The sequence below is a fragment of the Anser cygnoides genome, chromosome Z (genome assembly GCF_040182565.1).
Source record: "Anser cygnoides isolate HZ-2024a breed goose chromosome Z, Taihu_goose_T2T_genome, whole genome shotgun sequence".
In the NCBI taxonomy this organism is placed as follows: Eukaryota; Metazoa; Chordata; class Aves; order Anseriformes; family Anatidae; genus Anser; species Anser cygnoides.
The window spans coordinates 25,463,655-25,749,097 of NC_089912.1; the positions used below are offsets into that span (position 1 = coordinate 25,463,655).

The window sequence follows — 285,443 nt, forward strand, 5'->3', positions numbered from 1 at the left end:
GATGGATTTGCTTTATATTGGATGTCTTCATCCCATGATAAACAATATCAGTGGGATACCTCAAGAAATCTGTCCAGCTGATTACTAGAACATAAATAATAAATAATTGTCATTTTAATTCATTGTAACACAGAAGTATAAATAAATTTACAGATTCACGTAGATTTTTATAATAGCATTCTGGAATTGAATTATCTAGCATAAGCTGCACCTGTGAAGACACAGCAAAATTTGAATGAGGATAGGCATGTGCATTTCAAATAGGCTGCCAGCCTCATGAGTTTGAGCCAAAGTCCTTAACAGCAAATCCCCTAGTCCCAGTGATGGGTTCTTTCAAGACAGTTCACTTCAGTTAGGTGTATGTGGCCTTGTGGATAACTCACTAATAGGAGTCTGAGCTGGCCTTAGCCAATCCTTCAGCTCCTACTAAGCTTTAAGAAGATCTGGCTGTTTACCGTGAATATTCATTATTCTATTATAATGTTACTTAGTTTAAAATGAAGCTTTCAAATTAATTTAATGAAAGGACCTGTGTATGTGACATCAACAAATACGACACATTCAACTTCTCTTTAACAAGGTAATGCTTACAGCACTCCAAGAAACTTCTGAGACAGTAATGGCATTGAAATGAGACACATTTCTAATAATTTTGAATTTCATGAAAGAAAATATCAACAAAATATTTGACAAAAATATATGGAAGCTAGCACTGACAACTTTAGTACATTCTAGGAGACAAAGACACAGTAGTGACTGGAAGATTATCTGCAATTTGCATTCTGTATTTTCACAAATTCCTGGTATATTTTAAGTCATTACCAGGTAGAGTTTGTGGACAGGAATAAGTGAAGATTCCTAACATGTCAAGTGCAATGCTTGTGTGTTTTCAGGGAGCAAGACCAGGCTTTCTTGAAATCTCTGCAGTGTATGAACAGAAATATGCATTTCACCTTTGGGAAAATGTATTACAGTAAAGCATAAAACCCAGAAACAAGCTCTTCAGGAGTTTTTCTCCTTCAGAATTCTAGTGAAAAAACAAGTAGGCACCCACTATTATTATTCTAAGCGGGAACACTTAGAATTCTTCGTATGTATTTTCAGGATATTTGCCAAAATGTTAAAGCATTTCTCAGTTATTATAGTGTGTCACCTGGCTTTGGCTTGTTTGTGCATGCTTTTATTTATTTATTTATTTATTTTCTGAGAAACCAGTTAGTAATTTTCTCCAATAGGGACACTGTCTCTTAAAGCGAATATTTGCATTTTTATTCAATGAAGACCAGCGCACTGTACACTATGGGCACCACCTCTTTTGAAATACTTCTTTATTTCTTACACAAAAGACATAGTAATAGCCATACTAATTCATAGTTATGAATAGAATAACCTTCTGCACCACATTTTCCACTGCCCTCTCTGCTATGGTTAAAATGAAGAGTTTAATGGTAGCTTGTCTGAATAATGTAACCCCACCCCTGCTGTTAAGAGAATTTAATGGAAATGTAGCTACTTTATTTTATGATCTACAGTATAAAGCTCACAAAGAGCCTGACTGTGTAAGTGTTTTGTCACTCTGCCATCCCAAACAACAGGTCCACTATTAGAAAATGCGGTTTAACAGAAAAAATATTTTCTTTCATAAAATTATGTTTATATCTGTGGTACAAAGGAAAGTTCAAGTAAGGGAAGGCTGACTGAAAAAAAAAAAACAAACTTGTACAAATGCAGTATTTTAAGTGCAGAATTTCACTTAGTCGAAATGAATCCTCAAAACAGAGGATTAGGGGTAGCCTACTGGGCTCCATATATAATGTGGGAAATGAGTCAGATGTCCTAAAAAAATCCAACAAACTATAAAAGATGACCTGAAACATGTACATGCTGAGCAGGAAATCCTCTAAATTTAAACTACTGAAAATAAAAGGAAAGGACAAAAGGTAGTCATACTGAATCTTTCAGTTCTTCACTGTTTATAAGCCTGAATCAGGGCTATAGTCAAATGTAAATTCAAGGATATAGAGACAGGAAGAAATCCTCTCTTAAGAATAATGTGTACATGTATATTTAGTTGATGGAACATGGCAAAACTTGCCATCAAAGATACATGCTAGGGTGTTGCTGCCATATTCAGTGGTAAGACTATTTTCCATGAGACCTACCCGGGGATGATTACTGCAGCTGTAGATCACTTGGACACAGTGAAGTTTCAGCCGGTGCTACTTAGGTGTTTCACTGAACTTCTACTTAACTATAGGCTCCCAGATGCAAGACAAATAGTATAACAGCAGTTTTAATTCCCAAGCATTTTTTCTCCACGCTCCTCCCCCTGAAAACCTGCTCCCATAAGAACCAAAAGATCTATTCAAGCACACGTAATTTTTCTGCTGACCAACTTGTATGTTACACTAACTTTACACTTTTTTATTAGAAACTCTATGCATTCAGCAAAAGAGGATACACTTGGCTGGTTGCGAAGGAAGCATCTAGGCTCCTTCCTCCAGAGAGTTCAATGACATGGACGGGAATTACTAAGACTGTGATAAGTATTTCTCACCTATCCTTGAAAAAAGACAAAGCTCCAAGAATTGCTGTTAGTTTTTCTGATGGATAAGACAGTCATAACCTGTCATCAGCATTCTATGTACATTTTTACAACCGTGGTTTGTGCTTTAAGTTTACATCCATAACGAGTATAACAATTTCCAAGATGGAAATCTTTATATCTCTGCATTAAGTTGACTGAAGATGTGGGGTTTTCTGAATGCAAGCAAACACCATTTTGGTACAGAAACAGAGGAATCTCGTACAAGCATTTATACAAACATGTCTGCTCTGAATGCAAAGAGCATTTGCATATAAAAGCACCACTGAAACGTTCCTGCGTTTACATTGTTTATTCACTTTAAGGAATTTGCACTAAATGCCAAAGGAAATTCAATAGGGATTGAACCAATGTGGTACTTCAAATGTCTCTTTTTGGGATTGATGTTCTGGGTTTTCATGTCATGTGTATATTGTCACGATGTACAGCAGATCTAGCCAATGACTGAATTTGATTTTAGACTTAGAGATAGAATTCCTTGATTTATAAACTATAAAGAAAGTAGATTAGTAGCATCTTAGAAATATATATATATATATATATATATCAAAAAAGCATTTACAGGAGGACTACAAAAATCAGAGGAAAAAAATACTGAAATCTACAAGACACGGACAGGTATTTCACAAGGTCTAGATATCTGGATTTTATGTCTTTTAGGAGGAAAAAAAAAAAAAAAAGCTTGTTTGTGGTTTAAAAACTATTCTGTGTCTTTGTCCATGACAGGTGCCAAAAGCACTATCTGCATTTTAGTCAATACTCATTTCAGTCCAGCATTTCCCCATAAAAACAGGCAATTTATAATCAGGTTTAAGTTCAGTTATAATGGATTGTAGAATGGAGTTAAACCTTTTGGTTTATATTTAGAGGACTCCAGCAACATAATAGGAATGAATATATCTGCCACAATGTAAGAAATGAAAATGGATGAAAAACAATGTAGTTGGCTCTAGCAATACTATGCTCAATTATTTCAGAATAATTATATATCAGGCTAAAAATTAGACTCATGTTGTTATCTGCTCTGTTGCAGGACCAAGTGAAAGGATTCAGTTTCTGGAAATCTGGGTTCACTGGCCACAGACAAAAGCATGTCATGCATGGGGGAATTTCAGGTAGGTTTGCATACTTTGTTCAGCTTTCTGCCTGCGAGCCAGGAAATAATTGGTTTTGGTGGCATGCTGTGGTGTCATATCCCCCACATATTCCAAATTCACTTAATGGCTTGCTATCATTCTCTGTAGGTGATCATTGTACACTTGAGGGACAATGACCTCTGCAATGAAATACCTAATTATTGACCCAAAGGCCATCTGCCAGACTTCAGCATTTTATCCTGCTGCTTGCCTCATCTGGTTAGAGGTGCTTCCAGGGCTAATCTTCTGGCTAGCAAAGATCAATCCAAGACAAAGGAAGCAAAACGAGTGAACACATTACAAGGAGGGGGAAGATGAGTTCCTGATTTAAGGATTAAATGAATTTCCAAGGTTCTGTTTGGAGCAGATGGAGTAAATCTGTCTGGAAAAAAAAAAAAAAAAAAAGGTTAGATATCTTCCTTTCCTCAGAGGCCTCAAGTAATGGCTGTCTTCTTTGTCACACAAAGTGGAAGTGGATATCTGAACTGGATGCTCTCTTTTCAAGAACAGGTAATTTGGCCACCACCCTCACACATTTCACAGTGATGGGATCTTGCCTCCTTCACTCTAGGAAAGGGGTATGGTTCAAGACCTCTGCCTTCCAGAGTGATTCCCTACTGACTCTTGCTCTACAATACTTTTAGAACTCGGACAAACAAATTCTGGGATAAAGAAGAATAAGGAAAATAAATTAACTAAGTGTTATTGACTGATAGCTTAATAAAAGAGCAATACTTTGGGAGTTTGGGAGATTATCTAATTAGTTCTATATTCACAACTGGGTATCTTTGTTTTTAGTCTTAGAAAACTGAATAGTTGACAAGATTCTGTGAAACATGGTAGAAATGGGGGGAAATGCCTTATCTTCTTTACACTGCTGTTGTAAAGCTCAGTTAGTTAGTATTTAAATACTCTATAATAAACCTAAAGTAGTAAGTAAATATTAAATTATTTCACTCTTTCTCTTATCAGCGTCATAACATCATTCTTTAGCATTAATTTTGAACAGAATATTGATTTTACTGAGTGACTGAAGCAAAGTAAGAGCTGGCACCCATCCAGCATCCTACTGCTTGTCATAGAACATACAGACTTGGCCATGATCTATATTTGTGATTGAATGATCTGCCCAGCACTCATTCTGAGGCTACATCCTTGTCCAGAACAGTAACTTTGGTGACATTTTGCATTGTTTGTGTGTAATAATTAGCTTGCAATGAACCTACCATCAGTTAGCCCATGACAAATCCAGCTATTTTGATTTTCAAAAGGTGTGGATGCATGACTCAACCCATAGAAAAGTGCTTTAATTCCAGCCCAACACTGGTAAGTTTTCCCCTGGATAAATTGCGGCTAAACATTGACATTTTTTTCAATTGTTTGTTTTGCAGTACTTGTTTCTCACACTTTAAACCATAAATCTGCTTATTTATACATAGCTGCCACTGTATGATTTGCTCTGGCCTCAAGAACTGCTGCTCTGTTCATGTGCCCCTGGCTGCAGTTACCTTTAAAAAAATGATGTTAGCATAGAACAAATTGCCTCTAAAAGTTAAACAACTGTTGTTTGTTCAGTGGACTTTGCTGGCAGATTCTGTCTTGTTCTATGCAAACAAACATTTATAGGTATAGTCAATTACGGAAGTATATGCAGAGGACAATTTGGCATCACCAGTCTTCTCCCTTTATCTTCTTTCATCTCCTCTGTCCACAGCTATTGTTCTTTCAAGGTTTCATAACAGTACCGGGCCTTCCTCCTCACTAGTGGGTGTATTTTCAGTTTTCTGAAATCTGTCGCTATTTTGGAATCTTATCTTAAAACCGAGTAATGGTAACACTTTTTAAATCCTTACAATGTAGCAGCAGCACAATTCCCCATCAAGCATAGAGGACTACTGCCAGATTTGCTCAAAACACTTTCAAAATTTGTTGCTACTTCCCTTTTTACAAACAAGCATTGTTACATTAGGAAGAGGTAACCTTTTAGAATGACGTTAGATAACCTTTAGAATCACTAATCACTCACTCTCACCGACACTAGACACCTTAGTCATCGAGTATGTATGGCAGAAATTAGTGGTGAGCTGGTATCTGGCATCAGTCACAGCTTAACACAGTCAAGTACCAACTATGAATATTGAACTACGGTTTTCCTTACACCAAATACTTAGACAAAGTCTAAGATGGAGTCTAAGGTCTGGTTCATATCTACTTAACACTTTGGCAAGTCTCCCTTCATTATTATCACAGACATCCAATTGTTTTGAGAAAAAAAAAAAAAAAAAGAAAAAAAAGTGAGTGTATATATATACATATAATAAATAAACAAATAAATAAATACATTTTAGTGAGACATTTGTAGAGATCCCAGAGGCAAACAGGCAAGAGTAAGGTTATTTAAAGACAGATCATAAGCCTCAGGAGATATGTGGATAATTTTCAAGGATGGTTATTTATGTTGGTACATTCAGATTAATGACAACTAACTGAATTGCTAGCACTGGGGCACCAGTAATCACTGGCACTCACATTCAGTCATGTCAGATTTCTCATATGCCTTAAGACCAAAAGACTAGTGTATATGTAGGCTAGCAACACCCCAAATAGATCAGATAGATCCAACAATATTTTCTGCTCTGAAGCTATGTCTTAGTATAAACCATCCTCAGCTGTATGTAAAATACGGCATCATTCTATATAATAGTTACGAATGATTTTTCTTTACAGTTTTTTAGGTATTGGCCTGGCAGAGCTAAAGATTAGTATCTTCTGTTCATACGAAAGGCAGCAGTGCCACAAAAAGCTTACCTCCTCTGAAATCCACAGGGACCATTGATTGCACACAGGTGCTAACCTTAGCGAAGTTTTGCTAAGGGTGCTAGCAGAGATAATTGAATTTGTGGCATATTTCCCTGTTTACCCAGACAAAATTAAACCTCCAATGGAAAGTTATTTGTTCTGTTGTATTTCTGCATTATGTTGAGGTATGAGAAGTACACTAAGTATGTCTGTGATATATATCTATATAATACATATCCAGCTCATTGGTTCTCTTTTTAAAAAATGGATTTTATCTTGAAAAAGATCTTGAAAAAATCTTGGAAATAACGATGAATAAGACTGCAGCCTGAAGGAGTTCATGGGCTGATTTCTATCCTCAAAAGAGCTCTTCAAAGACTTTCATCCTTTATGCTGCCAGCATGCTGCTCCATTTGCAAAGTAAAATCTCCACGCTGCTCTCCAGTGTATATGCTGTCTGTGCTTTTATATATGCTAGAGAAAAAAAGGAAGGGTGGCATTTTGTTCTGCCTAAAAGGGAGGTGGAAAAGGAAATGAGCTTCTCTGCCAGAAACAGAGGAGATGATGCTCAAAACAAAGAACAAAACAGCTTTCATTCAATTTATCAATGAATCTATGTGTTTATTCATCCAGCTAAAATATTTCATCAATATATATGCTAGCAGCCTTTATGATTTAACATTTACTATAGCTGTTTGCCGGTGCCAATACTACTGTGTTTTAGAAGCGCACACAGGAGGACTGCATGACTCAGAAGCTTTTTGGACGCATTCAAATAATACTTTCTCATACATCTATAACCGGCATGTGGCAACTCCGTGCTTGGCACTCATAATGAACATCTCTGACAGATGAATGAGTACACTCGACGCAAAGTTTAGTACATAAAATTCAGTCCATTCCTGCATGCAATAAAGTCTAAGTGCATTATCATGACATTGTACCCACAGACCAAATAAATCCTTCAATTTGATATAATTTTCACCTCAAATTTAGTTACTTAAGCATGCATCTACTTTCCAAATATTTGAAATATTTGTTGAATTAGGACCTAATGCAGGAGTCTATAGATTTAAAGAAAGGGTTTGCAAAGTAAAGAAACATGCCCCTCCCCCCCCCCACCAGTTTTATTTCCACAAAAGCCTTATAGTAATTTATCTTTTATGAAAAAGAACATTTGGAATACTTTGTCTTTATCAAAAAGACATTAAAGTATATACCCAATCATGTATGATGACAAATATTTTTAAAACTCGGTGAAGTCAGCCTCACAGGAAATTAGAGGGCCTAATGCGTGGTAAATTTATTTTTCCGCACTTCATGCTAGGAGGCTACAGCCTAAGTTGCAAAATAAAAAAGCTGTTTTATTTTTCTATGCCAGAATATATCATATTCAAAGAAAAGGACAGGGAAAGTCTCATCTCAGGGTTCAGAAGATGAGGAGGCAAAAGTTAAACAGCACGTTTTAATGTATTCATTTTATGTGCTTTGCGAATCAGTACGGATTCATTTGGCAAAGAGACAAGTAACATAACTGAAATTAAAGTAAAAAAAACAAAAAACAAAAAACAACATTCAAACAACACTCAAAGTAATGAAAGCAATACAGGCAAATGGAAGTAAGTACAGCAGAATTATTTAGAGGGCCATTAAACATTAAGTCTAAGGTAGATTGTATAATGTTTACTATAGGAGTTGGCAGCATTTCCTTAAATTAGTGACCTCTTCTATACAAAGGTATTCACAAAAAGCCGAAATGTTGATTTCTTCCAACTTTGAAGATAGCACTTTGAAAAATCCGAAGCAACATCTTAAAGAAAATCTTCCTCAATGTTCCCAATTCCTTTTCAAAAAGTCGATAGCATAATTCGTCAGTGCTTTTCAATTTCCCTTTTCAAAGGCTTTGGCTCCGTGTACTAATACTTGCAGGTCAGATGTCCTGCACTCACAAGAAGGGCTGGTTTTTGAGGGCCCTGGTATTCCCAGAAGACAGCCCCAGGGAAGGTTTGCATACCCAGGACTGTTTGGGGCTCCTTCCACGGCCCAGGGTAAGGCCCGAAGCCCTTCGGCCGGGCCTTCAGCTTCCCGGCCGAGAGGCGAGCAGCCCGGCACAAAGTTACGCGGTACCGGCAAGGAGGAGGGCCGCCCGGCCATACGGCCGTGCCTCTGCCGGGAGCCCTCGGCACCTCGCCGCCCGCCGCCGGGGACCGAGACGCCCTGATCCAGCTCGGCCCCGCCGCCCGCCACTGCTCGGCAGAGGGCGACGTGCACGGCGCCGCGTCCCGGTCGGGGCGGTGCGGGCGGTGCGGGGCGGGGGGTGGTGGCGGGGCTGTCTCCACCCCGGGGCGGTGCGGGGCGGTGGCAGGAAGGGGTCGCGGCGGTGGCGGCGGAGCGCGGCAGCCCCGGGTGTCACTGCCGCCGCCAGCGGAGCGCGGCCGCCGCGGTGAGTGAGTGGGGACGGGGGGCGAGGAGCAGGAGGTGGCTGCGGCGGTTTGCTCCGCCGGTGGCTGCGGACGGAGGGGCCCCGGGCGCTGTGCCCCGCCGGACGGGACGGGACGGGACGGGACGGGACCGGACCGGACCGGACCGGACCGGACCGGGCGGGACGGGGCCGCCTTCCCCGGGAGGGCGAGGGCCCGGCCGGCGGGGCTGGAGCTGCCACAGGGACCGGGGCCGGGGCCGGGGCCGGGGCCGTGCCGCGTCCCGGCTGGCCGGTGGTGGCCGGTCCTCAGCCGGAGAAGTTTCCTCCGGGGCCGTGGGGACGGAGACGGCGGCGCTGGGCCCCGGGTCACCCCAAAACACCGAGGGGTCTCCGCTCGCTGCCGCCCCGAGGCGGGTCTGAGCCGCGATGTTATGGCTCCCACCGCCCTGCGAGCGACGGCTGTCGCTTTCCTTCTTTCTTTCTTTTCCTTTTTTTTTTTTTTTTTTTTAAACTCTCTTATTTTGTGGCTCACGCACCCGTCCGGGGTTTGTTCGCCTCTCCCCCAACTTCGTGGTGGTGGCTGCTGGAGGGGCCCGGTGACACCGCTGCCGGCCTCGGGCTCCGCGGGGAGGGAGAAGAGAAAAGGGAAAAGGGAAACCTCCTCCGGCAGGCAGCGGTGTGGGCAGGGTGCTGGCGCGGGGACTGCAAGTTCTGACTGGGGGAGCCCGGGGTGCTGCCTCCTGGGCGTGGGGGGGCCCCTCCGTGTCCTCGCGCGTGTTGCAGCGTTAAGAGGGTTGGCACTAAATCTTGCGTTCAGACAGCTACAGCTCAGTCTCCAAATATCATTTTCTTAACTGATTTATTTTGTAGAATGTTATTGTTTTCACTGTGAGTCTGATAGCACAGCACAGCTTGGGTTGGAAGGGACATGAAAGCCCACCCAGTTCCAACCCCCCTGCCATGGGCCGGGACACCACCCACCAGACCAGGCTGCCCCCAGCCCCATCTAGCCTGGCCTTGGAACACCTCCAGTGATTGGGCATCCACAGCTTCTTTGGGCAACCTGTGCCAGTGCCTCACCATCAGGAGATTAAAAATAATTCTGACAGAGATTGGTGAGCGTTTGCCAACTCGTGCTTGCAGAAAAAATGGAAAGCAGGTTGAATTTGGTTTGAAAGCTGAGTCCTGAACTCAGCTAGTTTCTGTGATGTGCTGGTCCCACTACAGGTGCAAGTGGAAAGGAGAGGCCCGCGGGTGTGGGCTGACAAACAGCCAAGAGCACGTGGGGAACACGCACACCTTCCTCCCTCAGGCTTGTGGAGGCAGAGAGATCTGATCCAGAGTACAGGTCCACCTCTGCGTTGCTTTGTCAGTTTCCTTGTCAAGTGGTGAGATGCCCTCCAACCCACTGCGTGTCGAATAGAATAGCATATGAACTAATCTGCTTTTTCAGATGTTATTTCCCTGCATGTGGTTGATTTCAGGGAAGTGTTCGGTTTGAGAGAAATTTTCTTCTTGATTCCTGTGTGTAGATCCTAAGGAACTGTGGTGATAAAGGCATACGTATTGAAGACAAGCTTGTTCCTGGCATGTTGCCTGGTTTTACAAGTAGTCATGGCTCAGGATTTCTGCTGCAGTCCTCCTCTGACAGGTTGAGGGAAGTACCCATGTTGCGTGCTCAAGAACAATGGTGTGTACAATGAAATGAAGACTGTTTTTAAAAGTCACTAACTTGCCAGTTTTCCACATAACAATTTGATCTGACTGTCACTGATCATATTTGAGATGAAGAATTTAGTAGAGCTCCTGGGATGCTTATGTGTGTAATTATATCCAGACTTACAGTTACTAGTGCAAACAAAGATTTGTAAATGATCACAAATTGAGCCAAACAAGCTAGAGAAATTGTCTGATTTGTATGTGAAAACAGCTTCTAACAATTAGGATTAACACTTCATGGAGAAGATTACAGATTATACCATACCTTCCATGTTATGTACGGCAGGTTATACTGTATTACTCTGTTCTTGCGTCTTCAGAAGGATATCTGGAGCTGGCTATGCAGCTGAATTGTTGCTAGATTGGCTTACAAGTCTGGTCTAGAATAACATTTTGTATTCTTCAAGTCAAAGTATTTCAAGCAATTAAAAAAAAAACAGTTAAAGCATCGTAGTTCAGTGTAATGCTAAAGAGACAGAAAGAAACACTGGATGTACTGTAACTACATAGCATTGTTGAAGTTCTGTGTGTTTTTTTTTCTCACGCTGCAGAATTTGGTTTCATCAAGTAAATGCAGGGTGTCTTCCCAAGGCACAACTAAGTATTTTCTGATTACAGAAAACGGCAAATTGGAAAGTGGTGGAACCAATGAGACTCTTAATATCTGTAGGTTTAAAATCTGTCAAACAGTAGCCTTCCCTTCTCTCTGCTTGTTAAGCTTTTTTTTTTTCTGTTTTCCTTTCTTCCTTTTTTCTTTTTCTTTTTTTTTTTTTAAGGCAGTAAATGAGAATATATAAAATGGACATACACTGGGCTGCTGAGAGACAGTGACGTTTACTCCTTAATGAATAATACTCTTCATTTCTCTGTGATGATGTTCTCCTTCCTAATGTTCTTTTTTTTTTTTTAAATAGTGATTCAATATATTCCTACAGAAAAATGTAAAGGTTTTATTGAAAAATATTTCAATTCAGTATTTCATAATGATTATGGGTTACTTTGTAACTTGTGTTAAAACTAACTTTTGTAAATTTGCTACTAGAATTATGTGGGAATAAATGTGTGGAGAGCTTCTTTCTATGTAAAACTATGATAAATTTTTGGAAGGATGAGATGAAGTCAAGCAAGATTGAGACTGGCTTTTGAAACTCACTGTTTGTTAGATAGAAGTCTTGATGGTACTGTTTTTTGTTTTGTGTTTGTTTGCATCAAATTGTGCAGAGGGCAACCTTTTCATCTGTACGTGAGAAAGAGAACGAAATGTAGAAATCATGTTTAGAGGGTGTGTGGAGATTATGCATGAAGAGATGCCAATGGGAAGAAAGTTTTTCTGATTTAGTTAATAGAATCAAGCTGACTGACTTCTGTCTGAGGAAGAGGCTTAGCAGTCATGAGTTTGAAGCGCTCTGTCTCAGCAGCATTCCATGTATCATGAACACTTACCATAGTTTTTGCAGTGAAAGATGTCTCTCTCTCTCTCCCTCCATCTACCAGTGTATTTTATTATCTTTATTCAAATCTTTCACTTAGAGGAATCCCACCATTCAACACAAAGAAAAAAAAAATCTGTGCTTTGCAGAAACTGAAAGGCAACAAATGATAACCAAGGTTATTCTGGCTGCAGAGTTGACCTTCCTACATTTGATGCAATGGCCATCTTGACAAAAACAGTCTGTTTTAAGGTGCTGTGGTTCTGTAACAGCTAAACAGAGTATGTAATCAGAGCAAATCAAACAGGTGAAAGCAGTTCACAGGCAATACTGCATACAGGGACATAAAGCTTTTACTTTGAACAAAACCCACTTCAGTCACTTGCATTTATTTTCTCATAGGTCTCTTTTTCATCCTTTTGTACTCATTCTTTCACGCTCCTATGTTCATGAATACCAGGGTAGATGGAGGTATCCTGTTGGTCTGGCTGGGGGTAAGGGATGCTGCCTGCCAAGTCCTCATCATGTATTTTGAGTTATTTGTGACTGGTAATGATGTTGCATGATCTTTGCTGCGTTTATGTTTGCTTTTGACAAAGGATGAGGATGAGTCATGCCACATACTTGTGGTTCCACATAACATGGTATACTCTTGCATGTTACATCGGAGCCTGACGGTTCCGTTTGTTATCAATACTCTTTCTTGGATTTTATGGCTGTTCTTGATTTCTTTATTTGCAGCATGCATGCCATTCCTCTTCCTCTTGCTCTGATTTTTTAGCCTGTGCTGTTGTGCATTCATGCTCCTGGTATGCCAGTATAATATTTACTATATAAATCTCTATAAAAGAAGGGTATCTCAAAAGGTTGGTTGAAGGAATGTGTTATGAATCTGAACATTTGTTTGTGCTCCCTTTTAAAATCATCTATCATTCTGTCATGATCCTTAGTGTGATGGGTTAATCGAGGCTTAAATAACTTACAGGTAAATATGTATATTTGCTTCTGACACTCCCATTGGGTGTAGGAAGTGGCCTATTCATTTTCAGATTTAAGGTTTTTGACTTTTTTTAAAGCTGTGGTACTAGATAAAACCTAGAGGACCACTGTAAAACTATAAATGTTTGGTTTGCTTTTATCCTCCAAGGATACAAGTGAATTTTTGTTTAGCTGTGCATTTGCTTTCTGTTGTAGGCCTGTAAATCATGTCTTCCAATCTTTACAATAAGACACTCATGTTAAGGCATACTGTGGATTGTCTTTGTTTTCTGGATTGTTTCAAAAATGTCCATCTAGTTTCCAGCATATAATTTTTCATGGTCTTCATATACTCATTTGTTCTTGTTTAATATGATGCAGTAGTTTAATTCTTACTTCCTTCCTTGTAGTATTTACTCTGCTTTCTTTATAAAGAACAATCATGTCTTGTCTTAGACTTTTTACTGCTAGATTCAATGATTTTGGCTTTCACTTGTTTTGTACCAGGAAAATTAAGAGCTTGTTGTGATTCTAGTAGCCCTTTCTCCTGCTGGCTACAGCTTGGAAGTATCTTTCTTGTACACAGTGACTGGGACTGTACCTGATCTTTCAGACAAAGACAATGACGCTAGTATAAACAGATAGGTAATGGAGAGAAATAGGAATGGATAACACATAAAATTGCTTTTTATTATTTGTTGTTATGAATACATAATAGTAGCTTTGATTATATGCTCACAGGATACATCTCTTCTTTACAGCTGATAAAATGGTAGATAAGAACAGAAAATCCCTACGTTTGACTTAAGAACAAAAATTTAAAAATACTTCAATTGTTTTGATTCTCAAAATTGTCCATTTCTTTTTTATCATATTCTGAACTTACGGTGAATGAGTAATACCTCTTCAACACTGCTTCAGCAGATTCTGTAGATGCAGAATATTGTATTTTAATTCTGTCTCATTTATATGAATATTAGATATGCTTTTTTTGATTCTGTCCAAGTTAATGAAACTCTGTCACATCATTCTTGTTTGAATGCAGGCTGTGGTTGTCCTTCCTTGATGAGTTTCGTACTTATTTTTTATATATATTCTAATGCAGTTTCTTCTAGCTTAACTAATAATCTTTCATGCTATAGTATGGCTGAAAATACACGCAGTTTCCACTAGACCAACTCTATTGTGTTTTCTTTTGTCTGGAGGGAGCATCTCTTATTTCATCAGAGAACAATGGCATAATCTGCCAATAGAACATAAATATTTCGTTTCTTCTGGCACTTCATTTTTCACTTCCTTCTGTCTCTAATTATTCCTAACTTCAGAATCTGTTTAATTTCCCCTTCTATTTGATTCTGTTTTATTAAATGTATCTTCAGTGAAACCAAAATGAACTTGCATGTAGGTATGTAGATAGTAAACAGAAGTAATTCCAAGGTATATTTCTAAACTACAGGATGATGTCAACCCATAAGTTGTCTGTCTGATGCTTCCAACAGTAAGTTTCAGAGGTCAGTAGCTTATAATGTTGAGAAATTTAAGTGTCGGTGGTGAGCCATTCCATGTTGGGGTTGAGATGTAGCTTTGCTATGAAGAGAGTAGAGACAGAGATTAGAAGAGAACTGGAGGAGAGCTATGGGAACTGAGAAGAAGAGCAGCTGATATGAAGGTAAGTCCCCTGAAGCAAGCCAGTGTGCAGAGGAATGTGGTGTCACTGGAAGAGTGAAGAGGAGGCTGATGTGAAGTGGGGTAGAAGACAGGAGGCAGTCAAGAACAGACTGGGATGGCTCATGTATCTAACTTGTATTGCAGCAAGTGTGTTACTTCTCACGTCTTCATTAACAGGTGTTTAAAACATTCCCAACTTCTGTACTTGTGGATGACATCAATTATTACTGGGTATAATTGGATGTTTTGCTCTGTGATGTTCATTAGTATGCATTCACAATCCAACATCAGCAATGCACTGTTATACTACTATCTTCATCTGTGTTGTTCCAGGAAGCCATAGAATTTTCTCTTGGAAGCAGATTCCTCCTTGTCCCCTCCTCAGTTGAGTCTACTCAGTGTGAAACTACACCTTTACATCTGTTCAGGTATTGAAGTCGGTTATAGCCCAGTGTTTTATCCACAACAACAGTGCTTACTTATTGCTGGGGGATTGGTTTTGATTCTGGGATTCCAGTGATTATTTTGCTTTACAAGTCAGCTATAATAGAGTTCTTTTCTCCTTAGGCGTCGTTCATGGGTCCTAAAGCTAGATGGTTTAATGAGTAGAGAGAAGAAAATTGCAAAGCTGACTTGATAGGTTTTCATGCTTAAATACTGCATTTAAAAGGGAAGGGGGATGGATGGACAGAGAGAAAAGCTATACTTCACTTTAAAACACCAGTGCTCTGTTTCAGACTTCCATGTTATATTATTTGGTTTTCTGTGGATTATTTATATTTAGAGTGGTTGGATTTTAGTTCTTTTCTATGCATGTTGTACTCTGGACTCAGTTAAGGAGCTGGATTGCATGGTACTAAGAATCCCAATCTCATTATGGAAGAGATTAGGATTTCTGGGGTGGATTTTAATAAATCTTTATCTTGGTTTAAACAAAATAGCTTTTGCTTTTTACTTGCCTACTGATGTTTTTGCTGGAACAGTGTTAATATATTTTGATCACAAAATTATTAGTTTTCTAAAGTTTGTTAATTCAGAGTAGTCCTTTCAGAAGACCTTTCTGTGATACATACATTTAAAAAACAGTTTAAAATGTTACATAGCTTTTATTACTCGTGACAGTTGATGAGAATGTTAATTAAAGTGGTATCTATTTTTGTTTTTCTCGTTTCTTTTTTGACAGCGAAAACATGCTTCTTAATGCTCTTTTTTTTTTCTTTTCTTTTTTTTGCCTTGTCTTACTGCTTAGAGGGATGCCTTTCTCCTAGAGAAATCAATACAAAATAACAGAATGGCTGAAGTTGGAAGGAGCCTTTGGAAGTAATTTAATACATATAATCTCACACCCCACTTAAGCAAGTTCAGCTAGATTGAATTGACCAGGACTGTGCCCGGTTGGCTTTTGAATACCTTCATAGATGGGTACTCCACATCTTCTCTGGGCAGTGCGTGGCCATCTTTGACCACCCTCGTAAGAAGGTGGCTTCTTGCGTTTCAGTTCATGCCTCTTGTCACTGGGTGCTGCTGAGAAGAACCTAGCACTGTTGTCTTTGCTTTCACACATGTCCCCATCAAACCGATAATTATATATATATTGATAAGATTCCACCCTCTCCCGCCCTTGATTCTCCTCACCTCCAGGCTAAACAGTCCTACCACTCCTCATATGACAGATGTTCCAGTCCCAGCATCATAATTTCTTTAGCCTGTTCCTGGACCCTGTCCAGTATGTTCATGCTTCTGCTGCACGAGGGAGCCCAGAACTGGACGCAGTACTCCAGGTGTGGCCTCACTAGGGCTGTCTAGAAGTGAAAGATCACCTCCTTTGACCTCCTGGTTGTTCTGTTCCTCATGCAGGCCAGGATGTCCTTGGCTGGCTTTGCCACAAGAGCAATGAGTTGCTGTCTCCTTTCTGTCTTGTCCTTCAGAACCTTCAGGGTCTTTCTTGCAAATCTACTTTCCACCTGGTGAGTCCTCAGCGTATACCAGTGCATAGAGTTGTTCTTCCCCTGGTACAGGACTTCTCCTGTCAGCCACTCCTCCCAGTTTTGTGTTATCTGCAAATGTGCTGAGGGTACAGTATTCCCCTCCACCCAGATCGTTAATGAAGATGTTGAACAGGATTGGACCCAGTATTTATTCCTGGCGTATAATGTTGGTGACCAGCTTATGGCTGGTCTTTGTGCTGCTGATCACATATGAGCCTGGCAACTCAGTCAGTCCTCTTCATTGTCTGTTCCTCTAGGCTGTTTTTCATCACTTTGTCTATGAGGATGTTATGAGGAACTGTGCAAAATGCACATTGTTGGGTGATTTAGACTGTGTACTTAAAATAACAGTTCTCTGAAACAGTGTGCTATATAGATGTTCTGGAAATTCATGGAGAATGATAGTGCTTATGTGGGGGTTCTGAGTGAATCTGCTGCTGCATGGTATAGGTCCAACTCCAGCAACAGCTTGAGGTTGTTCTTTGCTGACAGTAGCTTTGCAGGCCTGAAAACATGTTTGTTTAGGGTAAGGTCTCAACATTTTAAGTGTGTTTAAATTGTTAAAACAGTGGATTATATGATAATACCATCTAACTCCCGTAAGAAATTGCCCATATAATTCACTCAGGAAAGACAGTTATCTTTTGTATCTTCCGTAAGTCATAAGCTGTGATGGTAGTAGCAGTGACTTATTACAGTCTTTCCATTGTGGAATGACCCTTAATAACTCTCTTGCACCAAAGATGTTTAAAGTTAGTTATTAGCTTTCTTTCATATAAATCTAGCTGGGTAGATGAGGGGAGAGCGGATGTGGTTTACCTTGACTTCAGCAAGGCTTTTGACGCTGTCTCTCATAACATCCTCATAAACAAGCTCAAGAAATGCAGCCTAGATGAGTGAACCTAGAACAGGTTGCCCAAAGAGGTTGTGAAGTCCCCTTCTCTGGAGATATTCAAAACCCGCCTGGATGCCATCATGTGCAATGTGCTCTAGGTGATCCTGCTCAGCAGGGGTGTTGGACTCTATGATCTTCAGAGGTCCCTTCCAACCTCGGCCATTCTGTGATTCTGTGAAACTGTTACTGATGAGAATAATCTGTTTTTCTGTCTTTAAGTGGTCAGCAATACATAGCAATCTGTGAGTGTCAACAACATGGAGGTCCTTCCCATGTTGGCCGTCCTCCATCCCTAACATACACACACTTTTCTGAGGTCCCCGTTCCTGACACTCTGAGGTGTCAATCAGCACAGACATCTACTTAAACATGGGTGTTTTAGCTCCAACCATAGTATCCATTGACTGCCAAAATATTCTGGACTGGTAAGACTTGGAGCATCGGTGTAATCCACAGGTTGCCGACAGATGTCGCTGCGGATTTGTGCAATACTGAGACTTCTCAAGGAGATTACCCATATCCACTTTCTGCAAAAACAGATTGAAATCACGTCTGTGGAGCATATTAAAGAGTATTGGCTGAGTATGCCAAAATTAAGAATATAGCCTCCTGTTCTTGGACCAGCATTTTGGAAGAGATCAGTTTGCCTGAGAGAGTCCTCTGTAAACGTTATTGTCTGTCCTGTGCTGAGATTAAATTCATATCCTGTTTCAGACACAAACCCAATAGACATTTCTGTGTGGTGGTGACCTAACGATAGTTGGTAAGTGGTGTAGCCTTGGACTCTCCCCCCTCTATTCAGACTTACTACTGCTTGTGCCAGCACTGTTGGCTGGTTCTACAAGGTGTGCGTAGGTGGAAGAATTCACAAATGTTCTTTTAGTAAGATGATATTATGCTCTACTAAACTGGTTCCCCAGGGATGATGGAGTATATGATAAACTCGTCCTACGTGGTTTTCACCAGCCCTGTTCTGGACTGTTTGTCCTGTGAGCCATTAACTGATTGAATACAAGTAGAAATACCTCACCATTGGCTTAATAAGCAAACACCTTTGATAGTGGCCTTCTGGTCAGCATGTACAGGAGGAAATACAGCCAGTTGTTTGCTACCACCACCTGACTATAAACCTTGACTCTGGAAGTAGCCCAGTATGATTTGTCTGCTGGGTGTGGCTGGGTGTTCTCCAAATTCTGACCCCAGAGAGGTTTGCTGCATATCATCCAGTCATCTGCTTGTCATCACTAGACTACAGTGTGAGACCTTTATATACTGCCCAAGAGCCAGTATAAAGATTTCTGAGGCTGTCAGTTCTTCCAGCACCATAGCCACAGCTATCAGTTTGACATATTGGCTGTTCCTCCTGTTCTCTTGGTAGTTTAGGAAGGCTTGTTGAGCCATTTTAAAGGCTGCTGCTTTCCGTTGGTGTTTCTCTTTAGCATTATCTTGTTGACTGATCAGTGAACCATGCATTTTGCTTCTGCTCTTGGGTTAATTGCTCATACGATGGAGCCTACTGCAGCCAAGATGGAGGCAGACCAGACTGGATAGAAAATGTGATTACCTAAGCCAATTTGTACTATTTTCTCCTGTAAAGCACTCACTGTATTTGGGCTGGTAGAGGCCACACAGAAATTCACCATTTCCATTTCATAGTACTAGTCCATTATGTCTTCCCAATTTATTGAATACAATCATTTGGTGGTACCCAATGTAAGGCCAGGAGCCCCAATATCAGTTACCTTGGCCCATTGGGTGATTCTTTGTTTCAGCTAGGGCTGAAAAAACAGCCCAAATATTTAGTTTTGCACCGATGGGGACAAACTCTATGACCAAAGTCCCAATCATGTATGTAGCCTGTCCATTTGCTGTCATAGGCTCCAATGAGCCTCATCCAGTGCTTGGAGCTTGAAAGGCTTATTGGCTAGCTTTTGGCCTAACACTGCTTAATAAGCATTTTTTTTTTGGTCAGAGGTGGTTGCTTCCTTTTCTTCATGAAAGAACTGACTTTTTTTTTTTCCTTGTTTATAATGGTCTTAAGGTCTGGACCAAATATGGCATACATTGCCTCCAAAACCCCAAAGACTAATAAACTTGTACTTCTGCTCTGCTCTGCATTTCTGCTATATAGAATATGTTTTGTGTAGCTGACTTGGATATCTTTCTACAATGGCCCTGCTAAATTATCCTTCCAAATTTTGCTTCTTTTTCATATTTCTGAATTTTTTGATTGTCAGTTCCCCAGCCATAATTTTGCATAGTCTCTGTAGTATCACTCAGTGCTTCTCCCACTTCCCGCTCTGTGAGACGAGCAATGTGGATAACATAATCCACATAGCTGAGTGATCTACTGTGTGGGAGAAATACTGAAATCTTCCAAATGTGGGGCTGCCAGCCCATGGTGAATGATGGGGCTGTGTCGATAGCTCAGGGCAGCAGCACGCCAGGAGAGCACAGGTTGCTCCTGCAGTTCTTTAGCAGCTGGGCTTCCAAGGATTAAATGCTATCTGGATGGTGCCACGGCTTCAGACTCAACTCAAGGAGAGTGGCAATGCTGGGTGCTAGAGCTGTGGGGGTGGGGGAACCCGATTTGATAATCAATAACCAGCTGTTGTTTTGTCAGAAGCTTCCAGGTGTTTTCATTGACCAACTGAGGCAAATAAGGGAGGAGCAGGCTGCGTTCTCCAGCTGTTCCAGCCTCTAATGGCTGCGTGGTCATCTGAGTGATCTTGGGGCAGTCTATACTGTTTGGATGCAGTCTGTTTGGGAGAGAGCCCAAACTGTTGGGACCCATAACCACTTTTTGCACAGTGATAGCGGAAACACTGCAGCCCGTGGAGGAGCCCCTGGTGGAGCAGGTGGATGTGGCCTGGAGGAGGCTGCAGCCCATGGAGAGCCCCCACAGGAGCAGGCCACGGGCCGGAGCTGCAGCCCATGGAGAGGAGCCCACGCAGGAGCAGGGGGTCTGGGGGGAGCTGCCGCCCACCCGTGGGGGACCCGTGCTGGAGCAGTTTGCTCCTGGGGGATGGATGGACCCCGTGGTACGGAGCCATGTGGGAGCAGTTCTTGAAGAGCTGCTGCCTGTGGGCAGCCCCCGCAGGCTCAGTTCAGGAAGGATGGTATTCCATGGGAGGGACCCCACGTGGAGTAGGGGCAGGTAGTGACTGTGAAGGAGCTGCAGAGGCGAAGCATTAGGCACTGATTGCAGCCCCCATTGCTCATTTCCCTGTGCTGCTCAGGGGGAGAAAGTAGAAGAGAGTAGATAGGGAGAAGGTGGTTTTAGTTTGTTTTTAGTTTCTCACTGCTCTAGTCTGCTAGAGATAGGTAATAAATTTTATTCATCTCCTTGTGCTGACTCTGTTTTGCCTGTTATGATAGTTGTAGAGTGATCTCCCTGTCCTTATCTCACCCCTTTACCCCTTTTCATCATATTTTTCCCCCCTTTCCCTTTGAGGAACGGGAGTGAGAGAGTGGTTGTAGTAGAGTTCAGTTGCCCAGAAGGGTAAAACCACTGCAAAAGGTTGGGGTAATTAATAGGTTCTGAGGAGTTCTCCCTTTCTCAGCTGAGTGTGGAAGCAGAGGGGACCATCGGTCAGTCCACTCTCCTAGTTTCCTTTTGTGGTCTCTTTTGTCCTTTCACTTGCTTATATTTTTCCCATAAATAAAGTAGAGTTCCTGGTAGTTTTGTCATTTGGGACTTCAGATTCAAGTAAAGCTAAAAGCATCTTCTTTTGGTTAGCACTTTTGTGGCTTATCTACAGAATTTATATATAATGACATATCATTGCCTAACATGCTGTGATGTTATCTCCTTCATCTAGTCCACGAGTGTGCAGCACAGGCCACCCTGGGACACTCCATCACGTTCCCTTACAGCAGCTGCCCATGCTGACGTTTGGACTTCCCATGCCTTGAGTACAAGGCCCAGTAGGGCAGGTGTGGCTTGTTTGAGGAGCTGGTGATCTTGGACAAAATGTCTGCTACATGGCTACCCACACGACATCATAGTGTGGTGCGTTCGGAACGATTGGACCGAAGTTTAAAGAAGAGGTAGTGAATTAAATTTTTCAGAGCAGGCTTCTTTTCAATTTTTGTTTGTTTGTTTTTAAAAAAGAGGTCTTTTTTTAGGCTCATAGTCACGTAACTTGTGAAAGCAGAAATGCGCATAAAGCTTATTCATATGCTGATGTTGTATGCTCAGAAAACTCTTACAGGTAAAACTGCGTGTCTTGAAACAAAACGAGGAGTGCCAGATAACATGAAAAAGAGTGAAGCTTTTTTACCCTTCTTTGTGAAAAGATCAAACAAAATGACATTGTATTTGTCTGCCTTTGTTTTGGTCCATATTATACTACTGTTTTGGTTCTCCACCACATCCCATGGGATTTATGGAATACGCATTTCTTCATTTTCACTGCTTTTTATCTAACGTGATCCATTTCATCTTCAGAGCAAATTGAATTGAACGAAGTGGATACCTACAAAATCTTCTCTTCTGTTTTGCTTTTGGCAAAAAAATAAATAAAAAACTGCTTTTATAAGCCATTGCTATCTTTTTTTCTGCAATAAACGTCTTCAAAAGAGTGGCTGTGATTTGCAGGTTGGTATTCTAAAAGTGGCTTCAGTGTCATGTGCTGCTTAGCCTTTTTTCGTAAGAGTTTGTGAGAATAATACAGGTAGCAATACTAGATTATCTGTGTTATTGTATCAGGTAATATACTGCCATTGAACTCATGATATGTTTCCGTGGAGATCTGGGTCACTTGTATTGAAATGATGATAAATTCAGTCTTTCCTGCTATAGTTGGCATTTGAATCTAATCAGAGTGGAAGCAAAATTGTTTGTTTGTTTGTGTTTTTTTGGGGGGGAAGAATAGAATATAGATTTTGTTGTTGTTTGCTACTTTTTACTTATTTCAGGGTAGTTGCCTGTAGTTAGTTATCAGTTAAATGAAATGGTTTATCAGTTAAATGAAATGGTTTCATTTATTTTTGAAATGGCCATGCTGTAGATCCAGAAACTTTATGCAGGTAGGAAACAAACCTAATGCTTCTCTGTCTCTTTAGGGAAAAGAATTCAACTTCCGTTACAAACAGTTCCTTTATTGCTATTTCTGATATTTGAACTATGTAAAATTAAAATTGAAAAAAACCCAAAACATTACTAGGTTAAAAAGAGTGACACTGGTATTATGTGTCAAAGAAAGAGTGAAATAGAGCTTCAGCACACTGTAGCAATGTTAAGCAATGCTTTTGGGTGTACATTAGTGCTTAGACATCTTAGAATACCTATACTGAGGCTTTTAGAATTGCTATGACACATTCCCTACTTAGAGATGGAAGTTTTGTTTTTGCATGGGGAAGGTCCCTCTGGGTGAGGTTAGCTGTATTCTGTGATATCTAATGGTAGAGCCTAGCAAAGTTAATCAGAAGCACTTTGCCTTTGTCAACTGTATTTTGCTATTTTTTTTTTAATTTATGGTAGGCCTACTGCCTAGTGCTTCATAGTGTAGCACCTTGCTTTGTCAGGATACTATATGACAGCAAGAAGTAAACAAATAAGGAGGTCTCAAGGAGATTTCAAAATGAATTTGCACTGGAAAACAAGCTTTAACAACAAAAAAAAGGTGGAAAAAAGCTTCAGAAACTGCAAACTAAGGATTTTTTTCTTATGAATACAGAAGCAATGTCAAAATGTTCAAGATGACTTGTATGTAATATTGCACATACAGTACTTTCCTAATGTCAAGCTAAAGTGTTTTCTGAAAATGACTTGCAAACAAAAAGGATTAATGATTTAATTAAGCTCAAGCTCAACTCTCTTCATTTGCATAAGTGCAGTTTCCTGTCATCTTCAGGCAATTTGCAGTTTTTTGCAGCTATAAATAGTGTTCTTGTTATTTATTTATTCTGTTTGACCTCTTTTATTCATACTCTGTTCTGACTATCCATTTAGTGGACATGTTTGTACTAAATATGCCTGCAAAATAGACTATAAATAATTATCTTGTTACACTTGAGTGCTTTCTGAAGAATTTCTATGCACTGTGAAATACAATATGAAAGTTTCTCACGGTTAATTTCTTACAATGTTGGCAGCTTCATCTGTAAGGTACTGTCTGTAGTTGCTAAGGTTTGTTGGTACAAACTTGATGGACAAAAGTGCGCCAGAAGGTGGCTAACTGTGGCATAAAGCCACCTTAGTCATTGAATTTCTTGACGCTGCCAAGATCTTTTTGGAGGAAAGAAAGTTAATGGACCTTTCTGGCAGTGGGCAGAGCTGACTGCCACTCCTGCCTCTTGTTTCCTGACCCTAAGTCCCAGGATCCCCATCTTCCCTGCTAGGTCTTAGCTAGGCTGACCTTTTATCTGTTTTGTCCTGTCTCTCTGTTTATCCAGTCTCTACTGTTCGTTTCTTCAACCCATCAAATTTCATTGTAGACCATTTTTTTCTGAAAGTTGTTCTGCTGGTTACTTCTTCCTTTGCAATACTCAGGCATCTGTCCTACCTGATTTGAAACTGGGACATTTCTTTTCTGTTATGATGGTAAAGGAGTAGCAAAAAAAAAAAGGGGGGGGGGTGGGCGGGCGGGGGAATGGCAGGCAGAATTTTCCTGCTGCTAGTTCAGATAACTGGATCTGGAACCAGACAGAACCAGACCTCTTTAAAGCTCTCTTTAAAACCTTTTATGTCTATCAAGTTGAATATTTTGGGGAGGGGAAGTGTGATGTGCTGTTCTGACAATACTATGCTAACTCACAAGGAGAGAGTACTAGGGCTATCGTGTTTGACACTTGTAGGCTTTTTGGTTTAATTTATCCCTACATTCCTATTTATAACAACAGTTTATCATTAAATACTAGTGGATGATCTCATTGGTTTGTCACTTTGAGAGCTTTCTCTTTTTCTCTTTTTAAGACAAAATAACTCTCAGCTTTGTAGCTACATCTTCAAAATACTTATTTAAAACACTTGTTTATCTATAATTGGCTTTTCCAAGTTGGTCTGTCTTTCTACAGTTTTCGCTTCATTTTTCTGCTCTGTTTATAATTAATGAGCTTTGTGCCCTCTTTTGCACTTGATTAACTTTTGTCAGGTAGTATTTTCATTTAATACAGAGTACTTTTTTCTTCAAGCAGTTGAGTTAGGGAAATCAACACTTTATTGAAACTTGGAAGACCACTGCCAAAAACTGTATGCCCTCTTTATACAGACTGACCTGAACTCTCAAGTTTGTGCTAGTGCTTTCAGGAGCAAATATTTCCAAAAAAATGAATATATTTTCCATTAATATGCAAGATATATTCCATTACGCAGTGCTTAGAAACTGTATGCTCGCAACAGGACTCTGTCTGTGGTTGCTTTTGGTAAGCACCAGGGCTTTTTCTTTTGGAGGATGTTTAAATCATGAAGATCTTCATCTCTGTCTTATTTCATCTTTTTTGTCCCTGTCAGGACAATTTGACCTACATACAACCATGTCAGTTGGCTTAGGAAAAATTTTTGAGTTACTCAGTGTGTGTGTGAGATATGTATAATTTCTTTTCAATCAAAATAGTATATATTTAGTTATTACCTCAGAACTGACACTGAGACAATATCTATAAAATTGATCTTTGAGATAAGGTCTTTGTCAAGCAGTACGGTATTTGGGATATTAATTTTATTTGAAGTTGTTGGGGAGGGTTGTTTTTTATTTTTATTTTTTTATCTTTTAAATGAATGGATGGTAGTACTCAAGGGCAGGAATTGTCACATACTGACCTTTTTACGAACTGCAAACTGATGTTACTCTTGGAGTTATGTTGGTATACTTGCATCTAAAACTGGCCTACTTTGTTTTAGAGTTACATAACCACTTCACTTCAATGGCTACCAGACCCCCCCCCAAGCCACTCTCTCACTCTGCTTCCTCAACAGTGGAGAGAGAATAAGATGGGAAAGCTTGTGGGTCCGTATAAAGACAGGTGAATGGCTTACCAGTCACTATCACAGGCAAAACAGACTAGGCTTGGAAAATTAAGATAATTGCCACTTAAAATAGAGTAGTTGGTGAGAAACAACGACAAAAACCAGAAGTATTTGGTCACACACACAGTAGAGAAATACTTCCTGATGTTCAGAGGAAGTCTCCTGTCTTCCATTTTGTGCCCCTTGCCTCTTGTCCTGTGACAGGACAGCACTGAAAAGAGCCTGGCTCCATCCTCTTTGCACCTTCCCTTCAGGTATTTATCAAAGTTGATAAGAACCACCCCCTGAGACATCTCTTCTCTGGGCTGAACAGTTCCTTCATCAACTTTGTGGCCCTTCGTTGGACTCCCTCTGGTATGCCCATGTCTTTCTTGTACTGAGGAGCCCAGAATGGGGCACTGTACTCCAGATGTGGCCTCACGAGAGCTGAGGAGAGGGGAAGGACCACCTCCCTTGGTGAGCTAATGACACTGTTCCTTATGCAGTCACAGCTGGCCTTCTTTGCTGCAAAGGCACATTGAGAGCTCATGTTCAACTTGGTGTCCATAAGGATGCACCACAGGTCCTTTTCTGCCAAGCTTCTTTCCTCCTCTGGTGCAGGACTTCACATTTTCCTTAGCTGAACTTCATGAGGTGCCTCTCAGCCCATTTTTCCAGCTTGTTGAAGTCCCTCTGGATGGCAGCATGACCCTCTGGTGTATGAGCCACTCCTCTCAGTTTTGTGTCATCAGCAAAGCTGCTGAGGGCACACTGCTCCATCATCTAGATCATTAATGGAGATGTTAAACAGGACTGACACAGTATTGACCCTTTGGGTATACCACTGGTTACTGGCCTCCAACTAGACATCATGTCACTGATAACCACCCTGTGGGCCTGTCCTTACAGCAAGCTTTCAGTCCACCTCACTGTCTGCTTATCCATCTCAACAGCTTGTCTATGACGATCTTGCTGAGGACAGTTTCAAAAACCTTACTGAAGTAAGGCAAAGTAGACAAAGTTTCAAAAACCTTACTGAAGTAAGGCAAAGTAGACAATATCCACTGCTCTCCCCTTGTCTACCAGGCCTTTCATTTCATTGTAGAAGCTTTTGAAGCTGGCTGAGTATGACTTCTACTTGGTGTATCTGTGCTGAATCCTTCTGATGGTTTTCTTCTTCTGCCTGGAAATGGTTTCTATAATTAGCTGCCTAATCTTCCCAGGGATTGAGGTGAGGCTGACCAGCCTGTAATTCCCTGGGTCCTCCTTCCTGCCCTTTTTGAAGATTTGAGTGACCATTTGCTGTCCTCCTGACCTTGCGTACGTGCTTGGGTCACCAGGATTGTTCAAACGTTATCGAGTGTGGCCTTAAAATCACATCTACCAGTTCCCTCAGCACTTGTGTGGATCCCATAAGGCCTATGGGCTTATGTCTGTTCAGTTTGCTTAAGTATTCCCTGACCCAGTCCTCTTCCACCAAGGATGCATTTTCCTTGCTTTAGACTTTGTACTGGCATCCATGCCTTTGAGGTGGTTGTGTTTAATACGTCTCCTCACGTTTTCTAATGTAGAAAGAGGCCAACAGATTGGTGCGAGTAAGGTTAATTATTTGTTTCTACGTGGGCACAAAACTTATTCTGTAGAAATTAAATAGGTTTTATTTATTTTGATTGTGGTGGCTGCTGCTGTTAGCCATATCAGCTCCTGCTCTGGGTTAGCATTTTTCTAGTACGTGAGAGAGTAGAGCTGTGGCCAGGTGTCTGCCTTGGAGCACTCTTCTGCCTGTCAAGCTGGTGTTGATCTGACGGTAGAAGGATATGCTTTTAAATTAAATGTGATATTTAGGCCAGGACACATATCCTAGGTACATGGGTGGGCAGTTATTTCAGCCCCTGCAGCCCTTGTCAGCTGCATTTTTACACAGAAAACTGTCTTACTTCTTACCTACCCTCCAATTTCAAACTTAAACATTGTTAGTGTTTGCTCAAAGAATGCACTCTGAACCCAATAAAGCAAATATTATTACAGTCTGTAGTTTTGTCCCTGATTTAACAAAGCTTCTGGAAAAAGGACAGTAACACAGGCTTTGTAAAGGAGTAAACCATTTCTCATCTTTAAACAATTCTAGCGTCTTGCATGTATGAATTCTCTGAGGCCTTTTCTCTTGCTGTACATAAGCTGTCGGGTGGTTTATTTTTTCATTTTCTTAAACTTTGAGGTGTCCATAGCAGGTCTTAAGTGATTACAGTATTAAATTTCCATGAACTATACCCTGAGTTATTTCCCTCTTTCAAAGGAGGATTAAGGAAAATCACATTGTTTCATCTTAATCACACACAATCAGATAGGATTAGGCCCAGGATATTCAACTTTGTGACTGTTATTTTTGACTCATTTGCAAGCCAGAACTTCAACAGTGGGGGCTGTCATGTTCCCAGATTGAGAAAAGTAACTAAAAGTTGGCAATGTAATGAACAGCTACGTTCATTCTATGTTCCTGTTTTATGCTTATACAAGTTATTATATATTCATAACTGTGTTTTACAGTTAAGTAAAATACAAAACAGTCATGTCGCACTGTGGACATGAAGAATGTGATGCACCTGGTATCTGTACACTGATCTTTGCCATACATCTTTCATTTGTATCAAAATCTAAGTTGGTTTGTCATCTGTAAGTTCTTACGAGCTATGTCAAACTATCTTTTCTTTAGTATCTTTGATTTTGCTAAAATCTTAATGCATATCTCCATAGTGTTTTCTTGGTGTTCATTTTGTAGACTAAGCACAGACACAGAAAGTACCCCATGCTTTTGGGCCTCCCTTAAGTGCTGTGTTGACATGGCAGCATCAGCTCCTAGAAAGAAACACTGAAACTTTCTGGGGGTGAGATATTTGGGTGTTGGTGTGGTGCCTGCTGCTGCCTGAGGAATGCCTCAACCACCTTCCTCCTTTTTGTTGTTGGGAGATAATGAGAGCATGTGCTGTGGAGTTCTGCCTCTGCTCAGGCATCAGGGCAATTTTCAGCAGTATCTCTGTATGGTGCTATCTGGTACAGCATTATTCTCCTCTCAAACCACATCAAAATATGATTGACTGGATTAGATAAGTTAGATATGCTAACTGTATTGTACGGTTAGTTGGTTACTACAATAGCTCATTGTTTTGCCTTCCAAGCAGTCTGTGACTTGGGATTATTATCAAGAGTGGTAGCATCATAACCGTTGTTTATTTTGTTATAACTGTTTGCTCTTTCATGGTGAAACTCAAACTGACTGTTACAATGGAGTGGTTTGTTTTTATTTAAACTGGTGTTAAGGACAGGTGTTGCATGTGTTACCAGTAGATATGGGTTTAGGATTATAACTCTGTGTGTGCTTGTTGCTGCTGCTGTTGTTTATTTTCAAAGGAGAGCTAAGAAATCGGATTTACATGTAGATAAGCAAAAAGTGCTTTGCTTGAAGGCTTGTTAAACTGCTTCTCTTAGCATGCTCTGTCTTTTCAATGTACTTTTAAGAAAATCTTTTCACAATACTATTTACTTTTTCTTTTTTTTTGCAAACTGCCACAGAAGGTTCTATGTAAATGACAAATCCCCACCAGAAGCAATTTCCTATTCATTTTGTGCTCTGACGTAGAATTATAAATTTGTGTTCTTTATGTCTACCTAGGTACTTTATGTGTAGGGCAAATAAATGAATCAATAATAAAACATGATGCAGTTGCAATAGTTTCTGTTTTCTTCTTCTATCTATGCTTTTCTTCTTAATATGTGAACTCTTCTTGAGGAAAATGTTACAGCTCTGGATACTGCCCTTTTTAGTGTTTTGCCTAGATTGTTGCTGTGATTTTGCGTTTTCGTTTCACTATTTATGAAGGGATTCAAATCCTTTGTTTTAATTGACTAATTCAAACATGTCTGACTTGCTGGATGCTTTGAGCCATCTTTAAATAAAAATGAACTTTTCAACATAATCTGTTTGCTCACCTGTAAGGCCAACATGGAAAAACAAATGGCAGTGTAAGGTGTAAGATTTCACTGTGAAGTTTCTGCTGAGCTCATTTAGGGAGTGCTTGCCTTGCTAAGCTTGCTTGCCAGCTGTTCCATAAAGCATTATCTTGTCCTAAGTAGATATTAAAATTTTCTTTATCAAAATTTACCTTCTGTGTTTCTGTCTAAAAGCTTGACAGGAGCTAGTGGGTATCATAGATGTAGTACACTTCTGCTGTGAAGTATTCGGTGCTGAAATTTGAAAGTTTTATAGTGCTATGAAACAATAAATCATGAACAGTATATCATGTTTCAGCATGAAACAGGAAATAGGTTGTAATTACCATGTTAAGTTTCCTCGTCTTTCCCTTCAGCTGGGATTTTCTTACCTGGAAAAGTAACCCACTTTTTTCAGGACAGTGACTCTTATTTGTGTAACAGTAACAGTGTTTGAGGCTGGGAACATCTATGGCAAATATGCAACTCTTGTTCCATAAGCAGTCTGAGGTCATACCATAACCCAGTTTGCTATAATAAAAGCTAGAAGCATAGAATCATGGAATGGTTTGGGTTGGAAGGGGCCTTTACGACCACCCAGTTCCAACCCCTCTGCCATGAGCAGGGACAGCTCCCACCAGACCTGGCTGCTCAAAGCCCCATACAGACTGGACTTGGACACTTCAGGGATTGGGCATCCACAGCTTCTCTGGGCAGCCTGTGCCGGTGCCTCACCACCGTCTGAGTGAAGAGTTTCTTCCCATTATCTAACCTAAACCTACCCTCTTTTAGTTTAAAGCTATTATCCCTTGTCCTATCACTACACCCCCTGACAAAGAGTTCCTACCCAAGCTTTCCTTTTGGCCCCCTTTAGGTCCTAAAAGTGTGCATCTCAAAGTGCGATTAATATGGCAAAGTCATTCTTCTAGAGCCAAGTTTCCAACTTTGGAAAACAAAGCATGCACTATCACCAAGACATTTTTGAGATTTGGAAATGGCATAAACCGAGTATGTCCCCTGAAGTGGAAGTGTTAAAATTACTGGACAACGGTGGAATGGATTGAGGAATAGATATTTATTTCTGTCTAGTATTTAGCTGGCCTTCAATGTGCTTTAGTTAGCTCTTAGGCCAGCAACGCAGTAAAGAAATGGTGACATAACAGTGACTGAAGGATAACACTATTTTAGGGCAAGGCAGGAAACTTTCTGTGGATTGAACAAAAAGCTGTGCTGACATTCCATTGGCAGAGCAGCAAAAGCTACCTGATAACCATGAATACATGAAGCTAAGGGAGTGGAAGGAAATTAGTATGCTTTTTTTTTCTGTGTCTGTGAGGAGCATTTGGACAGAGCGACACTAGGGTATTTTTAGATGATGGAAAGTTGTGGTTCACTTTGGAATTTTTGTCTGAAATGCAGAAATGTAAAGTGAGATGAACAGTAGGACTAGTCTTGCTATGTACCTCATTTTTCTCTCTCAAGGTGAACTGCTCCACCCTTAAAATGTAAGTAGATATCATTATGTGCATTGATGTTCCTTTTAAGGAAATGTATCAGATGTGAGAAGTTTTTGCCTTCTGCAAAAAAAACCTGCTCATATGTGTCAAGGATCAATATTTACAAGCATTAATTGGGTGTGGGTATTGTAGTACAGTGTTTGTATTTAGATGTTAATCTTCAAAGCTAAGCTTTGAACTGTAGGAATGATCCACGGGGCATCTTTTGCTACAGTTTTTAAAATACGAATATATCAATGCAAGTGCCTGGGTGCATGCTGTTTGTAAATACGTTGCACCATAACTATTTCAGAAATGCCTGGTCCTGATTCTGAGTTTTATTTTTATAGCTAATCCCTGGGTATTGCATAAAGCAAGCCCGCCCAAGCAGCAGACTCTAACTGAAGGGATGCACAGACTGGGAAAAAATAGGACATGTTTTAGGTGGTTAAATGAAAAAGAGTTGGGTAGCTGGAGAAAAAGTCACTTGTTGAGAACAGTTGTGGATCTATTCTTTTTTTTTTTTTTCGTTTTTATCTTCCTTCCCCCACACCCACTCCCCACTGCTCCCTGCCGTAATGTGATCATAGCTTTTGTTTTTACCGAGTGTTTTGTAGCTGGTGGCAGGATGGTTGAGTGCCTCTGGGAGCCTTGAAGAGATGGGCAGCAGTGGTGGTGGTCTTTCCAGAAGCATGTGCATGTGTTGGTCCCTTCCCACACCACTGCAGTATCAGGAAAGATGTTTGTTATGGAGTTGTGTGCAAAAACAAACAACATCCAGACACAGTCTATAAAGAGAAAGCTGTGATAGCAGTTTGGTACTACGCTGCTTCTGTGAGAGCCTTTTAGGACTATGCAGTCCATAATAGACTTTAAGTGGGGCTGGTGCCAAATAAGAGCCAGATTTGAGTAGGTTTGGTGGTAGAACCAGGTGAAGCATTTAAAAATATTTTGCTTGGCCTGAAGTAGCTGTGTGTGTTATTTACCCTTTGTACGCTCCGTGATGTGGCCAGGTTCAGGAATCCATGCGGTAGAGTAAGGAGATCCTGCCTGAGGTTCTTTGCCTCCTTTTTACAACTAGTGTTAGTGGTAATAAGAATTGCTGCTCTGTTTCAACGTGTTAATCACTATAGAGGAATAGACAATCCCTAAATTTGGAGGGGTGTGTGTGTGTATGTGTGTATATATATATATACACTGTGTTTACTTCATATATATCTACACACACACACATATGTATATACATATATATGTATATACATATGTGTGTGTGTGTATATATATGAAGTAAACACAGTAATCTTCTAATTCAAAATGTTTTCTAATTGAATTTTCGATTCATAATCCTTTATATCGCATCATAATATTTTTCGTATATTATGAACTTAAATTCATCTGGTTATTTTCAGCTATTTTCAATCTACTGCTAAGTGTTAATGCGTTTAATATTCAGCACTTCTTATAGCTGTACAGGACAAGCTATAAGAGGTAGTACCTCTTATAGCTTGTCCTGTACCCACCTGTTCAACAATTACTGACTTACATGGCTTATGCACAGGTTTCAGTAGGGATGGGGGTAAACACTGCTGAATATGTTCTGGGTAAATTTTGTGTGCATGGTCTTGGTCTCTTTCAAGAGAGATTGGGTGTGGGGGAAGAGTTCAGTGAAATATACGGGTGTAAGCAGTTTGGAATGCCTTTTAATAAGAACAGTACTTCAGAATATGCTGTCATGATTGCTAAAGAATGCAAACTATTTTTTTTTCCTCCATTCTTTCTATTGCTGTTGAAATGAGATTTCTGGATGATTACGGAGTCTTAGAAGCTTACACATATGAGTAAACAATTGCATGTGTCTACAAAAATGAAGTCAAGATTGCTGTTTTATATACACCAACCTTAATTTTTCAGTACTTGGCTTTCTGACCTTAAGAAGGAATTTGTGTGCTTGTCTCTCATTGTAATTTGCAATCCCATTCTAACATATTTCGATGCCCTAACCTTGTGCCTGTCTCCAGTCATAGTCCAAAATAATGTGATTGCTTATTGTTTTTCCTCTTAGAACCCACACCTTGTTCAGCTCAAATCAAGCCTCTAAGAAGCATGCCAAACTGTTACTTGGAATTTTATTATTTTTCTATTTCTTTTCTTTTTCCTTGTAATTGATACTTGTACCTTCTTGGTCTAAAGCGGTATTTTTTTGTGGAGATTAAAAAAGTAACATTATATAGACAAAGCCTTATGGCTGACAGTACCAACTTCCCATATCAAATTAAGCTACAAGGATGCTTGAGGAAGAAATGACTACCCTTTATTTTTACTTTCTTTATAAATGAGTTGTAGGTGGGTTAGCTTGAGATGGAAGAGGAGGTTGTAGAATTTTCCCAGAAAAATACTTTTCATAAGGTGTTCTAACTGAAGAAACTGACACAGTCACTTAGTTCCTAAATCAAGACTCTGAGGTAATGGATTTATTGGATTTATTTATTTTTACATTCTCTGAGGGGATGGATTTAATTTCTTAGAGGTGCCAGATACTGCCTGTCGCTCCTCATCTCAAAACTGAAAGGGTGTTGTGGGAAAAGTGTTACAGACGACTGTCACTTGAAATGCCATATGTGTCATTTAGCAGTTTAAGATTGCGTAGGTTTTCATTTTTGTCACGTGCAACTACATTTTCAGCTATGCAGTCAAGATACTAGCACTCCAGTTCTAGAACAGGCTTTTATATTTGGTTGCATATATATCTGTTTTTTTTTTTTTTTCTCCTTCTTTGTAGTCATTTGAGGATGAATTGGAAATGGCATGCACCTTTCACACCCTGGGTTTAGAAGGAGCTTCACTCCAGATGTTCCTCTGGCCCTTTCGGCTTCTGGTCGGGCACCTTCACCTGCTCTAACCAGCTTGTTGTGCCAGTCTGAGGGCGGAGCCAGAGGGGGCAGAGTATCTGCCATTTTCTGCTTCTGTTTTGAGATGCTTTTTGTCTCTGAACCCGCTCACCTACGAAGATGAGGGCAGTTCGTGTCCATTAGGGTCCTAATCCTGCCTCAGCGGAGAAGTAAGGAAAATAACTGGCTATGACTTTCTGCCTTGCTGCAGTTAGAGGGAACTTGTTTGAGTGCTGTGTATTTAACTTCTTGATAATGACAGTTCTCCAACTGTTCCATACATTTTTCCTACCAATTACATAGCATTAAATGTATGAAGTAGCAAAGGCTGTGATGGAGAGCAATATGCTTCTTTGTACCGTGGTTCAATAGTTTTTGAACCAGGCATGCATGCAGAAAGTTTGCTATGAAAAGCAGTCTATGTGTGTAAAATAGAAGTGTTCTGCGCTTGTACTTGAAAAAAGGCCAGCAAGTTTTTCTTTGGCTGGTTGTTTCTTAAAAAGTGCAAAATTTGATGTGTTGAATGACAGCTAATTCTGGAAGTGGTTGGAATATGAGGCCTTAAAAGCCTTCTTAATCTACCGTGTCAGAATTTTCAACCTACCTGTGGGAAGTGCAGCTGTCTTGCAAGGATTTGATTAATGTTAGAATTGAAACTGTGGCACTTATTAAACAACCCATTTCAGCAGCTCTTCTAGACATTCATTTTAGACATCGGGGGAATCCTAACCATAAAGCGTTCGTAGGATCTCCGTGTGTTCGTGGGAAGCTGACATCAGCCTCCTGCTCAGGAGGCAGTTTTGATTTCTCTAGAAAGAAAGAAACGTTTCTGCATTGGCAGACTGGAGTCTAAACAGAAACCTGAACGTTTTAATTGGCACTCGTGCTTGATACCACAGGATAATGGTGTGTGTGGAGATCAGACTGCGGGCCGTACAGTTCAGCATGGTATGCTGTTCTTTTTCCACAGGTACAGAGTATGAACTGACCATCTCAGCTGTGATGTTGAAGTACTTGTATAATGAATCATCCTATGAACTATAAGTTTAGACTTCCAAGTATTCACAAAAAGCAATGAAATTACGGTAGCATTAATCTTCCAATGTTTAATGTATTTATATATTAAGAAAGCATATTTTACTTTTTTTTTTTTTTTAAATATCTAACACTTGTGGCAAATGGGAGTTGAGGACTAGATTGAAACAGAAGCTGTTAAAGATTTCCCAATAGTTGCATTTTTAAGGGGGGGGAAAAAAAAAGATTCTATCATGCAGTTTTGAGCCAAAAGAAATAGATGTAAATGATTGATTCTGTCGTTTCTGGGTAACTATCACACTCCATCTAGAAGAATTCTTAGTTGATCTCAGTGCTCAAGCAGAGCATTAGCTTGGGAGATGACCAAGAAGGGGAGGCTGAGTTCCTGGGGAATTCAAAACTGGAATGTTGGCATTGTTGTTTTGCAATGTGTGTCATATTTGTGTTAAAGAAGTGAAATTGCTTTCAGGATAACATTGTTATGCTTAAGTCAAACCTACAGACAATGATTCTTTCCCCCACCCATCATGCCCCTTAAGAAACAAAAACCCCAAACTGGTTGGAACTGAAAACAAAAAACAATGTGACTGGGTAGGGTCCCATTCCTGCTCCAAGGCTTGCTTTTTGGTTTTGTATAATTCTTGCTATTCATGTTGTTAGCTTTTAATTTTTAAAATAAGGAAAAAAAGGAAAAAAAACAGCTGAGCTATTTATATGCAAAATTAAGAGAAAATACTACAGTTCTTTTGAAAGTTTTGCCAAAACCTTGTATACAGCTATTTGTTGGTTATATCATGTCACTGCTGCTAATATTTATGTGAGCTTTGTGCTTCATGCATGATATAGTGACAGTCACTGAAGTTGAGAGACAGTGGGGTAAATATGTGGTGGCCTTAGGATTTTACAGCGTGCCAGTTGATGTTGTGCCTGAGCTGTAGTATCTGGACTTCAGATTCTGTTGTGACTGTTGACCCCCTGTTAAAGAGAAGCATCCTATACTGAATGCTGTGCCATTACTTGGAGAAAAGAATATCTCAATGCATTGGTATCAACATGTGCAAATAAGAAAGCAAAATACAAATGCTTATAAAATTGCTACCTGACAGTATTATTTCTTGACCTATGACTTTTGGCAGAGCTTGCAGGTGTCAGAAAATGTCAGTAATGGATTCAGGCTGTGGCATTTGTCACTTAAAAAGTCACATCACAATTAATAGATTCAGGATTCAGTGAGGGTTTTTTCCTGCGCAGTGTCACACTCGTTGCCTCTGTGACAGCCTTCATTTCCTACTTAGCAAATCAAAGCCTAGTAGCAAGAGCCTCAGGAAGTTGTTAAAGCAATTAAAGGCTTCTGTCTTGCAGCACATTGCATGGTTACCATAGTATCCTCTGCCTACAAGTCTTTACTGATGATGTCAGTATGCATACAGGGGCTATTCAGAGCATCTACATGAAGATGATTCAGCCCTTGCTAAAGATCATAAGCGCCCCTCCATATGTTCTATTGTCTAGCATCGTTTTAGAAATTCATGAGGCTGGAAGGTAAGTGGCTTTTGCTTCATATTTAATAATTTTTTTTATATCCTAACACTGGGAGGCATTGCTTTTTTTATCCTCTGTTGCAGTCGTCCACAAAATACATAAACTGTGTTTTATGTGAACTAATTGCATAGCTTGTGTAATTTAAACTTGGCAAAGTCTAGATAATATTCAACAATATGAAAAATAGAAACTAAAAATTCTTTAAGTTAAAAAATGCTTTACTGAGTAATTAGAGTTTTTTTCTTTTTTTTTTTCTTTTTACCAATTTAAATTCCCTGGGCTCTTATTTCTAATCAACAGAAGAGAACACAAAATATGTAATGGGAGCATTACCTAAGAGAAACAAGATCAAGCTTTTAATAAGAAAAAAATAAAGATAAAGAAAATAGGGGAAAAAAAGTAATTTGAATTGTGGGTTAGTTATGTGGATAATGGAGCAGTGGATAAACATAGTACACATGCAATTATTCTGCATGCAATTTTGCTTATAGCAAGAATGTTGAATTCTTATTGAAATTATGTTGTCACTTGTTAGCAAAGCAGAGGTTCTGGTTTTTATATTGAGTAGTGGAAAAACAATAAAACACTGAGGAATTTGATTCTTATGGGAAACTGACAAGGCTCTTGTACATTTTGGTCTTACAAGCTAAGTTTATTAGTAAGCCCAAGATGAAAAGCCATGAACTGTTTGGTTTCATAGGTGGATTTTTTTTTGTCTTCTCCAGTCCACTTTCTGCATTGCTTTACATCTTTATTGTTGCAACTGGCCATGTCCAGTGTTTAGTTTTTGATTCGGTCTTCTATCAAAAAAAAACAAACAAATAAACACAAAAAAAAAATAAAACACAACCCTGGAGGAGCTGAGCTGCAGAATTATAATAAATAATTATTTTGTGTCTTCTTTTAATGCCATATAACTTCATTTTGGGTTTATTGTTTTTTGATTTCTCCACCCTGAAAATTCTATGGGGTTTTATTTGTTTAAAAATAAAAATCTGTGTATTTAATACTTAAAATTAAAACAAAAAATGTATGGGGTGGGAAGTGGGGGAGGAACTATTGGTGCAAGTGAAAACAAGTTTGTAAAAGGAGATTTTGGTGTTGCAGGAGAATATATGTTAATGCACATGAAGTGCATTTTGTACAAGCTCACCAATTTACCCTTTTTTCTAGTTAACTGTACAGCATACATACTTTAAAAATACTTAAAATATTAAAAATAAAAAAGCCATGTTTTCTTTCCATCTACTTGTTTTATTCTGGGTGTTTTGACCATAATGTCCATTGCTTTATTTAGATAGTAAACTGCCTGGGAGTGGGGTTCTGAAAGTACTTAGTATGCGTTGGCTATTAAATAAGGCACTTAGGCAGTCTAATGCTATGTGCAAGATCACTGGAAACATTATTAATCATTGTAGGCAAGGTGTACTAGAAAAATTAGACTGTCTAGTGATGATCATGTCTTTTCTTGGATTTTTTTTAAGCCCATGTAGACTAAGGATTTTTCCTTTCTTTACAAAGATAAATGTGCTATTTTTTCCTCTACTTGACTGCCTAACTATTGGATACTATAATAAAGAAGATTATTTCAGTTAAACTGAAGAAGCTACTTTCCCTTCCAGTGTTGGTATCTTTTAACTTTCACGTTTGATACTTACAAAAAATTGTTTGTTTATGTATGTACTAAAAGCAATCTAGTTTTGATCACAGTATACTCTATTATTTAACAGTTTTAGGTGCTCTGTTTTGGAAAAAAATACAGTGAAGTTTCCGTAGTCAGAGCTTTGAAACTACTTGTATTAAATGTCAAAAGATTTATATTATTTGGGCACATGCAATTTAGATTAAAGATCCACTCATAATTTTCCCTTCTGAAAGGGATGGGAAAAGAGCTGATTATGAGGATTTTGTGTTTTTTCAATTGAATTTAATGTGAGCAGTTCCGTATTATGGAAATACGGAAACATATTTCAAGTTGCATATATTTTGTTATCTATTGCAGCTTCTTGTGAAATTAAGAAGGTTAATGGTGGGCCTAAATGCAAAGAAGATTAGGATGCAAACACTAGGAATATTAAAAAAAAATAAATACTGGGAATACTATTTTTAAACCAGAAACTGTGTTAGAAGACAGATTCTAATCAGGAAAAAAAAATGCGTATCTGAAGTACATATGAGAGCAGTAGACTGTAGTTTTCATGTGTTTGTAAGTTCTTTTCATTGAACTGATTTCTGTATACTTTTTGACATTTTTTTTTCAGTGGGCCAATTTGAATCTATACATAAAAAGGTGATTTGCAAGTTAGGTTATCATATATATTAAAGAACAGAACAAATGACTTATAAAAAAGAAAGAAAATGGAAAGATTCTTTAAAAATAATACTCTCTGTTGGGCATGAAGTTAAATTGTAATTTTTAAGGTAAAAGTTGTTATGATATTAATTTAATCATAGAAATTGTAACTTGCTTAGCTTTCTTGAATAAGCATTTCAAATGTGACCAAATGAAATTTTAAAAAAATGCATACAAACATAAATGCTTACCTTTTTGCCAGTCCAGTTACGCTCTAACTGTAGTACCTACTACACTTAAATGTATATAAACCCTGTTCTGGCCAAAAGTTGGGGGGGGGGGGGGGGGGGGGGGGGGGGCGGGAGGGAAAATTGTTATAGTGCATTATTTACTCAAAATGTCTTTTTCAGATCGTGACATTGAATTATAATTGGAGTTTATAATTCTACCCTACTAGTTAAGCTAGATACTAACAATTAATCTAGATACTAACAACTACTCTTGTAGCATACTTAACCTCTGAAAGGGAATTAGTAGTTTTAAGTGTTACTTTTTGTAGTATGGGCTAATGGCAACGACATAGCTATTTTTATAATCTTTAGAACAGTATTTCTTGTCCTAAAAGACAGCATTGTATTAATTACCTTCTGTATCATTGTCATTTCTCTCTAGCATAGGCATTTGCTCTTAACTATAGTCCCAATTAAAAGCAACATGCTTTTAAACATTTCTTAAAGAGGTTGAAATGACAATTAGCTATCAATTGTTACTGCCTAAATTTGCTTTTAAACTGCTTTGCTTGTATTGTCTTCTGGATGCAAACAATGTTACATGGTTATCACTGAAAGGAAACAAATTTTTGTTTGTTTTTGTTTTATTTTTTAAAGTCATTGGGGAAAATTTTGTCATATAATGCTGTAGTAAAGATTAATGATCTGACCGCAGCTCACATCAGCAGTTTGCTGATGATCACATACATAGATGGAGATTAAATTCCAGTCCTATTTCATTTTAATTCTGGGTAATAGCATCTTGAATAGTTACTCAAGTGGTTTTAGAAAGGAAGGAAAAGTAGGCTGTGTCTGGTTAGTGGCAGATACCTGGCAGCTACAACATGGGTGGAAGCCTGACTTTATTTTTTTCTCCTATTCAGGAGTTTTTCCTGCTTTGTATCCTTGGCATAGGAGGCAGCATGAATTTATGTACCCAACATAAATTATTTAGTATTGCTTTTGAGGAGCAGTTGTAAGAAAAAATTTTGCTTTGGCAGATTAGACGCAACCGTCCAATACATAACCCATGTAGCAAGGGAGCAGTGATTGTCCAGTGCACAGCTGTTTTTTTAATGCCTCTGTCTAAGGAGTCAGCAGTAGATTGGGGTTGTGAGCTTCTTTCTTTCTTTTTTCTCCCTTTCTTTGTTCCTTCCCTTCCTTTCCCACCAGAGCTCTAGACTCTGTTCACATGTCACAGTCAAACAATTCTTAATCAAAACAAGGCTTGTGTTTGTTCTTCCACTATAATCCTGTAAGGTCGTTTGTAGGGGTTCACGTTTGGGTGGACTCTGTGTTGTAATACTTGTAAAAGTACTTGAGATCCTCTATTAGAGTGGCATCATTAATCATTGGCATGTTTTCTCCATTCTCAGTATTCTGAGTAGAAAACTAGTAAGATAATAGGGGGAATAAGGGAAGGGATAAATAGTACTTTTTTTTTTTTTTAAGAAAAAAAAAGTCTGGAATACTGGCCATACAGCTTGAGGACATTGCAGAATTATGAGGAGTTTTAAAACGATACTGAGAATGAAGAGATGGAGATACTTACCTTAAAAATAGACTGAAGAAGTTATTAAGCAAAAAAGGCTTGCGCAGGGTAAATTAGGAGCCCTTTCTGTTTCTATTATATAACAAGAAAACAAGATTACATAATAAACATAATGACATAATAAATTTTGATGATGTTAAGTAAATGTAATGTCTGGCTGCTGCTGAAAAGAGCAGTCTTGCTCATGCTTTCCTAGGACTCACTCTCTTGGTACCTTTCACTATCAGTCATAGGATGAATTTGTCCAGCTGGATGATGCAACAATCTGTAACAACACAAGTAGCCTTTGCACCAAATTAGCAAGATGAACCTATTCCACTTTAAGCTGTGGAATCACAGATTTTGTCATAGTCGAGAAGACACAATCAGCTGGCATGCAGAGCATAGGCACCTGAGCTTGCCCTGTTTGTTTTGTTTTGTTTTTTTGGCTTAGCTGGAAAGTCAAACCATACCCTAGCATTTTGGTGGGGTTTTGTGTCTTTTAAAATCTCTCTGTTCGAGACAGCTTTTAAATACAAGAGCTGTTAGCTGGTACAAGTGATTTTAGTGAATTGATTTTTTACTTAATTTGAATTGCAAATTTTTGAATATTTTCACTAAGATTTTGTAAAGTTACTATTCAGACAGAAATCACAGGTAATTTTCTGACCTTGTTTGAACAAGAGAATCCATTTCAAGATCTGACAGTAGGAGCATGGCGTTCTTAAATGATGACCAAAAAAACCCAAAATCTTTCAAGCAAGGGCAGGGTGGAAGGGGTTAAAAAGGGCCAGCTGTGTATAGATAGCACACAGGTTGGCACCACAGTCAGGTGGCACCCTGTGTGGTCTGTCCTGCCATCTTTTCAGATTCCGTTTGGGCCCTTTCCTGGGTGAGGGCTCTGATCTGTGCACGCATGGGGCCTGGGCACCACCATGGGGATCCAACCGAGGGGCAGAGGGGCCCTCCTTTTTCGGTACCCATGTGTGTTGGACCACAGGTTTAAGGGCTGGCAGCTGGAGTGGGGCCTGGGGCCATAGGACCAACTGTGGTGACCAGCATAGGTCAAGCCAGGCTGGCCACAGGTGGGTGAGGTGCCCAGGGAAGCAGTTGTATGAGTACCTGTCAGGGTGAAGCCATGGGAGGAGATGGCTGGTGAGGGGACCAGGAGAGGCCAGCTGGCTGGTGGTGAGGCCACAGGGTGGTGTCCCTCCTGGGAGGACATGCCTGACCTTGCTTCTGTCTGGACCTGCAGATGAGGAGCCACAGCTGCCTCAGCTTTCTCAGCCTCTTAGATCTGGCTAGATTTTTCCCCTTAACACAAAGTTTTTAAGCTCTTTTGCCTATTTTTGTCTCCACAGGATGGTGCGTCTGCCCTTTTTTTCCACAGAAGCTAATTATAATGGAGGAAATGTGTAGTCTTTGAGAATCAATCATTGGTGTTTACTCAACTGCCTCCTGTCTGTTATGGCTTTATTTGTACAGATGTATGTGGAATGCGGAGATGAAGGCTATGCAGCCTGCATTTAAGTCAATATGAGACAAATTGTGTCCCAATCTGGCTAAGATTTGCTGACAGGATGTGTGTAGTAATTTTAGTCTTAATAAATAAAATGACTTAGAGATAAGCATGTATGATTTTAGAAGATTGGATCCTTCAGTCAGGAGGACTACAAAGGTAGAAAAATCCATGTGCAACACTTGTGCGTCTTTTTCTGCATTATTCCAAAAATCTCCCTGAGAACTTTTCTGCTCTGTCCCTAAGATGTAGAATTTTCCCTCTGTAGCCAGATGAAAATGAAAAACAATCTGCATAAAATTCTTTTAACTGTCTGTCTTTCAAGTTCAGAGTGCCTTTCTTTTGCCTGAAACCATGTAAACATTTGTGACTAAACATGTTTAACAAAATGGTGATAAAAAAGGTAGAAACAGTAGTTCAAACTTCTGTTCTTTTAAAGGGATTCTTGAAGTTCTGGGGGTTTACGCATACTTCCAGTACATATTGACTTGTAACCTGTTTTTGCTTCATTGGTGTTTTGATTTTCAAAGTGATATTCTCCTGTTCTAAAACTATGACTTTCTGGTTTGGGGATTATTACAATATCCTGTATACGTGATTACTCTGCACTGGTGGGTAATTTAGGTGATCATTCTTTAAAGTATAAAGGAAAATATAAAATAAAAGTAATAGTGTACTGAGAAAAATGTTTTAGCATTCAGTACAGCTTGTGTTATCCGGAGCTGGATATTTTGTGTCTACAGTGTTTAACTACAGCACCTAATTCTGGAGAACTTCTTTAAAAAGCAAAATAATCCCTTTACACTATTAGGCGTGTTCTGCATGAGGGCGGATGTAGGACTTCAGTGTATTTTATAGGATTTCATTTGAGGTTTATGTGGTTTTTGTTTGTTTTCGTCTTCAAGTCTCCTCTTCACCTCTCAATTTGCGGTGTTGTTAGTTTTGTGACTCGAATAGAAGTCAAAATGGTGAAGCCACACAATTATTTTGCTTTCTTGCTCTCTCTCTGTCTTTTGACTGTTTAACCTCAGAACAGAAGCAGTGCTGTGGTTCTAGCAGAGACATTAATTTATGATTCAATTAAGTACCTCTGTTTCTGTAGTACCATCATGTATTACCTCAGAGAGGTTATAGGTGAGGGTTGTATTCTTTGTTCTTTTTTCTTTTTTTCTTTCCTTTTTTTCTCTTTTTAAAGCAGTACCATTATTTTCAGTGCACTAAAATTTGTATAAAAGGAAGTGGACTTCTTCTGGGGGTGCTGCAAGAATCATGCCTGAAAAATCATGTTGACTTTAGTGAAATCTGCACAGTTTAAACTAGGAATGAATTTAATCTGAAATTGTCAGAATGTAAGTCTGTAAGTGACTAGCAGTGGAAAGGAGTGGGAGTCAGAAGGGTGCTTGAATTCCAGAACTAAACCTAGACTTGTGCAGAAACAAAGCACTTGTGTACCTCTGCAAGATATCAGTGTCTGACTTCTGTTACTTATTGAGCAAGTCCAATAGTTAAAAGATTCATCAGCCTGATTAATTAAATTCACTTGATGGTGTGTAAGGAGTCTCATGCCACCTGCCTGTGTCCTTACAACACACCTGAAAGAAGCTTTAGTGCACAAAGAATGGAGTGGTGAAAGATAAGTTGCTGTGTTCCTTAAGTGCTTCAGCCACAGAGAAATGCTGCTGTAGGGCTAGTGAAGGAGAAGGATTTTTATTTCTATCTTTTAGCTACCTTGATTTTATTTATTTATTTATTTATTTATTTATTAATTATTTTAAAATTCAGTATAACTTGAATGCTTTCACTTTATCAGGCATCCATGAAAAGAGGGTTATAGTTTACTCTGTGGTTAATCAAAGGGAAGTGAGACTAGTTTTGAAGGGCAGGAAAGGAGCATGCCATCTTCTTTAGAAAAGTACAGTAGAACATCAGTATGGCAGTGACTTGGAGTTTAAGCTGGGATTTATATTCAAAGGGAATGAACACGATAGTACAAAGTTTGCTTGTATTCTGGGAGGTGAGATGTGTAAGGCCACTGCATTTGTGTCAGTAAAAGGGGTTGAACCTGTTTCTCTCCTCCTGAGAAGGCAACAGTAGGCAATTTCTTTACTTTGTTTGAGAAAGTCTCTAGTTTTTTTTTTTTTTTTTTGATACAAAACCTTTTTCTTTTCAATTCATCAGTTTAAAAAAAAAAAAAAAGAAAAAGAAATCTTGAAACAGTTCTGGTCATGATAACTAGGAATGAAGTACACAATGTCCATGTTATTTTACCTGTTAGTTACAGTAGCCTGACAATAAGAGGAGCTACCATGTAAAAATTATGAATGGTAAATTTTGTATTTTTGTTCTCCTGGAATTAGAGTTTGATATAATAATAAGAAAATAAACATCTGTCAGTTGTAGCTCTAATATAAGCTTTTAGAAGTGTCCAGGCTAATTATGGCCTATTCTAGCTCTGAGGACATCTGTTTTATTGAGGACATTGTGACTTTAGGAAAATCAGTTATGATGATGGGTTGTGAACAGCACTTTGGTGCAGGTGGACTTGATTTAGTTCTTGGCTTGGTCCCAAGATACCATGCAGGGTCCTGTGCTTCGGTTCCCAGTCTGTATAGTGAATTAGCTACCTCCTAACATCATGGAAGCTCTAGGAAAAGAATTTAGTAATACTTGTGAATTGATCTGTTTAGGTATAACTAGCTGTTGAAATAGATACCCATATATTTACAGAAGTACCCAGACAGTTGTTTTATGTATGTTTTGTATTCTTCATCATAAGTATTCTTCAGGAATGATTTTGTGACTCACCAGTAGTAATTTTTTTCCGTAGCTTTGTTTGCTATTTCAGAGCTCCATAATGTGTGTGCTTTACAAGTATGATTTAATACTGCTCTTTGTGTTATGTTGAATGTAACAGAGGCAGGTTATATCTCTTATCTTTTACTTCTATTTGTCAAGTTTGTGTGACAACAGTGTGTGAAATTCTGGTGTGTTATTGTATACCTAAAAGCTTTATGCAGGATATTACAAACAGTTCAAAAATGAAAACAAATGCAGTATTGTTACATTTTCCTAGACATGGTATTATTTGCTATACTTCCATGCAAAACATAAGCCTAAAATTTGCTTTTTTTATTTTAGTGAGTGAATGAGAGTTTATTTAAGGATGTATTTTAAACATATACTTTCACAGAAGATGTATTGTTGTCTTTTTTTCTTTTTTATCCAGGAAGCTATTAAGCTCTGTTCATATTTCAAGCTTTTAACCTTTTTCCCTGTAAATAGTTCATAATGGCTAGTTCTGTGTAACATCCTTTAGTTATAAAATGGTTTATCTTTTAATGTTACAAAATCGTGGAGCTGTTGCCGTTACAGTGGATGATTCTGCTGTAGCAGTAATTAAGACGCAGATGGAGCTCATCCTTCAAGTGTTTTTGAGTGGCAGATATTGTGGTCAGTGTTACTTGGTGCTGAACATGGGCACCATCTGTCTTCAGCCTGATTGCAAAGGGTGGTCTCAGGAGAATTTCTTGTGATCATTATGAGGTAATTTTAACTTTCCTACTTAGCAAGATATCTGTCTCCTGCCCAAAGATATTAAATATAATTGGAAAACAGATCTCCACTGTTGGATGAGACAGAAAAAGTGATTATTTTAGTGAGATCATTGGTCAGTAACTTTTTTGAATGTTTGTGTCTGCTGATGCATCTAATAATTAGTTAGTAGCACAATAAAATCAAAGTGAGAATGTTTCCAGTTTTCGGCAATACCACGGACTGGTTTATGTAGATTCTTAATTTTTATTATTACATATTGTTTTGGAGGTCACATATTGTAAAATTTTGTCTACATAGGAGAACTCTTCTGGGATTTGAGAAAATTCAAAGTTAAGCTTAGACCTATGAATGTCTCTATAAAAAAATATTTGGTGCTTTTTTTGCCTTTTTTTTTTGTGGTGGCTTGTGAGGTTTTTTTTGTTTGTTTGTTTTTGTTTTTTTTAACAATGGAGAACATGTATTTTTAAACTTAATCCTTGTGAGATTTTTTCTTTATCTCTTATCTAGTCAAAACTAGCCCTCCAGAAAGCTGTCAGACTTTCTACTTGATACGGCCAATATTGTGTTGAAAGAGCACAGTGTTGGCTTTTATTCATGGAATGTCAGATACAGCCTGAATTAACATTGAAAAAGACACTTTTTCTCCCAAAACATCACAATGGTCTTCAAATTATTGTAGCAGGTAGAGAGGCCTGATAAATAACTTGAGAACATGTTTTTCTTTGCAACTTAACTCAGGGTCTGAATGATTCTCTTGAGTCAAAGCGAAGTGACAAGACTGGTAAGTGATGCAGCTGTTTTGTCATTTGATACAAAATACCAATGGAAACAGTCTAGGTAAGTAATTACAGATTAAGCTGAATTACCTCATTTCAGAAAGGAATGAATAGGAAAAAATCAAGCATATAGGGAAAGCATGAAGCAGTGTTAGAACCGATTTTATATATTCCTACTGGAGAATGGTTGCAGCATCATGTGATTTTGTCTCCCCCTTTAAAACCTCAAGTGCAGTTCCTTGGCGAGCATTAAAATCTATTAAAACAGATCGAAAGCCAGTGGGGGAGGTGACTCAGCTGCTAGTCATATGTTTCTGGAAAGTTCTTCCATGTGGCGGATGTATGGTAAGGAGAAAGTTGACCTTCCCTCCGGTAGTTATGTTAGCGTTGTGTGAGGAGTGAGTACCTGCATCCAAGTGGCACTGGGCTTCCTCATGGCACCACCACGATTGTTCTGCCTCTGTCGTCTTACCTCCAGCCCAGCTCTGTGCACGGCTGCGCCCAGACTTAGCCCCTTCAAGGGAAGCATGGAGCACAAATGATGCTGTCTAGGTTCTCTGAGAGGCATCTGGGTGCAGGTGGAGTAGTGACCTGGCTGCCTGGTATTTCAAAGGTGCTTATTTCTGTGTGGCCCATAGGGTTTGTTACACCTCCAAAGGCTGCCTCTTAGGAAGCTATAGCTATGTGACGCATTGGGTGACTCTGATATATTTTCTGCAGTTACAGCACTAATAAATAAAGCTTTTATCTGTGATTGAAATCCTGTGTAAATCTACCTCAACCGTGGGGCTCAGGCTTTTGGCAGTCTGCCACAGTTTGTCTCGTCGTGCTTGCACACAGGTTGCGGCACAGCTCCAAAGAGGTGGCCATCTCTAATGTTTGTTTCAGGTAGCTTGTGTTGAGAAAGTAGCAAACTGCATTGAAACCTTCACGGGGAGCTGTACTTCCAGATATGCTTTCGGTCTACTGAGGGCGTGTAACTTTGGAAATGGAGAATAAGGACGGTTATGTTTCTCCAAGAGTGAGTATTAATTTCATATACTGTTTCTGTAGAGTTCTGCAAGGAATAAATCAGGTGTGCAAACTTAAAGGCAGTTATTTTTCCAGTAGGACCTTCTGTTTGATTCATTAGCTGTCTTCAACAAAAGAGTAACATTCAGTGTTTGTGTGTGTTAAAGCCATCGTTTCTGTTGCTCTGGAGAGGAAGGAGGCTTTGGAACTGGTGCATCTCTGTGTAGGGTGGCCCCCTCCAAATACACGCAGCATTCATTATGTTAATCAATGCTAAGCAGTGTCCCAATTGATGTTTGTTTACTTCATATTTTCTTAAACACCATACAGATAGAACTTAAAAGACCTTGCTGTTCAGCTTTTCTGTTTGCAAGTTTAGATACCAAAACATGTCTGTGTTGTTTTGTGCTTTTTTTCTTGTTGTTGTTTTAATTTGCTTTTATTTAATGTTTTTAAACAGGCAGTGTCAGCTTCATATTCTTAACTTGGCTCTTACCTTCGTAACAACAGCAGGCGCCATCTACATAAACCTTACTAAAATCTTCCTTAGTCTTTTTAGTGACACGCAGTGGTTGCAGAATGCAGCAAAGGTTTAAGGAGAGCACTGTACAAAGTAACACTAGCAAGGTGAGAACACTCAGTTGCAATGTGTGGGAAAACTGAAAAATTCCCAGCAGGTTTCATCAGGTAACAATTGGATAAAGAATGTAACAAGTTTCCTTATTACTTACCTACCTAACCCTTCCTGCCCCCTGGTACCTCTCTGCATCTTCCCCCTCTGTGCATCTCTCTCTGTTATAAATCTGTAATATGTAGTTAAGGCTTAATTGATACAATATATAAAAAGTTAACTCTAAAATGTGTCATAGATTTTTTTGTTCATTTGAGCACCTGCACATGACTCCTGCAGGGAGATGCTGGTGGCTCAGGGACAGGCATGGCATAACTCAGAGTGTGAGAAGGAGAAGGTGTAATGGAGGAGGGAGTTACAAGGACCTTTTCAAGGTAATGGCCATTTTTCCCTCGTTCTCTTCAATGTTTTGACCAGCTATTCTCACCTTGTATTATCTTAATAATAAATACTGTGGCTATATTTTGTATGGTAATCTTGTAAGAATCATACATAAGCATTTCTTAAACATCTATTACACAAGTGCACAGAGAAGTCTACTGTGTAATTTTTTGATGAGATGCCAGCCAGTTGCTTGGCATTTGAGCCACCTCTGCTTTCAAGTATTGTATGAAAAAACACCATTAAGGTGATTTATAAAGATCTGATAAAGTGCTGTGATTAATTCTCACATAAGTGGAAGATGTGAGGTCTTTGCTGGTACAGAACGCAGATTTACCTCTTGAAAGCTTTAGTTAGAAATGACATTCATTCGCTGCAGAGAAACGGCACTGTGTGATAATTCTTCATTCCTCACAAACAATGGGACTTTAAATAATGCATTAAACAGGCATACAAGGAGGGTTGTAAAAATATTTTACCAAAGGAAATTGCAACTGCTCACTGGACTGGCATGCGTAGTTGCTACAGTAATCCAGCTTTGAGTAAAGAAAATTGACATTGAGTTTTGAAGCCTAATTTTCAGAAGGGTGTTTGTATCTAAAATCAATACTCCTTGTTTTTAGTTCACAATCAGTTTACAATGTCCTAGTCTCTGGGTACAAAGTGCAGTTCAGCCCATGGAGTTTCTTTCTCACAGACGTGGCGTTTCCCATGTTTCAGTTTCTGATGTCATTATACCAGTCTGTGAGGCTCAAAGACCAGGTGCCTGCTAGTGTCTCTTGTACGTTTGTATTTTGTAAAAAAGTGTAGGATTTGATTTGAACCACGGGAAGATGATGTCTTGCTGGTATGAAGGTTTAGCTGTATGAGTTCTGCTCCTATTTCTAACACTTAAGATGTCTGAAGATTTCATCTTAAAAAGGCCACGTCAATTATGAAATTCCAGAATTACTGTCTGTCTTTGTTATCTTGTCACCTAGCTTCCATAATTGGCTTGGAAGTTTATCGTTGCCTTATTACAATAGATTCTTCAGTACCTTGATTTCAAGCTTGAAGTGCCGCAAGGTTGTTCAGGCAGAACCGACAGATTTATGGTAAGTTTAGAAATTATAAGTTTAGTTTCAAATGATAAGTGCAGGAAAGCTGTGTACTCCAAGCTGAGTTTGGAGTAATGTGTGTTCTCTGCCAAGCTGTATACCTCCATATGGGTGTTACAAGTTTCAGAAATGGAATGAATATGTAATGCTAAACCCTTTCTACTCTGTCCGTGACCGCTGTTTATGCTGTCCAGTTTCTATGGGCTGCCTGTTGTGGTCAGATTTTTTAAAACACTTTACTAGGTTTGCTCGCTAATTTATTTATTTTATTAGTCTGTGAAATAACCTGTATTATATTAAACTGTCAGTTAAAGTAACCCATTGCACAAAAATGCTTCTTCACTTGAGATAGTAATGGTGTTGAAAATGTTAGCTCTTCACAACAACTGATCTAGGTACAGACTACCTTTCTGGTAGTGTGCTCGAGTCTGCTGGTAGGTGATCTGCTTTTCCTGTTGCAAGCTGAGCACTTTTTTTTTTTTATTTGGTATAAATTGTCATACTTCATACCAAAATATGTAACAAGGTCTCCTTTTTTTTTTTTTATCAATGGTTAAGGAAGACTTAAAACAGGACAATGAAATATTTGTGTAAACAATTTTTAATGCTGACCTAAAAACTTCAATCTTAGAAAGAGACTTGTAAGCAAAGTACAAAAATTTCAGTCAGAATACTTTCAAGTACTGCACTTTTGAAGTCTTTTGGGTTTCAGTTTTGGGGATTCAGCTTGAATAATTTACTTCTGAGTAAAAAGTATGTCTGAAAGTAGAAATAATGTTTATGCTAAAAATTGGTATAATGTTCTGCTTAGCATTTGAGAGGTAGATGTTTTTGGTTGTATACTAGCTCAATATGTAGTACTTTATAAATATTTTTTAATTGAATATTGTGGAAAACCCTATACTGATTTTTATTTTTTCTTTTTCCTGCATAAATGCATATTCATGACCCAGGAGGACTTTAGGCAGGAAAACAAAATGACATTTTCATATTTTACAGAGTAGTATACATGTAAAACAAACAAAAACAACAACAACAAAACGCTGCAAGATAAAATCAGGATTTTTGAACAGAATACTCAACATTTTCTCTCTTTTTGTTGTTGTTGTTCTAGCTTTTCTACTGCTATTTTTATCCAGAATATCCAGAATATTGTATTTATTTCTTCTATCTCCAGCCCCCTAGCTTTCACACTCTGAAAGAAAAATCAGATTATTTAAATAAATAAAAAAAAAGGTAAATCAGATTGGTAAAAAGTGGATAAAAGTTTAAGTTTCTGCCTGGCTACTTTTATTCTGTATTTGTTTATTGACAAAGGACACTAAGCTATACTCAAGTGGAAGTGTGGACTGATCAGGGGAAAGGTAAGCTGGACAAATAAGAAAGTACCGTAATTTTTTTTTTTGTAGGCCATAAGTGATAGTATTGTTTAGTTTATTCTTAGTTCTGTTTCATAAAAAGAAATCTACAAGTAGAATGAGAATAGGGGAAGTCATATGTTGTTAAAATTACTGAAAGGTGTTTAAAGTCTTGCTTTCAGATTTGTTTAATCTGTTGCCATTGTTTATCAAGCTGTGCTACCAGTAACTGATCTTCTCCTGATAACTTCTGGGGTCCTGAGTCCTTTCTGGTTCACTTCCTCCTTTCACAGCAGCTGTTACTTAACAAGCATCAAAATGGAGTGCTGGCATAAATCAATTACATGGTGCTTAATAAAAGACAGTGTTTTGACATGATAAGTCACTGATAAAACCAGCTGTTTAATTTCTGCTCTCCAAGAAACAAAATAATCACCTGACAAATGGAATAGGACAGGAGATAGATTGAGTTCTGAAGAAAAAGGCAAACAGTGTAAAATACATACATACAGTGATTATCAGGTAATCTTTTTATACAAAAATAGGTTAAACTTTGTATTTAACTACCAAACTGCAGCTTTTGCCAGTGTCATATTGAGTGAGAGGTGAGGGGAAATTCCTTGCAATACCAATATATGGTCTGTAAGAGTGGCCATAAACAATGAGACCTTTACTGAGCCAAAACACTGAGTCCTTTCTTTAAAGCTGAAGAGATTTCCTTACAGCTCTACTTGAATTCTTATATTCTGTACAAGCAGAAGTGCTTCTCAATTAATTGTTGAAATCAGTAAGGACAAGGTAAATCTTCTGTCCTTCGTTTTCTTTTTTATTAGAGTGAATCATTCTTAAATCACAGGCATCCTGCCCTAATCAGAAAACACAGAGCTTGAGGATTTTGATAGTGGCACTATACATCTGTGTGTATACCTACTAAACCTGAATTTCAATTATATGAAAAATTAAGTTGCTCTTGAACGTTGTTGAGCAGAATTGGCACAGTACAGCTTTGTATGTGCTTTCTGGATTTGTTCTCCCCTGTACAGCAGTTCTGTACTTCAAGCAGTGTGCAGTTGTCTGCCTTTTACAGCAAGAGCTCGTTTGTTAACACTCATTCATTAGAAATATTATGATGCGTTATATTGTGACATTAGATAGTCATGAATTTTTTTCATGGTTCAGAATTTAACTAAAAGAATGTGTGCATATTCACAGATTAGTTATTAAAATGTTCTCTTTATTTTTCTAATAAGGAAGCTAATATTTTTTTTTTAGGTTTAGAGCGTTTGCTTGCTCCATCAGACAGCAGAGGCCAGATCTTTAAAAGAGAGAGTATATCTTTAATTTTGGCACTCACAAGGACCTACTCTTGATACGTGAAAGACTTTACTTCAGTGGTAAACTCTTACTCCTTCTTGTGTGTTCAAAGGTATCTGATTTCTGCTCATTTGATCAAGGATAAGTTTGCTTCTTAATTGCATGCTGTAAGTACACTAGCAATAATGAATTAGTTCTGGTTATCCTTAAGGTAACTTGTTGTCTATGAAATTAGTGAGCAGACTCTGGAAGAGAAAAAATTGGTATGACCCGTGGCTGTTAGCATAAAGTCTAATTATAGGATTATTTTAAATGTCAGCCATGATTTTGAAAATAAATGTAAGCTAATGCTACTCACAGTTCGGAGTAACCAGTACTTCAGTAAGCTTTTAAAACTGCATGTACTGTTGATCTCAGGTATGTAATAAATAATTATTTGAATAGTTTATTAAGTGGAGAGGAAGTGTACATGAGTCTTCCCTGATGCCTATATATGCTTTGTCTGAACAAATAAAGAAAGAAAAAGAAACGTGAATTAAAAATGCCCATCCTCCTAAGACAAATTGACTGCTGCAGGAGCTAAGATAGACAATAGAGTTACTGGACTAAAATGGTCCCCCCCCCCCCCCCCCCCCGCCCCGCTTTCCCCAAAGCTTATATCTGTTTTGCCTTATTTTGCTTGACTGAGACACCAAATACAGAAAAAAAGTATCAGTCATAAACTTCACCACCATTTATACTCTCTCTCAAGGCAAATTGCAGCTAATTTCCTTTTGCTTCTTACAACATTTCATACAAAGACAAAATACATGTTATTGAGAGTAGCTTTTGCTAATGTTACCCATTAAGTTATCAAGTTGGGTGACAGTTGGAATATTGCCCAACATTTGCACAGACATAAAGGGGAGCTTTATTTTGATATGCATTTTTTCTTTCCCCTCACCTGATTCTAACTACTTTACTGTTCACTGATTTTATTTTTTTAAATTAGTATACAGTATTCCTAATGCCTTCTCTTTCCTACTTGATACAGTTCATACTGAACCTTGCCACAGTTAAGGCAGGAAAATTTTTAATGTAATCTCTGCGTATATATGCTAAGATTGGTACAGTCTTTTGCATTTTACTAATTCTAAGCATCAACTCTTTGGATCAACCTGTATGTTTTCCATGTAACTGATAGCTACTGTTTTCTGGGATTGAATAATTTTCATGAGACTTGGTTCTATAGTAAATGCATTTCCCCCTTTATTGTGGCAGGTTTGTTGTATTATGGATGCCTTTTTAAAGCACTATTATTGCAACCTCGAGTGCATGGTTTCAGACATCATTCTTAACAACAGATACCTATTACACAAACTTATTTTTATGTGGAAGGCTTGACCTTTTCTGAACATGAATTCGTTCTGTTAAATTTGATTAGGCTTTAACAGGAGATAATTATTTCATCTGACTTGGTCTTTGCTTAAAAAGAATAGATACTGACTCTTCCAGCGTAACAGAGCCTAGTAGGTTCTTAGTATTTGTTTCTCACATTGGTTTTGGTTTCTGCTTTTTTTCTTTACTCTTCCTTTCTCCTTCTGCTCTGTTTTTCTTCTGTCTTCTCATGTGAACCTCTCTTGCTTTCCCATATGCAGTGGTGACTTCTACCAAAGAAACTTGGGCTACTTGATTATCCATTTATATCCTATACAACTCCCATCTATGTAGACAGTTCGTAGAAAAGCCTGCTGCTTGTGTAATCACAGGCAATTCATCTTCTTAATTTTCTTTTTGCTCTTTAAAAATTCCACTTAATATTGTGTTCAGCTGAAATACTGATCTATTTTATTGTGTTCAATAAAACAACCTTGTTAATTAGTTTTATTACATTTTTGATACTGAAAAACTGAAGTTACTTCCTATTACCAGATTTCCAACCATTTTTGATGACTGCAGAATTATTATTTTCATTTCCATTGGTGCTAGTTGTAAATATATACATATATATACACATTAGGAAAAAGTTTGTGCCATAAAAAAGGAACTGTAAGAGAATTCATTTAACTGTTTTTTGTTTGCATCTTATCTTGCTCAGTTAACTAATGATAAATTGAATTAGATACAGTGACTTCCACTCTTTTCATTATCATTTCTTTAATTAAGAGGTGTTACTATCTGAGCTTTTTGGAACAAGGAAAGACTATAAGATAAATTAATGAAAATATTTCAAAAAAGTTTGTGAGAGTCTATTGCAAATCTAAGTAGCTTGTGATTTTAATGAAGAAAAAATGCTGTAAATTGCAGTTTGACTGTGTCACTTAGGTTGGATCTGTGGGAGCACTTTCCAGGTTCTAATCTGTAGTAGAACACAGTTAAGAGTGTCCTGATACAGCACAAGAAAAAAAAACATTGTTTTGTTTGGTTGCGTTGGTTTTTTGTTTGTTTGTTTGGGGTGGGGGTGGAATACCATCAGCCCTCTTCCCTTGGTGTCTCTCAAATGAAATATCCTGCTAGAAGATGCTCCCAGGGCCTGCTGCCTTCTTGTGCGGCAAACTCACAGGGCAGTGGTTGGAACGAGGCCCTTTGAAACACACCAAATAGCTATGCTGACAAAATCCTACACATTGTCACCGAAAAAAAATGTTGCTTTTGTTCCTATATGAGTGCGTATATATATATATATGAGGAACTCAGTGAGCATGTTTTGAAGTCCTTTTTAGTGAAGGAACATGCAATTAATTTAATTCATTCATCTGTAAAGCGTAATTCAACTTAAACATTCCTCATGATCTCTCATTTGTTTTATCCTTGGAGGCTAATCGAAATTCTGTAAAACATCCTGCCTTTAGTAAATTTCTTTTTTTTTTTTCTTCTACAGCAAAGGGAAAACAAAGGACACTTCAGTGAACCTTTATCGTTATTGCGTTTGTTACTGATAGTGATCTAGATATTAAAATGAAGTAGGAAGCTTCTCAAGTGTTTTCCCTTTTAAGCAAGTAATTAGTACCATCCAACTTGTTATTTTTTTCAGAATATGAAATTAGTATTTAGCAAAGGTGTCATCTTTCAGTGAAAAGCATTGATCTTCCTTGACAAGAGAACTTTTCTTATTTTGGTGGTTGGTCAAAGCGGAAGGTTTACAAGGTGGTTTATTGTGAAATAAAATGCATTTCAAATGCCATTGAAATGCAGAATGACCATTTTAAATGTACTCTCTTTGGTCTTCAAGCTTCTGAGAAGGCATGACTCCCACAGGAAGGAAAGGACTTCTTGCATCTCACCGTTTATTAGAGTGTTTCAAGCAGTTTCACCAGCAGATATTTCAGAATTATAAGAGACTTTAGTATCACTTTATTAAGGACTATTGACTTAGAAACTGGATAGTTGCTAATTAGTTGTATAAGGTAAGAAAAAAATAAAAGCCTTTCATTATAAGAATTTCTAAAAAGATGTGCAACTTTACTGATGTTTTACTATGGTGTTTTCTGTCTGTGGATGTGGAAGAATGAAAAATCGGGTTATAAAAATGACCTCCTGCTTGAAATCTTCTCACACGTTAGTAATGCCAGGATATTTATACGTTAATGTGAGCAGGAAATGATTTTTTTGTGGTGGTACATATCTCTGTAGCAAAGGTACAATCTTTTGTTCTTAAACAAGTTTATACCTAATAGTTTACGGTGTGGTGATGGAGAAAATGAATAAATTCCAAGAGAATTAGTTTTATTTTGGTCTGAAACATACCAATGCGTACCTGTAGTTTATGTAATGTTGTTTCCTTCTTTTCAGAAATTTGTCTCACACCTGAGTGATATCATAATTAACTTTTTTCATCATTTTGAGAAGTAGTATTTGTCATTTTTATCTTTTCTTGGTTTTTCTTTAGCAAGTTTCTAGCATAGGTGAAATCTTGTTTGGAGAAAAGAACATGGTAACAATGCATAAGGCTCAGAAACTTTGGGAAAGGGGAAAATATGGTTGGTGAGGCAGATCTACGTGTTGGCAGCTAAGCAAATCCCAAGCAAGAGCTGCTCTGTAAGATCTCTGTGAAACAGCAGTTAAATATTTTTTTAATCAGAGCTGTCTGGACTTTGAAGTCTGCTCCTTTCAGTTGTCCTCGAGGAGCTCATGACAACAGCTGTGGGCAGACCCAGAGCCTTTGGTGGCAGCCATTCTGACAGTTTGCATCACAAAACAATTGTGTTTGGTACAGAATTGTAATTTCACTGTTTAGCTTGCTCAGCTTTCACAATATTTTAGCATTCTCCTCTTGTCTGTTACTGGCTGTCGTTGAACACCTTAGTGGGATTTCTCTTGTTACAAAATTCCTTATTTTATCATCTTCTACAGTGTAAAAAACACTTCTGATAAATCATTTTTTATAAATAAGAAATTCAACATAATTTTTTCTGATACTTTCAGTATGTGTGTTTTTGGCTTTGTCACTGTGACTCCTTTTCCAGGAAGCTTCTATTCTGTCTTAGTTATGCACGTAGATGCTGTCCATCCATGTCAAGGATGAAACAGGAATGTAGTTTAAACATCTGTGCTTGCCAACGTCATTTAACTATTGATTTAAACGTGCTGCATGAATCTTAAAATAATGAGGGAAGAAATGTTAGACAGTAAATTAAATTTTTGCTTCTCTTGGTTTGTCTGGTTTTCCTCATGGATGCTTCTGCAAGCATCAAGAGATGCTTGCAGAAGAATTACGAGTCTGTTTCTAATGTCATCATATCTTATAAATTAGCAGAGAATAATAAACCTAACCCTCCTGGAAATAATGTCCGTGTTCTTTCTTTGCATAAGCACATCTTACAGCCCTATTGTTTTTTATACCTGCTTTTATTTTTAATTTCTGTGACCTCTTTTGCTGCACATGTAGCCTACTAAGTATGATTTGAACGTTTCCTTTATTGTTCCCTAAGAAGGGTTTGCTTATGGTTTGGCTGATGGGGTTTATGATATTTTTGAGATTCTTGCTCTTTATAGCAGTTAAGAACCTACAAATTGTATTGTCAACCTGTTGATCTCCAAAAGTGAAAGGCAGAGTGTAAATGACAGTTTCTTATCCTCTATCCCTTTGCTGCAGAAAGCTTCAATTAATCTCAAAAGAAAGCTGTCCAGTAGGTAAAACTCTCTATACCTACTGAAATGTCAGTAAATTGCAAGGATTTTTCTTGGTAAAGATAGGTTGTTTTCATATTGTAAGTGGAACTCATTTCTCAATAGGACGCCAACAAAAATGCTAACAGATCAGTAAAATCCCTCAAAATGAATGTAGGTATTCAGGCAGTCTCTCTTTTTTTTTTTTTCTTTTGCACTTTTGTGTGAATTTTCATTTAATACTTACAGTCAAAAAGAGGAAAAAAAAACTTATTTTCCACATTAAGTACATTCTGAAAGCATGCAGAGTAATCCATTTAGAAAGCATCCAATTAAATTGCTGCAATATGTAGAAGAAAATTCAAGTTACAGTTCTTCATCCAAAGTATAAATGCTGTATTTCTTCCCATGGAATGAACAGTAGATTTCTTGTCATCACGAACATTTATTTTAAAAATATGCCCCATAGTTATGCTCAGCTGATCAAACTGTAGAAAAGGTTTTTCATAAAAACAATAGTAGGGTTTTTGTTTGTTTGTTTGTTTTTCCTTTGGTATCCATATCTGCAAAAGGTTTTGGCAGCAGAAGGTAAAAATTTGCAAAATCTAAATTAAACCAAGAGGCCAACTATATGAGACTACTCATGAAGATAAACGATTTTTAAAATGAGAATTTTGTTACACCTAATCCAGTTTGGACTGCTGCTGAAATGGGATACTTTCCATCTGCGTGCTCGCACCATTTCTTTACTGACAGACAGACGTACAGCAGTGCAGACTGGCACGCTGGCTGGTCGGTTGGATGGAAGAGTAGCGCTCTGCTGGGGTGGGATGAGGAGGGCATCAGCTTGATGAACCACTCCAGAGCAAGAGGAGGAAGCAAACATAAGGCAGCCTACAGGTACAATGGTGTTTGGGTTATGGTGGAAGTTCATCTTCGTTTTTTTGGAGGAACAGTCCAATGAAGTCTAGTTTGCAGCAGCAGCTTCTACTATAGGAAGCTCCTTAGTTTTTTTGGATGATTTACAATCATGCTCTAAATATTTTCCTGTAAAGCTATTTAAAGGTGAGTTGTTTCAATGAAAGTAAAATTTCTGCACAAAAACAACATCTCAAAACATTAAAAAGGTTTTTAAGCTGGTGTGTTACTTATTCTAAAAGTTTAGTAAAATATGACATAGAAGTCAAGAATATTTTTTTGGTTTTGTATGTATTTAAAAAAAAAATCTCTAAATACAGGGCTACATTTAGCTGACCTACATAACATTAAAAGCTATGTGTTTTCTGTAATCATGAATTCATTGTTTTCCAAAGAACTATGAACTGTAAAACCAGCTTATCTGGGGAAGACTTTTCTGTGCTTCTGGCCACCATCTTACCCATTCATTCCCCTGTTTACAACATTGGAGTTGTAAAAGTAACCAAGAGACCTCACTTTGGCAGAGAAACTTTTCATCTTTCTCTGCCAAAATCCACAGAGAAAATCCTTGGCACCATCTGTTCGTGGTGCCCTTATTTTTGTATCAAAGGGAATGGTAGAACTTTCATAGTTAAAACTCATCATCCCCTTCACCTGCCATGTATTTCTCTCAAATCTTACTGCAAAGGTGATTGAGGCAGATGAATCTACCACATTTAACTAACATACTCAACGTGGTGTCCACAAGGGTGACCCCTAGGTCTTGTTCTGCACCTGAAAATGAGTGTAAGGCAACTTTGCAGGACTTTGCATGTCCCCTTGCTGGTCCTGAGGTTTCTCAGTCCATTTCACAGCCTGTCCAGGTCCCTCTGGATGGCACCACAACACTCAGGCACTTTTGGGTCATCTGCATATGTATGCATGTTGCTGACAACAGCTCTCCCGTCTCCCCTGTATCTGACTGCTTTCGTTGGTGTTTTAGGTTCTGTTGAGAAGGGATAGTTTGACAGTGTCATGCCAAACGTTTTTTGTACGCATCTTTGACCGAAGTGTTGTGAGTGGCAGCAGTCAGTGCAGTAATGAATGTGACCAAAGCTGATCCCACAACATACTGATTCTGCTGTGTAATAGCAAATAAATAAATAAATAACAAAGAAAGAAACAAAATGCTTCAATGAAGTGGCATAGTTGCAGTTTGTTTGTTGAACTGGCGCTCTTATTTGTATACCTGAGGTACAGCAGCATGCCTGTATATCTAACTGTCAGATACCTTCTTGGTGTTAAGTAATTATTTCATGAAGAGCTAGGATGTCCTCTTGACAAAAGTAGGCAATACATAAATGTCTCAGTGGCACACTCTTGAGTTTTGGAGAATCAAAATTGTCCACTGTCATAGTTATCCCAGTTCTAAAACAACACATGCTAGAAGTTGCAAAATTTAATAAATAAACAAAATCCTCTTTTATGAGGATGTCAGCAAATGGATGCTTCTCATCAAATATGCATTTTCATGATATGCATTTTCAGACAAGTGTTCAAAAATTATTTTGCACACATTAATTTTAACCTCATTTTTGACAACAGAGGTTGCAAAATATACTTATTTGTGATCTAAAGATGGCAAAGCTGAGTTGTTTAAGCTTGATACTTAGTCAAAGATAAAACACTGACTCCGTGCTATAGCTGAAGACAGAAATCATGTTGTCCATGCTCAGTTCCATGAGGAACTGAAATTTCAGTGCATGAGGAACATGAAACAAGATTCATCTAAGAGAAATTAATGCCCTTGATGAACCTTTGGATCAAGACTTTTTAGTGTTGACCACTTTTTTTTTTTTCCTTTGGTGGTAGTGGTGGTTGAAGATGAGGCTTTTGCTTGTGGCATGTTCACTTTCTACTGTTTGTAAAATGTTCTAATGATGAAACTGAGAACAAAAAATTATTATAGCATAAAATATATAGAACAAAAAATTATTATAGCATACTTCGTGAAACTGTGATTAATGCAAAGCTTTCTCCATCAGTAGTTCCTTTTGGAAATCGGTCATTTAATTAGTACTCTTTTTAATTAGTACTCTTTAACAGAAAGTTTCACTGTTCAGTTTTTTATGAAATCACATTGAAAAATTGTTACTTTTATTTTGTGTGCTATTTTCAGTTGTATTTTGAATTCCAGCTTCTTGGCCACTTTTTTCTGATTTTCTTCAGCTTGTTCAGTAAGATGTCTTCCTGCTAGTTGCTGTTGTATACTTTATTTTTTCTGTGTTCCCTTTTTTTAATATATCTGTCCTCTATAGTGTCTGAGGGGGGTGTGAGGGTTAGAATATCATGCTTATGTTGCTCGAGCTAATTTTCATCTCCCTTTCTCTCCTTTTACTCTGGTCTTTGTTATTAATTACATCTTTTTTACTTCACTTTTTTTCCTGTTCCCTTGGGTTCTCTTACTCCAAATTGAAAGCAGAACTGTAGCATCAGGATGTCCACGTAATGAACCTAAGTAACCGTGTAATCTTATTATTCAATCTCTCATCCTCAGTTTTTCCCTTGTTGTCTGGCATTCTTGCTTATTGCATCATATCTAAAATTAGATTAACATCTCTTCAAGTTAGTTTCCTTTTTTTCTTCATCTTGTCCCCAGATGCAAAATTAAGTTGTGTGAGAGCCTAATATTAAGTACCAGATGCATTAAATTTTTATCCATGTCATATCCATGTAGCTGATGAAACTGTAGGTGATAACAAAGCTTGTAGAAGAAGTTGGCCCATTTTTTAACAAAAATATACAGATGTTAAGTATACATGTATTCATCTCACTAGAGATTTCATTGTTTTGTTAGATAATTCCAGAGTATTATTCCTTTTATTCCCTTTTTTTGTCAGTGATCAGTGTTCTAAAAGCTATGTATGAGTCATCAGGCAGTTTGCTGCAATATTAAGATGTATTCTGGTCATTTTCACTATTACCGTGTTTAACTCTGTGGACAACATTGAAAGCTGCTGTAAAGAAACTCATATTTGGGATGAGGGAGGACACTAAATGATCAGGTTTCACAGTAGCTTGCTTTTATTAATTCATATACCAGGTAGATGTTTGTAACAGACTTGGTATAAACAATCTCAGACTTATTAAAGCTGAAAAAATGTTTATTTCTAGTCACTGGAAAGTATCTTTTCGCATTCCAGAAAATTAAGTTAGAACATTGTAACCGTGTGTTAAAATCCAATGTATTCCTCTGCCTGTTTTCTTCACAGCTCTTGCTTGTCAAATGAACTTACAGTAAGTTCTGAGAAAGAAGACATAATTTCTTGAATAATATGATTTAAAAAAAGGCACCAGCACCACCTACTTTGTTAGTCTTTAGCAAATGTGTTAAGTAGACTTTTAAACCTTCAGGTTTATTCAGCCATTCAACTTTGCAAATCTTTTAATCAAACAATAAGTTAAATAACTGAAAAGTTGGGTAGATATATCTAGGGAAACATTAACTTTTTTAACCATTTTATGCTCACAATTAATACAGAAGAAAACAATATCTAATATACTGATGAAAATCTACACGATAAAAACTGCCACATAGGAACAAAACAATCAAAGAATATTGGTTTGTAATACATCGATATTCATTTTTTAACGTACAAGAAAAAATGCATCAAGTTCTGCAAAGTGCTCCCATTTCTTGTTCTGTTTTGGATTTGAGCCTCATGGTTAGGAGTGTAAGTGTAATGTAATTTTCAGTTTTGATAAGAAATAATTTTGTGTGTGTGTGGTTCTATGAAAAGGTCATAAGTGTGTGTTTGTTTTTTTTCTGTCCATGATGACCAGTTTTCCTTTCTTGAGTATGTGCTGAAGCTATACTAGAACTTCAGTCAAGTGACTTGCAAAGATGGTGCTCAGTTATTGTTGTATAATCAGGCCTTCAAGATTAAAAGTAATTAAGTCCTCCATCTCTATAGTTGTCTACTTTTTGTGAAGCATATCTCACTCTTTTTTTCTAAATAATGTTCAGTTTTCATCTTAGTGCAATCCTTGACATGTTCTGCAGTTTTCCATAGTTCGCTAGTCATGATGAAGATCACAGAAAAGAAGACATGAGAATTTATATAAACAAAAAGAATTAGTCTCGTTTCATTGCTTGCATGAATTTTAGACAGGTTTGGCATGTTTTTGGCAAGCCGAAATCTAAGATGAAGTCTATTTTTAGTTGTGATGGAATCTTTTGTGTCATTCTTCAGTGAAGAATAGATTCAAGTTTAATAATGGTTAATTTAATAAAGTTTTTAAATTGTTATCTCTTAAATATTGTTCAGTGCAAAAGCAGTGTAGCTGCTAAACTTCAGGCAAGTTGCCAGCATGGATTTTAGTCTATCCATAAGCACTTTTAGAAGCCTTTTCAGTGAGTATGCCCTGAGATGGAAGTGATTTTTCTTGAAACAGCAATTCATTTCAGAACCCTTTTTTGCTTCTTTATCCTTATAGCAATATTTTGACCATGTTTTTCAGGGCCTGGAAGGTAGTTTTCTTTTTATTTATGTTGGTTTTGTGTTTAATATTTATTTTTAAAGAATTACTAAATAATACATTTTAAAGATTGGTTTTATTTATGACTTGAAATTTTTATTCTGCTGGAGTTGTAATGCTCAAAAATACCCTCAACCATTTGTATATATTCTCAGTAACACACACTATAACTCTCTAACATACTTATAAACTCCTTTTAAATTTTTGAAATTGAGTGTGTAATCAACTAAAGTAGGGAGATAAAGGCAGTTGAAGTTAATTAAAGTAATGAGGAGAGTAATGGCTTAAGCTGAAATAACCGTAAGAGAAAAATTTAGAAATAGTATTCAAGTAACATAAAGCACTCTGATCTCAATAGTTCTTGTTTTAGTATTTCTGGAAATAATTTGTTAGTATCAATTATCTGAAATGGATGAAAATAATAACTACAGTATACAAGAAGCAGATACATTAATGACATAATGGTATAGTACAGTTGTATTAAAAATAAAACATTATCCCAGCCTGCTATAAATGCAAAAACATTTAGCGATAGTTGATAACATTTGTAGATCTTGGTTCTTGCTGTATCAGTGTTTGGCTTTTTTAGCTGCTAATAGAACATTTACGAAATGCTCCAAATTTTGCCTTTTGCCCGTTAATGTTTTCTTGGGGATTTTTCCAACTATGTAAAATGTGTTCCAGAGTGAGTTCTGTGCATCAATATTGAATGTATCAGTTCTGGATTCTGTATGGAGGAGGGGGGAGGAAAAGGAGGAATCAACAGACGTGGAGCATTCTTCACTGGGTTGGGCTGTCTTGTGAAAGTACTTCCTAATGTGTCAAAAATCCTCAATGGGGATTTGCTAAGGACTAATGCTGTCATGTGTTAGTCATCCTTTATCTGCTTCTATTTTTACAGGTTCTGAAAGATGACTGACGCTGGTTTCTGTGATGCCACTGGGAGTCTCTGGCACCGAGGACTGATAAGGAACATGCAGATTTAACTGCACAACCTGGGGAGAAAGCATCAGGAGTGCTACTTCGTTTCAGCTCCTTAAGTGGACGAAGGCACGGTGTCATCAATCTCCAAGGGAAGACCCTTCAACAGATTTTTACAGCTAATAATAAAGACAACATAGCGTCATCCACTTTCCAGATTTACAGTTCATCACTTTCCAAGACAGATGGTCTGTCAGAAGCTGGAGGATGCCTGCAGAGCACATAATAATGAAGTAGTGAATTGATGCTGCTGCTGCTGTCTAATTGTCAGGATCACAGCTGATCGAGCTGCACTGCCCTTTTTCTGCTCCCTTAATCGGGCCAGGAACAGCAGGGTGGACATGGCTGGCCTCGTTAACAACCTGCTCATACTGTTTCTTGTTTCCCAAAACAACTGCTTGGGTTTCAGAGGCCCACTTTCTGTTTTCAAGAGGTGGGTTATGCAGGAAGACCCTGTGTGTTGAATGCATGTTTCTTAGGGCTGAGGTCACTTACTATATAATGAAAGTATGAAAAAGCATGTCCTAGGCAAAAATGTGTATGTTATTTGTTTGGTTTTGCTCATCTGTGCTGAGTTTTATTTGCAAAAATTTAAATGGCACTCTCGTCATATTAATGATAGAAACTCTGTTTTTTTCCAGAGGTAGCTCTAAAATGGGAGTTTAGGATGATTACCATCAGGTTGATAAAAACAATAATATTGTTAATAATGTTATAATTATAATTAATAATGTTTTACGTAATGCTACAGGTATATTTGAGACTTTACATAGTAAGTAAATACATTTCACCTACCCTAGCTAGCTAGCAGTATAAAATGATGTTTTTATTAAAAAAGTGTTAATGAATTTACTTTGGAAAGTCTGGGAAACTTTAAAGGAAGAGGCCGAATGTAAAATTGCATAGGCAAACTTGAATGTGGGGTGCACAAGAGAAATAGCCTTTTTGCTATCCTGAAAGTATTTTACTGTATTGTTTTTTTAATTTGTTTATACATTGCAGTCAATATAGGTATTGATATTCATGTGAATTGTCAAAACCTGCTGTTTTGCTTTTCTGCTTGTAATGGGGATTGCTATATATGTCATGCTGTTAGAATTAAAAATTTCCCCTTTACACATTATTTAGATTTAATTTGTATTGAATTATACAACAGATACATAGTCTTAAAACAAAAACAACCAAAAATACCTCTGTCTTGAGTGAATAACACTACTTGACATATTCTAGTGAAATAATTCTGTCTATACATCCGTCTACCTCAGACAATTACCTAGATGAAATGACAGGTTACATTTTCAGCTAAAGTTTTCCAGACTAGTCCATCTGATTGTTCACTAAAATGTTTTCTAGAGAACATAAAGAAGTGAAATTGCCAGTTTTACTCCCATGTTGTCAAACTTCTTTTCTAGTTCTGAAGACCTATTCTTCCAGAAAGGTAGAATAAAAATCAGTATTTTTCAAATGTGTCCTCCTTCTTTTTAAGGTATAAAGATGCTACTAGATCTCTTTCCAGTGAATGCCTTGGAAGTGACAGGCCAGTGATTTCACTTGGACTGTCAGATTTTGCACTGGACATTCGCATGCCTGGAGTGACGCCTAAGCAGGTGAAAGAAATTATTTTTTTTTCTTTTTGCCACTTACTGTTTTTCTTTATAGGCCAGAAAAATAGATTTTTGCCTAAAATATCACTAACATAAAGTGAACAAGTGAACAAAGAAAACAGTAACTTTTGTAGATTAGTGTATGTCCAGAGAAAAGTAGGAATCTGAAAAGTAATTTCAGATGATTGAAAAATCTTTTCATTTGACTAGTGTTGTTTGTAATATGTTGGCTTCATAAGCTGAATTGCTGAAGCTTATTAAAAGAATGAGTTTTATTAAAGTGAAACATATGCAGCTGTGCTAGTGAGACAAAAATTTAGAATTTGAGCTTAAACCAAATATCAGATGGTGCCTCAGTGGATTTAGTTACATGAAATTGAACATTGCTGCAACTTTGACAAGCTGAGAGAGAACAACCAGAAAGCATTTCACAAGTTTAATACTTTTGACGTACTATTTTAAACCTTAAAATATTCCAGAAAAGCTACTGGAAATCAGTTATATTTCTATACTCTTTCGTGTTTGAAGTTGCTTATCTATTGAGCTAGATCAGTTAAAATCCAAGAAACTAGTTAAGAGTTGTAACATTAACATTTTTAAGATTCACTTAAAAGTCTGTGTTTCTACTGTCACTGTCACATGTAGTTTCATTAAGCAAGATAAACAATGTTTTTTTTTTCTATTATTATTTTCAGTGAGGCAATGCAGGGAATTATATATTTCATTGAAAGACTGTACGTCCATTTTAAAGGGCTGCAGATGCTTGGAAAGAGCAGGATGTTGTGCTGCAGTAGCTGATGACTCATTGTTGCAGATAGCACTTTCAAAAAATACTGAAGGGAAAATGAGGTTTTCAGTTATTGGGGACCATCCCTTTGGAACATATAATTTAGAGCAAGTGATGTCATTCCAGTAAGTGCAAACAGAAGCATTGTTCCTCTATTTTATCTAACTTATCTGCAACAAAACATTAAGCATCCCTTTCAGAGAGAGTGAAAAGTACTTTGAATTCTCCAAGGTGAGCATTTGTAATTATGTAAGTTTTAGTTAAGGCTATAATAGTTGTTGGGAAATAATACTCTTCACATGCATGTATGCTTATATCCAACAGCTTTTACACAAACTTAAATGTTACGCCCTAGTGTAGATTTGGGGGAGGGATGGAGAAGACAGACAGCAGTAGAAATCAACTTTCCAAACTAATTCTTAAAAAGGTAATAATAACTCCTAGCCTTATATACTGCTGTCCAGCTCATATTTTCCTTTCTTTGTTTCACCAGCTCTTTACCCTTCTTCCCTCCATTTCCCTTCCTCCTTCCACACTGCCTCACAGTAGCTGAACCGGAAACCTGGTTGCTATTTAGACAGCTTAAACTCTTACATATACAGCAAATATTGCCTTTCCGGTCATTGTTACTTATTTTCTTGTGGTTCACAGAAGGAATTAACTAACAGCTTCTTGGTTTCAGTGCTGTTTGTTCACTTGTGGCAGAAAGAAAATGGAAGTGAATAATCGTCTTTAGAGAGGAAATTCTTCTGTAGTAGCAGTTTACTACCTTGCTATCTTTTTCATGTGTCTTTTGGCCCTAATTATTGGCAGATTTATGTGGTCAGTGACTGCAGATCTGCAAGTTGTCCATACTGATGGTTACAAAGAAGCATATATGGGTTTGTTATTCCAGGGCCTATCTGTGAGTTTATCTCTATTCATGAAAGATGCCAATAAGCAAGGGGACAAGTGCAATTTTTAGATGTTTTGGTAGTGGATTTCTCGAGATGTATTGTTATTTTGGTTGTAACTAAATCCAATTCCTGAGTTCTGAATTCTAACAATTTTTATGGGAAAGATTTAAAAAATAAATAAAAAGCAGAATTATTAGAGAAGTTGTGAATGAGTTAAATTCTAGAGGAAAAAAATGGTATCTGTAGAGTAACACTAGTACATTCCATATTGTCTGTTCTTTATCATGTGAAAAGAAAATCTTACACTTCAGCTAGATCATTATGCTGTGATTTAATGCAAAGAAGTGGAACTTCTATTTAGATCAGCAATTGGTTAATCTGACAAATTGAGTGGTGTCTTTTTTTTGTGATGTGAAAGACTTTTACGTCATGTCCTTCACAAAGGACATAAAAATAATAGTGCGTATGGAAAAAGGCTCTTAGACAACTGCTGAACAGCCACAGTTCCAAAAAAAAAAAAAAAGGGTTGGGCTGTTTGCTTCTTCTTGAAAAAGGTATTTATAAACCACATTTAAGTGCCCAGTTGCCACTTGTGTCTACAAACTCAGTGGCTGAATTTTTACAGTTTTAAGATATTTTCCATAAGCCATGAATTATATCATGAAACAGCTTCAACTCTTCTGCCTCCTTCTACCACCAATTAACTTAATTAGTGCTCTTAGTCATTTTCTTTGACATTGGAAATACTTGTTCCTACAAAACTCTTTGAATTGCAACTTGCATACTATTTTTTTAATTTAGATAACTAGAAAGCATTAGGACCTTCTGAAGGTGAGAAACCTGATACTTGGGAGCTCTGCAAGTTTCTTAGTAAGAGTTTGTCAGTGCATTCTGCTCACAAGAACTGCTGGAATGGTTATGTTAAGAGATTTTCTCCTAAATTTCTGAGATATGCTTTATCTTAGAAGTTCTGTTTCTCATCTCACTGTTTCTCATTAGATCGACTATCTTATTTTGAACACGTATGTCAGGTAACTTAAGTAAGCTTGAGTTCAGTTTTTTTAATGATTAAAACACAGCCTCACAAAAAAATGTATATGTTTAGCTAAATAAACTTCTGTGCTACACACCATTTCAAATTTTCTGAAACAACTACATTTGTGAGAGGTTGACAAATAAGATTCAACTCATACTGGAAGTTAGTGCTTTCAAAAGAGTAAGGCAGCTGGAGACTAGACAGCACAACTTTAGCTAACTGCGATGGCACTAGGTAGCTGTTCAGAAAACTGTATCATGTTTACTGTGTCTTCAGATTCTGTTTTTTAAATTTACTTGCATGCCTTAGAACTGCGAAGTGCTAATTTTTGTGACTGTACTCTAAACTCAGGTAAACTGGAAGTTTAAATGCCAGCTTTCTCTTTTCCCAGCAAAATGTAGGATTACAAATTGCTGAATTCACCGCTTGGATGCAGATTGATACCTTGAGTAGACTTCACAAACATAATTCTGTCCTCTTTCTTTGTTGGTGGTTCACAAATATGACAGTCATATTTCTGTCTAGAATCACAGTTAGTGAACAGAAAGGTGTCTAACGGAACTATTTAGTGCTTTGTTTATAATTCATGACCAGTGGACTTGTGTGACCTGCGGTAGACCTACAATCAGAAGGTTCATGTAACATAAGAATTGTTCTAGAAGGGCTTGAGTTATTGCTTGTTTAGTCAAAAATATCCCCAGACCTGAAAAAGAATGGGAACTACTGAAATAATACTGCTGCTGAAGTGAGGTCTTCCATAGTGTCCCTGCAGGCAGTTACATCTAGTTTTATTTTCCAAAGTCCGTGGTATTTCTCAGTAATTCTCACTGAAAACAGATGCTAAAAATTAAACAAACTTTTTGGATCCTGAAAAGTCTAACCATCTGTATGTATTCTCTGAAATTGACGTGAATTTTTAATACTACCATGAAGGGTCTATCTAGATTATGAATATTCACACTCTTGTTCTGGAATGCCTTTTTTGCAGGAATCATTGAATTCTCTTAGTGCAGGGGCTTACATATAAAGTGCATAGGTGTCTCAAAGAGCAATACGTACACGTTTCCAAATGGCAGGAGGTGATGGAAGAGAAAAACTCCAAAAGATTTTGTATGGTCTGCACAGGTAGCTCCATATTATGATGAAGGTGGTGTAATTCTTTGTAGAAAGATTGGAACGTGTCTGGAACCAAGATCAATGTCTATCCTTGTATAGTTAGGTTAGTTGTGTGCCCCTACATTAAGAGAATGTATCTCATGTTGTCTAGGCAGTGGGAAGGGTTGCTATGAAAAACCCTGCATTTTCTTCTAATGATTACCTATACTCAGTGACTTGGTGGTGTTGTTGGTTTTTGTTGTTGTAGTTGTTTTTTGCCTTATGTTCTATAGCTCTGGCTGCCCTGTGAGTGAATCAGAGAGAACCATCTACTTTACATGGGTTAGGAGTTTGCTAACTGTGAGAATCTGCCCCTGTGTTGTGCATTCTTTTGGCACAAATGTCAAACACAAACATGCCTGTGAAAATGTTCCAAGCAGCTTTTGTGAGCAGCATCACTGAAGTGTATATTCAAGTAATACAAATCTGAAAACCAGTGAAGTAGAATAGTGGTTAATAAATATTTTATATTTCTTGGTGCTTTCAAACACTACCACCTCTTATAAGTGGGGGGAAAATACCTGCAGTACATAAATATTCTTTTTTTGTTTTGTTTTTCTTAATGCTTATTCCAATTGCACAGTAAGAAAAAATGCCACTAATATGTCATGTGAAGAATAATTTTGGTGTGGTGCTGAAGGATGGAAGACATTTAGGAGCTGTGGAGAGGACGGCTGTGGTGCTTTTGCAGTTCTGAGGAAAACATTCTATAATGATAGCATATACTTGAGAACGGTATAAAAATTATTGCTCTTCATAGTAAATTAATACTATTCAAGGACTGATTATTTAAATGTGAAGCAGTGTGTTTTATCTTCCAAGAGGGGATGGGATCAGCTCAATTTGAGCAAACCCAATACAAAACCCAGTACTATTAAGCAAAGTGAAGGCTATTTTGTGAAAGCATTATTGAGAATGCAGGGTAAACATTTACTCTGCCAGTAATACATTTTTGCTGTTGTGAATATCTGTGTTTGCTACAAATCAACTTAAGAAATACTGATAAAATATTGCAGTGCAATTAATACTGTATCTTAAGTCATTCTTTTCATTAAAAATAGGGATTTTTTTAAATTAATCACTACTGTATTTGAGTCTGGATGAGCTCTTCTTTGCTACATTAGTTTGGTACAGTATTGGTTGAGTTCTTAAATGTTCATTTGAAACTTTGTAAATATTGTTAAAAGTGCAAAAAGTGATAAAAGATGTAATTTAGTGAGATACTGTTAGTGTGGAAAGGCTGTGTGTAGAGTTGCTCTTGTCTAATGGATACTGCAAGTTTTTTTGTTTTCTTCTGTGATTTTTTTTTTGTATATGTATATCTTGAGCATCTTCTGTATGTTTTGCTTATCTTGAGCTTCTGCCAGTAGGGTGGCAGTGACTTGTGATACCTGTATACCCAAGTTTGTAGTTTTATTTCTAAGTACTAAGTAAGTTTGACACCCTTGGTTATAACTTCTCATCTCTGGCTTGTGTGGGTATACCGTAGCAGATAACAATACATAAAACAGGAAGCAAATCTGTCAGATACCCATAAATTACTGGCACCACTTTCTCTAGTTTATCTAAGACAGTCAAGTTGAGACTTCGTCCAAAGATCACAAGACTTACTCTGACTCTGGAGAAAATTGTGTGAATGACTTGCTTATTTCTTATGGTGAAATTCTGCAAAAAGTAGAATTCAGTGAAGTATGAATCTGAACCCCAGCACAGTGAATGTCAATAACAGAGCTTTATGAGAAATAATGTAATTATGAGTCAATAATGGACATTAATGACAAGGATTCTTCCTTTAATGAATAGAAGAGTGCGAGGAGGGCAGGAGATGGAAGGGAAAAACTGTGGAGGTTTTACCTTCCCCTGTCTCCAGTATGCTTTAAAATGCAGTTGTGGCATTTTGAAAGTTGTTCTTATCTCATCTTTCAACTTTTTTTTTTTTAGACCTCTGAATAGATGCAGTTTTGCATAGTGCAGCAATCTCACTTTTTTTTTCCTGTGCTTGCTTTTTAAATACTTTTGAAGTTTACATAACAATTTCTTTCATAATTGATCAAATGCATGCACTTAGACTCACAGACCTACCTCGTGGTGAGATAGAGAAAATGAGACAGAATTATTGTTGATTATGGAGTGTGTCTTTTGAATCGCTTGAGTGTCAGGGTGCTACTGTTGTTGTGTTTAAAGTCTAGAACATTGACAATTCAAGATAAACTACCAGAATTTCTTTTCTTGAACCCATTAGCTGATTTTTCATTTGTTTTCTTTATAAGCTAAATAAAACCTGGCTTGTATGTTAAAAATAAATAAATAAATAAATAAAAATTAAAATTGAAAATCCCTTCAACTGTGCCAGCATGAGTTTTCATGCCAGTAATGACAAAGACTTCAGAATGATCGCATTAGTTGACTGCATGATCTATTTGAACAAGTCATCTTTTCTCTAACTATACCTAACAGTAGATGTGTATAAAAGGAGCATAAGGTGATGATCAGAGGGCCGGAGTTACTTTCCTATGAAGACAGACTGAGAGAGCTGGGCATGTTTGGCTTGGAGAAAAGAAGGCTTCAAGTTTCCCTGGAGTCTCATTGTGGCCTTTCAGTACTTAAAAGGGGGCTTATCAAAAAGATGGAGAGTGACATTTTACTCAGGCAGATAGTGATAGGACAAGGGGGAATAGTTTTATACTTGAAACATACGTTTCAAGATACATGAGGGGCAACTGAGGTCACTTGGTTTGTTTAGTCTAGAAAAGAGGAGACTGAGGGGAGGCCTCATTGTGGCCTACAGCTTCCTCATGAGGGGAGTGGAGGGGCGGGCACTGAGCTCTGCTGCCTGGGGACCAGTGATAGGACCCAAGGATAGGAATGGCATGAGACTGCATCAGGGTGGATATTAGGAAAAGGTTCTTCATCGAGAAGGTGGTCGCACACTGGAACAGGCTCCCCAAGGAAGTGGTCACAGCACTGAGGCTGTTGGAGTTCAAGAAACATTTGGACAGTGTTCTCAGACATGTGGTCCTGTGTGGAGCCAGGAGACTTGATGATCCTCGTGGATCCCTTACAACTCTTGATGTTCTATGATTCTATAAACTAAAAGAGGGGAGATTTAGATTAGGTGTTAGGAGGAAATTCTTCACTATGAGGGTGGTGAGGCACTAGAACAAGTTGCCAGCTAGAAGCTGTGGATGCCCCATCCCTGGAGGTGTTCAAGGCCAGGCTGGACGGGGCCCTGGGCAACCTGGTCTAATGGGTGACATCCCAGCCTGTGGCAGGTGGGGTGGAAATAGATGGGCTTTAAGGTCCCTTCCAACCCAAACCATTCTATGATGATTCTGTGAAGTAGGGCAGGAGAGTAGTAATGCAAAAATTAGAATGTTTTCCTGTTCACAGCAATAATGAGAGGTTCTTGGCTTGGAGTTTTAGTCCAGATTATGTTTAACAGATAATGATAGTTCTTTGTCATTGATTTGTAATACTACTTTAAATTAATCTATTATCTTGGCATATTTTTTCTCCAAATGTGCTTCTTTGCTTTTTATTTTACAGCTGTTGGGAACATTTTAAGAGGAGGTTGTGTTTAGGGTAATTTGTCAGGTTTGTTTCTTAGTTTCTCTGCTTTTAGGAAAGAGGAGGACAAACTGAAAATAATATGAGGTGGTAGAATGGAACTACTGTAAGAAAAGGGGTAAGGGATATAAAACTATGCCTTCTGTAGAATGGGATTGGAACAATTCAGGGCTTTGCCTGTACTGATGATCTACAGGCTCATCATGCTAAAATAACTATTAAAAACTCACTGTTTGGAGGAATTTGCTTCAGATTACCTTGGAGAACAATCTGAAAGTGGCTATGCTAAGGCAATATAAATGATAACAAATAGATGGAAAGTAAAAGACTTTGAGTATTCCTTTTTTTTATTTTTTTTCTCCAGAGCAGTAAGTCTTTTTGTTGTTGCTGTTTTTTCACTCATCCATCAGATTAATACATGAGCCTTCTTAAATGCAGATCAGATTAACAGAGACTGTGTCTAAACTACACAATATATATATTACGTAAAATAGATTATAAGCACTGGAGAGAGATAACAGAGAGCATGAAAGATGTTCAGTTGAGACAGTTGCTACTTGTAGATGTGTTATAACAGCAAGCCAAAGAGACATGACAGTTCTCCAACAGCTCAGGTAAATAAGTAGCACAGTACCAGTTTTAATACATTTGCAACTTCGAGATGACAATCTTTGATTAAGAAAAGAAAGACAAATATGAGTTCGTTTAAACTTCTAATAATTTGTGTAGACATTAAGTCACAAGTTATAAAATCTCATCCCATTATGTCTCTGTTCAATCCTAATACTCTGTCCTTAACTAATTTAATTTGTAATTGGGTAAACAATACTTTCAGAAAAGTGCATGTTGTCTTTATTTTTAGCCCAGGCAATTTGTGTGACTAAACTCAAGTTTGTGTTAAAAACAAAGAATCTGTTTATTTTTTATTTCTGTCATACTGTGAAGCATTTCTGCTGTTGACTTTCAAAGTTTGGGTATAAGGTTCAAATGAAGTTTAAAAAAAAAAAATTAAAAAAATTACTTCCAAATCCAGGCAAAATAAAAAAGAAGACTATTTCCTTTTCAGTTTGCATGTTCAGTGTTCACTCTGTAGATGCATATACCTAGAGTTCACAAAGGCATTCATATCAGTTGCATAAGCTGATCTTTGTTCATACTTACCATCATCTACCAAAACACCAAAGTCAGTTTCTTATCTGTGCACATCATTGCCCTGTGTAATCACATACTGTTATCATCATTGTACCTGTCTTTCCTTCTCAGTGGCTTCCAAAGTGTTTAAGCCTATCTTTAGTATCTTTAATTAAGTTGAAGCTTCTTGCAGGAGGAATTTTTTCTTTGTCTGCTTTGCCCAGTCCTCATGAAAGAGAAGGTCCTGTCAGATTTGGAGTTTATAGGTGTAGTCAAATGCCAGTATTTGATGATCTTTTCCTTCTTAAACAGCCTTAAGTATGAAAAATAAAATTTAAATTAGATAATAGCATAACTGTCAACCCACAGGCCATATCCATGACCTTATAGACTAATGTCTGTTACATATAAATAAAATATAGCAATGAATTAATTTCTTACGGTAATCTAGACATCCTACATAATCTTTGGACAAATATCTCGGTAAAGCAAGTGGTGTTTTTCCTTGATGGCACTTTTGTAGGACCTGCCCTTCACTGAGCAGACATAGATAAAGTTGATTTCATCTTTTCATTTTAAAATGAAAATTTCTCTTCTTTTCTCTTTGAACAGTCTGATACCTACCTCTGCATGTCAGTACCCCTGCCAGTGGATGATGAAGCTTATGTAGGTAAGTATTGGTTTACTATAAGAACTTAAGCGAGCCATTTTGAAGAAGGTCAGCATTTTCTTTTTTTTTCTGTGACTGATATTGACTTAATCTTTGGCTGTCAGAGTTTCTAAAATGCATTCATCATGGCTAATGCAGAAACAAACTAGAGAGAGCTACTTAGGGTCAAGGTAACAAACTGTATCTGGAGAGATTCATGAGTAATAGTAGTTAAGGAGCTGCATGCAGATGCCTCTGGCAGTCAATATCAAACAGCCCCATTTGTAAAGTATTGGTTTCCTGTCTTCTGGCCGGATACTTAATTCTGCTCCACTGAACACACTGTTTATTTACCTGCTGGTGTAGGCTGTAAATCCTTTGCACTTACAGTCTACATTGGCTGAAGTGAGATTTTACTTATCCAGGGAAGAAGAAGAAGAAAAAAAAAACGAACCCTCTCTCCTCCATTTTTTTTAATGTTGTAGCTTGAATAAGGTGGCAGACAAACAGTGGGAAATAGTGTACCAGCACAGAGATCATACAGATCTGCAAAACAATACCATCTGTTCAGAAGGTCTTTGGGGTTCTTTCAATTTTGTTTTCCTTGCTTGTGAACCTGCAGTCGTTCAAGTAGAGAGAAAGCATGATGATTTTTCTTTAGATAGTTTCACTATCGGAATGTTCTTTAAACTGAAAATATCTAAATTCTTATCCCTTGTTGTCTTTCAGGATATCTGCATTTATAATAAATATGATAGAAATTTTGTATTTTTGTTATAAAGTATTATGGGACTATTGTTCCATGTAGATTTCTATGTGGAAATTCTTTGGATATAGAATCTTCTTTTCAGTCTTTCATGTTACATTTTGATATTTGAAAAAAAAAAAAAAAGTTATTTTTTCTTCAGTGCTTTCCCTGTATTTCTGCTTAGCAAAGAAGTTGGCCCCGACTGTGAAATTATGTTTTATCTGTGAGTCTGACTCCAGGAAAAAAAAAATTATGAAAGGAATTGAATGGTCATTCTCTGATAAACTGTATTTACCATGCAGTGCATGCAATTGACTCTTCTGCTTTCAAGTAATTCATAGAAAGGCATACCACTAACCTGCTGCTTAAGCGGTTTATTTTTTTAATGCTTCATTGAGTTGCAAAATTGCATAGTTCAATTCTTTTTTAGATTGCTGCACATTTATTTCTGTCATTTGGTGTTTACGTGTATTAAATCCATACAAAATACTTCTAGTGGTGTATACGTTTAGAAGGACCTACTAAAAGAATTTACTTAAAAATGGAATTTGTGCAAAATCTCAATGTGACTCAGCCAGACAACCCATTTTTTCTCTGACAACTGAGAAACTTCTTGTTTTCATATGTTTCCTTTTTTTAATCAGATTTTGACCAGATTTAATTTTCTTTCCAATGATCACTGTGCTTGAATACACATAATACAAAGTAATATAAGGTCTGGGCAACAAAACCATTCTAGTTGTTATATGAAGCTTTGGAGAGCAAGAGGAACATGATCAGCAAATTAAAAAGAAAATACTATTCTGTGAACATGAAGTTTTCCCACAACAGTATTGCTTACAATATCTTATATTTGGATATTTTGAAAATAAATTTAAATTGCTTTATTTTTTTTCCCTCTTTGGTCACTTCCACCAACATGTATTATCAGTGTGTGGTCGGTCTTAAGCATGTGATCAGTTCCATCTGACTTCAGTGAAGTCACTGAAAAGTGATTTCAGTTGAAAATATTTGTCAGATTGGAGTCTTCACAACCAACACAAGTTGCCTAGTTGCTGGAAAGACCAGACTCAGACATATCCGACTGCAGCAAATACAAAGAATGCAAACTGACCTATCTTACAAAATATATGAATAGAAATTCTAACTTCTTCTCAAGAAAGAGATTTTTACAATAGGCGTCATCCAAGAAATTTAACTTTACTTAATATCTTCAAGTGCTACAAAACCTAGTATTTACTTAATTGCATGCATGTATTTTGTGTTGCTTAAATAAGCATAATATTGACGTATACAATGAAATATATCTTTCTAATAGGATCTTGTCTACGTTTTCAAATAGTTTAAGCAAAATCTGCATTCATTGCATTGCCAATAGATGACATAATTAACTCTCTTTAATTCCTGTTTATCTTTGTGACAGCTTTTAAAAACTAAAAGATGATCTGACGTACTGGCTGTTTTTTCAGCAATGTATTGAAAAGTTAATATGTTCTCTCAATAGGTGTGAATATGTATAATGAAAACAAAATGAGTTTCTGAGACAGTACAGTGGTAAAACTAAGATCAGAATCTGTGTTCTGCCTCCAATTCAATTTATTTACACTCAATACTGCCAAGTAAATGTTTTCTCTTATCTTCGGTATATTTTTTTTACACTTTCCTTTATTTTCCTGCTTTTGGCCTCTCTCCGCCTTCCAACAGAGCGTGGAAGAGCAGGTTCCATTAAAAAAACCTTCAGCAGCACTATTTTTTTGCATATTGATGAAATATAAGGGCCTTGGAAGAGAGGACTTGTTGTTTTAGCTGCATACATTAGTAAGTAGAAAACACTGTCTGCAGATTTTTCCAGTATTTTTTATCAAATATTATAGAATCATAGAATGGTTTGGGTTGGAAGAGACCTTAAAGACCATCTAGTTCCAATCCCCCTGTCATGGGCAGGGGTGCCACCCACTAGACCAGGTTGTGCAGAGCCTTTGTTCAGCCTAGCCTTGAATACCTCAGGGATGGGGCATCCACAGCTTCTAGTTGGCAACCTGCTTCAGTGCCTCACCACCCTCATCTAATCTAAACCTACCCTCTTTTAGTTCAAAGCCATTACTCCTTGTCCTGTCACTATATCCCCTGACAAAGAGTCCCTCCCCAGCTTTCCTGTAGGCCCCCTTTAGGGACTGGAAGTCTGCTGTAAGGTCTCCCTGGAGCCTTGTCTTCTCCATGCTGAACAGCCCCAGCTTGCTCAACATGTCCTTCTTCTGCCTGGTGGATGAGGGAAAGGCTGTTGATGTAGCCTACCTAGGCTTCAACAAAGACTTTGAGATGGTCTCCCATAGTATTCTTCTGGAGAAGCTGGCAGCCCATGGCTTGGACAGGTACACTCTTTGCTGGGTTAAAAACCGGCTGGATGGCCGGGCCCAGAGAGTGGTGGTGAACAGAGTGAAATCCAGTTGGCAACCAGTCACAAGTGGTATTCTCTAGGGGTCGGTGTCAGGGTCCATCCTCTTTAATGTCTTTATTGATGATTTGGATGAGGGAATTGAGTGCACCCTCAGTAAGTTTGCAGATGATGCCAAGTTGGGAGGAAGTGTTGATTTGCCAGAGGTTAGGGAGGCCCTGCAGAGGAACCTGGACAGGATGGGTCGATGGGCAGAGGCCAATGGGATGTGTTTCAACATGGCTAAGTGCTGGGTCCTGCTCTTTGGCCACAACAACCCCTTGCAGCGCTACAGGCTTGGGGCAGAGTGGCTGGAAAGCTGAGCAGAGGAAAAGGAACTGAGGGTGTTAATTGATGCTCACCTGAACATGAGCCAGCAGTGTGCCCAGGTGGCCAAGAAGGCTGACGGCATCCTGGCTTGTATCAGGAATAGTGTAGCCAGCAGGACCAGGGAGGTGATCATCCCCACACAACAAGAAGGACATCAAGGCCCTGGTGGGTGCCCGGAGCAGGGCTATGAAGCTGGTGAAGGGCCTGGAACACAAGTCCTGTGAGGAGCAGCTGAGGGCACTGGAGTTGTTTAGTCTGGAGAAGAGGAGGCTCAGGCGAGACCTTATTGATCTCTACAGCTACCTGAAAGGAAGTTGTGGGGAGCTGGGGGTCGGCCTCTTCTCACAGATAACTAGTGACAGGACTGGAGGGAATGGCCTCAATTTGCACCAGTGGAGGTTTAAGTTGGAAATTAGGAGACATTTCTTCTCAGAAAGAGTAGTCAGGCATTGGAACGGGTTGCCCAGTGGCAACCTTGCCAGGGAAGTGGTGGAGTCACTGTCCCTGGTGGTGTTCAAGGAAAGGTTGGATGTGGTGTTTAGGGGCATGGTTTAGTGGGTGACATTGGTAGTAGGGGGATGGTTGGACCAGGTGATTTTGGAGGTGTTTTCCAACCCTAATGATTCTACGATTCTGTGATTCTTGTACTGGGGTCCTCAGAGCTGAACATGGGGCTCCAGGTGGAGTCTCGCAAGAGCAGAATAGAGGGGGGGAATCACCTCCCTCAAGCTGCTGGCAATGCTTCTTTTGATGCAGCCCAGGATATCATTGGCTTTCTGGGCTGCAAGCTCACATTGTTAGCTGTGGTGGTTTTACTTAGCTGGGAAGCTGAGCTTCACCACAACCACTCTCCCACTCCCCCTCCTAAAAGGGAAAGGGGGTGAAAATACAATGGAAAGGGCTCAAGGGTTTAGATGAGGACAGGGAGATCACTCAACAGTTATTATGACGGGCAAAAGAGACTTAGCATAGGGAGATTAGAGAAATTTATTGCCTATTAGTAACAAGCTAGAGAAGTGAGAAACAAAGGAAACAAACTAAAAACACCTTCCCCCTATCCAATCTCTTCTACTTCCTCCCCCTCAGCGGCGCAGGGAACAGGGAATGGGTGCTGCGGTCAGTCCCTGATGCTTTGTCTCCACCGCTCCTTCACGGTCACTCCCTGCCCCTGCTCCCCGTGGGGTCCCTCCCACGGGATGCCATCCTTCCCGAACTGAGTCTGCAGGGGCTGCCCGCAGGCAGCAGCTCTTCAAGAGCTGCTCCCACATGGCTCCATACCACGGGGTCCATCCATCCCCCAGGAGCAAACTGCTCCAACCTGGGTCCCCCACGGGTGGGTGGCAGCTCCCCCCAGACCCCCTGTTCCTGTGTGGGCTCCTCTCCGTGGGCTGCAGCTCCAGCCCGTGGCCTGCTCCTGCGGGGGCTCTCCATGGGTGGCAGCATCCTGGGGTGGTTCTCTCTCCTCACTCTTCCAGCTGCTATTGTGCAGCAGTTTTTGTTTTGTTTTGTTTTTTCAACACTGCTCTTACAGAGGTGCAAACATCATTTATTGGCTTGACTTTGGGCAGCGGCAGGTCCCTTTGGAGCTGGCTGAAACTGGCCCTTATCTAACATGTGGCAGCTGGTGGATTCTTGTCACAGGGGCCATCCCTGCAGCCCACTGCTACAAAAACCTTGCTATGTAAACCCACTACACTGACTCATATTAAGCTTCTTCTGAACCAGCACCACCAGGTTTGAATTCAGGACTTTAGCTTTATTTCCCTAAATATTTGAAGCCAGCAGACTGCCATGCTTGTACAGGGACAAAGGGTATAACTTCATTCTGTAAAACTGGAAGGCTACTTTACCAGAATGTGCCAGCTAGTTTAGAGTCAGTTCTCAGACAGTATCAAATGAAGAAACTGATCAAGCTTACTTACAAAGAGTTACCAACTAGAAGGATGAGTACAGCAAGGTTTTGCCTTAAAGGTCTTTTTCAAGAATGCACCTGTGTATTTCTGCAGATGCTGTTTAGTAGAGGGTCAGATTGTCAAGGCTGAGATTTTTGTTTGAACCAGTCTTTCTGTGGTGAAAGATCTGCAAATGCTGGCAAACAGGTGTGGACATTGAGGAGTGTTCACTTTTGTATTGGGTTGTTTTGCATTTAGGTTGATATTAGGAGCATAACTTTTGCTTCTAATTATGACCAACAGTTAATAAGAGAAATGAAATGACTATGAGAATTATATGCAAAAGATATTAATGAATGAGGTCAATAAGTAATTTTTCAAGAAAGTATGATTCCAGTCACATTTGAAAATCACATCATGGTTTTGTCCTTACACTTCCTTTCTGATTAATGTTTATGGATAAAAAGACAAACCAGAAAATAGATTGAGTCTTTAATGGTGCAGGTGTCGATAAATATCAACTTTTGACTACTGAGCTGTAGTGATAGCTAAAGGGTGTTCTACAGACACTGTTAAGAATCGAGTCTGACATCAAGTCACTCAGCCAAGAAATTTGACTGTCATCATCACCTCCTGATGTTCATTCACATGGGTGACCAGTAAATAAACGTGTCTTTTTCTTGGAGACTCATGATAAGTCCCTATCTGTCAGAATGTTCTGTAGAAATGAGATGAAACCCATTACACTCAGCAATACAAAAGGAAATAGTTAGATGATTTATTACTTTTTTTCTGTATGTGACTCTCAGATGCTGCAGGTTTATTTCTCTAGTATGGCATATTACTTGGCAATAGCGAAGTTTATATAGTGACTTGACTGTATTGAAGACCTCTGATCTGTCAAACTGTGGACATTGATATGTTGATATTTTATGAGTAAACTCAATTATACTAAAAGAGCTAGTTTTTTTAAAAAGAATATCAACAATCATTGGATTGCTGTTTGTAAAGATAAACATTAGAAATCATTTTTTTATGAACATATGTTAGCTAGATACTGTTATGTTTTAATTGACGTCCTGTTTGTTCATTCCTGTCTTGTTTCTTTTAGAGTTCATAATTCATAGTAGTATTTTTGTCAGGAAAGTAAGTAAAACTTGATTCAGATTTAGTTTATATACTGAAACTATTCCTCTTATTTCCGTAATTACTTTGTAGTGCTTCTCCATGCATTAAAAAAATAACAATAAAAAATTTTAAAAAAAGATAAAATTTATTTGATGGTTATACCTGAAAAGACACTAAATCAGAAGTGGTATTGTGGTTTTTCCTGACTTTTTTTGTTTTTCAAACTATATGTTTTGCTTTAAATAGAATATTATTAACAAAAGTAACTAGTTGGAAAAAAAAAAAAATAGCAATAATTCAGGGTTTTTTTAGAAGTTTTTTTTTATTTAAAAATGCTGAATTCATATCTCATTTTGAGTGCTTTAGTAAGAAAAGTACCAATCTCTTGGGTGAGTTTGCAGTCATGTAAGTGAACAGTACAATTCCAGTCACATATGATAATAGGTAAATATCACTGATATTGAGCTTATTAGTTCTCGAATTTTGGACTGTGAAAGTCTTTGCAGGCTTTCTACTCAATTTTGTGTATAACTATCAAGTATGAAGTGCTGTCCAATTATACCACTTAATAAATTCTCAAGTGTTGGTACTGTGTTTGACTAAAACTATGATTTTTTTCTTCTACAGGAAATCAAACTTACTTACATATTGACTTGTGTTGTATTTATTTTTTACAAAATATATAGGCTAGAAATGTAACTAGAGGCTTTTGTTTGATACTTCTTAAGCCTTTGTTTGTAACAAGTATTGTATTTGGTTTGAATCTCACGCTAATTTTTATGGCTTTTACCACTTTTTTTTAATTTTTTTTTAATGTTTTGGGTTGTTGGTTTTTGTTTGGTTGGTTTTGACCCCCCTCCCCCCCCCCCCCCCCCGCCCCGTTTTAGAAAACTGATATAGACCTGGCAGTGTTGCTAAGAAAATATCTATACCAGAAAAGAGTAACTGACTCTTGCAAAGCTTTCTGTAGCTCACGTGCAGACAGAGGTTTTTTTATTACTCTTTCAGAAGCAATGATGAAATGTAAGCTTGAGTAATGTGTGTAAGTGGTTCACATAGAATTCTGGTTTTAATTTGTTAATTGTAGTGCTCTATTTTCTATTTATACTAGTAGTATTTGTTATGCTATTTACAGTAAGTTTTATAATGGTGCTTGAAGGTCCCATTCATGCACCAGAATGTCATTGTGGGTGGACACTCTGTAAAGAATAAAAGACCTCTTGACTCACTCATTACAGTAAATATAGAGAATGAGAGAGTGGCAGGAGATTGAAGAGAAACAGTAAGGCAGTAGAAGAGGTAGTGTCTTTAGCAGATGAGAAGCCTAATCTTTAATTTAACATTTATTGAAGGCGGTTCTTCAAGGTGTTGCTGCAGTACCTTTTGTACAGGTATTGAGTTCTGCAATAAAGATCATTAAATTTCACATCTATGAACTAACTGCTGATAAACGCCTTCAGAAATTTCCTCTCTTGCTTGCATTGGCAACAGTAGCTTAAAACACTTGAAAACTATGACAGGAAGTCCATATAACGTAATGCATTATCTGTCCCATGCAAGAGTCAATCACGGTTTCACTACTAATTGTTAGTCATAAAAATACCAAAACAAAAGAACGTTATGTAACACAGATTAGTTTTACAGCTAAGGAATGAGTAAAATTTGCTAGTAGGAAGAAAGATCTTACACATACAATCTTTGGACTTGCATGCTGGTGACTTTAGCACTTCTGCAAACTCATTCCAACAAATATGTAGTACTTAAAGTAACTTTTGCTTCCTCTTTTCCCTGGTCATGTGGATGCATCTCTTGTTTCCCAAACCAGGCCCCCCAAGCTCATTTCTTATGATCTGCCTGTTAACCTTATGTATTCAAGCTAGCTTTCGACTGCCATGCCTTAACATGTGGCTGTTTTACCTCATTTTTTACTGTAAACCTCAGCTCCGAAAAGCAGGGTTGAAAGCTATCTGGTTTTTTTCTGTTTGTTTTTTTCCCTCAAAACCTGGGACAATAATCCACATTATCATTCACTTCAGGAGCTCTGCATCAGCTGCTGTTAACATATTGAGTTCAGAGTGCAAGTAAATCTGCAAAATTCTGAAGTGGAAATGGTTTCTGTGGTTTACAGCTTCTTGATCTACCTGTACTAACACTCTCAGAGCTAGAAGACACTTGGAGGCTCCTAAATGTTTGTGTACATGTAATGCAAGGAGTGACTCAGTTTTGGAATTTCTGCTGTAGAATAAGGTTAAAAACCTCCAGCTCTCTTCTCTGTCTCGCCTGAAGAAAAATTCCTTCACATTCCCTGCATCTGGCACATCATCTGGCACAGTAATAACAGAGGAAGTTGCTCAATGTATCTTGTTTTATTTTTAGAAATGCTGTGTATTGTACATTTATGATCAATATTACTACAGTGTGATCTAGTAAACTTTTTTCAGTACTGAACAGAATCACAAATATTCAAGAAACAAAAATAGTGGTTTTGTGGCATTGGATAAAGAACAGAGACATTTGAGTGCTGAACATTCATTCACCTTCATCTAAGTTTCTAATAATGAGAAATATTTGGGCAACAAGTGTGTTGACTTTAAGCGGACGTTGTTTTCCTTTCCAAAAGGGTTGTCACATTATTGAGAATAAATCATAATTCTATTCTTAGAGCTGTTGTCCCAAGAAAGATGCAGTAAAAGCGTAAACAAAATGAAATACAGGAAGAAGATATCACTCCAACCAATGCACCAGATACTACTTGCTCTTAACTTGTAATTTCATGTTTGTATCTTTGAAGAAGTCAAAAAAAAAAAAAAAGTTCTGTTAAATCACAAATGCAGATTTTGAAGCTAAGATTTATATTAGACTGGTTACAACAAAAATTGTGGTTTAGGATATTTCCAGTTATTTTCAGTATTACAGAGAAATAATAGCATGAAATGCCCTTCCTTATGTAAATTATCATGAGAGTAAGGATACTTTTATCATTTTGTTTTTCAGTTGACTTTAAACCTCATGCCAGCATGGACACTGTCCATCACATGTTACTCTTTGGATGTAATGAACCCTCTTCTACTGAAAATTACTGGTAAGAGATGCAGGTTTGCTTTTGTTATTGTATCTAATTGTTTGTAGTGGGTTTTTGAGGAAAGGTTTTTATAGCAGGGGGCTGCAGGGGTGGCCTTTGTGAGAAGAATCCAGGAGCTGCCACATGATAGATAAGGGGCAGTTTCAGTCGGCTGCAAAGGGACCTGCTGCTACCCAGAGTCAAACCAATAAACGATGTTTGCGCCTCTGTGAGAGCAAATTTAAAAAAGAGGGGAAAAAAAAAAAAAAAGCTGCACAACAGTAGCAGGGAGAGTGAGGAGTGAGAAGCAGCCCTGCAGACCCCACGGTGAGTGCAGCAGGAGGGCAGGAGGTGCTCCAGGCAGGCAGCAGCAGTTCCCCTGCGGCCTGTGCAGGGAGAGGCCCCTGGTGCAGCAGGCTGTCCTCCTGCAGCCCATGGGTCCCACACGGAGCAGATCTCCACGCTGCAGCCCCCCCGTGGAGGAGCCCCCGGTGGAGCAGGTGGATGTGGCCTGGAGGAGGCTGCGGCCCATGGAGAGCCCCCGCAGGAGCAGGCCCCGGGCCGGAGCTGCAGCCCGTGGAGAGGAGCCCACGCAGGAGCAGGGGGTCTGGGGGGAGCTGCCGCCCACCCGGGGGGGACCCGTGCTGGAGCAGTTTTTAGTTTGCTTTTAGTTTTTCACTGTGCTGGTATGCTAGTGATAGGCAATAAATTATATTAATCTCCCTAGGCTAAGTCTCTTTTGCCCATGACAGTAATTGTTGAGTAATCTCCCTGTCCTTATCTCAACCCCTGAACCATTGTATTTTCTCCGTTGTTTTCTTTGAGGAGAGGGAGTGAGAGAGTGGTTGTGGTGGAGCTCAGCTGCCCAGCTGGGTAAAACCACCACATTGTTCTTGTGTTGCTTGCCTCCACATAAACCTCTTCCAGTGTCACAGTTTCTTTGAAAAGCAGAAAAACTCGAAGGAAGAAGAAATTTATAATGTTCCAGTCTTTCTACACTTACTATTTTTTTTTGCTGACTCCTCTGTAAGGAGGATAAAAGATTTTCCGATTCTTCATGATTAATTCACTATCTCTGAGAAGGAGACAGGAGCTATAGTGGCAGGGCGCTATTGCATACCAAGAAAGCTAGGCTGCTAATTTGTATTTAGAAGACTAAATCAGTAACCTGTTTTTCAGTAACCTGCTTTTCAAAAGAAACGAATACTGTGAGGCATATCTGGAGCCACTGAGGAAATGACATTATTGATGGCAATTGTTAAGCAGACTATAGCTTCTCCAAAAGATTTCTGTGATGCTGGTTTATCCTGGTCAGGATAAAAATTTTAAGCTTTTTGTTTGTTTATTCTAAGTTGCCAGTAGACTTTAATGTAGCTGTAGCCTCTTTAGTTAATTAATATTTATACACATACCTGCATATATAAAATTACATATATTTAAATATTTTAATGAGATAGTATACTATTAATATAATATATATATGAAGCTATGTGTATGAAGATATGTATGTATATGTAGAGTTCTTGTGGTAAGAGACAAATTTACTAAACGTAAAGAAATTTTGAGGAAAAGAAATACTGCTACTAGCAAAAATATATGTAGCTTTTTGTCAAAATCTAGGTCATCATTTACTTTTTTGTTATGACAGACATGCCACTTACAGTATCTAGATGAAGTTACTGCAAATAATTAGTAAATCTGTTTCTAAGGGGTCCTCTCCAATGAGTTTAGAAAACATTCTTGAAATAAGTTTTTTTTTCAGTTTCAGGAAAACGTTGCCTCCTCCCCTGGGTCATGAGAAATCTTTTTTCTTAGAAAGGATTTTGTGGACTGGAACAGATGTAAAACTGTGCTTAAAGTTCCTAGCAAGAGCAATGAGATTTAATTCTTGAAGATAAGAATTTTCTACTGAGAAGGTTCTGTACCTTGGAGAGATTGGTCATAAAGACTTCAAAAGATGTTCTGTAATCCTAATTCTTGACAGATCTTGTGAACCAAAATTCAAACTGAAGTTACCACATGTATATGAATTGACAGTATGAGTCAAATAAGCATATGACAAAGCCGCCTCTTTTTTTTTCCCATTATCAGTGTTATTTTTGATTTGTGTAGTCAACTTTCAAATCGTTAGCGTCAGCAGTCAATAACCAAACCTCATGCCTTAAATTCTCTAAAAGTGGGGATGTATCCACTTTTTAATTAAAAAAAAAAATGAAGATCCATCTGGTATTTTTCCTACATCATATTTTTCTGCGCAAGTATAATTCTGTGCATTCCTCATCGTTCTTACCTTCGTTTTTCAGTGTATTACAGGGGAAATGCTAGTGGTAGTTAAAGATCAGAGACCCATCTTTCTGTGCAGGTTGCTTTTCTTCTGCGTATGGAAAATTATTATATCAGGTGTCCAGAAGGAAACTGAGCGAAAAGTAAGCTAAAAAAGGTACCCTGTGTCAAGAAATGTGGTAGTTGACTTACCTTTCAAAATGCCTAACCTATGAGAGCCAAGGGAAGCTCTCAGTGCTTCTAAAACTGACGTAGGAGCCAAACAGCTGAGAATGTGAAGGTGAGGCTATCTGGGGAAATTACTAATCTATCAGAAATTTCCCACAATTTTTCCAAGTTTTCAGGGAAGAGCACGTGGGGTAGTTTGTTGACACTACAAAGCTTGTACAACTTATTGTTATCTGTGTAAAAGTTTAAAAACATTTCCGACAGAGCTCTGTAAGCTCAAATTATCTTTTAAATGCTTATCAAAAAGATAAATAGAGATGGATTTTAGAGATAGTAGTATAGTATATTTCATTCTTTAAAAATAATTTCGCAGTTCTACATTATTTGGGGAGATAATTTGATTGATATTTTGAACATAAAACAAAGGTTCATCAAAAGTTGTATTTACCTTCTACCTATCAACTAACATTTCTAATATTGATTACAAGTATTACAATCTTGTCGTGCAAGAAAAGTAGGTGCTAAAAAAGTTCAGATAAAAATTAAGCTATGAAAGCATTACTTTTCTGTTGATTTCTTTTCTCAGCAAACAGCCTTTTTTGTTCTTTTTATTGTGGCTTATGTTACACATTAGAATGTGGTTTTTAAAGAGTTCAAATTTATGTCAAAAATATACTAACATAAGATTGTGTGGCCTTTTAAAACCAGTTTACATCTTGAGTGTGTTACTTAATACCATCTAAACTTTGCTGGTAGTGTGTTTTGTTTTTAAGTGTCGGGAAATAGTTTTGTTTGTGCTAAACTCATGTCTAGCTGATGTTCTGAAGATTTAACTTAAATGTTTACTTCCTGAGCTTGTACAAGCTCAGATGGATCAAAAGCTTGAAAGTCTTAAAAGTTCTTCAGAGCTGAATCAGACACAAATCGGGCTTGAGACTAGGGTTGAGGTATTTTTTGCTTCCTGACTATATCATCATTTTCTTGGAGGAGAGTGATTGCCCGGCAGAGAGGGACTCAGCAGTAACAGTGTGTGCTGCGTAGCAGTTGATACTACATTTGTTCTTGGTTGCTGTACTTAAAACCTGATTGTGGAATGATGAAACGCGTAATTAGTGTTGTATTTTTGTGATCTTTCTGATTTTTTCACATCCAGATTTTGAGTAAATCTTACTACTTTTTTCTGTACGTAGCTTCTGAATTTTAATATTTGTTTTATATTCTTAAAAACTCTTCATTCACTATCTCATCATTTCACATTCCTGTCGTCGCAAAATGTTTCACCATTTCATTTTGCTCTCCCCATGGTAATCTGCAAGGCTAGAAAGAAAAGTGATCACTCAGTTCTACAGAAAACAGGCTTTAGAGTTCTGCATTCGTACTTTTTTGGCACAGTTAGGTAATGTTGTGTAAATAGCTGGTATATATCTGTGTATGCATATAAATAATGTAGTATGTATGTGTATAGACTGCGTAAGGCTGCGTTACAGTGTTGGACCTGCACTGGCTCTTCACAGAGTGACATGTTCGCTGCAACATGGGAGAGTCTTTATCTGAACAAATGCTGATGGGATGCACGGGTGTTTTTCCCTACCTTAGGGCTTGGGTATTTCAACAGAAACAGTACAGGCTGTTAAAATTTCTGCAGAAATAAAGTAGATTCACAGGGCTCATGTGCTCTGCTGTTGCCCAGCACATCAAAACAAAACAACAACAAAAAAAAGCAACAGGTAGCAGCTTCTGCTCCTTGATCATAATCAGCCTTAAAACAGTCCAGCCGCTATCACCAGTTTTATCTGAGCTGATAAACTGCTGAAATCAAAAATATGTGCTTGAGCTGATTCGTCAAAATTTCATGGGTAATCAAGAATACACTTGGATGACTTAAAGAAATTGTTGAATTATTTGGAACTTCAGAGCCTCCTGGCAAGACAAGCCTCACACTGTGTCAAACTTAACACTGAAATGAGCTCCCATTTCGGATGATTCATAGGCGTAGTCTTTATTGAGATCAGGAAGGGCAACTTTATATAGCTCATCTAATCTAAACGAATGTAAAAGAACAGGCCATATATCACCACCCAAAAATTCCTCTATCAGATTCTTCTGTTGGCAATAGAGCATGGTTTTGGCAGCTTTTGACTGGAAGAGCTGCATCAATAGTTCCAGCAAAAGGTTCCAAAAGATGTCAAGACTGTTTCCATAAGATAAGTATTTCACTGCTTAGGTGAGAGGGAGAACAGTATAAAGATTTATATGTCCAAGCATAGTTTCCTAGTATCGTCGCTGCCTGGTGGTGAATGGAGAATGTGCTACACTATTTAGCTCGAGAAATAGAAGTGATCATTTTTCTTACTTAATAACCTCAAATAATAGAGAAAGAAATAGACGAAGATATTTGCTTTTTTAAGCAATGCAAGTATGCTAAAAAGATGGCAAAATACTAGTCTTGTTGACAGTTAAATATTTTGCTTTCAGACTAGGTAATCAGTCAAAATGTCATTTAAAAACTCCAGCTCATAAGCTTACCCAAGGCTGAGGAGAATGCATTTGGAAGGTCCATGAGAGTTTTTGAAAGGTGGAGAAGATAGGAGGAAATGGACAAGAAGCCCTGTTCCCAAGTGATAGGTTATTTTTTATTTGTGCTTGTAAACATATTTTTACTAGCTTTTATCAGCTACTGTTAGTGGTAGTGCTTTTTACTACTTTTAAATCTGTTCCTCAGCTGTCTTATCTCTTTGTTTGAATTTCCTTTGACTTTGGTTCAGAAATGAAAACTTGAAGTTTCAAGATCAGCAATTATGCCTAAATTAAAGTTGACCATTTTTTTAAGTATAATGAGAGAACAGCGTGAAAGAACAACATTCTTCCTGGTGACTCAGGAGGAAAGTTTGGAACAGCCTACCCTTTTGTTTTGTTTTGTTTTAACTAGTTAATGTGATAGAATATTATTTTGCTAAGGTCCTAACAAATACTGTAATATAAATGAAGGCTAGCTGGCCTGCTTTGTGGTGGTGGAATTGTGACTGTGCTTGTGGTTTCTGCTATTGATCCTCCTAGCTAATATTATTAATGTATTTCTGGCCTGTGCAGCCCAGTGGCTGGTTAGATCCCTGGAGTCTTTTGTATTTTTAGCTTTTATCAGTTGAAAGCTGCACAGATTTTACCTGCAGCTGTATGAATCATTAACGATGAAACAATTCACTTAAATCTGTTTGTCTTGTCCAGAAATGAAGTTCCTCTTTAGATATGTTTCACTGGGGAGCCAGGGGGTGGAGGGTGTAGTGAAGTGATCTCCAAATTAGTAATTGTGAAGGTCTAGAAATATGTGTTATGAACAAAAGTAGCAAAGGGAAAGAAGTATCCTGTTCCTTTTGCTGATGGTAGCCTCGTGATTATGGCAGTGCTTTCTGTCAGAAGAAACTGCAATAGCTAAGGCTATTGGAAATCTTAGAAAATCATATAGAAAATCATATTTTTCCTTCTGTGAAAGGGAGGAGCACGAATACTTTCTACTTGCTTCACATACAACCTCTCCTAGCGTACTTCTTTTTTGCCAACAATCTTTAGATGAATTTTAAATATCAGTTTTGACTTAAAACTTTCATGTCTTGCGTTTTTGTGTACTTTATACATGAACTCTGTCCCTCTGTGTAAATATGGCATCCGTTGCCATTTTGTGGCACTTCAGCTAATATTGCTAGAAATTTCCAGATGGTTCTTTCTCACAAAAGGTTCCTTGTTTCTTAATACTGGCTACTAGACTGGCAGGGGCTGTAAGAATTTTGTGTTTTTGATTCTGTTTGCCTAATATTATCTTAAAGCAGAGGAAGTAAAAAAAAATTAAAAAATAAATAAAAAAGTGAGAAGGTGGAGGATCTAATGATAGCCAGGAAAGCAGTCTACATTAGAAGAACTGCGTTTAATCAAAATACAACCAAAAACATCTTCATAGATCCTAAAATTAGTGGTTTTCCATGTAATTCACCTGCTGTTTTCTGATTTCAGAACTAAAAAAAATCCTTTTTTTTTTTTCATATTTTTAGGGACTGCGATGAAGGAACATGCAAAGACAAATCAAACATTTTGTATGCTTGGGCAAGAAATGCTCCACCCACCAGGCTACCCAAAGGTATCGTGCCTTTAATGTGAAGTCCTCATGTGCAGGTGCAGGGGAGAGGAGAGGATGTGGAAGTAAGCAGCTGGCACATCTAGGAACTTTATATAAAACTGTGTCTAGCTGTTGGAAACTGTATAAACTTTAACTTCATAAACTGGGAATGTATTATGCTAGCTAAATTTGCAGTATCATTATGGGGAGAAAAGGTGATGAGGAATTAATAATATATATGACATTAATCTTGAACTTCCTACTGTATGTTATTGGAAAGGTACAATTTATATACCTGTCAATGGCACAGTTTATGCCATCTCTCTGAAATTGCATTACAATATTCTTGTGTGTTTGGGAAAGCACAAACAAATTCAATCTAAATATTGATTTTTTTTCTGTGCTAAATATACTGAATAATTTTATGTTTTTTTCTTTTTTTGATGTTTTCATGTAGCTGAGCAACATGTTTATTTCCACTTTTGTTTGATGGATTATATAGATCCACTTTGCTGATTCAACATTAAAATTCTGTAGGCTACTAGGAAACAGGGAGAAGTGTTTTTTTCTAATTACCTCTAGTAGTCCTGGAAACATCTAGCAAGTATTAGCTTATATATAAATAAATGTATGTATATAAAATACCTGGAATTTGAAATTATTTTTCTTTTATCTTTTATTGCCGCATTTCATAATTGGGAGCAGTATCATGAAGCAGTTTATTTGAAATAATCAATTTTTACACCAGAAATATCAATTGATCTGGTTATTAAAATGTCAGTTAAAAAAAATTGACACTTTGAGGATTCTGTGAAAACCTGGTGTTTGCTCTGCTGTTAAACCTCAGCTAGTAATAATTTTCTTGTCTTTAAGGTGCTCATAAATACCATATATGGAGGGTTTTTTTTTAATCATAGCGATATCACTGTGAACAGAGAGGCTGCAGTCCACTTTACATGGCTTTTGCCACTGGCAGTTTTTAATCTAGTGGGATTTAGTGTCTGTGTAAGTAGAAATTGCTTTCACTGCTTCTTTCCAGGAATTTTAATTGTAGAACTGGTTTAGAAAAATCTCTTTGGTGATGGTGGTATTTTGCAATTATTGAACTTATTTCAAATTCCTCCATTTTTTGTGCCTATTGTTATTTCTCTCAGCAAGTAACATAGCTTCATAAATTCCACAAGATTTTTTTTAGTGTACAATGTTAATTTTCAACTCAAAATATTTTACTTTGAATCTTTTTGTTTCCTTTTAATTTTCATGTGTTCATAATAAGTGTTACTACCTGTGAAGGGTACAAACTGTAAGAGATTGGGAGATGAAAGATCTAGCAAATGCTACAGGGATGGCAAAACTTGCCTTTTATTTAGTTTAATGTGTTTTCCTTCCCTTAGGTGTTGGATTCAGAGTTGGAGGAGAAACAGGGGGCAAGTTTTTTGTACTCCAGGTACATTACGGTGATATCAGTGCATTTAGAGGTAGGTATTTTTGAACTTTGTTCGTTGTTATATCAGTTAGAGAAATTCAGAGTATAAATGTTTTTATATTTACAAAATCTGCACAAAATATTTTTTCTGTTAGTACCACTCACAAAGATAAACATCAGCTGGCATGTTTGTAATTAAGGTTGTATATTAATTTAACTTCTTTATAAACTTGCTTTATCTCTGGTGAACAGATTTATTTTGTTTTAAAGATTGAGATCAAGTGAATTAAATGAATGAAGAAATAGATGAATAATCTTAAGTTTAGGGAGAAACTCCTTTGTGACTGTATAATTCAGCATTGTATTTAAGGAAGTTGGAACAAATACACGTGAAAATGGCTAACCACACTTGAATAGCTGGTGGGGATGATGACATACACGTGCCAGTCAAATACACTATCTGCGTTTGCAATTCTAAAAGTCGTAAATCATGGAGACAGTATTTTTCATAAAAAGATTAAAATAATTTCAAGAATGGCAATATGCTTATTATTGTGAGTGGACATTTGGCTTTCATTAATGCACATTCAAAAATTCATAAGATTGTAGACTCATAAAATGGCTTGGATTGGAAGGGACCTTAAAGACATGGTTCCAACACCCCAGCCATGGGCAGGGACACCTCGCACTAGACCAAGTTGCTCAAAGCCCCATCCAGCCTGGTCTTGAAGACTGCCAGGGATGGGGCATCCACAGCTTCTCTGAGCAACCTGTTCCAGTGCCTCACCACCCTCTGAGTAAAGAATTTCTTCAAGTCTACCCCCTTTTAGTTCAAAGCCAAGTGAAAAGTAATTACATTTTTTACTGTTTTTGTGAGAAGATATTTCTAATTTATTCTGCCTGTGAAAATTCCAGTGGAGAAAATATAATTTAAGTAATTTAAGTCCTAGTAATTTAAAGTCCCCTAAACCTTGACTGTTGCATTCAAAAATATATAATACAGAACCTTAGACTACTTTTAGAGATACTTTTAAACTTCAAGAATTATCTGAAACTATTTTTGTATGGAATGAGATGTCTGTTGATAAATGTGGCTTTTCAAAATGTAAGAATATAGTCATTACACTTTGCATAGTCATTGCACAGTTGTTGCAATACAGAATAGATGACAAATGATGAAATATACTCAGTTACCTTATTATGCTTCCAGTAGTGTATCAAGAAACACTGTTCAGAGTTTAATTTTCTGACCTGTAAATCATCGTAAATACAAAATATTTGGCTTGAAGTAGTAATTGTTTATGTATTAGCACCCAATTCCACCTCCTATCCATTTGGGGGAGAAAAATATAGTTAAAATTTATCAACGCTCATTTTCAATTATTTGTAAAAAGGATATTCCTTCATTTCATTAACTAGTTGTTAAGCTAATTATGCTTTCCTTTTCTCTTAGCTATAATCCACATTTAAATATTCATGTTTAGGTGCGCATTTTATGCTCTGCTATCAAAATTTAAAATTTGGGTTTTAGTGTTATAAGGTACAGTTGTCACACTATTCATGATTCATTCTTCTGTATAAGTAATCACAAATCTGATTTAAAAAATAATTTTTTCTTCCAATCCCTAGATTTTTTTTTCCTGCCCTTGTAACAAAGATTAATGTTGTTTCTAACCGGTCGTACTATTACTTTAGTAGTTCCCAGCACGTGAGAATATAAACCTTATTCTCCAGAATCAAAGTAATTAAGTTGTCAATAATACCTTTCAGAACCAGTTAAAACAGGTTAATCACATTCCATCATTTGCTATCTTTGTAACCTGTTTCATTGTTTAAAGCCAGTTCTGACAATACCTTAATTCTTGTCACCTGCTGTTATCCGCTGTAACTTAGTCTTTTATTTGGTCCAGTCCCTTCTCTTCTTCAGCCTCATCATCTTCTTCTCTACCTCCTCTCTGCCACCCCCAGCAAATGGCTTGCCATGTGATGACTGTGTTTTTAGAAAAACTTGTTCTCAGTTTTAAAAAGTAACTTAAAGCGCTTGAAGTCTGTATTTTAAAGGTGTTTTAAAGACTATTTGAAATGAGAGTATTTTTATCTTAAAGTTTAAATTAATTTATCAATGTCTAGTATTTTTCAGTTCACATGATTGCACAGAAATGCGGTATGCAAGATTGTGTTGTATTTTACTGAAAAATTCTATTTTATGCAGTATATTGTTCATTCGGCTGTTTTTATAAAACACCTAAAACATGGTCAATACAGTGACAATAACTGGCTGGCTAGCTTTATGTGTGTGTGCTAGTAGTTAAAATACTTCTAGCGTAATTGCAAGTGAACTTGTGCGTTTGTCAGTGCTCTACCAAACCAATATTCACTCTGTTGTACGAAATGTAGGTACCTAAATCTCTGTATATGATGCAATATTACATGTAGCTTAAGAAAGACAGACAGAAATTCATGGAATTCCAGAATGGTTGAGGTTGGTAGGGACCTCTGGAGGTCATCTAGTTCAACTCCCCTGCTCATGCAGGGTCACCTAGAGCATGTTGCACAGGACCATGTCCAGGGAGGCTTTGAAGATCTCCAAGGAGGAGACTCCACAGCCTCTCTGTTCAACCTTTTCCAGTGCTCTCGCACTCTCACAGTAATGAAGTTTTTCCTTACATTCAGATGGAACATCTTTTGTTTCAGTTTGTGCCCATTGCCTCTTATCCTGTTGCTGGGCTCCACCGAAAAGTCTGGCCCCATCATCTTGACATCCTTTCTCAAGATATTTGTACTCCTCAGTAAGATCCACTCTCAGTCTTCTCCAGGCTGAAGAAGCCCAGGTCTCTCAGCCTTTCCTCCTAAGAGAGATGCTTCAGTCCCCTAATCATCATCATGGCACTCTGCTGGACTGTCTCCAGAATCTCCATGCCTTTCTTGTACTGGGGAGACCCAGAACTGGGCACAGTACTCCAGATGTGGCCTCACCACGGCTGAGTAGAGAGGGAAGATAACATTTCTTGACCTGCTGGCAACACTCCATAATGAACCCCAGGATACCACTGGCCGTCTTGGCCATAAGGGCACATTGCTGGTTCATGCTTAATTTGTTGTCCACCAGGACTCTGTCCTGGTTCCAGTTAGGACAGAGTTAATTTTTCCTCATAGTAGCTGGTAGGGTGCTATGTTTTGGATTAGGATGAGAAGAGCGCTGATAACATGCTGATGTTTTAATTGTTGCAGAGCAGTGTTTACACCAAGCCAAGGACTTTTCGGCTTCTCGCTCTGTCCTGCCAGCGAGCAGGCTGGGGGTGCAGCAGGAGCTGGGAGGGGACAGACCCAGGACAGCTGACCCAAACTGGCCAAAGGGGTGTTCCATACCATCTGACGTCATGCTAAACAATATATAGGGGTGGCTAGCCGGGGTGGGGGGCTGGCTTCTCGGGGATAGGCTGGGCATCGGTCAGCGGGTGGTGAGCAATTGCATTGTGCATCACTTGTTTTCTTACACATTATTATTATTATTAATACTATTATCATTATCACTATTATTACTATTATTGTTATTATTATATTCCTGTCTTAATAAACTGTCTTTATCTCAACTCACAGGCTTCACTTTCCCGTTTCTCTCCCCCATCCCAGAGAGGGAGGGGGGAGGGTGAGCGAACGGCTGTGTGGTGTTTAGCTGCCAGCCGGGTTAAACCACAACAGACTCACAGGTCCTTCTCCACACAGCTGCTTTCCAACAGGTCAACACCTAACTTGTCCAGGTGCATGGGGTTTTTCCGCCCCACGTGCAGGACCCTGCACTTGCCTTTGTTGAACTTCATGCGGTTCTTCTCCAGTCTACTCTCCAGCCTGTCCAGGTCTCTCTGAATGGCAGCACAGCATTTTGATTTGTCAGCCACTCCTTCACAGTTTCATCAGCGAACTTGCTAAGGGTGCACTCTGATCCTTCATCCAAGTAATTGATGGATAAATTGAACAAGACTGGACGCAGTACTAACCCCTGAGGAGACACCACTAGTTCCAGGCCTCCAACTAGACTCTGTACCACTCAACACAACCCTCTGAGCTCTGCTATCCAGCCAGTTCTCAATCCACCTCTCTGTCCACTTATCTAACCCACACTTTCCAAGCTTGTTTATGAGGACGTTCTGGGAGACAGTGTCAAAAGTCTTGCTGAAGTCAAGGTGGACAACAACATCCACTGCTCTCCCCTCATCTACCCAGCCAGTCATCCCATCGTAGAAGGCTATCAGATTCATTAAGCATGATTTCTCCTTGGTGACTACTCCTGATCACCTTCTTTTCCTCCATATGCTTGGAGATGAATTCCAGGAATGAGCTGTTCCATCACCTTTCCAGGGATGAAGGTGAGGCCGACTGGCTTGTCATTTCCTGGGTCGTCCTCCTAGCCCTTTTTGAATATTAAAATGACATGGATTTTCTTCCAGGTCTCAGGTACCTCCCCTGTTTTCCATCACTTTTCAAAGACGATGGAGAGTTTCTTAGTTGTAACATCCATCAGCTCCCTCCACACCTGTCCGGTTCCATGGATTTGTGGGTATCACAGAATGGTTTGGATGGGATGAGACCTTATAGACCATCTAATTCTAACTCCCCTGCCATGGGCAGGGACACCTCCCACTAGGCAAGGTTGCTCAAAGCCCCATCCAACCTGGCAAGCTGTCAGGCTTGCCTAAATGATCTCTAACCCAGTACTACTCAAACAAGGGAAAATCTTCCTTTATCCATAGTTTGTCTTGTCTCTAGGGTTTGGGATTCCTGAGATCTGGCCTTAGCAGTAAAGACTGAAGCAAAGAGGGCTTCAATAAGTCTTTCTTCTGTGTATCCATTATCAGAAGAGCACCTGCACCATTCAGTAGTGGACGCACGTTCTCCCAAGTCTTCCTCTTGCTACTGATGTATTTTACAGAATCACAGAATCATCTAGGTTGGAAGAGACCTCCAACATCACCTAGTCCAACCTCTGACCTAACACTAACAAGTCCTCCACTAAACCATATCACTAAGCTCTACATCTAAACATCTTTTAAATACCTCCAGGGATGGTGACTCAACCACTTCCCTGGGCAGCCCATTCCAGTGCATAACAACCCTTTTGGTAAAGAATTTCTTCGTAATATCCAACCTAAACCTCCCCTGGCACAACTTTAGCCCATTCCCCCTCGCCCTGTTGATTGTCTTCCTGCAGAGGGGGCAACTTGGATTTTTCTTTGCCCACCACAGTGCACAGCCATAGCAAAGCTGGTGGAGACGGGGTCTCTTAGGTGACATCGTCCTGACTGTCCCCACAGGCTGGGCAGGTCCAGTCTGATGGCACATCCATGACCACCGGGCTCTTCAGTGGGCTGGGGAGAGCTGAGGTCAAGAAGCTGCTCCCCTGCCCTGGCGCTGCAGCTGCCAAAGGGTGTCCCAAACTGCCCAAGGGGGAGAGGCCAGAGTCACTCGCTGTGCTGGGGTGAACAGCAGCAATGCCCCAGCCCCTCAGCAGAAAACCCACTGACCCTGCAGCTGCACTGTCCCGTGCCCCCCACCCGCAGCCCTGAGGCCTGTGTCCCTGCATAGCTCACCTCCACTGCTGCAAGCGCACCACACGGGGCCCCGGCTGCCTGAGCCAGGCAGGGCCGGGGAGACACAGGCAATGGCTGCAGGGAACGAGCATTGAGAGCAGGTGCCAGCAGCCCCACAGCACAGCTCAACCAAACCCTCGCTCAATGCTCCAAGCCTCACACATGCTCAGCTGGAGTCCAGGCATGAGCAAGGTGACATGGCCTCTGCTGGTGCCCCAAGATAAGCAGCGAGGGCTGCGGGCTCACAGCCCGTCACTCAGTGTCATCACCATGGGCCATCTGCCCCACAGGGCCTTTAGCACCTTGCCCCAGATGTTACGAAGATGGTTGGGTTGGGTTGGTGTTTTGATTTGTCTTTTTTCTTTATTTTTTTTTCACCTTGGATTCACCATGAAGTGGGTTGAACAGGCATGCTAAGAGAGTGGGGATCACTGTAAAGATTTATTTCCTATTCTTCGGTATGCAGATCTGATCTCTGAACTCCTTGCTGTAGTTTACTATTCACACACACACAAACGCAAAAAAAAAAAAAGCCAAAGAAAACAATCCCGTAATTAAAGAATAATTACAGGATTATCCTACCAGCTGGCATTTACTGAAGGAACTGCACTCTAGACACGCACGTGACACAAGCAGCATAAACATCACGGTGGATTTGCTCTGTACAAAACCTGAACATGATTTGGGGTCTCACCTCTCCAGTTTATGAATTTCCACTAGCTTGTTAAGGTATTGATGGCTCAGTCGCCTTGGTTTGTGACCAGTGGAGACATGCTCTGTGGTATCAGCCACTCCTCCCAGCTTTGTGTCATCAGTAAACTTGCAGAGGGTGCTCTCTGTTTCATCATCCAGGTGGTTGATGAGTAAGCTGAACAAGACTGGACCCCGTACTGACCCCTGGGGGACACCACTAGCTACAAGCCTCCAACTGGACTCTGTACCACTAAGCACAACCCTCTGAGCTCTTCCATCCAGCCAATTATCAATCCACCTCACTGTCCACTCATCTAGGCCGCGCTTCCCTGAGCTTGTCTATGAGGATGTTCTGGGAGACAGTGTCAAAAGCCTTGCTGAAGTCAAGATAGACCACATCCACTGCTCTCCCCCCATCTACCCAGCCAGTCAATCTCATCATAGAAGGTTATCAAATCGGTTAGCCACAAATGAATCTATGCTGACTATTTGTGATCACCTTCTTTTCCTCCACATGCTTGGAGATGACCTCCAGGATGAGCTATTCCATCACCTTTCCAGGGATGGAGGTGAGGCTGAATGGCCTGTAGTTGCCTCTATCCTCCTTCTCGCCCTTTTTGAAGACCGGAGTGACATTGGCTTTCTTCCAGTACTCAGGCACCTCTCCTGTGCTCCACAACCTTTAAAAGATGATGGAGAGTGGCCTAGCAATAACATTAGCCAGTTCACTCAGCACGTGTGAGTGCATTCCATCAGGGCCCATGGATTTGTGGATGTCAGGTTTGCTTAAATGATCTCTGACGCAATCTTCTTTGACTAAGAGAAAGTCCTCCTGTCTCCGGACTTGCTCTCTTGTCTCCGGGGTCTGAGATTCCTGAGGGTTGATCTTAGCAGTAAAGACTGAATTTAAAAATGTGTTCAGCAACTCTGCCTGCTCCGTATCCTTTCTCACCAGAGCACCCAGCCCATTCAGCAGTGGGCCAACATTTCCCCAGTCTTTGTTTTTCTACTGATGTATTTGAAGAAGTCCTCCTTCTTGTCCTTGACATTCCTTGCCAGATTTAATTCTAAATGGGCCTTGGCCTTCCTCATCACATCCTTGCATACTTTGACCTTGTTCCTATGTTCCCCCCAAGTGGCCTGTCCCTTTTTCCACATTCCATATACTTCCTTCTTCTGTTTGTGTCTTGCCAGGAGCTCCTTGCTCATCCATGCAGATTTCGTGTCCCCTAACTGTTACTTAATTCCATCTGCGTTGTATTGATCCTCTTTTCTTTCTGCAGTACCACTTGAATTTTCAGCAGTTTTCCTTGTGCTTAGTTGCGCTTAGTTTCAAAAATTCTAATTAGGCATGCCTTCCTAATTCATTCAATGCAGCTACGGGATTAGGTAGTTTAAATGAAAGAGCTACCATACAATTAAGACTGGCTTTTTTTTTTCCTCATTGCTATTTGTAAAGGCATCGCTGCTGTCACTTACTGGTTCAGATTTTTAGATAAAGAAGTATTTGTTGAGAGACACAAAGCTGGAGAAAGTAGGAATTCTCAGGAGACATGACAGTGGACATTACGGAAATCCAATGGGATTGGATCAGCAGCTCTCATAATACATATAGCGAATTATATATTATGTAGAAATAGTGACTGTCTATTTTGTGAATATATTGAAAGTAAAGCCTAATATCTACTAGGGTTTTTACTGCCTTTATAGGTTATCCAACATTAAACGTAACCATTGTCTGTACAGATATCTCAAGTTCACATGCCAATTTTATTACAAGGTTTTCTGTTTTATTCATTGTTGGCTAACATATATAAATGGCTAAAATAAAATTTATCCCTAAATCTTTTTTCTAATTTTTGTCAAAATACATTTTTTTGATGCCAAGTAGTTTTTCTTGCTATTGTAAAAATGTCATGGTTTCATTTCCCAGATGCTAGTTCATAAAGATCTGCAATTTCTAGCGTCAAAAGACAAGTTTAGTTTTTCATCCACAAGAACTTTGTACAGACTTCACTATAAATGCAGCCCCGTGTTGTTCAGGTTTGTGCAAATTTGAGTAATATTTACACAGTATGAATGTTTTACTGAAAACAGTAAGATTAAAACTTGTCTGCTGTTTTTTTGTTATACACCAGAAGAATGTTATCTATGTGCAGTACTTTTGCATGCATTCATTTCTGATGATTAAACTGTTTTGTAATTTGTACAGATAAGCACAAGGATTGCTCTGGTGTAACTTTACATCTGACACATCAAAAGTAAGTACATTTAAAATATATACCTATTACAACTTTTTTTTCATCAATAGAGAAGACATTGAAACCTTTAGATTTCTTTGAAAAAAATGTGAAATAAAAATATTACATACTTACAATACGAAGCCATGTGTCATCTGCTAGCAAAAGTTTTTATTCCTGCTATGAGATTTGGTGACAGATTGCTATAAGGACTGAGTTAAACCGGATTAAAAGGTTCACATTTAGAAATGTGGGAAGAGGATAGCAATTATGTAGATAATCATGTTGTCCTATTTCATACGCTTTGTAGCAGATGCTTTAAAAACTGTAGGTCCATATGTAAAAAGAGGGAAGTGTTGTGTAATGGCTCCTTTTTCTGGAGACCAGTTTTGAAAGTAATCCAATATTTAGAAATTAATGGTATTGAACATATCATGTCACTTGCAGTCTGGTTTTACAAAGAGATTGGTTAGAAGAGCTTGGGTTTTGAATTGCAGGCAGCCTTTGATTGCTGGAATGTATCTCATGATGTCTGTGAGCACCGTAATACCTCCAGGCGAGAAAGGTAAGTTGTAATTCTACAAAGTGATATGTAATTTCAGTATATGATTCTTTTTTTTTTTTCTGTCAATTGTGGAAGAAAATATTTTTGAGACCAGCTGATGGAAGAGTTAATTGTTAAAATAAACAAATCATTAAAAAATAGTGATAATTATATCATATTTCCTAATGACTACATCTGCAGAGGCAGTCAATACTGTAGAAAGTAATGTACAAAACAACAATGATCTGTGCTGCATTGAAGTTACTAGGATTCTTAAACCTATTTATTTGATTTATTGTCCTCTTAAGCAATATTTTACCAAAAAGGCCCTACCTATTTTCTCCCCTTTCCCATAAATCCATAAGGTTTGGACTCTTTTATCTACATTTGTCGTTCATGCTGTATATTTGTGATTTACTTAAAAGGTCAGTTTCAATAAATGAATTTCTATCAGTAAGGAGCTGCTCTTTAAAATTTGTATTCCTATATTCCTGGTTGGTTAAAAGGTCAAAATGTTGAAAAAAACACTGTAAAATGAAATTTCTGATCAGTTCCTATTCAGAATCATACTTGGTAGAATGTATCTAAAACTCAGATTGAATAGTCCTAATATTTTTTTCAAGCTAGTCTGGAATGTTCTGTTTTAAGTAAGTTGAAGTTTTGAAGTTGAACATTGAAGTTTTGTTTTCTTTTGCCATACTTGAGTTTCAAATTAGATATCTGAAGATGCCACTTGTCCCAGTTACAGCTTAGCTGCCCAAATAGGATGATGTGGTTAAATGTTCAGCTGGCTCCCACCTATTCAATGAATTCAGCAACTTGAAATCTCTTTGTAGTTTGAACTGAAAAGTAAGCTATTTTGCTGTTTAATCTAAAAATATCCAACTATTTTTTCCCCTCTACAGAAATACGTGATTAGTGTAGAAATTAATTTTTCAGTTGGATAGGATGAGAGAAGGGAGAACAAAACCAGTTCTATACCTGTTAATAACAAGTACTGTTACTGCCTTTTCATATTCCTTCAAATTTGTTGTCCTTAAGTAAGGCATCAAGTTTGATACACACATGAAAACATCAGCCAGTCCCCTTATACTTCTCTATGAGGCATCTGCAGAGGAATTTCTCTGTAGGCTACCCCTTAGCTACTGTTCCTGCACCTAACTCCTAGCTTGCAGATGTTGTCTGTACCGCACCTCTTTGACAATGTCTGTATCTAAATCTGTAAGAGTGGGTCTATAACTATATAATCTTAAAATCAGGCCTTCATTATAAACTATATTGCTTTAGAATTATATGTTGATTTTAATTTCTCCCTGAGTAGACTATTTGTTTATCACAGCATATCTTAAATGTCCCTGAATGCATGCTATAAGAAAATGCATTATTTTACTTCATTAAATAGTGGTAGTGTACACTGTAAAAAGTGCTACTAAGTTTCAGCCCCATTTTGGATCATCACAGAAAGTAAGTATATGTAATACATTTTACTTGTTTTTATTTTAGGATGTCTTGAGATAGATACTACAGAAATAAAAGATATTATCCATCCTCTTTTAAAATTGTCTGTCCAGTGTAGGTATGCTTTTTGTAAACTAGTTTCACGCTGAATGAAGTACAGTAGTGTAGCTTTCCTCTGTTTAGTAAATAATATGTTTTTATGTGTTTATTGCCATCATATTTTAACAGTGGTTGATGCAGACATTGCCTGCCATTACAAAAGGTTTCCAATGCACCTTTTTGCCTACAGAGTTCATACACACAGACTAGGTAAGAATTTTATTGCAACATTAGGATTTTAAAGTATTTAATTGAAAAATGCTGAACCTGCAACATGTTTTTCTAGAAGTGTATCTGATATCCCTGTACGTGTTTGTATATTACAGGTAAAGTAGTGAGTGGATACAGAGTGAGAAATGGTCAATGGACATTAATTGGTAGACAGAGTCCACAGCTACCACAGGTTGGTTGTTGTTGTGTTTTATTTATTTATTTTTTATTATAGCTTTAGATTTTAATTGTTCGTATTTAAAACTAAGAAGTTTATCTGACAGTCACGTACCCACAGGTCTGCATCATAATGTTTCCACTCGTGCACGTTGTTGTGCCACTAAGCATGAATACCGATAAGTATTATTGTGATCACATTATGACATAAAAACCTTACTGCAATTACTTTTCAGACATGTAGTACTGTTCTTCTTGTGTGTAAACTGACGTCAATGAGACACTTTTACTAATTAGAGTGAATCATCCTCTCTTTCAGGCATTTTATCCAGTAGAACATCCTGTTGATGTTAGCTATGATGATATCCTGGCAGCTAGATGTGTGTTCAGTGGTGAAGGCAGAACTACAGAAACACATATAGGGTAAATCTTCTCTATTTTGCCCATTCTTCTATAACCATTTTTTTATCCAAGGTATTGGTTATATGCAGAAATACATTTTTTTGTCTTCTTGTTACATAGTTCTAACAAACTTAACTGTATGAAGTTCAACAAGGCCAAGTGCCGGGTCCTGCACTTGGGACACAACAACCCCAAGCAGAGCTACAGCCTGGGAGATGAGTGGTTAGAAAGCTGCCTGGCAGAGAAGGATCTGGGAGTACTGGTTGATAGCTGGCTGAATTTGAGCCAGCAGTGTGCTCAGGTAGCCAAGAAGGCCAACAGCATCCTGGCTTGTATCAGAAACAGTGTGGCCAGCAGGACGAGGGAAGTGATTGTCCCCCTGTACTTGGCTCTGGTGAGGCCGCACCTCGAGTACTGTGTTCAGTTTTGGGCCCCTCGCTACAAGAAGGACATGGAGGTGCTCAAGAGAGTCCAGAGAAGGGCAACAAGGCTGGTGAGGGGTCTGGAGAACAAGTCTTACGAGGAGTGGCTGAGGGAGCTGGGATTGTTCAGCCTGAAGAGGAGGCTTAGGGGTGACCTTATCGCACTCTACAGGTACCTTAAAGGAGGCTGTAGAGAGGTGGGGGTTGGTCTATTCTCCCACGTGCCTGGTGACTGGACGAGGGGGAATGGGCTAAAGTTGTGCCAGGGGAGGTTTAGGTTGGATATTAGGAAGAACTTCTTTACTGAAAGGGTTGTTAGGCATTGGAATGGGCTGCCCAGGGAAGTGGTTGAGTCACCATCCCTGGAGGTCTTTAAAAGACGTTTAGATGTAGAGCTTAGTGATATGGTTTAGTGGAGGACTTAGTGTTAGGTCAGAGGTTGGACTAGATGATCTTGGAGGTCTTTTCCAATCTAGATGATTCTGTGAAACTTAAGTTCCACTGGAGCGATCTGTTTTGCTGGCTGGTTTGCTGGATTTAACTCTACAATATGTTCATAGCCTTTCTTTTTTGAATAATCACTTTTCTGAAATATTCAGAACATCTCTCAGCTGAAACTATGCTACCAAAGGCCTTGCTCAGATGTTGTGTGGTTCTGCTCTTAGAGTAATTATCAGAATGTCAGTTATAAAAACTGTATTTTTAATAAATTGAAGTTATTGACCATTTAAAATAAAATAATAGAGCTTTGCAATTTCTTTTCACTATTTCAGAAACAAGATTTCTGTAAGTTTATAAAACTGTGATAAATTCTGACCCATCATAAAACCAAATCTTAAAGCTCAGAATAAAGTTCCAGTTGCCTTTTTCTCAATATAAAAATGTACAGGCTTTTATGAAAAACAATTAAGTCATAAGTGACTAATAATACATAGAAAAATCTGAACTGTGTGTTAGTGATGCTGCTTAGCCAAAGATGACAGAGAGAGCCCTATAAGGTCAAGTTGACAAATACATCTTTAAGAATACATGCAATATTAATATTCTCTTAACTGGCACAAGTTCTCTAAACTGTAATTTACTGGACATGTAGAGATACGAACATACCTTGCAGAAGTCTTTCTTTACTGGAAGTAAATGCACCAGCACCTCAAGCAATGACTTGTTTCATGCTCTACGCACGCTAAGATTTGCATCTCAGTGTGGGCTTAAAGAGTTCAACACAAATTTAACTCTTTTCCATAGGCAGTTAAAATGCTGAACTAAAATGAATTGTTTGAGAAGTCGTTTTTACAAAGGTCATAACAGTAATATCCAAAACCTTTATGTAACATTCAACTGTAGACCTTTTGAAGTTCTAAAATTCTGACATGTTTCTATAACATTCTGCCAAGTAGTTTCTGTTTGTTGAATAATCCTTACAGTTTAAGAACCAGTCCCAGGAGAATTATGGTCTTCATTTTCAATATGCTGATAACCTTCCAAAGAGAAAGAAGTGATGGGAACTTCTATTATGTAATTTCTGCTTGTGTTTTTGGAGGAAAAATACACAAACATTTTAAGAAAAAGTTAAAATAATACACAAAAATTAATGCAAGATGTGGAAGTATGAATAATTGGAAAACATGGGGAAATAACTATCACCATAAATATCAAATGAAAGGATAAAAAGGAGTGCATTCCCAACAATACTGGGTATATGGAAAGTTAGTAACAGTTAAAATAAAATGTATGAAAGTTGTTTAAATCTTAGAAAGTGTTTTCCTTATATTGCCATTGTCTCATTTCTGTTCAGAATGACTCATCCCTCCCCCCCAAATTTTTTTTTGTTCCATCCTTTAAGCTTCAAATATAAACACTGAAAAATAAACAGGAAATGTACGCGTGAAAGGAAAACTGTGAAGTAATACATACCTGAAAAGGATCAGATCAAGTCTGCATGTTCACTTTCCCAGTCTCTAATTTTCTGCTTGAATTTTTGTTTTTCCTTGAACTATCTGAAAAAGCTCTTAAATTCCTTATGTGATTTATCTTTAATATACAGAGAAATCTGGGGTAAAACAAACTTATGGGTTCGCTTTGTCTGTTCCCCTTTCCAAAGCTGATCATTTAAAGCTTAGCTATTCCTAGTATATGCTTTCTGCCTGTCGTTAAAACATATGTTTTCAGTGTTATAGTTCCTTAACGGTGTTGTAATTTCTATGATAGCCAGCTAGTGCCTTACATATGAATGCACTCTTTCTTTTGCTTGACATTTTTTGAGTTACTTCAGATGTTACTTTCCATATATTCTGAATTTCTGAAGGACTGGACACCTTTTCACATTACCGTATTCTCTGCTTCACTCAAATTATCTTGATGAATACTGTGTCCACGATAGGTCTTTGGTATTCTTTCTTGCTGCCTTTCTCAACGGCTATTGTGCAGCGCAGTTACTGTTTTAATGTTTTGTCTATAATAACGTGCAAGTGCACTGTCATTCGAAATGCTGAGTGATTGTCTTTTTTATAATACAGTACTCATTTCAGTTTGTTTTTACCTGTATTTCTTTGCATTTTTATCTAATTAAGATTGAAATTGCCATTTTTGGCCAAGTCTGTACTTCTGTACAGACTGTAAGTAGAAGAGGAAGGAGTAGGTGTTCTTGTTTGTTTTTAGATCTTTCATAGCTGTGTTGTCTGTTTCTTTGCACGTTAGATTTTTTTTTCCATGTTTTCATTTAGTTACACTAGCTCATGTCTGTTATCTTGCTCTGTTATTTCATGACCTCCATGGCTCACATTAGCCTTTTTCAGCCTGCTCTTCTCCTAGTCTGAAAAATTAAATGTGGTATTGAGGTATGCCTCTGTATACGTAGAGTTTGGCTAACAAAGGTTTAGAAATAAAACCTGATTTTGCTTGTGCGGTTGACACTGTATATTTTCAAGGTAATTACAAGATCACAGACTTAAAATCTCTGTTGTAGAGAGGTGAGGCAGGAGTCATCTCTTCAACAGTTTCCATAGGCCATTTTATTTATCTGGATTTCTCCTCAAACTCAAACTTCATAACAGAGGGTCGAATTAACCTTTGTCAAGTATGATCAACAACTATAACAACTGTTACTAATTTACAAAGGAATCTTTCTTTTTTCTTTTTTTTTCTAGAAACCAGTAAGTACTCCATGCAAACACCCACTACATTTTTATAACAGATAATATAATGTTGTTTCAGAGTAAAAATTAGAGTTGATATTGTGTCAAGTAATACACAGTTTACTAGTCTAAAGGACTTCAAAGAATTGGAGCCTAGTCAATGTCAAGTTCGTGTCTTTGTAGAGGAAAGTGCCATTGGCCATTTTTTACCCAGTAGTAATTCAGTGTATTGCACGGAACTCTTAATGGATGGAAAACCGTGTAAGCTGTATCTTTCCCTTTCAAAAATAAACATTTTTATTTTCAGCAATATACATTTCAGAAATTTTTATTTTCAAAAATAAACAAGTATTATACCATTCCAGAGAAGGTTCATGTGCCCATAGCAAAATCTTCCATATTCAGTATTTAAGACTCTTTGACTGTATTATCTTGCTTTTTGTTGCTAAATCATGTTTTAGTTTCTCTTCACTGTATATTGATCATATACCAAGATCTGAATATACTTCTAGACACACTTCTAGATACCTGTGGCTGTGATATGAAGGTGGTTTATGTGATTTTTTTTAATTTGTACATTAGCATTTCTACTCATTAAACTCATTCACAAAATGGGATTTCTTAGTGGTTCAAACATTTAATGGAAGGATTCTGTGTTTTCTATGAATTTACTAAAACTGTTGTTGATAGAGGTTTGTTTGTTTGTTTTTTACTGTGTCTACACATTTCAAAGTTTGTAATTTAAAATTTTTTACAGTTATGTGTCAGGTGAACCAGAGTTCATGCAACTTCCTCATTCCCTTTTTGTAATAGAGGCCGTCATAGTTAGAGTACAACAGTGAAATGAATGCTTTCTAAAAGCTTAAGCAGAGCTTGCCAAGTCAGAGTCTGATTTTTGTGGTCTTCAAGGGACAGTAAATTTTCAATGCATGGAGAAATACCAATTCCCCTTTTGAAACAGTCTCTTCTCCCATGTTCCCTCTATCCCCGCTCTGGCTGGTGTCATTATTGTTGCTATGGTGAATAAATGAATGCTGCAGGATGCTGCTGGAAAAATCAGCACTGACGTCTTTTGCGAACAGCTAATAGGCCACCCCTGTGTCATTTTATGAGTGTGGGCTCACTGGTTAATTGTGAAAGCGGATTTAAAAATCTTAACATAAAACCCTTTATTTTGTGAACCTTTCTTTTTAAGTTATTGCTTATTCTATTGTCAGGACTATATAATTAAAGGTATCAGCACATATGGCATAAATAAATAAACAGATCACAGTGTTGCAAACAGCCCTGGTATTGTCTGCTGCATAAAGTAATGTTTTTCAGAAAAAATTCTTTCTCATACCAGCTGAACTTTCTATTGAAGGCAGGATTATGTAGCAATACAGAAGAGCCTCTTCTGTTTCAAGTACATGAATAACAGTTGTCAATTAGTCATTCCTCTTGTACTCATGTTTCTTCGTACAGAAGCTTGAAGCTTGTGATCAAGTTATTCTCAAGAAGGCAGTGCTATCTTTTCTTTAGGAGTTATTTACGGTGTCTTAATACGTAATGAAATCAAGTTTTGCTGTGTTAGAACCACTGTGACTGGCCAGTGAATGCATGTACTTCAGCATGGAGGAAAACAACTGTCTTAAATGATAGCTGCTGAAATTAAACATAGAAGTTATTTCCAGTGATTTTAAATGAAGTTTACCCCAGGTAGTCAAAAGTATATGGGTGATGACATAATGAATGTTACAGTTGTGTCTTTTTCATCAGAACATGTACATAGTTGATGACACATTGGGGAATATGAAGAGTATACTGTACAAAAGAGGAGAAGGAAGAGCAGTTTTAATCATTGATGCCATTTTCTTTAGGGTCAAAACTTAGTTCTCAGGAATTCCTGAGATACTAGAGGAGCTTGTGCAAGCTGGTAGTTTCTAATGGGACTCGTTCTCTTCTAGAGAAACTTCTGATACTGGTTCACTGCTGTGAAGACATGAAGTGTTTTGGTGTGGGACATCTAAACATTTAATTGCAACTTTTTTAATATTCTGTTAAGCACGTTAGATAACTTCTATATTGAGCTGATTTTCCTCCTCTAACTGCTGCATCTTTTCTGTATTGTATAGGGGAACAGCCAATGATGAAATGTGTAATTTTTACATCATGTACTATATGGAAGCCAAACATGCTGTCTCATATATGACCTGCACACAGAATGCAAACCCTGAGATGTTCAGAAACATACCACAGGAAGCAAATATTCCTATTCCAGTCAAGCCTGATATGCTAAAGATGACTCATGGACATCATGAAGGTGGAAAAAAAAACTTGCAATCCATTTTATTTTAGGCTTTTTTTGCTGACTGATATGTTTGTCTGTGTTGCTTTATTATGATAAACTTTCATAGTAAAGAAATGCAATTTTGAATAAAATCGAAACTGTTAATTATAGAGCATTATGAGATTCTGCTCTTGATTTTGGTGAAAAATGTCTCTCAGTCTTTTGCCTATTTTCTCCTATTGTCATCTTTCAATTTCTAACATGCTTTTATAGCTAACTGAGCTATATACCCCAAAGATTGACCTCTTTGCTATGGTAAATATCAGCACTTAACATTAACAATTTTTAATAGTTGCTTTAGCTTCTATTTCCTGTGAAGTTGAAGTGTAACATTTCCGGATCCCAGTTTTCTAGATCCCAGTACCTTTATATGGAAGGAATCAAATGTCCGTTAAACACTGCTATGCGTATATGTTGGCACAGCAGTATTATTCAGAAGCAGTATGGCAAATATGTCAGTATAGTAAAGTACAGTTCCATGCAGGGCAGCAGATATTAGAGGCAGAATGCTTTAACAAGCTCCTTGGAAAGCTAATAACTAATTATGGCAAAATACTGCCCAGACAGAACTAGATCATTTCTCATTCTGTAGTTAGTTCTCTTGGAATCATTTGTTGCATTTTTGTTGGGCAATCCTTTGCATTATATAGGCAATAAAGGTCATAAAAGTTGGGATGTATTTCATCCTAGTTACTGAGTAATAATATGATTTATTTTTTTTCTGCTGACTTCATTGACTTGGGACTGCTATTTAAATTGGGCTTTGACCCATTGATCAAGCAGGTTTATGCTACCCTTTCACAAAGTTTTTATGAAACTTAGTGAATAGCGCAAAATTTCATATCAGTTATCTGTATTGGTTTTAATTTAACAACTTCAAAGAAAAGTACAATACCCTAGATTCTTCTATAACTGTGTAATATGTCTGCCTACATTATGATGGATAGACAGGTGTAGAGTTCTAAATTTCTATCTAAACCCTCCTACTGTCCTGTTACTTGTGCAAATCTTAACTTTTTATTCTAGTTGTTTTACTGCTACACTGGTTGGTGCACCTACTATAGATGGAGGGGAAGAAAAAAAAAACACATATTCAGTTCAGAAGGACTGTTTTCACTAGTAGATGATGTTCAGTCCCATTCACGTGCAGAAGTTAACAGCATATTTTAAATTTCCTTTTTTAGAAATCAAGGATACTGATAAAAGTTCTTTGCAACTGTCAAAAGGAGAAGAGGAATTGATTCTGGATCAGGGTATGTACTTGTTTATTTCATTTTCAAGTAAGGAACTCATTAATGTTAAATCCTGATAAATTAAATCTCCTGATTGTTAAAGATAATGAAGTTTTAAATCTTTTTTTCCTTTAGCTGATGCAATTTTTAATGTTCTATTCAGTTAATAATATTGGAAGTTATATAAGACATTGTAGGTAAAATTTATTAGTGCATTATAATCTCATTAGATTTTTCTGATTTTGTTTTACTTTGTTAAAGAAGGTTGTAATTTATCTGTAAATGCGATCCTGGAGAATGGACACAAAGAAGTTGTGGCAGTCCAATAGAAAAAGAATTCATTCACTTTTCTTTAACGTGGTGATTTATGTAATCTGCTATTAGCTCTCCTCCTGTTCCTCAGTTTGTATTACCGTGCATATATTCTATGTATGTTACTATGCTTCAATATTGGTAGTACATGCAGTGGGTTGAGTGCTAGTAGTGTTTAATACTAAATCTTTTTCACAAAATTTGTATGTCTTCATATATGCATAACAACTCATGCACAGATGTGTACAATATTAAGTTGTAGCAAAAAGCATGACTAATATGTCTAGAAATAAGCTGATTGTTACTTAGGTTTCAGAGTTATTAAAATATGGCTGTACTTTAAAGTTCTTGTGGATTATATGTTATTAGACACTGGTTTAGTATCAAGAGTTTTTTTTTCAGAAGGAGAAATCCTTTTCAGGTATATCTTCATTCTGTTTTAATTGAACATTGCTGAGGCTTGTAGGACTTCGGACATCTTCTGTGTGTGTTGACTATTCTCACCCATTTTCATGCTGAATGGGCCTTAAGCTCAGTATTGTTAGTAGGTATTGGTGGTAGGGGGACGGTTGGACCAGAAGATCTTGGAGGTCTTTTCCAACCTTAGTAATTCTATGATTCTGGTATAAAATGTAAAATTAAAGTCAGATGCCTATGATGAAACTGGACTGCTAAGGAAGAATGAATTCATAGAATAGATATCAAATACAAAATGTTTAAAAGTTTACTCTATATTAGCTGTACTCTTGTGGTATTAAGGGAATAGTCTAAATATCTGGGAGATGTTAATCTAAGCACTTGCCTAATCTTCGTTTTCATTAAAGGTGGAAGGAAATTTACTAACATTTCCCAAAGGGGTTAAGCTTTCTATATGCACTGCTATTTTGTGAAGTTAACTCAAGTAATTGAGTTACAGTTACATTAAAAACTAGCATCTGGAGTGTAAGAGCATCTTTACTTAGGGTACATACTTAGTTTACATACTATAGACAATATTTACAATTGCAAATTTGAAATTTACATTAGAAAATTTAAGACGGATTTTTTAACAAATAAATACAATTCTAAAAATACTTGCTTTTTAAGCTTATTCCAGACCAGTATGAGCTAGCTGCCTACAAATATATGTGAAAATTTATGCTGACAAGCTGCTTCACCCTTAGGTTACTAGAAAGTTTATTAGCATTTGTTGAGAATGTTACCTATGTGCTTTATTGAATTCATTAACGTTTGAAACAAAATGTTTGAAACAAGATGCTCTTTGTAAAGTACTTTTCAGTTGTCTTTGAGATGTGTTTCAAAGCAACATTTCTGTAGTGCAGTTTTGTTTGCTTAGACCACTAGTTGGTATACATCCTCATCTAACACGTTTCTATGGAAACAGATTTGATTGCACTGTCCGTTTGAAGTTAGGTGGGTTCGTGATGTGAAATATCAAAACAAAGTAGTTGCAATGAGAGAATTTTGTTTCATGTTCTTAGCTGTTAGCTTAAGATAAATTCTCCCATCATTTACAGGACCCTGGCTTCAATTTTACATTGAGGTACCTGAAACTTCAGTTCAATTATACGTATGTAAGCAAAAAAAGCAAAAGGAAAAATGAAGAGACTTTGGTTTTATTTTTGTCTACAAAGAGAGGAAGTTGAAGGCTTTTTTAGAACTGTTTTTTGGCTCTACATGACCGTGTGGTAAAACACACGGGGAAAATCATGACCTGAAAGTGGTCTTGTCCATCTTCCACAATAACCTTAGTGAGTTAGCCAATATCTACCACATTGGAACAAGGTCTTATAGGTGACAGAATAAAAGTTCTACAGCGCAGCGTGGGGTGGTGGATCCCCAACCCACACAGAAGCAAGTAAATACTGAGGTAAAGTTTATAGCATTTTTTTTTTTTAATTTATGGTCTGATGTGAAATACTATGTATGATAAACTTATCTTCAAGACAAAGGTCCACCAAAACTCAGGTTTTGATTAGTTCTATTGGTGCTGAGCTGTTGCTTAGTAAACTCACTCTGAAGATAATACTTCAATGATTTTTCCATAACTGTGTTTTACCCTTGCATTTTATTTTTTTCTTCATCATTGATGCTGAAGCAACTTCATTTTACTCTTCTTATTTTAAGGTAATTGAAGTAAACATTGTTACTTCACTAAAATTCAAATAGTGATTACATTGCCCTGGAAATATTAGCAAATCCAGGGAGATAGATACATGATGATGATGGGGACAAATTTTGGTGTTACTAGTATTAAATTTAAGTATTTGCCTCAAAAGGGAAAAAGAATAAACGTCTGCGGTTTGATAATATCAGCTTGTTAATAATGTGCATGATTACCTGGACATAGTTTTAGCAGATTTGCTTCTACATGTAGCTGGTTTATATTACTGATACCTCCTGGAGTCACCATTGCTTTTACTCTAAAATCTTGATTCCATCATCTTCAATAAGAAGCATGTTAAGAAATGGTGTAAATAAATATACTGAAATAAGTAGTATTCATCACACAGTGAATCATCACTCAGCATGAAGACAAAGCTAAATCCCTCTGATGTTAAAATTAAAATGAACTTACATTAATGAAGCTGACCTCATTATATTGTTTCTGAAGCAACAATGTCATGGCCTGGTGAGGATAAACTGTTTGTAGAAAGTTATTTATTGCAGGAAATGCAGTTGATTTAAACACTTGTGCATATTTGAGTGTTTCCTGTTCCCTCTGAAGCATAAACTCTCCAGCACAAAAACATTTTTTTTTTTCATCAAGAGAAGTTTAATTAAATTAGATTCAACAAATACAGTACTGAAAAAACTATTATCTTTTCATAACATTTCCCACATCTTTAGATGTCTCATCTTTCCTTGTGGAAAAAAGGCCTAAATGTTTTTCATTGTTTGCTCAACATTATCCCTGCCATAGACTGTGGTATGGTATAATGCAGTGTAGGTTTGTTTTGATATGCAAGCAGTAAAGCTGCCTTACTATCAAGACAGCCAGTTGCTGCTATACCTGAAAGCTGTGTAGACACAATATCAGGAGTTGTTTCTTAATAACAGGAGGGAATATACAGATGATGGTGAACCAAACGTGCATTATTTAAACTGTTGGCTTGTGGCTTATAATTTGATAGCTCACTTTGTATGCATTAGATGTGATAATAAACTTTCCTTTGAAGCAGAAAAGGCAAATATTTTTTCTAGTAAAGCCAATATAATTATGCATAAACAGTTTGTATATTTCAAGGCTGGCTTGAACTGAAAATTCATTTGCAGCCTATAAAACAAAAATCAAAGTTGATTTTTTGTTTCAGAAGGGTATGTGCATACACATGTATGTGTTACTTGCACATGTACTGTTGACAAAAGAGAAGGGGTTTTCATCTTATTTCTAATATTAATGTTTACTGTGATACTGGGGAAAAAAAAAAAAAAACGTTTTTGCTTGTGTCTGGCTTAGGGAATTTAGAAATTAGTACCAAAAAATACCTCATATCATTTGCCTCTTATGATGGAATCTGAAGTGGAAGTCACGGAAGTCATTCATTTGCTTTCAGAATTGGTGAATTGTACTGGCAACACATTTGGATTTTTTTTTCTCATCCCCCATTATTTTATGATTACTATGGACACAGGCTATTCCAGGAGCTCGAATGGTGAAATTCAATACAAGAGAATTCAAAATCTCTCTTTCTGAATGTCCCAGACAGAATAACCCCTTTGCACATTTGAGTGTGTTAACTGAAATCCCATTAAAATGTCCTACATTTAAACTAATATTTAAAATGATGTCAAAAAAAAAAAAACAAACCAGATATTAGATTTTATAAAGCAGGTCTTTAAGTCTGTGATCATGGAATCTTACCTGGTGGTAAGATCGGTTGTACAGAAGAACACTCCACTGGATTTCATTGTTTTAGAGGTTACAAATTACGTAGTGAGTGAAACAGGACAGTGTAAAGAGAAGAACGACTTCGTGATCTAATGCAATTTCATGCTATGTCATAAAATGGTCTTTTATTCCAGACTTTCATCTGTGTCTGGAATCATCTGCTGAATGATTCTAGGCAGCTAGGTACCCCTGTGAAGTCTGATTTCCTGCCTTGTTTTGCTAGTCTTCGAAGATGGACAAAACAAACAATTGAATCTGTCTTTCATATGGACAGCTCCTGCTGAAACTCAGTGTAGTTATGGTTTGAATACGTGATGTGAAATACAATGTTAAGTATCATGTAAATCAGTTTTTGAGATGTTTCTAGGTGGACGCCCAAAATTAATGGACACTAAATGGCAATTCTGGCTGGAATCTCTAGCAAAATAGTAGTAATTATGGATCCTAATTTGATGGGCAGGCTATGATAATGAAGTAAGTCAGTGTGTTTCATAAACAGAAATAATAGAACAGAAATGTTAAGGAGAAGTCTTTCTGTTCAGTTAAACACTTGTTCAGGGATGCTTGGGATATTCTTTGAATGAGGTTAAATGTCATAAATAGGGACTGCCCATTGATAGTATAACGGCAATTCTTTGGAAAAATAGCATACATCAGGTAAGAAAAATTGACATCATAATCCATACAAAATGGGAGATGAATTAAGGTTATGTATAATTCTGGTATTTATTACCTGTTGGATGCCTAACTGATCTTTAAATCATTTTCAGTTGTCGTAAGCTATAATCTCACATGCATGTGTGCACATCCACACATGGATAAATATTTTTTCCCAACATTTTTGTGACTCTGCTGGAAATATTTTGCTAGGTTGTAGCAGAATCTGTGAGTTGAGAAGTTCACTGTGGAGTATTCTGCTGTTTACTTGTACATTTCTATGAAATTTGTCACAATAAAAATATAGTAAACAAGGCTCTTTATACCTGGGATAGAAATTTATGATTTAAATGAAAGGAGAATTTACAGCTTTCCTCTTTCTGTCTTATCTCTGTTTTGTTTCCTTCTTATAAGAATGAAAAAGGGAGGAAATGCCTATGATTTCCTAGCAGACATGGGGTGAAAGGAAAAACAAAGCAGAATCAGCATGCAAGCAGATCCTTGATTTTTTCAAGTCATGAAGTAGCATGTTTCTGTGATATTACATAATGATAGTGTCAAACTGTAAGATCTGAGGTATGTTTATGCCAACACATGTACTCATAAGTTACATTCCTTTCTAAAATAAAGTTGTCATAGTTCACCTTAAAAGTTTACTTTTTCTAGCTTGTGTGGTGTTTTAAGAAAAGGGAGGAGTTCAGTATGGTAGATGGCTTAAGATTCTTGAGGTTGATGGAGAAAAGATGAGGTTTGAAAGAGAAGACAAATTTATTTTCCAGTATTGATGTGGGATGGAATAGAATGGATATGTTTTAGATTAAGGCCAAGTATTAGAGAAACTCTATATGTTTTTAGCCCTGGAATGTTTCTTTGGTGCACAGACATTAGATGAGGTCCCTTAAATAGGGAATAGCAATAAAAGTGTCTGAATTAAAGCTTGGAAGACAATGCTACTAAGAGGTACTAAGAGCAATATTTACAGTTAGAGAAGTAGAATTACAAAGATTAAAAATTTGCTTGTTGTTCCAGCACTAAAAGATCCTGCTGGAAGTTGTAAATAAAAGATGAGCCTCGAATTAGGTTAGAATAGGGTTATTCATAATCTTTGCAAAAGCATTTTCAGCACAGTAGAAAAGGGAGCATCAGATGTAAGCAAAAAATGGCAATTGGTATGGTTTGGCTACGTAAGCAGGAGAAGAATATGACAAGCATGAAAAGAAACCATTTTAAGTTGTCTGTTTCGGTCTTCACTGTTTGACACGTGGTTTATGTTCTTGAATTGCAGAGGGGCTTCGCTTAGGTATTTTCTGTAATGCCGAAAAAAATATTTATTAAACAGTGAACAGCTGCAAAACCTGGTTATGGTATCATTAACGTGTCTGAAGAATTGAAAATAGGCATTGTGTTAGTCTAGGAAGAGTTCACAGAAATGAATGCTGTTTTCATAGTTGTTCAAATAAAACTGTTGCACAAATATAAAACTCTCTAAAAAGAATACATTTTTTTATTCTGTGCAAAATGTTTCTGTCTTGTAATTTGCATATCTTGAAGAATGATGATCATAGATTTTAAATAAAAATGACCAAATAACAAGGATACTTAGGGATCCTTAAGAATATATATATATCCTGGTAATAACAGGCAGAAATTTGCCTTGCTATGCTGATATGCTCGTGAAGTTGAGGAAGCACTGTTTTGTCTGGAGAATGAACTGTGACCGGCTTGGGGTTTGAATATCAAGTTCCAACTTGCTGGGGAAGAAACCCCCATCTGTACTAAAGAATAGTCCTTAAGTGAAGGTTCTTCTATGTTTTCTCTAACACTTATCTCTGTCTTTGCCAGTTACACAATCTTTCAACCTAGTGACTTTATAAACTGCATTTTGTTTATAAACAAAACATCTATATATTAAAATATTTTGATGGCTGAATTGAAAACAAAGGAAGCCAGATTTACGTTGGAATAGTAGTAAAAGCCCTTCTTAGGAACATGCAGACATAGAGGAAAACAGGAAATTATGTAACTGTCAACAAAAGCTAATGATACTATTTTTTAACCTTTGCTTCCACCATTTTTCCTCTCTAATCTGCATTAAAATGGCTTGAGAGCAGAGGCAATTCCAGTTTTTCAACCATGCCAGTTTGGCTGTGCCCTAAGTGCACATCACCTAGGGCACAGTGATGGGGACCAACAACCTTTAGAGTAACTTAACAGTTTTCATTTCCTCATAGCTATCCCTTTGTCCTCCTCCCCTTCATACCCCTTCATAAAGAAACACCCTTATTTAATAGTTTTTAGTTCTCAGGAATCTTTCCAACACTTCCATCAAAACAGCAGATTAAATCAGAACGGTAGGACTTGTGAAAAATATTAGACTAGAAAACATTTTGAAAATAGTTTTGGATTGTTATGTCAAACTGTGTCCAATGTCACTTACTATAAATAAATAGACATCAGATTTTGCTCACTTCTGCACTTTCTATGCTTTTCTTCCCTCTTTTCTACCAGCAATGTTGTCTCATATATGTCTGTTAGAGCGGACTCACTAGCTTCATGTAGAAGCCAAAGAAAGCATGGTTAAACAGATACAGAAAATGAAACTTTTGCTTTAATAAATATTGATAAATATTTATTTGGAAGGCATTCAGTCATGAGGGCACAGTCATGAAGATGATAATGGCAGACAGATTTTGATTTCTTCATTGGTAAGATAGTTCTTCATCTAAAGAGTGCATTTCTCTGATACAACTATTGATATAGCACTTAGGCATTATTAGGCTGAGATTTAAGATGAGGCCATGTCATAGTTGGATTCCATACCATTTGGACCCTGATTTCATCACTTTCAAATAAAATAAAAAATAAAAAACAGTCACTATTTTTGCCAGACCAACAGGTTAAAGAGAAGCATTTTCCCGTAAGACAGAGACATGTATTTTCAGAATACACTAGATTTTATTCAGAGATAATTTGGAAAACTAAATCTAACTATGAAGTTTTGTCTCTTACTGCAATCATACTAGGCTGAAACACTGGAGTTCAGAAGGACCATCATACTGGCTCCATAACAAATCAGACATACTCAAAAAGAGGTGACTTTCAATGCAAGCATTCACACTCCAGTTAAAACTAACTGAACTGCAGCATCACACAAATGAACTTTGCAGTAGCAGTCCCTTGTCAATGTAGATAAGCCATAGATAGGCTTTTGCTCTCAATTCCTTCAATTCTGATCATTTCCTGGCAAGATATCATTCTGCCAAAAGTCTTGGTGTTTGAAAGGTTGTATTTTCTACCCGTCTCTTAGCTTGATCTTGCAGTACCATGGCCAGATACTTCATACAGACCAGAAATTGGTACTTCCAACTGCGTGATGGTGTGAAGCTTAAGAACCATGGACAGAGACTGTTCTCTGAAAGTTGGGAAGATTGCAACGTAGAGGTGAAAAAAAGGAGACTGGTTTTAGTCATGGGCAGTTCAACACTATCAGGATTCTACCCCAGACCATTGTGGTCAACATACTAAACTGTTGTATTGTCTTCAACTAATCCAGCTCTACACCAAGGTCGAGTCAGGTTCTGTAAAAGAATTTGACTAGCATTGGACTGCCATAGAACTTAGGTTAAACTAATAGGGCTATGCTTTTGTGTCTTTTCATTCTGGAGGTGTTGGTCCAGCTTTGCTTCCTCCAGAACAGAATTAACTCCAGCTATTTGTAGCCAATTATCTTATACTGTATTACGTAGAGGGAAGTGTCCTGATAGATTAAGTGCGTGTAAGTATCCTCTCCGAAACTCACCTAATCAGCCAGCATCCCTGAGACTGGACTGAGTACTGGAAGAAAATAAATTATTCATGCTAGATTTCAGTTATTTCAACAAAAGCAAGTGATTCATGCAACTGTGTTGTCTTCAAGTCATTCTAAAGGTCAGGTTGTCTCATCTCAAACAAAACCAAACAAGTAACACAGTACATCTTGCTGGTGTTCCTTTCACACTGAATATCTTCAGGTAAGCAGCATCCTTCAACTGTTCCAGCTATTACATAACATGTAAAGCTGCAGCATGACCTCTTGCTTTGACATTTTCTGGATATTACTTCACAGAGAGCCAACTGTTAATCAGAGACAACATGAGTCTACTCTTTGTAAGTTATGTGTAGTAGATTCTGAATAACTTCTTAAAATGATGCTGCTTACAAGTTTACTGGAGTCTGCCTGTGGTTTATAACCAAAGCTGAGAAATCCTGGTTCCAGATAGTATGGGACTGTAATTCAAATGTGTGGAGTTCAGGGATTGGTTGGTTACACTGAGCAATTAGGAATGTTCTGTAGGAATCTACACACATTTTTTCTGCTTTGTAAATACTGTGAGCAGTGTAAAGTTGCCAAGAAACTGACAGAAGACTTCAGCCTGCTGTTTGTGCCAAGCATATAGAACTGTTGGGCAAATACATTATAAGCCTCATGGATGTCTTTTGGAACTTTAGGTATAGGGATTTCATATTTATTTTGTCAAAGAAACACATTTACTTAGGCTAAAGTTCACAGGTTCTGAGCAGCTGCATTTCACACTGCCTTCACTCTGTGAGGCACACCCTTTTCCATACGTTCAAACAGTTCCTGAATATTCATATACTGTTGTGGTTACAACACTGCTCTTTACTGAAAGCCTTTCAGGACAAGCTCATTTTGGGAAATATCTCGTCTATAGCCACTGATAATGACCTGTTCAACCTCCCTCACTCAGTACTCCAGTACTTGAAAAGTGCTTGAAAATTCTTAACATCTCTTATGATCAGTACTGGGAGTAAACTACGTCTGATCAATCTGTTTGAAGTTGAGTCCCTGATTGGTAGTTCCTGTGAAGTCCACGGGAATTCTCCCTGAAATCACCTTGTTCTCTCAGTTTTCCCTGGGCTTTTGTTGTTTCTAAGTTAGATTCCTCTTTTCTTCTTAGTTTTTGTAATCCACTGTATCCTATCTCGCAGCAGTCCTTTTGTAGTAAGAAAAGCTAGTTTTAGACAGGTAAACTGAAACTTTTTTTTTTACTTTTTTTTTTTAAGAAAGAAAAAGCAACAAGCACAATCTATTTTAGAGGGTGAGTTAATTGTTCTGTGTCAAACAGTACACATCAGAGGTAGAATGCAGTATCTTTGGCAGAAGCAGGAAGCTGGAGAACTTGTTTAAAATGAATGAGCATATGAATTATGAGTTAGGAAGCTGAAATCTTTAGACAAACTGTCACATGTTCTTATTGTGACGAACAATTACAAGCAATTAATCTGTTGAACTGACTGTTGATATGGAACTAGGAAAGAGCGAACTGGTCAGAGAGCACTAAAGGTGCTTTAAAAAGGTCTGCAGTTTAAAACACCACCAGGCTTGCTCATTTGGGGGAGACATGTCATAATTACGTTAAGAACACTGCTTTTGCCATTCTAACCTCACCTTTGGAAATGATTGCATATAAAATAGTTTTCTCATCTGCAGATCTCAATCCGTGGATAAAACCAAAACACTTGTATTACAAACTGTTTAATTTCTAAAATGGCGCAAAAATATAGTTAAAGACCATGAAAACTATTTTAATATCAAATGTTTCTCAAGTAAAAATTCCAGATGTGTTCCTATATCAGCACCAATTCCTGGATGCTTTTAGTGACTACAAAACTTGATTAACATAATTATAAAATTTTATCAGAATATATATGGTTTGTATCCAAAGCTATTATTATGTTATACTTCTGGAACATCTGGGTTTGTTCTGAATCAGTAGCTGAACTAGCTGAATGATGGTATGAAGGTTATGAGGCATACTAGCTTCATAATTATATTCGAAGCAAAGACTTCTTATTTTTTTCATATAGCTTAACATTTTTTTCTCTTACTTAATTTGCTTTGCTCATTTAATTTCATTGAAATTAGCCCTGTTACTTCAATGGTTATTTTCTGACAGAAGTTTTCACCTGGAATATTCCATTTGCATGGGCAAGGAATGGAAGGCTACTCAAAGTCATTGAATGAGGACTGTTTATAAACATGACAGATCTTCCTAAGGACATTTCCAAAAGCCAAAATTTCTGGGCTGCACATCATGGTTTCTGATTTTGTGTGATTTTTTGCGTGAAAGCTTTATTACTTTTAGTTTGCTTGTCTAAATAGTGCTTAATATACCCTGAAATCGGTATGAGATAATACACATTTTTAATAATGAGTGATTTGTACTTAAAATAAAATAAGTACACTTATTTGAATTAAATCTAAATGTGAGCTGAATGTCTCTTTCTACTCCAACGGTGTAACTGCAGTTTGTAATAGTTTCAGGCAGCCAAGATACGGGGTTAGTAAATTCAAACAAGTTGGGTACCTGCTGGTTAGTAGGGCATATACTGTTAACCTGCTGGTTAGTAGGCATGTCATGTCACCACTTTATTGAATCCTGCAAAAAGAATTGAGAATGGACTTCATCAAAAACAGTTCAGGTGGCTTGAATATTTTTTGAGGCAAGTTGTACATACGGCATTTGCATACTTAATTTCAGGTTGTATCCTTTGAGCTGTTGTTCTGGAATTTACTGAAATGCTTATCAGTTTCTAAGAAATCTGTAGTGATGACCGTGTTAAGCAACTTGAGAAAATACTGTTTCCTGCATTGCCAGCTGATATCATGGCTGATGGCTGTTACTGTTTGTAGGGAGCGGAAGGGCTGAACCCAAACCAAATTATTACATGAAAAATGTAGTGGACCACTCAGTGTTTCACTAGTCAGTCTTCTTTCAGCAGTATGCTATCTAGGATCCATTTGCAGTTGTAAAGGTTTGTTTTCTTTCAGCATAAGCTCCTTATGTGATGACAGATTTCAAAGGAATATATTTTGACATGCATCTATGTATACGATTGTCTTTATAAGTGAGTAAATTGATAAAACTGTGGAGTTTTTGCATCCCTATTATATAAAAACAGAATAATGCAGCAGTAGCCTGGCAAATCTAGATAATTGCATCATAAATATTCTTTCCTGAAATTATGCTCACCCTTTTTTTTTTTCCTCCTCAAGAACATCTGCACAGAGGTAATGATTTTTTGATGCCAAAATGTCAGGTAAAAGTGGATTCTTGTATGTAAATGAAGATTATGATGATTTGACATTATCTTTTTATACCACAGACTTGGCTCATTCAGTTCCTGAGACACAGTTCACTCTAATGCTACAACTGACAACTGTTTGAATAGTTACGTTACATTGTGGTTTGCTGAAGTTCTCTAAAACAATTTGATCTAATTGTTTTGTGTTTTTTGTTTGTTTGTTTTTTCCTTCCTTTCCTCTTATCTTTTCTCTTTTCTGTACAGGTGATTTCTATTCACTCCTTTCCAAGCTGCTAGGAGAAAGGGAAGATGTTGCTCATGTGCATAACCAAAACCCTACAGAAAAGGCAGAAACAGATCTTGTAGCTGAGATTGCTAATGTAGTCCAAAAGAAGGACCTTGCCAGAGAAATCACAAATCATGATGAGAGGGACAATACTATTCTTGTAAGAGACAGAATTCACAAATTTCACAGATTAGAGTCTACTTTGAGGCCACCAGAAAGCAGACATTTCTCTTTACAACATCCTAAGCATGGTGAGGGAAGCTGGGATAAAGAACATACAGGAGGTGGGTTAGGGGTTAATTTTATACAGTGAAATGCAATGTAAGAGCTGTGATCCACATTAGCAAAATCTGAAGGGAATATCAATCGATGCTTGGAAGTATTTTACATAACAGCTTTCCTAATTATGGAAATATTCTGCCTTTCTTTTATAGCTGTTTCAGTGGTTTCTTTTCCCCCTGTATGTGAAGAAAGAATGTATACCAATAGCACAATACCAGTACTGTTTGGAATATAGAGTATTTTTTCCACTCTCAAGACTTGTACTTAATGATCTGATATCAATTATTAAGCATATCAATTATAAAACAAGCTAAACACGAGGATGTAGAAGTCAGGGAAGAAGGATTTTTTTTAATACAATTAACAACTTTGAAATGATCACTGGGATAACCTGTGTATTTTATGAGCTTTCTGATTTACCTTGGCTTGTCAGACACAAGATTTTATGAGGTTTATTGCTGTAATCCTATCGGCTGTTTTTCTCTCATTCTGAAAGAGTCATGAAAAATTATTCAGAAGAAAAACATTGTGCATATTCATTTCAAATTGGCTTTGGCTATCCTAATATTCTTGGGCTGGCTGTTTTATTGTACTAGGACTATGATTCATTCCCTTCAGGTTTCTATGACAGCAGAAACCATGGAAGTGTTGCGTTTGTTTTACTTGCATTTTCGTCTGTGTGATACTGATTGTGTTTAGTCTTGCTAATGTGGAAAGCCAGATAATACAGTATGTGATAAGTATCTCATAAAAAAAAAAGATATGTATGCATGAAAGTCATCTGTATGCATAAGCTGTAGCAACACATGCTTGCTTTTATGTTGCAACCAATCAGCTTGATGTTTCCAAGTACTGTTGTATACAAATACTCATCATATGTCATCCATTTGATTTTTATTTCTGTTCAAAATGTGAACATGTAGTATCTCTGTTTACATGAGATTCTGTTGCAGTATTCAAATACAGCTCAATTCTGGGCTTGCATTTAACATAGAGCCAAAGATGAGGACTTTCCAACATGCTATTATATTAGTTGGTTAAATGAGAACCTATCAAACTATTGGCACATAAGCAAAAAAAACAGGCGGGATGTTATCATGTGCCTGACAAGTGATAATCATAAAAAATTCCATAGGCAATGCTGGAATCAAATGATTGGAAGGGTAGTGTGTGTGTATTTATGGAAAAAAAAAAAGATTGTTAACCTCATAATAATCACATGCGATGAGTAGGGAGGAAAAAGGTTAAGAAAATTGTTTCTTTTTTAACTGATTCAGAAGAGGGAGTGTCAGTGAATTGAATAAATACCTAAGTTGCAACACCGTATGGCATGAATTCTGAATTGTTTGCTCTGCTACTTTAGTAGTTATATATTCATCTGGTTGGAGTTTGTTGGTGGTGTGATAATAAATGGACTTCGAAATGACTCAAGGCTAAGATACAGCAAAAAGCAAAACTGAAATGATCTTAGCATTCTTTTCCAATGTTTCTGATACTAACTACAGAAATTCTGAACTTCAGAAGCTATCAGCGCCATCTTTTGGCAAAAGAACTTTTATTGCAAAAAAAATCTTCAAGTATATGTTTAAATTCTGTTTGGGGACTTTACATATTAAAAGAACACAAACCTTCTTCTCTAACAGATTTTCATTTAAAGGAGGAAGGAGTGGAATGTAAAGTGGTTTTATGTTGTCTTGATTTAATTTTAAAAAATAATTGCACCCATCATAAAATTCTTTGTTAAATCGAATTAAAAAAAAAAAAAGACTGTGACTTGTGTTAAATAACAGTATTAACTTCATTGAACTATTTAGCAATTACCAGAATTCCGAAAGTTTAATATTTTTAGTCTTACAAATCCTCATTTTTTTTTAACGTGTAACAGACCTGAAATAGCAAGCAAACAATACATTAAGATCATTATAAATATTGTGTTCATAACTTTATACTGCTTATAACCTTCCTGCACTGTGTTATATTACCACCCTGTCACTAGTCAAGAAAGTTGTTCAGCATCACTGCAACTGGTACAATTATACCTTCAAATTACAGCAAGCAGTATAATTTTCCAAGTTTTAAAACTCGTTTTATGGTGCTTATTTACATATGTCAAAATATAAATGACTACTCTGATGGCAGGGAGTAAATGCAGCATGAATAAAATTTGTAAAGTTAAGAACAAAAAAAAGCTGCTAGGGATTTTTGGACAGTAAGTTGCAATTTTACTAATAAATAGGGGCTTTAGTCTTTCACTTGTAGGAAGATTAAAATCTGAATTGCATGTTGTAATGCTATTTAATTCTTAAGAGTTTTATTGAATCAAATGAATTACTCTAAATTACAATATGGAAGATCTGATCCTTCAGTTTAGAAATCTCATTTACAACAAAAGCAATCATTGTATATCTATATACTAGAAAAAGTAACTTTAATTTGTTTTAATAGGGAAATGTAATTGTCTTTGGTTTAGTATGTAACTGGTCTATGGACTACTTAGTTCTGCAGGGAATTAATAACCAGTCTTAGATATATGAATATATGATATATAAATTTAGTAAGTAAGCTTTTGTAAAAAGTTAATTCCCTTAGGATACACCTTTGTAGAAGGACTTTCAGTGTGAAACCTGTAAATGGACAAGAAAAAATAACAGTAAACCAATTCTGAAAAACTGTAAGAAGATCCAAAGGTTGTGTAGAGGCTGGAGTTCTTGTGATTAGACTATATTTCACTGTTTATTTGATGTTTAGACTTGATGATTCTGAAGGGTGCTTCCGATCTAAATGATTCTATGATTTTATTGTTTTCATCTGTGAGAAATCTTTTTGTCCTTTAAAAGTAACTATAAAAATTGTTTATTTTGCATGCCTTTTTGGAAACTGAATTTTACAAAGGACAAAATACAGGCTTTCTGTATTGAGACTTTTAGCTTTTCTATCTTTTTTGGAAAAGTCTCAATGACCAAGGGGCACTGAAACATTAGATGTACGTAAGTTTTATGCAGGCTAACTTTGAGCAACTGATGAAGCAGACACTGGATTTCTGTCCTTTTATTCCTTTCAAAATCCTGGTGTCCTGGTACAGGTGAACATATCTGGTATTGCACCTGCTGCTACCAACTAAACAGTACAGAAGTACTGTGGTTTTTATGAATATGTGTAATTTTATTTTTATCAACAGTTCCTCTCTTAGTTTGGAACTTTTTTCACCTAAAACTGCTATAGTAAAATTTCTTGGTTTTGAATTTTCTGGTTCGTTTCTTATATTCACTGCAGGTAATGACTGTCTTAGGGTTGCATTAGCCAACAGAGTTTCTCTGTCACCTACTCATAGCTAGGCATCTAGAACTACAAAAATGAAATATCTCCTAGTCTGTGATAAGTTTTCAGCACTGTTTTTTTCTTTTCCCTGTGTAGATTGTAGAAAATAGTTTTCCCTCCACCACGTTTGCTTTTACTCCTTAGACTGCATCTCTTCCAAGTAAAAAGGAAGTGGGAGTTATGCTTACCAGAAAGCTGGGTTGCAGAGGTTGTGATGAAGTTCTTGGAGATTGTGTCCCGTTTTATTTTTCCTTTCATGAGAATAACACTTCCAGATGAAGCCTGTTGTATTCCTTGGGTAATTTGTGTTGAGAACTTGTTTCAAAGCACTGATCTTTCAGCAGTTTGTGAATGGAGATCTGTATTACATGTGGCTAGGTTGTACCCCAATGATTGGTTTTGAGGATCACAGCAAAATACACAAACTTTGGGTTGAATTGAAATTTGCAAAACTGAAAATTGCAAAAATGATGCTATCAAACACTTTGAATACTACTGGAACAGTTCCAGTTTCAGATAACTGCAAAAAACCTCTTTTCTGTTCACCTTCAGTTTGTCCATGTGTACCTACATACAAAGCTTGTACCTTAGAAATATCCGAATTATGTTGAATAAATTCACATCTGAAAGAAAGGAGTGATGGATTTTCTAACATGCAGAAAGCTTCTTAACAGGTTTTGTTTTCTTTTTTCTTTTATCAGATTTAGTAACATTTTTCTTGTGGTTGTATTTTTTATTTTGGGGAATATAGTTCGATTATCTCTCAATAATGGAAGAGCAATCCAGACCAACCTCTTTCAAATTGCATACTAAGCAGTCTGTTTGTAAGAAATTAATCCCTGTAGCCAACATCCTGCTACTTTTCCAAGTTTCAGACATCTCTGTTCATGCATTTAATCATTGTAAGTCTATTTTTAAATAAAGCAAAGATTGAAGCAAACTTCTTTTTATGTCTTATTTTAATCTTTTTTGAATCTTAATTTGCAGCTATATTTTTCTCCTTTCGTTGAGGAGTTTTACAATTTAAGACAAAAACAGAAAGTATCCATTTTTTTTAGTAGTGGTTCCCTTGCTAAATCCTGTATTTTTTGTTTAGTGTGAAAATCAGATTTGTATTATTCAAAAACTGCCCAGCACATGTTCTTAGAAAGTGCCCTAACATATAAACAGTGACAGATACTTTACCCTCCTTCATTTCTTTCATCAGATTTAGATATGTATTTCCTATTCACTCCTGTAATCTTTGGATTAGGATACAAACACTAACTAGAGCTAATTAATGTATATGTTGGGTTTAAGAAATGTCATAGGCACACTTCACAAAACTACTGTTTTATTTGTTTCTCTTTTCTGTTTATCTTGCTCTTTATCTTGCTCTCTGAGTTGTTGTTTTTTTCGTGTTAAAAGCTTTTTTGAAAAAAGTTATGAATCAGCCACTTCAGATGTATAGATGGTCTAGTGCTTCCTATTCTTTTGTTATGCTTTTTAAATAAAATACTGATAGGTTATTATTTAAATTTGCTTGCTTATTTTGGATAGTACTTGTATATTTCTGTAATTAACCAATATTAGAAAGTATTAACAAAGGTCTGAAGTTTCTGTCATCCTACATATAGCAGGATACCAGTGTTTGTGCATGCTTTACTGTAATAAAACTATGCTTGGAATTAAATTGCAATGCATTCATGGAAATTCTGCATGCAAGAGAATGTCCATACAATCCCCAGTATTCCATGCAAAAAGCCAGTTAACCAGTTTTATGTTTTTTTGGTTTTTTTTTTTTTTTGTGGGTGTTTTATTAGTATAAATGTGCTACATTAATGTCTGCCCTTTTTTTATTGTTTGTTTCTTTGGTCAGATTTCCACATAGAAGAGGCTGTGGAGTGGCCTGGGTTAGACCTCAAGCTGGGCCAAGTTTCTGGGTTGGCTCTGGACCTTGAAAATAACTTAGTTGTCTTCCACAGAGGTGATCATGTTTGGGATGAAAAGTAAGTAGATATTTTGCAGAATGGCTTGTTAAAGGTCAATTTGGTGTATGTAGTTTGTGTATCTTCTCAAAGAAACAAAATAGATTGCAGTTCCTGTTCTGTTTAAGATTCAGCTCTTTGGCTGAAAGTGCTTTCAGGAAACTCAGAATGGAAGTGGTTACTGACATTTTCAGGACTATAGGGTTACTAGATCTTTAGACAGTAAGAATATGTCTCCAGAGAAAAATAATATTCTACATTATGTCCCCAAACTTATCCCTGCTTGTCCATGTCTTTGGCTGGACTTATAGGTCTGGGAGAATGCTGTTTTAGTAAGGTATATTAATACCTGAGTTTAAGACTTGCAAAGCTAGCTTCAGTGCTGGAAAAAAAAAAAAAAAGGATGGGAGGGTGGGGTGTAGAGCATTCATTCAAAACAGACTTTCACCATTAAAAACTAGTGTCATCACAATAAAAAAAATCTAAATTTTATTCTGGCCATTTATTATTTTAAAAACAGAACATTCCAAATATAGTCTTTATTTATATAATGTCATTATGTCTTTAAGCTTTTAAACAGTATATCTAACCATTTAGTTGCAAAAAAAAATCCCTTAAACTGCAACAGAACACTGGGAGTAATTAATACTAGTTTATAACAGAATATTACATAGTACTCTTTGTAAATGTGCTTTTTAAATCTTCTTTCTAAGTATCTGTTCATGATACTTAGAAGGCTAAACAGTACGGTGTGTTTTTTCCAACTCTTGATGAATTTATTTTAAAATATTTTCTGAAAATTAGAGGAGACAGCTTTCTCAGCCTTATAGTAAAATGATGCTTAGAGTACTCTTCTATGGAGAAAAATCAATTGTTTTTTTGGCTAAATAACATAATGTAGAAGATAAGGCAATCATTTAAGTTTCTTGTGCATGGTATCAGTGATCTCTCCAGCTCAAGTGAAGTGTAGACTATCAAACTTGAAAGGATGGCGCATGCTGCAACATGTATTACTCAATCTTCAACTAAAAGCTGGTATTGATTTGTTTTTTCTCATCCTCCTACAGATGAATATAAATTTTCTTCTTTGTGTCATTGAAGAAAGTATTGAAAAAACATTTGAAAATAAACCAGCAGCTTTGTTAATTTCTCACATCTGAAACATATCTTTTGGGGGGATTCTGACAACAGAGGTATACCCACAGCCCAGAGCACAAAACTGGAATTTGAGACCAAGCAGTATTTAGGAAGTCTACAGAGGTTAAACTTAAACTTTAAATTTGATGGATGAGCTATTAGATCGATAAGGAATTGGCTGGGTGGCCTCATCCAAAGAGTTAGTCTGTAGCTCAGTGTCCAAACTGAAACCAGTAATCAGTGGTGTCCCTCAACAGTCCATACTGAGACCAATAGTATTTAATATCTTAATTAATGACACAGGTACCCTCAGCAAGTTTGCGGTTGACACCAAACTGAGTGGTGCTGTTGACCCTTTACTGGGGAAGGGATGCCATCCAGTCGTACCTGGATAGGCTTGAGAGGTGGGCCCATGTGAACCTCGTGAGGTTCAACGTGGCCAAGTGCAAGGTGCTGCACCTGGGTCAGGGCAATCAATATGGGCTGGGTGATGAAGTGATTGAGTGCAGCCCTGCAGAGAAGGACCTTGGGATACTGGTAGATGAAAAATTGGATATGAGCTGGCAATATACACTTGCAGCCCAGAAATCCAGCTGTATCCTGATGGGCTGCACCAAAAGGACTGTGGCCAGCTCTGGGCTCCCCAGCACGAGAAGGACATGGACCTGTTAGGGCAAGTCCAGAGGAAGCTGTAGGGACATTCAGAGGGCTGAAGCACCTCTCCTGTGCACAGAGGCTTAGAGAGTTGGGGTTGTTCAGCCTGGAGAAGAGAATGCTCTAGTGAGACAATATAACCATCGTCCAGTGTATAAAAGCAGTTTATAAGAAGGAGAAAGGCTTTTAACCAGAGCCTGTAGTCACAGGGCCATGGGAAGTGGTTTTAAGCTGAAAGAAGGTAGATTTAGATCAGATATTAGGTAGAAAGTTCTTACTTTGAGGGTGGCGAGGCACTGGCACAGGTTGCCCAGGGAAGCTGTGGATGCCCCAGCCCTGGAGGTGTTCACGGCCAGGCTGGATGGGGCTTTGAGCAGCCTGGTCTGGTGGGAGGTGTCCCTGCCCATGGCAGGGGGTTGGTAGGGGATGGTCTTTAAGGTCCCTTCCAAACCATTCTATGAGTCTGTGATTCTAAACAAAACAAAAACTTCTAATGGTGTGGGTGCAGAGGATCAGAGTGTGGTCTGAAATCTAGAAATTGATGTACCCAATACCTGTGCTGGGTCACGCTAAAGATTCACTTAATTCAGTCCAGTCCTGGACAACAACAGATGCTCATACTCTTGAGTATTTGAAGCCTGCAACTAAGGGACTTCCCAGAAGAAAAAAAAAAAAAAAATACTACATATAACCTACATATGTTTATAATCTCTAGAGAGTTTCCCCATCAATAAATGTGCCAGGTTATTTATGGTTTTGGAATTTGGAACCCATGTAAAACCTTTATACCCTTACCAGTGAATTCTGCAGTTTGACTGTTGCACAAAGTGTGGGAAAGTCGTTGTCTTAAAACTATTGCACCTGCTACCTCATCACTCATTTTATGGTCATCGGTTTGCTTCTGCCAACAATACACTATCATTTCCAATTTATCTTCTCCTGACACTCATAATTTCTTTGTGCTTCTTTAATATCCCTATCAGTTCCCTCATTTCCAGTGAGGTATTTCCATGAGAGTCCCAGTGTATTTGGTCCCTTTTGTATCAAAATAATTCATCATTATTACTGTCATCTCTGTATCTTCTTATAGTTCTTACTTCCTAAGAGGGGGGAAAGGAAGTATGCTTCAGGGTTATGTGTTTAAAGCACCTTCTGTCTTCCATCCTTTGTTCCTTCTGAATAATGTATAACATTGTATTCACTCTTGTCTGCCACTGAGTAGTCAGCCTTGAGTTAGCACCCTAGAGCTAACACCTAAGAGACAGTTTCTTTCTCTCATTTGTTAGTTAGCACACTTCAGAAAATACTCAGGATAAGTGTTTCCATATGGTAATGGTAAAATATCACATGTTAATCTGCACGTGAGTTTAGTGTGGAGGCTCACCATATTTGCCATCACGCAGGGATTGAAGTTGGAAAAAAGTAAAACTTCCTGACTGAATATATCTATGTGTAGAGTCCTTATTCACTTAAGGATTCACTTGTTTTGTTCACAAGTGTTGTTTTATTCCTCCTCTTGTGGAACATAGTTGATCAGTTTATAGGAAATTTATTTCTCTTCTATGAAGAAAGGCTGAGAGAGCTGGGGCTGTTCAGTGTAGAGAAGGCTCTGGGATGACCTTGTGGCACATTTTCAATACTTAGAGGGGGCTTGTAAAAAGGATGGAGAGTGACTTTTTGCTCAGTCAGATAATGACAGGACAAGGGGGAATGGTTTTAAACTAAACGAGTGGAGATTTCGATTAGATGTTAGGAGGAAATTATTCACTGAGAGGGTGGTGAGGCACTGGCACAGGTTGCCCAGAGAGGCTGTGGATGCCCCATCCCTGGAGGTGTCCCAGGCCAGGCTGGATGGGGCTCTGGGCAACCTGGTCTAGTGGATAGCATCCGTGCCCATGGCAGGGGGTTAGAGCTGGATGGTCTTTGAGGTCCCTTCCAACCCTTCCAAACCTAGTGCTGTTAGGAGCCCTTAAAATAGATAAGCTAAAACTTCTGTGGGCCTGTATATAGAGTAGAGTGACTTTAAAACAATGTATGTGGAAAACATGACTGAAGCTAAATATTTGTTCCAAATCTTGTTGCACAGGAAATATGCATACTTTTGTGTGCTCAGCCAGTGAGCCTCCCTTTCAATTTTCATTTATTTCATGCACATATGAAATAGTTTGGGGACTGTTTCATGGGCTGTGCTGAAAAAAAAAAAAAAAAGTGATGTATCTGTTCTTATTTTTCATTAAGAAGGAATAGAAAAAGATTATTTTGAAAGGGAATTATCATGGCTTTTATATGTAGAAGAGGGATAAGAAGTTGTCAGGCTTGTAAGTTAATGTTTATCATTAGCAGTAAATACACAAGTAACGGAGTATAATATTCCTCGGCAAAACATAAACATGAATCGAGCCTGAAAGCCCAGAATTTATTTTCTCTGTTACAGTGCTTCTGTCACAGCACAGAAACAAATTAAAAATAAAATAAAATAAAATTATCTGTGCTATTAGGCACTGTACAAATGTTTCCAATGCATTATTAATATATGCCATAAAAGCTGGATTCTCATTCAACTAAATATAGCTGGATGAATGGTCTGTGCTCCTGTAAGGCAACTTCAGTCTGCTTTAGAGAGCAAAAACAGTTACAAAATGACAAGCCCTGTAATATAGTAGCAGCTTTTCAGTGGCTCTAACATTCCTTCTGGGCATGGTTAAAAAAAAAAAAAAAAAAAAAAAAAAAGCTCCTTTAATGAGTCATCTTCTTTTACCACATGCTGTTGTCAGTTTTATGTCTTTCGTGCCATATGCAGTGTGTGCTATTCAAAATGTAAATTTTTATATATATATATATATATATACACGTGTATATATGAACTATTCAGCTGGCTGAGCAATGAATCAGCTGGAAGTTCTTTTGGAATTTGTGATGAAAAATGATTGACCATGTGTGCAACTTATAAAAAACATAATACAGAATATATAATGCATTCTTGAACATCTGTTATTGCATTCTTAACAAGCTAGGTAGGTTAATTTAGGCTGAGCACGATGCCACAGTGGTGATGGATTGTTGATTGAGAGTAGAGCTCAGGGTTGTACTTTCAAGGTTTATGAGATCAGGTGGCCTGTCTAGATTTTAATATGAAACACACCAGAAGAAAATCAGATGTAGCAATAAATTATTTGCATTAGTGTAAAGTGGCCAGCTGAAGTAGAAAAACAGCTATGAAATTGTATTGGAGCTTGAAATTAGAAGTTGTGACAGATGCAGCATGTTTCAGTTGTCCTTTAACATGAAACTGCAGAACCTCTTAGAAAGCCATGCTGAGAGCAGAGTAATATGACATATAACAGTAAGGTTTTAATTCTTTTCTTGGTCTGCTTTTGCTTCTTTTAAGCTAGCAGGAGTCAGCATAGTCTGTGTCCTCATTTATCAAATGAAACGAAGCACAGAGTAGCTTGGAAAATGTTCATAAGCCCTGGAAAGGAAAGAATGACTCTGTAGCATACTAGTCTTACTGCTAGAAAAGGATATTTATCAGGGAGAAGACACATGAAAGATCAGTCCCATAACCTCATTTCAAAGTTCACTAGGCTTCCTTTGCTGAAAATACCATGCAATCTCATACTTATGCTGAAAGTACTCGGTTCCCTGCAGAGGTGGGTAGTTGTTAACAGGAAATGCTTAGAAGTCTGGACAGGACAGTTACTACGATCAGGAATAATAATAAGGAAAAACAATCAGTTTTAAAGCTGTCTACCTAGTCAGTTCTGCAGAGAGATAGAATCTTGTCTTCTTCTTGTTGTTGCCGTTGCTGTTTCTGTACGATAGCTACCCTCACTAAGATTCTCATCTGTGATTAGCTATGCTGATTAATAATAATAGTCTTTACAGAGCTTGAGCCTAGAAAGGTTTTCACCCATATCCATTAACATAAGGTAAACTAAAACATTTTTAGCAAAGATAAATAGCTAGCAAGCAAGCATTCATCATGCAGCTGTGGAAAGGAGAAAAATCATCCATGTGTTGGAATAAAATACTTGACCCCAAGCCCAGTTATTTGCATGCATACATAAAGGTGTACCATAAGCCAAGCACCTCAGAAACTTCTGTTCTGCTGCCAAACATTCGTTCAGTCTGTCCAGCTTTGGTCTTCTGGTTGTGGTCATCTGTACCTTAGGAGTATTAGATTCCTGGGCCCCTGTCATTTACTGAAATCAAGCATTGTGGGTTGGGGCTTTTTTATTTTTTAATTTTGTGGGAGCTTTTGTTATTGGCTCCTTTGTTCGTTTGGTTTTGTTTTTAAAGAAAATGCTCAAAAAGAAGAGAACTTGCCTTAGAATATAACTTTCAATAATGATAAAAACCAAAATCTACTGGGCCATCATTAAATAAGCAAATAAATATCAGTAGGGCATTGTGTGCCAGTAGTCTTACCCTTGTTAGCTACGTGCGAGCAATATGCCCACCCCACCAAGAAAGCCAACGTTATTCTTGGCTGCACTAGGCAGAGTACTGCCTGCAGATCGAGAGGGGTGAGGTGGCCCTTCTCCTCCACACAGTGCTGGTGAGGCCACACCTGGCGTACTGTGCATGATGGTGATGAAGGGACTGGAGTACCTCTCCTGTGAGGAGGGGCTGCGACAGTTCAGCCTGGAGGAGGCTCAGCCATTGATGTGTACAAACACCTGAAGGGAGGGTGCAGAGAGGATGGAGACAGGCTCTTTTCAGTGGTGCCCTGTGCCAGGACAAAAGGCAGTGGGCACAGACAGGAACACAGGTTACCTCTGAACATCAGGAGCACTGCCTTGCTGTATGGGTGACTGCGCAGTGGCACAGGCTGCCCAGAGAGCCTGGGGCTCTCCCTCCTTGGAGATCTTCAGAAGCCATTTGGACATGGTCCTGGGCAACCTGCTGGTCCTGTGGGAGCAGGGGGTATCACCAGATGACCTCCAGAGGTCCCTGCCAATGTCAGCTATTCTGTGTGTCTCGTTGTAGCATCACAGCAGAGTGTTCAGGGGGGCTCAGTAGAGAGATTTAGTAACGCCTTGTGCATAACCATTCACAGTGAAAAGGGTATATTGATTACTGTCAGAGGTTGAAGAAGTAGGCACAGATAGTTACCATATATAAAGATAATATCTAAACACTATTTCTAATTGTAGCCTATGGAGAAATTAGAACACATTCTCTCAGACTCTTCTGGTTATATATGAAACTAGTAGTGCCTTTCCGCATTGAAAATTCTAGACATATAAATATTTAATGTTATGGAGAGGCTGGGCTACCAGCACTGTACCATATAAAGTTTTAATAGCTTTATTCATAGCCTGGTCTGTGACTATAAAGCATGTTCCTGTTTACCAAGTTGCATCAGTCATAGCTGGATTTATCTTAGGGGGATTAATAAACAGCTTTAAAAATATACGACAGGAGGGAAGAGTATGTCATGCGTTCATGTGTTTTTTGTCCATAATCAAATACCCTTTTCTAACATTTAGGCTTAAATTTTGTTCAAAATGTTTTATGTGCTCTATTCACCTTCACTGAAGGCTGAACACATTTCAACAGGTTACAGTAATAGCCAGCTTCTCTGTATGGGTACAGATAACTAATCTTCTATCCTTCATTAAGTGCATGATAATTTTACATCTGGCAAGTGTCTTCTAGAAGGTTAAGCAATGCTCATTCTTTATGTCTGAATTATACAATAACATGTTTAAATGTTTTTATTAATATATTCCATGTACCTTGAAAATTATATGTGGAGTTGTGGGGTTAAGAGAAACACATCTCATATCCTATAGTCTCCTGCAAGGGCACTCTGGAAAGGATAAGTACCTTAAGATCTGAATGTTACAGTAGCAGGTTCTGGCAAAATAACAAATTATGTTTGAAAAGAAAACAAACAACATAAAAGCACGAACACAGCCTACCTTAGTACAAAGTATACAAGTTCATATAGGTAATTATGCCCTGGTGATTAGCTATGTTAAGCTAAATTGTTTGATTTCCCACCTCAAATTTGCCACAGCAAATAAAAAAGCAACAACTAAAAAATATATATATTTGTTTGCTTGCTTGCTTTAGGATTGTCTTAATTATTGCTGTGTTGATTTGGTACTCCTTTAGTTAGGAAGTCATAACCTCAGTAGGAAATGCAGACATCCCAACATTAGAACTCTTACGATCATACAATATTACAAGGCTTATTTAAAAACAAAACAAAACAAAAGGTGCTAGTAACCCACACTGGAATTAAACTGGAATTAACTGGAATTAAATATAAAACCTGTCTTTGAGTTGCATGTGTAGTGGTCATCATTGGACTGTTCTAATGCTGTCTTTGTATTACAATATTTTTGTGTAGTTCTTTTGACAGCAAATTTGTTTATCAGCAAAGAGGACTTGGACCAATTGAACAGAACACAATTCTTGTCCTGAATCCAAGTACTGCAAAACTGCTGCATTCCACAGGCAAAAGTCTGTAAGTTTTTTGTTTTTCTTTTTTTTTGTTGTTGTTGTTTTTATTAATAAAAATATTAGCATTTCTGCATATTTTAGCCTCAAAAGTCACCAACCCATTTTCACATATCTGGTTTGTATTACATTATGTGATCTTGTGTTTATTTGAACAACAACAAAAAAAAAAAGCCCAGCAAATAATAATTATAATCATTTCCAACTTTACTACATCTATTTTCTGGTAATCCGTATAATTTCATCTACCAGCCAGATTAACAGAAATGCAGAGCTGAAGACTATTGTATATTTTCTTTAAAGATACCAAATGTTAGCCTGAGTGAGAAAGCAGAGATCAAGTGAATTCTGGATTTGAGACACTCTTATCAAGGAAATTCTTTAGTTACAGTGTATATATTTTGTGAAGTATTAACAGGTTGTTAATTTTTGAGCATTTCTTGATCTGTAGATAAAAAATGAAATCTTTAGATCTAATTTATATCATTCTTCCTGAAAGATGTCTCTAATTTGCTTCTTCCACATTTGTGCTTGCAGATTTTATTTACCACATGGTTTGAGTATAGATAAGAATGGTAACTACTGGGTCACTGACGTAGCTCTCCATCAGGTATGCTTTTGAACCCTTAACACAAGGACCTTAGTGTTGTGCCATTTTTGTTGTGCCATTCTAGAGATTTATGTAAACTTACGATTATGATGTAAACTATTTATGTAGGCTTGTTAAGACAAACATTAAGAATACACCTATGGAAATTGACCCCTATAGCCTTCATGGAATATAGTTGTGTAGAATAATTTGAGCAAAGTATTCAGAACTAAAAGTACCTGTTTTAAAATAGTGATTCTTTTGAAAGAGAGCAGATTTTTCTGCTACATCTTTGCTTATCAATTTTCCTATGCACTCAAGCTCAGAATATGAAACTAATTTGTTTGCTGTAATCATAGGAAATTATATTTTATGCAGAAATTTCCCACAATCAGAATGGTTATAAAACTGGTAATAGATGTCATAGTCAAGATATTAAGGTTGTGTTTAGTGTATGCATTTATTTTATACAGAGTAATAGATATCCTTTTCATAGGCAGACATCCGTCTTATATTTCACCCTCCATAATTGAAACCTCTTATCTTTCGCTATTGATTTAAAAGGTTTTCAAACTGGGAGCAGATGCGAAAGAACCACTACTGACCCTAGGAGTAGCTTTGCAACCAGGCAGTGACAAAAATCATTTCTGTCAACCAACTGATGTGGCTGTGGATCCAATCACCGGCAGCGTTTATGTATCTGACGGTTACTGTAACAGCCGAATCATCCAGTTCTCTCCAAACGGATTGTACATCATGCAGTGGGGAGAAGGTCAGAGCTCACTGATACTCTGCTATCATGAATTCATGTTATCATCAGCTGTGAGATTGTCGATACTGTTATTAGCGTGATTTATAAACGTCTATTACAGTAATACTATGAAGGCCCCAGTTCAATTTTGCCCTTCTTATTAAATTCCAGATTTTTCTCTAATGTTTATACAGCTAGTTGTAGTGGGTATTTATATATTCTCTAAAAAAAATAAAAAATAAGAGTCTGTTAGCATGCATTCAGCACAAGTATCAGCACGTCCTTTCTTAGCAATAAAATATTTAGATTTTCAAAAGTAATAATATTTTTTTCTAAAAGTGTGGTCAAATGGTATAAGCCTTTATCGTTTTTCTTAGATTTATGTCATGATCCCATCTATTTTAGGTTTTGTGAATAATTACATTTCTCTCTGACTCAAATTTATGTTATCAGGGATTATGCTATTGTAGAGAAATAGCTCATTCACAAATTCAAGTTTTACAAAGATAAAGCAAAAGTCTACAATAGTTTACCTAAATGAGTAAAACTGTTAGGAGAAGAACAAAAACTTTTCTCAATATTATGCTGCATTATGTGAAATGCTGCTATTTCTAAGCAGAACTTTGTGTACTTTAACACGAATGTGTACATTTTGTGTTGCAGAGACTTCTTTAGGCAGAGCCAGACCTGGACAGTTTCGTATCCCCCACAGCTTAGCCCTGATCCCTGACTTCAGTCAGCTCTGTGTTGCAGACAGGGAAAACGGTCGAATTCAGTGTTTCAGATTAGGAACTGGGGAGTTCGTAAGAGAGATCAAGCACAAATCATTTGGAAGAGAGTTGTTTGCAGTTTCATATGCTCCAGGTAATATTTTTCTTTCCTGTTCTTCAGATTTCAAGTAGTTCTTTAATGCCAGTATGTCACTGTGTACAATGTCATTTCATAAAGAGTGCTATCATGTATCTTTAGCCAGATGTTTATTCTTTTTCAAAGTAATGCTGACGTAATGGAAAATTTTAGAACTGTCCTATTTTCCTGTTTGCAGTGGGGGGCATGAGAGAAGCTTGCATATAATCTCTACTCCTGAGAAATGACTGATTAGACACTCTAAATGTAATGTCAACAAGCAGATTATATTGTTTGCTTCCTAGTGACGGCACAGTCCATAATTAGTAATAATGTTTTAAAATATTCATTTCAAGCTCCATTGAAGAGACCAAACTAAAGAGCTTCCAAGCCATCAAGTGTTGAGTTTCTAAAAATATAAAATCTGAAAGCAAACAGTTTTTATTTAGAAGTTGTGTAGTTTATTATCAAAATCTGATCATTAATACAATTACTCTATTAAGGGTTGTAGTCAGATTTTTAATACCAATACCGAAGGTAGTGAGAACGTCAAGATCTTGATGAGGAATTTTGGAATGTCAGTCTCCTGACTCTGTAGTTGATATCAAATTTAATATCAAGGTAATCTCTGTTGCATTTGCCTAGAATTTAAGAAATGGTGTACAAGTTAGGATACTCAGTATTTGTAGCCCACTGCTGTCTCTGACAGCAGGAGATGCATTGTAGGGAGAGCGAGCAAGTCTGACTCCATTTTGTAGTCCACTGCTCTCCTGCTTCCCATGCACCCACAACCAGTTTATTTAAGACTGTTAGGAAGTAGCTTCTGACCATTTCTTTATAGCATCTCTCTATAGACTGGTTGTCTGCAATTTTTCCCTGTGATACCTTAGTTAACTTTCCTATTGTCATTTAGTTTCCTGTTGAGTTACCTCTGTCTCTGTCAGTCACTCTCATTTTCTCAGACAGCTTTTTACATCAATACAATTACTATTGACCTGCACCGTAGTTTTCAAGGTGTGGGTTGTTAAAGGAAATCCAATGTTGTTGCAGGTGGTCTCCTCTTCGCAGTTAATGGAATGCCTTACCCTGGAGAAGCAGAACCAGCGCAAGGATTTGTGATGAACTTCTCTACTGGAGAAATAATTGACACTTTCATTCCACTTAGAAAGGTGGAGTATTGCACAGAGTGCCTGGTGTGTATAATTATGTATAGGAGATTGTTGGTAACATTCTACTTCTCCAACTTTTATACAACTATTGCAGGAAATTAGGTATTTTAAAATGTATGGTATTCAAAGGAATACTTCGTAATACAAACTTAGTGAAGATGCTAGAATTTCAGGTCTTAATTATACCACCTTTGAGATGATCCCTAGAGATGCCACCTTTAGTTAGGATAAGTTCGCTTTATTACTGGCAGATAGTTATTAAAAGCTAATTTAAAAGAAGCATAAAGGTCCAGAAATATTTATAGAATTAGATACTACTGTCCATTACATGTACAAAAAAGTGTTTTCCTAAGCAGGAAAAAAACTCAACCGTATGGTTACATCTGTTATTTGCAGAAGATTAATTTGAGGGCTAGATGTTATTTAAAGTGTTGTGCAAAATGAAGTTTAAAAATGTTTATTAAAAAAATATATAGATTGTCCTAGACAAAAGAATGACTCCCATTTCTGGGTAGCACATATACTCAATGATCTGCAGTCCGGTTTTAAGGGGTACTACAGAAAGATATTTCTTTTTGAGTATAGCAAATAGCTGTGCTGCCTACAAACTGACAAAAACTGACAGTGGGTTTATCGTCATTTTGAGATTCAGTGGGGATTAGATAATGTTAACTGTCTGTGCACAGTTACAGATCCTTGTAGATCTGTAGATCCTTGCTGTATTAAATTTTGACTCCAGACAGTAGAGAAGGTGTACAGTTTCATAAGGTGATCCAAGATCAGTCTTTAAACCAGGAATAGCTTGAGACAAGATAAATGAAAGTACTCCAATTTCAAACTTATTACTTTTAAATTGTTTTTCATGTTTTTATGGAATACTATACATACAAGTAAAATATGCACTTTTTTTCCATGATTCGGAAAAAAAAACACCTTATAAGAAAGATCATGAAAAACAAAACTTAAGTAATGAAAGTCTGTCTCATTTATTAATGTTTTGGAAGGATGACTATTGAAATGTTTAGCTAGTATATAACACCTGTATGTCTACGTCACTTCCATCCTATTTGGTTCACAAACAATTTCTCACATAAAGAAACATAGTTTGGGGTTACAGGGATTATTTTCTTTTATTATTATTATTTTCAGTTTTGATGTTGGTTGTGGGTTTTTTTGGTTTGGTGGTTTGTATTTGATTGTTTGTTTTATCAGTAAACAATTCTTTGTGTTAATGGTGTATAAAGGATGCACTATTCAGTCCTGAGATCTGAAATAGACCACTTACCAGAACTTACCCTGATAAGGTAGTTCACAATACTCAGTTTTCCAGTCTACTCACGAAAAGGAAAAATTCTTAATATAATAGCCGTACTTGCTGAAATGATGGATCTGGAAGTGTTAAGAATCTTGTTTTAGGGAGGAATCTGTAGCTCTCTATATCTAGACTAAGATAGTACATCCTCAGTATTTAGGCCAGAACAACACATGTTAACTACAAAGATACTGCCTTATCCCAGGTTTTTATTCCAGGTTCTTTGGTTTCTCAGTGCTGGGAAAGTGAACTGCCCTTTACTCTTGAAACTTTTTTCTGGGAACAGTAAAAATAGTTGGGAAGAGACATTTCTTCCAAACAGAGTCAGATGATTTTTTGTTCTTCTCTTCATTGTACTAATTTTAAGTTGCAGATGGATTAGGTGCTGCTGTGGAATGTGCTTGTCATGTGACAGCTTATTGCTTCTCATCGAAGTTCCTCAATTACTCTGTAGGTATCAAGGACAATAACTCAGGTCAAGAAATAAATGTGAATTCTAAAGACATGTGAGAAGACTGTTCTCGATAAACTAAAGGCAACATGGCCAAACTTATTATCTTTTACTGTGTTTGCCCACCTTTTATTTTAGCTTCTTCTCTCCAATAGATGCTTGTGTTACACACTTGTCTCTAGATTTTGCGATTATAACTGAGAGCCTATTAATATTTTAAGATAGCATAATAAATGTATAATAATAAGCAATGTCATCATTTAAAAGTAATTCAAAATAATAATTCAAATATTTTATGTATTTTGATATTTCTCCTGATCTGTCATACACAATCTGCCCTACAAAAATTGCAATGTATTTTTTCTGTTAAATTCTGGTGTTTCAATCATTACACTCCTAGCTAGCAAAATAGGATCCTCTGTTCACCTGTTCCAAATGTTAAATTTGTAAACAATAATACACTGGCATAGCATACCAACGTGCTTCCTTGATAAAAAAGAACAAGTTAGCTCAGACCTTTGCTAGATTTGGTGGAGAATGAGTGGTCTAGTGTCAGTGCTTACAGCTACTCTTGGAGTACATGCATTGTACATCACTATGTAGTATATAGTATGTACACTAGGTACATCAGTGTACTGATGGAATATGTACATACTTGTGTGCTGCATCTGGAGAATCTGTGCTCAACAACATTTAAGTTGCTTACTTTGCTTAAAAGATGAGAAATGAAAGCTTACAATGGGTGGAGCCACATGATACTATCTCAAAAAGTTCACCTTTAGTAATGTACATTTCAATCAAATATTAATTTTCTCAACATGATAGTAACTTACCACTATGTATGTGCACTATGCATCTTATATTTCACAGGATAAAATTAAATGTAAGAACATAAATATGAATTGTTTAGCATGAGTGTATCTGATAATCTCCAAGATATTATCCCTTGAGAAGGCAAACATACAATGGAAATGTAATTCCTCTTCCCTTCACTCACATTAGACCTGCTGTTTTTTCCAGGACTGGATATGACAATGTGTAGACAGCTAAGAGTAATCTGTCACTCCTTTTCTTCACAGAGGTTTGAGATGCCGCATGATGTAGTTGCTTCAGAAGACAAAACAGTATTTGTTGGAGATGTTCATGCCAGAACAGTGTGGAAGTTTGCATCCACAGAAAGTATGTTCTTTTTGTTCTTAATGCCACAACTTCACATTTTGTATCTTGAGATCAGTGTCACTTATCTGGTACTGGTTTAAAGACAATGATTTAAGTACAGAACAACTGCAGAAGTTGTTTGAAGTGATCATTCTTCAGCATTACTCTGTCAAAGGAGAGTCCAGGGTGTGTGAGCTGATTTTTCATAGGAGGAGGAATCCAAATGCATTTGCCTTATGGTAGATTTGTACCTCATTGTATAAGTATATGCTTAAAAGTATGAGTTTTTTTGCATTTTAGGTCTTTCAATGCGTCATTTGCTGACAAGTTCACTGCTTCCTTTGAAGTTATCATATCAGAAACTGTCAGGGGCTGAAATATAAACACAAGTCAGTTTTAAACTTCTTTTAATTTCTTCGGGAATATTTATCATTAGAAAATTAATCTAGTATAATTTGAAGCCCTATTCCTATCAAAGGGAAACACTCCCCAGTTTTAATCCACTAACCCCCAAGCCAAACAGCCTGACTTGTGGGAGAGGAACCTGATGAGTCAGGCATCAGTTTAGTAGGATTCAGAGAGAGGAATAAAAAGAATAAGAATATGTAAGGATTTACAAATATACTTCAAAGGAATAAAAATATAATCTACTGTTACATTATATCAGATAAAAAATGTATGAGGGAGAAAGACTCAGGCTTCACGGTGTTAGTCAACCAGTAACTATTTGCTATTATAAATAAATTTCTGACTAAGCCAGTTATTCTGCATTTGTCTGTTTACATTTTATTGATTTTCTTATGGGTCATCTGGTATCAGATGCTGTTAGTAACAGGACACTGGACCAGATAAATTGTAAGCCTGACTGGATGTGGCTTGTTTCTGAATCTATTAACCTGAAAAAGAGCATTTCTAGGCTTCTATTCAAAGAAACATAAAAACAAAAAAAAATGAATTTCTTCATCACTTAGAGGTTAGATGAGGAAAGTCCATGTATCTTATTTTCTTTTTGACTGAAACTGCAGTATAACATTGCAGTAGCTAAAGAGTCCTGATTCAACCAGTCTTTAATCCATCATGATTTTGATTGTAATTAAATCGTGGTATTTTTATGGGACTCCCTGAACCCTTACACATGCCCATAAAGTGTCTCTGTGGCATAAGAGTTAATTATTGAAAACAGCTTTTATGAATCAACATCTCTTGTTTTTTCATGGTATTGTGAGCTATTGAATAGTTTACATTGGCTCTGCTTCGTGAAGTTCAGATGCTAATGGGATTGTTTACTGTAGGATTGTACTGTACATTTGACAGAGCTAGCAGGAAAATGTCACTGAGTGTCTTCGAAATGTCAGTTGTCCTGAAGAATAATTTTGTTTTACAGAAATGGAACATCGGTCAGTTAAAAAGGCTGGTATTGAGGTACAGGAAATAAAAGGTTAGTCTGATTCTGAATAGAAATTAAGGAACCAGTATTTTCACATAGACTATGACTGTTTCTGCCACTTTGGAGGAAAAAATGCTTACTAGTTTGATTGTTGTTTTGTTTTTCACCACCGTTTCATACAGTTACTGTACATAAACCGAGCTGCCACAGGAAGTAAGACAAAGCAGCTTGTAACCATTGTACCCAGTAGACACCTATTTACAACCAAGCAACATTTTGTTTTCAGTGGTGATGTGCTTCACAGACACTAAGATGAAAATTTAACTAGTGGATTAACTTCACGTCACCATCTGGTATGTGTGTTAGCCCCCTTAGATGCAGAGAAAGCTCTGAAACGTAACTGTGAGGGTTACTCCCCAGCAACCTTTCCCTTGCTCCACAATCCTCAGTCACCAAAAAGAGGTTATCTGGAACAGCAGTTGTTTTGTTTTTCTGCATAGTCTTTCTGCACACAGTCTTGTCAGTTACACCATAGCGGGGAAAAAAATCGTTCATTCTGTTCAGACTTAATTCCCTAGACTTACTACTTTTTTTTCTTTTTTCTTTTTTTTTTTTTTTCATTTTAGCTGAAAGAGAATGGGGAAAAATAGAACGTAGAAATTTAATGTACAGAGATAAGGAAATACATGTAGATTAAGGTGAAGGGGGCAAAACAGTAATTCAGGCAGATTAAAAGTAATTCTAACCATTAATCTTCTGTCTCATAGGCCTTTTATGTGCAAGAGGAAAAATTTATTTCCCTTTCAGAAAAAACAGTACCTGTGCCTTTATAAAATGTTCAGAAGTTCTTAAGTGGTTTCCTTTGGTTGAATTCAGTGTTTCTGTGGTTTGCTTTATGCATGTATAGAAATATACCAAAGATTCCACCTGCCAATTGCAACATACAGTAGAATAAACTAGGCTGGCCTTATAAAACAGAGAAATTCTTATTGTGAAAACTGTTGTCCTTCTGTTTTATCTCTGTTGGTACATCAGTCCTCCCAAAGCACTCACAAGGGAAAGTGTGGACATCACAGCATCCACAGTATAGCTAATCTAGGGATATGTCAATGCATTTCAGCTTTCTTGAGGAAGATACCATGCTGGATGACATTTCTAATGCTACAGGGAATAATGAAATAGTATCACATGGGTAAGAAACAGTTTTTAAGTAAGCACCTCTAAAGGGAAAACACAGAGAACTGAACCGCTCCTCATAGATAGGCAAGGCGCTAGTGGAAAAAAAGTGCTCATGTCTGTTACTACTACTTGAACAGACAGCAAGTTATCTTTGTAGTAGTGTTATGTGAAAATTGAAGCCGCTACTATTCATCCAGAACAGAATGTCATTTTAAAATTTGATACAGAGTCAAATAACATTTGTATTCAGTGTCTCCAATGCAGCTACTTCTTAAGACATGCTGTTAAATCAAGCATTAAAATACATAGCTGGACAGTTCTATTCGTTAAAAGTTAGCACGAAGAATGTGATCTTTTATACACACCCAAAACAATATGTAGAGGAATTTATTGAAATTCTTTTTCTTAGTGTAGATGGAGAGGTAACAAAATAGCCAGGAGTGAGTGGATGCCGTTTTCTAAAGCTCTTCAGATTTACAGAGCCGAAAGTCTTTCATGGGATTTAGCTGTTAGGAGAGTTTGACCCCCTGTCACAAATTTCTTGAAAATTAATTTAAATGTTTTCCTTTTTGTCTGTAATAATACAACACACACTGGATTTCTGTATTTATTGTGGAAATGTTATTACCAAAAGGAGATATTTAAATGATAGTAGATCACTATTGTTAGATTATTATTTGCCAAAATATCTTTTTGCTGGATTCCCCCATATTTTAAATGTTAGATTTTTTTTAAGGCAAAACTCTTCCTGACACCTCTCCTTTCCCCATGTGAGAAAAGGTGAGGGCATTCTTGCTGGAGAGTGGTATCGTTCAGGCTCTCTGCCTTACATTTGGGATAACATCAGCAAGAGCTAAAACTGGTTCCATAAATGTTTGCCTTTTGTTTCCTTGTTGCTCATCACTTCAGGTATTCTAGCTTGTTGTTTTCTGTAACAACTTGTTCTTTGTTGCTTGATGCATATGGATTGCCTGTGTAAATTGTCTTCTTTTTAAAGAATCGGAGACAATTGTAGAAGCCAGATTGAAAAACAACCCAGAACCAACAGACCCTCTAAAGAAGCAGGAAAAACAACATCTGGTCCGACAGGCCAGCACTGGAGTTTCCTTTGTTCTTATTACAACTCTTCTAATTATCCCTGTTGTTGTCCTGCTGGCAATTTTAGTATTTATTCGTTGGAGGAAGACAACAGTCTATGGAGGTAACCATGAGTAACTGTAGATCACAGTCTTTTGTTGTTCATTTCAACACATCACTGAACATTGAGGGACAAGGGTGTGAAGAGAGAGGCCTGCTGTCCCTTTTCCCTTGTACACAGTTTGGGTGATGCTGCATGCAAACTAACCATAAGCATACACATAACAATGCCTTTATTCTTTCACCTTAAGCCACCACCTTTTCACAACATGTGTCAAATGCTTACCTTTAATTGGCATCAAAAATATATTCATGTTATTGTCTAGAATGCATTAATTTTAATACTCAGTTCAGAATTGAATATTCAGCTTGGGATCTTTAAATTGTTGACAACAGAGGACTCTGTGGGTATTACAGAGGCATAAAAAATGCAAACAGATAAAATTTCTGAGATGGTATATTCTTATTCCCTACCATCTTATGCATTTTGAGATGTTTCCATGATGCACCTTTCTCTATTGCTATGAGGTCTTTGCTTGGTAATTACAATGCTATGTAAATTTGTTCTTAATTCATATTATATAATAGCATTGTTTCTGAGACATTGACAGACTGTAGTAGGAGTTTGATTATTACACTTCTTTTTCTTTTTATTTTTTTGTATGCCATAAACAGTTGTATCAAGATAAACAAATAACAAAAATATATGTGGAACAGGCGAATAACAGTACTGTCATTGGCTAGGACATACTGTATGTCTTCAACAGTCTGATAGTACAGTTCAACTGAGCTGGATGTTTTTTATTTGCTGTGTTAAAATCTGCTTCAGGCTGTTTGTCATTGTTCAAGCACTTGGTGTGCTAACACTCTGGACTGTTACAGTACTGTAGTTAATGGTTGTGATCTGCAGCAGCATCTTTGCATTGGATTCTGATTGAGGCTGTGCCTGAATTTACAATGTCAAAGAGTGACACTGGTAAAGTAAACTTGCACAGATTTATGGAAACTGAGTACTATATACAGAAAGACAGTTTGATGGTGGCATTTTATTTTTCTTCAGATCAAGGATAGGAGTAGTAACCAGGGAAGAGTATACTCTGTTTTGCAAGAGAGGAAGTTCCTCCAACATATCTGAAGAAATTTACAGATCACTCTCTTTCGGAAAGCCAGTCATCCTTGAAGGGAAACTATACCACCTTCAAATGTCACGCTGTGTTTTTCAGTGTGCCTGAATGTAGCGCATGTTACAAATTACAGCTGAAGTAATGAAATTCTCAGAAATAACTTAGATGCGAATCTTCTTAATGGTTCAAGTAGCATAAAATAATCATTTGTTGTATGATTGTTCTGTTAGGAATTATAACTTCACCTTAACCAAGAAGCTGAAAATTCAGTGTCTTAGTGCTGTTGATCAATTTTATGAATGTCTTTGCTCTATGTCAGAAAATAGAGAAAATTACTTAAACAGAGTATGATTTTTAAGCTCATTTTTAAAATTTACCTTATTTTTCAGCTGATGGGGAACACAAACTTGACTCAAATTCAAGCAGAGTTTTAGGCAGACTTAGAGGTAAGAAACATTTAAGATCTTGTAAGCACTCAGTAAATGGAGGCTTTTTCGTTTGTTCACTTCTGGTGAACAAGAGATTTGATGGAACTTTCTCAGAGCAAGGACTCGGGGCAAACCACAGGTGTTCTGTGGAAGTATCTTTTAAAACTCCTCATCCGTCAATATCTGCCTGCTGAAAACAATGTGTCACTACCACTGGAAGATGAGTGGTGCTTATTGTGTATCTGTTGAATGGAATGAAGTGCTCTGAGATTATGGTCAAAATCAGTAAAGACAAGATGGTAGGAACACAGATACCTGCATAAAGACTTTTAATGGAACGATGTATGCTGGGAAAAAAATCATTTGAAACTTCAAAGATGAATTTCCTTCCTCTTCCATAACGTATATAATTAGTTATTGTGCCTCATGCTGACCTTTAAAAAAACATTCTGGAAGGATACTTAAAAGAAGTGTTGAATGCATAGATAGATTTTTATTCCCCCATACAAGAAAGCAAAGCTTATGACAAGGGTTTCTTTTCCATAGGGAAAGGTGGTGGTGGCCTTAACCTGGGGAACTTCTTTGCAAGTCATAAAGGCTACAGCCGAAAAGGGTTTGACCGACTCAGCACAGAAGGAAGTGACCAAGAGAAGGATGAAGATGATGGCACAGACTCAGAAGAAGAGTACTCGGCACCTCCACCCCCACCAGCACCTTCATCATCCTGAAGACGACCTTTGCGTTCTCCATTATTATGATTCAGTCCAGAATGTCAGATTCCATTTCCCTTAAGCACGTTTAAGATTTTTGTGTATTTAATTGTAAACTGTACTAGTCTGTGTGGGGCTGTACACTGGTTTCTTTAATTTTTGTTTAGTTTTTGTTCTGTTTTTTAAGTGGAGGAGTGTATGGAAGTTTCATATCAGTGCCGTTGTTTTTTTTATGTGAACATCTTAATAAAACAAACAGTCTTCTTCTAATTGCAGCACTGATTTAAAGCAGTAGTATTTTCTCATATCAACTTGGGGATCTTTTCTGTATTTGTAAATAAGTCGTATTACCTGCTTCAACAAAGTATTTTTCCTATAAATATTCAGTTGCCAATTTCTTTTTTGTGCCTTTCCTCTTCAATGTCCTTAACCTGTTGCAGTACAGAGAAAATACAGTGCCACAAGAAAATGAAGCTGCTAAATCTTCTTCTATTTTTTTAAAATCACTAGCATTATATTGCATTGAAGGAAAAAAAATTATCTATTTAATTGTTTTTTCTTCTTCTTGACTTGATGTGTTTCTGGGATGTCTTATTTTTAGATGGTACCACTGTTAGAACACTATTTTCAGAAGCTGAATGTAATTTGTGTAATAAAGTGTTCGCAGAGCATTAGCTGTCAGAGTGTACTTTGGAATTTTTGCATACTTTTTAATTTTTTTGTATACAACTTTTGTAAAAGTTACACAGACCACTTAATACAGTAAAAAATTTAATGTCTTCTACCAGCAGATAAAACGTGCTATTTTATATGGAAGCTGGAAAATATTTTGCTATGTCACAAGGTTTGGTTTGTTGGGGGGAGGGGGGTTGTTTGTTTTTGTTTTTTTGTTTTTTTAAGACTAATAACCAATATACATGTACAAACTCAAACTTAAAAGATTTAAAGAGGAAATATACTTGTATTATAAAACTGCAGGGTATTTAATAAAACATGGTCACAGCTAAGAGGAAACCCGTGTCTCAAATTACATACGCAAATTAGGCAGGGTAGGCATCAGTGCTACCTGATTTGTAGTACTGATTTTCTTGTTTCTCCTCTCTTCCTTTTTCATTCACACAAGAGTAGTCCATGATTCCAGTAATGTACTCCTCTTTGAAGAGAAGACTTCTGGAAGAGTTGCTAGATAGATGACTCACACAGCCAGGATAATTAAGTGTGAATCATTGTGTGATGCTGTCACGATTTATCAGTCTAGTTTGAGGATCAGAGCATGATTAATCTTCTTTTAAAAACTGTATTATGAGCAGAGTGTACACAGCTGTAATTGCCACAGGGTTTTATGAAACTGCTTCATTATCGTCATTGCAGGTGTTGTAACAGACTACTGCTGGCGATGAAAAGAACTCCATTTCATAGTCTGTATTCGATGTTGCTTCCTCTCCAACTATTTTATATTTTCCTAATGTTACAGTGAAAACAGACTTTTTCTGTCTTGCTTTTGGAAGCAAGGCAATGTTATTTTAGCTGTGGCTTTTGGTCATCCTGTATAAGAATAAAGACATAAAGTAGTTAGGAAGGATCTTCTTAAAATTTTCAGAAAAAAAAAAAAATCACATAACTAGTTTACAGGAAGTTTCTGATGAGAGCTATTAAAGCTGTGGTGGCACCACTAACATAGGTGGTGTATGTGTCATCAGATCTAAAAGATCATCAGCTTTTTATCAGATGTGATCAGTGAGTGTGTATTTTTCTAGCATGTGAATAGCTCACATTATGTCAGTCTGATACTGGGTGTTCTTTGCTTCCAGGTTTTAGATCACTGAAGATTATACATAGCTACCTCCTTCCTCCTGCCATTTGTTTGATCTTTATCGCCAATTGAAAACAAAAAAATATTGAGAGTAGCTGAACACAGTTTAATGGCAAGTATGAGTGAGGGCAGAGCAATTCAGCACCAGCCACGGTCCTGCTCGCCAGAATTCAGAGGCTGGTCTCTACAAGAAGCCGTGGGCAGACAGCTGGGTTGGCAGGCAAGCTACTGCCTCCCAACAGCGAGTACCTCTGTGGGAAGGGTGCACCTATAAATTTGTGCAGGTACGACAGCAGAAAATCCGAACCTGCTTAAAGGTGCTGGATGTTCTTTCTCAGTTACTCTTAGTAAGCTGCATCTTAAGAATACAATAAAGGAATACAGAGAATTTAATCATTGCTAGGATTTTAATAAATGAATGGACCATCCTCTAGCCTAGCAGGTCATAGCCACTAATACTGTTGTTTATATATTAAGTGTTGAATGCTGGTTATTTGATCTCAGCTAGTGGATTTGGAATACCTGTGTTTAATCAAATTACAGCAATTTTCCCTGGTGAGACCATGTTTTTTAATAAGCACGGACTTGCCCATTTTAAAACTCCAAAGACATGACGCTAAATTTCAAGAGCTGCTGATGGCTTTGAGATGGAAGAATCTCGGCTATTGTGGGGGCTGAATATTGCCATTCAACTTAGTTTGATGAGCCGGCAAGGCACTGTTCTCTGTAGTAGTGCAGTACCAAGCATCTCCCTGTTTCGAACAGGGGCCCTTGGGAGGGGTGGGAAGGACAGAGGCCACGCTGAGCGGGCTGCCAGTGCTGGGTGATTCAGCAGCCAGCTGCGAGCCAGCTGTGAGCCAGCTGCGCGTGGGGCACACGGTGGTAACTGCAAGCAGCCATGGGGAGAAACGGATTGTAGCAGGCAGGTAACACCAAGTCACCTGAAGGTGTCCCAATTAAATGGAATTAATGGAATTACCACCCCAATTAAGTGGCTGTCCTTGCCACAAGTATCATTAGGTGCTAATTGATTCCTTGGAAAGCATCTTGATTAAGTAGGGTTTTCTAATTATGCTGTGCACTGTAGTAGTTAATGAGGATTTATAGATCAATACAATAAACGGCAGCAGCTCCTTGCTTGCCAAAGATTTATTTATGTCTTATCAGAACTTTTAGGTCAGCAATATCTGTCATGTTACAGTGGATTAGGATTAAGTGTTGGTCACAGTACAGAGACCATGTACTGAAAGAAAAAAAAAATCATGTCAGTTAAGAGCTGAAATTATGCTAGTGCACTTTCTATGTAAAATAGATGGTAGTAAACCCTAAAGTTTTAGCACCCTGATTTTCCTTTACTTATAAGCAAGCCTGTTTTTTGTTTTTGTTTAATTCTTAAAAGTGAAAATATTTTTTATTCATTGCAAATTACCAAAAATTGTTAGCAAAATTTATGCTATGTTGTAACTGCTCTCAAACTCCTCTTCAGTTCCTGTGAAACATTGAGATTCATCTGCATAACCAAGCAAAACCTGCAAACTTCTTGCTGTTTCTGGACATTGTACTTTCAAAACAAAAAGGAGCATTCACCTGGCTTTGCTACACAAGTATTCGGAGAGGTGCATGGGAGAGGTATATCGGAGGCAACGGGCAAGTTGCTCTAGATGTTTCTAAATACTGAACTGCTCTTTTCTTTAGCTCCTTTCTGTTAGTGTTTCTATTAATTTGTTGCATGTGAAGCAACAGATTCTGCAAGTGAACCTTTGAGTGATTTCATTGAACAAAAACAAAACAAAACAAAAAAACACATAAAAGACGTAAATGCAAATTTTTTTTAGGGACCTGTGCCAAAAGTATAATTTTAATGATGCCATGGAACAATTTGTTCCTGGCAAATAGGGGTAACAGTTAAGCAAACTTGGTAAACAATTATTAATTGTTGACTACAATTAGTTTTCAAACTGACAAATATGAGAAACTGAAATCTTTTCAGTATTATTACTAGAATATAAAAAAAAAAAAAAGTAAGAATGGGGTATGGCAACCCATCTTCCTAGCCATCACAAGCCACAGCAGGTTGAATCTATTTTCTAATTACACAGGTGTTAAGAGCAGAACCCTGCCCCAGCCACTGCACTTCCAGCCCACAGTGCTTTGATAGCCACCACCGCCACAACGTTTATTATTGCTTTCTTGGCATGTCCTAAAGCTGCAGCTCAGGAGAGACTTGTTTGCTTAATGAAAAGCCTTAATGCAAAAAGGACTGGATCCCACGATGTTGCCATTTCTTCTTAAGTTGTGTCTCTCAGGTCCCACACTGCACCACTCACATTGAACTGCAGGGGTGGCCTCTTCCAGGCACTTCTCTGTGAGATCATGATCACAGCCACCAAAGTTCAATGGGTACTGAAAGGAGGCTGGGTCTCAGGAAACTGCAAAGCTATACTGAATGTTTGTCACCAGTGGCAGTTATGGTGTAAGCTACCTAGTGCTCCAGCAGACTATTTTGATACGTAACTTACATGAAAGGTCAGTCATGCAGCATTCAAACAATGCTGGTTGCATTGCTCCCAGAAATACACCTACATCTCCATAATTATCTGGCTCCAGTCTCCATTCTGATGTTTCCCACACCGTCACCTGCCTAAGTTTTTACTGACTCCTTCTGCATGAAGAAGCGAACAGCCAATGACACAAAAATGGCAGGCAGATGCCTGTGCTATTTCCCCAGGAACATTTCTACCTATTCAATCATACTTTATTTCTCCCTGACCCTCCACACACAGATGCCTTTTAACTAGTCCTTGAGCTAGTGGCTACCAATGCCCCCAAACCAATGTGCCAGCAGCAGGCAGCGTGCTCCAGGTTACATTTAGCCTGCTGGTGGCTTCCAGAACCTCCCTCCCATTGTTGTTTCTGAAGGATTTCCCTTCCCTACATGCACTGAACTACAGCCCACTGACAAAATCAGGAATGTGTTGACTCAGCCAAATGCTAAATCTGTGTGTATGGCTACAGGTATATTTGAAGTAAGCATTAAATTGTAATTCTTTTTCAGTTAACATGCTAAAAACAGCGTGTAACTACAGAGCCAGTGCCAAAACACTGACACGCAGCCAGTTCTGAGAACATACTTTGGGAAGCAAAGGCCTTCCTGGAGAAACAATTTTGGTAGCTGCCCTGCTTTCTCAGTGCCTCCGAGGCTGAGGCAGCACCGAGCACAGGGTGTGAAGGCCTCCAGGACAGGAGGCCACCCCACGACCATGCCAGCGGTACCCGGGCCAGCAGAGCCTGGAAGTTAAACTAAATGGAAAAAAATAAACTAAAATACTGCTGGAAGTTCGCTGAGTCCTGTCCTGTTGCTACAGGAACAGTTCCTGCTCTTTTTCTAGGGCTTTAATTTGTGGAAACGATGGATGACAGCTGATGAGATAAACATTCAAAGTCAAGTTAATCCCTCTGATGGGGAACCCTGTGCATTGTTAACCACCTATCACTGAAATTCTGCACAAAATAAAGAAGTCATTTTTTTTGTGGACTTTTTTTCCAGGAGGCTTTCACTGCTGTGCCTGCCAGCTTTGTGAAGTTATGATATTTTTTTTTTTTTTTAATGCCTGTGAACTGACATGGTGCTATTCATTTTGTACAGAAGGCGGCAGTGAGGCGTAGAGAGATTTAAGGCATAAATTGTCAAAAAATGTCAAATACTTTGAAGTACTGAGTTTGTGAAATCTGATTTATTCCTTGTTAACCTACTTGGATATCAGTTTATACATTCAAGGCACTGCTTCTTGCTGTCAGCTGCAGCTCTGGGTACTCCCCTCCTTCTGATCAAAGCTCAGCAATTCTTACCAAGCACCAGAAAAGGACCACATACATTACAACCTGTAAATTATGGAAAGTTTTATCCATCTGATTTGTGGGCCACTGTGCTGGCAATCTGCAGCAGGGCAGCACTTCCTGGCAGACGGAGAATGCTGCACTTCCTACGACCTGCCCTGCTCACAGCACACTGATTTCTGCTACCAACGCAGCAAGGCTGCTGTGGGTCCCTTCCTCGCTGTCACGCTCTGCACAGTGCCAGGGCAAGAAGTGCTGCACAGACCACAGCCAGGAGCCCCGTGGGATAAAGATGCCCAGACCCACACTCAGAACCTGCAGCAACGTCTGCTACACAGGACAAATTCACAGACAGCTCACATATGGTGGTTTGTGCACTCACACAGCCCCATACTATGTCTGCAAGTGTAAAAGCAAAGGAGGAAAGGAGAACTGGCAGGGGAATGCACCTCTCAGGATTAGCAGTTCCTGAAGGCCTGTAGCAGGCCTAGCAGTAGGCCCATAGGTCTTCCAGGATGTATAGAAGAGGTAAAACCTATTATCTCCTGAAGACACTGCTAATTCCCCCTCATTTATTCAGCCTTCTAACTGAAGTGTCTGGTCTTAGGGATTTCTAAGGTGACATTTTCTTCTGTGGAATGCACAGGCAAGCAGCATGCTCTCAAGCTACGAGATGACGACAGCTGCTGATGTGCTGAGTTTCTGGCACTGGCGGGCTTGCGTGTTTTATTTTCAGGTACTCCAATAAGTTAATTGAAAGCACCCACTCAACTGCCATAAGAATAAAAATAAAATATTCCATTACCTATTTTGAAAATACCAAGGTTACTGTGCAAACAGATGTTTGATGCTAGGTCATTAGAGAAATGATGTCGGCTACTAAAGGTCATTGATACAGACAGATACTGTACCCAAATGCATAAAGGAAACTTATCTAGATCTCAAAAGCAGTGTTTCCAGAAGATTTAACTGCTTATTGTGAAAAGCAAATCATGACTCATCCCTGTCCTCCAGCAGGGAACATTCAGTTCTAGGGAGAAGGAGGGAAAAAACTTTAAAATGTCAAGTGTTGTCTGAAGCTGGAATGCAAGAGCACTTTCGCAAAAAATGGGCAAATGCTACACAAAAGTTCAGAAAGTATTCAAATAAGAGATACGGTTTTTATTTCATACTGAGATATTTTGAGTGCTCGTATAGGAGACTTTTAGTGAAAGATTGTTGTTTTCTGTTTGTTTTCTGGGATGTTTTTCATTTAAAAAAACGGTAGCTGGTAATCAGTGGTAGTAGCAAACCCAAAGGAAAAACGCTTATATTCCTGTGCTGGAAGAAACAAGCGAATTGTCATTTCCTTCATGCTGTGCTCCCTTCTATTCCTCTTCTCTGAGAAAGAGGTCATGAGGGGGAACACTCTACATGAAAACGGAATTTCCATGAACGCTGTTACAACAGTAGTCTCCCGCTGCTATCCCATCATAAATCAGACCTGTGTGCCAGCAGAGAAGATGATTACAGATGAGCATTAGTAATTTTATGCAGGTTGGTCAAAACACGAGCCAGAAGCTGGTGGTGACGACTCACTGCGGGCACAGGCACATGCTCAGGAGCACTTTGCTAGGCTGAGCTGCAAGCTTTCCCTCAGCGTACCAGCCACAGCCTGCTGCTAGCAATGTCTCAGGTTTCCTGGTGGTACCTTTTTCACAGTTTCCAGTGATTGCTTTTTGAGTTGCTAGCTTGAAACTCATGTATTTTATTTCAGTAAACCTCCCACGTGCAGAGAAGGCCTGTTTAGGAGCACCCAAGAGACACTAATGGCTGCCTGTTAACACAGTATATTGCAATTACCAGGAAACCTGAATGATCAGCATTACACAATTTGTTAAATAGTTACTGTTTTTCCTGTCCACTGCCAGTTTAGCATTTTATTTCTCTCCAATGTAGCTATAACAAGTACACAGCACTTGTTACCCCTGCTCCCCTGCACACCTACCACAGAAAAGGGCTCCACTGAACTGTGTATGAATAAGGAACAGGGAAGGTAAAGCAAAAATATATATAATATATAATTACATATATATATATTTCATACACTCTTCATACACATATATATTTCACACACATACAATGCATCTAACAATATAAAGCCATCCTAGCAGATATCACTCTGGGTAGTGATCACTCTGCGTAGTGGAAGAAATAAAGGCAGATATGAAGGAGGAGGGAGTGGTTTAAATAACCTGGGTCTCTGTTAAAGGATCTGGTAGCCACCGTTCTGGCTGCTCGGGGAAGTTCAGGACTTGAATCGCCGCTACCCATGAACCTGGGCACAGCACCTGAACTGGCTGTTCTTTTTAAATTGCTGTTCCAGAGAAAAAATACTGTGTGACCACAGCGCTCACTACTGGGGGAAAATAATAAAATCCAAGTAAGGCCGATGCTCATAGTTACCAATTATGTCCTGTTTGCAAGCATTTCTTTTCTGTTGTAAAAAGTTCAATGTAATTTCACAGAATTCCCTAGCCTTTTTTTTTTTTTTTTTTAAGACAATAAGCATATTTCCCCAAGCCCACTTACTTTACTATCTTGACTGCACTACAGCAGAGATCCGAAGAGCAGCAGTCCCCAAAGGGCGGCACAGCCTGCAGGTAGCAACAGTTAATAAATAAATACAAGGTTGTGTTGCTGTCCACACCCACCGCAAATCCTGCGTGCTGCATGCTGTTCTGCACAACCCACATCCCCAGCTGCCTCTCCGCAACTGCCTTCTCAGTCTCAGTGGGGGAAAAAGTACTGAGAATTAAGCACATTCAGAGGGGTTTTAAGATCAGATGCTGGAATACCACCGTTGTGCTGAGCTGTTCTTTTACACAGCTCAGGCCCATGACACTGTAGGCATACTGCACAATGGGTGTGAATTTCTGCATGAGCTAGATACCTAATTAGCCTTGGGGACAAAGTCTTTTTACCTAAGATTAGCTGAAAAACCGTTAATAAATAATACTTTCTTTTTCTAGATTTTGTCAAAAGACTATAGCAATACAACCAGCTATTTAAGCTAACTAAAAGCCACCTGTATTATGTCGCATGACATCCAGCAGCAAAGATGACAGAATGCGGCTATTCAAAGAGCAAGATAAGCAAGTCCTCCTCAGCCATCTGACAGAAGTTGCTGTATTTCTAAATTCAGCTCTCTACACTAGCATTCTTCCTCTTCCTGTCACTCCTCTATAAATAGAACCAGCTTGCATTCATCAGTTTTCCACGTGAAAGAGTTCCTGTTCACGTAACTTTAGTAGTAGATATATTTTCATCTTACCATGAAATAGAGTCTTCTTTGCGGGAAGTCCTAGCCTGTAACAACTTACTCAAGGAATTCAGAGAATAAGCAACACTGGTCCTCACCTTTCCTAGAGAACTATCAGTGGAAATCTCCAAACCTACGCTAGATCTGGAAAGAAGTCAAGGAAACCAGATGTTTGTGAGGAAAGCACAAATGAATGCTGACCACTGTTAAGATTCTGCCACGTGTAAGGAACTGAAATAGCTCTCCTTAGCAGAGCTTTGATGAGCAAGGAGCAGCTAAAGGCCTCACTGTTTCATATGCAAAATACTCGCTGTATTTGATTTTGGCAGCTTTACTGTTTTGTGAGATCTTAGAATGGCGGGTTAGACTAAAAGTTACAAACTGCAGCTTCTCAGGAAGAATGAGAAAGAGTTCTGTAATAGGAAAAGGACAACATAAGGTTCTTTACGTTTGTACAGGGGAGAAAAAATTTATGTTAAGTTGCTTAGGTTGTATTTATCCCACAATATGTCTGCATGTTAGCAATGAGTCATGTAAGGATTAATGAAAACATTGTTACTGTGAAATGATGTGCTGTGTCCTGAGACAGTAACGGTAGGGTTGGGCCATATTGCCATTTTACCAGCAAAAATTGGAATGCAAATGCATGATGAAAACTTACTCTTTTACTAGGTTGTGACAGTACTTCTGGTAATCAAGTGATTACTTCTCAATGCCCACATAAATTAACCACTGGTCACTTGCAGTGTTCTTAAATTCAGACAGTAGTAGAACATGTGCTTTTACTAGGTTGTGCCTACATTTCGTTAACAGAGCGATTGCTTCTTAATACCCATGTAAATTAACCACTGAATACCTGCAGTATTCTTAAACTCATAGAGTAAAGTGGATTTGGCTGAGGAATTTGGAACTGTTCGGTCTGCCACAGGTGCTCCAAACTGCCAATGAAATATGACAGGAGACCACTTGCTTAAGTGTCTTCTATCTTGGTCTGAAGCGTCCAGCAAGGTGAAGGCCATTGCTCTGGCTTTGCATTGTTTGGTTCAATGCAATGATCTTTTGTCGCCTCAGACTGATGTTTACCATCTGTTGAATCTTGGTCTTTGCAGGCTGAAGGTGGCATTTGCGCAGCAGACATGACTCCTCTCGCATAGGCATTTATTTCCCCTTCAGCAATAGGGTCTTGCTGGCTTGGATTATAAGATCTTTCAGATACGCCAATATAATCATGGTCAACAACTACTGCACCTTGTAAGAAGTAGTGGTTGCCTGCAAAATAAAAGTACCCATTAAAGTAGATGCTCCTAGTTTGCTGAAAGCCGTAATTAAATGATAGTGAGTTGCCAACTTACTTTTCAAAACTATTTTTGTAAGACGACAAGAAAGTTTGAAGGGCAGGAATCTGATTATATGGATTTCCTAATTTCACTAAGCACCAAATATTTGGTTGCATCTCACATATCCATAAAATAATGCTTGCAGTACTTCATGTTAAGAAAGAAGGGTTGTCTTTTTTTTTTTTTTCTACGTCAGTGGACTAGCTTGAGGCCTGCCATAGTCAGCTACTGAACTAATAACACCTTACATGAACAGGCATGCAGATTCTTCCGTGTTGTACACCAACTCACAAAGTAATGTGTCATCTCCTAACTATTGCTAGGAAAATCACAATTCAAAACAATAGACTTTAAGAAATAAAAAAGAAATAAAATACTTTTATAGAATTTAAAGACCATAATGTTGATTGCTACTGTATGGTACTATTGAACTTATCTTCTATCTAACATATGCTTGCCATGTTTGATTTTTCCAAGTGAGTTCAAATAAAATAAAAATAGTCTGACCAGCCAAATTAAATGGGTAAGTGTCCTCACGGGGTTTATACTTTTGTTTTGGGAGATGACTTAGGGCCAACCTTCTTGCTCAGATGAGGACCCTCATGTCAAATCAAGTATTTTAGGGGCTACAATTTCCTTTGCAAGTTATGTTTCTTGACAGATGTGTCCTCAATCTTCCTACTTGCACTTTTGAATCATTTGAGCACTGGAACCACTGGGATTCTCTTGAGATTAATATTTAAAGTAAACCACATTCAAACAAGAAAAAAATATTGCTTCAGACACACAGATGTACACGTGTACAAGGTGTCCGGCAACCTCTGCCAGGCTATACAAACATCTGGGTAGTAAGCAACAACCCAGGTCCACACAGACTTTTAATCTGTAATGCCTATACCAAGAGCACATATCAACACACCAGCTCAAGATTTATCTTTAGGTCAAGATTGTTACAAAAGGTTTGAAAAATACCTTGCTTCTTACCTGCAAAAGATTTTCAAATAGTGTAAAAAAATAAGCACTCCATTTCCAAGGCTTGTCTTTCCTGCTGAAAAAAGACTAAATCCACACTTCTAGTGTTATACAGAGAAGATACCCTGCTCCAAAATCTGAAGTGTAAGCAAAATACTTAATAGCACCTACAGGCCACAGATACCTCACCTAAGATGCACTTTTTCCACATATATTTCACAGAGAACACTGCAAATGATTTGCTCCCATTCAAGGTTATGCAAAGGAAGAGCCAACAGACTGTTACTGGAGGGCAGGAGGAATAGTAAATAAGTTGCAGACAAAACAGTCCACCCCTGCTCATAAAGAGAGGTCCTTTGTTACAAAGATAGGCGTGTTTCTTTACAGATGAAAAAGCTGTCATTTACTGCCAGGTTTCACTACCCTTATTGTAATGAAATAATACTCCCTTTCCTGACTTCTGTTAGGCCATTTGATAAGGCCTGTCAATTACTTAGCACAGTCCAGTTTACGTTTCTGCACAATGTAAATATGTATGAATATAAAACTATAATTTTAGAATTGATAAATATTCACAATCCTTTAATTTTTTTTTTTTGCCTGTGTCAAACAACTAATCTTCAGTCGCTTCCTGTGAAAGGGAAGAAACTCTCCATTTACTTTCTGCTTCTGCAGTATTTATTGGTAATGGTGTTATACACCAATCCTAGAAAGACAACTGCACCTAACTTTGCAAACAGTGCTACAATTTACCAAAGTTATTGCAGCAACTGGAGAGGACCTGCCTGCAGGACACATGTGACTTCTTCCTCACAGCTCAGTAATTCAGCAAAGAGCTGGAAGCCACAGAATGATAGTCTAAGCAAGAGCAGTGTCCAGGAGAAGTGATGTGATACTGCTGTTTTTGTTTACTCTAGCTGCAATAGAGGCTGACAAGTGACCTCAATACCAGCTTCCCATGTGAAATTCCAGAATTAGTTTCAGACTTGCATGCTCCTCAGTTTTAGGAGGTGATGGAAGAGATGGCTGTCTCAATACAGTTTATGCACTTTGAAGAACTAGGACTTAACCACACATGCCAAGAGGGTAGGAATTTCTTTTCAAGAACCCTGAACAACAAAGCAGTTCTGAAACAAAAGTCTTCCAAACACTGAGTACTCCTTTTATTCCAAATGCCTGAAATGACCCAAAGATAGCATCAGCAGAAAAGAAACAGCTGCTGTTGCTTGATTAAGGCAGCACCATTGCAAAAGAGTACTCTGAATGTGTAAGAGAAACATTGTCAGTTGATTTCCCAAGTGTTCGGGAATTTCTGCAAATTCTCCTTTTGAGCATGACATTTTATTGCTCTGGTACAAGAAACCTGTTTACCTCTTCAGTACTGAAATTTAAAACAAACTCTTCAAAAATCAGCTCTCTGAGGTAGTCTTTGTTTTTTAAGGTTTTAGCAAATAGGCCTTTTTGTTTAGAATTTATTTTTGAACAACAGGTACCATATATACTAGTCAGATAAGGCAAAAAAAATACATTCCCATTTCATGAGGAAAATGAATGTGAATCCTGGCTGTATCAAAACAGGAACACAGGAGTTAACAAATGCTCTTTGAATGCAGTTCAGCTGAATTATACTTCTCACATGTTTTGGCCAGCCAGCATGAACAGGGCCAAACCACATACTAAAAGCAACTTTAATAGAAACTATTTTTAAACCAACTTTGAACATGATTCATTAGCTCTGTTCCATGCTCTGCATAGATTTGAAGCCACTCACACTCACTGCTCTCATTAATGAAAACTGATTACATTGCTATCCAGTGGTTTAGTTCACACTAGTGACTGAATGATACCTGCTCACTGTGATAAACTCACCTAACACCAAGACATGACAGCAAAACTTAAAAATACATACATACATATATATATACACACACAAAATACACATGTATATACCTTTTTCATTGGACCCTCTTATGTATGGCTTGAGGTGAGACATCTTGATGGGTCTTTTCAACCTGGATCCTGTAGCATCTCTTAATATTGCACAGCCATTATCTGTGATATAATCTATAATACAAGGACCGACCCACTCTGACTGGAAACGACCATCTTTCCACCAGTTTTTTCTTTGTCTGAGGACTTCATGACCAACTTTAAGTTGAAGGGTATTTAATTGCTTTGGCTTCTTTTTGACAGTGATTTTGTTTCTGGTTTTCTGTTCTTCTGAAGAGGTTTTCTCCACCTGCAAAAGATATAGATGTGAAGTACATTTTCCAGAAGTAATCATGTATTTTCATAACATTGTTTAATAATGCAGAAACAAAAATATTAGACGTCTTTAGATGTAATTCATAATGCGTAAAGCTGGGGAGTTCTGTAAAAGGGGATTTTATCTTCATGTTCTAAGTCAATAGTCCATAGGCAATGTTTTTCAGCTTCCATGCATACGCACCCCTCTAAGTCAAATATGAATCTCCTGGAAATAGGTCTCCCCTCTTAAGTTTACTCCTTCCACATACATACAAGCATATGTACACTGGAATCTAGGGATCCCAGGCCGAAGGGAAGAAAAATAAAAAAGATGTATTGCTAAAGGTTATACTTCGAACTTCAAATCTTTCCATCTTCTCTCTCTTCTGTCTCCTTCCTATTTAAATTTGAAATTATACCATTTACCTGACAATCTGAGGTTCTCTCTTCTTCCAGTGCTTGACTGGCTCTTTTGGTTGCTTCAAATATTTTGGCAAACATATTGTCTTCTTCCATACATACATTCATCGGTTCAACAACATACGGGTTACGATTAAACATTTGGAAATAGGGAGTGGTTTGATCTGGCTCCTGTTTAAGTGGAGAGCAGAAAGCAAGCAAATTTAACATGCCGTTTTGCAGGTACTTTGGAGGACTTCAGTCGAAAAAGGAAGAACTTTGACTTACCAAATTAGTCAAATTGAAAGCATAGGCAATAGCAGACAAATGTTCATCCCAATCATTTGGATGGTCTGTGCAGTATTTGTTAAGGAAAGCTTTGATTGTCTTGCATGTTCTTTCATTTACTTCATCAGTCTGAGGATAAGACAATACTATTTGTTTCATTCCAAACAGTGCAAATAGTTCTTTGTTTATCTTAAAAAGAAAAAGAAGACAATTATTGAAAGTTTCTACCTATTTTGTTGGTAAGATGGTGACCGAGCACAAACTTTTCTATACATATTCCCACATAACTGTCCATACTCAGTAATGAGAGCTAAAAGAATCAGTATGGCTCTGGAGCCAGTAATAGGTGGTTTCTAAAAGCACTCCTGCCACTAACTTGATTTGTCATTTTCTCCATATCATAGCCTCATGATTTCATGATCTCTGAAGGGATCAAGAAGTGAGAAGTTCTTCATTATCACTGTATCTAAGGATATTTTTGACATTGGCCTATCTGCTATACTGAGCAATATGAAATACTTGACAGATGAAATACAGCAACATGTTGGTATGTGAAAGCTTGAGCTGCTTCAATTAAGTGACAAGATACACATTACATATTTTTTGCTCTTTACCAAAAGAAAACACCCCTGAGAAATGCTGTTTTATTTATTTATATATATTTATATAATTTATTTATATAAATATTACAATTGCAAATAATCAGTTTGTCAATTTCTGAACCTACTTTTTTTTGATTAAAGAAAATAAACGTTCAGGTATCAGATTTATGTTGTTTTTTTTTCCTCCCACAAGACTGGTCTAAAATGTAAGTTTAATATGGGGAAAAGGTGTATTTTTCTCAAAAATAAACAAACAAAAGCTCAGTAAAGACATACCTGATGAGCAAGCTCCTTCCCTTGATCAATAGGCATTTTTTGAGGTGGTCCATATAAGAAAAATACACTGATGATTGCCTTAGCAATTTCAGCTGCTGAAGTGTCATGCAGAGGCAAAATAACAGCCCATTTTGTGAACAAATCTATCATGATTATGATATACTTGTGGCTTCTGTTGGTAACATTAAAAGGTCCCACTAGGGCTACAGTGACTGCTGTCCAGGGGTCCTCTGCTTTGATAGGATGCGGTTTGGGTGTGGTGGTGGTCGTATTCTTTGCCACTTGGCAATGCTGGCACGCATATACCTAGCGCAGAAGCCAGGGGAGATGCTGTCAATAAAAAGTGATGCTGAAGGTTTACAACAACAAAATATCATAAATCTCCATTATTCCTCTCTAAGTCAGATCAGACCCAGGCAACGTCAGATGAACTCATTTTATCTTTTCCTATGAATTTTTATCATTAGGTTTTTCAGCCCCATGATAAAAACAAAACAAAACCAAACAATAGTGAAGGCTAGGAGAAGGAAATGCACAGCAGTTCAGGATGAACTGTGCTCATCCTGAAAGCACTGTGCTCTTTCAAGTCCATAGTATAAACTTTAAAATTATCATCCGTAAATACTAAAGGAAGTATGAAACATCTGGATTGAAAGCAAAAAATCCCAATCATTTCCCTTTTGGTTCTATTGTGTATGCTGTGGCTGTCAAACATTGGCAGTAAGCACCACCTGCCACACATAACATGGGTCAGCTTTAGCTACAGGACAGAACCCCTTTTCTAAGTCTGAAGTGAAAGCGAAGACTCATTTTCAGTTCATGTTACAGTTGCACATGGACTCTAAATACTCAGGTGATAGAGCAAGCTGATAGCAGCAATAATTTTGCCACAAGGAACATGTTTACATATGGTTTGCTCAAGGATCAAGTTCTGCCTAGGGATTATGTCAACGTATATTTGGGTAAAGGAGGAGAAGGAACAGTCCTAAGCAGCAATTTGTTTACCTGCTTCCCAAACATGCCTAGTTCGAAGGCAGAGGCCATTTTTCATCTGCCAGCAGCCACTCTAGCCAGCAGTACACCGCGGGGATGGTACACTGTATCCTAATGAACATATGCAAGACAGCTTGCCAAAGAAATTCCTCCCGAAGACCCCATGTGCCCTGCATACTGAAATGCAGTATGGCTCCCCACCACTGGCTAATATATTGCAAGCTACAAGGTTGAGAATAAAAGAAAAAAAAGAAAAATAACAAGAAAGCACTGTGCTTTGGCATAAAGTCCATTTAAAGTTTGATTGTAAGCTTATGTTTCCTCATCATGAAGCAGTATGGGTGATTACCGTATCAAAGTCATATGATTACAAAGTGTTTGCAACAAAGACTACATTAAAAAATATCCTGTAGCTACGAAACCATACCCACTGTTTGACATCATTTGTTACAGAGGTCCAGTAGTAATTAGATTCCACTAAAGTCAGTGTCCTTGATATACCGTGATGAGTGCCTGCAGCATTTACATGGCATTTTGCAAGAACCTTTTTCTTCTCTTCATCTGAAACAATTACCAGGCGCATTTGTTTTCTGTCTTTTCCGACATAGAACAATTTATTTTCTGAAAGAAAAATACCAACAAGTTATACACGAGTGCTTTGCCTTCTGCAGTTGTTTAGTTTAGTAAACTATTGGGCATGACCCAGTATAGAATTTAGTAAGCCATCTTCATTTTACCTTTGTGTGACAGTAGGTTTGGTGTTTTTTTGGTGGTCGGTTTGTTTGTTTGTTTTTGTGTGTGTGTGTGTGTTTGTTTGAATTTTCTTTTTAACTATTTTCTCCCAAGAGCCAAGGGTTCACCAATATTTATTAATCTGGGCATGAGGTGTTACAAGGGCAAGTCAGAATGCAAACTATGTTCTCACAGGAAGTCCAGCAGAAACTAAACCTAGCACTGGGAGTGAGAAGGAAGAGCAGGATGTGTTATGAGGCATATTGACTGCCTGCCAAGTAACCATACATTGTGATCCGCAGCTTTAACTCCTCTCTGCTTTTTCTCTGCAAAGGCTGGGCAGGTTTGATGGGATCGAGCACACAGCAAACCACGAAGGCTCAATACCTGAAGCTTTCTTCATGGGGATATAACAAAGCTAGGGTGGGTGGGGAGTCACTCTAAGGTGACAGACAGCAAACCCATGCTTGCATTGCTGCCCACATCCAGGGTGCTCCAGCCCAGGGCCAAACATTCCCTGTCAATACCTGCAGACCAGGGCTTGTCCTCCTGCAGTTCTATGAATCACGGGTTGCAATGGATACAAATGCAGTATCTAAAACAAGGCTTGGCTTTCAGACAGATACATAAAACCTTTCCAGTAAGGACTAAAGCAAGTTGTGTTTCTGCAAACATTCTGTTATATATTAACGTGGGATAGGCAGGCTGTGTGTTTCATGAAGGATATATATTAACATCACAGCATGCTGCAGAGCAAGATAGCACTTTCAATTTTTGTATTGGTAAATCTTCACCTAAAAAATTAAAATTTCAGGTTAGTTTGAAATTATATGTTTACCTTTGAAAACAAATTTTTTGGCTGCTCTCCTGATTCCACTTCGTTCACTTGATAACGTGGTGGGATGATATTCCCCCGTTCTTTTGTAGTATGCAATCTGCTTCAGGTGGAGGCCACCGTTTTTTCCACTGCGTACCATCGCTAACCTGCACAAAATGCACAGTATTTGTCAGATGGAGCAACTGCCACAGTAGCATATCTTCAAGTTTCTCCTAGTTTAGTTTAGACTAGTTTAATTTACTGGATTACTGTAGTTCAAACAGAGGTATCCTGATAATGTAGCACGTTGACTTATCCAACTGAGCTGTCTCTCCAGTAAGCTTAGGGCAGCTGTATTTTAATCCCATGAATTGCTTCGTATCTTTCAAGCTTTGTGCCCGAGAGCCTATCACACCACCCACTGCACTGCTTTTGATAACCTACACCGTCATCAACATGAGCGATAAGGATAAGGAACACTACTCAACACACTACTTTGTTGTATACAAAGTTAGTTTTGTCAACATATATTTTAAAACTTCTGAACCAATGGAGTCTTCCACTGTATTCATTGCAGAGTGGGGAAAGAAATGAGACCAGAAAGAAATAGCTCTTCTTATTCTTAAACATTTGGATAGCTTCCCCATACAGGTGTGCTAGGAATTAAACGTGTCCCAATAGCCACCCTGATGAGAAAACAGACAAATAGAGAAACCAACTCCCCAGACAGAGACTGACACAAATTTATTTTTGTCATTCATTTGTCTGACAACTGGATTCTGATGTCCCAAATGTGATTCTGCACATAAGTAGGCAGTTAATTCCCTCACATGGGCTGACTGATCATATTAAAAAACTAAAATATCATTAGTAAAATACGTCATTGGGGCAGGAAAAGTTTAGGTCTACCATGAGTAGCCTCAAAATAATTATCAGTTAATGACAGACAGACATATTCATGCAGACACTATGTGATTTCAGTGTTTTTTTGTTTTTTAAGATCTGCTCCTCCATTAATAAACAAGTAGATGGAGCAGCTCTTTGATCCTGCTCTAATTGCCTCCTACAAGAGCAGGATCAGACTTGGAGTCTGCCATGTCACAATTTTTTAATGAATGCTCGTTATCCAGAGCATTCGCTAAATTTCTTCCTTATCTTTGCAGCGTCCCAAGACTACACAGTGTGGCAATGCATAGCCTGCTAAAAGCAATAATCAGCCTGTCTGCCCTATCTGCTAAGTGGCACATGATTGTGGGGAAAATGACAATATCCAGTCACTCCAGCATCCATGCAATTTCATCATGCGGTGATGCTATTTGAAAGCTTAATGTGTAAGTCAGGATATTTATTTTCCAATTTCAAGATTCTCACTGCCTTTACTATACGGGGAGTTGGAAAGAGGTAAAAAGCTCTACCGTGATTATGTCTGCTTTTAGTCACACTGTTTCTCCCAGAAAGTGAAATGCTGTATGTTATTTATAGAATATCATATTCCTCGTATATAGCTGGGCTGTGTTATCAACATCAAATGAATGCCAGGAACTTCACATTCAAGCAATGACAAGACCTTTGCCCCACTGAATACTTCGTTTTACATAAGCAAGACCTGGCTTTCACAAACAGCCAAGTCTCTTGTCATTCAACATTACAATTTTAAAGCAGTTCTCTCCTAATTGAGAGAACTTGTACAGATAAAACGCTTAGCAGTACAACCCTCTCTACCAGGAAAGAGGGTGTTTCAGAATAGGAAGGACTGAAGCCAGAACATGGCACTGTTTCTAGCAATCTTGGCTGGCAGAGCAGTTTCTTGGAAATTTAGAGCTGATAGTACAAGCCAAAACAGCTGACAGAATTGGTAAATTGGATAAGAGCAGGAAGGAAGGTGAGGCTACCATGATAAGAGTATTATTGTTGTTGTTTTAAAGCAGTTGATTAACTAGCATATCTGATAAGAAAAGATTATTTTAACTGTTCTTCACCAGCACTCTATTTACAAGGGATATGCACTTAAGCTTCGCTCAGGGCTTCTCCTGAAGGTGAATCAGCAGTTACCCAAGCACATCTGGAAGTCAAAAGGTATAATTCCTCACTGAAACATTGGGATAAAGGACCATTTTGGTTTTACAGATTTTCACATATTGCAAGAAAACACATTCCAGAACAGCCTGTATTCTTTCAGTAGTTTTTGCTCATCATGCACATCTTGTTTGAGACAGTGAATGTTCTCTATGCAGCACATGGCTGTGGGCTCTAAAAAATAAAAATGTTGCACAGCCATAAGACACATCTGAGCAGGACCACAGCTCATACTTCAGCTGAAGAGAAGTTGTCTTCATTCCTGCTGTGTCAGTTTCTGATATAAAAACTGGGTAGAGTGCACATAAACCAGTGAAGAAAGAACACATGATGGAGCATCCACATGCATTTAGAGTACTGACCAGGATCCTAAACTATCAAATTTAAGTACTGGAGCAGACTGCTGGATCACTGCCTAAAAGGAAGACATTAAGTGCGCTTCCTGCCTTTATATTTGGTTTCCTGAGCCCCTACTCATTTTTCCCCCAATACTACGGTCTTTATAGTTTGTTTTGCTCTATCTTGGGAAAAAAATAAATCTGAAGACAACAAGTTATGTGATCTTCCAGTTTTATTTCGGAATAAATCATTGCTACAGGTAATTCGTATGCTACCTCTGCCAGTATTTGTAACTTATCTAGCACTCTATAAAAATGATGTAATTATACAATCAATAATCAGTTCCCAACACTTTTTAAGTAGGAAAAGAAAGCACTGCTTTACAGTCAAGGAAAATATTTAGTCAAAGAGATCGAAAGTTTCCTATAACCCGGCCTCTTTGTTTGAGTGTCTTAGCCAAAGCAGTGGTAGCTCTTAAGACTCGGCTAATTCGCTTTTTAACATCCAGTTTCCCTCAAAAACACTACGGTAACTGCGAGGCGCTTTCCATCCCAGGAGCCAGCACTCCTGGCCGCGCCAGGTGCCCCCCACAGGGGCACCTTACAGCACCTGGGCGCTACGGGAGGCTCGCAAGATGGCGCCGCCCGCCCACGGCCACGTAAGGCAGTAAGGGCCCGCGGCCATCGCGCGGCGAGTAACTCGCTAACGCTGGGAAGGAAAGCGAAGGGAAGTGGCCCTCACTGCCAACCTCCCGCCGCGCCCCAGCCACGCCCCCCTCCAGACTACAACCCCCATCATGCACCGCGCCGCTCTCAGCCCCCCCCCCCCCACGCGGGGCACGCCGGGAGCAGGCAGCTCGAAGCGGCAAGGCCCGCACATGCGCGGAGCGGTGCCGACGCGATCTTTTTTCCTCCCCCCCCACCTCTCCCCACCCCGTCCCGCCCTGCGCGCCGCGCCCCTGGCCAGCCGTGGGGCGCCGCCTTGCACGCACCTGCTGCAGCCGAGGTACCACGGCCGCTCCCCTCCGCCCTCCTCACCGCGGCGGCTGCCACCTCCCTCGCGGGACTTATGTGGCGCCCCCGGAAGCGCGGCGGCAGCTGCGGACAGGGTGGGGGCGGGCTGCCGCGGGGGGCGGGGCGAGGCGGGGCGGGGGCGCGCGGGCACGAGCACGCACGAGCACGGGCACGAGTACGGGCACGAGCACGAGGCGGTGGCGGCTCCTCCATGGGAGCCGGCGGGGGCGGGGACGGCGCCGGGCGCGGCGGCGGCGCCACGCACAGGTGAGGCGAGGCGAGGCCGCGGGCGGTTGATGGCGGTTGGCGGCGGTTGGGGGCCCTCACAGCGCCCCCCCCCCCCCCCCCCTCGTAACGGCCCCCATCGAGCCCCACGGCTTGTGGTTCGGGCAGAGTAACAAAGCCGCTCGGGTATGAAGCTGGTCCTGGTAGGGGCAGCCGGCCGGTGCGACGGGACGTGTTTGTGCTTCACCCGTGAGAAACGTGGGGTTTTTGGTGCCGGTTCGCGTGCGCTGGCTGGCCGGTGCTTTTGGCGAAGGAGTTTTGTGCTCCTGGCGGCTGTGGTTAGAAGGGAGCAGGCCCGCAGGGGCTGCCGGGGCTGTGGTACTGGGCTTTCGCATCTCTGCAAGTATAAAGTCAGAGTAAGAGGCTCTTCTGTCCGCGAGCACGCGGGGAAGCTGTTTTCACGTCTTTGAATCGGATCTCTAACAAAAGCCGGCCTTCCTCGGAACATCCAGAGTTGCTGCAAATATAGGTGTCTGCGTGAGATGTGCCTGGCAAGGTTTGATTAGGAAATGAACTTGACAATTAATGATATGGAGGTTATCTGTTCTGTGGCTGTGCGGGAGCAGCGCTAGTGATGCATGCCAAGCATCGGTTTGTTTGCCTGTTTTTAAAAGTTCTCCTTTTCTGTCTGAGGGATGACAGTGATGTTTAGCAGAATGCTTTTTTTTTTTTTTCTTTTTTCTTTTAAGGCAGTTCTGACTCTTGTGTTGAATGATTTTAGTAGTTGACATTCCCGTTTCAACTCTCTGACTGCTGAAGGGTTGAAGGCTGTGAGAAATGCAGTATTTGGGGTGCCTCATTTTAAAACTCTGAGTAAGTTTCAGCAGACCTCCATACGCGTGCTGAAAAGTTGTACTTTTAAGCAGTGAGATGTTAGGAAAAAAATGGTTCTGCGAGTGAATAATTTGATGAGGGAAAGATATTTGCATTGAAAAGATATTTCACTTTGTTAACTCTAAATGTCTAGAAATATTTTGCTTAACTGCAGAATTACTAGGAAGGAAATCAAATACAGGTAAGTCAGCAAGCTAGTTACTGTCTGAAAACTATGGCCATTGTGTTTTAAGACTAGAAACCTCATTCATCGACAACATAAAGGGCATGTCTTTGCTCTCTATAAGCTGGCTTTTTAACAGAATCCTGGTTCATATGGTTGTGTGGAGCTGTAAAGTTTTAGTTGGCTGGGTTATGCTGCGGTGATACAGAGGGTCAGGTTGAAACCCCACTTTAGGCACAAGCTTGTAGGTAGAACAGTTCTTGGGTAAAAACATCCATGTCTCTGGCAGATTTGGGCAACTGCAGTTAGTTGTCCAGTCCAACTATGTTATTTCAAGAAATGTAAGCAAGCAGCACTAGCCACAGTTGTTTCCAGTAGAAAATGCCAGTAAGGTGGGTATTTTTGGACTCCTGTTGGTCTAGAGCATAGGCATCACACTGGTAAGTTTTGGCACAGTAGGTATCTTCTGCTTGGAACCTGGAGCAGGGAGCTCTCTCCTGTAAGAAGAAACCCACAGCTTCAAAGAAAACTGTTGGTGGATGGGGAACGTGCAGTTAGATTATCGCAGCCTAGTGGTCAGAGCAGTTGAGTGGAGCAGAGCAAACGCTGTTTCTGTTCCCTCCTGTCTCAGTGGTTTCAAGTAGTTTATCAGAAAAATGTCTTGGTGGTTACCAAGCAGAAAAAAAAGCGTGAGTAAAAGCACCTGTGCACTTAAGAGCTGAAGATGGAGTGCAGGTAACAGTGCAGAAATTAACAGGCCAGGGAAAATGTTTGGAGCAAATAACTGTCAAGGAAGACTTCTGGCTCTTGTTGGTTCTTCAGAATGCTTCTTCAGGTCTTAGTAGAGCAGTGAAGTGAAACTGAAAGGTTGGTCAGTCTCAGTTGTGGAAAGGGAGCTGTTAATTTTTCTGGTTGAGTAATACGTAAAGTACTACATGAGAATGGTTTTGGAACAGTGTACAAAATATTTGTGGCATTCCTGTAAACAGAAGGAATTTGGTGTTTTCGCAGTTGTCTTTAGCATAGGCCATGGCTTTTCATCTGTCAGTCTGAGAGTTGTGCTAGGCTTTTGGGTACAGCCAAGTGGCTTACTAAAAACAACAAATGGAGACTACTCCTCAGCTTCTCTGTTGTATAATTCGCATAGTGTCATCTCTTTCTGTATGATTTTGGAGCACTCGGTCCTTACATTTGGCAGTCTCATACATGAGTATGCTGTTAGCTCCCAGATTTCAAACTCTGCCAATTCATCCTTTCTGTCTCTCTTCTGCTCCCCCCTCCATGTGCTTTCTATGTCACAAACAACCCAACGAACCAACCTTCTTTTGTGGTTTGTTTGCACCTTAAATTGGGTTGCAGAATTGGAGTTATTAAACAGATCAGATGTCTTTTAGTGGTAGCGAGGCAATCGTTTTTGCTGTTATTTATGCAGGTAATGAAAATGTTACTTACAGCAGCTCTAAGAGGAAGATGTCAAAAAGCTTTTGACATCTTTCTGAGACAACCTGAAAAATTGCTATTAAAACAGTTCAGGTTTTCACTGCTTAATTTGAATTGTAAGGAACTGGTAATGGGTTCATAGTGGTTTGAATATTCCTACAGCAGTAAGAGCTGAAAGGTTAAAAGGGGCAGTGTAGGGGTACAGGCCAAGGGAAGGACTTGTTTTGTGTATGTTTGTATGTTTCATGTACAGAATGCTGTAACAGATGAGTAACAGTTACACTGCTTTTACAGCTGAATGCTAAAATACAAATGTTGCAAAGTCTTTTGTAGTTGTTTTGTTATAATGTTTCCAAAAGAAGTTTTCTTGAGAGTTTCCTGATTTAGAAATGTTCTATAGCTATTTAGTGTATGATGTGGTTTTTGTTTTTTGTTTTGTTTTGTTTTTCCATGAAATAACAGATAAGAAATGTTTCTTTATTTCTGTTCCATTACTTCCATTAGAGTGCAGTAGAGGTAGTGTTTGTTCTTCTGGTAGTGGTCACTACACAAAAGAAAATCTGGTGATATTCTTTGCCTTCGGTTTTACAGGAGTTGAGTATGTTTTTATAAGTATTCATAACATAGCTGTTAAAACTTTGAGCCCCTTGTGCATGCCTGTTCTCACCAGTGCTGCTGTGCTGAGCTGATTTGTTGCTGACAGTTACTGGAATGCTAATCTTTATGGTCTAAGTAAATATGGAAATACCAGGGCTGGATTCCTGAGCTGTTGAAACATGTAGCAGTGGGGACAGGAAAACTCTTTGTGGAAATGTCCTTAGTAAGTGTTAACAGATTACTTTTTGTTCTTGAATTCCTGTTTTGGAATATAGTTGTGGAAGTGGAGAACTGTTCTGTCAGAAAAAAGAATATAGCGTGCCACTGGAGTGAATGCTAAATTTTGAGCGCCTAGTGGCTGTCAAAATGTGTGATTCAAATACAGTCCTATTTGTATGTTAATGTTAAATTTGGCTGTGTATCACTTTGTCTAATTTGAAAGTTCTTTTATACCTTTTATTAGTAAGTGATACTAATAGTAGTAAAACTTAGAGTTACTTCTTCTTTGCAGTGTACTATTTTAATGCCACCTAGCTTGCCGGGTAAAACCTAAGATGAGTTTATTTTAAGGTGAGAATTTAAAATAAGCAGATTTACTGTTTTCTTATTCTTTGGTATGATGTTTTTTGTTTTTGTGTGTGTGGTTTGTGTGTTTTTTGTTTGTTTTTGTTTTCCCTCAATATATCATGCGGTGGTCATGAATAGGAAGCTTTAACAGAGGCAGAATGAACTGGTTGTACATTTAGATGAAAGTCCTTTTAAGAAACAACGCTCAGTTTAATCGAGGTTTTCAAAAATAACAGATTTTCAATCTGTAAATTGTAGAAGAGAACCCTTGTGTAACAGCTGAGGTTGAAAGGCAACACAGTCTAATTAATTTTACCTGGAAGGGTTATGGCACAGGAGGAGATCATTGCCTGAATTTTCTTGCTGTTATGTCTCTGGGAATGTGTCAGTGTGTATTCCAAGAGGAAGCCTTGCGTTTTGTCTTGCTTAGATTGTAATCTTCTCTGTTTGGGGCATGCACGTAATTATCTAGTCTTCAGTGTCTGAGATGTATGCTCATGCACCAGGTACGAGAGGATCTAGCACAGAGCATCTCTGCCCTTACACTGCTGCTACTGGACAATGCCTTATGGTATGGGACATTCCTCTGGTCAGTCTGGGCCCGCTGTCCTGGCTGTGTCCTCCCATCTCCTGGTGCACCCCCAGCCTCCTCACTGGCAGGGCAGCACCAGAAGCAGGAAACAGCCTGGCTCTGTGCAGGCATTGCTCAGCAGCAACTAAAACACTGGTGTGTTATCAGCATTATTCTCATCCTAAATCCAAAACATAACACCATACCAGCTAGTAGGATGAAAATTAACTCAGTCCTGGCCAAAACCAGGGCACTTACTAATACAGAAAAATAGTAGCTGAAAAGAATCATCCGTGCTGCCAGCGGCATCAAGATTGGGGTTGCCTTAGTAAACAGCAGTAGAAGTTTCTCTCAACAGCGCTGAAGTATCTCTCTAACAGTCCTTCTGAGGGAGTTGTGACTGTGTTTCAGGAGAGAGCTCTGCATCTCTGTGCTCTGCAGTTTGATGTTTCTCATTGATATACAACTTGAGAAACATGTGTTAATCCAGCCGTCATCTAGTTACCATGTGGTGATAACTTCATTTTTGACCTCAGGTTACTGTAGAAGTTTTAGGAGACTTCCGTAAGTTATTTACTGTAGTCACAGTCTCTTACTCCCAGATTTCTCTTTCCATGTCTCTTTTCTTGGACTCTTGTTATTTCATGTGCCACAAGAAAGAAGTGGATTCCTCTCTTTTTACTGTAGTGAAGTATTTGGAGGGAAAGAGCTTTAATTCCTATTTCTGAAAGCATTTATTCTGAAAATAAATAATATATTCATTTATATCCTGACTCAAATTTATGCTAATGACAGTAGCTTGCAGCATCTGCTGTGTGGAAGATAAGCTGGTAACCACCAGCAATTAGAATGCCACTTTATATGCAATTCAATGATTCCGTGCAGTGATTTTTAAGTGTGTCAGTATCTTTTCTTGATCCTGTGTCTTTGGTCTAATTTTTACAAGTTGTCTGGAAACCCTGGGACCCAGTAGCAATACTAGAAATGACAATCAAGTAACTTATCTACCTGCACAGCTAGTTTATGAAAGAAATCAATCACAAGATTTCTTTCACTTCTTCTGCAGTACTTTCACTTACTTTCTCTCCATAGGAGAGAGTGAATTGCATCCCATCTTTCATCCTGTATTGGTTCAGCTGAGAAGTAATTTGTATTTTGAGATGGCATTCGAGTGGCTATGCGTAAAATGCCTGCCTGCATTGTCTCTCTAATCCTGAAGAAAACACCAAAACAGCAGCTGGAGCTCTGCCAGATTTCATGGTGCCATGTACCTTCCTAATGTATTTTACCAAGTCACGTATCACATGGGTCTGGAGTAGACAGACATATCTATTCCAAAGTTGATATAAGAATGTGTGCTTCAAATTTGCAGTTGAGTGTCACCTTTCCTTTAGGTTTATAAGTGGATACTCTGAACAGTCTTCCAGCAATAATGCTGAGTGTACATTCCTCCACGAGAATTGGAGGAGTTTGTCTGCAGTTGAAAACTATGTGATGACGAAGAGAGTTCTCTACTTCAAACTAGTATCTTGGAAGTCTTGTAAACTGACCCAAGAGTGACACATATGATGCATAGCTCTAACAGTGTGTTGAGATAGGCTTGTGCTTTGCAAGCTACTTATTAAAAGACACCGGTGGAATAGAGACCAGACTGCCTTCAGAGGGGTGAACAACGCGATTAACCTCACAGGAAATGATGTATTAACTCCAAGCAGAGTAGGTGATTGTCCAAAGTCCATTTTTCACAAGCAAACTTCCACCTAATGGATTTACTTATCACCACCACCAACAACGCTCTCCAGACTCTTTGAGTTAGGAAGGTAGAAAAACAGTAAGTTTCAGATAGGTTTTTGAGGGAGTTAAACATGTCAGTTTATCTTTTTGTGATTTGTAGACTAAGATGTGCTTTCCTTTCAGTCTTTATTTGTATGATTTCTTAACTACTTGCTTTGAGAAGTAATCACTTCCAATTAGAGACTCAACTACTGCTAGAAGTTCTCATGAATCACAGAATCATCTAGGTTGGAAGAGACCTCCAAGATCACCCAGTCCAACCTCTGACCTAACACTAACAAGTCCTCCACTAAACCATATCACTAAGCTCTAAATCTAAACGTCTTTTAAAGACCTCCAGGGATGGTGACTCAACCACTTCCCTGGGCAGCCCATTCCAATGCCTAACAACCCTTTCAGTAAAGAAGTTCTTCCTAATATCCAACCTAAACCTCCCCTGGGGCAGCTTTAGCCCATTCCCCCTCGTCCAGTCACCAGGCACGTGGGAGAATAGACCAACCCCCACCTCCCTACAGCCTCCTTTAAGGTACCTGTAGAGAGCGATAAGGTCACCCCTGAGCCTTCTCTTTTCCAGGCTGAACAGTCCCAGCTCCCTCAGCCGCTCCTCGTAAGACTTGTTCTCCAGACCCCTCACCAGCCTCGTTGCCCTTCTCTGGACTCTTTTGAGCACCTCCATGTCCTTCTTGTAGCGAGGGGCCCAAAACTGAACACAGTACTCGAGGTGCGGCCTCACCAGAGCCGAGTACAGGGGGACAATCACTTCCCTAGCCCTGCTGGCCACACTGTTTCTGATACAAGCCAGGATGCTGTTGGCCTTCTTGGCCACCTGAGCACACTGCTGGCTCATATTCAGCCGACTATCAACCAGTACTCCCAGATCCTTCTCTGCCAGGCAGCTTTCTAACCACTCATCTCCCAGCCAGTAGCGCTGCTTGGGGTTGTTGTGCCCCAAGTGGAGGACCCGGCACTTGGCCTTGTTGAACCTCATACAGTTGGCCTCAGCCCATCAGTCCAGCCTATCCAGATCCTCCTGCAGAGCCTTCCTACCCTCGAGCAGATCGACACACGCGCCTAACTTGGTGTCGTCTGCAAACTTACTGAGGGTGTACTTGATCCCCTCATCCAGGTCATTGATAAAGATATTACAGAGAACTGGCCCCAGTACTGAGCCTTGGGGGTCTCCACTAGTGACGGGCCTCCAGCTGGATTTGACTCCATTCACCACGACTCTATTGGCCTGGCTACTCAGACAGTTTCTAACCCAACAAAGAGTACACCAGTCCAAGCCAAATGAAATAACCAGTCATCAATTGCTTAACTCCACAACCTCTACTGCTGTCACAAAGTGCACTGTAGGAATATGTAGGGGAAAGAAAGCTTAAAAAAACACAAATCTTTTAGATGACCTTCTCTTTATCTCCTTCAAGTGGTTGCTTTTCCTTCTTTTTAAGGAAAGCTTAAGTTTTAAAAAGTTCTTAAGACATACATTTTATGTTTATAGACTTTGGGTGGGGAGAGAGGAGCAGAAGAAGCTGTTCCAAGAGAGCTGTTAAACTTTTTTCAGTTTTTAAACTTTTTTTTATTTTTTTTTAATCTTTAATACCATTTATAAATTTGTATTAGTTGCCAGTATATGTTGGCAAAATAACCTTCGCCTTTCTGAAGCTTGCTAGAAGTAGGACTTGAAAAACTTGCTTTCGTCACACTTTTGTAAACAGAATTGATTTCTCACAAAATCTAATTTCTAACTCTCTTGGGAGCAAGGTGAATTAGGTGTTTGAAGTTTCATTTTGCTCTTGTTGCTTGAAGGACAAATGGCTGCAATTTTATATGATAAGTGAAAGTAACTTTATTAATGAAAATGAAGGAGAACAGATGAGTAAGGAATGTGTTTAAGGTACAGGGTTTTTTAATTGACTGTTGTCACTCCTGGATCCATATGTGTCTGTTGCTCAGACCTCAGCCTCAGAGGTAGAGGCAACTGTATTGTTTACCCATGCTTAACCTATTGCTCTCTGACTTATGACAGATCCTTTCTAGGTAACTTTTGCTCCATTTACCACCCTCTTTCTGAGGAAGCTGAATGGCTGATCACAGTTGGAAATTTACTATTGCTTCACTTGGTTCATAGAACAGTCATTTTGGCAGATATTTAAAGTCAAATTCAGTTCTGCTGAGGCATCGTTTTTGAATGGCACTTACATAATGACCTGACTAATAGACAACTTAACCTAAAGCAATTGATCAGATGATCTTCTAAACAACTAACTGCTTATTAGCTTTCTAAATAATTGTAATGGATTATAATTAATGGTATAAATCCATGCACAACATACAGCAAGAACAATTACTAATTATTATGACAGAAGGCTGAGTGTTATGTCTTTGTTTCTGCAGCCAATTTACTTGGCCAAGATCTTATTTTCACATGACTGGTTAAAAGGGTACAATGTGTGCTCATTTCACTGGTACGTTACTGTGTTGAGGTACTTTTGATAGACGGCAGTGGTAGTATATACCTCTGTAAATATTAATTTTTCCACGTGAAAATAAAGCAACGCTTTGTTGCAAATAAATAAGCATGTAACATCAAGTTGGCGCATTAAGAATAGTTCTAATGGTGGCTTCATATTTTTCATTAGCATTTTCATCTGCTTGCTATTGCACATTTGATCAGAAAACGTTGGGGAAGATCAACTGATGACAGAAATGGGAGCTAAGTAGCAGAAATATTGGAGACTTTTGTTCTTTCATCTGTTGTATAAAATATATGGTCTGTACTTTACCATTCTTAAGGTAGAAAAATGCATTTGACAGTTTTACTCTCCTGAGTTATATTGTCTCATTTTAAAGTGTGAGTCAGTAGTTTGAAAATACCTTGAAAGTATTACCCTTGCTCTAAACATACGTATAAAAGTGTAGTCTGTGTACTCTGTAGTGTTTTATTTCTGATGCTCTTCTCAGAGATATATAGATGTTCAAATGCGTTTTCTAAATGAGGGGTTTATTTTTATGTGTCTTTCTCAAGTGTGGGTTTTGTTTTTTGTTTTTTGTTTTTTTTTTGTTTGTTTCTTGTTGTTGATGTTTATTTGGATTTTTTTAATATTTTTTTGTAGGTTAAAAAATTGTTCTGTCATCTCAGGGAAGCAGTAGCCTGTTGTGGGTCTCTTGGAGCAACAGCGCAAACCAGTAATGAGCAAGTGATACCAGTTAAACAGTGTCTGGTTGACGTCATCACAGTGGCAGCACTGCTCAAGCAGCATCAACAAGTACGGGACTTCTGTGCTCCCAACTCACTGGGAAACATGCCCAGTATCTCAGCTGCCAAAGTGGCTGCAGTCTCTACGTAATTCTCTGTAGATCTTGTAATCATGTCTGTTAGCGCAACAGAGAATGATCCTCCTAGATTCTTCGTGGGTGGAGAAGATGGGGAAGAATTATTGGATTCAGCCAGATCTACGGATTATGAACACTTTTATGACCATGGGGAAGAAGAGGAGGAAGAATATGATTCTGTATGTACTGTAGGGACATGTATGTACTATACTGTATGTTCTCTAGCATTATTTTATTTTGAAGTGATGTTGAATCAGAAAAGTATAATATTGAAATGGTGTTCTGAAATGGGAAACGCCTGTTCATATTCAGACAATGATCTATCGGTTATGTTTAGAATTGCAGCACACTTGAAAAGTAGGTCTACCTTGGATTTGAAAGTGGATGTGCTGTACCAGGGCAGCCAAGCTTTGCAGGCATGATTTGGTTCTGGGACAGAACTTGATAGCCTAAGCCTCTATTATTTTTATTTGTATAACTAATAGCAAAAATAGATGGAGAGCTTTTATTTTGTGTATGTTGTCAACTGCTGTAGAGTTACCTTTGAAGAGCCTGTTCAAACTGAAACTCAGATTTCTTTTTCATCTTACTGTTGTTTTCATTAAGATCCAACATGTTTTTATTCTTATTCTTTACCTTGGTGTATAGAAAGTGCATGCTAAATTAATCTTACGTTATAGCTTAGTTTAATATATTTGCAGAGTGTACTGGATTGTATTACCATTTCTTATGACAAACTCCTAATGTTATTGTGTATGAGTTACCATGTCATACCTTTTTTTTTTTTTGGTAATATTTTGTTATTCTTCTTACTCTGCAACATTCCACTTTAGGGAATTATGTTAAATTTTCACTGACTGCTAGTGTGCCTAGGAAATTTAAATGCAAGGAAGTGGTAGCAGAACACTTGACCATAATTAAAAGTGGCTGGGAAATGCAAAGAAGTACTGAAAATTTAGTAGCTCAGGCTGTGCAGTGCACTCAGTATATTTCAGTGAGGGAATGTGATTGGCTACCTTTTAAAAGAATGGTAACTTGAAATAAATGATTTTTCAGTTTTGTTTGTTTCTTTTTAAACAGAGGAGCAGATTGACTGTTTAGTGGGAAATAAAATTTTTAAAGGCTCATTACATGAAAGAAAATATATAGACTATACACAAGAAAACTTACTTTGTGCATAGACAGTTTCACTCAGAAATCTAGAGTAATATTTTGTTTAATTAGTTTTTCTTAGCATAATTCACTTCTAATATTAGGTAACAAGGTGAGAAGCCTTGTGATTACTAGATGTTGAAAAATTATACAGTTTAAAAATTTATTGCTGGTTAATTTCACAGAAAGTTATAAGCAAGATTTCAGACATTTATGATATAATTTTTCTTCTGTGTATGTGCTCCTGATACAATACTCACAAAAAGTAGTATAGTGCTGTTAGACAGTTTAATTTCATGAAACATATTTCACAAGTGCAGTGGCATGCTGCAATTTGGTACCTGCTAGATATTTACCTGACTGAAAACTGAATTAGAGTTAACAGATAAATTTTATCAGAAAATGTCTACTGTGATATTATGCTGCTAAAACACCTATTACATTCTGAGAATATTTAAAATAATTGTTTTTCCCCCCCTCTTCAGCCACCAGAAAGACAAATTGCAGTTGGGATATGTTCAATGGCTAAGAAATCTAAGTCCAAACCAATGAAAGAAATTCTTGAACGCCTCTCCATGTTTAAGTACATAACTGTTATAATATTTGAAGAGGATGTTATTTTGAATGAGCCAGTAGAAAACTGGCCTTTATGTGACTGTCTCATTTCTTTTCATTCTAAAGGTAAATCTTTTAATAATACCAGAAATATTTTGACATCTAAATACTTTCTCCAATTTGAGTGTTTATTAACTTTTTTTCTGCCTTGCTTTTTGTTTCATTGGATTGTCCTAGGAAGCCATTCCTTTGTCTTGTTTAATGTAATACAACTGACTTTAAAAATACAAGCTTTTAAAATGATACTGTTTTAATAGCTTGAGAAAATCCTGTCTCACTTGGTATTTAAAATAGTTACTCCATTGGCAAATATTTGTGGAGCCAGTGGAAATGGTAAGCATTGAACTAATGCTTACTTGGTCCAATAACTGTAAAGTCATGCTCCTTTCCCAGTGGGACTGTTGGATCTCTTGCCATGTGTTTGTTTATTTCTAATATGTAGGGGGGTTTTGTGGGACTGTTCAGTGACTGGACTGAAGTTAAAAAACATATCTTCAGGCAGAAGCAATAGAAGACTTAGTTCTGTCTCTAAGGAAGTGGAGGGAATGTGGAGTGTGGAGATGGAACAGGAGATAACCACTACTTTTGACAGTGTACACTGAAATCAGGTTACAGTTTTATGATTGTCTTAAGCAGATGTTATGTGTCTGTAGCAGAGAGAGGGAACATCCTCTCACTTAAGCCATGTCTGTTTGTATCTGAAGTTTGAAAAAGCACATTCCAAACTGCTTACTGGTGTTGTGTCTTACAGTTTTAATTTATTTTTCTTTAAACAAACATTTTAGGATTTCCACTGGACAAAGCAGTTGCCTATGCAAAACTCAGGAATCCGTTCATAATCAATGACTTGAATATGCAGTATCACATACAAGACCGGTAAGTAATGATTAACTACCTTTAAAGAACAAATTACTTTTCAGTCAGACAGTGAGGATCTGTTAGCATTGCATAGCACCAGTTCCAATTTATTGTACAGTACTCTAAATAAAATTACAGTGAATTTTGTTTTATTAATGTCTTAATAGTTTTCTGTGATATGTATTTAGGTGTGTTTTTCGTTTTACTGATTTTATATTGATAGCTCTGAAGATGTACCAAGGTAGTAATTGGGTAATACATTTGCTAGCTGTTTCACAAATAAATAGCTTAAGGTCTAGAAAATAAGTATAGCAGAGGTATGTATAGCAATCACATGGCTTTCCATAACTGTAGAATTCGTGTAGCTTACTTAAGGATTTTTTTTCTGTTCAGTGGAAACTTCTGGGAGTTGTTGGTATCCAAAGATCATGTGGTCATTCAAAGCAATTATTTTTTTTTTGTGACTGCAATCATGTATAGCAAACATTAACAATAATGAACAAAATACATAAGCATCGGAGCCTCTGAACAGTGAGCAGACTTGCTATTTTGGATTCCTTTAGTTGCTGTCATGTATAAACTTTTGCAGTCCTTCTTCACTGTTAAAATCATTTAACAAGAGAATTGTTCTGCCCAAATTGCTTTTACCCTACCTGAGAGGAGAGGACAGAATTGGTATAGCAAATGACACTTTTGTTGATACTGATGCAGTCACTGCAAAGGTACCACTGTGTCAGTGAGCCTTAAAGTATTATATTCATAAGTAGAGAATATGCATATTACTGTATAATAATATGTGTAATCTTACATGTGGTTTTTGTAGGAAAAAAAAAATTATATATTTTCCTCCTTCCTTACTCATGGACTGTAAAATACAAATCCTGTCAGGATTTGCTGTCATACTATGGAACTTTTGTTCTTTTCTTCTAGGAGGGAAGTGTATGGTATTCTTAAAGCTGAAGGCATTTTGCTTCCTCGTTATGCAGTTCTGAACCGTGATCCAAACAATCCACAAGGTAAAAAAATTATGACAAATATATTAACCACTGATGTCTCTGTTTCCACTGGAGAGCAGTAGATACATAGCAGAAAGATGAATTTCACTTCCTAGAGAATTAATTCATTGGCTCAGAGGTTGGTTTCTCATCTGGTATTTAGTTAAAGTTTGTTGTGGGTTAACTCCTACTTGCTGACAGGGTAGCGTGAGATGCCAAAAAAGCCTTAACACTGTGCAAGCACTGTTCAGCTGTATCTCAAACATACATGTCTTAGCAACATTGTTTTGATTTTGATCACAAATCTAAAACGTAGCCTCATATGAGCTTCCATGAAGAATATTAGCTCCATCCCTGCCAAAACCAATACAAGTATGCATCTGAAAAGCACGGCTCTGAATTCTGGGCTCACAATCCTCTTAGAGCCTATATAGACCAACTAGAATGTGAGGGTCTTCAAACTCACACTGAGATACAAATATGTCACCAAGGAGAGCAGCATTTGTGAACTTATATTACTACAATGAGCAGTAATTTCAGTTTTCAGGAAAGTAATGCTGGCAGAAGCAACTCAGGCTGTTGAATCTTCTCATTAGTAAAACAGATCATCTAGCCAACTGCCTGACCACTTCAAGGCTAACCAAATGCTAAAGCATTTTATTGACAGCCTTATCCAAATGCCTCTTGAACACTGACAGACATGGGGCATCAACCACTTCTCTAGAAAGCCTGTTTCAGTGTTTGACCACCCTCACAGTAAATATATTTTTCATAATGTCCAGTCTGAACCACCTGGCTCAGTTTTGTGCTGTTCCCATGCTCCTGTCTTTGGTTCCCAGGGAGCAGTGACCAACACCTTCCTCTCCACTTCCCTTCCTCAGGAAGTTGCAGAGAGCCGTGAGGTCACCTCTTGGCCTCCTTTTCTCCAGACTAGACAACCCAAGTGTCCTTAGCCTCTTCTCATTGGACATGCCTTCCAGACCTTTTACCAGCTTTGTTGCCCTCCTCTGGTTGATTTCAAAGATCTTAACATCCTTTTCATATTTTGGAGTCCAGAACCGTGCAGAGTACTCAAGGTGAGGCTGCACCAATGCTAAATGTAGTGGGAGCATCACCTCTTTCAGCCTGCTGGCAATGCTGTGTTTAATACACCCCACAATGCAGTTTTCTCTCTTGGCTGCCAGAGCATGCTGCTGGTCCATGTTAAGCCTGTCATTACAAGCACCCCCAAGTTCCTTTCTGCTGAGCTGCTCTCCAGCCACTCGTCGCCCAGTCTGTACCTGTGTGTAACCCGGCATGTTCCTTTGTTGAACCTCATGCCTTTGCTAATCGTGCAGAGCTCCCATCTATGTAGATCCCTCTGCAAGGCCTCCCATCTCTCCAGGGACTCAACAGAATCTCCTAGTTTCATGTCATCAGAAAACTTGCTGAGGATACGTTCTACTCCTGCATCTGTGTCATTGATAAAAATGTTAAATAGGACAGGCCCTAAAACTGAGCCATAGAGAACACCTCTGGTGACCTGCAGTCAGCCAGGTGTACCTCCATTCACTACAACCTGCTGAGCTCTACCACTGAACCAGTTCATCAGCCAGCATCATGTGAACGACTTGTCCAGAAGGATGCTGTGAGGGATGAAATCTAGAAAGATTACATCTCCTGCCTTCCATTCATCTACCAAGCAGGTCACCTTATCACAGAAGGAGATCCCTTATCGTAGAAGGAGATCAGAATGCTGAGTCAGGAATTTCCTTTGATGAATCCATACAAAGTACTAGCAACCATATAAAAGGGATGTAGTCCAGACAGATCTGCAGATAATCTGCTCAGAATATCAATTGCAATTAAATTTTTTTTCTGCACTTGAAAACATATGTAAGAGCTTTTTCTCCTAAAAGGAAAACTTTCAGCAAAAATAGAGATTACAATGACAGGTCAAGACATAAACTTAACAAATAAACAGTAGAGATAATTGAGGCATTCCCATGGTGTAACTTTTAAGGGGTAGAGAAATTTTGGTGAAAAATCTCTCCTTAATCGTGGGGGAAAAGGACTTGTGCTGCAATAGTCAAGGCTGCTGCATGCAGACAACCAGTAGTGGAAGGATTCCCAAACCCTCGTTCCAGAGATCTGTCATCTGTGAAAGGTGCTTCAGTCAGACACTGAGCCAATTCTTAGCCTATTAAAAGTAGTATTGCATTTGATACCACACAGCGTTCACTGTCCAACTACCCTACCTCTGATGTTTCAAAGAAGGTCACTGCAGAAAGAGACAAACAGCATGTTGTGTTTTCATGCTGATGTGCAGCCAAGATCCACCATGCTGTTCTCTCACTCCTCCTTGTAAGAATAGGTGGAGAAAATATGATGTAAAAAAGGCTCATGATTTGACATAAGGATGGGGAGATCACTCGTCAAATACAGGCACAGGCAAAACAAACTCTGGACATGGAGATTAATACAATTTATTGCCTATCACGAGCAGGCCAGAGCGCTGAGAACTAAAAGCAAACCAAAAACACCTTCTTCCCATCCGCTCTCTTCTACCTCCTCCCCCCAGGTGGCACAGGGGACTGGGGGCTGCAGTCAGTCTACAGCACTTCGTCTCCGCTGCTCCTTCATGGTCACTCCCTGCGCCTGCTCCACGTGGGGTCCCTCCCACGGGATGCCGTCCTTCCCAAACTGAGCCTGTAGGGGCTGCCCACCGGCAGCAGCTCTTCAAGAGCTGCTCCCACATGGCTCTGTACCACGGGGTCCATCCATCCCCCAGGAGCAAACTGCTCCAGCACGGGTCCCCCACGGGTGGGCGGCAGCTCCCCCCAGGCCCCCTGCTCCTGCGTGGGCTCCTGTCCACGGGCTGCAGCTCCGGCCTGGGGCCTGCTCCTGCGGGGGCTCTCCATGGGCCGCAGCCTCCTCCAGGCCATATCCACCTGCTACACCGGGGGCTCTCCATGGGCCGCAGCCTCCTCCAGGCCATGTCCACCTGCTCCACCGGGGGCTCCTCCACGGGGGGGCCTGCAGCGTGGAGATCTGCTCCATGTGGGACCCATGGGCTGCAGGGGGACAGCCTGCTCCACCCAGCTCCATCCTCTTCCTCCACAGGCCACAGGGGAACTTCTGCTCTGTGCCTGAAACACCTCTTGCCCTCCTTCTGCACTGACCTTAGGGTCTGCAGGGCTGGTTCTCTCACGTTTTCTCACTCCTCTTTCCCAGCTGCTGTCGCACAGCAGTTTTTCTTCCTTAAATCAGCTTTCACAGAGGTGCAACCAGTGTTACTTGTTGATGCAGCTCTGGCCAGTGGCAGGTCCCTTTTGGAGCTGGCTGGAGCTGGTGCTGATCTAACATGAGCCAGCTGTTGGGCTCTTCTTGCAGAGGTCACCCCCACAGCCTCACCTTGCTACCAAAACTTTGCTATGTAAGCCCAACATATAGCCCTACTCCCTGTCTTAAAAACATTTTCAAAAAATACGTCACATTCAATTTCTGTAGGAGACCATTTCCTGTCCGATGTAGAAATCTACAGAAAGCCTGGACATATTATTAATGTAACACAATATAGATTTGGTACAGCAGACATTCAACAAATGATGATCAATTCTTTGTTCATCAATAACAAATCAGTGAACCAAAGATTCATGGTAGTCTTTTTATTTCAACCTCTAAATCTCTAATAATTTAGTTCCATGAAAATATTATTACATCTGTTGTTTGCATTGTTTCTTCAGAATGCAACTTGATTGAAGGAGAAGATCATGTGGAAGTGAATGGGGAAATTTTCCAAAAGCCTTTTGTAGAAAAGCCAGTTAGTGCTGAGGACCACAATGTTTACATTTATTATCCAACATCTGCTGGGGGTGGAAGCCAAAGGCTTTTTCGAAAGGTGAGGATAGTATGCTAAGACTACAGAAATTCCATCTTGCTAAGTGACTCTATGCTTAGTTGTGTTTTAATGACTTTATAAAAGACAAACTTAATTCATGTGGAACATGAAAGCAAAAATATAGACCCTCCCCCTCCCCCACCCCCCCCTTTTGTTGTTCTTTTTTAAGCTGTAGATGTCCAACAGAATTGCAGAGTAGTTCTCTCCTGGTCTCTAGACTTGTTTTGTCGTGACCTGCCTGCATAAGAATAGTGCAATAAGGCAGGTCAGAGAAGTACATTTCAGGAAAACTTAAAGAATGAATGTTCCTTTCAGTAGATGGTCAGCAAGTGCCAATTCTTAAAGATAAAAGTATACACTGTCAGTGCATTTGGGAATGATCAAAATCTACTTTCTTTGTTTGGTACAGGAAATGTTTTCTTAGTAGAGGTATGGTATTTTAAGGATTTTTACAGTTTCTCAAGTAGTAGCCTATGAGTTTATTAATAGAAAAATGTTCATTTCAGATTGGCAGCCGAAGCAGTGTTTATTCCCCTGAAAGCAGTGTGAGAAAAACAGGCTCCTATATTTATGAGGAATTTATGCCTACAGATGGCACTGATGTGAAGGTATGACAACTGCGTGTTCTGATTTATATTTAGAACAATCAAGTGCTTCAAGATTTTGTCAGTTTTAAAGATGAAAGTGTATCATTGTGTTGAGGATTAATTTTAATAAAGTGTTAATACAGTTCATAAGAAAAGAATGTAATTTTTTTCTAGCTAAACACGATAGTTGTGATATAAAGAAGTTTAGCATACGTTGTTAGAATCAAGTGCAGGAAGCTTATCACCTGGCACATTGTCTTTGCTTTTTGTGTTAATGTTAGAACAGTATGTACTTCCCTGTGTAAACCAATAGATGTTACCTAGATTTTTTGTCTGAATATTTAAAAATAATACTAAATTTGTAGCTGAAATATGTTTTTACCGAATAAGAAAATCCTCTAATTCATAAACAAAAGTAACTTACTAAAATTATATAAAGTTGGAAAAGTAATACATTGATCTCACCTGTAATTGTTTTTACTCTTTTGTTCATTTATTTTCTTAACAGATACTAAGATTAGGCACCATAAAAGAGTGATTTAATAGAAAGCAGTAACAGAATAAATGTTATCTATAGAGATTGGAGATCTATGGAGATTGCTTGCTTTGTGTTAATTCAGGCTATTTTAAGACCATCACTGAACAAATAAAACAAAAACTTTCTCATATGCATGAGATCAACGTATTTAGACAAAAAGTGGAAGTCAGAGTGTAAGATCTAATTCAGTCTTAGGCCAAAAAGGCCTTTTTATCAATTGCAGTCAACTTCTTCCACTTGGAGATACATGAGGAGAATGTTGTTTTTATGTTCTTAAGCAAATTCCCCCAATTCTTTTTTTTAAGCTTTTCTACTTTCATAAGCTATATTCTTCATATGGTGTAACACTTTGCAGGAGGTTAATCTGAGTTTACAGAATTCTGTGTAAGAGACTTCTGCAACGCGTTTTTAAAAAGAAGAGTTTATAGCAACCTGAAGGGACACGTATGACTTGAGGGGTGGGGAGTGTTGACTATTATTGTACTGTAGATATCAAACAGCATCCGTGGACTTAAATGCTCCGTATAAATAATGGATTTTCTTCAACTAACAAGAATGTCAACCTTATATTAGGCAGTTTTACCCAACTCAGCCACTTACCTGAATTGACCTTATATCTGACATTTCTGTCGTCTGTATTCTAATCTCAGCTTTCTAGTAGCTGAAGTATTACATTCATCATTCACACAGGAGATGCACATTCAGGTCGTAGAGTATGTTGATAATAAGCCATGTCTTAGAATAGCTATCTAAGACATATTTGTTATCTTCTTTTTTTCAAATGGTGTCCTGCACAACTGCATCTGAAAGCTATCTAAGGAAGCCTGCAGATGCCCCCTTAAATTTAAAGAGAAGCAAAAACCCACTAGAGACTAGCCATGTCTAGCATACTTTCAATATCACTTTACAATCCCAAATCATTGAAGCTACAGGTATGGAACAGGTATGTCAGTGTAGACTTCTAACCTTCATGCAAGAGGAGAGTCACAGCTAGTGCAGTTTCTTTGATTAAACCAGGCGTTATTCTATTTCATAAGAACTAAGAAGGTGTCAAGATAGTATGAAAGTTCTTATGACAGCTTTCTTCAGTTCTGTTCAAAAACAGTTATAATGCTCGGCAGTATTTGCTATCAAAAGTTTTGACCAAAAAAAAAAAGTACTCAGCTAAAACAGAACAGTCTTGTTTTCAAGTCAAGTGACAGTGTCCCATTTACTGAGAGCTGTTGACAAGTCTCTTCTAGTACAGGACCCAGTACTTGCTTGCAGTGAGCATTAAAATTGAAACGGTAGTTAGCACACTCATTCTCTAAAGCCCCTGTCTTGTAATGTTAAAACTGGGAAGAATATTGCTTTGTTCAGTCTTGCCTAAAATATGAGAATATTTTTTAATAACGAGAATCACTTAGTCCTGCAGTCAGGTTTCCACAATCAACCAAACTCAAATCATTCTTGAATTAATCTGCTGTCCAAGTTCTGCAGATGTTTTGGAGATGAAAATGTTCTTCTTTGCCTCTGTGTTGCCATAATTAAGGAATTCATTTTTATCCTTTAAATGTTATGATTTATTTTCTTCATTTGTGCTTCAGCTTCATCCTAGGAGGTCAGTAAATAACAGATGCTCACTGAATGCTGTGCCATTGAGGAAGGTACTTCAGAGCAAAATTAGTGATGACAGCTGCTAGTATCTTCACAGAATCACAGAATGGCTGAGGTTGGAAGGGACCTCTGAAGGTCATCTGGTCTAACCCCCTACTCAAGCAGCAACAGTGTGATTGCAGTGATTATCACATTTGAGATAAATTTAGTAAGATGCATGGATACACTTAGTGTAACTAAATTACAATAAATCAAGAGTTCCTGTTTTTCAATAAAGGTGTACACAGTAGGTCCAGACTACGCTCACGCTGAAGCCCGGAAATCTCCAGCTCTGGATGGCAAGGTAGAACGAGACAGTGAAGGAAAAGAAGTAAGGTATCCAGTCATCCTGAATGCAAGAGAGAAGTTAATTGCTTGGAAAGTATGCCTTGCCTTCAAGGTAAGCTGATTACTTTCCTATCTGATCAAACATTTAGTGCTAATTAATTGTTTACTACTTGAAACTTGTGTAGACTTTAAATGTGTAGAGTCAGTGGTGATATTGTATGCTCTGCATCCATAATAGGGTATATTGTAGGCTTTGTGCAGAAGGTGAGAAGTTGAACTTCCACATTCACGCTTTTTTGTGTATAAGAATTCTTCTTTTAATGCATTAACAAGTTTGGAGGGCTACTTATGTTGCATGAGCTTTGTGTATATTTCCTCACATGTTACTCTTGTGCGTTGCTAGTTCACAATGTATCTGTTCTATGCATAATATGTTCCCACATTTGGTTAATGGTTTCTAGTTAGGGAAATACAACTTCACTAGTAAAGTTTTTGTAACTCTTATTTACCTATTGTTTACACTGGGTCCAAATAAATGCTAATTTGGCATTGACATAGTGTTTCTTTATTTTAAGTGTTTGATATTCTCTATTTTTGAGTAATTTTAAGTTTCTTTTGTTAAAACATCATTCAGTCTCTTACTCTCCCTTCACCCTTCTTATAGAAAGGTTGTCTTTCAGTCTTTGTCATAACTTGTAACTATGATAGTACTCTGGAGGGTGTGAACAGCTGTCACCTTGCAAAAGGGCTTTGAGCTCTGTTGAAATATCGCTCAGGGTCCTATGCTAACAGTGTCAGTACTGTGTCTGTATCAAAACTATCCTGTCAAATTCAAATTTGGACAATAATATTTTCATTGATGCTTTATCATTTCTTGTGTGCCATCCATAAAAACAGTGTGTAGCAGGAAAGTCCACAGTCAGAAGGGGAATTTGCCATTGTTATTTAAGCTGTAGGTTTTGAAAGTTAATATAGTGCATAAGTGAACTTGACAATACTGATTTTGCTAAGGATATGTAGGAAGGCTAAAGTCAAGTTGAGGGTATAAAGTTAATAAGTAGGAAGATGTTTGCATATCATGAGTGAACCTAACATGGAACTGGCAAAAGATATGAAAAATCAAATCTGTTATTTTTGTCATGCTTCTAGGTGAATAACATGTTAAAATGTATTTAGAATAAGAAAACCTAAGGAAGATGATCAATAACTCGAACTCTTTTTCTTAAAAACAGCAAACAGTTTGTGGCTTTGATTTGCTGCGTGCTAATGGACAGTCATATGTCTGTGATGTGAATGGCTTCAGTTTTGTGAAAAACTCCATGAAATACTATGATGATTGTGCTAAGATACTGGGGTAAGAGTTTATTGATTTACTTCAGGAGTTCTGCCTATTGTATGTAACTATAGCCTATGTACTACTTACTCCTTATTCCTAAATAATTACTTAAAATTAAATGTTAAATTAAATAAGTAACATATTTAATAAATCTCTAAATAAGCCCTAAATTAATTCCTTATTTGTAAAATCATCCAAAACACCTGAGTCAGAGTGTTTTGCAAACACTGGAAGCTAAGTACTTCAAAAGCAGCATTAAAGTTCTAAAGGTATTTGAGATTTTTTTCAAGTAGAGAAGCATTTATCTGTTGCACTGGGAGCAAAAGAAGGTGTAACAATTTCAAGTTGCTGTAGATGTTGAATTCTCTGAAAAAAAAAAAAGTTATCTTAGAGTTTTTTCCTTGTGCATGCAGGGAGTTGTAATACGATACAGTGAGAAGTAAATGGCAGACTTTTTTTCCTCGCTTTTTAGAAATGAAATCTGGGATTGTGCTAATTCAAGGTGCACTTTTTCTTTTGATGTTACTGCTTTTTAATGTAGATATCAGTTTGAGGTTCACTATATTTTGTCGAAATACTTGGGCAATAGAACATTATCAAGATCGAATAACCTTCTCTATGCAGTGTTACCATTTTGTAGTTATGACCTTTATAGGTTTTTCCAGGCTTACCAATGAAATTTTTGAGAAATGAAATTACCACTAAAGCTACTACTAACTCTTGGGTTAGAATGGCTTTCTGATTTTCAGGGACTTTTATTTAGATAATAGCCAGATATCTGAATATTTAAATGAACCAGACCAAGTCATATCCAAGGAATTCTTGTAGGAACTGGAGTTCAAAGACTGAAGTTCCTTATGTATCCTGGGCTGTTAGGCTAGTGTTGTCTCTATAGCAGTTATAGTAGCTTTAAATTGTTGTTTTTTTTTTTTTTAATAAAATTAAAAGAAAAATATGTATTTAGAGACTTAAGGTCAATAATACTCTAGAATCACATCTAGAAAAGTACGTGCACATAAATATATTTGTTTTGGATCTTGTTTGCTACATTTACAAGCTTTTTTTTAAACTTAGTGTTGTTTTCTTTTTAAACCCTTTTTAGAAATATCATAATGAGAGAACTTGCTCCCCAGTTTCAGATACCATGGTCAATTCCTTTGGAAGCAGAAGACATCCCTATTGTGCCAACCACCTCTGGAACAATGTAAGAGAATAGTAGCTATGCCTGAATTGTGTACAACCCTAATGTAACTTTTGTGTGAATTTTTTTCTCTTCACAAGGTTTTCCCACTTTGGCCTATGAACGCTTGTTTTGTGTGATGAAAACAAGGAAGAAATCACAATTTCTATGCCAGCAATCAGAGTTTCTGATCCTTAGTCAAGCTGAGTATAGAACAGCAGATTTTCAAGTGTAGTGTTTTCTGTGCATAGCCTCCTTCACTGCTAATCCTTGTTCCAGCACCAACTTAATATGCGCTTCTAATAAACATGCTCTCTCATTTAATGAACCTCAAAATCATTTTAAAAACTACTTAAAATAAATATTACCCAAGTGGTTACTCAAGTCTTAAAATCAATATTTAAATTTTATACTTCACGTCATTTTCAGTTAACCTTATATTCTTGCATATCCTTCTGTCACTCCTGTAGTTGTGCCAGATAATGACAATTTTGTTTGATTCTTGGTGGTTTTAATAATAAATAAAAACTACTCACATATAGAATTGTGAAATATAACTCCTTTAAAATTTTAGGATGGAGCTTAGATGTGTTATTGCTGTAATACGTCATGGGGACCGAACACCAAAACAGAAAATGAAAATGGAAGTAAAACATCAGAAGTAAGTTGAATTTTGATTTAAAAAAATAGTTTGAATTTAGAGTAAAGCTCATTTCTTGAGGATGTGCAAGCAATGAATTTAAGCAGAAATTACATCAGGAGTTATTTTTTGTTCATTTTTTTCTCTTTTAATGTAACTGATGTCTTTCCAGCTAATTAACAATCATGCATCTCTTTCTAATAAGACTGCCAAATGAATTGTGCAGACTTCCTTCATCACATTCTGTGCCTTGTAAACAGCCCTGTGTGATTTTAATGAACATGCATTTATCTCTATAAATGTCTTTATTCATAATCAGAAGAGAATATTTCTGTTTCACCATTTGACTATGACTTCTGGCTTTCTCTTTATCTTACTGTTCTCGTGTCAACTGTTAACTTACTCCACCACCTTTTTGTCTTTTGTCAAAGTTTTATTAGTGTTTATTTCTGGTTGATACTATCTTTAAATTAGCATTCATAAAGTGTCTAGAAATAGGTGCAGTTTCAATAAAACATACTTATTTGTGTTGGGACTAGAGTCACGTGTTCACAGAAACTTGCAGTAAAGGTGTATTACTGCTCATTTTTTTATATTTTCTACTTCTGTTGAGGATTATTCTTGAAGGCTAAGAATACACATAGCTGTATATTCAAATATTATGCCATTTGATATATAGAATTTATTCCCTTTCTTATCAATTAGTAAGTGAATAAGAAAATGTTTTTTGTACTCAAATTTCTCTAATATGTTGAAGATATTCTTGAGAAATGGGTTTTGAATAAAGGTTGGCTTGAGCTCTGGACTTCAGATTTTTAACATGCTTTTCAAATAAAGTTGTTAATTTCAGGCTGCTTTAAGTTTAAAAGCCACTTGTTCAAGTAATATTTTAACTTATTAAATGTGTTTTTTAATCAATGTTCTTTCTCCTAAAGATTTTTTGATCTCTTTGAAAAATGTGATGGATATAAATCTGGAAAACTAAAACTGAAAAAACCAAAACAGTTGCAGGCAAGTATGTCTTTATTTTCTTGCTTTGGTGTTTTATAACTAGAATATTATTTTAAGTTAGTTCTTTATTTGCTTTCTTTAGGAAGTGCTTGACATAGCCAGGCAACTCCTTGTAGAACTTGGGCAAAACAATGATTCGGAAATTGAAGAAAGTAAAGCAAAGCTTGAACAGCTGAAGACTGTGTTAGAAATGTAAGTGTCTAATTTGCAGGCTGTATAGCAAGATGCTATGTGTGTTGCTGTTAGTCCTGTTTCACAGTTACTGCTTCATTTTTAGTGGTTATCAAATACATAATGATATATTAATTGAAGCACTTGGGTTGTCATGAAAGGGCAAGAAAGAATGTCATGCATTAGGACATCTTGAAGGAGACCAGAGCTCCTGTTTTCCCCGTATATTTTTAATGGAATTTGTTGTTTAAACAATCAGTTTATCTATCTTCCTAGTGTCTCAGTATACTACCTACATGAAAGGACTAGTTTCTTTGCTCTCAAATTTTATTTTTTTTTGCATAGGTACCTGGGTATAGGGTCTGCCTCTTGGCAGTGCATGAAGTCTGGAGCCTGTAGCAGGCTTTTACTGTGTATACTGTCTACTTACAACAAATTTGGAGGATTCCAAATATGATTTTGTATATGAAGTCTGAAATATTTAATAGAAGAGGAAAAGTCTTCAAGGATTGATAGAGTTGGGATCTCAGAACTCTAAATGGTAGCAGATAATTTTTAGAAATTGGGACAAATACAATTGTTCTTGAAATTTATGAAGATACTGAGTTCTGTTTGAGAACTTCCTTGGCTAGTAAAGCAGTGGCCATCTGCACTGCCAGATCACATTCTAGATACTGGTAGCCCATGTAGTTATGAATCTGAAAAACAATTAAACAGATAAACTATTCATGCAACCTGCAAATGCATAGGCAGTGGTTTTTTTTTTTCAGTTTTATGTTCAATGTGGTGAGAACAAGTATTGTATAATAATATTTGTAAATGTTTCATCCCAGAATGCTTGATATTTCTGTAGTCGTTCCATGCTTGTTGAATACGGTTTGTTTTAAGACTGCTTTGCTAAAAGGTGGTCAAACACTTAAATCAAAGACCAGTGTAGTTTTATGATATCCTGTTTACAGGAGCATAGTAGGTTTAGATTTGTACATGAAAACACTTAAAATGTTGTGTTTTTTTTTACTCTTCATTTTCCTCTCTCACTTCTTGTTCCTTCTTCAGGTATGGGCATTTTTCAGGCATAAATCGCAAAGTTCAATTAACATATCTTCCTCATGGTTGCCCAAAGACTTCCAGTGAAGAGGAAGGTGTAGTATTACTTCTATGAATGTTAACTTAATATCATGTGTATTTACATAGTAAAGGACAAGTGGTATAATATGTCTTGATGTTAAGAACCAATATGTTGATTTAAATGGATGTTTGTATTGATGGTAATTACTTACCAGTCTCTTAATCTACTGAATTGCACACAGACTTATGAGGTAAATTTGTATTCCAACATTGCTTTTCTGTGACAGAAAAGTAGGGGTTAAGAAGGTTTAGTGATTCATCAAACATGGTGTCTTTGGGGGAAAGTTGGGGAAATCCCACTCATCGTTTACTGCTGACTTTAAAATGTTTCTAAGAATTTTCTGGTCCTCAATCTGTATTCGTTGACTGTAATAACTCGTTATTTAACATCCAATTTGTTCTAATTTTCTGACTCGATTTCATATTTGTTTTGGATTTATTATTTAATATTTTTCACTTATGTTTTCTGTCTAATTTAACTACTTCAGGTTTTGCTGTTTAAGTACCTGTTTAATCCTCTAGTTCAGTATTTTTTTAATTTTAGACAACTATTAAAGGTTCCTAATACAGAAGAGGTCATTTACTGCAGCCCTTTGTAGTCCCGGTATTTTTGCTTATTTGACAAAAAAAGAAAGGAATTATAATATATTTTGCTACTAAACTCCTCTCTTTGTGTACAATTAGATAATAGAAGAAATGAGCCATCCCTGCTTCTGGTTCTAAAATGGGGAGGAGAACTGACCCCTGCAGGCAGGGTTCAAGCAGAGGAGCTTGGAAGGGCTTTCAGGTGTATGTATCCAGGTGGACAAGGTAAAAAGAAAACAAAAAAAAAAAAAGTGTTGATTGGCATAGATCCCTTTTGAGGATAATAAAGTGTAAAATGAGAGTTTGAGCAATCTGTTTGTTTGGTAGGAGATTATGCTGGATTTCCTGGATGTGGTTTACTTAGATTACATAGCACTTATCGGCACGATCTCAAAATCTACGCCTCTGATGAGGGACGAGTTCAGATGACTGCAGCAGCTTTTGCAAAGGTACCATGTTAAATTGTGAGCTTCCAGTTTAAAAAAAAAAAAAAAAAAAGCTGATAGTCTCAAACTTTTTTCTTCTAAAACTTGGTGGAGATTTATGGGTTGTTATAGTTCACAGAGGCTGTGTTTCCAAAGAAGCTTGCTCTCAAAGATAGTTTAGTGATAGGTGGAAAAGTTTCCAATTAATGTGCCAGGCATTAGAATTCTTTGAGCAGTTGCTTACAGGGTTTCATTAAAGAACTGGAGCAATATGCTTTAGTCCTTTTCAGTAATCACCTCCATAGTAGAGAAACATTTTTTGTTTGTACCTTGCTTATTTGTTTAGTGCTTACTTCCTGAAATTATCCTGAAATTTTGTCAGTTTCTTGAAAAATTTTGTATGTGATGAGTAAAAGCATTATAACTGATTTGAGTTAATGTATTCATTTTCCATGAGCAAAAAGTGCAATTTTCAGTCACTTCAGTGACTTGGATCAAAAGATCTGGAGTTCAAAAAGCAATATTTACATTGAGACCATCTTTCTCTTACTGATTTGTAACTTTACAGAGGAAATGAGAGGGTTTGAAAACCATCAGAAATGTGGACATAATAAACTACTTTGGAAATTTTTAAATGGGAATTTGTAAAAACTATAGACTAGTGTGATTTTTTGGTATTAATAGAAATAATTCCTTTAAAAGTTGTTACAAGGATACTTTATAATTTTTGGCCTGTCAAAATAGCTACTGAGGAAGTAACACGTAGTGGCAATACCACAACTTTGTGTATCATAGGTAATTAAATTTTTTATTATTATTTTTGGTGTGAAATAAACACTTTGTGGTGAGATTTAAGAAATAGGAACTTTTGTTTTTTTGAGTACAAACAAGAATTTAAAGCAATTAGTAATAGAAAAATGTTTAGAAAAACTTCCTACATCTATAATGTTTGCCAAAGTGTTCCTTTACCCCTCCTCATGCTCTAGGCAAATTCCTCTTTTGCTGCTCCTTCCAAATAGCCTTTTGCATTTGTAATACTTCTACTTCTTAATAATTGATTCACTTCCTTCTTGCAGTGATACGGATTTTGAATTGTGTGAGAGAACTCAGACAGTGCAAGCTTTACATAAAGACTTCCTTAGGTGAATGATTTTCAATAATAATTCAGAGTGTTAGAGTGGTTTAAGTTAGAAGAAGCCTCTGTAGTTCTTGTAGTCCAACTCCACACAGAACAGCATCAGCTTGAATGAGGTTGCTCGTGACTGTGTCTAGTCAAGTTCTGAATAGTTCCAAAGATGGATGGCCTCTCCAGGTTTTTAATCCCACTCCTTCATTCTCAAGTAATCTTTTTTTTTTTTTTTTTTTTTCCTCCCAGGTAACCCATCCCTAACTTCTTCACCTTCTGTGTGTTCCCTTTTAATCCATGCTGACCTTCTATACGACTTTCCATATGTCAGAATGCACTGCTTTTGTGTTTTGAGGAGGTTGTCCTTAGAGGCAGCTGTCCTGGGCACCTTTGCCCTTCAGGACACTCTTCCATGGGATTGTGTGAACGAGCTTAAGTCTCCTCATCTGAATGGCTTCTAATAAAATTGTTTATCCTCTAAGGATCTGTCACAATATCATGGTTTCTATTACCAAAGCAACCATTGACTTTCACATTGCTGATACATCTGAGAAACAGGTTGAGGAGAATGCCTCAGCTAGATAGTTCATCAGTATCCTATGTCACAGAATTGTCCTGAATTATCTCCAGTATCTGGAACACCTGTCACCTGCAATATTGCCCATGCATTGAGGTATCCAGGATTAGAGGCCCCAATATAAAACAGGACCTGCAATCAGGAGACATTCTTCACTTTTCTTAAGAAGGCTTCATCTATTTTCTGCTTTTAGTTGGGTGGTCTGTAGCAGAGGCCCACCATGTTCTTGCACGATCTTTTGATCCTTACCCATAACATCTCAGCTTTCTTGTTACAGATTCCAAAGTAAAGCTCTCAGTGGTCAAGCCACTCCTTTATATAGAACCCAGTTCTTCCTCCTTGCCTTCCCGGCCTGTAGCTATAGCAGAGATCCATGCATGTGAGCTATTCTGCAACATCTCTAACATCTTTGCAAAATTAAACCTTTGCAAGTGTTCAGAATTTCTTTTCCTGTTTGTTTCCATCCTGCATGTGTTGTTGTACAGGCACTGGAACAGGTTGCCGAGAGAAGTAGTGGATGCCCCATCCAACCAAAGCCAGATTGGATGGGGTGTTGAGCAGCTTGATTCTAGTGGAAGGTATACCCTGTCCATGTCAAAGGGGTTGGAACTAGATGAGCTTTAAGGTCACTTCCAACCTAAACCATTCTATGATTGTTATTTTATCTATCTGTCCTGCTTTCTCCTCAATCAGAGGATTGAGGAGACATCACTCCATTTCCTTTCTTATCCCAGAACCCTTCAGTAGCCAGAAGAGTCACAAAAGTTTCTAGCCGCCTCCATTTTGGAAGTCTCCATCCACCTGTAGTTCAACTATACTCTTTGAATGTTGTTCCATGCCACACAGGGTTTGGGCTTTGTAGGATCTCTGCAAAGATATTGTGTGTGTCCAGTTTGTCTTCCCAGATACTATTCTGTCTCTTCCCATAGTGCCTTCCTCTGGTAACTCAGCACCTGACCCTGACCATGTCCCCCACAAGTCAGGCCACTATTGCTTTCCAGCCTGAGGGAGAGGCACCATGCACTCCCTGCAACCCAATGCCTGAACAACTGTGGCCTCACAGGAGCACTGTTGGCACTTCTGAGATGCCAGGATTACTTGAGCTCATGATGGTGATCTGCTGTATGGCAGGTCAGCATCACTGTTGCATGGATTGTAGTAATCCTACATATCAAGGCAGTGCTTTGAGGGTTGTTTCCACGCCAAGTCTTGTACATAAGCAAATGATACAATCTTGAATTTAAATTAGTATTTTGAGTGGGTTTTTGATCGTTTGTTTTTAAGATACTGTTACTTTCTCATGTTTGTCTGATTAACTATATCATTTGCTTCAGGGTCTACTGGCCTTAGAGGGTGAACTGACTCCTATTCTTGTCCAGATGGTAAAAAGTGCTAACATGAATGGTCTGTTGGACAGTGACAGTGATTCTTTAAGCAGCTGTCAGCATCGTGTTAAAGCAAGGCTCCATGAAATTCTCCAGAGGGACAGAGAATTTACAGCTGACGACTATGATAAGGTTAGAATATGATTAGTTTTCAATGAAATGAAATAAGTAGACAAGCAAATACTTGTATTAAGTTAACAAACAATAATTTTATGTATCTATTTTGAAAAATCATTTATGTGTTTGCAAATAGTTTTGAACTAAAAAGGAAGCTGTAGCAATTGTGGTATTAGGTATTTCTGGTTGTCTTGTAATTTGAGTAATCAGAATAGTTACAGACTTTGAAATAGGAATATACTTGTTGGTAGGGACTACATTAGTAAATCATCTTCACTGTTTGATTATTTTTTTTGATTATGCAAAAGATTATACTTTTTTTTCTAATTGTAAATTTGACTGTATGTAATATTACAAAATGTACTACCTACATCCTACAAGGCCTTTTTACTGACTAGAAGAATACTAAAATACAGAAAAGCAGTAGAATACTTCCTAATCAGTGAAAGAAAATGCTGACGTAGTACAAAAAGACGCATAATTGTTCATGGTTTAAAATGTAAGTACTATTTGTTATAGTTAAGAAGCTTTTTTTTCTCTTTCAATTGCCTTTACCCTGTCTGGTATAACAGGTAAAAAAACAAGCCCTCAAATGTTATCTCTTAAGTTTAAGATTAAGCTGATGTTTTCTAACAGGTGTTGAGAGCAAATTATTGAAAAATAATTTTACTAATTACACATTTACTCTATGTGGACTTAGTTAAGCATGTAGATTAAAAGAATCATCCAAATCACTGCATAAAATGGATTCAGCAGTACTATGAGAAAAGAGAGTGTTCGAGGTTTCAAAGATTTCTTTTTCTTTATTAGCACCTTTCTTTTCACTATAAAGGGGATTTGAAAAGAGACTGAAACTATATATCATTCTCTTCTAAAATAGTCTTCTGAAATTCTTTTATGAAAGTAACTAACCTTTGAGATTAAAAAGTGATACTATCTTTTCTGGTTTTTTTTCCACTTACCTGCACTTTGAAAAAACAATATGCCTTTTCTTTTTCTGTGCCAGAGCATTATTCTTATTGATATACTTTGTCATGATAGGAAGGTAGGAACTGCTTACTATTAAGTAGCGAGTAGAAGTTTTCTATTTCCAGATTATCCCATGCATTTGAGGAAACAGTGGGGAAAGTGCAAATACGTATGTATATTATATAGCTAAATTATTTTTAATGTTTTTTTCCTACTTTGGTTTATGTAGATCTTTTCTGAAAAAATGAGGCTAAGGCTTATGTACATGGACATAGGCTGACACCATACTGACACCAACTTAATGGTGATAATGCATAACTTCTACAGTTTCTATGTTTAAGTCAGGTCTGAAGGACATCTTGTAATATATATGCACTTTAATGGTTTTTTTGACTGTGTTTGTGTGCTGCAGACCCGTAGAAACAAAAACCTAAACCAGAAAGAATCATTTTTTTTTTCCAAGTACCTGGTTCTTCCTTCCAGTTATATTAAGAAGGGTGCTCTATAGAGAAAGATGTGTTTTGTGAGGCATGTAGCCTAACTATAACGTTTCTTATAAAAGTTATGGTAAGTTTTTTAAATGCAACAGTTACTTGAACGAAAGTTATGGAAGATTGCTAAGTATATACAGATCTTAAACATCCTTCGAATTTTCATATCTTGAAACAAAGGAGGGTTTTAGGAACTCCTGAAACTGCTCATGTTTATTATATGGAAGTGGTTACTCTATGAATTTGTCATCTTTGAATCTGTAGTAAATTCTATTACCTTTCAATATATTTTTCTTTCTTAATTCCTCAAAGGGTGTAAATCATTGAGAAATTGTTTCAAAAATTACTAACAACCTACCTGAATACCTTTCGCCCGATTCTTGGAATCTTTAGTACATTCCATCTTATTTCTATCGTTCTTTCGAATCTGATCAGTTTGTGTTTATCTCAAATTGCAGCTTACTCCATCTGGAAGCATCTCATTGATAAAATCAATGCAGGTTATTAAAAATCCTGTAAAGACATGTGACAAGGTCTACTCCTTGATCCAGAGCTTGACTTCTCAGATTAGGCAAAGAATGGAAGATCCAAAGTCTGCAGGTATTTAAACATTTTTGTAGCCGTATTTAGTTTCTCTTGTTTGCATTTGAGAGAGTTATAATATAGCCCTTCTGCAGTAAACTAGCTTTTAGCTGAACTTCATTCAACAATGGCATATGGATTTTCAGTCTGATTCACTATGTATAATGTTAAAGTAAAAAACAGGAGAAACACATGGTCATATTGCAGGAACACCACTCTTTGTGGTGTTCAGAAGTTCAGGTTAGTTCTCAAACATTTACAGAAATTCTTGACATAATTATTTGAAATGCAGCAGTCCATGGAAAGAAAGGCAATATGCATAGTAGTATTGCATAGAAAGATACTCTGTATTAATGGTGGTGAACCAACAATACAGGAAAACTAGAGCTGGAACTGGCCACAGTGCTTTTTTGGTACTAACTAAATACTGGAATATTTGCTATCAATCTTCTTTGCAGTGTGTTGCAATGCAAATAGCTGTTGTTCTGAGGTTGAGGCATGCAAGTGTCTTGCATAGATAGTATCACTGCTCCAGTCTCCTGTCTTGTGAATGAGATAATCCAACCTGTCTACCAGTCTCTTGGCTTTTGCTTTTGACACATTTATTACATGACCAGTGCTGCAGGACACTTTATTCTTGGTGCTGTAGCTTTGTCTAAAGGGTGAGTGGTGCAGTTTTGCGAGGAAGCTTTCTGCTGTCTGGATGTGGCTAGATGTTTTCACCAGTAAAATTAACCATATGCACATCTGTTCCCTCTTATTGGAAATAGTATAGTTAGTTTATTTTCTCTTTTAATACACTTTTTATATATAAATATATATACTTTTATATACAATACATATAAATATATATAATAATAAAATGCTAATAAATAAAATAATAATTAATAGTAAAATATATATAATATATAAAATTTATATATACTTATATATATAAATATATACTTTTAATATACTATTTTATATATAAAAATTGTTTTCAGCAGTTACTACCATGTAATTAATTTTTTCTCTTGTTATTTGGATGCTGCTGATTACTTACGTGAGATATGTATTTATCTAGATATTCAGCTGTACCACAGTGAAACATTAGAACTGATGCTGCGCAGATGGGCCAAGCTAGAAAAAGATTTCAAAACAAAGAATGGAAGATACGACATTAGCAAAATTCCTGATATTTACGACTGTATAAAGTATGATGTGCAGCACAACGGCTCCTTAAAACTGGAAAACACAATGGAATTATACAGGCTTTCAAAGGCTTTAGCTGACATTGTGATCCCTCAGGTAAATATTTTCAGTTATGGAGTGGATTGCAGAATTAATGCTTTATCAAACTGTGAAAGATGTCTGCTTTGTATTTTCTATTGAAGGTCCCTTTAACTTCACGTCTTATTTTCTGCTAGGAAGCAGATTGTTTTGTTTAAGAAAGATTTTGTTTCAGCATTCACTGAAGTGTGTTCAGAGTGATTTTTTTCTGGCAGTTTATACTGCTACTGCAGCGTATTAAGGTGAATTGTCTCATCACAGCCATTCTTTACAGATTTAAGTGGAGCCCACATGATCAACTGTATATTCTTAAATCACATTTAATTTCATTCTTGCTGCTTTTAACAACTTCGTTTTCAGGCTCTCTGCAATTGATGCTGAATCATAGTCTATCTAACTTCCCTTGCCTTAAGCAACTGAAATTTTAAAGGACCTTTCTGCTGCTTCAAAGTGCTAACACTCCCTGATAAAAACTCCCTGATAAAAACACCTTAAGTTTCACAGAATTTAAGGCTAGGTATAGACAAGTTAAATTTCCATGTACTGCAGACTGATAAATTCAGATTAGCTCTAAATGGTGTAGGCTACAGAATATGAAATTATATTGTAACATCCTGTGCACGAAGAAACGATTTTCGATGTTATCTCAAACAGGAAAAAGGCAAACCCTCTCTTACTTGAAGGGGGAGGTCAGTGTTTGATTATAATAATAAGGTTAAACAAAACAGTTTGCAGCCAGAGAAAAGTAATAGATGGCTAATTAAATTTAATATACAAGCCTTGAATTAGAAGATGCTTTGATCTTTAACTGATTTTTAAAAGTCAATTCCTTCTTACGCAGGAATATGGTATTTCTAAGGCTGAGAAACTAGAGATTGCCAAAGGTTACTGCACTCCTCTAGTTAGAAAAATCCGTTCTGACCTTCAGAGAACTCAAGATGATGATACTGTAAATAAGCTTCACCCTCTGTAAGTCTTAATTTTTTTATATGGTTACATTAATTTCTGTTAGACTTACTGGAGATACTCCATAGCTTTCATACTTGAAACGTCTTACTAGTTCAGAATAATGTAAAACATATGACTCATTTATTGGTTGACAGCTATTTCTAAAATAGGGTTACATCTCATTATGGTCTAATTAGATTTCTTTTTCTTTTAAGTTACTCCAGGGGTGTTATGTCCCCTGAACGCCATGTTCGTACACGACTGTATTTCACCAGTGAAAGTCATGTCCATTCCCTGTTGTCCACCCTTCGTTATGGTGCCTTATGTGATGTAAGTTGAACACTTTTTCTGTGAAAGCTGTGGTATTTTATGAGGAACCAAAATAAACAACTTTTACTAAAGCTGTATTAGTTGAAAGCTTAATTTTCTAAAGTGGCTTTGGAAATTATAATACTTTTTTAAACATTTGATTTCTTGTTTTATATGCAGAGACAAATTTCGAACTCCTAGGGTGGTCATTGGAAAACAGCATGCTCCTTTAAATTGAGTTCTGTTGGTGTATTCAGCTATATATGTTATGGTCTCAAAGGGGTTTGCAAAGGGAAGATAATCATTTTTTTGTCTTCTGTTGTCACCAACTCTTTTCTGTTCAAATTATCTAATTCAGGCTTCTCTGAATTGACTTTTGGATTGGCTTATTTTTGATTACTGGAATATTGTCAAGACCTTTCTACCTGGCTTCAAGAATGCTCTTGTAGTGCAAAGTTCCTACTGTTCAGTGGACTGTCTTTCTTTACCATACTGTTGTAGAATACTTTGAAGGTGCTGCTTTATTCTCCATCTGATTGGCTTTGAAACCAAAGACCAAAATAACAAGCTCTTCAGATTCACCAGTTAACCAGCTGAGCTCATGGAGAGAGGACAGTGTAGCACCACAGAGTCTACATAGATGTTTCTGAGACGCCATGATTAAAGTAATATTTTTTGAAATAGCTGCATATATGTACTTGCTTCTGGTGACAGATGAGTAAACTCATTGGTCCAAAAAGCATTTTTAATCCTAGACCTCTGTAACATGCTACAGCAGATACACCTGTAGTTTGTTTTTTTCATAATTAATGGACCTTTGTTTTAGAGCTTGAAAAAGGTGAATATTCACTTTAAATAATTCAGAATATGATGCTTATTCTTCTGCTATACTTTAGAAGTACTCTTTGTCTGTTTAACTGCTATAAAGATACCTAGAAACATTTCCCATGATATACTATTTGAAGCAAGTTTATAGCAGAGTCCAAGATTCTCGTCAGGAGAATATAAAATGGTGCTTCTGTCTACAGAGCATATATCATTATTAACAAAATAACATGAAAGATACACTAAAATAAAATGCGAAAAGTTCTGATCTCCACTTTCCATTCATTTAATGAGTAATTTTGCTTCACTTTTTCTAGTTGTCTCAGGTTTTTTGTTAGCTATAAAGAGCTTTATACTGCTTCTGTGAAAGTAAACGCCATGTAAATAGGAGAAAATGGAAGTCATCAGTCTTTCTAAAGAAAATTGCTAGTTTTTATTTGTCAAGATGCTGTTTTTTTTTTTTTCTCTTCATAAGGAATCAAAAGATGAACAATGGAAAAGAGCTATGGATTATTTAAATGTTGTCAATGAACTCAATTACATGACACAGATTGTTATCATGCTTTATGAGGATCCAAACAAGGTATTTAAAATGGATGAATGTCTTCAGGGATGAATGTCTTCAGAAATAAGTAATGCTAAGCTATATATTAAAGTGTAAATCTATTTATCATTTTCTTCAGGAACTTTCTTCAGAAGAACGTTTCCATGTAGAGTTGCACTTTAGTCCAGGAGCCAAAGGCTGTGAGGAAGATAAAAATTTACCAGCTGGTTATGGATACAGACCTGCCTCCCGAGAGGTAATAATTATACCTTTCTTTAAAGCAAAAGTTATTTTTTTCCTGGATGCAGACACATCTAAAATAAACAGTGGGAAATTATTAGGTTAAAAAATACAAGTGTAATTTTTGAGGAGGTCCATTTGGAATGTACACAGATAATGTGGGTCTCCTATGGCTTTGCTAGACTTTTTACTACAAGTACAAACTATTCTTTGTAAGAAAAGTGGCAGCAATGGCAGTGTCACATTAACAATATGCTGGCAACTGAAATAAATATTTAAGAAAATAAGACAGTTTGGCATGCTTATTGGCTTGACAGCTCAACAGATTGTTGAGGACTGTAATTGTGTTTGTAGGTCTGTGGAGTTACCACATGAGAGATGAATGAAAGCAAAGCTTGGCTGGAATTTTGACTTGTGAGGCTAGAATTTTACTAGTATGTCAGCAGGAAGTTGGGATAAGATATGTAGGCTGAACAGTCTGGCTAATTAAGACCATGCTGTCATACGCAGTGGCATGGTAGGAGCAAATACACGTGGATTATTAAGTCTAAATCAATATGCATTTTATAACTAGTTGTTCAATAGTATATAATTTACTGATATCTTTTATGTTGCTTTGTGTTTATGCAGAAGGTTCATTTAGTAGTCACTTCTCTATATGTGTTGCAAGGTCTGAATCTAAACTGAAAAGGAATTATATTGTTTGTAGAATGAAGGCTCGAAGAAAACCTCTCACAGAAATGATAGTGATGAAGAGGCACATGCTTCTAGAAGGGATGAAACAGATCGGTCAGTAGTGATGTTCAAGCCAATGGTATCAGATCCAATTCACATACACAGAAAGTCACCCCTTCCACGATCCAGGAAGATTGGTTCTGTTGAAGTAAGTGTTTATGTTTCAGAGAATGAATTTCACAGAAATTAATTTCTGTTTATTTTAACAAAGCAATACCAAACGTAATTCTGCTTTCGATTACACGGAACCAGTATGGTGTTAAGCCTCACAAAAGGGTTCCTCTTATTTTGTGGGAAGTCCTCCATGGCAATAATTTGTCTGAAGGAATTTTTTAAAATACGTGATTATTTTCCCATAAAAGATTTATTTCCTTGTTGTTGTTGTTTTTTAAGCCATATTAGAGGAAAAAAAAAAATATATTTGAAAATGAAGACTCAGTCTAAACTTACATCTTCCAACTAACATACATTGCTTTTATATCCATCCTTACAAGACTGCTGGTGTTGGGAAATAAGCAAACCTTCAGGGTCATCATACTGAGAGGGGATGGGGATTTGGGGGGCTCTAGGGGAGGTGCAGAAGGTGAGATAAATGTCTTCAGGTGTATTTGTTTTCACGTGGAGTGGAAGTGACTCCACTCCTTCAGCATTTGAAGGTAAGACAATAGACTGTAAGTTGTGGTTTTTTTTATTTTTAAATAGGTGGGGTTTGTGTTTCATTAAGTCTTTAGATAACAGCTTGAACAGTCTAGTCTCCTGTCTTGAAGGCCATGACATCTAGGTGTGCTTCACGGATACGGCTTTAATGTCACAGAGGTGGGGGATGCAGAGCATTGTCACTGATACCATTTGTATGGTTGAGTGGCAAAGCTTCAGTTGGTGCATAGTGGCACTTCTGTGACGTTAATGCTAGAAGCAGACTAACAGCTTCTTATTGCCTCATTTTCAGTTGCTTAAAACCATCAGAACTTAAGATTCACACCAAAAGCTTTTCCTTTCATGTTTGTGTTGGCAGTGGACTGTTTGTATGCAATGCAAGTATTACAGAAGTAAGATTTGCAAGTTATTTGGTTATTGGTAGTATGGAGAGAAAAAGATGCATGGTTTCCTTCTACAAGGATATCTGTATAACTTCACATGACTTTCATAAATTAACATAGGTAATAAATGTGAATGTCTTACGTTTTCTATTTCCAAGTTTTATCATAAACAAATGCTCACAACATCAATATTTTGGATTTTTAAATGCTCTTTTCAGTATGATCATGCAAGCTCCCCTCCTAGTTATGGGTTCATATACACACAGCTTAATAGACTTTTTACTTCAAACTTTTAATCTCTTTCATTTTCATAAATTGTGTGGAAGTTACTTTCAAAAGGTATTGGTAACACAAATTACTAAATTTTGACTGTGCGTGTAGTATGTCTCCTGATAGAATGGGTTCCAGCATTCAGTGACTGTTTATTTGCTGGAATATTTAAAGAAAACATACACTATGATTTATTTATTTATTTTTGTCCAAAAGGAAAATTGAGAGATTCATCTGGCCCACTGAAATCTGCAAAACCAGTATTTGGAATATTTATACCAAGTAGTATTTTCAAGTGTTTTTTAAAAAAGACATTTTACTGCAACTTAAACTGCAACTGCCTTGAACTTTTTTTTTTTTTTTTTTTTTTGTCTGTAAGGCAATTCTCTTTTCCCTTACATCCATTAATTTGAAGGGACACTGTCAGGTATGAGATTAGATGGAAGTTAACATCGGGGGTATAGTCAGCAATATTTAGAGAAGCATGGCAACTGTAACTGAGTCATGGGAAAAAAAAAAGATTTCAAAGAGTAAAATGAGAAAGTAAGACTCATCAGCATCGGAAATCAAATTCTGTACTGCAAAAAATGTTGTTTGCTAATGCTACATAGGGCATGCAGGGCTCAGCCTGACACTGTCTTCCCTTGAAGTCTTATAGCTGTCCAGCTTTAGATAATGTTTAAGGCTTTTTTAAGGTTGGAAAACTACTACCAGTCAGATTGGTGTTACCTAACAGTCAGTCAGTTGTAAAGTCTCAAAGGTGATTCTAAAAATCAGAGTCTCTTAGATCAGGCTATAGACTATCAATGAAAATTATTAAGTACTAAATAGGAAAGTTTAATGTACTTAGAGGGGGAAAACTATTAAACAGTATGTCAAGGATAAAAGATATTCTGTTTCCAACGTGAGGAATTCTAAAAATTATGAACCAATTATTGATGCCCATTATTTTTCTTTCATGCCATTATTTAATAATTAATCTACCAGAAATTTGATTAGAATGTATTAAAATGTAATTGATTGAGTGGAAGTGATAACTTCCTCATATTGTAATACTATTCTTCCCTACTCACTGTTTAATAGTTTTAGAAGCAGTATATTAAAAGGGTGCAAGCAGACTGGGTATTTTTTTTCTTTTCTGTTCATTTGGCTCTGTTGAATCTAACTTTGCATGCTTTGCTGTTTTTTGCCCCCTTTCTCACTTCCAGGAAGAGAGCCCCCTGAGTGTGTCTAGCCCAGAGTGTATTGGTACCTGGCTGCATTACACCAGTGGTGTGGGTACTGGGCGTCGAAGACGCAGATCAGGGGAACAAATCACTTCTTCCCCTGTCTCCCCTAAATCATTGGCTTTCACATCCAGTATTTTTGGCTCATGGCAACAGGTTTTTAAACTTTACTTCATTAAACATTATTATGCATTCCAAGCAACAACCAACTGTCTTTAAGGACATCTAATCCCTTGTTACGGATTACATTTGAAGCAAATTCTTCCACTTTTTAAAATTACTTCCCGAGAATGTCTGGGGGAAAAAGAGCAAGTGCATGTTTTTCCACTGAATGTGTTACACACTTTCTTGAAAAATTGGTTTCCTTATAGGAATTGCAAATGTTACCACAGTAGAAAAGACATAGTCTACTGCCTAATAAAACAGATTTCGGCTTTGGCTTAGTTGTCCTTTAAGACTTTAAAAACGGCATTGCTTAATTTGGTGGTAGGTAAATTTAAATTTAATTTTTTTTAATAATTGGAACCAATACCATTTAAAATAATTTATTTGGAACTTCATATTGCTATTCAAAACTTGTTTTGCATATATCATATTTCCAGTGGCCTGGTATTAACTATTGCAGGGAACAAACTCTAGCACTAATAATTCTTGCGTTCTGTATCTGGAGGTATCTAAAACTCCCAACACAGTACATCATCCATTGACTTGTACAATATTTTGAAGATTTTTCTAAATATGTGGGGGAGGAAGCAGGAAAAAAGAGGCAGTAAATTTTTTAAAGTACCAATGAAGATATAAGATTCTTTGTATTTCAAGATATTGTTTACCTGTACGACAATGGATGGTGTTCTGTTAATCATATCCTTTTTCTTTGAAAATTTTCATAATTTCTTTTTGTTGTGGAAGATTATAAAACTATTTGTATAGGAAAAGTTTATATGAGTAAAGGCTGTGAGCATCTGAAGATTACACTGATTGAGCCCGTGCATGGATCAGTGATTGTATGGTGTCCTCAATAGCTTGTCTGTCTTTCCTTCCCTCCCCTCCTTTTTTTCAATACAGGCGCAGTTTAGGAGAGTGCATTTGGTAAAATAAAATGTCTCAAATGTCTGTTCTCATATCTGTCTTGGTCTGTGTCCTTTCTCATTCTGAATGCTTGCTTTGCACCACTTCATTGCAAGGAACTCATATGTGAAATGGACTCCCTTCAGAAGGGGATATTGCATGATCTTTCATGTTTCCTTCACATATTTTTACTAACACCTATCATACAGCTTATTAACACTTGTCTGTCTGAAGCAGGCTGCTGTATCAAGTTAAATGGACTTTTCATGCCACTGTCCTACTTTCCCTTATTTTTCTGTTTTTTTATATCCAGGTCCTATCAGAAAGCAATAGTAACTTACGAACACCAAGAACTATTCTGGAACAAAAGCAGAGTGGTCTAGGTATGTGCATACAGTTGAAATTTTGTTCCATGTCAGTAGCTTTTCATCTGCCTGTTGTTCTGCACAGTTGTACTTCCTTTAAAAAACTTCGATGTGAACAGGACCTGGTAGTATTTCCTATCAATAATGTGATGAGTGTGCTGGTCAAAATTGAACTGGTCAATTTTCTACAACAAAAGTTTCTAAATAAATCACAACTGAAAAGAGCAAATTGTTTGAGGCTGTTCACACTACTGACACTGTACTGACTGAAACAGGATTATTTTTACTGTAAAGTAGATTAAAAAAAAAATGTAGTTCATGACAGAGTTGACTGGGGTTTTTGCAAGAATCTTTTGGATTGAAATAGCCTACAATGGAAACAGTTAAAACATGTTTCTTGAAAATTAGCATTTCCTACTGTGGGCAATTGGTGGAACTGAAGGTGTCTTACCCAGGGGAAGGGGGAACAAACCTCAAGTATCTTGATATATGGGTTTTTGCACATATTCCCTCTCCAAAAATCAATTTCTTCTTTTCAGCATTAGAATGAATCATGCTATAATTCAATGAGTTGTTTCAAATTCTTTTAATTCAAGTGGTGCTTTTCTGTTGCTTCTTTGGAACTGACATTCACATGCCTGATATGTAAAAACATGAAATCTTGCACTACTATAAATTAATATTGATTTTTTTCTGTAAATGTGTCTTTTTATGGGAAAAATGAAGTGTAGAAAATGCATAAGGTACATGCATAAACTGAGAAGTAGCTTTTCAACTCTCTGCAAAGATCTGTATTTTTTTTGCATGTTTAATCTTTCTGTGATACTTTTCTCCCTATTATATTTTTCCATTAGTAAAATGCATACATCAGGTGCTCTTGTTTATTGAAGTAATTTTTTTTATTGTGTGCTTGCTAAAGTTAAACAACTTTTCTTTTGTCAATATGACACAATATGGCTTGTGGAAGTTTATTTCTGTGCATAGGTCAAGATATTACATTTGATGTCAAAGGCTTTTGCCACAGACCAGGCACCAATTTATTTTGGCTGTGATTGGTCACATGTGCTAGTAATGTTTCCTCTCATTAGGTCATCAAAAGTAATGAAAGGAAGTATCCCTGGATAGATACTTGGTCTTCAAAAATGAGCTATCTAAAATGGAAAAGATAAGTTCTGAGTGAAACCACATTTCCTTTCAACTATTAATGAAGAATCAAGGGAAAAAATTGCAGCATTTTTTTCCATTTTCTTCACTGTTCTATGTAAATTTAATTTATGGTGGATTATAAAAGTTATTTTCATCTTTCTTTATGTAGCTTTCCGTGATTTGTTAACACTCCCATCCCAGTGTCAGGATCATATAAATTGTAACAAAAGTACTATTACTTGCATGGAGATGTACAAAAGTCTTCTTTGGAAAGGAAGTTAAGCTAAACTCTATGAAACTTTTAGATATTTTCAATTTCTAACAATGATGGTAGCTGAAATACGTATAGAGTATTTCAGATATGGTTAACATTTTGTTGGGGCTAAAGGGGAAGTGTTTCCACGTCTGTGGAAATGCATGCATACTTCATTGAAGCCTATCATCTCAAAATTTTATTTGGATGAAAGCAATGAGTAGTATTTTCCCAGTTTATATTTGTTTGAGAGCTGCAGGTTTTAAAACACACAACGTTCACATCATCATCTTGCTTTTGTTTTGTTGTTTTGGTTATGTTTGCATTAATGCTAACTGGTAACTTTTCTTTACCAAATGTGTAAACAGGATAAGAAGTCACTTTGTTAAAGTCAGTCCTCTCTTTGCACATATGGCAGAGAGTGGTGTGTCATGAGTAGAAGCACAATAAATTATGATAGTTTCAGCCTACAAGTACCATTCTGACATTACAAGCATATTGTGAACCTGTCCAAGGCACTGCCAAAAGCTGCCTTTTGTGTGGTAAGAGCCATGTGCTTGCATGCTGCATGCATCCCCAATGTGAATGGACGAACACCTGGTTGTTGTATGTATTTTCTCTAACTCCCATCAGGGTCTCACTGTGCGGGCCTGTTTAGCACCTCAGTGCTCGGGGGTTCTTCAAGTGCACCTAACCTACAGGATTATGCTCGTACTCATCGTAAAAAGCTGACTTCTTCTGGCTTCATAGATGGTATGTGCACACTCTCGCACATGCACGCACAAACCCATGTGCCACATTAAACTTCTAAAGATAAATCATAGGCTACTGATTTTAATGGAATCCTAGAATCCTTTGCCTTAGTATTAATTGTATGAGTTTCTATTCCTTTATTGCCCATAGCTTGCTTATGTTTAACTTAATAGCATAGTTAATTCTTGTCTCTGTCTTGAATTGAACATTAGCTCACAAACTTGTTACACATGTCAAGAGATTTCAGAAAATGCATTTTTAAAGTAAAATAAAATTTTAGTTTTGAAATTATTTTCTCACTTTAAATGTCAGGTTTTATCATTCATTATTGATCTTGGAGCATATACAAGAAATGAAAGAAATGACAAACTAATAATTTGAATACTGATGGTGAAAATTTTAGGATTCCTGACCTTTTTTCACTGGGGATTGGATTACAAAAGAGCAGGAGATTTTCATTTTTGAATAACGTGGGATAGAGAAGAAAGTCTTTCACTAGATTTCAGAATGTAAAAAAGCACACTTTTTATAACTCCTAGGTGAAACAGTATTCATGCTGTTTCCCCTCCAATTCACTACTCAATGTTCAACTCTAACCTGATATAATGTTGTATGCCAGAATCACCAGCTCATTCTGCTTGTTTTCATACACTTCATTACACATCTTGTAGTTACCAGCAATCCAAATTTTCTTCTTTTTAACCTCTATTTAGATTTTTAGCTCCTTTTCTTGGTCCCTTCTGCATGCCACTCAGTTCTAATACCTTCTCATCTTTTCTTTTTTTCTTACCTCCTCTTTTCCTTTTTAAAAATGTCCCTCTTTTGGTAGCTGTTACAAATTTCAGGTACCTGTTTTTCTCTTTCTTAGACACCACACGCGGTTCTGCTGTTAAAAGGTTTTCTATCTCATTTGCTCGACACCCAACCAATGGTACGTTTTGCTTTTATTTTAAAAACAAAAACAAAAGGTTCCTTGCTTCATCCCTTTTATTTTTATTTCAAATATGGGGTGTACAGTATCATCCAGCCGTCTGTCATTCCTAACTTCAAGCACAATTCCAAATATATTTGTAATCATTAGATATCCTGAATCCCTTCTTTACCATTCATTAGTCTAAATATAACATCAAAATTCATTCCTCAGAAAAATCCTTGAAAAAAATTGAAGTGCTACTTACTGTTAATCATGACTCCTGTAACAAATTATTCTCCCCAATTACTCATGTGATCAGACTGTATGGATACAACATAAAAACAGAAATAAATCTGATCTTTATTGGGTATACGCTTCTTGATAGCTACTGCTGCTTCTTCTTCACCTTTCTCCTGCTGAACTGTTTCCTTGATTCTCCTGATTCTAAAATAAATCACTAAATTGACAACTGGAGTTTATGATTATCTTCTTGAAGTGATACTAAATTAAAAAAGCAAAGCAGACACTTAACATACCTGCAAAATCACTATATTTAACATCAGACAAAAATTTATTTTATCTTATCGTGCTTCTCTGTTCATCAGTTGTGCAAATTACTTAAATATTGTGCTAAAAAGTCACAGCGAGAGAGTTGCCTGTTAACGTGAGAGTTAATTTGCCTTCAGTCTACCATATTTACAAAAAGAAGTCTGTTTAACACAGGACAGAGTTCCGTCTTTCTCTTTTTCAGCAAAACATTTCATACTTAATTTTCTGCTTGATTAAAAATGCCCAAAATATATCCTGTTTGCAAAAACCAAACTTAGTCTTCTGAATCCACCCAGTCTTAATGTAGTTTTTTCAGATTTCTTAATTGCATTTTTAAAATATGCATGACAGCTGGCTGAGTACGGTGGTGATGACATCATCGAAACTGCAGTGGAAATCACCAGCGTTTTAGTGTTAGATTCAAAATGTATTTGTTTAGAGATAAGGTTAAAGAAAAAGAGCGAGTTTTTGTTTTGATTTCTTGAGAAGCAAACCGGTCCGTTATGATATTCATTTGGAATACATAGTGAGTTTTTTGCACTGCAGTGCATGTTGAAGGAAAACTGATACAGTAGGAAAGATGGGAAACTGTTTTTTAATCTGTAGAATCAAATCAAGTAATATTTCCCAAACATTCAAGGTCAGAAAGTAAGAGCTGCACTTGAATACCAGTGGCCAATAATTGATTATTTTCTGCTCCATTTAGCGCTCTCTTTTTGTGGCTGCATTCTTTAAAAATGGATCTAAATTTCTTTTAATGAATGCTTCGATTATTCTGATTCATTTAATACAGATGTTTTACCATACATCTTTTACAAGATTAATGCATGCTCTTTGAGCTCCTACGGAACCTAAATACATTGCAGGTTTCTGAGGTTTCTCTACTAACATGAGGACATATTGGTGTTGTTTTGTCTGTCCTATGGACTATCATTTTGATTCTCCTCGTCCCTTTCACTCTGTTTCTTTCTTACTTTATGTTATTATCATACCTTCTAACTCATTTCAGACTCCCCCCTTCCCTGCCATCTTTAGTTCAAGGAACATGGTGAAACAAGTATCTTCTGACAGTGCTTTACGTTACTTTCTGGGCCTCTTGTGCAGAACACCAACACCTCTTTAGGTGCTGGTCCATTTCCTCTGTGGAATTGCTAGGCTCCAGTGGTATGTCTCTATAGCTTTTAAATGTAAGACAGCAGGGTAGCTTTTTGAAATGCCGCGTGTACCCTTTCATTGTCTTGCATTTTGATGGGAACGGCACTTTATGAGACAATATAACCAAAACTATAAAAGGCTGGTAGTTTACAGGAAATTGCCTTTTTTAAAGGGATACTGTCAGGCTTCTTCATCATTAAAATTAAAAAAAATATTTATTATAAATGTATAATTTATCGTAAAACACTGCGGATAGATTTCCAGGATAACTTTTCAGTCATATCAAAGGCAAAGATGTTGCAACAACATGCTGGGATATGGCTATCAGATAAAAGAGTTGTTAAAACCAAATAAAAACGTATGGAGGGGCAAATTCCTGAAAGAAAAGGGCGTGGGTGTATTTTGAAATTCCTTTCTGGTTTTCTGTAACACTGCAGTATAACAGTACTAGTTATTAAAAAGTTAACCTGACATTGTCCCACTGCATTCAGTGTAAAATTAAAAAAAAAAAAAAACTCATCCAAATGACTGTGACTCTTCTGTCAGTGTAAAGAGCTAAGTCTTACTTTACTGTAATGCAAAGAAAGGGTTTGCGCTTTGCATGCATGCATTGTTATTTAGGATGTTAACATGTATGCCAAACATATTTTTGCTTACTCTGAAGTGTAGCTGTTGTGTTTACATGAAAATAGAAATGAAATATGTGGTGGTGTTTCTTTTGTACATGAAAACAAAGTTTCTGTGAAAGGCACTGTTTTATTTGTAGTATAAGTGAAGCTGACATAAATACACTTCAGGTGATTGTATATTGGGAGTGACTGTCCCTCGAGTTTTATGGCCAAGGTGGATCCAAATATAAATACAGATATTTTCAGCGGGAAATTTTGGTTACTTCTCTATCCAAAGCACTAAGTGGGGAGTGAATAATTAACACTGTATACCAGAGAATATTGATGCTTATTGTTCTGGGGGAGGGAGCAGGTCATAGTCATAATGGTATCTCTAATAAATGTACCTTGAACTGAAACTAAACATGACTTCATTCACTCTTGTCTCTTCATTTAAATATTAAAAAATAAAAATGTAGCAACTGTAAATTTACAGTATTGAATTGCAAAGTTGTAATGTTACAGCTGTATGTTGAAAACACTAATGGATGTATTTTCCTCTTTTGAAATGCAATTGGATGAAGAGCTGTTCATTGAGTTTTCAAACGTGTATCAGTTTACAGAACTGCAGGGTGATTTTTTTTTCCCAAGATGCGTTTAAATGCTTTTCAGTATATTAGTAATATGGATATGCATGGTTGCTTTATAATCAATACTAATAGAAAAGTGAAGCCCAATAAATGTTTAGATTTTGGTTTAGTGTACTTGCCTGTTAAAATGTATGAAACTTACACTATTTAAATACCGTTTTTAAATGCCAAAAGGTAGGTGTAAAACTGTCTTACAAAGATAAAACGTGTAACCGCAAGGTACAAAAGTGGTAATAGCGGTTTTCCTTTTATATTTAAGGCAACAGTTTTTCACAGAATAATGAAGGTGATAGAATGTGAATTCTGCAAATATATTTCTTCTTGGAAGTTTTAGCATTTTTAGTTCTTGTCTTTGCTAACAGTTGATAACGTAGCTGTCAATTGATTTACCTGTTTAGTGTTCTGCCAAAACACATCTGTAAAGTTTGAAGGCTGCTTTCTATGCACATGGGATTTATATCCCATAGTGTGCTACATGGTACCTTGAGTTTAACAGATCCTGGAAACTGGCACATCTTGTTCCAACTCCTGTAACCTTTAATCATTATTTCAAGAGTACTATGTCTGCACGTGCTGATATAAAATAAGTACTTTTTGTCATGAATTAATAATTGCTGATGCAATAGTTTAAATCCTGTCTTAAGTCTGGAAATCTCTTTTCTTTTTTATTTTTCTCTAGGATTTGAACTATATTCCATGGTGCCTTCTATTTGCCCTTTGGAAACTCTACACAACTCCCTGTCTCTGAAACAGGTGGACGAATTTCTCGCCTCTGTTGCTGCTCCATCAAGGGAAAGTCTACAGGAGACATGTACTGATTTTCTTTGTAATTACATTCATTTTAAGTTATTAAATATCTAATGTCTAGTTAACCTTTCCAATATTCTACAGGTAACAAGTAAGCTAAGAATTTTGCTTTAAAAATAAAATTAAAAAAAAAAGAAATAATGTAGATAAACTGTAACTAATTTCTGGAGTATCATCTTGCTGTATGGACACTGTCATAGTCAATTAAAGTAATGCCTCTGCTATAGTAGTAGTATATACTGGTATAGTAGATTAAGGACTTCCTGAAAACATAATTTGTTTATTTTACACATAAATAACACATTAAGAACTTGACTGTATGGTCCACATTGTTAGTTGGATGATGAGGAGTTCTTTTTAATGAGTATGCAGTGTTTCCAGCTTTGTATTTTATGGTTTTACTGCTGGTAACCTCAGCAGAGTAGTGTTGCCTTTTACATCTTAAAACTGTGTTATACCCTGTTTCTTTCAATATTACTTAGTGTTTCACTGTAGAGTGGCAATTACTTAGTTTATAATAGTTTGTGCTGTATGTTTAATATTTAAATTATCTTGAAATTAAATCCAAACTGAATGCTACACGTGCGTATGTGTCTGGGAAGATGGTTTCCCATTGTTGAGTATACTGCTCTTTCTTTAGAAACGGTTTCAGTTAGGTCAGATTTTACCACTTATTAGATCTGTTACAATTTGTATGACCGGTGACTGGAAAACAGTCTTGAGGAATTGCTTAAAGACTCATTCTCTGGTGAGAAAAAGTTATACTTGCCAGTAAGAAAGTTTGTACATAACATTGATTCAAATGTAATGTGGATGTTAAGGATTTTTCCTTTTTTTTTTTTACTGTTACTTTATTTAGCCTTATACATCTTAGATTTGAATCAGTAGCTAATTTGATAGGGTAGAGCTTCTATATCTGAGAAGGAAGATAAGCAATTTAAGAAAACTGATATCATTGGAAGAATTCGGAGTCTCATAGGCATTTCAAAGTTCTCAGCTATTTAAAATGCTTTGTTATGCTGGTTAGGAAGATAGTGTCACTTCAAGATCAGTTCAGAATTTACAGTACACAAGACAGTATTTTTAAAATACCTCCACATAATCTGTATAAAGGAGTAGTTGGAAGTCTGACTTGATAGAATTGAGGCCATAAGCAGTTTGTTCCCCCCTCTGCTTTCTTTTAACATTTGCAGTTGTCTGTGGTAGTCTATTGTATGCACATTTCATAGATGTTTTGAATTAAAAGCAATTATTCCACTGCAATCTTCATAACCTATGAGAAGAAGCACTAATATTGCCAGTCTTCTGGCAAAGCATTTATTACTGAAATTTGGCTTAACCTTCTGGGCAGCTTGGAAGTTATGCCAATTTACTGAGGTGAAAGGGAGATTTTTGTCTTTCATGCACTGAAGTTACTATTACAGTCAGTAATCTGTAGCTGAGTTGCAGTTTGTGTAACTGTGGACAAATAGCAGTTCTGTGGCTACTATTTTTTGCATTTTGCTAAAGTGAATTTTTACTATTAATGCATGTGTATTCTTATTTTATTTTTGTTTTGCTTTTTAGCTTCTCCAACTTATATGAGTCCCCTGTCAGGAAAAAAAATTTCTTTAAATACATACACGCCTGCAAAAATTCAACCAACACCACTTGAAACCTTGCCTGAAAGGCTAGCAATAGAGAAACCAAGCCCATGTAAGTAACTTCTTTCAGAGACAGAATGACTAACTTCATTAAATTATTTCCAGCAATAGGGATTTTTTTTTAGTTTTCATTGTTTCTTAGGGCAGCTATTTCTTAACTTTACATGTCTGTGTAGGTGGGATCATTTTACAAGTCAGCTAGAACTCAACAGCATTGCACAAATTGTTTTAGCAGTTAAACTGTACTAACAGTTACTTTCTTTTATCTTCTGAAGTGTTTGAAAGTACTTCTGTGGCATCTAAATTCATGGGGGTTTGTTTTGTCTTGAAGTATGACAGTATTTCTAGCTATTCCCAAGAGAGACAAGTGGAGAAAAATTATCCACTAGGAAGCATAATAATGAACTGACAAAGAATGTTAACCATTCCTAAATGAAAGTCTGCTATTGACAAAACTGGGGAAGGAAAAAAACATCCTGGATAATTTAAATAGAGGTTACTGTGTACGTGGACTTTGATAGCTGAAAGAGGAAAAGAGAAACTTCCCCACAAAACTTGTAGATGCACAAATTCAAAATATATATAAATGAGATGAAAATATTTTTAATACTTTGTTAATAACAGTAGCTTGCTACACACAAGAATTTTTTCCCTTACTAATTAAAATCACACAACTGAACAGTATGTGTGTCATTACAGTAAAAAGCTTTCTTTTTTTAAATGTTTGTTTGTTGTATTTTTTTTCGCTGCTTATTGGCATGGAATTAGGAACAATACTAGCAAAAAAGAGAAAAAAATTTACCCTTTTTTCACCCAAAACTAAAAACATCACCATGTTGCATTTTTCTTTTATTTTCAGTTATGCTATTTATGGATCCAGTTTATTTTTGATATCCTTGGCTTTGCATACTGGTTTCATCTAATGGTGCTTTATCGGAAAAGCAGTTTTATGTTGAAGCCTGTTTGTATATTTGCTTTAGGAGTATGTTTTGTGATTATGTATGTGTGTATATATATATATATTTTTTTTGGCTCAGTACTATTTTTTTTAGATATGCTAATGGGTCTTCAAAATTGAAAATTATAATATGAAAGGCGTTTATTTAAACAAATGTGAAATACTAGATCAAAGGTTTTCTTGAAGGTGCTACTTGAAAATGCAGAGTACATCTTCTAGGATCTTCTAGGCCTCTGTGAGGAAGTTCACCTTCCCTTGGTGGTACTGGAGGCAGGAATGTTTTGTTGAAAAAGTGACATGCTGAGATCAACAGTAATTCCCTTAGTTCTTTCTATCTCAGTGCCAATGTCAAGGCAGTATTCTATTTCATGTAAAGTAACACTTTCCTCATATTTTCTTGCTTTTGGTGTTTTAGCATGGATATTAAGTGTAAAATCTAATATTTTTTCTTTACCTGTACAGCTTCCAGTGGATCATCTGTTTGTGTATCTAATGTTAAGCTATCTCTTGAAGAGGCCTCACAAGTTGTAAAACTTAGTGGCAACACTCTTTCTGAGAAGAAATGAAATTGATCAGACAAAACTGGAAACAACTTCCTAAACAATTTTTGTGTGTGCTTTCAACTAAATCATTAACCATGCAAAATCCATTCATGTCTGCAATTCATAGTTCGCTTAATCTTTTGTTTATACAAGGTTGACTAATGTGCATTCTACGTATTTAGGTCAAATGTCTTATTTTCTAAAAAACTTCAGGAAATATATTTATTTATTCATTTGAACTGCACACTTCCAATGGAAAAGCTGCACATGAACCTTTTCAGTGTCTTCAAATATTTACTGTAAACTTTTACAAAAGAGAAAATCCCAATCCAGTGGTATGTGTTACAGTGGCTCTGCTGATGTCACTATAATGAAGCATTGTCTGTTGTCATTATAAGCTTCTATTTTCAGGAGTTTATAATTTGCCTGTGAACTTCTTTTGTGGGCTGAAATGTAACACACATCTTGGCTAGAAGCTTTTTTTTTTATATATATTTAACTACATTTCCAAAGAGATCTCTTTTGCCTGTTTTTAAAGATAAGCAGGTGTTTTCTGCATTTGAATAATTTTATATCATATATGCTGCAATAATTAGGCATGATGGAGTGAGTCAACGTTTTTCACTTTTGAGTCTCCTTATTTTTACTCTGTGTTTACATCAGACCTGTAACATTCAAATATACCTTCTCTTCTGTTGTTTAGTATACATGCTGTATACGGGTACCTGTATATCATCCAGCAGATAAAACTGTCTTTTATATGTTTTTATCAAAAAATTCTTTTGTTTACTAAAAAGACAGCTTTATTTGCTTTGCCATATGTTTCTACAATAAGGTGATATTAAAAAGCAGGGTTTATAAAAAGAGAAACGGTTACAGCTGGTCTGCTAGTAAGTTTATCATAAAAATTGTAAATATTCCATCCATACTTTATTCCCATCCCTTCAGAGTAGAGAGAGACTGCTCTACCAGAACTCAGTGGTTAATGGTGCAAAATACTCAGGCTTCATTATGGCATAGGAATTTTCATCCTTCTGTCCTTCCAATCTATAGGGTGGACAACAGCTCTCATTAAAGAAAAAGAACAATGAAGATTTTATAAGAGCTGTGAGAAGCATTATTATCTCAGTGGAACCCTGAGTTACTGGGTTATGTAGAGTAATGATTCAGTCTCAGCAGTTCTTGTGATTTTCTGTGGCATGATGAATCATTTAATGATTATAATTATCCCAGATGTATGAAAATATTGTCTACTTTTGTAAATTCAAGTGGCTGACTATTAATTGCTGACTTAATAAACTACAAGTTAGTGATTCTTTACACATTTAAGTTGCAGAAGAGGTAGCTTCTGAGTAATATTTTTAAGTAGGGCTCTCACTTGTTTCCAGAGCCATTGCAACTGTAATTCTACTCACTTTGCCACAGGATCTGTTTTCAGTGTATACCACACATGAAATAGCTTCGGCACACCAATTCTAAAAAATGCTGGTTAAATACCAAAAATATGAAGGGTTTCACAGCTATATACTTAAAACATTTCATTTTTTTGTAGTGTAATTGTTATTGACAGTGTTTGTCTTGCACACAACTGAATGTACACATTGTTTACCATTTAAAAAATACTGTTCGAATAGAAGTATGCATATCATTCCAATCAACCAAAGCTGCGGCATAACTTTTTTTTATGTGCTCCTAAATAAAAACAAGATCACTGGCAACTTTTGTTCATTGCATTTTCTCTTTCAAGAGTGTATTTGAAGTGCAGTGAGTAGTAGTCTCAGTGCAAAAAAAATTTACAAATATGCAGTTAATATACAAAGACATCAAAATCACTTTTGATGGTGGACAACATAACTTACAAGAAATAGTTTAGCATTTTATGCTGAAAACACTCCTCAAAAAGGTAAACAGTCAAGTAGTCACACGTTCTCCTGTGTTTGCTAATGTTCCAGAATGATTCATGGAATCATAGAATATGTGAGTTGGAAGGGACCCACAAGGATCGAGTCCAACTCCTGGGTCCCCACAGGACTACCCAAAATCAGACCATGTGTCTGACAGCGTTGCGCAAACACTTACTGAACTCAGGCAGATTCAGTGCCATGACCACTGCCCTGAGGAGTCTGTCCCAGTGCCCAACCACCTCTGGGTGAAGAACCTTTTCCTAACACCCAGCCTGACCCTCCCATCTCATTCCATGATGTTCCTTTGGGTCCTGTTGCTGGTTGCCAGAGAGAAGAGCTTGGTGCTTGCCTCTCTGACTGATTACATTAAACGTAAAACCACTGTGTTTTTCTGTTCCTGCTTACTACACTGGCTATAAGGCAAAACATGGACTGTACTAAGCTGATTTGCTGTATGTTCAGCAGAACCTATTTTTAGTCCAGATTATTTATGCAATTGGATTCTCTCTCCCATTAAACTTTTTGAACTGTATGTCGTATTTCAACCAGATATGACAGAGGTCTAAAAGATTCGCAGAAAATCAATGGTTGAATTCAGGTGTAACTCCTGAAATGCTACCACACTATGTAGTTTAAGTGAGCAGTTGTTTCCTTCAGACATCAAGCATCTATTCCAAACAGAACAAAACCCAAAAATCCTTACTAAAACTTGCACAATTTTTTGAAGTAATTTTTTTTTTCTTCTTTATTATAATAAAGACATTATATTTGAGTTCTACTAGCAAGTGAATTTTGTTGAGAGAAATCAGATGTGCTTTCTTAGCACAATTTGTAGGAATCCATATATGCAGGCCTAGAGACAGAGGCATAGGTAGGGAGGCATACAAAAAATCATATGATCAAACTCATCATGCAGTCTGATCAATAGCATCAAAATCAGTAGAGTTCAAAGGAAGATAGCAGAGGAGCTGTAACTAAAACTTCTAAGAGCCATTTCAATGCAAGTGGCAGAACAGGGATTTAACAACAATCTATTACTTCATTTTTCTTTATCAGTTTACAGCAGTTACATTGTTAGTAGACCCACAAGTAAATTGATAAAGAAGAAAACAATGGAGACTCCTAAAAAGTAATTTCTGAAGGAATTGCTAGGTGGTGCAAGAAATGAAGGCTAGTAGCTACTTATGTTTCTTTTTTCTTTTCAAATAATGGCTTAAATATTGTCTGTTTTCATGGAGAGGGCAAATTTCAGTATTTTTGAATAGTAATTTCTCATCTCCCACACCACTCCACGTAATATGCAGTAATAGCTTTCCAGTCCAAACGTTTAAGAATGATAAATTCTTATGATCTGCTATGAAGGAAAGAATCAGTTTTCTGAAATAACACTGAACATGACTAGACATCATGTTTTAGTCTTTAAGGTATACTGAGACGGTTGTATGTTTTTCTATAATAAAGTTGCTGGAAAAGAGGAACTGCTGTGGAAGTTACATTAAGTCTACTGACAATATTTACTTTCAAAAAGAGTCTGTTTTGCTCTGATCCAAACATAATTATGTGGTTGACGGATACTAATGAGAAATTCTGTTTTTAATCAAGTGGTGAATGAGAAGTGCAGGACAGGTATATTTAACAAAATTAGGTAAATATTAGCCTGAAAGGAATGTATACTAGATTTTTGGGGGCCTGAATGTATCTTTTATTCAACACACTGTTGAGAAATGCCCTTTTCATGCAACATTCTAGATCTGTATAATCTGATGTCCAGGTAAAATGGAAACATTCATCGAATGGTATTTTGTGGTGCTCCACACTTACATATCTCTATTTTATTCAGTAAGAGGAACAAAAATCACCTGCAAAGGAGAACAAGGTAATTGTGTGATTTTCATTTTGTACCAGATCAAGAATTTAATAAAATTGCAATATCTTTGCTTACAGCAAAGCCATTTCTTGTCTGGGTGTCTCATTAAATCTCCTCCTGTTCTAATAACGTCTCCCCAGAAGAAAGAATAGCCATTCCTTCCATAAGATCATTCTTATTTATTTTATACTAATATAAATACTAAAACTGCTGTAAATGTTAAAATCTGGGCATAAGCCCATTTGGACCTTGTCTTGCTTAGATTCTTGATAACTTAAGTTCTTTGGGGTGAGGGATGGGAATATATTTGGATTCAAAATAACCATTTCCAAGGCCTCGATAAATTATTTTAAAGGACTGCTATGGGATAAATTTTGAACTATTTATGAATCTTAACTAAGAGTCTATGCTCCTTTTTAAAGAGGATGGGCACGGTGAATGGAGAGTTACAAATTACTGAGCTCTGCACAGAAGAAAAGCAATTAAAAGAACTCAAAAGAGGGAAATGATGTACTTTAAATAGTTGTGTTTTTTTTTTTTTTTAAAGGAGATTCCCGTCTTTTCTAGACTGAATGGTGTGTACTGAACAAGTAAGGACTGATCCAAACAACTATTTCCCGTACATTTTGACTTCACTATAAATGATGCATTCTACCCACAAACTTGAATAAGGTTAAAAAAAGACCATAGGAACACAGAATAATTCAGGCTGGAAAGAACCTCCAGAGGTCTTCAGTCCAATCACTTGTTCAAGTCAGGGTCACCCCTGAGACCAGACCAGGTTACCAAGGACTTTAGACAGTCTGAGCTTGCAAACCGTGAAGGATGGAGAACGTACAACTTCTGTGAACAACCTGTTTCTGTCATGAACGTGTCTTTATTGCTTTTTTTTTTTTTTTTAACAGTCTAAGACTCGGTTTTGATACAGTTAGGTTTGACTGACAGACCTAGATTGTTATTTGATCCTGATGCACATCATGTAAAAATGATGTTGTCACACAGTAAATGGCAAACTTAGTACAATTTGAGTTTTCACGATGCATCTATCTGTACATTACCTAGTGGCAGAGGTTTTGTGTAGAGTCTGTGATCTATCTGTACCAAAAGATTTTGTTAGTTCATACTGCAGGAACAGCATTAGCAAGTACTCACTGCTGCCTATGCATGTACATACTAAGTGCATCATTTGTCTAAGGCTGCTCCAAATCTCCCCTTTCCGAGTAAGTTTTAAATTTTACAGTATAGAATGGAGTGCATCTTTTCATGTTGCTCTGTTATAATGCTCTTTGGGATAGTCTGAATCAGAGTGGGTACTAACTGACCTATCATCCGCAAAACACACAATACTCTAAAGACAGAATCTATTTCAAATTCTATACAGTCTTTGCCTCCTCCATCTGGACATGAAATAAATGCAGCCTTACATAAGTAGCAAAATTCCTATTTAAGTCACCTTAATTGTGGAAAAAAGTAAATTTGGCATAGAAACCAAATCAACAAATACTTTCTACACTCACTGAAATTATTTATTTATTTATTTATTTAAACTTGGCGTATAATAAATAAAGGTGGGATTTCAGTCAATGATGTGCTTAAAACATTTTGTTCATGTTTTAAATAAATTGTCACCATAGTTTATTTTAACTTAGCAAAATATTCTTTTAAGATCTGTTAAATTACTAAGCTTTTGGTTTTGGATGGCAAAAGTCGCTAAATCATATGACAGTTACTTAATCGTATGTCAGAAAAATATTTTTATCTTTTAATATAAAAATATTCATTCTTTTAAACTTTTTTTTCCAATGTGAAAATTATGCTACTATTTCATCCATACCTCTCTCAAGATTTTTTTTTTTTTCCCCAGAAGTAAAAATATTTTGTATTTTATCCTGAATGTCCTCACGGATTTCCAGCAAAATCAAGATTTTCAGAATAATGTCTACAATACCTAGTAAAGAAAAAAAAAAGTCCATTTACTTATGTAGAATTCATTATGGTCCCTTCCAAATATATGTTCCCTCGTGCAGTCATTCACTACTGCTGTTCCCCACCAACCTTACCTTCACTGCTGGATGGAATTCCACCTCAAAGACTGACAATTTGGTTGACAGCAAGGGCAGAGGGAGGTTGTGGGTGGGCAGTTTGTTGGAAGGAAGTTGTGATATACGGGCTCAGAGGATTTTATTGCCTCATTTACTGCAGAACAACATAGGAAGGGGAGATTTTAGACTCAGGATAATACTGCAGATTTCACTGTGATACATACTGGATTTGTGTACTGTAGGCAACACAGAACATCATAATGACGCTGAAATACACTCTAAATTCCTCCTCTTGTCCTGCTGCTTTGCCAAATATGTTCCCCAGTTTCTGCATTAAATTTACTACTGATTTAGCTCTTAGGTTTTGTTAGCTGGCAAAACCAATGGTTCTTAAGGGCTTTCAGATCTAAAAAGACCTACTATAATCAAAATTCCTTCCCTTATTCCTTTTTCGTTTTTTTTTTCTTTCTTGAGTTTTTATATCTAGAATTTCCAAGAGATGCAAACTCCAGGTGCATCTCAGTGCTTACTGGAAGGCAAGGCTAGGTGCATGACTGTTGTGGCAGTCAGTCAGTTAAGCACCACACAGCTATGCACTCACTCCCTGCTCTGCCATCCCACTGTGGAATTGGGAAAAAAAAAAAAAAAAAAGTTAAAAATCATGGGTTGACATAAAGACATTTTAATAGGTCAGAAAAGGAACAGACAATAATAATAATGATAAAAGCATATACAAAGCAAGTGATGCACAATGCAATTACTTATCACCCACTGACCAATGCTCAGCCCATTCCCAAGAAGCAGACACATGCCCTCCCCAGCCAACTCCCCTATTTTTATTGTTCTGCATGACACCACGTGTTACGGGACATCCCTCTAGCCAGTCTGGGCCAGCTGTCCTGGTTCTGTGCCCTCCAGCTCCTCGTGCACCCCCAGCCTCTTGCTGGCAGGGCAGCACCAGAAGCTGAAAAGTCCTGGGCACTGTGTGAGCACTGCTCTGCAACAACTGAAACATCGGTGTGTTATCAGCTTTATTCTCATCCTAAATCCAAAACACAGCACCATACCATCTACCACCCATGAGTCAGTATAGAGATGAGCATGGGTCACTTCTTATTCAGCAACATCTAAAGCCAGCTGGATGGCCTTCATTTCTTCAAATCATCTCAATTCACCTTCTCATTCAGCAGTTTCTGCGACTTACCATGTAGGACTCCATACAGCAGCCTTCCGCCTCTAATGCTTTCCCACTATATGTCAGGACCCATCAGTGAACAGGGCATATTGCTTCTCATTTTCTGATAGCTTGTTATACAGTGGGGCTTCTTCAGCACATCACCTCTTCCTGTGATGATATTTTGAAATCTTTGCCTTCTGGCCAATCCATAACTACTTCCAAGACTTCTGGGTGACTGGGGGGGGTTTCCTAATCAAGCCCGTTGTGTGATCAGTGTGACCCACTTACTCCACGTAGCACCAGTTGCATGATCTTATGAGTCAAACTTGGCATGTCATTAACATCTACTTTTGTTTATGGAGGCTGAAGCGAGCATCCCTTTTGGAAAGGTAAACTGGGAGGTAGCTTTACTAAGTTGCTATCAAAATTTCAGTGTGATGTTGAAGAAGTTAAGCCATTGACAGACAGCACAGTTGTGACCTTGTGGTGTCCTGCTGAACCTGGTGGCGGCTGGCAATTATTTTTTTTTGGAAGCAAAAACCCTGGAGAGTTTTGCCATGTCTCTTCATTGCATCCAGTGATATAAAGGGCAGATACCTTTCATTTTTGCTGTGAAAATCCAAACTAAAATACTGATGGCATTGAGATCTCCAAAGGATTTCTGTTGCTTTTATTATACCTCTATTTTCTGCCAAGGGAGGCATCTCTAGACAGTATATAGAAAGTTGGGTTCCTCTTGTTCAAAATAAGTACTCGTCATATGTGGACCAAAGGAGTTCAACTCAAAGGTGTTCAACTCTTCTTGTTTTACCGAAGTGCTTATTGAAGTGTTTAGGGCTTAAAAACAACGGAAAGTAACTGGAGATGCTGGGGCCTTGCAGTTGCACTCAAGTGATGGGTGTCTTCCATCAGCCTCCTGTGAAAGGAGGAAACAATTTGGAGGAGCAAATTAAAATTAGGAGACATTTCTTGTCAGAAAGAGTGGTCACGTTGCCCAGGGAGGTGGTGGAGTCACTATTCCTGGGGGTGTTCAAGGAAAGGTTGGACGTGGTGCTTAGGGACATGGTTTAGGGGTGACATCGGTGGTAGGGAGATGGTTGGAACAGATGACTTTGACAGATTGTCTTTTCCAACCTGAGTGATTCTATGATTCTATGATTCTATGAGCTCCCCAGGCGGCTCCTGCCCAAGCCCTGCAGCTCCGCAGGGTCACCCGCAGGGGGAACCCGCACCGGGTCGCTCAGGCCCTACCGCCCCGCTTCCTCCCGCTCCCCCTGTCCCTGCTACGGCAGGGGGGGAGTCCCCACGGACCCCTCCGCCCTGCGCCTGTCCCGGCACCGGGGACGACTCCGCGGGGCCCCGTGGCTCCCTGCGGGGACGATCGGCGCGGGCACGGTCCGGCGCGAGGCGGGGCCCGGGCGGCCGCTAGGGGGGGTCGGGCTCGACGCTGCCGCGGCGTCCCGCCCCCGGCGCCGAGAGCGGGGCGGGGAAGGGCCGCGCCGGGCCAGGCCGGGCCGGGCCGAGCAGAGCCGAGCCGAGCCGAGCCGAGCCGAAGGGAGCGGAGTGGAGCCGAGCGGGGCCCCGGCTGCTCCGCCGCCACCCTCGGCGCCGCCCTGGAGCTCAGGTAGGAGGCGGCCGCGGGTCGGGGGTCGGCGGGCTGGGGGCGGCCCCGTCATGCTCGCCGTGCCCCTGCCCTCCCTTCCCTGCCGTCCCGGGTGTGCTCGGGAGCGCGCTGCTTGCGGGGTGGTCTTGTTTGTTTTTTTTAAAAATTTTCCCCTTCCTCGATCAAGAGCGCTCGCTAGGGTGATAAAGATGGAGGAGGGAGCTGCTCGGCGCGGGTTTGAAATGGAGGGAGGCGAGGCCCGCGGTGTCGTGCGGGGAAAGCCCCGGTGCGCCCCCGGTGCCGTCGTGAGGCTGCAAGGAGCCCAGCGGGGGGCTGTGGTGGGCGCGCGGCCGTGTCTGCGTGGCCCTTCGGTAAATGCGGCGCTAGGCAGCGGCCGAGTGCGGGAAGGAGCGGTGGGGAAGGAGGCAGGGCGCAAAACTTCGGGGCCGTTGCGTGCGCTGCTTGTAGAGAGATGAGGGAGGTGACCTGCGGCGTGCACGGTGTAAGGGAATGAATGGCACCTCTACTGCAAGCACCTCCGTACCTGCTGCAGGCTATATCTCGTCGGGACAAAGAGCCAGTCATTGAAAGTGTTTCAGCTAAACAAATGGGAGATCCAGCAAAGCAAATCGCGTGGATTAAGCTTGACGTTTTCTCCCGTAACTTGGAGAGTGCATCTTGTTGTTAACTACTGTCTCTCTGTGCACTGCTGTGCCTACTCAAACCTGAATATAGCATTGTTTTTGTTTACGTTGATGGCTTCAAAGTGCTATCTACGGAACTGTGTTTTCAGGCATGGTAGCATGGTATTCTGCCAAACATGCGTCTCTTGTCTGACGTAGAAGCAACGGGCACCCCTGCTGCTATTAGCATTTTGGTTTTTTTTAAGACAAAAGTCGGTGTCTATTCGATGAAATCCATCATGTTTTTAAAACTTTGTTTTTCTTATTTAAAAGGCAATTTAATTTTTTGATGAGCCTTTTTTTGTGTTATACCACTAAGTCAGCTAAACTGAAACTTGAGAGAAGACGACTTTGAAAATGAATTTTTGGCTAGCAAGAAGGTGAAAATCAAAGATACAGAGAAACGTATTCTTTGTTATTGCGCTATTGTTTTTAAACTTAACTTCAGTTCTTACTAGCTGAAGAACAAACTGATTTATGTCATGCCGTGTGTCAGCTTTCTTACAGGTGTCACAGGGTTCAGTCTTTAGATGAGCAGCGGTAGGGAGCGGCCATTACATGTTGGCTGGGAACATCCCCGTAACAAGGGTGGGTCTGGGGCAGCGTTCATATGCAGCTCCAACCAGCAAGGAAGTGGCATCGCCAGCTGCAAGGACCATACCAGTTTCAGAAACATAACCCTCTGTTAAACTAAACATCTGATATTTCTTGGTGAGGAGGGATTACATGGCCTTCTTTCCCACCGCTTTCATTTACTTTTCCTGCTTGCTCAGTCTGCTTATACAAAATTCATCAGCCTGGACCCGCTCCTGAAATCCCATCTGTGCAGGCGCGAGCTGTGTCAGGCTGGCCTGGCCTGCGGGCTGTCATGGCGGCATGGTGATACAGTCGCTCGTCCTTCCTCGGTAACTCATTCACCATCCTCTGCTGTCTGTAAGGGTACTTGTAAGGATGGCCATACTTGTCTGTTTAGGGCTGAATTAATAACAAGAGCTAACAAACTAGGTAACTGGCTCTTGCAAAAGGAAGGTATATTAGAAATGGAATCAACCTTCTTTTGCAGAGCATGTAGCAGCTCGTTGTTCTGCTCGCAGCATGTGGCTTACCTGATGGTTGTACCACCTGGCTCAGGGGTTTCTCCCTCCCCTGCCCACCAGGGCAGTGCCCTTCCTTCCCACCAGCACACCTAGGGCTGCCCTCATGTCGTTCTTGCAGCTGCAGAGGGGACTGTCCTTCCGCATCTCATCCTGAAGTCACCACGCTGGCTCTGCTGCCGCAGTCATATCTGATTGTCTGAGTTTCCTGAGGCCTGTGAGGTTGTGACATATACCCCGTGCATAATTTCATTTCCATGTGTTTATCTTTGAAAAAAAAATCTGTTAAGCTGTGTTCTTACTCCATCTGCATGTTGCCTTATGGGATGCAGCAATTTAGTGTTGCCTCAGTCACTTTTTCTTTGACTTAGAAAAGTTTGGTATTTCTTAAGGAACGGAAAGTGTTGACGAAGAATGTGAACAGTTTACTGATACCTTTCATGAGCTTGTTCTGAGATTTCTTTTCCCCCCCACCCTTTTCCTGTCTCTACAAAACAAGGTATTGGTCTGTAAGATACACTGCAGGTTTTTTAGGGAGCCTTGAAGAGCATGGTGAAGCAATGTTTTTCTAAGTGCCTTCAGCTGGAGGGTTAAGAGACAGTTTAAGAGCAGCCACAGGCCGGCAGCGGCAATGCCTGCCTGCAGCAGTATCACCAGCTTGCACTGGGGGGGCTGCAAGCTGCACACAGCTCAGAGTCTGTGGGCTGCCTGCCCCTGCTCTGCATACCAAAACCTGGCACCTTTGTGGATACTTTTCTAGAGATGAATTTTAGCTCCACATTTCCGTCTCCAGTAAATACTTCAGGTGTTTTAATTGCAGATGGGAAATAACTATTTCCAGAAACCTTTGCTCAACAAGCACGTAATTCCATCAGCATATCCATCGATGACAGCAAAACAAGATAGGATTTCAAGGTATAGGTACTGTATGTATATGGATTTTTTTTTTCTGCTCAGACTGTAAGGGCAAAGCTGTAGGCCTTTTACTTCCCCCCTTCACAAACAGAGATGATTGAAGTACTTGATCAACAATGTGTTGGCTTCACACACGATGGATGACATTACTTGCTGTGTTATTTCCTAATGTTTGATAGACAATCATTATATCTTTCAACTGCTTTGTGTATTCTAAGAAGTAACAGAAGCTCAGAGAAGGGAAGACATTGAAAATGGTACTACTCGAGTCGACATCTCTATCCAATGTGTTTGATGCCTGTACATGGTTGGGATGTGCTGCATTTATTGCCTCTTTCCCTTTTGCCACCCGCTTACTGCATGTTAAGAATATTTTATCGGTGAGACAGATCTTTGTGGTTCTTAGCAAATGGAATTACCTGCAGGCTTGCCATCTAGAGAAAAAGGAAAAAATATATATATATTTTTAAAAAATCTAGTTGGATGGGCAGAAATCTAATGCTTATCTAATAACAAATAAAATGCATCCTTGAGGCATCTTCTCAAATTAGTTCATCTTCTAGTTGAGAGGATAGGTAATAATGGAACTTACAGAGAAATGACTCATTTTCTGAGAGCAACTTATTGTAGTGGTTTCAAAATCATGCAAGCTTTTTGTAAAGATTGGGACTATCAGGGGAAACCCCACTTCTTTCTTTGTTTTCATTAGATACTGAATAATTAAAGTTGATTTGTTTTTGAGTTGCTGTCTCTTTGAGGAGGAGACAAATGTAAGTAACACATCTAACAGAAAAAATAACATAATCAGAAAAAAAGGCAAAAAGTGTCCTTGGGTACAGAAAGAGCACGTGGCTACAGGTCATTTCAGGGCTCTAATCCAAGACAACAAACAGTCAACAGTTTATATACTAGTGTGGTGTGTTGGTAGTAAGCAATACCCTTTTGTTTGTTTGTTTTATTTGCAACGTGCTAATTCTTGAGCAGCATCCAATACCTTTGTGAAATATTAAAAAATCAGAAAGCTCCCATATATGTAAAATGTTTTTTTTTTTTTATTTTATGTTTTTGCCCTCAAAGTTCTATCCTAGACATACTAATACATTCTTTAAGGAAATAAAAAGATTTATAAGAGTTAACCTAGTATTTCTATTCATTTTCCTTTTTCTCTGGTTTAGCCAGCTTTCTTTGGCTGGATTGGGTCAGATTACTTTATGTGCAGAGCCTGCTTTGTAATTTAAAGATAATCATTGTCATCTTGTAGAACCTTGCTGGGGTGAAGTGTATTCTGGAAGCACTTTTGGTGTATATTGGTTGAGTGAGCCCTCTTAGCTGTTACTTTCAGTTGTTTCCCACACTTCCCAAATATTTGAAGCAGCAGCAAAGAAAAGCATGTGCCATCTTGTTCATCTTCCCCTTTGATTCTACAGTAAATCTTTAATTATAAATTATCTTGAAATGGCATCACTCTTGTCATTCTCTGAGAAGCGAGAAGAAAAGGCAACTGTGATCTGAAAAACTAATCTTTTTTAATCTGAAGGCCTGTTTTTCAGCGTTGTAATTGATGCTGAGAATTACAGATGAGCTCACAGTATTGTACAGCAACAAACCTAGTAGCAGTCATCTCCTTAGTAGTGGTCCTATAACCATGGAAATGGCCTAAAATTGAGTCAGAAAGTGTTAAAAACTTTTGTAGGTACTGGCGTGTGCATTCACAGACACTGTGAATCTCTCAGATGATTTTCTTCTATAGAAGTCTTAAGTGATATTTCTCTATCTTTTTTACCAGATAAGGAAGCAAAGCATATTGAAGCCATATGGCAGCTCGAGTAAGTCACATTAAATCTTGGGGAAGAACAGCTGAACACATACACACTGGGTTTTGGACCTCTGCCTGTGGAGCTGGCCAGTCATGCCTCGCACCAGCAAGCAGTGCTGTTCCCGTAAGCTTCTGATGTTGATGGCGGCAAATCCTGCAATTTGGCTGCTGATGCCACTGTTGTTGTCAAATGTCTGTTGGATTTCTGTTCTTCTCGCATGTGGAAGCTCTGTGGTTTCAGACTGAGGTACCAAGCTGAAGCTTGCTGACTTGAAGGCTTTTTCTCCTCTGGGTTCTCCTTTGTACTGTTTTTGGCCAGTGAGGGCTCGTTGTTCTTCACCCACCGTCTAGTTGCTCTTTGAAGTTGATTGCTTTTTGTTATCAGGCACACACCCATCTTTCAGGCTGACACAAATTAATGTTTAAAGCTGTGTTTAGGAAAGGGATCTCCAGTTGTCACGGCCTTTTTTCCATCTCAAAAAGTGCATGGGGGCATCCTTCCCTCTCTCCTTTTCCTTCAGGCTTGCATTATTGTTGCAGATGTTCTCTTTTTTTTTGGTTATTGCTGTTTACATGTGTCTAGATAATTATTCATTTCTAACTTTGCTGTTTGACTGTTCTGTTTATACTTCTAGAATTTAGTTGTACTTTTTCTAGCATTGCTTCTGATTTCTAACAGAACAATCTGATTTTTTTTCTAAAGTTTATTGGAAAGATTTTTGAACTGCAGGGTAAAAATTAGGAATTAAAAGAAATATTTATGTTTCTTGGCTAGAGCATGGAGTAGCCAAAAGTTTCAGTGCAAGATTTTTCTATGCTATTGCTTCTAGTAACCTTGGTTCCTGATGTTATTTCTACATGAGGAATTCTCATGAATATAACGCCGTGGCTGAAATCTCACTATGTTACTGTCTCACTGACAGATGCAGTGCTACAGCAGGAGACAAACAACTGCCTCTGCTATTCTGAGAGTCTTTATGTCTCCATAAATATATTTCAGAATGTCCGCTAGATACAATGGACCCTATTCTTGATTTTTTTTATGTAGTTTTTTTTTCAGTTAAAATTACCGGGTGTTTAGTTTATGACAATATTTTAATTTTTTATTTATCTTTTGCATGTATTAATATATGCATATATACATATATGCATATGTAATGCTTGTATTTTTTAATTGGAAATCCGTACTGGATGAAGTGTGTGTATGCGTCTGTAAAAGCAATGCTGCGTAAAGCGTGTAGTGAAGAATCCTAAGTAAAGCCATGATTATGAGAAGGACTGAAAAAAGACTATAGTAGGTTTACTCATTTATTGCAATAGGACTGGAGCAGCAGGTAGATTTGAGACGAGGCAGTATTCTGGTACCCAAATAGAAAAAAGGCTTAAGTTTTGCATGAGGATAGATAGTTTGTATTTGTGAGTTAGATTTGCACACAACTTTCCCTTACTATGTTAACACAAGTGAAAGGAGAGTCATCTTGATGGGATTTTCTGTGTGTCTATTTCCAAAAGTTTCAATAAAGTATGTAGATGGTGGGGATATTTGTCTTTGCTTGTTGCATCCTTACTCACCTGCCTGTGGCCTCCTAAGTCCTTCAGTATGGCAACTAGTTTGTAAACTTTTAAAGCTGCTACTTGTGATGGCACACGTTACAAGTCAGTCTCATTTGTGAAAACCTTACTGCGCTAACAGTCATATATAGTGCAGCTTGGAATTTTGTTTCTGCTTGACACTTGCATACTGGAGTTTCTTTCTGCTTTGAGTCTTATTGCCTATAAACACAACAAAGCTATGCTGTTTTTTTTTTTTTATTTTCTGAAATACATTGGTGAGGGAGTCACTAACCTACCACTGAGAGTAAAGGTGAAGCTGACAATGAAGGAAGCGTGGATTTAGAAATGAGCATGACCATTGTCATTTGTGAAAATGGCTGTGGCATAGAGATTGTGTAAATGACATTGAAAACAAAGAAGAGTTAAGCTTTCTCTGTGCTTGGTCATCTGATACGTGTACTTGCTGTGATATCAACCTTATCTTTCCAAGTTAAAGATGGTAATGGCTTGTGGCAGAAAGTTGTCGCACTGGAAGGGCACCAAGCTTTGTATTTGGAATAGTTGTGAAGGGAGAAGTAGGGCAAAATAGTTTTATTTCCAAAGCAAATAGAAAAAACAGGTGCCATAGAAATCAGAGCCCCGTTTGTTCTTAAGATGCTTATAAGACTCTCATGCTGTATTTATTAAACACTTGGATGCCATTTCCTTTGTTAGAAATATGTCAGAGTAAACAATGTGGTTTTGGTTAGCTGTGAATAAGGTGACAGTTTTTTGGAGGGGAATCCCTGAGAGCCTGTAAAGACAGCTGTTGAACAGTCAGGATGCCATCCTTTCCACCTAAGACAAGCTGTTTCCACATCTGGAAGAGGAAAATGTTGCAGTGCCCTGGAGATGACGTCTGCTTCATGGTCGTACCTGAGGTCGTAGCTGTCAGACAGACTTCTTGAAAGCTTTGTTTGCTGAGGTTATTGTAAATGGGAAAAATTTGCAGCTGAGGATGGGAGAAGCTACTGTGGACGTGCTAATGTATGTAGGTGGCCTCAAAGGAGTGGGGTATAAGAAATCAAGTGGACTAAAATGGTTGAAAAGACACCTGTTTTGTGTACAACACTGCTCAGGAATGTCTGTAACATATTTAAGGAATATATTTATGGCATCTGTTATTAAAAAACACCTGAAATAACTTTAAAAGGCAGACAGATGTTGGTGATAGCTTGATTACGAGGCCACCTGCAGCGTGTAGGACGAGTGAATGGAGAAGTGCTGGTCGCGACTCCTGGCTGCTACAAAATCTCATTTCTGCAGCTCTCCCTTAGTCCCTCGTACTGCTTAAAGGCTGTTTCTGATCAAGCTCTGTTTAATTTATAGGAGGATAGCCCTGTGTTTAAAATGGAAGTGGACATAAATGGAGAGTCCAGAAGTGCCGTATCTGCCCTCCCGGTGCCTCTGGCAGAGGTGAGCGCTGCGGGCAGGATGGAAGCTGAGAAGCCCCGGTGCTCCAGTACGCCCTGCTCACCCATGCGACGGACGGTTTCGGGGTATCAGATCCTCCACATGGATTCGAACTACCTGGTTGGCTTCACCACTGGAGAGGAGCTGCTGAAATTAGCCCAGAAGCGTATGGGAAACGAAGAGAATAAAGGGGAATCTGGGCCTAACTTGCGCTCCAAACAGCTTGATTCGGGACTCGCGCGTTCCTCCCGCTTGTACAAAGCCAGAAGTAGGTACTATCAGCCATACGAGATCCCAGCCGTCAACGGGAGGAGGAGGAGGCGGATGCCCAGCTCAGGGGATAAATGCACTAAGGCTTTACCATATGAACCCTACAAGGCACTTCATGGTCCTCTGCCTCTTTGCCTTTTAAAAGGTAAAAGGGCTCACTCAAAATCTCTGGACTACCTCAATTTAGACAAAATGAGCATTAAGGAACCGGCTGACACGGAAGTGCTACAATACCAGCTCCAACACCTTACCCTTAGAGGGGACCGTATGTTTGCGAGAAACAGCACATGAGCTGTCGTCTCAAACTTAGAGCCAATTTCTGATCATTGTTCTGTTGCTGCAAAAATCCACTGTTGTACTGTGTACACGACTGTCCACATTGTAGGTGGTTGTGTCAGCTAAATGTTAAGAGAAAGAAGTTTATTTGAATGCAATCTCGACAATGCAATGTGTTAGAAGTACTCGGAGGGAGAAATCTTTCCTGAGGAAGCAGCTTCTAATGCAAACTTGAGTGCAACTGCTGGATATTTCTCTGGACATCTTTTAACAACAAAAATTTTAAAAAGGCTTTTGTTTTTTGGGGGGGGTTGGGATTTATTTTTTTTTGTGCAGTTAGATCTAGTGGTTACAGTAATTTAACACTGAAAAATTGGTGGTCTGCTTGGTTGTTGCTAATTTTGGCTTGATGTTAGAAACTTCTCTTGGATAAGTACTCAAATTTTGGGGGCTTTTTGGTTTCTACTTTTTGTTACTGTATTCTACAGTAAAATATATGTATGATTTAGGTTTTTTTCATTGTTGAGAGGAATATGAGCTTGGATAAATTGGATCACCTGTTATTTAAACAGTCTAGTTTTGAAACTGGGCTTTCACTGCTGATGAGGGGGAGATCTACGCATAAAATAAACCATAGTTAATTTGCTACTTTAATCCTATTAATTATTTTTTTAGTTCCTGCATGGAAGTAAGTGCTTTGCCTCCTCTGTTCTATAGATTTTTTCAGGTTACATACATGGGATATTAAAAAAAATCTTTTTGGGGATGAAGAGTTTTTGTTAGTGGAATTTATTTTTTACATCATCTGGACACCTAATGAAGGATTCACTTTAGATTCCAGTAGATACACTGGAATGTCTGCATTGGTGTGTCAATGATGTTTTAATTCTAAATCGTGAGTTCTATAACATATGTTAATGGAAGGTGTGAAATAACTGTGCTTGCTTTGAAAAATTAGTTGAAGAACTGAACTCTTCTATTGAGATTTGTAAAGCAGATTATATTTTTCTGATGGAGCACAAGTGAAGTATTTCTGTGTCAGCCTTGAAGAGATGATCCTGGATTATTCAGAGTAGATTGAATACACTGGCTTACTTTGTTGCTTAGGAAATTTTTATCCAAACGTGACATCAAAAGCAGTTTTGACAGCTGTATTCCTAGATGTATTTAAAACATTTTAGTAACTTATGTTTGAAGATGGAAAATAGTCTTTAGGCTTTTTTTAGGTGCAGTCTATTACTGAAGCAGTGTGTGACTTGGTTTTGGTTGATTACCTCTGTAGAAGTTAAAATTAAGATCACGTTATTTTGAAACATAACTTATTTGATCGCTTGTTTCTGGTACAATGCCTTTTTTAAAAAAAGACTTTCGTTTGTTGTTCAGAATGAATAGGAAGCACTAGTTGGTGCACATGCTGTGGAAAATGAAGAGTTCTTCTCATTCTGACAGTTAACTCCATGGCTGTAAATGAAGGCAGCCTGGTTATCTGCATTTTACTAGTTTGGGTTTTCTTTTTTAGACTTACTAGAATTTTTGCAACAACTGATGTGTATTTTTAAAAGTTAACTATGCTTCTGCAAACTTAATGTATTGAATAATGATCTCTTCCTATATAGTCTTTAGTTTGAAAAACAGAATATGGTCAGATGCCAAAGAGATGGGGATATTGTTTAAGAAATAACCACCACTATTTATTGAAATAACATATAAAACTGTATTTCTGGCTGAAAAAAATAATAAAAAGTGTGATAAATACCTATTGTTGTGGAGTCTTTTGCTATGTAGGGGAATTAGGACATTTAAATATAAAACTTTAGTCAAATAATTTGCAAACACAACTATAAAGCAGGAAGCTTGGATTTCTGTGAAATTAATTCTTAGGATTATGTTTCAGGAAATAAGACATGCAATTATTAATGATTTGATCATGTTTCCAATGAGGTCCCATGTCATAATTGTATAGCTGTATTAATAGGCTGCTGGCTGGTCTGTTTTGCCAAGTTCAAAAATAAAAAATGTTAGTTTTTTTATCTATTCTATGACTTGCTTGTCAGAGTGTTCACATGTGCCAATATTGTTTGTTTGACTGATACATGTGTGCAGTTTTCCTAGGGTGTTAGCATTTGAGAGCCTGAAGTTTTGGTCTTATTTTGCTGTTTCTAGTATCTTCCACTAGTCTGTTAAAATCAGAAATGAGATTGTTTCTGGCTATTAAAATTAATATGAACAATATTAATATGATGCTTTCAAAGTGAGATCTTCACTACCTGTCATGAGGACAGAGTTGTCGGTATTCTTAGAATTAAGAAAAAAAAAAGATTCAAAGAAACAATGTTTCATTGTCAGTTTAAGGTATCTTTCAGAGGATCAAAATTCTGAAGGCAGAAACAATACAAGATACTAACACAAATTGTCCGTTAACACCAAAGCAGATTTGGTATCAAGTACAAATGTATAAGCTGGGATGTTGAGTCAGATCTTAAGTTCTGGCACATCACTGTTATTTTTGTTAACTATACTACGAAGGATTGGCAGGAAATCCATTCTTTTTTCAGTGTTTTCTCCCCTTTCAAGGAGAAAAAATTGTAGGTACTCCTGCCATGTTATGGTTCATATTTGCAGCTGTACACAACACTTAGAGGAAAATGCAATGTTAACTTACTTTCTCTTGATCCATCTATTATGCTCTGACTTACCAGTTTTCCTGGGAGTCTATTTTCTTGCTGAGCTTATTTACTGTAAGTGGGGACTGTTAACTGCTGACTAGGGCTACTGGGCTGTATGGTAGAGCAGGTAGCAGACAGGATTTAGAGCCTTCCAAAGCTGCTCTCCTGGAAGGAGCTGTTCTTCTTGGAAGACCAAAGTTATGGAGAAAGGTTTTCTAAACTGCTCAAAATGCATATGTTGGTGTCCGGACATGGAGAAAGGTTCTGAGTAGTTCAGGGGTTGGAATGTAAATAATGAGGGGGAAATACAGCAGAGAGGAGGCCAGTATAATTTTCAAGAATTAGAACAGCAGAAAGTCCATAAACCGAATAAAAAGATTTTAAAAAATCAATAATATCTGCAGGATTATTATCTAGTTGGAAAAGCTATTTGGTATCAAACTGTATAATTTGTTTCTGAAGAGATGAAAAAGCTATCCAGAGCACAAAACCGGGCTTAAAATCTCTAAATGGGTTTCAGGACTCGGTGGTGTTTGTTTTTAAAGTCTTAAGGTCACTTAAGCTAATGTTGAATTGAGCTAATGTTAAGTGTTAAGGATCAAATGGGTATTTGTAGTGATAGGAAGGAAAAAAATTATCTACAATATTGACGAAGCAAAGAATTGTTAATGCATACCATCATTATTGTTTTCCAACTCTCTCATTGCTACCAAATAATCCAAAACAGAAATTGTACAAAATTTGACATTATGGATGCTTGAGAGCTCAGTCAAGCTCAAGTCAATTATTAATGTTAAACTGTGTTTTAAAGAGATGTGTGCTAAGAAGAAAGAATAGCAAAAACTTGCCTCCACCAACATACAAGAAATAAACTAGTTTAGGAGGAAGACTAAAAGTGGAGCTACATTACAGAAATGTAACAAGGTAGCTAAATTCAGCTGTAGGAAAAATGCAGATCTCAAATTGAAGGAACAGTAGGGCTGCTACAATGATAATATCTTTAAAGAAGAAAAACAAAGAAACAAAAAACTTGGCAGCCAACAGAACGAGTGCACGATGTTTGTATGTTGACTGAGTTGGGCAATAGTTTTATTGATGATCTTTTCTGGGGGCTATTTGCATGAGTGGTTTTCAGGGATTTGCTCTGTTAACTGGGACATCAGTTTCTACAATGGGTGGTTCACTGAACACTCTAACAGAGCGACAAAAACATGTCTGAGTGAGTGTCAGAAGAATGTATTTGTAACTTTTTTTTTTTTAGGTGTGCATCACATCAGTTAACATCAGTTAACTCAGATTTTCTGAGTAATTGAGAACATTCAGACAGATTGTACTCCCCTAAATTAAGATAATGAAATATTTTTTTTCCTGTTTTCCCTCATTATTCCATCATAAAAACACTCAGGAAAGATCCAGCTCTATCTTCAGGACTAGAATATGGAAAATTTTCTTTTTTTGGAAGCAGCAGGGGGAATTCCGAGTTGTCTGCAGTATTTGCTTCTTATCTTATAAAATCTAGTTGTTGCTAAATACTTAAGTATAGAAATCTTTCTGTGAGCTTTTATAGGTGTTTAACCATGGGAGTAGCTTTGGAGAGTGTAGGTTGAATTATGAGATGCAGATAACCTACCTTCAAAGTAACACAGATTCATTTAAAAAAAAAAAGCAGCCCAAACTATCTTGTGTCTCAGGAATCATTATAGGCAATTCTTTGTCAATTTTTCCTTGTCAGACTGATGACTTCAATCAATCAGTGGCCACATTATTTCCCTTGTCCAGAGTGCAAGGATTGGTCTTTGACGCTACTTCCTCAGAAGTTGCCTTTGATTGCTGAGTTTGGCTGCTTCCAAGTGACAGTAGTTAAGATTCAGTGTTGCTGCTCCAATAGTGAAAGTGCTAAACCTAAATCTGTGTGTTTTTTTTTCTTTTTTTTTTTTTTTGGGGGGGGGGGGAGGGATAGCTCAAGGAGGGGAATGTTACCCTGATATTTCAAAAAGCAGTCTGTTCTACGTCCTCCTTAACTTGGTGGTTTTCTCCTTAAGCTCTAATAGCTTGGTGGTAGAGTGGCATCAAGGCAAACCCACAGAGGAGATAACTAGATTGCATTAGACGAGTTGAGGGAAGACAGCTGTCAGTCTGGAGAAAAAATCCAAAATCACCTTTCTTGCACAGAGAACAAAAGGATAACAAATGGTAAGGATATTTACTGATCCGACTCCATCCATTCTTAGGAAATAGCTGTCTAAATTTACAAATGCTTTATCAAAGAATTAGTCTGGAGTAAAAAGGGGAAGGGGAAGAGATGGGAGCTTTCTGCCATGCTTTTGTTTCTGTAAGGACTGGAAGGGCAGAAAGAATTCATCAAAATATGTGAGGAAGAAGAAGTAAAAACAAAACAACCTTGGGGCAGTACTGCAAGAAGAGAAGAGAGAAATAGTTCATGGTTTAAGTGTCAAAACAAGTAAAGATATGGAAGGAGAAGGGTTGCAGTGTACTGGTCTCAAATCTGTCTGGATGGCATTTTTAGTGTAGAAAGCGTATGGAGAATAGAGAAGGAGCGTGGGACATCTTAGCAAAATGCTGTTGATCGGAGCTGTGCTGCAGTGAAGGTTGAAAGGAGGAGCTTGGGGCTGTGCAACTTTCACGTAAACTGTCATATGCTTAGATGAAATTTAGAGGAACCTTCACAGGATTTGTTTTGTTTTCTGGAGGAATAAAACAGTAAGCTGAATACTTTAGGCCATCCAGATATGATCTGAATTCAAATGCACTGTGTCTGTGGTATCCTGCAGCTGTACACGGAGACAATAGGCAATTGGTGCAACTTCACAGTGTTCTTTGACAAAGCTAAGTGTAGAAAGCTGTCAGAGCAAGAAAAAAAATATTTTATCTGTAATGTTTCTTTGTAGTTATTTTCAGTAAACAACAACAAAAAAGCTTCAAGCTTCTTTTTGTATTCCGGTATGAATACCAACTATGATGTCTGTTAGTATTATTGCCCTATTTCCTTTTTGCTAGACTCTTGCCTCCTCAAACTCCTGATGACCTGTTATTTCTGTGAAGGTGAAGGTGACCTAAGTGCTAAAATATGCAAGAACTTTCAGAACAGCGTTAACAGCTTGAACTCTATGAAAAACTGAGCAGGGCATGATTCTCTGTAGTGCTTTACATTAACCTATTTTTCAGAAACTCAAAAAATGTTCAAGAAATGTGTTAGGTACTGAGATACATTTAGAATTCTATTTAAGGCCAGAAACATTGCAGTACAGAGCTTCACTGTGTGAACTACAGTCTTCAAATGGGTAAACAGAAGGAGAGGGAATGTCACAGAGCACTAGAATATTTACTGGCAGAACACCAAGATTTTCAGCTAGATGAATGAGAGAATGAGATGGGGTGGGAAGAAGAAAGAAGTAAATGTACAATTTTTTTTTTCTGCCTTAGTTCCATGATTTAATGGTTTTGATTTTAATTGGGACTTTTTTTATTAATATATATATATATATTTTTTTAATGAAGGAGAGCTGAAAGGTATCAAGAACAGCTATAGCTCCAAGCATCTGACTGTATGCAAGGTTTCTACTTATCCATCTGTATATATTATATTCCATCTTAAATGAAATTCTCTTAATTTTTTTCAGCATATTGACATTCTACTGATATTATTTCAGAATTAGTTTCAGTAAAGAGATAACTATAAAGAAGCTGTTTGATATTAGAAATGGTGATGGTGTCAGTTAAAACGATACAAAAGGCTTCAAGTAAATGGTGGCAGTCTCACTGATGACTTCATTCTGAAGTAGAACTGAACATACAAAAAAGAAATCATTTTTCACCCCAGGAAAGAGAAGTGGCACAAAATGATCTGTAAAGACTAGTCTGATTTATGAATTCTGAGAGACATGGTCATGTTTTAGAGTTGATCGAGTGCTTCATAAAATCAGATCTTCACAATTCAGGAGGGTTTTTAGAAGTTCAGATTACACAATTCTCATCAACTAGATCAATTTTGACACACTAGCATCTCAAGGTAGTCTGGCATTTCAGCAACCATAAGCCTGAAGTAAAAATAATCCTCTTTGAAACATCTTCAAAGACTAAATGGCTGGCTATGAAAGGAAAAGAGCATAACAAGTGAGAATTTTTCATGGTGAATTATAGGATTTATAAGAACTGCTTCGAGGTATGAATTTTAGGGTCTTGGAAAGTGACTTAGCAGAATATATACTCAAAATTGCTTGGGGATAGAAAAAAAAAAAAGACAAAGGCCTGGATTTCTTCCTTACACTGACTTTATAAATTTAACCAAATCCTTCTGTTTCAGTCTGGACTTCTAGAGAAGGCCTAAGTTTTGTAAGTGTTGATAGTGAAGCAAGGAGCTGTTTGTATTAAGATCAGCTACACCTATGAATTAAAGGAATGAGTTCAATGATGTCTTCGTGCTGTATTTTTCAAGATGACGTATGTTATGTTTGATTATTTAGCTAAGTTAGAAGCTGAGGAAAAATCTGAACATCTTTGTATGAAGATCTTTGTATGTCCCTTCCAACTGAACTATTCTGTTTTTTTGTTTGTTTTTTATTTTTCTTTCATAGTATCTGTGATCTGGGAAGTCCATATTTAATCCTGATCTAGGGTGAAATGGCAGTAATCCTGACTGGTCAATTGACAGAAGCTTAAATTTCCAGCAGCAGGAAGGTCAGCAATGCTGTTCACTGGGGCAATTTCAACACAGCAAGTAATCATTCTGATTAAAGCTCCTGTTGATACTGAATGTTTTGTCTGATTGGAAGGCTAAATCTGACCTTAATCACACAGATAAGATGACATCACCAGGGTGGTATAAACTGTTGAAAAGATTAATGCCCACTGTCAGATGTGAATTTAATCCTGAAGTTGGAAAAACAAAAGGCTACCTTTTTTAATTCTGTGATCACCACTAACATGAACCATAGCTAAACTAAACACTAGCTGAAGGAAAATTCTGTATTAGAGGGTGCATTAAATATAGTGTTTTTTTTATATTTCTTTTTTAGACTTAGTACATGAGCACTGTTTGGAAGAACTATTCTTGAACCATTTTAGGAATGATACATTTCTGCACTTAGCCTTCAGTGCTGCTTGGGCCTTACCTCAAGGTATACTACTGGGGGACTTTGTAGTAATAAACACAAATTTAATTAGGTTTACAATTGTAATAGGAGAGAGGAGATGAGATAAATCAAGGGTGCAGAATTTAACCAGATAAATCCAGTATATGTTCTAATTGTGTAAAAAATAAGGTAGTCCAACAAGCAAGAACCTACAAACAACCTGGAGATCACTAAGAAGAGTTTATTGGCCCACGTAAACTCTGCCACATTTCAAAAGAAGAAAAAGTGATCTAATAAAACCATGATCCCATAAAACTCATTAGAAGACTCTATGTGGCTGTTGTAGGGTAAGACTGATGCTTAAGGAATGAAAAGCTTAAAGGCAAAGAACAAAGCAATGTATGACAAACTGGTCAAATGTGAATAGGAGCATAAGATTTTAAAACTGCTTTGCTAAGGAAAAAGACTGGTGGTGGAAAGTTCTGTAAATACATCAACAGTAGAATTTTGTCTGTGGGATCAGTGAAACCACATGAGGAAAAGGTGTCAAAAGGTCACTTTGGTGATGAGACCATGACAGACAAACTTAATGAACTCTGTGTCAGTTTTTACCGCTGGAGATATTGGGGAAATTCTCACATACACAGAATAAGTTTTTTGTAGCAGAGAGGTCAAAAAAAAAAAAAAAAAAGAGGTTATCATAACATATTGAAGAATAATTTGCTTATAAATATTAGAGAATTCAGGGTCTTCAATTTAGAAACATGAGACAAAACTTCATGAAAGCTAAGCCCAAGGAAATTTGATTGAAAGTCTGGTTTTTATTTTTAAATTGCTGAATCAATCAATTGGTTGAAACACCAGGCTACTGAGGGAGTTATCCCACTTTCAGGTGGGGATAAAATCCCTTCTGAAAAAGTGTTCTAGCCACTCATAAGTTACTCTAGTCAGAAGAAGTATTTGTGCATGGGCAGCTGCCCGTGATAGCTAAGGTAATGCCAGGCAACATTCCCTTGCAGAGCTGGCTCCTGACTGTCATTTGACTAAGCCATCCCCACTTCTAGCATCCTCTTGGTAGTGGTGAGGCCAGAGGAGCTGGCTTTGTTTGGAGGAAACCCTTTCAAATGTTGAAGTGCACAGAAATGCAATACAAATAAGCCACCAGGATGGGGTGGCTTTTGCTTGAGAGTCTTGAGCACACGTTGTGTGTTCAGTTGGGACAGGGTGGTCTCTCTAAAGGAATATCCCAGTTTACTGTTCCCTGAGTGGGTCAGAAAGCATACAATAATGGGGTTCAGTGGGCTTTCAGAAAGCCTTTCATGAGAACGTGCAGCTGAGGTTATTAAAGCCTATGTGTTGCCACAGGGCTGGATGGTCACAGTACACGAGACAGAAGTGGATTTTAGAAAGTGAGGAAGGTTTTGGAAGTCTGTTGGGTTTTGGGGAGAGCCCTCATGAAAGAAAAAATGCAAAAACAGTCTTTTTTCTTAATAGTGAAATGTGAGAAAAATTTTGATCTGTTCAAAGATTTTTAAAACTGAATGTAAACTTAGGTATAGGACACTTTTAAGTAACCAGTAACAGAGGATATGTATTTGGGTAGTTCTCACATACCAAGGAACCTGATTGTCACCCTTATGCATGTTTGTGATAACATGATAGCAATTTATGAGAAAAAAGAAATTATTAATGTCAGGTGCAATCTCTGTTGGATGTGGAAAATAGCAAATAAAATTCCTTACTGTGTACCATTTGCCTCATATCAAACATAATAGCTCAAGTTATTTTGAACATCCTAAGGTTTGATATGGACTTACTGCCTTGACTGATAATGGATGAAGGTGCAGGAAATATTTTAGAGTAAGCAATTAGTAATTACACACATGGGATTAAATTAAGCAATTCAAGCAGCCATCTTGAATGTGTGTGTGTGTGTATGTGTACATATATATGATTTAAAGTGGTTTATAATATTCTTGCTTGTTTTAAAGATTTGTCTGCAGATCAAAATATATTTTTAATTGGCCAAAACCTTGAGCTGGTAAAACTTTCTTAGAGAAGATTGAATTTCTATATTCATTCTCTTTTTCTTGCTTTCCCAATTAGATTGTTTCTTTCTTGAACTGCAATTCATCTTGTTTTGTTATCAGTCCAGAGGTAAATAGGATTGGAAAATTTGAACTGAATTTGATGATTATGAGGTATACTTATTAGAAACAAAACTTTTGTTTTCAGTAGCTATCCATGAAGGAAGTATGTGACTCGGCTGCTAAGTGTAAACATAGACTTTTTCCAGATCTGGTGAAAAGCAAAGGTTATAGCTATGTTTTGGAAAGTTATTATTGTTTGTTGTTGTTTGTTTGTTTTGGATTGTCCCAATATGTTAAGAATAAACAAAACATAGAAATTGGTTGGGTCATCCTAAAAAGAAGGCTTTTATAATGATGTGAGAAATGATTGAAGTCTGGTATTACGGTGGCTTTGTTCTGAGAAAATCCAGGAAGCCCACTCTCAGGAACACATTTACCATTTCCCAATTCTAAGGCTGAAAGATTATAGGCTGTGAGACACCGCTATAGTGTCCAGTCTAATCTTAGTACATAATCCAGTAATATCTGTGTCAAATCCATAAATTCTGACTGAACAGCGTTTTTAGCTGAACTTGCATCATCAGCCATTGCTCCTTCATTTCATTACACTGTCAGTAGCAATATTAAAACATAATATTGAATTCTTTTTTTTTTTAATTGGAAGCTCTGTTTTTATTGATTAAAATGGGAACTTGCTTTTTATAACCAAAATTTTAAAACACAGGGCACAAATTTTAAACAAACACAAAATTTTAAATTTTAAATTTTAAATTTTAAATTTTAAATTTTAAATTTTTTAAATTTTAATTTTTAACAAACACAAAATTTTAAAAGCCAGGGCTTCCTTAGACAGTATTGTGTAGTTTTAGGTTTTTGCTTTTCCTAAGCAAGATGTATGACAGCACTAAAGTATCCTGTCTTTTCTAGAGCCAAGCTGCAGCCATGGACTGAACACAGGATTAAACTAGGTTTGTTTTACTTAAATAGTTTTCTTCAAATTGTTGTGCTGGTGTTCATGTAGTGCAAGATGTAGCCAAAAGCTTTCTACATGGTGGTGCAGTCTGCATACTGCATAGTTAGAAACATGTTTTCCTCTCACAAATGTATGAAAACTCCCTGTGCCTATTAAATAAATACTGCATCAACATTATAGAGCTAAGGATGAAGTTTGAGACAAGATTGTCTCTTCTGGCTAATTCTTATGTAATACTTACACACTGACTTGCATTCTCCTTGCTTTGGGAAGCAGCTTTATTATAAAGAATATTTCATGTGTGAGATATTGTTTCGCAGTGTATTCTTAACTAATTTATATTAGGACTGAATACCTCCTGTAAGTGAATGCCAACACCTGATGTACTGAATGTAATAATTTAAAAAAAAAAGTCATATTTTTTTTATGATAAATCTGTTTTAATATTGTTGTTGTTACGACACGAAAGTTGTGGAATTCTATACTGCCAAAACCACGACAACGCTGCATTTTGCTGTTTATTGTGGGTCAGTATGCCACATGAATTCAGGCTTTAACTCACTGCCCCTTCAGTCTCTTGGTCACATGTTGCCACTACTCACTTTGTGTTAGCTGTCACACTGCTCAATTGCTTATGTGCTGGTTTATCTTGCTAGAATGACATAAAATAGATGCAGGTGAAAAAAATAGCACATAGTTTATAACAAAGATGCTAATGAATTTTTGTTAGTAAATAGTTTGACTACTAGTAAATATCAATCAGTACATTTTTAATGTATCATGAAATAAATTGTTATCCTTAACACATACATAAAAATTGCATTAACACAAATTAAAAATTGCATTAACACAGAAACAAGTAATTGCACTGAATAAAAAGCTAAATGTAATTGATATAGATTTTGTATGTGTTCAAACTGATATTTACATTAGGTATTCATTGCTTTATAAATTTTGTACGAGTGATTTCAACTGAGCTTGTCTACATTTTTTTTAGTTTCTGTGTAGATTCTGGACATGCAATGTACCCTATTAAACTTTTAGCAAATTTTATAAGTGTTTCAAGACTAGTGACAACTGCAAGTTAATTTTGGAGGTTCTTTAATTGCTCTGGTTTTGGTTCCATTAGTTTTGCAAATTATATCTAGATGAAGGGAGAGACTGATGCTTCATACTTTTACAGCATATGTCTGGCTGCTAAGAAGCTGTTGAAAGGATCACGTGACATGCGAGTTACTTTTTAAAAGCACTTTCAATACATCTTTAGCATATGAAAACTGAGAGAAACGTAGAAGTAGATGAAAGGAAATTATTAAGGGCAGGTTTTTCAAGATGACTTGTTTTATATAGTTAAGTATCTTAAAAATTTTGCTTTATTGGGCAGCGGTGGAAGAAATAGCAATAAAGTTACATCTATCTAGCCTTAGCTGTTGCTACATAAATAAATGAAGGTTAGTGTACAGTAAATTTAATGGCAGCCAAATTGTAAATAAAATGGGAGTGGCTTTTAAAATTTAGTGGAAAACCTGTCATTGATTTTTATACCATGAATTCTTTATTACTTACAGTAATTAAAATGAACTATCTCAGGGAAAAAGGGTTTACAGACAAATTATTTTAGACTGAGTGTCACACTCCTGTAGTTCTTGTACTCTGAAGCATCTCTGCACGTGTTATTCCCGTAATTCTTTTGCATTCTTGCTTTCCCATTACCCTAATGGTCTCAATTAGTACTGTTTTTCTCTGCGTCAACATAGCACTAACTTCATCTCAAATTCAGAGTTAACAAATGATGCAGTCAGCTCTCAAACAGGCCATCAGAACCAAGTAGGAACACTGGAAAACACACAAAGCATTAATCAGAAATATAAATGGGCTTCTTGCATAGGCATTCATCTTCTGCTGTGTCCATGTGTCTGTGTTGTGTGAGTGTAAGCCATTTCTCAAGATCAGAAGCTGGTAAGTTTCTGTAACAGGATGTAGAGCCTGGAGGCAAAGGGAGTCCCATGTGATGTGGCAGTTGCCAGGGTAACTGGCTTTATTCCTGATGCTGAGTGGAACAATTTCTGTTTATCAAAACAGAGGGTTTTTCTTCTCCTCTCTTTCTTCTCTCTCTCTCTCTCTCTCTCTTCTTTTTTTTTTTTTTTTTTTCCTATCTGTGCAAAGGGATGATAAGTGGAGCGCTCTTTGCCACCCATTTTTTTTTTCTGGTGATGTATGACAAGTGTTTGACCTCTACTTCAACAGAGAGAGAAATGCCTTCTGGGGTGTGGCCTCATTTATATGCAAGTTGTGTTAAATTTTTGAAGAGCACATTTGATTTTCCATTCTTTTCTGTGGCAGTAAATTCTACTCCTCCTGACAGCAGAAATGCCTTAAACAGAATAAAATTAGCTGGAAAATGTTGAGCTCTGTCATCTTGTTTCTTACTATAATTCAGTGTGATTTCAGAGGAATCCAAAGCTAAAAGAACAGTCTTTGCGCAAAAAGAGAATAAAATGTAACAATTTCATAGATTTTTACATTAGCAGCTGTGGAAAAAAATACAGTATTTCACCTACTCATAGCAGAAATGTAAGAAGGGACTTATCGTCAATGCAATGAGTTTGTCTTTGTTTTCTTTCTTCTACTGAAAGCAGGTTACTACCAATTTTCACGAACACTTGCGTAAGTCTTCTGGTTTAAAATTGCACATCTGTTTCTGATCTTTTTCACAAAAATTGTGCTAAGGATGCATTTTTGTGAAAAACAGCAAAAATAATTTTTATGGTGAAACTGGTAGAAGTAATGATTTGATATGATTTTATTGCCAGAGCAGCATTCTTTTGCCATTTGATGAAAAGAAATTTGGAGGGAACTTGAAAAAGCCTACTATTTTAAGTGCAGCCTTAGCAACCAACCTACTTGGTTTCAGAAGATATTGCAATTAGTTCTGCATATGTAAAAAGTAAATGTCACAACAGTTTCTTTAAATAATTAGTGAAACAACTGCTTTCTTTTTCTTTTCATCCTTCATGATGGAAATTGATTCACTGTGCCATATTTCAGTGATACTTGTAATCCTAAAAAATAAATAAATTGAATAACTCTTGCCATGCTTGATGCAGCACGCAGCAGAAATGAATCGTGACTAACATAAAGCACCTTAGGGTTTTTTTTGCATAGGAGAGTTTATGGGGAGGCAAAGTGATGTTACATTTTGTATCTTAGACTGTGTCAGATGTTCTAGTAAATTTGTAGAGTAAGTTGATATTAAGAACAAGTCATGCCTACATATAACTACAAAAAATACAGGCCTAAGTGTGCAAGATTTTAGTTTATTGGATTTTTTTTTTTGACAATTTGCCTGCTTTGGCAGTACAAAACCCAGCTTCTGCTAGATGCTGTCATCCCTCCCTGATGCTTGCAGTAAAACAGGGCAAAGCACACCTTGTTGTGAAGGTTCCTTTTGCTTTATCAGGGTACTAAAAAGATTTTTTAGGTTCATTCTAGCAGAAAACAAACAAACAAAAAAGTATTGCTATTACATGTTATTTCTGTGTATGTATTAAATCACTGAGAAAGAGCTGAGACAATTTTCAAAATCATGTATATATAGAAGTTAGGGGTCAGTACAGGAGATAAAGACACTCACAATGAGGAAAGGTAAACACAGCTTCTCATTTTTGCTTCACCAAAGACATGGTCTCAGCTTAAATGTGTGTGTTTGAATCTCTAGAGCTAACCAGTGATGTCTTTGGAAGGCATCCTGCAGAGCTGCATTCTTTTCTATCTATGCCCTGTCCCCCATGTAATCTTGCAGAAATCGTATTGCTTCTTTGCAGAAGAGGTGTGAAACTGAAGCATGATGGGAAGATTGCTATGGCATCTACACTGAATGTGTGGGCAACCTAAACATGTGCTTGAAATAATGAGTCCTGCTAAGATCACCAGTTAACACAGCTAAACCGTTTTTCTGGGTTTGAGTGGGTTCATAGGTACGTAATTATTTCTTAGAAATCTAGTCCACGTAAGGGTAGGGAGAGACAATTCACATCTCTTGTCATGTCTGTATTTCTCTTTACTTGTTCTTTTACACTTGGGTTGTAAGCTCTTTTTTGACTAATCTCTTTTGACATGTTTGTACAGTATTTCTTCTGTTCCAGGCTTCAACACATCGTGACCCTTATAGCAGTTAAATAGCAGTAAAAATATATCATCCCAGTTAATGTAATTACAATTGTACTTTATACCATTTTTTTCTATTATCTGGTGTAATTTCTTGATCAGCTTGACTAAGGTATGACTAGGCTGCGATTATATAGTTGTTTTTAAGCTCAAGGGGTAATAAACTTGGCTCTATATCCAGTAATATATGTCCTGCTCTTTATCTGCATGAAATGTTTGACATTCTTTCTATGTAAGATGTATAGCTGTCTCATTTTTGATGGTGAGAATATTTCTTCTGAGGAAGAAGTTTCTCACTGGTATAGATAAAGGGAGCCTATGCCTAATGGATTAAGTAAAATCATTTCTTCTTTGGAATTTTTAGCAGAACTGAACTCAGAATGCACACTGAAGAATTGATTCCTGTTCTTTCTTTGGTAGAAGGAAATAACCTTGCTGTCTGGAGGACAGAGAACTGGTTTTATTTTATTTTTTTTAATAGGATAATTGTTATTTATTTTATATCCATTTAATATCGTCTAAACCATGCATCTTCTGGGTCCCTGATCGGTACAAATAGTGAGTATACAGGAGAAATCCTGGTAATTCAAACAGACAGTGTTCTTTTGACTTCTTAGGGATTTTACACAAAACTAGAGTTCCTTATAAAATATTTGCTGTTTGTTGAGGACAAAAATAGTATAAATGAGCTTTATAAGAGTATTTGGCCAGCATGAGTTTCGTGTATTTTTCAGCAATACCAGATTCTCTAAAGTTGATCTGTATTACTTGTTCTATACTCATTTGGCAAAAAAATATAGGGTCTGTCCTCACATAGTGTTCATTCTAGCTTTTTTTTTTCTTTTTTCCTACATGCATCCTGTTTTCCACCTCAATAACATTCTTTCATGGAACTTAATACTTACATGGAAAGATTACTTCTTATTCCTGAACTCTACAGTATTTTTCTTCCTGAAGATAGAGTGCAGAATAATTATAAACAGGACATGTGCAATGGTGAAACCAACTTGAAAGAAATTATAGCAGTTGAGAAGAGGGGGAAAAAAAAAAAGAACTTTTAGGTTTCATTGCTTTAATGTCAGGAGTAATCATTTTTTAAACAGAATTTAGAGAGCTTTATAAGAAAATCTCTTTCCCCTCAAAATGAACTTTGTTTCCAAAGTAAATTATTGCTGGGTTTTCCACTCTAGGGATTTTTTGTTGGACAGCTATTAACAGCTTTAGGCAGCGTTACCACACTTACAAAAACAGTGAGGTGGCATTAAGTATGGTAAGGTACAACTTTCCACATCTACATTTGCTGAAGGAAAGGGATTTTGGCTTGTGCATTTGGGCTCAAAAAGCCAACATCTAAATACAATAATAAAAGGTAATGGTCAGAATCTACGCTTACAAACAACTCAAACATCCACTGCAGTGATACTTCCACAGACTCACAGAATGGCTGAGGTTGGCAGGGACCTCTGGAGGTCATCTTGTCCAATCCCCTGCTCCAGCAGGGCCATGCAGAGCAGGTTGCTCAGGGCAACCTCCAAGGGCAACCCCTCAGGACAACCTCAGGGCAACCAACCTCAGGGCAAAGAGGTTATCCAAGGAGGGATACCCCACAACCTCTCTGGGCAGCCTGTGCCAGTGCTCTGTCACCTGCAGAGCAATGAAGTTCTGCCTGAAGTTCAGAGGGAGCGTCCTGTGCTCCAGTGTGTTTTCATTACCTCTTGTCCTGTCACCACGCACCACTGAAAAGAGCCTGGCTCTGTCCTCTTTTGCATTCTCAAGGTCTATTAACAATACATGTTGAGTCTCTTTGGGGAATGACCTTCACAGAAATCACATTTAAGAAGAAAAATGGGTTATATATCTGTTGTGGTTTAACGCAGTCAGCAGCTAAGCACCACACAGTCGTTCACTCCCCTTCCCAGTGGCATGATGGAGAGAATCAGTAAAAAAAAGCAAAAGCTTGTGGGTTGAGATTAAGACAGTGTAATAGGAGAGAAAATAAATAATAATAATAATGATAATAGTAATACTAATAATGTGTACAAAACAGGTGATGCACAATGCAATTGATCACCACCTGATGCCCAGCCTGTCCCTGAGCAGTGGTGTCCCCAGTTCTCCACTCCTCCCCCCCCCCCCCCCCCTTTGGCCAGCCACCCCATATTAATTGTTCAACATGACACCATATGGCATGGGACATCCCTCTGGCCAGTCTGGGCCAGCTGTCCTGGTTCCATCTCCTCCCAGCCTCCTTAGTGGCAGGGTAGCACCAGAAGCTGGAAAGTTCAGAGCTCTGTGTGAGCACTGCTCTGCAGTAACCGAAACATCGGTGTGTTATCAGCATTATTCTCATCTTAAATCCAAAACACAGAACCACATCAGCTACTAGGAGGAAAATTAACTCTAGCCTAGCTGAAACCAGGACAATATCAAAATTGTGTATTCAAAGATATGAGTTTAGCAGAAAGGAAAAAAAAAAAGTAATTTCTTAATAGTTTAGTTAAAAGAATGTGATACAATCTTGAAAACAAAATAATCTTTGTCTTGGATGTTGTATGCATCCAAGTTTCATATAAGGTTAGGGCAATGAAGTACTGTTAGAGGTTTAAGAATAAAATACTTAAAAAATGAACCATTAACTTATGAAGAAAGATTATTGATACAAGGTATGTTTATTTCAGCTTAAGAGGATCTGGAGAGGAGCAGTGCAGTCCTGATGCATTACTACTGTTTCATCATGCTATGATAATACAAACAATAATGTGTAACAAATAGCTGATATCAGGTTTTTGCAAACATTGAAGAATAGCTTGGTACATGAGCCTATGGCTTAAAAAATCAAGGGATTACAGTGGAAACTTAAAACAATTTAATGATAATTATTATTACATTTTCCTTTTGGTACTTTAATATAATGAAATAAGCTGATACAGTTGTCATTTACCTCATCAAAATAAGTACCATAGTTTTATAAGGATGTTGACTGGAAATGCATCTGTAAACTAGGTAAATTACTTAATGTGATCTGTGAGTTACCATAAAGTTTATGCTAATTATTACTGTTGCTCTGTTGCTTGGTTAGCAAGAAGGGAAAACTGCTTGCACTAAAATTGAAATAAAGCAAGAAGAAAGGTACCGATACCTATTAATTTTTAATAACCAAATATCAGTTTTCTATGGCTGGCCTGTGTTCTCCCATGCATAACCTATTAGTTTCAAGACTACTGAGAAGCATTTTTAAAAATTAACTGGAATAAACAGACATGGTAAGAGATCTGCGTTTCTGTTCTTGGATATTTACTTTTCATCTGTGTTTGGGATCAGAAGCTGAAATGTGTTTTTACAGAGGAGAAGGAACCTCTGAGGTGAAATGAGCACAGATGCTCTAGTCTGAAAGTCTTACCCCATGGCGTGGAGGTACTACACAGCAGGAAGCACCTCTAGTGTTGATTTGGTTGCACAATTCATGTGTGTGTGCACATAGATGAAAGTCTCACTGCCTCCTGGCATGGTTAACTGAACTGCCTCATTTCCCCTTCATCTGTGAGGCATTAGGTGGATGCAGGAACACATTGACACTGGGAAGAACAGAATGTCCTTTGTGCTTCATCAAACTAAAATTCCAACCTATTTCAGTCAATTTTCAGATTGTTGAAATACCTTTTCTTTCAAGCCCTATAACAATGAGATTTTAAAATTTCAATTAAAAAAAAAAAAGTAAAATTTCAGAGGAAAATCCTACGAACTCTGCTGAAAAACTGCTTGCTGAAAGCCTGAAAATGAAACCTGAAATGTAAACACTGTTCTTAGTTACTTGAAAAATTATCATCCAGAATATACATTGTTTTTCTACTTTACAGTGATGTTAACAACTAGTCATTTGTTGAAATGTTTTTCTGGGAACTGGGGGTTGAATACAGTCTATTTGCCGAAGGCTGGAGAATTCTAGATATGGATTTTTTTATTTTTTTTTTTTGGGGTGGGGAAGGGAGGCAGGACTACAGGGGGCTGGGGAAGCAGTGGCCCAGTAGGAAGTTGGCTGTCCAGTTCACAGATCACAGATGGATATCCACCATTTTCCTTCACCTGTTTTATCTAGAAATCAGTAGCATTAAGTGATCATATAAGTGTTGCAATAATAAGATCAAGATTATTTCAGTTGATTATATGCAAACAAAAGATGTCTCCCTAAAAAGACCTAAAGTATTTTGATCTGGATTTCAGTAATAAGAAATTTTGTTTTCCACAGCTTCATAGTAATGTTTTCTCATTTCAGTTGTGGCACTTCTCTTTGATCTCTTTTTAACTAATAAAAGAAACATGCAAGAACAAAATTAATATCCTCCCTGTGGTAAAAATTAAGTGAGTTAAAATAAAAATAGTCAAAAGGAATGACTCTATGCTGTAAAAGATGCCACAGCACAGTCAGTTTTTAGGTGATCTCACTGATCAATTATTTCTTAAGACTGCTGTGAAATTATTCACGCACAGCATTACAATGGCTTTATGGATACTTTTATATGGTACACTTAAATTCAATCTTTTGATCTCAGCTAATCTTCTGTAGGTCCACAATTATTTTGACTGCTTCCATTTAGCATTTTTTTACAGCTAAAATATCACTATTATTTTTTAGGCCAATTATGCCTCCAAAGATGTAATTACTAGACATCTCTGTATAATTATAACTTGAATTTCCTGTTAACTTGTTAATAATTGCATGATCCCTGGGTAACAAACAACTTAGGACTCAGCCTCAATTTTGTTTTTAGCTCAGGATGTAATTGTTGCTGATAAACGGAAACAGTTCATCTTGAAAAACAATATTTGGTTCAGGCCAATTTCATAAAAATGAAGCATCTTATTATTATTCAATTAAGATATTTAGATTACTTTCTCTACTTGCTGAGAATATACACTATTGTATATTAGCTGCCAAGTTCTCCTTAGTGGTCAAGGACTGAGGACCTGCATTGCAGTCTAATGTTTTTTGGCTGTTTCTATGTATGTGCAAAGTGGTAGCAAAATGGATGATCCTGTCAATTTTGTCAGGAATCAGAAAATGGAACTGGGGAGAAAGACTGTGCCTGGATGGCATACCTCCTCCCTGTCCTGGTTGTCCTCGTCCCAGAAGATTGTGGCTGACACCACTCTAAAATGTTGTCACCACAAAGGGTTTTTTTTCAAGTAGAAAGATAAGGTGTAAAATAGGATGTGGGAAACCTCTCATGGGGAAAAAAGTGTGTTTTCCATGTGTCTGGGGAATACATGGTGAGGCAGGAACCAAGCAGGTAACAACAGTGAGAGGGGAGGCAAGGGAGGAAATGGTACATTTGCACGGGAACAAATACATAATGCAAGCACTCGGAGAACTTCCAGATGAATACGATTTAGAACAGTTAGAAAGAGAGTGGTTAATATAGTCCTGACAACAGGAGAAAAAGTGAGCAGGGCCAGAATAAATAATATTTAATAGAAAGAAGAACCATATAGGGCCCATGAGCATTGGGGTCTGGGGTGGAGGGAGGCAAGGTTTTGAGAGAGGACTCGGGTAGATTTTATGAAAGAAAGTGGGACAAGTGAGCACCTTGAGCCCTCAGTATGAAACCTGGCACAAAACTAGAAAGATGGGAAATGCAGATTTCCAAAACCAGAAGGACATGCCTGGAGCATCTAGAAGAGAGGAGGAGAAAAGAAAAAAAAAGACCCCTTGGAGATGTGCAGTGACCTGAGCTTTCATTGTGCAGAGAGGGCTCAGGTCCTTTGTTCATGACCTTGCTGGAGAAGTGGCACATGCAAGTAGGACTCTGTGGCCAGAACACGGCAAATAAATGATATTCTGTGTGTGGTTAGGGCAAGATATGTAGTGGCTTTACACATGGAGCCAGATGTTGCTTAAAGTTGTATCATCAGAAAGTTTACATGCTTGTTTAAAAAAAAATTCTCAAACATTTCTTACAATTAGATGTTAGAGACATTAGAAACAGATTTCTCTAGAGATGGAAAGCAGAGAGAATTTCATTAGAAACTCTTTTCTTGCCTGAAAGTGTTTAGGTAGAGATTGCCATTTCCACGAGGATTCCTGGAACAGAGGTTTCTCTATCTGATTTAAATCAAAATCCAGTGGAGCAATTAATGAGATTAAGAGCTAAAGTATAATCTTAAGGGCATGTTTTCAGTTTTAATAAACAGAAAGATGAGTATGAGGTTCATAGAGCGCTGAATTCTCTGGATATTAATCACATCCTCTATCAACAAAGTAGAGGGCTGTATTTTATTTATCTTTACCATTTGCAGGCTGGAACAACAACAAAAAAAAAAATAGAAAAAAAAGTCTTGGTTGAATTAAATGTTCCCATCAGACAATTTGGGTTAAAATTTTTAATAACGTAAACGTATAAGTGTTACATAAATGAAATATTTATCATAAGGAAATATCTTTGAAAACGAAAAATGAAAATATTTTCTTCTTTTTAATGTCTCTTTTGAATCAAAACAACAGATATCCACATTAATGTTTTAAGTGCTTTTTTCATTAGGTCCACATACTTTGGAAATAAAAAGTTAGGTTGGAAAATCTTTTCTGGTTCAATTTCAAAAAAAAAAAAAATAATCCCAAAAGATGGAACTCTCTTTACTAGTATTAATAAAATGATCATGCCATACACCTGTCTGTGTTCAGATTATCACTGCTTCATGTGTTATTTCTGTTACACATATTAAAAAAAATAATAAATTTGGAAAACCGAAATATTTAAGTATATTTACTTTTGACTTAAATGTGTTTAGTTTTCCTGTTGACACAGGAATGCACAAACAAAACCATTAGGCAGGTTAAAATGTCTGGGATATGTCTCCATGAAGAGTTTATGAGAGCACGGAAACCACAGAAGGTTTTATCCATCCTTTTATCACTCTTGTACATATGTAGCATGATGGAGAGCTAGGGCTTTTGTCTTGTGCTCAGCAATTGATTCATTGTGAATGGGTGTGAAATTTGTTGCTGTGCTATTGCCAGATGATGCCTTCCTGGTCTGATAGTCTGGATCATCCCTGAGGCAATTTATTATCACCCATCTAGTCACCTACTCTGGGGCACGAGGTCTGGAGCACACCAACATTAACAACAGTGGGTGTAGATGTGGCATACAAACAGACCTGGCCTGATGGCTGAGAGGAGGGACTTCAGTCATGAATGCATGCAGTCATATAAGAATCCATACAAAGATGACATGAATTTTGTCAATTGTTTTTAAGATAGTAAATGTAAAGGAGTAAGCAGCTCTCAAAAAAAAAGAGTAGACCAAAGTACCCTGAAACATTCTACATGAGAAAGACTAGCATGAAGACATAAACTGGGGCAGAAGTACCATAATGTTTTACTGTAACTTACATCCATGTGGGAACATCTTATAACACAGAACAGATCATATATTAACAAATAAAGCTCCTGTTGATATTTTAAAAGAAGACTTTTGCAATTGGGTATATGATAGAAAAAGGTACCTTTTCAAAGTATGCTAGAAATTTAATCATTACTGAACAATTTAAATTATATTTCAATCGCTATATGAAAATATTTGTTTTTGGTTTGGTAGTATAATTGGTTAAATTGGGTTTTTAGTTATCATCACGATAACAGTGCACAGAAGAAATAAGCCTTGTTGCTCATAGGTTTCTCTCTCGGCCTGATAAGATGCACTTACATGTTGTATATATTAACATGAATATTCATGGAAGTATCTCCTTGAAGTAGAAGATTAATAGAGCTGACACTGACAAAAGGAGTAGCATACACATCTCTGCATTTGTGGCACATGTCTTATAGTAGTTTTAAAACTATTTTTCAAATGATATTTGCCTTTATTTGACTTTCCACTGAGGCATGATTTAATGAGTCATTGTGTGGCAGTTGATTTCTGCCTTTTTTCTGAGATGTGCTACCTGATTGCTATCAGCCAGCTATTTGGTGCTGCTAATTAAAGAGATTAAATTAAAGAAACAGACCAAAAAAGTAAAAGAGGTGGATAAATAGGCATTAATCCTGCCATACTATGTTTGTGTATATAGATAAACAATTTTACAGCTATAAAATTTTGTCACTGGGTTTGGAATTATTATCTTCCAGGGCTTATGCATGGCCATCTATACCATGCCATCTATTCTCTGAATAATTCTGATATATTGTTCTGATGATCAGTACCTCTGAAACTCATCATAAGCATATGTTTTAAATGTCAGGATTATTGTGTTACTTTCATGTTTGGTAGAGAATAAAATATGGAGTCTCACTGGGAGGCAGCAATCTCTTGATCTCTTTTTCCAGTGTTACTGCATATGTTGAAGATTTCTGTTGTTGCAAAGCTATAGAACAGCTGACTTTAAGACTACATTTTTTTGTGTGTGTGTGTGTGTGTGTTTGTTTTGTTTTGTTTTGTTTTTTTTATTTTTGATTTTGGCAGCTTCATACAGATAGCAGACTGAGTTTTTATTATTGGTAACTATATGGGACTTTTGAGAGTATAAAAAGTTAGAATAAATCTTGCTGAGCAAAACTTATCAAGGGCCACATAAGGAAGCATCTCTGGGTTAGACAAATAATACTGCTGGCTTTATGCTTTGTTTCTGGAGGTGGTTGATAAGTGATTTAGGGTACAAGCCTGAGTTACTATCTGTAGTGCATACCCCTTGTACTCTCCCGGCATCCATAATCATTAAGGGAAGACACCTTCCTGCCTCTTCCTCCAATATCTCTTTAATGGACCTGTTGTCCGTAATTTTACCTTGTCCCTCTTTGAACCATACGAAGCTGTTCACCTCCCTGACCATCTGCAGCAAACAAGTTCCAGATATTCACTATACCTTTTATAAACAAACAAACAAACAAACAAATAAATAAATAAATAAATCACCTACTTATATGTGTATTAAATTGAGGAGTGGCCAGCAGGTCAAGGGATGTGATCGTCCCCCTCTACTCTGCCCTTGTGAGGCCGCACTTGGAGTACTGCGTGGGGTCCCCAGGACAAGGAAGCAGATCTGTTACAATGGCTCCACTGGAAGGCCACGAAGATGATCAAGGGGCTGGAGAACCCCTCCTATGAAGAAAGCCTGAGAGAGCTGGGGATGTTCAGCATAAAGAAGAGAAGGCTCCAGGGTGACCTCATTGCGGCTTTTCCGTACTTGAAGGGGGCTTATAAAAAAGATGGACAGTGACTCTTTGCTCAAGCAGATAATGACAGGAAAAGAGGGAATGGTTTTGAACTAAAAGAGGGGACATTTAGATTAGAGGTTAGGAGGAAATCCTTCACTCAGAGGGTGGTGAGACACTAAAACATGTTGCCCAGAGAAGTTGTGGATGCCCCATCCCTGGAGGTGTTCAAGACAAGGTTGGAGGAGGCCCTGAGCAACCTGATCTAGTGGTGGTGTCCCTGACCATGGCATGGGGGTTGGAAATAACTGATCTTTAAGGTCTCCTCCAATCTATTCTATGATTCTATGATCTCTCAGTTTCACTGGGTGTCCCCTATCTGGGGTTTGCCAGATTTGGTGAGTAATCATTCTGCATTCACCTTATCTATTGCCTTTATTGTTTTGTAAACTTTGTATCCCTCTTCCACCTCCTTCCCTGGCAAAACAACTACTCCTGGGGGTAGTTGCTCCATTTCCTTGATCCCCTAGGTCACATTCCTCAGTACCTTGTTTCTGACTCCACTACTTCCTTATTAAGATGCAGAGACCAGAACAGCCCAGAGTACCCAAGATGCAAATACGCCAAAGTCTTAGATAGCAGCAAAATGGATAGAACCACATCTCTTTTCTTACTGCCCTTTGTGATGATGACCAACACTTTCTTGAGTTTCTTATTTGCCAGTGGACATGGAGCCAAAGCTTTCAGAAAGCTCTCAATGGTGATTCCAAGATCCTATTCCTGAGTTGTAACTGCCAAATCTGAGCTCAGAATCTTGCAGGCAAGATCTAGATAATTTTTCCTGACAGGCATCACCATAAATTTGTCTTTGCTGAAGTTCTTATATCACCTTTTTGCTCATTCACCTTTTGTAAAGTCCTTCTGGACTATGTTACCATCAGCATGGCATTTGACTGCAAAGAACTCAGTATTTCCCACAGACTGGACCCCCAAGAACTGGGGACATCCTGCTGTCCACCTCATTCTGTAGGTCAGTTATTAAGGAGCAAGTCATTCTTTAACATGTTTTCATAATGTATTTTTTGATCAAGTGAAGTCTCTTACAAATGAGTCAATTTTCCCATGTACTGCCTCAATTTTTGCAAGCTCTTCAATTTGTGATATTTAATTTTAAGTAGGGCCAGGACTGCATGCATTACTCTGTTGTTGATCTCACCAAAGCACTATGGAAAGGGAAAAGCCTTTGTCTTCCTTTCTGTAAACTACTCAATTTTTTATTATTATTATTATTATTTTTTCCTGCCTCAAAGTACATGTTCTATTTCTTGTCCACTGTGATCCTACTGGTGTTGTCACAGTTCTGGTTTACCCTAGATTTGGCTGTTCTGAATTTCTCTTTTTTCTCTACATAAGTACATTTCTCTCTGCCAGTCTTTGTATCCTATACACACCTAGTATGTTTTTTGCTTCCAGGTAATAGATGAAAGTGCTCAACAGCTCCTCCCTTACACTGATAATGCTGGAAATACTGATGCCCTACAGGCAAGAAACTTCTGGAGGTTTGTTCAAGTTCATAATGTGCATTAAAATCTTGGGGTTTGATGTTGGATGGACGAATTGCAGTATTCTTTTTCTTCTGAAGAGATCATAAATACAAAAAAATGGATAGAGGTACCTTGTTTCCTTCCCTAAATTTCACAGCATAGATATGGAACATAACTTGAAATTTATGTTGTGCAAAATTCATGGATCCTCTCTGAAGACATCTTGCAGTTTATATGTTTGGAAAAATGGACTTGAAATATAACTAAATGATCAGGAGACATTTAATTCTCTATTAGGTTTATAAGCAATGATATAAAAGGATATCTGATCTCCTTATCAAAGCAAAACTGATCTTCTTTATGCTTTTAAAGCAATTAGGTGACTTATTCTTTCTATTTTGATAAGTTCCCTACTTATAATTGTGAAACTACATCCAAAAGCATCTAAATGTATGATGATAAAAAAATGAATGTAACCTCCCATTTGACAAACCTGATCCCCTTCTATGACAAGGTGACACACTTAGTAGATGAGAGAAAGGCTGTGGATGTTGTCTACCTAGACTTTAGTAAAGCTTCTGACATTGCTTCCCACAGCATTATTCTGGAGAAACTGCTCATGGCTTGGTTGGGTGTATGCCTCACTGGGTAAAAACTGGCTGAGTGGCTGGGCTGAAAGAGTTGTCATGTTAAATCCAGATGGAGGCCTGCCATGAGTGGCGTCCCCCAGGGCTCAGTACTGGGGCCACTTCTCTTCAATGTCTTTATCAGTCATCTGGACAAGGGGATTGAGTGTCCCCCTCAGAAAGTTCACAGACGACACCAAGTTAGGCACAAGTGTTGATCTTCTCTAGGGTAGGAGGGCTTTGCAGGGGGATCTGGCTAGGCTGGATCAACGGGCTGAGGCCAACTGTTTGAGTTTCAACAAGGCTAAGTGCTGGTCCTGCACTTGGGGCACAACAACCCCATGCAATGCTACAGGCTGGGGGAAGAGTGGCAGGAAAGCTGCTTGGAGGAAAGGGACCTGGGGGTATTGGTTGATCACTGACTAAACATGAGCCGTCAGTGTGCTCAGGTGGCCAGGAAGGCCAACAGCATCCTAACTTGTATCAGAAATGGTGTGGCCAGCAGGACTAGGGAAGTGATTGTCCCTCTGTACTTGGCTCTGGTGAGGTCAGACCTCAAATACTATGTTCATTTTTGGTCCCCTCACTACAAGAAAAGCATTGAGGTGCTGAAGTATGGTCCAAAGGACAATGAAGCTGGTGAAGGGTCTAGAAAACAGGTCTTATGAGGAGTGATTGAGGGAGCTGGGGTTGTTTAGCTTGGAGAAAAGGATGCTCTGGGGAGGCAGGGAGTATGACTGTACTTTACTATTACGTTAATGGAGGTTGTAGCAAGGTGGAGATTGGGCTCTTTTCCCAAACAGTAAGTGATAGAACAAGAGTAAATGGCCTCAATTTGTGCCAGGAGAGGTTTAGGTTGGAAATTAGGAAAAGAATTCTTCACTGAAAAAGTTGTGATGTATTGGAATGGGCTGCTAGGTTAACAATTGGACTTGATGATCTTAGAATTCTTTTACAACCTAAATGACTCTATGATGCTATGATTCAACAAAATACTGTCTATGATGGTCTCCATTGGGAGTTGTCACCTCTTCCTCACAATGTTTTTTGTTGTTGTTGGTTTTTTTTTTTTTCTGTAACAGAAGTTCTCTTTTAAAAACGAAGAGTTTGGGGTCCTGGAAGTACCTTAAATCTAATCAAGATATAATCTTGCTATATCAACAAAATGCAGGAAGGGTTAAATTCTTGTTTTGCAGAACCAAAATATAGTTATAATTAAAGAAAAGTTGCTCAGTTGATTCAGCTAGCCTACAGGGCTCTCAGTTTAGTTCTTTACTCTTCAGAGAGTTCTTTTGTTAAAAAAAAAATCTTTTCCTGTTACATATTTATCCACCTTCTTGATTTATTATCGTTATCGTTATTATTATTATTATTATTACTAAGGAAGATTCTGGATTAAACCAGCATTCTTCCATTGTGTGTAGAACTCTTAGAAGTAAAACGCAAATGTAGAAATATTTCTCTTCACTGGGACTTGATTTCTTCTCTTTCTCTGGAAGTCTTCTTTTTCTACTATGTTGATTGGCATTTTAGAGTTCTTTGTTTATTTGATGTTACTCTTGCTGTCAGGATGGGAAGATCTGCCATTAAATAATAAATTATTGTCCATGCAGCCCTAGCAGTTACATACATTGTTTCACTGCCAAATTAATTTTAATCTAACTAAAAGTTGGAACAGAATAGACTATCAGCATTTTTAAAGACTTTTTCATTTCTATATCTGAGATGCTATTTGCAGATATGACCTCTCCTAGAGAGCTGTGTACAGCACTTATGATTTTTAATTTAAAATATTCCCCATAATATTTAAAAATACATATTTGATACAGAGCGTTTACTAGAATACTTGTAGTATATTCCCTCCATTTCAGAATGTAGCATTATTGTCAATTTTAACAGGAAATTCATAAATCATCTTAGATAAAAGAAACAGAAGCAGGGCATGGCAAAACATTGTGTTCTGAAATGTCTATTTCTAATAGATGGATATTGAAATCACAAAAGATTTTTCTTTATTTGCCTATAACATGATGTGTTCAGGCCAGTGAGATAAAGGTATTAGAAGAAAAATTTTGTTCATCAGGAAAAAGTCACACTCCCTGGTTGAAACTATTAGACTTGTACCCAGTCTGTGCAAGTCTGTTATTGCACGTTGCCATATTAAAGAGGTAGAGGAATATTTTTTGTTTATCTTTATGAAGTGCCAGGCATACCATGACCTATGTATTATGTGCTTTGGGAACATGAAGATTCTGGGCTTCATTCCTCACTTGGTGACCAGATGAGCAGAAACAATTTTAATTTGCTGCTAGGATGGGCCAGCCACTTACTACCATAATCTCTTTCTTCTCCACATATGTCCAAGCAAAGCAATACTCATTTCAAAACTCCTTATTCTGGAGACATTAATTCTTTAGGGACAGCATTATTCAGCCTGTCTTTTTACACATCATTCCACAAGCATCTTCAAAACAGCCATGAAGGAAAAGGAGGACAACATTCATTTGAAACTCTGATTTCACTTCACTTTGATGTCAGAAGAGCTAACAACAGTGAAGGCTTTGGCAAAGGTCACTGTCTTTTTAGGTCAAATACAAAACACTAGCTAGATGTAGAGGACATTTACAATCTGTCCAGTCTTCTGAGTTGAATACTTTTATGAATTATTTGAGAATTGGGTGCAAACATATTGTGCATGATGTATTTTAAATGCATTCCACAAATAATAGCTGAGAAGCCTAAGGATTTATCTATATGAAACATTGATTTCCTCAGAACATAATCCCTTCTCCCCTGGATTTAATTCCTATCTATTCCACTAGTGCTCATCAATTCTGTCTACAGCTATTCAGGCAATTAATTAGATATATTTCACACAAACATATGCTCTTGCACGTACCAGGACTTTTCCTCCTTTAATCACAGCAATAAACAGAAAAGGAAGGACAAAATAACAGCTTCTACAGAGAGGAATGAAGCTTTGTCTGTTCTACAATATGTAACTCTGGTCACAAATATGTGACAAATAAGTAAGTGTCAGGTGCTACTCAGTGCAAAAATGTGGTCTTCATAACTGAAGTCTTTTATCTGTAGGCCAAAAATGAAATGAAGATTTAACATTGGATGTAATATCCTGTTCCACCTCCAGGGTTCTGGCTTAGATTCTGCTGCTTGTTGTCTGCACAAGCAGCTGATATCCATCTAATACACTAAGCGTTGACAATGTTTATGAGAAGCTTATACTGCATTTTAATATCTATGATTCCTCTGTCATGAGTGTGGCACCATTTGATTGAATTTGTTCATGGCATTTTTACTTATATCGTACTATACATAGCAACATTTCACAACTGTTAGTGCTCTGATGAACAGACTATACTGTCTAACAATACAATATCTCAGTCATTATTCAGAATTCCTACTACCAGAACTAGCGCTGTCCTTTGTGAACATCAGTCAGGGTATCATTATCAGTTTCAGTATCAGTTTCCTGTATTCCCTGAAACAAAATAAAACTTTGGGTATATGATAATTAAGCTTTCCATGAGACACATTTATAATCTAGCAAGGATTGCTAACATCGATGGTTCTTTTTCATGTTTTTATGTATATATTCAATGGATATACAAACGTACTATATGTATAGGTTTTCAATTGCAGTAAATTCAGCTTGTTAGGAAAAAAAGCGTGTTATGCCAAGATTGAAAACAAGGCATAATAATAAAAGGTCACTGACAACGTAGGTGGAAATTTTGACCTACTTTAGCTCATTACAATAACATGTTGAGAAAGTCTAGTGAAATTTATAGCTCTGATTTTTAGAGGACAAGTGCCTGCAGCTCCTATTGATTCCTGCTGGGATGGGTATTCAGCAGTTCTGAAAATCTGGCTATAAGTGTCTCTCATAGATATCTTTTAAAATAGCTGCTGCTCATTTGACTAGAGCTTGAATACGAGAAAAGCATTGGCCATCAGCTTGGTAGCTCCCAGAAAACAACGAAACAAACAAACAAACCAAACCAAACCAACCAACCAAACAAACAAAAAAAAACCCACAACTTTTTATGCATTCACCTCCTATAATTCTGCAGGAACTGTTAATAAACAAACACTGTTCTTTCCAGACCCATGCTGATATCACTGATGATTCTGTTGCACAAATGTGTTTTTGTGTGTTAAGGAGCTATGTAAATTAAAGATCTTTCTTAAGCACCAGAGGTGTTTAATTTCTCCCATTCTAAATTTTGTTTCCTTCCATGCTGCTTACCTCACTCAACAAGAAAAAGCATCTAACATGAAGATAATGAAAATGATAAACTTATTTAAATCGTAGGAAGGAAAAGAAAGTTTGAAAGGAAATACTGTCTTAAAATTTTAATCAAAATGTATTAAAATCATGTCAGTGTAAATATATATTGGATCTGTTTTAAAGACCATTAAAAGTTATTACATCTGGATCATATAAGGTATACTTACCTGAAATACACTCAGTTACCCTTTGCTTCAGCGGAAAGGAAGTCTTTGGATTTGCTATTAGAAAAAAATTGACAGGGGAAAATCTGTAGACTCTTGTATCTCTACTAATGGTTATAAATTCAAATTTTAGGTGAGACACTTCAGCTAAACTAGTTTTGACTCATTAAATGCCAGAATTTGCAGGGAAGGAGGGTTACCTTAGAAATGGGCACAGAAAACAGGGATGAGTTCAACAGACTGCAGAAGAGACCCATTGCCTTGTGCATCTGGTCTGTAATTATAGATTTTTTGAGTTTCCCATCATTCTCTACCTTGGTTGCCAGACCAGATTGTGAAATCTGCACTCAAGTTTCTTGCAGCAAAGCATACAGGGACAGTGCAGCCCTGTATTATGTAGACCAGCTGCAAGGGTTATGAAGTTGGAGAAACTTTTGCAGTATCTAAGGAATGCTGTATGTATTTTGAATCATGCATGCATGACAGGTGATTTTCAATCTAGTTTTATTTTCCTCTTCTCTTGTCTCTGACAGTACCTCTGCAGAACTCCCACCAAGGTCTTCACACTTTCAAGTTCAGGATTTTATCTATGATTTCTTTTGAAGAAGGTTGAGTAAGGAGTCTTGCCTAATTGCAGTCTAGTTTTCCTGGTTACAAGATAGGAAGTGAAATGTCTATCACTATAGCACATAGCACAGCATTTTTCTTGAATTTTGCTGGCTTGTTTTTGGCTCACTGTAGAAGTTCAGACATATCACTTTCTGCCACTTTTAAGAATAGGCATCTGGTATAGCAACTGCATTGGTTCTTTACCAAAATGCATTTAGTATAAAATTCTACAGGGGGCATGAAAAGCTTTCTTATGACTTAAGAGATGTAGAAATCCTTTACTATTTCTAACCTCTTTCTCATTGTTCTTTTAAAGCGGATTAATCTTGTGTTTCACCTTCAAGGACAGAGCTTCAGTGCTGCAAAATAAACACACTTTGTTTTCAGAGAGACCTCAAGGGAATGATGTAATAGCAGAGATGATCTGTAGATCTGAGGTAAAGCAGATAAGTGTTTCCTGATGATCACTAATGGCAATGAAGGCAAATGAAGAGTGTACACAGACATGATTGAAAGATATGAATGACTAGGAATAATGTTGTAAGAGCAGGTCATCTGCTTTTGCTAGGTTTGTTCATAAGCAGCTCACTGCAGCAAACGGTTCATTCTGCAGCCTGGAGTCTGCTGTAATCTGCACATATTCATGCTGATATGCCAAGGTCATCTCGAAGCTGAAGTAAGAATTCAAGCATTTATTCTGTGACACACTATTTAAGTAAGTTAACCCACTTGAGTTAAACAGGTTACAGTTCTAATGGTTACTTTTCAGGAGCTGCTGTGCAGAGGGAGGTCTGAGGAGATTTTCTAGGTTACCAGTTTCCTCAGGTTCCCATGGAATCCACCATTATATAAAGATGACAATGTGTCTCAAACCAGGAGAATCTGCCAAAACAGAATATTCCCCTCTCCCACCTCTGCATGGAACTCTTAAAGTTGTCTCTGTTATGAATGTAACAATTTTCCTATGTTATTTGCTCACTTTGTGTTTCTGTCAGCCTTGCTGTCTCTGTCCACATGAAACAGCAGCTTTACTAGAGGACTTAGAGGCCAGCCTCACCACCTCGTTGGCTGTCTGACCTGGCAGCCTTGTTCTTCACTTGCACTGCATTTCCTTGTACCCCCTTTCCTCCCTTGACATGTAGTTTGCTTCTCCTCCCTGTTCTGTTTCTGCTCCCAACGCTCCTTCCATTTTGCTGTTCATCTGTGTCTCCTTCTTGTTGCAGATTAGTACTTTCTGTCCTTGATCAACCACAGACACAGGGCCATTATAGCTCCAGTCCATATTTCAGGCTTTTAATTCTGACACTTGTGTGTTCAGCCAGTTGGCCAACTCATCAGCTGCCACTCAAATATTTACAGCACACCTTCCACTGTTACCAGTGGCTGTTTGATTAGAAAGAGATCAGGGAGGAATTCACAGGTCTAAACTTGTCTCTGAAAAGAGCTGTTACATAAAGCTCACTAGTGACTGCTTTTCTGTATGTTTGTTTGTTAATTTTTATTTTCAGGCTTGCCCCCCTCTGGATTTGATACTGGGCCTAGCTTGGTGAGGGAAGCATCATCTGTCCGTACTTCCAGGACCCTCAGCATTTTTCCATGGCCTGGCAACCACACATTTCCAATGGCCAGGCCGGGGCCCTCTCCCTGGGCCATGGCTGACTGTCTGGCACAGCCTCCATGCAGTTCCTCTCACTCCACACCTGCATTTAACTGAGCAGGTTGCTGTTCCTGCGCTGTGGTGTTGCGGTTGCAGGATGGTGCTGGGACCAGAAGGCCAAAAACCTGAGAGTGACTCCTTAAAGAGCTTCTTACCCTTCTGTAAGGTGCATTTGCTTCTTTGCATACCCCCTAGCAAGTCCTTTGTGCTCTTTGAAGTTGACATACAATGGTTTGTCTTAATGGTGAGAATGCCTTTAGATTACCTTTAGATTTCACAGTCAAAACTGTATGTGAGGTCCTATGTATGTACTGTGTATTTTCAGTCAATAAATGATCCTTTTTAGACTGGCACTTGAGAGCTGTTCAATCTGCAGAAACCTTATCTTCCTTCCTTCCTTCCTTCCTTCCTTCCTTCCTTCCTTCCTTCCTTCCTTCCTTCCTTCCTTCCTTCCTTCCTTCCTTCCTTCCTTCCTTCCTTCCTTCCTTCCTTCCTTCCTTTCTTTTCCTGAAAGCATGTAGTTGAATTTAGCTACTTTAGCTGTATCAAGTTGTTTGCTCCTGTTCTACAGTCTGAATGCGTTTAGGTTACTAACGCATAAGCATTTTCATGAACTATGTGCTCTCTCTGGCATTTGTTTTAAGTGCCCTACATTTGAGTTCACAGTCTCTAATATGAATCCTTTCCCTGCATGCTTAAGTGAGGAGTGCTGAATTGCTACTGGTTAGAAAATCCTGTACAGATTCTCATGAATGCTCTTATTTGCATAGGAATAAATGATTTTAAGGTGTGATTTAGTGCTTAACACATCCTGATTTTCCCTTGTAGTTGTGACCACTTTGCATATTAGGAGGGAGAGAAACTAGGAAGAAAAGTTCACAGTCACGTGGAGGAGAAAGAAACAGCAAAAATAGCAGGTTTCTTTGCACAGTTAAAACAAAAATCTAGCCCAGATGCTGGTGGAGACAAAAGGTATGTTTTCAATATTATGGGATCAGATATTCATTACCACTGTTGTGAATGGTGACCCTGAGAAAAAGATCCCTGCAAGCACAGGCATTCAGTAAGATTGTTTCACAGCTAGTAAGTAAAATGACATTGTGTGCTCCCACTCTAAATGTGCTTAGCAAAAAAGATTTTTGAAAGCTTTCAAATCTTGAATAAAAGCTTAAATTATTATAAATTCTATTGATCATGAGTAGCAGCAACAAATAGGTTTAGAAAAGACTCCCCTAGATGGCCTCTAACTGCAGTTTAGGAGTCCCTTTAATATTTCAGGACAGCTTTTGTGACTTGGCGAGATAAGCACTAGTGTGTATACAAAGTTGCAGCATCAGGTTCTTCCTGATGTAAAATGCTTTCAGATTTTCTTTTCTCTGATCTTTGCCAATTACATGACATCACTTACTACAACTGAATGCTCCTTCAGTGACCAAAGGCAATACCTTCCTTATTTTACATTGCAATCTTATCTCCTACGATGCTAGAGCTTTATTTTTCGTTGCAACGCCATTTACAAGATATCAAGGGCAAGCAGCTGTACACTGTGGATGTGTATAGATATTTCTGGTGAGCCTTTGTTCTTCCCCTGATACAGTAATTAGACTGAGGCTGCAAAGGAGCAGAAGAAAAGCTCTCCCTCTGCAATTCCCTCTATCAAGCTGCACATCTCTGAACTGAAATTTCTGGGTTCACTGCTTTTGTAAGAATGCTAGTTTGGCATTCTAAGCAAACAAATGAGCAAATAAACTGAAACCAAACAAATTCACACTTTCAATTAGGAAAGGTCTGGTGTTCTATTATTAAATGTTTTTACCCTCCCAGAAGCTAGTGCAGAGATCTTCAAGCTGTTCCTTTGGGGGTTTCTTTGTAGAGAGTTTCCATTCTGTTGAAAGGCTGTTTCTGGGCAGCCATCTCCAGAGAAAATCATGTCTGAGCTACCAGATAGTACACAACAGCACAGTCCCACAGGGTCTAGGCTGACCTCAATAAGGTTCAAGCTAAAGGTAGTGACGGCAGTACAATACTTGCAGAATGTCTGTGCACATGTGCATGTGTAATTTTGACCATTAATATTTTAAATCGCCTTGGTCAATCCTCAAGAAAAACTACTTACAAGACAGTGAAATTTGGGATGTTTTTGATAACATTTACTTTTGTCTGTGCAAAATAATAAATGATGTTACAGTGTGTCAGAGTATGTCCTTATCACTCATTCCAAGCTTTTATACCATTTATTCTCTTCACCTGTTCTCTCAGTGTGTGTAGACATTTATATGCACTGGATTTTCAGTTAACCCATTTCACTCAGGGCAGAGTTGATCAGTTATCTCCTCAGTGTTGTCATGATGAATGTGATGAGATAGCTTTATGTATCCAGGACTAAATTCTCCATTTACATACACTGTTGCCTGTTGTTCTTTATCTCTCCTTCCTCTTGTGAGCCAGATGATAGGACAATTTTGCCTATATTGTATGAATTTACAGTTCAATCTACTCTCCCGCTTGCTTTTTCCTAGGGTGGCCTTATGCTAATATGACTCTTGATTGATGAACACTTTGTTTTTACTAACAAGTTCTCCTTTTACTATCAGTTGTCACTGTAACTTTCCATAATAGGTTTACTACTTCTGTTATGTCCATTTTTCTCTTTTGAAAGAATCTCTCTCTCTCTCTTTTCATTTCCAAATGCAGCATCTCAAATCTCTTTTAAAGGAGACCACCTTTCTCTTTGATAACAAGAAGCACGATTTGCATCTGTTTACAGTGGGCTGTAGCTTATTGCCCATGGAAAACATTTTTTTGCAAATATTCATTTTATTTAAACCCTTTTCTGTTAATTTCTCTCTCAGTCCTTACAGTGATTTTCAACAGAGGGTGTTTCCGTATCTTTCTTTTGGGCATCCACTTTAATGGTTTGTAACAACGGATTGGAAGTTTCAGACTTTTACTGGGTGCAAGCCTCCACACATTGCACAACACCGTTAAGAAGTATGTGAGTGAGTTTGCCATATAGTAGCCCATCCACAGCACTGCACTAACCTGGCTGTGCTGCTCCGGGTATCTGAGCTACCTATACTACGGGTGTCTGAGCTGTTACCTAGATATTCCTCGTGGATCACAGTCCATTTACCTCTGTGGAGGCAACTGTGAGTAGGAATTGTAGGCTGTTATATTGCTGGGAAAGAATTAGCATATTGTAGTTACTAGTAACATACATATAACTGTATATTATTAAAAAAATCCTTCACAGCTCAAGAACCTGGCAGATAACAATAGGAAAATATATTATGTCATTGTTATGTGTACTTGAAGATAAGTTATTCTGGATAAAACTCATTTTATAAAAAGCAGTTTTACTCTACCAGATTAAAAAAAAAAAAAAAAGTTAAACAAATGGAAACACGACTTTTTAAATTCCAGTTTTCAGTCCTTCACCTCTGACCTGAAGTCTATAAAACTGTGCTCCTGGCAGATTTCAGTAGCTGGTAACAAATGTTGAATCTCACATCCTAACTTGATGTCAAAGTAAGTTTTTTATAGAGGTTTCTCAGCATCCTGTAACAAAGGAAATACAGCTGCTGTTCATCAGTACAGTCCTGTTATCTGAATGTCAGAATATATTTTTAAATGTAGTCAAGAGACAACCTTTCTCCTCACTGCTTCTGGCAACTAATCATCACCTCATCAAAACAGAACTTGGAGTATTTCCTTTTTTTTTTTTTTTTTTCCTGAAAGTGTAGGCCATTTAGATTATCAAACGTGTAAAATCTTTCTTTTCCCCATTAACAACTTCATTTTCATAACATTTTCATAACATTTGCTACTCATTGTCTTCCAGGTCATTGGCAATAAGTCGTTTTTGATTCTTGGACAGAATTAATATCTATTTTAGTTAATTATACTTTAATCTTTTATTATTATTATTGTTGTTGTTGTTGTCAATTTGTGGAGATACTATCTGTGATATTAACAAATATTAATTTTCAGTTTATCTCCTTTTCTTATTGTTGTCTTCTATATTTGTGTTGTGGTAATATCATCTTTCGTGATAGATTCTCTGTATGAATAATAAGTAGATTCAGTGCTCCAAATAGCATAAAATAGAAACAGATTAGACAGAAGAAAGGTAGAATTATCTCTGCTTGAAAGACAGAAAAGTGGGAATACCTGTACTTACTCTTCCTGAAATTTCCTTGGATTGACATGTTTTGTCCCCAGTTATTGTAGTCTTTCTAATACCCATGCATTGTACATGCTCTACAGTTACATACTCTCAGCTGGTCTTTCAGATTTGGTTAGTAGATATGCTCCTCTGCTTCTTGTAAGCAGGATTCAGTATCCTGGTGGGAAGCACAGATGTCTTGAGATGTCTGCTCTTAATGTACCAGGAGAATTTCTTGTTCCCCTTTATTTAAAATCTTGATTTTGGTACTGTTCTTCATCTGTTGTTACTAGGAAATAATTTTTATAGACTTTTTTTTTTTTTTTAATTGTCATGCATCCAGTTGTGGATTTTTCCCTGTCTTGGCACCCTGCCTTTTTCATAACTTGTTGGCTTTCCTTTTTGCCAAATTTGTTGGCTTCCATAAGGATGGGAAGCTTTTGTAAACTAGCTGTGAAACTCTGTCTCATTTTGCACAATGGAGAATATATGAGACCCATGCATTTGATACCATCAGTGAATTTTCACCCTATTGCTGTATGTGCTGAACATATTGTTTGGTGGATTTTACACAGTGTTTACTGATGGTTGCCTGTGCACTTTTTATTCAAGGATTAGCCGCTGGCTGTGTCCTGCTTCTTGTATTTACCAGAACTGTACTTCTAACACCACATTTAACTGCTTTTCCAGCTTGTAAGGGTGTTGGGACAGCATCAAATTTATTTGCTTCACTTTTCAAGTGCTCTGCTGAAGCCATTTCTGTATTGTGGAAGATGTATTCTACCAAGGGTTTCAATAGGAATACACAGAGTCCAGAAAGATGCTCAGCTATACCCATAAATTGCTGAGATCCTTTCATGACCCTGGGTTTCACTATTTGCTTAACTGCTTTCAGGGTCTCACTGAAGTCCCACAAGAGCCACGTTCCTTAAATATAAGGAATTCTGCTCTCCTCAGCTTTGCATAAAGTTTATTTAGCAGTAAAGGCTTGTCTTTATGGTCTGATGTTTGTTGCTTGCTGCTTAGTGCTTTTCCCAATAAAGGGTTGCATCAGAGGGCCCTCAGGGACTGTAGTGAGGCTCCAACACCACTGCTGGCTCCCAGCAGCCCTGTCAGCACTGGTTTATCTAGCTCAAAAGATCAGGACCTTTCTTAATAACAGAAACAATGAGTCATTTTCCCTCTGATAAAATGGGTGTGTATTGCCAGTGGTTTGCAGTGAATAATGGTTCTTCTGCTTTGGGTTGCTGGGTTGCATTTCATCAGACTCTCACCCTGAGTGGGCTGCTCATCCACCCCAGCCATGATACCCCATCCTTGGAAAGCTCTCTGCAAGACTTCTTTGTGTGTAATGACTTTTCTGGAGATCCTCATTATTATTATTATTTCTTTTGTTGTTGTTTTGCTTTTGTTTCTGTTTTGTGAGCAGCAGGTAAAGGTCTGTGTTGCTAACTTCATCTTGTCCTCTTTGTGACCATATCCTTGATCTGAATCCTTTTTGTGTTTGGCAGAGAGAGGTGATTGCTCTCTCTTCTTTCCCATTTAATGCGTTCCGTGGTATTACCTTGCTTGCACTGCCCTTTTGTGGGTGGAACTCCTACACATCCACCCATTGCCATCAGCTCAAAGCCACAGTGTTTCCTTTCACTTTCCCATTTTATTTAGAGCCTACGTTTCTTCCCACAGATGGCCTCTAGAATGATTTTTTAAAAGTATCTGGCCATATTTCTCTGCTCTGTTATTACTACTTGTCAGTAATGTTGAGATTATGCTGTACTTGGCTTTGCAGACCAGTTTAAATCGTTTGCTGATCTAATAGAGCAATTGCAAATAAGCAGCCTTTGCAGCAGTGAACGTACTCTGAATGCATGGCAAACAGTGACTGTTGCATACATAAGTAAACTTTAGTGTTTCTAGCACAGGTATTTACAGTCATGAAGGCGTATCCGGCTAGAATTCAGTTTTGTAGGAATTATGGGTATCTGTTCTGATTACCAGCCTGTGCAGAGATAGATGTCAGTTTGTCTTGTATCTGGCAATACCGAAAGTTGAAGTAGGACAGATTTTCCTACCCTTGTTAAAATCGCAATGTGAGAGCACTCATTCTTGTTGGATGTCCACCATAACCATGTGTACTGCTGCTCTTTATTTAGATAGTGGGATAGCGGTGACTACTTTTTTTTTTTTTTTTCTTTTATACTTTTGCACTATAGTTTGTAGACAGGATATTTTTAATTACAACTTTCATGAAGTCTCCTTGAAACTGTTGACACTGGATTATGCTGAATGCAGCTTCAGCTGGGGAAGCTCCTTGGGGTCAGACTGAGCTTAGATGCTTGCACTCTTCCAGATACTCTTACTGCTTTGGTCTTTTCCCTCATCAAGTTGTGTTACTATTTCCCTAGAGTGAGATCTGTTTCACTAGCAAAATTTAGGCTGTTTTCCCAACTTGTTTATGAACCACAACTTGTATCCTACACAGAAACACAGAGTAGAAGCTGACTTGTACCAGCTGCTCAGCAGTGAGATACTGGCTCTGATGCCTGCTCCCTTGAGTGTTATCGATACTCACTGAGAGACTTTCCCTCCCAGAGCCATGCTCTTCTCCTAGGGGGGCCACCAGCCTGCCTGCAGAAGGGCTCTGGTTATGTGCAGAGGGGGATTGCGCCCTGGTGACAGGTGGGTGTACTCCTGGGGACATCATTGCCAGTCTTTGGTGGCTGCCCTCCGAAATAGTCCTCCCCAGCAGCTCATTTTCTTATTTCTATCAGTATGGAGAGAAATATTTTAATTGTAAGAACGGTCCCATGGCAACTGACTAGTGGTAAGCTATCTGGTTAGCCTGGACCTAACTACAATGATCTGTCCTCATATTACTTTAGAAAACCCGTTTCTGTGGCAACTGGAGAACAGGGAATATGTGGTTTTTTACTGCATAAGGAGAACTCACTTTTTATCCATGAAACTCGTGAACAAAGAATTGAACTGAATTTGTTGAATTTAATAGTACACCTGCAGCCATGAATCCAGCAGCTATCCTCTATCTGTGGAACTACAGTGGCTTATCAGATTTTGTAATTTATTTTTTTTGAGGTTACCTGTTAAAGAAATAATACTTAGCTAAACCATCAAGATGTTGCTTTAAATGTCTCCTGTCTTCCTATTTCAGAATGTGGAGCAATGAGACTATTTAGAAAAAAAACAAAGCAAACCAAACAAAACCAAACAAGCCTAATTCCAACACAAGACTAAAAATAACAATAATTGATTGCATATCCTTTCTGTATCTACTCAAAATCCACAAATTTACTTCTCAATGCTCACATTTCAAATTTTGTTTTTCTTTCCTATTTTTGAAAAGAGCAAATATGTCTAAAATTTCTTGCATAATATCGTCTTTGAAATGTTGGTTTCAGATAATTCACATTTAGAGATGTAGAATTTAGTTTACAAGTGACTTTATTTATTTATTTATTTTTAAGAGGGAGGAGGAGTGCCACCAATTTTTTTATTGAAATATCTTTTCTTCTACATCAAGTTTTCAAAGATTTCTTCTAATTTACAGTAGCTCCAGTCTGTTGTAATGAAAATGACAAATTTCAGCTGATGCTAAATAACAGATGTTCTCAGCAATATAAAATTAGGAAATTGCTAACATAAAGTATGAAAATGCATATGACATTATACATTGCTACAGCTGACATCATACAAAATAATATGCAAATGAAAAAAACCACCAAATAGAAAACCTCTAGATGTCCTAAAGTATTAAGAAATCATTTTGCTCTCTTTTTCCATTAATAGGAGGCTTTCTCTTAAATGGTGAAGCCTTTAGGTGAAAACCACATTTTTCTTTTTCCACAAAAAAGAAAGCATTTCTTCTGACACCACAGAATTTTTTGTTGTGCACTATCTGGCTTGGCTGGCATAAACTGCCCTTGAGAATATCATCCTGAATAAAAGATGTCGAATTCCACACACTGCTGAAATCCTTCCCCTCCACTCAGATAAAATTAGTATGTCATATTGTGAATGGGCATAATGCCAACAGAGGGAATGGGAATAAGTGCTCACATGTCAGAAAAGTCTGGATGTTAGGCAGTCAGATTTCTGCCCTAGAGTGCTGCAGTGTTTCAGTTTTTGCTAAAGCGTATTTCATCATTACTGTAGATGAAAGGTGGATTAACTCTGGAAAATTCAGAAATATTTTCCACTAAAATGACTTTCAGTTTCTGGTAAATGAGATTTGAAAAAAAGGAAAGGGGAAAAGAAAAAGAAAGGGGAAAAAAAAGACAGACCCACACACCTGTGTCCTTCAGAAACACATTACGAAAGGGAATTATGCACTTCGCAAAAATGTTTTTGTGGCCCCGAAGTGTTTCCTGCTAAATATCTCAGCCCTCCGTGGAAAATGCATTGGTGAGCTTCTGTGGCTTTCCCTCTGTAGAATCTTGTATGTATTTTCTGCTGAACAGGGCAGAAAACGAGCTCCATTTGGAGTGCAGCTAACCATCTGAATAAATCATGCTTCAAGTACATGACCCCATTTCTTCTCAACGGAATATCATACTCTGCTAATGGAAGTGTTCTGGTTTCAATATAGCTATCTTTTTCCTGGCAGTGAAAGGAAAGCCTTGAATGCGGGCGTATCTGGCAATAAATATAGAGCCTTGAATGTAAACAAATGACCCATAGTGAGATACTAGCTATAGAGAGATTGCACAGCTGTGCCAATCCCTTGCTGACATGAGACAGCAACGAACTAGGTTACTCCAGCTTCACCTTCTGTGTCTTCCTTTGAAGAAATTGCAACAAAAGATAAAATGGGACAAAACTTGGATGCTGAAGGGGAACTTCATTTAAAGTTTAAAATCTAAAATCCCTCAGCCTTCGGAGAAATCTGAATTTTCAGATGCCATTGCATGCTAGCATTTCTTTGGTGGCTAAATAAAAATTCTGTCCAATTTCATAGCAAAATATGTACCTCTGTTTTCTTAATATATATATATATAGTCTAAGATTTGTCTAATTTCTGGGGACTTTCCTCTCATGATTCTTCAGGAATATTTTCAGACTATTTCCTGAATTCCCATTTGAATTGTTGTAAGTATAAAGATAATAGCATTTGATTGATATTACTGGAGTAACTTGAAGACTGAAAAGAGTAGTGTTTTACTTATTGTTTTTTAAAGCCAGAAGTGTAGTTCTTTAGTCCCAAGGGAAGAACAAGAAAGACCTGCATGTCTCAGGATGGAGGTAGTGCTTTCCCTATGCTCATATTTTTCTCACTGTTCTCCCAACATATTTTTCATATGAAGATAAAAGCAAAGCTGTCAGCAGTCACTTAAACTATGCCAACTGGTTTTGCGTTAGAGAAAATGAGGAATTATCACACAGTCTATTCTCTTGGCTCATAAAATGTGGCAGTTTAACATGCGTCTACTCCTGAAGTGAGGTTGGCAACAAACACCTGAGGGTAAAAACAGATAAGCTGCCACAGTTCTGCCACAGTTCTGCCACATTTTTTTCCAGCTTTTCACTGCAACTGGAAGCAGGATGCTTTAATTACAACACTGAGATGCAATGTCTGTGAAAGAGTGTCCTTAGACACATTTTTTTTTTCTTAAACAAGCTTAACACCAAGGCTCCTTAAGTTTACATGTTTTCTGTTGATGCCTTGAGTATCACCAAAGTAGCTCTCTTTTTAGATGTTGTTGTTATCGTTACTATTATTTAAACAAATAAGCATCTTTGTTTAACTTTTACTGTTACAGACACAATTTATAAGATATATATTATATATACATATCACAGGTTAACTGTCATACATCTATAATGAAAAATTACATAATGTGAAGTTTTCTTAAGAGAGTTCTTTCATAAACTACATATGAAATGATATTGAGAAAGCTGTGTTCTTTCATTACTTTGCAGCCAGACTCCGTTCTAAAACTTTTTAAACCCAGAACTTTTTGATTGTTTTTTTCCTTACATGTACTCTATTCTGTCTTGAAAAACATGCTCTTGTTTTGTGTCTCAAAATTACGAATGTAATCAATAGGATGCAAACTTCTGTTGCAAATACGGGTCTGTAAAATGCTAAGAATAGGCATAATCTTAATTTCTAATCATATGTTTAAACACAGAGAAGAGTGAGCATTTATTTAGTGGTATTGGATTTGGAGCATTCTGCAGATTTTACATTTCATCCCGCAGACCACTTTATGAAATATATTAAGAAAATTGAAGAACATATGTAAGATGTTGACATTCCAGTGTGCTTTTTGTGGTGGTGCAGTCACCCAGGAAGAACAACTATACTTGTGGTTTTACCCTACCTTGTCAAGAAAGACATTTTATTTATCTATTTGGCCTTAAAAACATGCCTGCTTAAAGATCACTATTTGAATATCCACATGCACCTAAAATAGTGCATAACGTAAGGTTACTTGTACCAAAAATTTCTACCTGTTAGAAAAATTGGAAAATTACTTCAATTTTTAACTGCACTTGACACCATCTACTGTTCTATTAGCACACATTTCAGATGCCAAGTTTTCCTTAGGACAAATGAAAATTTTCCTATCATTATTATCGCTATTATTAATATTGGACATCTGTGATCTTTCCATATTTTTCACCTTACCTAATGCCTATTCTTTCCCTGCTCAGGAGATTTTTTTTTTTCTTTCTGTTCTTTATATAACTTTCTTTCCACCTAAGCCTTACCCAAAACACCTTTATTGCCTTTCTCTGTACTTAGTGCATGTTAATTATGTTTCCTCTGGTATAAAGGGTAAAAGCAGGTAATTGGATTAGTTGTTCAGGATAGTGAATGATAAAGTGACTAATCTGTCTCTCTCTTTCCTGCTATGTTATTCTCTCTCCTACTATGAGGAGACATTATTGTGTGAGTAAAGAAATGGTCATGCGCTAAAGAGAAATATCAGTACTTCATTATAAAACAAAACAAAACAAAGCAAACACCTATAACAAAAAACAAATATCTCTCTGTTTTATGGAAAGGATGTGTGGTGTTAACAAGCCCATTTTGACTTTTTTTTTTTTTTAAAAAAAAAAGGCCTGCCTGACTTGAAGACCATGGCTAGCATTTGTTCTGTAGCCAAATGTATGTCAAGCTAAGTGTACTATATCTCATTCTGGAAGATACAAGCTGATTGCTATAGGTTTCATAAAGGATTTTTATCTTGTGTGTGTTGGAATGGGCAATTTGCTGTGCAGAGCTTTATTTATTTATTTGTTTGTTTATTACCTTCTTTCTTCTTTGTTTTGCCTTTGGCACATCTCAGGATGTGGAGTTCTCAATTTGATAAGTGAAGATCTGACCTAGCATGGCAAATCCTGTGGTAGCTAAATGAATGTTAAGTCAGTCGACCTGCAGTAGTAGTGAAAGTACTGAATACCCAGAGAAAACTCTTAGTCTTGAAATGGATTTTTTTTTCCCCAAACTGCCAATAATGTTCAAATGTAACTAAAGCTTTGAAGCTGAAAACAATGTGAAAAAAATCATTAAAAAATGCAAACAAAAAGAATCTGTTCTGGAAAAAATACTTCCAGATTATTATTTTTTTATTATTATTTTTATTTTTCATTTTGGAACATTTTAATAAAAACACTCAGGGAGTAAAAATGCCAATAGAAAGTGGAAAGGTTAGTGGAAAGCAATAAACCTTGGTAGCAGGGAGATCACAATATTAAGCTGAAAAAATACGCGTATGAACACTGAAATATTTACTGCTATTTGTAATTACAGTTATTTGGTTATTATTAGATCTCATATGCAATCAAAACTGCATAGGAGAGTGAAACACCACAGGGGAAAAAAATCATTGGAAATCTTCAGAAAAATTCCTCTGATAATGCATTTGGATCAGGAAGAAATCCCAGGACAAAGCAGGAGGAAAAGCATTGCCAGAGAAGTGGTGTGAATAGTGGTAAGAATAAAAATAAAATCTTCTGAAGTAACTAGGATTGAGACATTGCTAATCCCTCCACCGACAATTTTCTTGCTATTGATATATATGGAACAAAAATCTCTGTATATTTTTCAGAATATTTTTGGTGCTGGTAATAATGGGAAGAGATTGTGAGAGTGTTTTATGAAAATGGCAGCTTATGGATGGCAGCTTACTTCCTTAGGTACCAGAAGTACATAGATACTTTCTTAGGATCATGGTTATTTCATAAAGGAGAAGAGCCCATAGACTACACTGATCTGTTCTCAGTTGTACAGAGAAATGCACCTTAATTCAGAAATTTAACAGGCTTTTGCTTGGTTCCTCCTCAGTTTTCCTGGGTTAAAAATAGATAGTTTAAACAAAAACAAATAAATATGAAATTCTAGGTAGGTTTTTTTATTATTATTATTTATAAATAATTTACACAATTTTCATAGTTTTTCTTCAGAATTTATGGTCATTTGTGAAATGGTAAGCTTACCATAGCTTGGCATTTTATTAGATTTTGGAAGTCAAAAATCGTAGAAGAGAGATATAAACCCTAATCAACTCCTTCAAATGGAAAACTTTCAATAAATTGCTGATTTACTATCCATTTAATTTAACAGCTCCAAAAAGTCTACTGTGTGAATGGATAGCTTTTCAATACAAGTAAGACGGTTCTCTTCTGTAGAGTTATATTGCACTGGAATTGTACTGACTTCACCAGAGTTATTTCTGAGACATTTTTGACATGCACCAATGTAAAGAAGTTCATTTTAAGTTTTCAGATTTTTGCAAGCGGCACCAGATAAAGCACAAATTCACAGAATCATAGAATCATTAGAGTTGGAAAACACTTATAAGATCATCTGGTCCAACCATCACCCTACCATCAATATCATCCACTAAACCATGACTACCTCCAACGTTTCCTTAAAACCCCCCTGGACAGTGACTCCAACACTTCACTGAGCAACATGTTCCAATACCTAACCACTCTTTCTGAGAAGAAATGTCTCTTAATTTCCTACCTGAACCTCCCCTGGCGTGGCTTGAAGCCATTCTCTCTAGTTCTATCACTAGTTACCTGCAAGAACAGGCTGAGCTTCACCTCACCACAACCTCCTTTCAGGTAGTTATAGAGAGCAATAACGTCTTCCCTGAGCCTCCTCTTCTCCAGACTCAACAACCCCAGTTCCTTCAGCCGCTCCTCACAGGACTTGTTTTCCAGGCCTTTCACCAGCTTCATAGCCCTTCTCTGGACACACTCCAGGGCCTCAGTGTCTGTCTTGTATTGGGGGCCCAAAACTGAACACAGTATTCAAGGCGCGGCCTCATCAGAGCTGAGTACAGGGGAACGATCACCTCCCTGGTCCTGCTGGCTACACTATTCCTGATACAAGCCAGGATGCCGTTGGCCTTCTTGGCCACCTGGGCACACTGCTGGCTCATGTTCAGGCGAGCATCGATCAGCACTCCCAGATTCTTTTCCTCTTTGCAGTTTTCCAGCCACTCTGCCCCAAGCCTGTAGTGCTTTAGCCTTCCTGATTTTTTCTCTGCATATGCTGGCAACTTCCTTGTACTCTTCCTGAGTTGCCTGTCCCTTCTTCCACTGGTCATAAACTCTTTTTCTCCCGGCCACTCAGCAAAAGTTCCCTGTTCAGCCATGCTGATCTTCTTTCCCGCCTGCTCATCTTATGGCACATGGTGACAGCCTGCTCCTGTGCATTTAAGACTTCCTTCCTGAGGAACATCCAGCCTTCCTGGACCCCTCTGCCCTTCAGGACTGACTCCCAAGGGACCTTCCCGACCAGTATCTTGAACAGTTCAAAGTCTGCCTTCTGGAAGTCCAAGGTAGCAGTTTTACTGATGCCCCTCCTGACTGCACCAAGAATAGAGAACTCTACCATGTCGTGGTCACTCTGCCCAAGACACTCGACCACCACACCTTCCACCAGTCCCTCTCTGTTTGTGAAATTTATTGAAATTATGGTGGAAAGCACTTTAATTTATAGAGCACTTTATAATGATGAAAATTTGGTGAGATGTTAAGAAAAAAAGACCCTTTGCTGTAACATTCATTCAGACTGAACAGCTCATTTCCTTTTGCAACTTGCCATTGTGGTTACTGAATCTTTCATCAACACTCATTCTTTGCACCACACAAATTATATTTCTTCAAAACTATACAAACAAGACACTTTGCTATGCTGTGACTGAGGTTGGCTGCAAGTGACACTTGTTAAAGGGGAAAAACAGGCTTAGTAAGCTAGCAACATTTGAAGAGGAATATCAGTTCAGAGCTCACTTAAGAAGATTATCATAGGGTGACCAATCCTCTCAGCTTCTTTGTTTAAGCTTTTTATTTTTTATTTTTATTTTTTTTTAAGAGGGAGGGGAAGCACATTTGTTCTGTTTCGTCTTGTTTGCAAGAGTTTTACCTATTGATTCTTTTCTTCTTCCTATCTGTGAACAGCCACTTTAGATTAGATAACTGCTTCATAGGAAATGTTAACAGTTACTAGTTTCAAGTTAACAGCATTTGTACTTGATCTGTATGTTGCCTTCTCCAATGTCGAAAAGAATAAGAAAAATAAATCACTAATACCTACTTCATTACTTGTTCTCACAATCGTAGTGGAAATGTGAATTTGACTTCTGACCATGAAAATTTCAAAATGCTGGCAGTAAATGTAGGATGTGATCATGCTGACCAAACTTGTTCTCTTTCAAATACAGTTATACATTTTATCTAAGAGCACAAATCTATTTAGGGTTGGGTGTCTGTTTTCAGAAAATTTTTTATACTACTTTTTTTTTTTTTTTTTTTAAATTCACTCAAATCACTGTAGCAAATCGTATTGACTGTGTAAGTGTTTTCTTTAAAGT

The 285,443-nt window shown here is 37.7% G+C and overlaps 4 protein-coding genes across 31 annotated transcripts; 3 read left to right on the forward strand and 1 right to left on the reverse strand.

Moving 5' to 3' along the window:
* The first annotated feature begins 8,860 nt into the window (after nt 1-8,860).
* Nucleotides 8,861-149,689, forward strand: PAM (peptidylglycine alpha-amidating monooxygenase). 9 transcript variants are annotated; one of them, XM_048050215.2, is made up of 27 exons: nt 8,885-8,983; nt 47,371-47,503; nt 63,700-64,212; nt 65,266-65,386; nt 74,568-74,625; nt 84,131-84,218; nt 90,692-90,777; nt 92,151-92,234; nt 100,676-100,724; nt 101,201-101,268; nt 102,934-103,014; nt 103,131-103,207; nt 103,511-103,614; nt 109,264-109,451; nt 110,663-110,731; nt 122,922-123,227; nt 128,402-128,531; nt 136,663-136,779; nt 137,310-137,382; nt 137,926-138,133; nt 138,776-138,976; nt 140,009-140,151; nt 142,970-143,069; nt 144,433-144,486; nt 146,612-146,815; nt 148,265-148,321; nt 148,850-149,689. In XM_048050215.2, exons 3-27 carry the CDS (start codon nt 64,121-64,123, stop codon nt 149,029-149,031), a joined length of 2,940 nt encoding a protein of 979 aa, XP_047906172.1. In that variant the 5' UTR covers nt 8,885-8,983; nt 47,371-47,503; nt 63,700-64,120; the 3' UTR covers nt 149,032-149,689. The 9 variants fall into 9 exon arrangements, with proteins under 9 accessions (XP_047906174.1, XP_047906176.1, XP_047906175.1 ...); XM_048050213.2 differs by lacking the exon at nt 47,371-47,503 and having other exon boundaries at nt 8,863-8,983; XM_048050216.2 differs by lacking the exon at nt 47,371-47,503 and having other exon boundaries at nt 8,864-8,983; nt 140,009-140,127.
* Nucleotides 149,690-155,809: 6,120 nt separating this feature from the next.
* On the reverse strand, nt 155,810-170,180 carry GIN1 (gypsy retrotransposon integrase 1). 2 transcript variants are annotated; one of them, XM_066988477.1, is made up of 8 exons: nt 170,034-170,180; nt 166,649-166,794; nt 165,506-165,699; nt 164,086-164,391; nt 163,208-163,336; nt 162,947-163,111; nt 162,224-162,512; nt 155,810-159,233 (listed from the first exon to the last, which is right to left on the reverse strand). In XM_066988477.1, the coding sequence occupies exons 2-8, from the start codon at nt 166,785-166,787 to the stop codon at nt 158,935-158,937; spliced, it is 1,521 nt and encodes a 506-aa protein (XP_066844578.1). In that variant the 5' UTR covers nt 166,788-166,794; nt 170,034-170,180; the 3' UTR covers nt 155,810-158,934. The 2 variants fall into 2 exon arrangements, with proteins under 2 accessions (XP_066844578.1, XP_066844577.1); XM_066988476.1 differs by having other exon boundaries at nt 163,208-163,396; nt 170,034-170,179.
* Nucleotides 169,932-222,447, forward strand: PPIP5K2 (diphosphoinositol pentakisphosphate kinase 2). 15 transcript variants are annotated; one of them, XM_066988460.1, is made up of 31 exons: nt 169,932-170,047; nt 179,423-179,821; nt 181,280-181,475; nt 182,195-182,285; nt 183,198-183,283; nt 186,988-187,142; nt 187,649-187,750; nt 190,141-190,302; nt 191,423-191,544; nt 192,629-192,730; nt 193,281-193,367; nt 194,282-194,361; nt 194,444-194,549; nt 195,585-195,670; nt 196,341-196,466; nt 196,569-196,690; nt 199,704-199,886; nt 201,790-201,931; nt 202,977-203,200; nt 204,024-204,151; nt 204,346-204,460; nt 205,740-205,847; nt 205,948-206,064; nt 206,758-206,931; nt 209,302-209,475; nt 210,701-210,770; nt 212,785-212,904; nt 213,773-213,835; nt 217,459-217,605; nt 219,153-219,281; nt 220,650-222,447. In XM_066988460.1, exons 2-31 carry the CDS (start codon nt 179,678-179,680, stop codon nt 220,751-220,753), a joined length of 3,765 nt encoding a protein of 1,254 aa, XP_066844561.1. In that variant the 5' UTR covers nt 169,932-170,047; nt 179,423-179,677; the 3' UTR covers nt 220,754-222,447. The 15 variants fall into 15 exon arrangements, with proteins under 15 accessions (XP_066844561.1, XP_066844560.1, XP_066844564.1 ...); XM_066988459.1 differs by lacking the exon at nt 169,932-170,047 and adding an exon at nt 170,190-170,322; XM_066988463.1 differs by lacking the exon at nt 169,932-170,047 and adding an exon at nt 170,190-170,322 and having other exon boundaries at nt 217,459-217,590.
* Nucleotides 222,448-229,104: 6,657 nt separating this feature from the next.
* Nucleotides 229,105-239,141, forward strand: MACIR (macrophage immunometabolism regulator). 5 transcript variants are annotated; one of them, XM_048050236.2, is made up of 3 exons: nt 229,105-229,343; nt 233,801-233,840; nt 236,753-239,141. In XM_048050236.2, the coding sequence occupies exons 2-3, from the start codon at nt 233,829-233,831 to the stop codon at nt 237,395-237,397; spliced, it is 657 nt and encodes a 218-aa protein (XP_047906193.1). In that variant the 5' UTR covers nt 229,105-229,343; nt 233,801-233,828; the 3' UTR covers nt 237,398-239,141. The 5 variants fall into 5 exon arrangements, with proteins under 5 accessions (XP_047906193.1, XP_047906192.1, XP_047906194.1 ...); XM_048050235.2 differs by having other exon boundaries at nt 229,108-229,343; nt 233,801-233,954; XM_013193419.3 differs by lacking the exon at nt 229,105-229,343 and adding an exon at nt 229,397-232,014 and having other exon boundaries at nt 233,801-233,954.
* Nucleotides 239,142-285,443: the final 46,302 nt, after the last annotated feature.

Excerpts from the sequence above, each read along its gene's own strand:
- PAM (XM_048050213.2), top strand. The coding sequence starts at position 64,121 with ATGGCTGGCCTCGTTAACAACCTGCTCATACTGTTTCTTGTTTCCCAA. Across the intron at positions 137,383-137,925 it reads CTGACGTAGCTCTCCATCAG|GTTTTCAAACTGGGAGCAGA; the intron begins GTATGCTTTTGA and ends TTGATTTAAAAG. Across the intron at positions 138,134-138,775 it reads CATCATGCAGTGGGGAGAAG|AGACTTCTTTAGGCAGAGCC; the intron begins GTCAGAGCTCAC and ends TTTGTGTTGCAG.
- GIN1 (XM_066988476.1), bottom strand. The coding sequence starts at position 166,787 with ATGGTACGCAGTGGAAAAAACGGTGGCCTCCACCTGAAGCAGATTGCA. Across the intron at positions 163,397-164,085 it reads GGAAGGAGCTTGCTCATCAG|ATAAACAAAGAACTATTTGC; the intron begins GTATGTCTTTAC and ends TTTCTTTTTAAG. Across the intron at positions 163,112-163,207 it reads CTTTCAATTTGACTAATTTG|GAGCCAGATCAAACCACTCC; the intron begins GTAAGTCAAAGT and ends CCACTTAAACAG.
- PPIP5K2 (XM_066988460.1), top strand. The coding sequence starts at position 179,678 with ATGTCTGTTAGCGCAACAGAGAATGATCCTCCTAGATTCTTCGTGGGT. Across the intron at positions 199,887-201,789 it reads CAGCTGACGACTATGATAAG|CTTACTCCATCTGGAAGCAT; the intron begins GTTAGAATATGA and ends CTCAAATTGCAG. Across the intron at positions 203,201-204,023 it reads CTGACATTGTGATCCCTCAG|GAATATGGTATTTCTAAGGC; the intron begins GTAAATATTTTC and ends CTTCTTACGCAG.
- MACIR (XM_048050235.2), top strand. The coding sequence starts at position 233,829 with ATGGCAGCTCGAGTAAGTCACATTAAATCTTGGGGAAGAACAGCTGAA. Across the intron at positions 233,955-236,752 it reads CAGCAAGCAGTGCTGTTCCC|GAGGATAGCCCTGTGTTTAA; the intron begins GTAAGCTTCTGA and ends TTTAATTTATAG.